This window comes from Glandiceps talaboti, chromosome 23 (assembly GCF_964340395.1).
Source record: "Glandiceps talaboti chromosome 23, keGlaTala1.1, whole genome shotgun sequence".
Taxonomy (NCBI): domain Eukaryota; kingdom Metazoa; phylum Hemichordata; class Enteropneusta; family Spengelidae; genus Glandiceps; species Glandiceps talaboti.
In genome coordinates this window covers 4,012,745-4,301,102 of record NC_135571.1, presented here as the reverse complement: position 1 = coordinate 4,301,102, position 288,358 = coordinate 4,012,745, and the positions used below count along the sequence as shown (strand labels likewise).

General features: G+C 34.2%; 6 protein-coding genes and 1 pseudogene across 9 annotated transcripts in view; 4 read left to right on the top strand and 3 right to left on the bottom strand.

Annotated features, from left to right (window-relative positions):
• Positions 1-19,824, top strand: part of LOC144452587 (phospholipase D1-like) — a 38,104-nt gene extending 18,280 nt beyond the window's left edge. The window contains exons 6-24 of the mRNA XM_078143707.1: positions 2,258-2,323; positions 2,975-3,033; positions 3,509-3,616; positions 4,254-4,406; positions 4,830-4,973; positions 5,374-5,457; positions 6,080-6,161; positions 7,396-7,506; positions 9,326-9,535; positions 10,562-10,892; positions 11,922-12,040; positions 12,530-12,640; positions 13,465-13,575; positions 13,991-14,076; positions 15,048-15,211; positions 16,057-16,124; positions 16,569-16,786; positions 18,042-18,165; positions 18,732-19,824. Of these exons, the coding sequence (XP_077999833.1) occupies positions 2,258-2,323; positions 2,975-3,033; positions 3,509-3,616; positions 4,254-4,406; positions 4,830-4,973; positions 5,374-5,457; positions 6,080-6,161; positions 7,396-7,506; positions 9,326-9,535; positions 10,562-10,892; positions 11,922-12,040; positions 12,530-12,640; positions 13,465-13,575; positions 13,991-14,076; positions 15,048-15,211; positions 16,057-16,124; positions 16,569-16,786; positions 18,042-18,165; positions 18,732-18,956 (2,574 nt within the window). The 3' untranslated portion in view covers positions 18,957-19,824. The remainder of the gene's footprint in view (positions 1-2,257; positions 2,324-2,974; positions 3,034-3,508; positions 3,617-4,253; positions 4,407-4,829; positions 4,974-5,373; positions 5,458-6,079; positions 6,162-7,395; positions 7,507-9,325; positions 9,536-10,561; positions 10,893-11,921; positions 12,041-12,529; positions 12,641-13,464; positions 13,576-13,990; positions 14,077-15,047; positions 15,212-16,056; positions 16,125-16,568; positions 16,787-18,041; positions 18,166-18,731) is intronic.
• A 6,983-nt stretch (positions 19,825-26,807) lies between these two features.
• Positions 26,808-36,806, bottom strand: LOC144453168 (neuronal acetylcholine receptor subunit beta-3-like). Its single transcript, XM_078144446.1, has 7 exons — positions 36,667-36,806; positions 32,305-32,394; positions 31,165-31,313; positions 29,445-29,489; positions 28,656-28,765; positions 27,386-28,307; positions 26,808-26,948 (listed from the first exon to the last, which is right to left on the bottom strand). The coding sequence occupies exons 2-7, from the start codon at positions 32,360-32,362 to the stop codon at positions 26,808-26,810; spliced, it is 1,425 nt and encodes a 474-aa protein (XP_078000572.1). The 5' UTR covers positions 32,363-32,394; positions 36,667-36,806.
• A 6,939-nt stretch (positions 36,807-43,745) lies between these two features.
• Positions 43,746-65,701, bottom strand: LOC144453166 (acetylcholine receptor subunit alpha-like). The gene is made up of 6 exons (XM_078144445.1): positions 65,635-65,701; positions 64,899-65,047; positions 56,788-56,832; positions 46,989-47,098; positions 44,353-45,343; positions 43,746-43,871 (listed from the first exon to the last, which is right to left on the bottom strand). Exons 1-6 carry the CDS (start codon positions 65,699-65,701, stop codon positions 43,746-43,748), a joined length of 1,488 nt encoding a protein of 495 aa, XP_078000571.1.
• A 22,817-nt stretch (positions 65,702-88,518) lies between these two features.
• LOC144453225 (diacylglycerol kinase zeta-like) lies at positions 88,519-242,401 on the top strand. Of its 4 annotated transcripts, none has more exons than XM_078144504.1 (23): positions 88,519-88,872; positions 218,436-218,556; positions 219,505-219,588; positions 221,605-221,679; positions 222,799-222,855; positions 223,352-223,492; positions 223,798-223,920; positions 224,255-224,416; positions 225,364-225,446; positions 226,098-226,272; positions 227,530-227,600; positions 228,004-228,158; positions 228,764-228,882; positions 229,655-229,728; positions 229,991-230,108; positions 230,346-230,545; positions 230,919-231,019; positions 231,922-232,077; positions 232,670-232,874; positions 237,096-237,199; positions 237,795-237,953; positions 239,232-239,432; positions 239,858-242,401. In XM_078144504.1, the coding sequence occupies exons 1-23, from the start codon at positions 88,658-88,660 to the stop codon at positions 239,908-239,910; spliced, it is 2,952 nt and encodes a 983-aa protein (XP_078000630.1). In that variant the 5' UTR covers positions 88,519-88,657; the 3' UTR covers positions 239,911-242,401. The 4 variants fall into 4 exon arrangements, with proteins under 4 accessions (XP_078000630.1, XP_078000629.1, XP_078000631.1 ...); XM_078144503.1 differs by having other exon boundaries at positions 219,505-219,618; XM_078144505.1 differs by lacking the exon at positions 88,519-88,872 and adding an exon at positions 158,750-158,849 and having other exon boundaries at positions 219,505-219,618.
• Positions 242,402-255,820: 13,419 nt separating this feature from the next.
• LOC144453165 (uncharacterized) lies at positions 255,821-257,131 on the bottom strand (annotated as a pseudogene).
• Positions 257,132-267,340: 10,209 nt separating this feature from the next.
• Positions 267,341-272,679, top strand: LOC144453164 (uncharacterized). Its single transcript, XM_078144444.1, has 2 exons — positions 267,341-268,440; positions 272,061-272,679. Exons 1-2 carry the CDS (start codon positions 267,341-267,343, stop codon positions 272,677-272,679), a joined length of 1,719 nt encoding a protein of 572 aa, XP_078000570.1.
• A 1,829-nt stretch (positions 272,680-274,508) lies between these two features.
• On the top strand, positions 274,509-275,183 carry LOC144453163 (uncharacterized). The gene has a single exon (XM_078144443.1). It carries the CDS (start codon positions 274,509-274,511, stop codon positions 275,181-275,183), a length of 675 nt encoding a protein of 224 aa, XP_078000569.1.
• The last annotated feature ends 13,175 nt before the right edge of the window (positions 275,184-288,358 follow it).

Genomic DNA, 288,358 nt, shown 5'->3' with positions numbered 1-288,358 from the left:
ATTTTGCAAAATTAGCGCAGTGTGATCTTTAATCCTGCCCACTGTGAATTCTCTGACTTGTATCACTGCTATTATTACCTCAAGGCTGCTGTGTTAAACTTTCTTTTCTAGATTCTACACTTTGTCAGCTACATGTAGGTTATTATTGAAGATAGATAGAATTGCTTGAACTCCAGAAAAGACAGACACACATGATTGCTTTATGCACAAACATATCTCTCCCTCACTCATGCGAGTACACACACACACACACACACACACACACACACACACACACACACACACACACACACGTGCACACACACACACACACACACACGTGCACACACACATACACACACATACATCCATACAGACACATACAGACACACACACACACACACACACACTCACTCAGACACATACATACCGGTACATAATACATACATACATACATACATACATACATACATACATACATACATACATACATACATACATACAATACAATGTATGTACATACATACATACATACATACATACATACATACATACATACATACATACATATACATACATACATACATACATACATACATACATACATACAAACATACATATACATACATACATACATACATACATACATACATATATACATACATACATACATACATACATACATACATACATACATACATACAGACAGACAGACACAGACAGACAGACACTCAGACACACTCAGACACATACTCAGACACACATACACACACTGAGACACACGTACATATATGTGTACATGTCATGCATATACTAAGCTAGTATAAATTAAACATTTACGTATACGTAGTAATTAGTATACACATAGTACATATCATACCTATACAATGTAATACACCTGCGTTATACTCTTATGAGCACATAAAAAACTAATACACCAGTTATAGACTGAACCAGTAATCAGGCTGTAATGTGTAAAGATGTAACAGTACAGGTGTTGCCTATCTGATGTGTAGTGTGTTTGTGTACACTATTTTCAGTTACACTTTCATTCTTTGTTATTTGTGTGTTGCAGCAGGTTATGGGCATGACTGAAGAACACTGGACCAAAAAATGTTCTTTTGAGTTGATTGTGTCATGTACACGTAGCAAATTATTTAACACCCAAAATATGATTGACCCAATCATTATTATACCATTATACTCAAGCCAAGTTATTGTCTTCAAACAGAAAATATGGATTATATACCCTCAGGCTGGTTGTTCTGCATCACAACAACTGTTGTCTACGTCTCTGGTTTTTCGGTGCTCGAAATATGCATCAAAAGAATTGAAATTGTCGTTATATTTCCCAATTTTTCATAAATTAAGCTTGAGGAGGTATAATTGTATTATTCTCCAATATTTTACTTCATTCAGCTGGAAAATACTCATCACCTAAGGGGCCTTGTCACTACTCGTCTAGTGACTTATAATAACAAGCCCCCCTTAGGTCACTCGTAGTTTCCTTGGTTGAAAGAAGAAAAATGTTGTGAAATAATGGTTAGCAGTATACAGAACCTGATCTAAAACAATGTAGAATTTGATATGGAAATTTTGGGCCAGTGTTCTTCATATGTATGCTGTTATTTTATTGAATAAAGTGAGTGGCATACATCATATTGACTGTTCTTGCACTTTTTCTTGTCTTTTTCAGCAAAAGTAAATGAAATGAAAACAATTTTGTGATTGCTTACTATAGACCTAGTTTCTTAAAACTACTGTATTAACAGCCACCTTCCTTTTTTCAGCTGTAATCAAAGTAATTTCAAGTTTGCTAGTTACAGCTGACCGCTAGGTGGTGATAAAACTAGTTAATTGTAGATTGTATACTAAGGTAAAGCTGACTATCAGATGACATCAACTGATTGTAGATGTGCATTGGTAGTTGATGTACAGGTGACCAGTAAACATTTCAAGAAAAAGTGTGTGTATGCATGCATGCGTGTGTTTGTGTGTTTGTGTGTGTGTGTGTGTGTGTGTGTGTGTGTGTGTGTGTGTGTGTGTGTGCGTACGTGCGTGCGTGCATGCGTATGTGCGTGCGTGTGTGCGTGCGTGCGTGCATGCGTGCGTGTGTCATGTGTTATGCACAGTACCTGCCACCACTACTGCTATAATGTGGCAGACGTTTGGGTTTCCACAGTTGGATTTCAGTGTTGTCACACTCTGAGTTGACTTGTCTCACAATCAGTGAAATTAATAGCATATTGACCTTTGGGTTTCCAATGTTGAATTACAGGTGCAGCTTGAAAAATATTTACAAAGTTTACTCACAAACCGTATTTACAGAACCAATCAACATACAGTAAGTATCAATATTTTGCATCTGTGTTTCTAAACTGACATTTAGATGTCATTCCCAATATTTTTCTTCGTTCAGATAAGGAATATACGGGTGACCTAAGGGGTCTTTGTCACTGAGTTGCTAGACAAGTAGTGCAGTAACAACCCTTAGGTCATGAGTATTTTCTGGCTGAATCAAGACAAATATTGGAGAATAACATAATTATACCAATGCCAATAATATCAAAGAAAAATTGGGGAAAGTAACATGGCAGTTTTGAAAGTTTTGACTCATATTTCGAATACAGCAGAACCAGTGATGTAGACACGCGTTGTCGGGACATATATGCACATTGTCGTAGCATAGACCGACCAGAGTATATATTCCATATTTATGGCTTATGACATGGTGTAGTAGTAATAAGAAATGTTCTCTGCATGTCAGATGTTAATGTAAGTTGTGGTCAATAATTATATATTTTGACAGTGTCAGGTGTTGAGGTCAATTTAATTTTAGTACACAGTGTCCTTCATCAAAAGATGTCAATAAGTGAAATACGAGTTCATTTAGTCTGTCGTGACTTTTTATCAAAATAGAATTTAAAGCTGGAATCCCTAGCGGAATCTAAACTTGTATTTTAATAATAATTATCATATTCTTTCTCTCATACAGCTTGAATTTTTAGAAGTGAGTCATTTGTCTTTCGTTAATGACCTTGGTACCAAGGGAAAGTAAGTATTTTGTCATTGTTTATGTTGTTGTTGTTGTTGTTGTTGTTGTTGTTGTCGTCATTGTCGTCATTGTACCATGTACTCCTGATAAAGTACTGTATTATTACAGTAAACAAATAAAGAGATTTATATAGCACCTAGTATCCATCAATGATGCTCACAGGCACTTTACAATAGAAACTGTTACAGATAAGCTCTCTCAAAAAGGTATATCTTTAGTCTTGAAAGTCTCAATACTTGGTGCAGAGCGGACAGAGCTAGGTAGTTGGTGCCACAGAAATTGCGGTAGCATAGCTGAAAGATCAATCTCCATACGATTTGAGTCTTGTTCTGTTCAGTAGTCATCATTATCAATTTTACAAAAAACTGTTTTTCCCTAGATTAGATAAAATAAGTTAACATAAATTGTTCACCTTTTGGGTCAGTAGTTTCTAACTGTTATTACATACTGTATATGTATATTTCCACTTACTAGGGAGGGAGTAGTAAAGAAGAGATCCGGTGGTCATCGTGTTCCCTTAGGATGTTGTACCAGATGTTGTGGTGGTTGTTACTGTGAGTGGGCTGGACACTGGAATAAAAGGTCAGTAGTTAAAGTGGCCATATGGATGAGAATTGGGGTATTTATTTTGGATTTTTAATTTACAAAACTATTTTGGAAAGATGGAAAGACTTTAGGAGGAGGTTTCATAGTAATATGCAAATTTGTAGTAATATTCCAGCCAATAATGCAAGAGTTCTGCCAATGATAATGATACTTAGGCATGTTTCAGTATTAGTAACTTAAAAGACATTATTTTTAGCCCGTGTAGCAGCTCAATGACTAGTACGCATGCACATCATATATACTATGCAATATTTTTTGGGTGGTTTTACCCAAGAAGTCATTGCGGCACGATGACTACACATGCGCGTTCTATATACTATACGCATTCTCCACACAGAGGGCGCTGTCTACAATATTATCCTGAGGCAGCCAGTCACAAATGAATCTCTCCTGCGCGAGCTTATGGGCTTTGCCTAGTTATGATATTATCTTAAAACAAATGTGATGAGAAATATGTACAAGTACTAGACCATGTTTAGCCCTGCGAGTCATTGCACACTTAGCATATACATACACACGTTGCTATATCATGGGTATAGAGGGTCTTGGTGCAACACAGGTCTTCACTATATCTCAACTAGCAACCTAAATTTGATACTTTCTGTTTGTGTAGGTGGTTGGTAACCAAAGAAAGTTTTGTAGCGTATGTACGGCCTAAAGATGGACGCATAGGATGTGTTATCTTAATGGATGAAGATTTTACTGTCAAGTCAGGGCTGATACATACTGGTGTACACCATGGGTTACAAGTTACTAACATGACAAGGTAGGGTTTTATGTGATGCATATTGAAATGTTACAGGACTGATACACACTAGTGTACACCATGGGTTACAAGTTACTAACATGACAAGGTAGGGTTTTATGTGATGCATAGTGAAATGTTACAGGACTGATACACACTAGTGTACACCATGGGTTACAAGTTACTAACAGGACAAGGTATGCTTTTACTTGTAAAGTAGTGAAATTTTTCAGTCAAGATGGGGTTGCTACTGGTGTACACCATGGGTTAAATGGTTGATTTCATTCAGACTATTAAATGCAGCAAGAAATTGCAATATTGCCAGACTGTAAAGTGCAGAATGTGCAGTTTCTTATTGGTTTCTGTATATGGTTGTATCAAATATTGAGAGGGCGGAAACAGTACACTACAACTCCACTGAGTACTTGTTTTTATCTATTCCAGAAATTTATTATTGAAATGTTGGACACGAAGAAAAGCCAAGGAATGGGGAGAATATATTACAGAGTTGGCTGAAAAATCTGAATATACAAAACGTAACAGATATAAATCATTTGCCCCTCAACGGAAAGACGTCTACGCTAGGTGGTAAGTGTTTGGGAAATGTCGGTACAGAGTTCTTATCAGTGAATTGAGGTGTATCATCATCATACATAGGGCAGTCAAATAATAGTAATACTTTGGAATGGTATTAGTTAGAAATGAATGCAACATGAAGTAATGTGGCACATAGCAAAGATACCCTATAAAGGCACAAGATCAACTTGATGTGTCTCAGAAATCACAAGTAATTCATTGCGTCAGTGCAGTAAGGTCATATCTGCTATGCAATTGTATAGGCAGATACGACCTTACTGCACTGACGTGATGAATTGTAGGTGATGTAAAATCATGAAATGACTCTCCAGAACCCATAATTTATGAACATGCCTTTATTTCCTGAAGTGGTGTTCCCCTTTAATAATTCTATCCTAATTGTAATTGTTAGGTATATAGATGGCGCTGATTATTTCAATGCAGTTGCTGATGCACTAGAAACAGCCAAAGAAGAAATATTTATTACAGATTGGTGGTATGTATAAAACATGAACACATCCTTGTTACATCTAGAAACTTTTAAAGAATGAAATGTCAGTGTTTAGGAGTGACATACATGTATATTTGAATACACATGAGCTAATATAAATTTAATGTGAGACAAACAATTGGTTTGGACATTTACATCTCTTGTTTAGCATTAAAATTAATAGATTTCTGATCATTGTGAATACAGATGTTATCTGTGGCTTTGATTTTCTCCAATCAATCAATCAATCAATCAATCAATCAATCAATCAATCAATCAATCAATCAATCAATCAATCAATCAGTTGCTTCCAGAACAGTAAGGCCATAACCACATAGCGCAATCATAAACACTTCAATTCAATTCATAGAGGGAGATTCCACTCTATTTCTCATTGCAAAATAAATTAAATGAAGCTAAAATTATTTAAATACATTACATTATTGGAATTCAAAAGTGAAGTGAACTTATCATATACCAAAGGTTTGGACCACCTTAGCAACAATTCATTTCAAAGGTCCTTTATATATAATGTGAACATATTGCTAAAAAAAATTATACTTGTCCTCAGTACAGAACAAATCATGTTTTTCTTCAACTAGTAAAGATTTCTTTGTTTACCATCCAGGTTGAGTCCTGAGATTTACATGAAGAGACCAGTAACAGAAGGCCATATGTGGAGACTAGATCAAATACTCAAGAGGAAAGCTGTAAGTTACATTTTACTTTACTGGAATTTATCACATAGTAGATATTATTCTCTAATGTTTGTCATCATTCCATCATGTAAAATATGAGTGACTTAAGGGGTCTTGTCACTATGAGTCAAATATGTAGAGTTACAAAATCTTTATGTGATGAGTATTTACTAGCTGAATGAGTACAAAATATTGGAGAATAATAATAAACCTGCAGATTGTATAATTTTAGTTTTATCTACATGAGTGGAGTTCCCCATTAAATGCTGTGTTGGTGGCTTTGTTTGCATTGGAACTGCATCTCCAGAAACCAAAGGTTATGATAGACCTCGGTTTATTTCCTAGAGTAGCATTCCCCTGTCAGTAAGGTATACATGTACCCGGGCTCAGAATAATGTGAAATATTTTCTTGCTCACTGGACCAGTAGAAATTGAAAAATGCTTGTCCAGATCAGAAAGTACCGGTATTTGTCCACAAAGTGATTTTTTTGGTAAATTTTATTGAGATGTTTATTGAGATGTCTCTTTTGATCAGATTTTGTCACCAAGTGAGTTGCCATAACCTTACTTTCATTTTGAGTAAACTCAGGAAATCTAGACTGAATAATCATTTGTATGTATTCTTCTATTCATATGTTAAAATATCACTTTGAAAGTTTATGCAGGTAGAGGAAAATTTACTAATATTAAAATGAGCAAGCAGAGGTTTTAAAATTGAAAACTATGAGAAAAACATTGAGACAAGTACTATCTAAAATCACTTGCCCAGTGCCTCAAATCACTTCTCCAGGACAAGTAAAATGCCGTTATTTTGAGCTCTGTGTACATTAGGAAAGGTTTGTAGTACAATTAGATGTTATTTCCCATAATTTTCTTCGTTCAGCCGAGGAAAATAAGAGTGACCTAAGGGGTCTTTGTAAACTATAAGTCGATAGACTTGTAGTGACAACCCTTAGGTCATGAGTATTTTTCCGGCTGAATAAAGATAAATATTGGAGAATAACATAATTATACCAGTGCCAGTAATATCAAAGAAAAATCGAGGAAAGTAATGGTAATTTTGAACGCTTGACTCATATTTTGAACACAGCAAAACCAATGATGTAGACACACATTGTCAGAACATCAACACACATTGTCATGACGTAGAACGACCAGAGTATACATATTCCATATATTTTGTTCAACTTGGATCATGCATGGTATAATATCCAGTACATTGTATATTTTTGTGTGTTTTTTCCAGGAAAGTGGTGTCAAAGTGTTTGTGTTACTGTACAAGGAAGTTGAAATGGCTTTAGGACTAAAAAGTAGTTACAGTAAACATACTTTGATGAGACTCCATCCTAATATCATGGTAAGTAAATTAATATTTAGGAATAAACACAGATTATTTTAACTTATTATATTTTCCAAGTTTTTTCAACCATTCAGTGACTATCACCAGGACTCAAATTTCCAACCGTTATTAGCAATAAAAGATAGGATATGACAAACTCTCTTTAAACTGAATGATTGTTTACAGCAAACGCTCAAATTTTATTAAAAATTAATAGTCTACAGTGTCATGTTATATTGCATTGTTAGTAACAAGGTAAAAGACATATTGAAATCAGCTGTTTATCTGTTAACACTAAATACATGCAGAAAACTGTTTATACTGAATAATTATTTACAATCACTTTTCACAGTTTTATTAAAACTTAAATGTCTACAGTGTCATGTTATATTGCATTGTTAGTAACAAGGTAAAATATGTATTAGCAGTAGCTGTTTATCTGTTAAAACGGAATACATGTAGAAAACTGTTTATACTGAATAATTATTTACAATCACTTTTCACAGTTTTATTAAAACTTAAATGTCTACAGTGTCATGCTATATTGCATTGTTAGTAACAAGGTTAAAGATGTATTAAAAGTAGCTGTTTATCTGTTAAAACTGAATACATGCAGAAAACTGTTTATACTGAATAATTATTTACAATTATCACTTTTCACAGTTTTATTAAAACTTAAATGTCTACAGTGTCATGTTATATTGCATTGTTAGTATTAAAGGTAAAAGATGTATTAAAAGTAGCTGTTTATCTGTTAAAACGGAATACATGTAGAAAACTGTTTATACTGAATAATTATTTACAATCACTTTTCACAGTTTTATTAAAACTTAAATGTCTACAGTGTCATGCTATATTGCATTGTTAGTATTAAAGGTAAAAGATTTATTGAAAGTAGCTGTTTATCTGTTAAAACTAAATACATGCAAACACACACATGGGAAACTTATACCAAATAATTATTTACTCATTTTTCAAATTTTTAGTAAAACTTAATATGGTACAATATGATGCAATCCAGCATTGCTAGTAACAAGGTAATAGATATTAAAAAAGTTGTTTTCCTTTTAAAACTAAATAACATACAAACACACACATGAAAAAGTGTTTATACCGAATAATTGTATTGATCTCAAATTTTATTAAAAAGTGAAATGTATAAATTGTCTTGCAATAATATGGCACGCTTGGTAACAACGTAACAGGTTTATTAAAAAGCTACTGTTCTGTTAGACTGCATATCATGCAAACACACATGAAAAGGTGTTTCTTTCTACCAATTATTTACAACCATTTCTCACATTTTATTAAAAAGTTAAATGTAAACAATGTTGGTAACAATGTAAATGGGTGAAGAAAAAGCTGTTTTTGTATATAAAGTGGCACAAGCTGAGTTTATAAGCTCTTAACACAAAGTGAAAATACTTCAATAAAACCACATTCCAGTATAATGTTAATGTTGATGAATGTCTTCTATAACATTACAATTGTCTTCTAGCATGGTTAGAACAGTTGATTGCAAAGTAGGGATTTCATGAACATTTTTGATAGTATGAAAAATTACATCATCGGATCATTTATGGGTTATATCTAAATACAGGTTTGAGTTCAGTCAGTTACAAGTGCTGGTTTCTCTTCTTTCTCCCAACATATACTTAGTTATGTACAACCAAATACCCCTAGGGAGAGAGAAGATTATGTATTCTACAGTAAGTACAATACTGTGAGTACCTATTGAATATGCAGCAAAATCTATGCTCATATAAACCCAGCTTGCACCCCTTTAATCAAATTTAATGGTTATACTAATATGTAAGTTTAATCTTTACTACATTAGGTGATGAGACATCCAGATCATGTACCTGGTGGTGTATTACTATGGGCACATCATGAGAAGTCAGTTATTATAGATCAAACCATAGCGTTTCTTGGTGGTATCGATCTTTGTTATGGTAGATGGGATGACTTCAGTCATCGATTGGTTGATATTGGTTCAGCTTTACCTTCCTCACCATCTGGGATACAGGTACCACCTGGACCTGTGTCTGTCAAGGTAATAACTATGATGTGTGTATACATACATGTAGCTAGAGGGCATCTAGGGGCCATTATGGTGGTCTTCTGATAAGGTTTGATGCATCTTGGGAACTAATTTTCCAGAAATCAAAGTTCTTTAGATCTTTTTAAACTTTCCTGTTATGAAAGCTTTTTCCTGGTACAGTTGATACAAAAAATAAAAGAAAGCTGGGGATTCACCGTCTTTTTTCACATCTTTTTATTTCTTAGTTAACATAATCAACAGTAAGATATGTTTTGTCTCCCCATCCCCACTTGCCAGCTCTATCCTCTATGAAAGGAGTTGACCGTTGTGTGAGGGCGCCCTGTCACAACCTACCTTACAGACTCAAACACAGTAGTTGGTGGCTGTTTTTTTCATGACAACAGAATTTAAGGTTTTTATTTATAAGGCACATATGACATGAGTAATGATGGAAAGGATATTTTGAAAATTCATATAAGGCAAAATATAAAACCTGATAACATGACTTCAGAAAATGTGAATTTAAAAAAAATTATTTTGACACCAAGATTAAATACTCGTCGATCACAAGACTTCAGAGAGAGTTTGATGAGGTGTAAAAGTAAAAGAAGACAATTATAAGTTAAGTAGACGAACAAGTTATGCAGACTGTACTGTTATAGTCTAAAAAGACATGACTTCTCTTTGGAATATGGTTTTAAAAAAAAAAGTGACCACAGCGGATGAGGCAAAGGCATGAAAGTGTTCATGGAATAAATTGTTATCATTTTACCTTTTTGCCTGCAAAAAAATGTTCAGGATCGGGGCTTAAACTAGGGTCAGTTGGGTTAACAGAAACACACTTTTTTTATTTGGCCTTATTTGATAAATACACTTTTTTTTAAGAAGACAAAATACATTTCTTTGCTCTTTTTCTCTTCCCATGCAGTACAGAGTTGGCATTGAACCTTTTAGAAATTTCCATATCAGTTGTTTGTTGTTGTTGTTTTATTAACTTACTTAATATTTATATAATATCATTTCTAATTTCAGAAATCTGTATCAACTCCAGACCACCTGACTCTTAAATCTGACCCGAACGCCAACATCAATGCAACACCGAATGACCATAACTATGGAATAAATCAAGCTTTCTTCAGTAAATCCAGTACGAAACTAATAGATGGAAGCTATGATGATGTGGACTCAGTGCCTGTTAGTAAATCCAGTAACCTAGGGCTACCTAAACTCTCACCATGTCGTTCTAGTGTCGATGCCAAGTTAGATCAATTAGGACTACAAGGAATGGCTAAGTTATGGTATGGGAAGGACTACACAAACTTTATTGCCAAAGATTTTGTGGATCTAGATAGACCGTTTCAAGGTAAGATATGAACGGATTCACCAGATTGTTTTAGATTAATGTATTTTGACTTTTTTCTCTCAGTTGATAAGTTTAATGTCAATATTGTAATGTGATACATAGTTTTTATTTTAGATGTTGATTTTTGTCCTGTCTTCCCATGACTTTTACTCAGTTGATGAGTGTAAGTGTTGATATAAAAGGTTTTAAATTCAACCTCATTGTGAGCAAATTCTTGTCTTTTCATATCAAACTCATGTTGATCTCTTCGAGTTCTAGTCTCCTCATGAAGTGTAAATTCTCTAGTTGGACTGATCTTCATTTATTCAGCAAACTCATATCTTACAGTCTACAGGTCGGTATTTAAACAAAGCAATAATTAGTTAAAGGGTTCTAATTACTAATAACATTTGGCCTAGTCAGGTTGACAGGTATTTTCAAACTGTCTGTTTGCTGGTGTTACCTCTAGGCAGTGTAGTGATGAAAGTCAGCAAACGAACAGTTTAACAATTAAAGCCTGCTGACCTGAACAGGTAAAGTGAGCAGTAACTTTCTGGTTCTGGTTGCTGTCTATGACAAACTCCTGATATGAAATGCTATCCGTGTATTCCCTCAACAATAAATGCATACCGTTACTCTTTCGTGCCACGAATTCCTGAATAGAACTGTTTACCCATCAACACCAAGGAAGCATAATCTAGTACTATATTTAAACAGTGTCTAAAATCCCTGGATGTGATGTCAATTGTTCAACAGTCATATTATTACTAACTTGCTCCCAGCTACCACAACAGTGTATTACATACCTGTGTATGTGATAATCCATACTTGGATGTTTACACAGTATTCTACAGATACAGATACAGATACGTGCTACAATACTTATCTGGCCCTCACTCCCAACCTCTAAATAGCCTTTCATCAGCACTCCTAGTGGTGAAACCACGAACCTTTTATTTAAATGATAACCAGAATATGATGTATTGAATTTGATAAAAATCTATTGTGTAAGATTAAAAGTTGATGTGGTTGTTAATTTTGTTATTTCAGATTTCATAGATAGAACTACAACCCCTAGAATGCCTTGGCATGATATTGGTGCTGTTGTATGTGGAATTGCTGCTAGAGATGTAGCAAGACATTTTATTCAAAGATGGAACGTCACTAAGGTGAGTCTATCCCTTTAATCCAATCTGATTAAAATTTGATGAAGAAGGCCTTAATCGAAGAAATTAAAAAAATGTATAAGTATTTTCTGCTAAAAGAAATTAGTTTTGTTACAACCCCAAAAATTTGGATAATTTCTTTTGCTGCAGCCTCAATTTTGCCTAATTTACCCTCAAATCTGCATAATTTACTCTCGGATTTTGCCTAATCTATCCTCTAATTTGCATAATTTACTCCCCAATTTTGCATAATTTACCCTTCAATTTACATAATTTACATACAATTTGGCATAATTTGTGGGGGTACAACCCTCAATATTACGTACTACACATAATTGGTTTTAGTACAAATCTCAATTCTGTGTATATTATCTTTGAATTGTGTTTATAAAAACTAGTAGAATAGGTGATTATCAATTTTTATCAGCTATATTTTAATGCATAAATTATACAATCTATCAAATCATCATGTTTTCCATTCATCTATTTCAGTTGGAGAAGGCTAAAGAGAATGCCTTTATTCCAAGTCTAATACCAAAGTCTACAAAAGATGTCGAATTTGACAAGTCAACGGTATTTGGAGTAGTACCATGTGACTGCCAAGTAAGTAATATGTGAAAAAAAAATTAAGCCTTCTGTTTTATAACTGGTATTATCACTGCAGTGCAATTCTGAAATGTTATTGTATACCTGCATGCAAATGATATGCAAATGAGGACGCGATTGTTGGCTATACACAAAATCCTGTGATTGTGATGTATGATTTTTATGGAAATTTGCCATTTCAGATAAACTATCTAATAATAACAGAACCCCATGCCTCGTGAGTTCTACTGTGGGTGTACACAGGGGTATTTGCACTGCTTGTGTTTTTAGTGTTTTCTGCTGCACTTTCCCTCGCTACGCTCGTGATAGTGTGACTGCAGAAAACACTGCAAGCACTCGTGCAAATACCCTTGCGCTTGGACATCATGGGTTTTGTCATACTATGATAACTGACCAACTGATATCCAGATGTGTATCTCAGTGAGCTCAAAAAATGTTCAGATAATATAAGGAAAAAACTAGTAAAAAGGTACACATGCATAAAGGTAAAATATAAATATATAAAATGTCTAATGATAAAACGACGTAAAAAGGTAAGTTTTCAAACTGCTTTTAAAACTGTCCGATGAAGAATCAGCTGGAATCTGTGATGGTAAGGCATTCCATAGATGAGAATCACAGATTGAAAATGCTTGCATTGATAACACATAATACACAGTACTGCAGATAGGTTGATGTATATTAATGGTACTATTGGACTGAGAATGACGGGTACAATCAGTGCAATGTCCTGATGTGAATACTTAGTCATAGCATGTGTGCCCAGAGAATGGAATTTCACATGGCACTTCATAAATATTTATCCCTTCTTTTTATTCCAGATTCTGAGATCAGTAAGTACATGGTCAGCAGGTATTAAACACACTGAGAATTCCATCTACTGGGGCTATTTATCAGCTATTAGAGAAGCAAGGCATTATATTTACATTGAGGTAAGAATTAATCACTTTCAAATCAAATATAGACTTTCTTAAAGAGCCCAGTGAAATTTTTTTTTTTTTTTTTTTGTTATTTTCTAAGCGTAATATATTTCTGAAAACTCTTGATGACAGTTTCCAATAGTTTGCATTTTTTTCTGTTATTTCATTGACAACTTTCCTGGGTGAAGACAAATAATGTGTAAAAAATATGATTTGAAATTGTCTGCAGGCCATACAGACTTTATGCTGAAAATATGATCTGGACTTTTTCTGAAAATGGTAAGTATTTTGTACTTAGGCCATTATCGCACTAACCCCTTCATATATATGTAATGTAAAATAGGTATTTTCATTAACAAAGTTGTTAGTTGAAGATTTTTTAAAAAGAATTTGAATGTTAAATTTGAACAATTTTCTCTTCTTTCAGAATCAGTTCTTCATTTCCTGTGAGGATAAAGATGTTTTCAACAAAATAGCTGATGCACTTTATGTGAGAATAATGGAAGCATACAGGTATGTATTTAGACAAAGGACTGTTAGAAAGACAGACAGACAGACACAGACAGACAGACAGACAGGCAGGCAGGCAGGCAGGCAGGCAGGCAGGCAGGCAGACAGACAGACAGACAGGCAGGCAGGCAGGCAGGCAGGCAGGCAGGCAGGCAGGCAGGCAGACAGACAGACAGACAGACAGACAGACAGACAGATCATAAAATACATTTGCATGCTTGCTGAGCCAGAGATATCAACAGCTAAAATTAGCACAAATAAAAAACAGCTTTCATTCTCTTACATATAAAAAGTAAAAGTACATGTACGATGGAATAACAGATAAAAGAATAATTATTTTGTACAAACACTTTCATATATGGTAGTCCTAGAAGAAACACATAATAATATCATTGTAATTCTGAGAATAACTAAAGTTGAACAGAAAATGTCAAGGTATGAATTGATTAAAGGGGAACACCAGTCCAGGAAATCGAGATATTTTCATAAACTATGTGTTCTTGAGAGTCATTTCATGATTTTAATACATCACCTACAATTACTTGCGATTTCAGAGAAACATCATGTTGATCTTGTGCCTTTAGGGTATCTTTGGTGTGGATCATATTGCCTCATGGGAGTCAACAGAAATGATTATTTATGGTGATCAATCTAAAACCCATAATTTATGAAAATGCCTTTATCTACTGGAGTGGTGTTCCCCTTTTCTGCCTTTATTTGAAGTAAACATTTCATATGATTTACTTTCATATTTAATTTCTTTTACCAACTCCCACAGAGCAAGGCAAACTTTCCGTGTCTACGTGGTACTGCCATTGCTGCTGGCATTTGAAGTAAACATTTCCTATAACTTACTTTCTTTCCCAATGCCCACAGAGCAAGGCAAACTTTCCGTGTCTACGTGGTACTGCCATTGCTGCTGGCATTTGATGGCGACATTTCTTATAACTTACTTTCTTTTCTAACTCCCACAGAGCAAGGCAAACTTTCCGTGTCTACGTGGTACTGCCATTGCTGCCGGCATTTGAAGGTGAAATTAGTGAAACTGGTGCTAGTTCCATTCTAGCCATCACACATTGGAATTATAAGTCTATCTGTAGAGGAGGTCACTCTTTGTTAGAGAGACTACAAAGAGAAAGTAAGTAGTGATCATAATGCTATTTCAAAATGTTTTGCCACTGGCAGGATGCTTACTCTAGGTAGGTCAGAGTCACTTCCGTTTTGTGATCATAATCGATCACATCTGTGATAGTGTGTGCCACAGTACACAATCCAGTGAACATACTTTCACAAACTGAGTTGATTGTATGACTGTTTTTGCAGTATCACTCAAGATTATTTCATTTGGAAAAACTGAATATAACTAATATATCTCTACATATTATAAGGTATCATATTTCTTAAGACAGGAACTTATAAATGCTTTCGCTAAACCACATGCTATATTCCGCTGCACGCACTACTACAAACGCAATAGGGAACTTGCAATCCAGACTGAGGATGCTCAGATGCAAAGGACTATGGGATTATCTGTGGTTATTGTAATACCTAATCTGGAGCTACTGATAAAATTAACCTCCCACAATGGTCAGGGTAACTATGAATTGATTATTTGTGGTTACAAACAATGTATCAACAGTGTTTACAATACCAACTGATTAGCATTTATTATCACATTTCCCATGATGCAACATTCAACATGGCGGGTTTGCAAGTTCCCTATTGATAGCAACCACAAAAAGGAAGTGGCTGCGACATACCTGCGCTACCCATGGCATAACATTTCAAAATAGTACTATTGATGAAATCATATATTAATTTTCATCAATATGAAAATAGTAAATCCAAATGAAATAAAAGGAAAACTGGAATTTTGAATTACGAGGGGTTTGTATTTCAATCAATATGATCAGAGAATCTTAAAAATATAAATATTCTATTCAATAATTCATAACAAGTTTTAAATTGTTTTCCTTCTTACAGTGAGTCATCCTGAAGATTTTATTTCATTCTATGGATTGAGAACACATTCTGAACTCAATGAACAACCTGTAAGTTATATCTTTGTATATTTATGCCATACTTTCTGTGTTTCGTATACTTATTATCCCGTCTATATTTTTCTTCATTCACCTATTGGGAAGTGTGAGTGAACTACAAGGGGTCTTGTAACTACAGGTTTGGGATAAGAAGTGATAAAACTCTTATGTCACATGTATTTCCCTGCTGAATGAAGCAAATTATTGGAGAATAATATCATAATTACCTAAGCAAGGCTTGTATTTTGTAAAAATCCCTAAAAATGATCCACCATAAATTTTGAAATTTTTTGATTAAATTCACTCTCACTCTCTTGTACTCACACTTTCTTTGTTTCCAACACACTGTCTGACTAGTTCTTTGCAATCTCTTCTTTATTTGTCTCTTTCACTTTCCACACTTCTTTCCCCACGTCCCCACTTAAATCTCTCACTCCCTCTTTCTCATCCCCCCAGGTGTCAGAGTTAGTATATGTGCACAGTAAACTGATGATAGTAGATGACAAGACAGTCATCATAGGGTCTGCAAACATCAATGACAGGAGTATGCTGGGTAAAAGAGACAGTGAATTAGCAGTGATTGTAAATGACACTGAAACCATAGCAGGCAAGATGAATGGTAAAAACTACAAAGCTGGCAAGTATGCCTCTGAACTCAGAAAACATCTATTCAGGTAAGCTTGAGAAATAAACATGTTGTCAGTGGTTTAACTACTTGCCTGTTACCACTAGGGTTGGGTTCATGCCAATCTGATTAAAATCCGATGTAGTGTACACATCACAATGTCTTTTTGGCTGTTACGTTTACTGTCGTTTTATCTTTTGTGAGCACTCATTACATACATCTGACACAATACCATAGGTTTACCCGAACCCAATCTTGTACTTATGAGTAGCCAACCAGAATCCGTCTTACAATATAACACTCAACATACGAAATTGAAAGAAAGAGAACTACCAAACAATAATGATACCATCATTGTCTGCACTCTGTGCATGAGCCTTTTTTGAACAGAGTACTCTGTAATACTGCACCTGTATTTTTGGGCATATTACGCATTCTCATTCATTGAATGAATTCACTCAGTGCTCTCATGTGGCTCGGGAAAACTTATGGTATTGTGTCAGATGTATGTAACAAGAGTAAACATAACGGCCCAAAAGAAATCGCAACATGTACACTACATGGGATTTTAATCAGATTGGGTTCATGCCCACTTTGGGTTTGATAAACTGTGTCATGCTGTAAGCTGTAAGTAAGGAGAGTGTCTTTCAATTACCAAATAATGCAGGTCTTTCCTCAGCACTTTGGTTTCCTCCTGCATTAACACTGATGATGTCCGTGTTTTAGGTGTTAGTCACCTGTGTGGTCTTCCTGAGTCCTGACTAATGTCAAAGCTTAATAGTAAAAAATGATAAACCAAAAGGAAGTCATGTCATCTTAGTTTTAATGTAACCAAAATTAAAGTAGTACCCTGTCCAGTTCCTGAAAACAATTGCTGAGATTTAGCAGTGGTTGTTTAGTTAAAGGCCAGGGTTTCAATCCCAGGTTCTCACATTAGTGTTATCTTATCATTGGGCTTCAAGAATTACATAGAGTTATTCTTTTGTTCAGGACCAACTCTTTCTAAATCTGTGCCAGACAACAGTTTTTCACACCTAAATTTTGAATCCTCTTTCTAAGTTAGTTAGTTGAATTTCTGGCAATTTTTCCCATCTTTCCATTCAGAGAACACTTGGGACTATTAAGACAACCTGACTTAGACAATATTGATGTCACTGACCCTACATGTAATAAATTCTATAAAAACATATGGATAAATGTAATAATTATGTATCTTGATGTGTCCATCATACCATTCATTTTATTGTTAGTTGAACTGTTATTAATAATTAACTTCTGGAATTTTCCCCCATCATTCCATTCAGAGAACACTTGGGACTAGTAACACAACCGGACTCAGACATTGATGTCACTGACCCTACATGTAATAAATTCTATAAAGAAATATGGATGAAAACAGCCAATGAAAACACAGAGGTATATGATAAGGTGAGTGACTGTGATATTTCTAATTTTCTTATCTGCGTAGATTCAGGTCCCTTGTTCTTGAATATCAAATGACCATTGAAAAAAGGAAGAAAGCATTTTTCTTTTTTCTAAATGTAGGACCTGTTTTCAGTATTCATTTAAAGGGGAACAAAGGCAAGATTGATTTGACTATATCTGTTATTCTTTCTGCTTAGGGGAAGCAGCTGCAGGAAAGTCATTATTTACCAACCCTACATCACGAAACCCTCTCTGAAATAGAGTTTAGAAATTGCAAATCTGGCTTAAAAAGAGGCCTGCGGTTTCCTTGGGTGAGGCATTCTGGGTAACAAAATAAAGTTAGGAGTTCCTAATTTGTAACCCTTGCCCAAAGAATACTAAGGCTATTGGTGAAGAGCTTAGAAGCTGCTCACTTTGTTTGTCTCCCAGAATGCAGAATGCCTCGCCATCAAGGTTTCTCCTTCAGTTTTACTTTTGAAGTGAAGTCTTTTTTCTCTTCTTGTAATTTGATTCTTTTTGCTAATTAGCTGTTTTGATTAATCATATGTTGATTTTGCATTAATTTGTAGGTTTTTCACTGCATTCCATGTGATCATGTGACTTCATTTGAGATTTTGAAACAGTACAAAAGCAAAGAACCACTGTGTACATCCAATCCTCTTGAAGCCCGTAAAGAACTAACCAGGGTCAAAGGTTACTTGGTCAAAATGCCACTTGACTTCCTTTGCAAGGAAGCATTGTCACCTAGTATAACAACACAGGAAGGTATGATGCCGACCAAACTCTGGACGTAAATTATATTTTAGGAGACTAAAACGAATTTCAAACTGAAAGTCAGGAAGTTCACCAGGTTGGTCCTATGTACACACAATGTACTTTTTGCAATGCCTTGTCTACAAGAGTGGTCACCAGCCTCACTTTCATAGAAGGTGCTTTATACATACCTACCATTATATTACCATCATTAAAAAAAGTTTTAATAAAAACTTTCCAATTGCAGCTCGTCCATCTTTACATCATTCACAGATGACTCATATTATTACACTCCATTATTTACTTTCAGTAAACAATTAATTGAATGTTGTATTTTGTCTGTATATTAAGGCCAAGAAAGAAAGAGGAATTGTTTCCGGTCAGAACAGTTTAGTCTGGTCAGAACAGTTTGTCTAAAATGGTGTGACAACACTTTTTTTTCTTTTTTTTTAATTCTGAACAAAGCTGTCACTCAGTCTACTATTTATGGCAGTAACTGTTCTTTTTATTTAGTACTGTAGAGCAAGTATGTATGTAGGGCAGATGACATTTGCTTGTCCATGATTGGCTCTGCAGTTGTCTTCATTGAAAGTTTTTTTTGTGTTTCCCCACGGCTCTGCAGACTGCTTTGGCTGGACAAACATGAAAAAAAGGACTGACGTGAGGGTATTTAAGTGATGCGCGCACTGACCAGAAACAATTCTCTTTTTTTTGGCCAAAACATAGTTGAATATTTGTACAAATATTTCAGAATCTTTTCTACCATAAGTCATGTAAAAATTTAATCCAAGATTTCCTAAATATTTATCTAAAATATTACAGACTTTTTCTTGTATTAGTAATGGAAAATAATCAATCTGTGATTTTATTACAATTTTTGATATTTCAAAATATTTTGTAAATATAGATTATATATTGTCATTGCAATTTTTTGTGTGCTGGGGACCAGTTTTAAGGAAAGTCTTTTCGATATTAAATGTATTAATTCTATTTTTGTTCAGTTTCTAGGAATGATTTAAAATTTGGTAGTTTTGTTATGTTTTGTTCAAAGAAATGGAAATGTAAAATTGTAGTGTGTTGCACATTTTGACTTTTCAGACCATTGTAAATGCCGTTTACAATGCTTCTAGTCGAAGTATAAATGATGAACTACTGCAATAATACATTACCATAGTAGGTGTGTGTCTTTGTACAAAATTTAGAAGGGTCTGATCAGCAGAAAAGCCATGCAAGTGTGTATATCATTATTGATAACTTGAATCATAACAAATTTCAAATTTGGCACCTCTTACGGTTACTGTGGTTTGTTGTTCTTAGACATCACTGTGTACATTTAGCTGTAAGGATGTCATCAAATGATAGGGTTTATTTGCAACAGTGAATAATTCAGTGGTGTTATCAAAGTAAACTGTTATTCAACTTTGTGCATTGTAGGTAATGTTCTGACTATTATTAGCTAAATGTGTGGCAATGCATCAGTACATTGCAGTAGTCACCATTCATATTACACTGGTAGTTGAGCCTTCGGTTTTCTAAGATAGACACAAACTTTGTAAACTAAAGGTTGGATTACCAGTGTCGTACTACAGTTGAAATGACCAGTTTCCCCTGGAAATGACAGTGGAGTCCAATAATACATTGGTTTAATCAAGTCATAATAGTTACTTTGTAGTCAATAAGGTACACCATGATGGGACGCCCTCACAGTCAACTCCTTTCATAGATAGAGCAGGCCAGTCAGGATGGAGCAACATGACATATTTTACAGCCATAATTTTTAGTGTCTCAATAGATTTATCCAGTAAATGCTAAGCATGTGATCATTTTTTTCTAGGCGTAATAATAATATAAGATAACTTTAACATGAATATTTTTGAATTTGTTAGGTGCCAACAACATATGAATTCCAATGCAACTTCAGTGAAAACTGCCGTGGGATATATAGCCATCCGTGGTAGATAATGCTATCACATGTTATAATTACACTCTGTGAAACTAGGAGTTTGAACAGCAGTGAACGACTCTGCCCACACTTCCCTATTGAAATTCTATTTCCAATTAGAGCCCTCTATTGGCCAACATGTACAATCTTTTGTCTTTATAACATAACATTGCATATTGTATATATATTGCAGACACAAATCAGTTGAAAGTTTTCAAGATAAAAAACAATTGAGTGCTATCTTACTCAAATTAATCTCTCTGGATATTGCTTTTTACCACAGTCCGTATCTGTGTCTGTTTTCATTTATCTTATGATTGTCCAGCAAAAACCAAGTTTTCAATTAACTATTGAAGAAAGATACAAACTAAAACTATTATTTTCAAATGAAAATTTCATCTGTGTTAGTAAATCACAGTATTGAATTGAACTTTTGTTCCTAACACAAACTTGAAAACTTTACTTGAAATTTTTGACTGCACACTTCAGTCTTTGTCAACAAATTGACCAATTATTCAGTACATATGACCAATTTATGGTCAATTTTCAAGTTAGTGTTTGGAACAAAAGTTCAATTCGATACTAAAACTATTATTGTGACATATTGATATAAGCTATTGAATGCCATTGTTTTAATTGTACTCACAGTACGGTGGTGTTTTTAATGACTTCCAGGATCTATTTTTTGTGAATGTCCAGTTTTTACACTATTTTAATTACAGGGTTTATATCTGCACAACAAAGGCTACGCTATCACGCACTTGTTGGACTCATTTACCACATCAAACAAGAATTTTAATCTCAGAAATTGTCTGTCTTTTAGTAAGCTAAAAGGCGGAGTTTCTACACAGTAACTATTATTTACAGTTACCCTTGAAGAGCGATATAGTTGGTTTAAATGGAGAATCAATCTGTTTAGTGTATCACATTTTCAAATGTTCAAACTGAAATTCTCTGTTTATATTTTGACTACTGGGTGCTACAAATGTTTTCATTTGCACAATTTGAAAAATGACTCGTATCATTTACTTTGCAATTGCATTTTGATGATAAAAGTGTTTAATTTTCAAGTGGACATATTTACTAAATGTATTTTGTAATGTGTAAACCTACTGTTCAGGATGTCGCACGATAAGAAAATAAATGACTTTCAGATTTGTAATCTAATTTGGATGTACTGGTGTGGGTGGGATGGGGTGAGGTGGGGTGTGGGATGTATGTATGTATATATGTATGTATGTATGTATGTATGTATGTATGTATGTATGTATGTATGTGTGTGTATGTATGTATGTATGTATATATGTATGTATGTATGTATATATGTATGTGTGTGTATGTATGTATGTATGTATGTATATTTGAGTGTATGTATGTATGTATGTATGTATGTATGTATGTATGTATATTTGAGTTGTGTGTATGTGTCGTGTGCAATATTTGTACCTTGGAAAGTGTTAAATCATCAGTTGAAGTGTGTCAGTCTACAGTGTTGTTATTATTAGAGTTGGCGACCCTGACTACACAGAGAATGAAATCTAATATATTGGCACCATGTATTGATTTACATAATGTTGGTGGGGGAATACCAGATACCACTGGGAACTCGGGTTGATTTTACCTACTGTCCACACTTTCACAAACACTGGTAGGTAACCCTGGTAAAGTTACCAGAACTTGGATAGATTTTACCTACTTACCACCCTTTATTTACAGAAACACTGGTAGGGAACCCTGGTAAAATGACAAAGGAACTTGATTAAATTTTACCTACTTACCACCCTCCACAAAAACACTGGTAGGGAACCCCCCTCTGTGTGCAACAATGATATCCATAACTATGTTTTGTATGCTTGGATGTTCCTTACTTTTTAACTTCCCCAACACTATATTTCTTCTTTTTTAAATATGCACAACAAATGCAAAAGGACGCTTAAGAATCAACAAGTTGAAATTATGCATAATAATGTACCAATATGGCATAAACTACACAAAACACGAGCTTTGAATAAAATATGTTTCAATGTCATAGTCGGACATCAGGAAGAGGATAACATGCAAATTTCTTGGTCATGAGTACTCAGAAAAATCAACATAATTCTAGTCATAACAGGTGCATAATTATTCTCCTTTCAAGTATTCTGCATGTATTCAAGAAAGTCTATTGATAAATTCAAGCCTTGAATTACTGTCGCCGCCTACAAAAGTTGGTAAAACACCACTGATACATACACTGTGGATCTGAACCGAAATGGATATTTAGTAATCCCCCCCCCCCCCCCGTGTCACTTTCAGCACGTGTTCACAAATTAGCAAGTCATTGAGAGCAACAGGTGGGCAACAGACCATTTTAACCACGTGGCACTTGACGAATACGTGTTTACCTCAATCTCGTCATTTGAGTTGTTGGTCATATACTGGGTACCGGTCGGTGGAGACATTTCCCCCAACGTATTGAAGGAATCGCAGGTAAATTCACGCTATTATCATCCGTGACAAAAACGATGGTGACTGTATCTATGTCAGTTTTCTTTCTATTCCGTGCACACTGTTGTCATGAATTTATATTTGCTGTGTTACGGTTCTGATATGACACTGTTTATACATGTCGCCAAACATGCTTTGTTCCAGGCTCCAAGACGACCATAATGGTCTATTGTTATCTTCGGACGTTCTTGTAATTTAATTATTGTAACGATAAAAGAGTCAGAGGTTAGACCATGCATGGAGGTAGTCCTTCCTAGCTCCATGGACCATGTCAGACAGCCCATGGATGTATTATAGGCTCCCTAATACATTTATGGACATACTTTGGTTTTAACTGTTGAGCTGTGAGTATCTATGTCACCTTGCTCTGTCTTGGACTAGAAGGCCATGAGGCCAAACTAAGGCCTTTGATAAATTCTATGTTCTGGTATGCAGTTTATTTTTGACGTATATTTACTGATCCTAAGTGTTGATATGGTGGAAAATCCTGTACACTAGTACTATACACATGACGTATTTTTAGATGTGTTACACAAATGACACAAACTGTAGTTATAATATTTATCATCCCAAAATACTACCAAGATGATCTGTACATTATACTGACCTAGCAAATACATGACATGCAGCGAATTTCACAATACCGTCAACTTGTCTGCTTGATACAACCATGCAGAAATCAATAAGAACTGGACATGCTACAATTTAAGATAACAAGATTGATGAGTACAGGTTCTTGCCACATATTGTGTGAGTGAAATTAACTACACATGCCACCATACAGACATCAAATGAACATCGCAAAGGAAAGTTTACGCGTCCTTCATGGGGTGTTTGTCTAAGAAAAACATTGGCGCCCGAATGTCTGCATTGAGTTGCAATACATTTAAATGGTTTACTTCACTTCGAATAAATGTAGCAAAAATGCGATCTTGCTATTGAAGTGTGGCATGTGCAGTTTCTTATTGGTTTGTGGGTGGTTGTATCAAACAGAAAAGCTGCACGGTATTGTGAAATTCACTGTATGAATTGGACCGATGCAATCTATACCAAATACTTCATAAACCTGCACTAGTTGTATCTGTGGTATATATTTTTCGACCAGACAAGCAACACCATATTCACTGAAATTTGTTAAAATACAAACAATTAGATAGAATTGTACATGTCAATTAGAGGTCTGTTTTTTCTCTAAGTAGTATACTATCGTGTAATATATTAAAACCGTGATTCATGGGGTGTTGATTTTCATTGTGGTCAAAAAATTGATTTGATGGGATATATTGCACATACTGTGTGCACTGCTACAACAAATACATGGAAAGCAAGTACTTTTCAAGGTGGACAGCATTATGAGTAAGTCGCTATGACCGAAAAAAAAAGTTTCAAACACCATCCCAGTTGCAGCTCGTGCTGAGCTGTAAATGAGTCTATAGGCTATATGTAACGTCTACATATTAGATATGTAAGCCACCTCGCAAATACCACAACTTTGGTTAAAAAGAATGCATGGATCGATGTATGTTTGGGGTGGTGGGTTCAGGCATTCCAAATTTATTTAGCGCCATATATGACAATGTGAATAATCTTCTGAAATTATGTTGTAGCAGGCGCATGTTTTGAAGATATGCCAGAAGATATGCCAGCAGGTTGATTCTACACACTTTTTGAAGGGGTGTGTTTCTCTGAAAGGGGGAAACCACTCCAGACATTTTCATAAACTATGGGTTCTGGAGAGTCATTTCATGATTTTACATCACCTACAATTACTTGCGATTTCAGAGAAACATCAAGTTGATCTTGTGCCTTTAGGGAATCTTTGGTGTGGACGCATTGCACTGACAATTGGCTGAACAATGCATTCATGGTTGCACAATTAATATTCCCGACTCCTGAGTGATGATTATCTTTAGTGAAGTAAGTGATTTTGTGATTCTACTAGTTTTATATTGTATTTCATAATCAATATTATCATGTCCAGACCAGACTGTGTTGTCTTTATAGTGTGACATTTAGCTAAATAGGTTTATACGAATGATTTTAAACCTCTAAATAAAGTAAAGATCCAAGTTCACAGATTAATAAAAAATAACACAGTGATGAATTTGATGTAAATTATATGTAAATGTATTTGACTGTCATTGAAACAGCGTATTATATCAATATCAAACCCACATATTGTTGTAAAACCACCACCATAATTAAAATCGATTTCGAGAAAGATAATATACATTTCAAAGTCGTGAATAAATGTAGTAATTCAATACTGTTTTGTTATATTGAATATATTATATGTTATATTGTATATATGCCAAATATATAACAAATTTGCTCAGGAAAAAAATAGCACATTTTGTATCACAAAATGTTCTTCTCTCATTCTTAAAGCGTCAAAGGGCGACAAGAAAAAATCGCGAGTTAACTATGTCTGTGTTACTGGGATGGACCACTTTTTGTCATTGGCCTTCGTCATCGCCTGGAAGTCAACCTTTGACCGGACATTTAACAGAGAAAATTTCTAAATCACATTTCTCCAAAATTACTGTAGGGCTTAAACAAATTCTTATAAAACAAAGATATATATATATATCATTCAAACTGTGGACATTTCAAGTGTCTGTCAATGTCGTATATAGCATTTACTGAAAACTGTAAATCCTTCTCAATTTACAACCCATTCCGGTATTACATTGTCCGATATAAAGTTACAAAATAGAATAACACGTATGAGCCCCATGGGTGGTTTTCAAGTCACATATACTGTTTTCGTTTAAATGGTACTTACAAAACATCATGTACATGTGTGACTTACCTAATTATCTAACATTGTCAGCTAGCTAGAGCTCTAATGCCGTGCATGCTACCAAAAATCTTGCTTGCACCTTCTACAGACTAAGTGATATTAACAGGTTTGATTCTTCAAATTGCAGCCTAGGCCTTAATATAGTTGTCTTACAAACAGACTGTTGATTTTAAAATATTCCATACTCATATGAGTGTCAGGGATGTTGTTAATTGTGAAAATAATTTGGTAAAATTGGAAAAGTAGTCAGTAAAACCTATGAGGGAGACTCAGGAATCTGCTCAACAATATATATATATATGTGTGTGTGTGTGTGTGTGTGTGTGTGTGTGTGTGTGTGTGTGTGTGTGTGGGTGTGTGTGGGTGTGTGTGTAAAGTGGATGAACCGACGAATCTGTGAACACAAATTCCTGTAAAAGTAGCCTGCAAAAATTGCAGAGTAACGGTATATTTTGCCGGCTACCTGCCCTCATCTACATCCCTGCCTGTGTTTGCTGTTGATAATACATGTCATGAATATTTGAATTTATAATTTGACCTGGCAATTTCAGCTCTACTGCTCAAAAATTAGATGGATTAGATGTTCCCTTTGGACTATATGTATCTGAAAAGCTCTCTGTACACTCCAATATAGACTGTCACCCTTATACGCTAAGTTACTTATGCCTGTTCGTGATCATGTTCACGTAAAGGTTTCTGGATGAACGTCCATAACGTCACCGTAGAATTTACAATTACCAAACTAATGAAACATATTTTATTGAGTACCCAGGATGTTAGACGCCAATCACTTTGACAACACTGTAAAACAAACATACATACAACGTAGTTAATAAATATGGGTATTCTTCTGATAACTTTGATAACGTTTACTTGCATAATACATTTTGTCTTGCCACTAAAATGACAAACAGGTAAATCATTGTGCGCGCGCGCGCGCGCGTGTGTGTGTGTGTGTGTGTGTGTGTGTGTGTGTGTGTGTATGTATGTATGTATGTATGTATGTATGTATGTATGTATGTACAAGAATCCACTCCAGTTTCATGTCATATTTCGAGTTTACCTATTGTTCTTTAACCAAAGAGAAACATGTGGACAGTTACAAATAGGATTGACCACCAAATAATTCTACACAACTTTACTGTGGACTCCTATTTTCTAAACAGAAAAGGGACACCAGGCGATCAAGAGAGAGGGGCTTCATTGAAAGGTGTTTCATTTATGTGCGATGTTCTTACCTTTTCGCTTGTATCGGGACTTGTTATTTTTTTCACCTTTCTTTCAATCTCCTCTAGTTTATGTAGAATTCTTTGGTTGTTGTCTTTTTCATTTCTCAAGACTTGATATCCACAACCATTGTGTTGTATGTAATCTCTCTTCACGTGGTTATTATATTTTATACGTATAGCAGCTGACTGCATCGCATTTCTTCGGACGAGTTTCTTTTTCGCTACACTTTCTTTTTCAACTCCCAAAATTCCAGCGAGGGCCAGCAAAAGGGATTTCTTCCAACCGTGAAATTCACCTTTCCATTTATACATGTCGCTGATGACAGCTGATAATATAATACTTAGAGCACTAGATACCATGTTGATGAATAGATACATACAGGGCATTGGGATGTTGTCTGCTGTGGGTGGCATGATCTCAATAACCAGTATATCAAAGATAAAAATTGTCAAGAGAACGGATAATCCATGTGGAATTTTATCCGGTGAGTTAGGCGGAAAGTAGAATACCAGTGTGGACAGGAAGCTAAGCAGTATTGCTGGGAAGCATAAATTTAGTAAATAAAATAGTGGCTTTCTCTCCAAATATAATGTGAAGTCTATATAGGCGTAAGGTCCACCTGAGTGAACATCATAGCTGTATGCTTTGCGTACAACACTTCTTGAAACAAGCCATGAATTGCTTGGCGTGTAAAGTTCCTTCGCGATGAAGTTATGGATCGGGTGATAGTCGACTTGTTCGGAGGTGTACGACCATATACCGACGAATATACTGCACCTCTGGTGATCATCTGGAAAACGTGTGATGTCCATGTAGCAAGGGATATGCCAACTGCATGGCGTTTGTGCAAAAAGGGTACCGTTGTAATGTAGTCTAAGACGAAACCAGTCTTGTATAACATAGGGGTGATTGTTTTGATCATTTTTACCACTGTAAAAGAGAAACGAATACGTATATGAACTTACGTGCTTGTTCATACAAAAATTTAGAATCAAACTTCCAATACTTAAAGTGATCAATTGAGGTGTCATGTACATAATATTTAATTCTCGCTGCGAGTACATTAAACATTAAATGCAGTCCTAATTAGATTCTTCGACGAATTTCAGTCAGCAACTTGATGTAGTAAATGAACGACATATGACCAGCATCGAGTGAGGGCGCCATTATTTGGTCGCCATGTTCGATTATTGAAAATGCATACAGTTGATATGTTTCCTCTTGGTTCATGTTGTGTAGCACATAAACATTAAAATTGATTTTCATCGTTATTATCACCTGATATACAGGCTGGTATCTGGGTACCAAATGTCCTCAGCTTTCACCAGTACATAACTGATATTTCCGAAATCAGCTGGGCCCCACGTCAATCGGTGATCAATCCACATCTGTTGAACAGCATAACACAGTGTGGATTTACTGTCACGTCAGTGATAATAAACTATATCTCCTTCTGTAGTAGTGTCTTTAAGTACATGTTATAACTAATATTGTAAATGCCAAACAGTCATTTTGGAACAGTTATGGTTATTTAGTTCATTTTGTCAAGAATTTTGGTTTAACAAAACATCTTTCTCACATTGCTTTATATTTTGTGTGGCAATTCACTAAATATATAAATATATGTGATCGAATACATGCGAATATGATATAGATAGATTGGTGGATTGGGAGCTGGTAGGCATACGTATATGTATGCATGAGTACATACATACATACATACATACATACATACATACATACACACACACACACACACACACATACATACATACATACATACATACATACATACATATATGCACTTATGCGGGCAGGCAGACAGCGTACCTTAATACTTTGTCTACAGCCACACAAATACATTTACCAACGAAAATCCAATACTGTGCAGAACGTTTGGTCTTTATATCTAACAAAAGAGTTTTAAAAAACGTTCAATTTGCAGTTTTAAGATATAAACCTACTTTATATCATATGAACCTTAATACATTGTGTCTATTTTGGACTGACATTTTGAATATGAATAAGGTCCCTTTATATAGATGAATTCTTTCTTAGTTTACTTACTTGATATAACCATATGTTGACCGTTATGACTTGCTCTTTATCGTTCTAGAAAGAAATTTAAACATATAAAAATCGTGGGCTGGTTTCTGTTAAAGAAAATGTTCAATTTAAAAACAAAACATGTAATTTTTAGCATTTAGACTTTTTGGAATACAGACTGGGTTTGATTTACAATAGTAGTCCATTATATAAATCTGAAACAAAGGTTTATGTTCAACTTGTTTTTTCAATCAAAATTTCCCTGATAGTAGTTTTAACTGGTTTCTATTATAGAGGGATAGGAAGTACGAAAGAAGGTTTTTTATTAACATGGTAGTAGAATTGTTATAATGTGAGCTAGCAAGGTATGATACTAGTAAATATATGTACGTGTAAATTGATTGATTGATTGATTGATTGATTGATTGATTGATTGATTGGTGGATATAGCATTCATTTTTTTTGTAAACAATTTTTTTAATAACGTATAATTAATTATTCAATTGTTGAAAAGAGAATATCTTTGAAAGAACATTGGCCTTATTTAAATTTGCCCTGAAGTGAATATTAAAATAATGAACCATAATAAGTTCCATATTTAATTTGCTAATATAAAATGGTAGTACTCCGATTAAAATAGCGACTCGTGCTATTGTATTTAAATTACATTCAATACTATTATATAAATTACAGTATAACAAAAGTATAGGTACATATAGCTGTGCGATAAATGGCCGTGAAATGGTCATTTATAACCGCCTAATAATTTACTAAATGATTGCAAAGACGTAAACAGTTCAGTATACGCTTGACCTTTGACCTGTACTAAAGCGACGTTACCTATACATTGACAAGTTCAATGTTAAAGGTATTTATGTATTATTAGCATTAATATGTTCGAATAAGTTTAATGATATCGATAGTGATTTGTTAAATATGTCATCCATATATTGTTTTATTTAATCTAGATTTTAAACCAAGTACATCAATTTGAAATACAATGACTGTATGTGGTGAATATTTTGATAGTATATGTCAAATCTTAACGGAATATTATTATTGACAAACTAACACGATGCTTCTGTTGTGTTGTCGCAAGGACTTGGGTAATTAGAACTATAAGTGCAAGTTTGTCCAACAAAATACTCGTCGTCGTCATCATCGCCGACGACGCCATCAACGTCGTGGCCATTATCTTAGGACATTAATATCTGTAATGTGCGTTTAACAAAATCCTCATAGTCGTCGTCGTCATCGTTGCCGGGCATCGTTGTCGTCACGGTCGCCATCTTCGTCGTCTATTTCGTCGTCGTCGTCGTCGTCGTCGTCCTTATTACATTACATGATCTCTTCGTACGAACAGTTGAGGCCAAATGAAAAAAAGTGTGTGGTTCCGGTCACCCGACCCACCTAGATTATCACGCAGGCCCTAAACTTATTTTTACGTATTCGAGAAAAATAATAATAAAATCGCAAAATCGTGAAAAAAAAGAGAATATGAAACTATTCTTCCAAGCTGTAATGGCTGTATATCTGATGGAATGAAATAAACAAAATAGAGACCATTTGGAAAACAATGAAAAACCTGAACTAGACACTCACACAGAAAAAAATATATGTATACCCCACCTATTTTAAAATTGAAGGTAATCGGAACCACACAATCATTTTTACGCCTAATATAATGGTAGAAAGTTGAAAATTGTATAATGATAAACATTTCGAAAAACTGTAAACTTACCACAGACAAGAGTTGTAATATAGACATTGACATGTTAACCTGAACAATGTCACTTGAGTTTTCCACTGGTCTAGAAAGACGGTCATAGTTGGCAAATAACTTTCTGTATAGATTAGATTCATCAGCTATACAGCTCACAGTATTTCTACCTGTTTTAGGGAAAAGAATACATTGTTCTTCGTTCAGAAAACAAAAATACGAGTGACCTTTATAGGGGCCTTTGTCAATACGAGTCGGTAGACGGCTTTTATTGTAATGACCGTGGACAAGATATCATTTAATCTACAGCAAAGAGAAACCCCAAAAATGCACAAACTCAGTTTTTGTCCCCTTAACCAACATATCTGTAACTAGGCTATGAATGACAGCCACATGCTAATGATTAAAAAATAATATCAAGTGGTTATTTATTGACGAGTAATGTTCAAATTACTAGTATCTAATTTCCGCTAATTGTGGTTTTATTAACAGGTGTTTTTCTCATGAATGGTAGAAATAACAACTTACAAAATCTATATGTTCAATGATAGAATTATAAATAAATACAGTGTATATACGGTTATTAATTTCTTATCATTCATTGGTGACATGTTGACATTATGTTATTGGAAACAAAAGGCTGCAAATTAATCTTAAAATCAATTCTGTGACACATTGCTTTAGGTTAAAAACTATTATATCGATATCTATCATGTATATGTCAGATTAGGTGACAGTCAGATGTCAAATTTATTCTAAAACTGAAGTTACAAAAACATTATGTTCCGCTACTAATATTGTATTGAACACTGTTCTTCCCATCTCCATCTCTCCATCCATCCATCCAGACGCCTTCGAGAGAGAGAGAGAGAGAGAGAGAGAGAGAGAGAGAGAGAGAGAGAGAGAGAGAGAGAGAGAGAGAGAGAGAGAGAGAGAGAGAGAGAGAGAGAGAGAGAGAGAGAGAGAGAGAGAGAGAGAGAGAGAGAGAGAGAGAGAGAGAGAGAGAGAGGTGTAAATTTGTCAGTGGAAAACAACGTTCTATGGAAAACAACGTTCTAATCACAGTAAAATGTACTGAATTGCCATGGTGGCTCTTGAGCACCACATGGAACAACTTCTTATTTTCGTCATCATGAATCCATAAAGTATTCAGCTACTTACCTAAAACGATAAAACATGTTGCCATAACAACCAGGATGGTAAACGGTATAGGCGACATCTTCACATAGGTCCAACATACACATTCAACAGCTGAAAAACAGATCGTCAAATTAATGTTAGATTTTCCAACACATAATACAATAAGGATTGCGAAACTTGAAAGCATTACTATTTTACTAATCCAACAAATTATCAGACCTAGACTTCAATTTAAAAAATAGCATGAAAAAATTAAACTTGTTGTTATATATTAAATATATATTAAATGTTATGATCGAAATATGGCATTAACTGCAATAAAAATCAGATAACCCAAAACAGAAGTACAGCAAATCACTGTGCTCGATATTAAACTTACTAAGGGGTGAGATCAATAGTTCAATGTAGGATAAAAAAAACTAAAATATTTTACTTTGGGGTATGTGTGTGTGGGGGGGGGGGGCATATTAGTTCTTATCCTACAAATTTGATTTTACTTTTAATGGATGTTTTGTACCCCTATATACAATTATTTCTTTTAAATATGTCAAATTTGCTTGCCACAAAAATAATGTAAAGTGTCAGAACTATTTTTACTCACTACATACTGGCTTTAAATTCATAGCACTACGTACTAATACACATTGATTGGAAATTGATTGTGTGATTTGAGGGTCTGAAGCCTAAGTATAAGAATTAGTTGTTTTTTTATATTACATTGAACTACTGATCTCACCCCTAATTGATATTGCTCTCTGGTTGCCATACCACAAAATTACCACAATTTGACTACGTTTAGGGTGCGAATAGCCTTAATTTAGCTTACACAAAGAAAAGGTAACACTTTTAAGGTAACATTTTGTCGCACTAGACGACAAACTGTAGCAATGGTAGCAGGATGTTTTGACTAGTAAGGCGACACTCTGTTTTATTTCTAGTGAACTGGTCTTATGTCTTGGTAGATTTGTAGTATCAGTAAAGTTTGTGACCTTAAAATAATACGACAGAATGTGTAGTGATGTAGAAATCAATTTATGTGTCTGCGTGTCTATACTAATGTAATTGAACTTGAACTCGGAATGCAGCGAACCATTGATACCATCAAGAGCTAATGTGTACAGGTAATTCGGTTCATTGGAAGAATTAGACCATTTATAGTCAAGGTTTGGTGCGTTTTGCAAACTACAGAAACATACTGGACAGTACTCTAAAAGCTACATTACCTGCATGTAGAGCATTATATTATTATTTACATTTACTTCAGAAAAGTTTCCATAACACAGAAAATTGAAGTAAGAAAGAAAATTAACATAAAGTACAGGTAACAAAAAAAGTCCCTGATGTCAGACATTCCACAACATAATATTAAAGAGACCATTGTATGTACTATACTTTTTACAATGTTTTGGTGCTTTTTACAATTTACAGAATTACAAACACAGACCTGGTCTGGACTGTTTCGGTGGGAAATTTAGAGCCAAAATGTGGCATTAATAATTTCGTGCTCGGCTCATAACAGTTATAGCCAAAGAGGTGATAAAATATATACTATAGCAGTTAATATTAAAAAGTCGTTAAATAGTGCATTTAAAATCCATAAATTACAGCAGTTGTTCTGGTTGAGTGACACCGTTATCATTAATATACGACGAATGCAAATATAGTAGGTCAAATATTTGCCTTGTGTTATATTGAAATTAAATGTTAGGTATAGTGTCTTTCTGTCAATCACGAAACGATTGACCACATACATAGATCTGTAAACTATTCTTCCATTAGAAAATTATTTATGACAGTGTATTTCTGAATGCTTCAATAGCAGCAACGTTAATTGCTATTTTGCATCACTTTTGCAGGTGACAAATAATAGTCTAAGATCTAATTCAACTCTCTATTAGTTAAGGCAAAATATTAAAAACATGGTTGTTTCCAACAAGGCCATTAATAAATGTGTGTGGTTCCGATTACGCTCAATTTTAGAGCCAGAGTTGCCAGATTGTCATATCTCTATTTTTTGAAAGTCTCGCGATGTACGTATGGTAGCAATTATTTTTCTGTGCATACGAAATGCAGCAAAGATGGAATCGCCCCCCCCCCCTTAAACTATACCGTGTACCAACGTAAAGGCTAATTCGTTGAAACGGGAGACTAATCAAGAATAACTGAGTCATTAAATTTAGTATTCTACATACAAGTTCAAAAGACGAAACTAAAACGGAGATTTGAATGGCCGTTTTTGCCCGAGAAACGTTTGTTAAAGCTGTTACCATGTTAATGTGTGCCTCATTAGCATCCCAATTTGTTACACGGATCAAAAGGCCAAGTATCCCATAAATATCGTGTATAACAACACATCCTGGTCTGTGTTTTTGCAGAAGTACCCGCAACTATAATTTGTTGTTTTAATATCGACCAAGTACCCGTGAATAACTGTCAAGGACTCCTGAATACAATGAACCTCGAATGAATATGACCAATTAAAATGGCCATATGGTTGAGGATTTGGTTTTTATTTTGGATTTTTAATTTGAAAAAACAATTTTATCATGGCTTCCTACTTACAAAATCAATGTGAAACCACATATGCCAAGACTGCGCTTATAAGTCATTACATTGCAAAAAGCTACGTACGTACAGTAACAAACATTTTACACATTTATTAATCTTTTGCCATGACTGTATTGAGTTACAAACAAGGACTTGGTCTATGCTGTTTCACATTGATTTTTCAAGTAGGAAGCCAACATAAAATTGTTTTATAGATTAAAAATCCAAAATAAAATCGCAATCCTCATCCGTATGGCCTCATTAACATTCTCGCAAACCAGAGTTGTTATTTTTTCTGCAAAATTGCGAAACAAACTCTTAGCGGTGTGACTTGGACGGTGCCGTAAAAGAGGCTGTGGTTTACGACGATGACAATGGCATCACTCGTTACGTATGAAGTTTTAGTTGACCCTAGGGGTCATTTTGTAATCGATATCACTCATATTTTGAATTGTTCATTTTGGACCCATAGAAAAGCTTATATTTTTTCTTTATAAAAAAAATTACATTAATTTAGGGAGGTGATCTTATTCAAGTAGGCGGTAATCACCAGTGTTGCCCGCGGGTGTCCAAAACCGCCCTTGCCCGCCCGCCCACCCAAACCCTTGAAATTGCGGTAATGAGTGTGTGAATATTTTAGCAGCCGCAGTTATATAACATATGTAAACATCTACTGTCATGATTCTGAACGTTGTGTGATAAAGACTTGATTGTTTGGTTCAATGTGTAATTCAAATGTAGTTACATATATTATACATGGACAGGAAGAATACTACACAACCAAAAATGTACACGAAAGTTTTAGCCAGAGTGCTCACGACTTGGAGTCGATCTTTTACATCAACTATAAACGTAGCAACAGATCAAAATACTCTCCAAGCTTGCCTTTTTCATTATTTTTTTTTGTATTGCACTTTCTTTGTTTATGACATCAGTTATATAGTGTTTAGTTGTTTTCTTGTGTATACATGAACTTCTAACAACTATGGAGAGTATGACATAAAAAAGGTCAGTTGGTGATACTACCAAAACTGGAAAGATTTACAGAATTTCACCACGATACATCTTGCACAACGTTTTTTGCTACGAATCACACATACACTGATCGTGCGCACGCAAACGAAATGTTACATCTTATCTCTATGAAAACAAGTAAACCGTTTTGTGTTTAAATCTTCCTTGTTTCATCCGACAGTGATGTTGATTTGTGTTCAAAGTGAGATAAATGTATCGATTTCAATGCTTGCTCGCTCTCAGTGTCTACATTTTGTTTTCAATTACATGCCTTGTAATAAAAATAGGTGAATGAGACATAAAAAAAACATCTTACCGCCTAATTGAAACGCTATAGTCACTCTGGTTTGGTAGTACCATGTGTTTCGTCAATGTAAAAACGTCGAGAAAGTTCCCACACAGAATAACACTGAATATATATCGACTGATACAGTTACAGTAAAGTGATCACTTCAAATGTTTTATGAGTACGTCAACAATTGTTGTATACCGGATTCAGAGAGATTTGCACGATAGATCAGAGATAATCACACTTTAATATTCCGGCAAAATAACAAAATTCTTATTATCGTAATTATGTAACATTTCGGTCATTTTACGTAAACTGTTTAAAAATTTCACCATTAAATTCCAAGATGAGATATTTTTTAATTATTGTAAATTATGACTAGTATTCGGTATAACAATAAACGAAACGAACCTCGTAAATCACAAACTGGACCAGAATTAGTAAACTAAATGCCAGGATGTAAGTTTTATCTCTAAATTACTTTCTAAATGTGTGTGTGTATCCGATGCACGAGATATTACAGACCGCCTTACCTTCTTCTCTTAGATCCTCTTTTTAACAGACAAGCTACTCCAAATGCGTCGTTTTCTGACACCTAAACCCTTCTTCAAATAAACATACGCGTATCAACATGTGTGGTTAAATTAGTAGCAGCGCTCTCATCACGTTTAGACTAATATTCAAATAATTTATATTCAAATAGGACATCATAGAGTAACAGCTGTTCATTTGTTACATATGGAAACCCATGTTAAAAATATACACGTGATACACACGTGAACAATTTTGAAATTTAGTTTGTTCATGTTACCTTCCTCAATACCTTTCTATTGCAAGTTTTCGAAGCAGTAAATAATCCAATTTACTGTACTTTCTTTGACCAGACTAGTACAGTCCGATGGTGTATCAGAAATCAGGTCCATGCAAGCGCTCATTATGTACGTACGTGTGTGTGTGTGTATATATATATGTATATATATATATATATATATATATATATATATATATATATATATATATATATATATATATATATATATATATATATATATATATATATATATATAACTCGGTGAGTATCAATCTGCTAAGACAGTGCTCTATACCGCAGTGGCAGAGCGCAATAGTTTTGGTAGTACTGAAACTCTTTCTTGGTTGTAACTCGGAGTTTCACGCATTGTGCGATCATCAAGATAGAAACAGAAACACCATCTGGTTCAACCCACCATACAGCAAAAACGTAGCCACCAATGTAGGCAAACGATTCCTCAACCTAATCACAAAACATTTCCCAGCAGATTCCAAGTTACACAAAATATTCAACAGAAACAATGTCAACGTCAGTTATAGCTGCGTGCCAAACATGGCTACCATAATCAAAGCGCACAACGCCACCATCTCCAACAGCGAAACTAAACCCACTCAAAAACCGTGTAATTGCAGGCAGAAAGACACCTGCCCTTTGAACGGCGAATGCCCTTTGAACGGCGAATGCCATACGGAAAACATCGTATACCAAGCCACCGTCCACGGAAAAAAACAAACAAAAGTATATATCGGTCTAACAGAGAACAACTTCAAACAGGGATACGACAACCACAATTAAACAGTCATTCAAACATGAAAAATACGAAAACATCACAGAATTATCAAAACACATTTGGAAACTGAAAAGAAACAACGAGCCTTTTTCCGTATCCTGGTCCATCAGCAAGACAGCCCAAGCATACACCAATAAAACAAAACGATGCAACCTGTGTTTAACCGAAAAAGTAACCATTATTAAAGCAGACAAACACTCCACACTAAACAAAAGAACTGAGTTGATATCTAAATGCCGACACGAGAATAAGTTTTATTTGTCCAACTTCAATAGAGCATCTATCACCTATACTAAACCCGTTAACTAACGGAATATCAAAGCCCAACATGTAACAACCCGCCAACACTTACTTGTCCGCACCCAATAACCCACACAATAACAACCAATACCTCCACACATACAACACCTACCCACCGACACAGACAATAGCGATGACATTTCTATTGTCTGCACTCTATATAAACAGTACATCCAGAGAGTAGAAACCTAGTTGTCTGATGATCGCACAATGCGTGAAACTCCGAGTTACAATCAAGAAAGAGTTCCAGTACTTTCAAAACTACTGCGCTCTGTCACTGCGGTATAGAGCACTGTCCTAGCAGATTGATACTCACCGAGTTATATATATATATATATAACTTGGTGAGTATCAATCTGCTAAGTCAGTGCTCCATACCGCAGTGGCAGAGCGTAATAGTTTTGGTAGTACTGGAACTCTTTCTTGGTTGTAATCAAAGCGCAAATAAAAAAAAAAATATATATATATATATATATATATATATATATATATATATATATATATATATATATATATATATATATATATATATATATATATATATATATATACATACATACATACATACATACATACATACATACATACATACATACACACACACATACATACACACACACACACACACACACACACACACACATACATACATACATACATACATACATACATACAGGTCCGTGTGTGCGCGGTCATTACTTTGTATAATATCATATTTGGCACTTAGGTGGCCATATTTATTTGTACACATTTAATGAACTGCGTGTGTTATAGTTTACATATACTCACCATACCTTACCAATACATATGATATGTATATCATTAAATACTGTCTTAGGATACACATGTTGACTAATCCAAAGGGAACCATACGTTTGTTGTCCTATAGGGACAGTGGGTCGCCCTGACACAGAAACTGTGTTCAGCAGGTGATCTACACACCCAAGGGGAAAATAACATATGATGATGTGTACACGACCAGCATCAATCAACAAGTGTTTTGTAACACATCAGATAAATATCAAACCAGCATAACCTATATTCCACGTTAATGACATCGACGTGGGATATGCAAATAACCATAACATTGACCTGGACAGCACTTCAGTTATTGACAGTCCATACATCATTTTAAATCTCAATTAGCGCCATGGGAAAACCGTTCTTTGGACATAACTTATCCCTCATTATACCACCTATGTGTGACGAAAATCTTAATCTCCCTCTATTTCGGTAAACGGAGAGAGTTGTATTTAACTTTTGTGAAAATTTATATATTTCTTTTTTTAAATCAAATATTGAAATTAAATTCTATAGTTGCTCCTATAGAAAATATTATGTCACCCCTTTCAGTAGATATTGACATTCAAATTGATGAAATGGTAACAAAAAAACACAGAGAACGTGACATTTCCGTGCATCGCCTTTCACCATATAAAGACCAACAGTAACATTAATCATTAACACATCTGGTTTATATATTGTTCTCTCTCTCTCTCTCTCTCTCTCTCTCTCTCTCTCTCTCTCTCTCTCTCTCTCTCTCTCTCTCTCTCTCTCTCTCTTCTCTCTCTCTCTCTCTCTCTCTCTCTCTCTCTCTCTCTCTCTCTCTCTCTCTCTCTCTCTCTCTCTCTCTCTCTCTCTCTCTCTCTCTCTTCTCTCTCTCTCTCTCTCTCTCTCTCTGTCTCTCTCTCTGTCTCTCTCTCCCTCTCTCTCTCTGTATGCATGTATGTATGTATGTATGTATGTATGTATGTATGTATGTATGTATGTATGTATGTGTGTGTGTGTGTGTACGTATGTATGTGTGTACATATGTATGAATGTATGTTTGTTTGTATATATTTGTGCGTTTGTATATATATTTGTAGGTATATATATATATTTGTGTATATATATACATATATATATATATATATACATATATATACATATATATGTTTGTTTGTGTATATATATATATATATATATATATATATATATATATATATATATATATATATATATATATATATATATATATATATATATATATATATATATATATATATATATATATAGTTTTGGGAATTGCTTACAATGATTTGTTAACAACTCCTAAATATTCGACAATTATAAAAAGAGCAACCCACACGAACCTAAATTGTCTGGTCTATCATGAAGGTAGCAGGTCCATAACTGTAATTACGATGAGAATGACCATCCGTGCAAGAATGTGCCGCTCCAAATGATGTGTATTTGTTGTATTCGCTTTATTTGTTGTTTATTTCTGAATACATAATGTGTTGTTTATTTCTTAATACACAATTTGCCGTTTATTTCTGAATACACTATTCTTTGTTTATTCGCGACTACATTGTTTGTTGTTTAATTCTGAATAAATTATATCACGTGACAGATTCCATCATGTGTTAAGAGTCATAGAGTACATATATATTGATCTACATGACCCCAATACATGGAAATGCCATTGTGACACACGACTCGACTTAAATACGTACTGTTGGGCAATTATACCACATGTCTTTTATCCCATGTTGTAGTGTTACATAATCAGTTCTTCATTCATTTACGGACATTATATAAAATATCACAAACATTGAAATTCAAATTCACCCTTGTTCATTTGAAAACTCTCCCTGGTTTAATTAGCGTATATATAGGATTAAATTACTCGTATTCTGAGGCATATATGTATGTATGTGTGTGTGTGTATGTATGTATGTATGTATGTATGTATGTATGTATGTATGTATGTATGTATGTATGTATGTATGTATGTATGTAAATAATTATAAAAATTTCAAAAATTTTGATAATGCTAAGAGCAAAACACAAGTATGACGTCATTTAACACAGGCGTGTTAGTCACACAATCCACAATTTCTTCTATTTTTTCTACAAATTAAAAACAGGAAAAGTAGTGAATATCTAGATATAATAATTTAATAATAAACAGAATCATGCTTGAATGTGAAATAATGTATATATTTCATATTGAAGAATATGTTTGTACTTGTTATTCCTATTGGAAAGGCACAAAACTCATTTGACAGACCCTGCTGCATGCGACCTCTTTGAAGTATAGCTATAAAGATTGTCAAATCATGCTCAGAAAAGTTTTTTTTACAATGGGGTATCATGCAAGTAAACAAGGGCTTCACACCTTGCCTAAACACTGTTATGACCAACACTGGAATCCCTATAATTGTTTACTTGACTTTGGTGCCTACTGCTTACCGCACTCGGCAGAAGATCTTTTCTATACCTGATTTTCCCATTTTTGTAAGTTTATTTTAAACAAGCAAACATATTCTTTTATATTGATTAGCATAAAGAAAAATATTCATGGTCGTAGACTGAACTGTAAAGGTGAACTAAATACTTTAAAGTGGCCATATGGATGAGGATTTGGTATTTATTTTGGATTTTTATTTGATAAAACAGCTTCACTAAGTTTTTCTATTTGAAAATATAATGTGAAATAACATATACCAAGTTCATGTTCGCAACTCAATAAACTGCAAAACATTAAACAATGTGTAAAATGTTTGTTATTGTACGTACAATAACAAACTTTTTACATTTTTTGCTTCTTTTTGCAATGTATTGAGTTATGTACACGGACTTGGTCAATGTTCTTTCACATTATTTTTTCAAGTAGAAAAACATAGTGAAGCTATTTTATCAAATAAAAATCCAAAATAAATACCAAATTCTCATCCATATGGCCACTTTAATCAAAGAAACTGAGAGTATAAATTTTTGGGATGTAATTTTTCCTCATTTAATTTACTAATACTCAAAGTCTTCTACTTACCGATGTATACTTAACATCAATTGTAATTGACTAAACTCAAACCGGAAATTAGGATATAACTTATAAAAGATCCGATGACATAATTTATTATACCTATCCAAAATGTACATGAACTCCCTTCTATGCAATAAACAGTTCTAATAATGTCAGAACACAAATTGTAATGTCATAGAAGATATGCATAAACATTAATATCATAATAGAATAATAAATCAAATTTTTTGTAAGTATTTTCACGTAAGCAAAAAAAGCTTATGAACCCACTTTAAGTTATAATTTGTCATTATCAGGATAGCAAACAGAATTGCCATTTGTGAAAGGAATGAACTTATTGCCAAAGTTTGGGAAAAGTGGTCTTTTTTGAGTCAAAGACTGGTATAACTTTTCCTTTGTTTCCTTATTTCAAATTCTGACCTTCGGAATCATATCTTATCTGACATGAATATTGTATATGTAATTTTGTAATATTTCTGTGGATTACACACAACAAGTTAAATTAAATTTAAAAAATAAGGAAAAACACAATTTTAGAGAAGTTGTGTGTTTGATGTGACCCTTCTTGGGTTCGAGAGATAAGAGCATAGGCAATGATGTAGGGGCTGCTTAGGCAAGCACACTAGAAAAAAAGTAGCGTCACTTTTGTACCCCTTAACTCCTTAAGTAAAGCTTTGTAAAACTTACCAACAGTTACTTTAAAGTAAATATGCACGCTCTTATCACTACTGTATATTGTGTTCGCTAAGTATTCAAACCGCCTTATCTAATGCTAATGTATTGCCGACAATTGTTTCCCGCCTAAATTTGCCAGCCACATTTTCCCACTTAAACCAGTAAACAGACATTTTTGTTTCAAAATTAAGAATCTGTATCATTGGTTACATAAATTATCCAAAGTAGTTACATTATCTACTATTTTGAGTTAAGATAGGTCGTCAACATTTGTAATTGTAGCCATAGTAAGCCTAAGATTTCAGATATTGAATTTGATGTCTGCAGTTCCAAGAAAAAGCACTACTGAATTATAGAACTGTTACAATACTACAAGAAAGAAATATATATATATATATATATATATACATGTGTATGATAGAGGGACTGTGAGTTTATATATATATATATATATATATATATCAAGATACTAAGGAGTCATTACACACAATGTTTCATGCTGTTTTCATCATCATGTAACGAGCACTGTGTATGTATTGAGCACTCTTTACCCCAGCATAGCCCGAATAGTATAATGAGTTTATATATATATATATATATATATATATATATATATATATATATATATATATATATATATATATATATATATATATATATATATATATATATATATATATATATATATATATATATATATACTTGAACAAAGCCTTGGTAGTTTGATTGATCGCCCTTCTTGCTTGTTTTGAATAATCGTTAATAAAATTATTGTCTGAGTTTCAATACAATGACACAAAGATATTTATCCCCCAAAATATTGTAATCATACCGAAAAATTGTATGTATTTCGTTTCTACAGTTCGAAAGCTGGGTTAGTCTATGCGTAATGTGTACAGTCAAATTCCAAAAGCACATCACTTGCACCATAAGTGGTAACGGAGAGCTGGGTTAGTTTACACGTAATGTGCGCAGTCAATTTTCAATAGCACATCACTTGCACCACAAGTGGTAACAGAAAGCTGGGTTAGTTTACGCGTAATGTTCAAAGTCAACTTTCAAAAGCACCACAAGTGTTAACAGCCTCGCTTTCATTTTCAACGTCATTTACGTTTGAATGACACCGGTCTTCTAGTTTTTGATGGCACATAGGGGAGAATAGTTTGACGTAATACAGCTGATCACAAATTCTGCTGACAACACAATTATCTTAATCCTTATTGGGTTATTCATCATTATGCGGAAAAAGCCCTATTATCAAAATCCACATCGATAGTCCAACGTTCATGCTCAGCAGAGAAATGAAAAATGTCCTGTTCAGTACAGCTGCTAATGTTTTCCAGTCACTCTCCTGGAATAAAAACAAAAAATTAAAACCTTGCCATTTGTCCTCATCGGGCAGGGTGACAAATAAGTAAATAATATATCAGGCACTTTTTCCAAATCGGTCCTCAGGGGAGGACTATTCTAGAAAATGGAGTCTATTGGAATCTACCGATGTCTACTAATTCCCATATAAATGCTATGCCTAGCTGGCAGACGATTATCATGGAGGTATCCCCCCGCCTCGTTCTGACTATAAATACTGCTTTGCATGCTGGGAGGATCGGAAAGTCGACTATTAGCGGAGGGTCACGTTATATATTGACTCATTTTTTCCTAAGTTTTACATTATTTTGTGAATTTGGATTTCACTGCTGAAATTTAGGGCAGGGTCCATTTTAGAGCAACGGACATTTTCGACAGACATTTTCGGGCTTACCCCACCCCCCATCTTGAAATTGATGAAGGCTCCTTAACAAGACTTGTAATAATCATCATAGTAAACTTACCAATTCTTTAACACCTGCCTGATTAGCCAGGTTTGTGTCCAATTTGTTCTGAATCTCGACAATTTTTCTTTTGATAGATTTAACATCTCGAAGCAAAGCAGGATGCCGATGGAGTCCTATACCATTTTCTTTTACAAACATGTTGTCCCCATTTGGTAAGAAAGTTTTCAATTCCGCATTGCTCAGATCGATATTTTCAGTTTGTACAATTTTATTGTAATCTTTCAAGCGAGTACCGAGCGATGGATTAGACGTTTCTTTCAAAAGTTTCCATCTGGCGTTTGTGTCATGATATGAGACCTTTAGTAACCAGGCGATGAATAGTAACACTTTTTTGCGTCTGCCGCTGAAGTTCCCCTTTAATTTATGCATATTGATAAGTAGAGCTGACAAGATTATTGCAACTACTGTGAGTACCATGTTAACAAATAAATATTGTGACGTAATTGGTATGTTATCAGAACTAGCAGGCATAATATCGATGACAAGAATATCAAAAATGAAAATTGTTAACAACACTGATAATCCGTGTGGAATTTTATCAGGAGAGTCGGGCGGGAAACAGAAAACAAGTGACATGAGCAGGGACAGTAGAACCGAAGGGATGCACAGATTCAGTAAATAAAATAATGGTTTTCGGTCCAAATATAATGTAAAATCGATGTATGCATAAGGACCACCAGAATGAATATCGTAACTGTATCCTTTTGTTACCCCAGAACCGGAGACTTCCCAGGAATTACTTGGTATATAGAGTTCCTTCTTTATGGTGTCGAAGATAGGTTCGTAGTCGACCTGTCTAGCTGTATGTGACCACATCCCTACTGATATTGCACAGTGTTGATGGTCATTTGGGAAGCTTGTTACATCTACGTTGCAAGGTATTTTCCAGGTATGTGGTGATTGCACAAATACTTTACCAGTAGAATAAACCCGAAGAAGAAACCAGTCAGTTATTACATAGGGATATTGTTCTGGGCTCTCTTCAGCACTAAAAGAAAGAATAAAGAATTATTTCCGCTGTGTGTTTTCACTCAATAATAAGATACTTTTTGACGGGAATATTTGATATTTGAAAACTATGCACTTTGTATATTAATATATTTGAAGAGAGGTATATAAGAGACCATACCTAACAGGAGACTAAATCAGTCACTAGTTCTACACTTATTGTAGCCTAGATTTACCCGAAACCATTTTTATACCAAAATAAAAGCGCGCGAAATTGATAACACAATGAATTCTTTCTAAGTAACTCTAGATAGTAATAACAGATTTATCTAATGAAATGTGTATAAATACAGAGGGTTGCTTTAAGTACTGTAGAAAAAAATACTGTACCTGCTAAAATTAATTGGCTGCAAAATAACAAAAGTTGTCTTCTATCCGCTAAAACTTTCGAGCGCCAAAATATCAAATTAACAATTATATTTCTGTCCAGTTAAATAGGTATATTTCATTACTGAGTTAACTAAGGTGGCGTGACATTTTGCCATACACATTGACATAATATTGTGACATGTAATTACATACAAATTCAATGAATATAGCGCAACTTTGTCTGTAATTTTCATTTAATTGCCAATAACTGTCAAAATAGTATCATCTAAAAAAATTAATAACTGCCTGTCATGTTTTATGAAAATATGCAGCCTCGATAGCTAATGTTAGAAGAAATTTGAAAATTATGTACACGTGGTTAGACAATTGCATATCACTTTACATGACATTCATTGTCATACAATCAATACCCGTACACAATTGACATTTGATTGATTTATGGCTAAACTAACTCTGTGTTAAACATCCTGTAATTTGGTAACATGTCCAGATGGAGGACGTGATAATAGAAGTCAAATACCAAGATGTTAGTTTTCCATGTATGTTGTGTTCCTCTCTAAGTCTTAGTCACCATTCTCGATAAGACACATAGCATTTTTTGCATGGAACATTTGAATTACCTCCAAAATAGTGAGCGTCTATAAAGAATCCCTTTTCTCAGCACATACATAGTACATGTGAGTGAGTAATTTGAACTGACCGCAAAATGTGTCCATAACATGAAACAGGATAAAAAGAATGTAACACTCTCATTTTTTATCGACTTGCACATCTAGTAGATTTTCTGTCCCCCCCCTGCACGAATTCTCACCACTTGAAACTTTTTATTCTAGTTGAGAAATGACCGTACACCCCTGATAGACATAGCTTATCATCTATAAAGGAGGGAACACACATAAGAAGGGTAATTTGGGTGCGGACCTAAAAATCAAATTGATTTGAGTTTATTTATTACACTATATTATGTGGACAGTACCAGCTATACAAATATATCTACCCACAGATAACTCAATACTGTTCACAGTGTACAAGTAATTAAATCATTCTATTTAACAAACTAGCTTCTAAAATATTTTACCATTTTTGTAAATTTATTCAGTTTCCCAAGATTTGTTAACTGAAAATTTATTTGGAAAATTTATTATTTGGAAAATTTATTATTTTGATTGTTTTTGAAAAACAAAGTCAACAAAGTGACAGCAAAAGTAAAATATTTGTATTTCCAATGCACAGAATATGTTGGATGTACATGCAATAACCCAAAGATGTGATGCTTGCTTTAATTATTGACATACCTTTGGTATAGGCTTGTGTCTGGATACCACAAGTCTTTTCCTCTGACCAGAATATAGTCAATATCTCCATACTCAGAAGAGTTCCATTTCAGACGATAGTCATACCAAATCTGAAGAATATTAAATAACTTGTGAGGAGATTTAATTCAAAATGAGGAAAAGGCTGTTTGACCTTAAGTCCTGGGTAACACAACAGCAAAATGTTTCAATAACATTTGAGCGGTGCACATTATTAAAAAGTCACATGGTCTGCAAGTCCAGGCACGCAGTTAAAATGGATGTTATTTGTGGGATGATGAAACTGAATCAAGCGGCGTCTTTCCTGATTCATAATGTAGGTTAGGGGCTTATTTGCATGATTCTTCTTGTTTCGACAGTATCACGCCCCAGGGACTAATTTCGTTGAAAAGCCAACGAATTAAATATTTTGTTGCACTTAAATGAGGGTTAATGATTCCCTTGAAAAAAGTAAAACATCTGATGTTCAGTACGTGGTACACGGAAATGGCAGGAAATATACACTGAAGGTCCCCTCTATAGAATAGTGCACACTTACAATATGCATAGACGTCCATACAAAGAATGTTAGTTTATGTATTCAATGGGCCGATTAATTTGAACATTTGAGATACTATCTCCATATTTTTCGATCTATCAAAATGTAATCTAACTTTATACAAAACCCTTTGATGGTTGACTTTTTTTGCGCGATATCAAGTAAATCTTTCAAATCCTTCGATTTCGACATTCATTGCATATATTTCCTTTTATTCATTAGTCTCCATAGACTGTTACAGTCATTGATAATGCGGCTCCAAAACAGACTACGATAGCGCCACCAACGACAGCATGTGTCTCAAAAATCACAGCGATGGTTTATTTTAAATGAAAATCCAAGTGTTGTCATATTATGCATTGAAGACATTTTCTGTTCAGATAATGCGTTATTTTTCTTAAAACTATAAGTGAATTAAACTTTTTATGGGACTACAAACAAAAAACCTAGTCTGTATTCAGACGCAGATTATATTTTGTCGTATACATCAAAAACCTTCTGAAATATGTTTTATTTAAATACTAGTTGTGTGCAAATACATCAATTATAACATACAATAGTAAGCATATACAGTACTATATAGAACGCTCTACTCACTGAGGATTCGAACACCTAAAATATAATCTTGACTAAATTGAACGTCCTATCCTGCACACACAATGTTTAATTCTATTAATTTCAGCGGCAACAAAAGTATTAAAGTTAAATTACAAAAAAAGTCAAAAATACTGTTGACAGTCTATGAGAAATCCTACACAACAGTATTTGTTAAAGCCATAAAAATTACAAATGACCCTTCCCACGCGTTAGTTCGGTATTTTGAGATGCTTCCCTCGGGTAGCAGGTATCGAATGTTATCCTTTAGAACAGGTCGTGCTCGTCTCAGTTACGTACCCTCTGCTGTCAGAATACTTAACCAGAGAATGTATGTAGTAAAGGAGGTGTGTGTCTGTTTTTATGTAGTCTTACTCACTTCTCAAGGTCTTCGTACTTCTGTTTAATGTTGTTCTTGGTATTTTAATGTGACAGATTATATTTATGTTTTTCTGTCTTGTTACAAGACAAATTTCCCCGCGAGGGACAATAAGTAATATAATATTATAATAATCATAATAAGAATAATAAGAATAGTGCTAAGTATATTTCTTTTCTGCAAAATGCAGGATAAGTATTCATCATATTGGTTGATCTATTGACGAAATCCACTGTCCTTGGAAGTCTAACTTTTGAACACAACTGGTGATCTAAATACAAATTGGGGGTAGTGTTAGACTGTTTTCAGCACCTACCAGTATCGTAACCAATATACTTAGTAGTTTAGTTAGTAACTCAAATGTCATTTTGGAAGTAGTCTTGTCAACGAGGACTTCATCTTACTTTCCAATAAATTATTTCTTGGCATTCAATGTAATATTAAAGCTGAAACTAAAAAGTTTTTGAAACCGTTTAGTTAGATATAATGTCTTACTTATAATAACGTACACCCTGAACAGTATTGAATCACCTGTGATTAAACTTGTTTGTGTACACACATAAGGCCTAATAAAATGTGGTACCGATTACTCTCAATTTTAGAATAGGTGGGTTAAGTAGATTGTTTATTTTATTTTATTACATATTTATTTGTTCACGTGAGTGTCTAGTTCAGGTTTTCCATTGTTTTCCAAATAGTCTCTGTGTTATTTATTTCTTCCTATCAGATGTACAGCCATTATAGGTTGGAAGGACAGTTTTTTATTGTCTTTTTAAGTTGATGTCAGCTTCCGCATCCACTATTTCTTGTGAGACCACAATTTTTGCGATTTTACTATTTTTCTCTCGAATGCGCAAAATAAAAAGTTTAGGGTCGGCAGTGAAAAACTAGGTGGGGTCGGGTAACCGGAACCAAACAATTATTTTTTAGGCCTTAGCTTACATTGTCAGTTTTGTACTGTCACCCAGCATTATATTCAATCAATCATACCAGAGGCCCCTGCATACAGGATCAATGTTTCTAAAGATCTAAAAATATCACCGTGTCATCTGTCATTTTACATCAAACATATTGATATAATTTTTTACCAGCTTCAGTAGAGAACTCAAGCTGTTGTCAGTTCGCTGAACAGGGGACACACATTCTCTTACAGTGATTCAAAGCTGCAAAAATAAATCAACACAGTAGCGGTTTTGGAAATGAACACAGTTGGTAAGAGCCAGCTATCAAACCAGCCCTAAAGTATGAAGCTAATAGCAATGATCAAAACCAAATGTTCTCCCTTATTGTATTATAAGTGGCCATGTGGACAACATATTTGAATTTATTTAGGATTTTTAATTCATAAAATATCTCCTGTATTTTTATATTTGAAAAAACAAATGGCAAACAACATAATACTAAATCCTTATAATTATACAAAAAAAAAATTATTGTATTAAGCTTTTTATAATTTAGTGAAACATATTGTTTCAAATTGATTTTGCAACTAGGATCACATAATAGAGTTGTCTTAAAAATAAAAAAAAAATCCCAAAATAAATACCCATTTGTCATCCATATTTTCATTTTAAGAGAAACTGATACTTCGAAATGTAAAGAACGTGAATCAAAGTATCAAAGGTTATAAACGAATCAGTGTTCTCAGCGACAGACGTGGTCAATCAGACCCTCTTTATTCAAACATTCATAGTGTGTCGTCCCATTATATTTTGAGAACGTTGCCACAGCGAGCGAGCATATTGTTTGATTGCTATTTTTTATGTATTCCAGTCACAGTGTAATGTTGTAAAACAAGGTTCATATTCATCATCCGTATATCTTAAGGCTGTGACGCTGTTCAGATCAAGTGCGTTGTCTTTTTGCGCAATCGCAATTTGAATAATAAATAGGCCACAAATGCGAACGATGCAATTATGAGTGATGGGCTGTATTTGATCTCAGCATATTGTGTAATCTATTCCATTTGATCGCTAACGAAGCTTTATCTGACACTGTATGATTAATTGTTGCACATATGTTATTTGACTTTGTTTATGGGCCAATTACATCTATATGCAAAACAGGTACACCTAGTTATGGTCAATAAACCTGTGCTTAACACGTCTCTCTGTGTTTGTGTCTATCTCTTCCCTCTCTGTGTGGCTCTGTCCATGTCTGTCTGTCTGTCTGTCTGTCTGTCTGTCTGTCTGTATGTATGTATGTCTGTCTGTCTGTAGGTGTTTGTCTGCCTGTCTGTATCTGTTTAGTCTCTGTATGTCTACCTGTCCCTCTCTGTCTCTGTTCTCTCGTTCCCCCCTCTCTCTCCTAACAATAATTAAATAATATAATATAATAATAATAATTTTAATAATAATAATAATAATAATAATAATAATAATAATAATAATAATAATCTTTATTTATACTGGATAGTTCTTTAAGTATATAAACACTAGTCTCCCAAGAAGTTAAAGGGTTAATGACGTCATTCTTTTTACTCTAAAATGGGCACAGTGTTAATGCAGGAGGAAACTGGAGTACCTGGGGAAAACCTGCGTTGTTTGATAGAGTCAAACTGAACAACACTCTTCTTACTTACATCGTGGTAAATTTAATCAAACCCTGAATGGGTTAAAACCCCCGACCGCAGTGGCTTAACCACTGGGCCACCGACAACCCTTTAGAAGTTTGCCAGTCCAGAGACTGAGATGATATCATACCTGTTACTCTAAAAACGACATTACCAACTTATTACAAATAAGTCGCTGTTGTAAGGTTTGCTAGTCAAGAGTCCATTATCTAAAGGGTTAATGACGTCATTCTTTTTACTCTAAAAATATAACAGATGACACAATCATACATCATTGCTCATGGCCTTCAGAGTTTTACTTTTCTAAATTGAGTGACGACAGAAACCAAATAGTGTCCATACAATGATGTCAGAAACCAAATAGTGTTCGTACAGTGTCGTCAGAAACCAAACATTGTGTTGTCAGAAACCATATTAGTGTCCGTACAGTGACGTCATAAACTCATAAACCAACTAGTGTTTGTACAGTGTCGTCAGAAACTCAGAAACCAAATAGTTTCATAGAGTGACAGTTTAGATTCTATTACTACCAAACCAGAAAGACTATAGCATTCAATTTAGGCAGTCTCAACAAGGTTTTATGTTACAAATCACATAAAACTAAATACAGACACTGCGAGTGCAGGAAGATTCAAACACAAAATGTTTATTTGTGTTCACAGTGAGATAAAATCCTCGACCTCTGAGATAAATTATAACATTTCATGTGCGTACCCTACCAATATTTTGTTTGTGTATTTCGTACAAAGACCTTGTGTGAAAAAAAACATCATTTAACGCTTCCCAAAGAAAAGCTTGTACACCTTGACAAGCGTAAATGTTGAACATCATTCGTTGAAAAGGAATTTGTATGTAGAAAATGACTTATTCATGTCGTGTATGACATCTTATTCTATATATACATTATGCCTGCTTTCATCGGCATGTGTGTTTACATCTTGACAGTGCTTGATAAATGGTTTTGTCCTTTAATGGCAACACGCTTTTTCCTTTGAATTAGCATTTGCATACGAACGTGACAAAGTGATAACCAGAGACACTAGTTGTGTAAAAGTACATGAAATCTCAAAGGAACCGAACCAAACACCATTCATCATTTGTCAAAGACAATCAGGATAAAAAATCTTCACCAAGTTCTCAGCGGCATTAATACTACCCACACCTCTATCTTATGCAATACTTCATTGTTCGTCCTCAAACTGAGCAACAATTACAGTCCGCTCTCTGTCGGCGCCAAATAGGTGCAAAATCTGATGAAAAGTGTGACTATTGCCACAAAACACACACTATACAGTGTCAACATAACTATACTTAAAGTTGAGAATATGAAATATTGATGCATAATACGCGTTTTATATGTTGTTGACCCCAGCAATGCAACAAAATCGTAAAGCCTCTTTTAATTAAATATTTGGTCAAACTTTTTAGGTTTTTTAATCAAAGTTTGACACCAATTAAATCGTGAACATTTATTTTAAGATCCTTATCTAAAATCTTGTCAATTGTGCAACATTTTTTAAATTCTGTGCATACCTTTTTGGCGGGAAAGGGTTTGATAAAATTATGTGCTGCAAATTATAACATGCTCGACAAAATCCAAAACAAAATAAGAAGTAGAGTCATCGTTACAATTTCAAGCCACTTAGCTTTCTTATACCTAATTGTTCGTCTAGCTCTTTTAACTACATTGGATTAGGTTATGACCCATTGTAAACACATAGTCACACGATTATGCGAAGATTTTCATCAATTTCTTATTATTTTTGACATATGGTCATAACAAAAACAACCTGCATTTGATCTAAATTCATTGGTTTTGTTGCATTAGACTATGCATTTGAACGAATACTTTACAGTGCTACACTTTATCGTCTGGCTCAACAAACGGCTACTTAACAATGATAAGTTTTATCGCCTTGCTCAAAAAATACCTAGAGTAAGATATTTGTTCAGCCAAACTATAAAATGCAGCACTGTGGATAAGATGTTTGTTGACCAAAACTACAAATGTAGCAGTCTTAGTAAGATTTCATTCGGGTTAAAAAATGTTCTTCGGAAGTGTGTTTGAAAAGATGAAACTATGGAGAAAGATAAGCAGAGAGACTGTACAAAGTTGTCAGAATATTTTATATGAATCGATTCCTTGTATTTGAGACATATCTTTCAAATCAGGTGAAACATTGTTTTTCGCCAAATCCGATTGCGTAGTATAGTTTGTTCACATTTTAGCATGTTCTGCCAAACTAATAACAAATCTATAATTCCAGCGAAATAGTTCTAATTGTGTTTAGTTTACTTTTCTACTGATGAGAAACAAAATTGCTTGGCTGCTTCTACATCACAACTGTGCTTGGTATCGTCTACATCCCAACTGTGCGTGGTATCTGTTATATTTATTTTGGGTTGATAATTGTCTGTGCATGTAAAGAAAATGCTGTGCCCCATCAGAAAAACGCCACACCAACCACATTACTACTGCATTGATATTCAAAGAACAAGCTGAACTATTAGTATCTTGACAATCGAATCTTCTTGCCATGACCTGTACTCTAAGTGCGTTAAGTGGGGTATAATCGCATATGTCTGTCTTTTTTATCCATTGAACTTCATTTCAATGGATGTCAGATCACATAGTAAACTTACTGAATGCAATGTTTTCTTTCAAAACTTGCATACCAGACACATGAACAGATGATAATTTAGTATTTAAAGGGAAAGGGACATTTGCTAAGATAGGTATATTCGCAATTTCATCAATAATCAATCTAAAAATTAATAATAGTCAGTAAACTCAGCTAAATAATGTCATATACACACACTTGTGCTCGTGTTACATCAGAGAGAGAGAGCGAGACAGACAGACAGACAGACAGACAGACAGACAGACAGACAGACAGACAGACAGACAGACAGACAGACAGACAGACAGACAGACAGACAGACAGAGAAAAGGGGGAGACAGAGACAGAAACAGACGGACGGGTTAAACACGTTTATTGACAGTAAGTAGGAATTCTTCTTTTGGATGTAGATGCAATCAGTCATAAAAATCAAGTAACATATGTGCAACAATTAATCATATAGTGACAGATTAATCTTTGCTAGCAATCAGATTGAAAAGATTACACAATAGGCAAGGACAAATTTAGAATATGACAGTTAAATTAGCAATATGTCTGCATCATCAGAGAGAATTTCACATTCGATGACAATCAACGCCATCCTGGAAAGACCAAGGCAGTTGGGGCTTCATTTACATAAAATAAGGTGTTATTTCTCTATTCAGAGAGACAGACAGACAGACAGACAGACAGACAGAGACATAGACAGACGGACGGGCGGACAGACAGACAGACAGACAGACAGACAGACAGACAGACAGACAGACAGACAGACAGACAGACAGACAGACGAACGTTTTATTCCTAAAGAAGTTCTCTAAATAAGCTATTTTACAACATAAAATATGGGAAAGCGATTTTTATTAATTGGTGTCATGAAGATTAAATATCCTATCTTCTTACAAGCCTCCGTTGGCCGAATAGTCGATCGGGATAATCAGCTTGACAAGTGTTCTCTCTCAACACAGCCTGCGAACTGGTATTTCAAAGTTAGTATTTTTCATAGAAGCTGATTGGTTGAAAGCCTATAATATGTTGATTTTATCAAATTCTTCAAATGTGACCTAGTTGGAGATATAGTTTTCAGCAGGCGGTGAGGGATAACTGCCAGGTTGACCATTCAGTCTTCTATGGAACATTACAGAATCAAGCCATTAAGTAAGGGAATGGGGTTTCTTATCTTTCTTATCACTGGATAATGTTTGTTGGCAATATTTACGAATGTGATAAAGCGCTATTACATAACACATCAGGCAAAACTAAGCTCAATATCTAAGTGTGAAGCCCCCAATGACATATCAGATGTTATCAGTTTTACTGACTCATTATCAGTGACATTGCAAAAAGCTTAAGAGATGCAAACAATTTTTATGACAGGTCGGGAAAGTCGCACTTGAACCACTAATGCAAAAATCCATCATGACTGTCATCTAACAGAATTAATTAATAGTTAATTTCAAATTTGGATTATTGTGACTATATATGGCAGTATATATATTATTATATACATTATCCTCAGGCATTCAGTTTTAATTCCACAGTATGTGTGTTCAATATGTAAAAAAGGAGTTCATGGGTGTCTGAATAATGTGGGGTTATTTATTTCCTTTTTTGTCACATTCCATTTGGATTTGAATTCTGAAACTAGATATAACAAGGAAACAGCCTGCCAAGCAAAAACATTGTTTCCCAGAGAAAAGTATTCAATAACTTAGGGTTTGAACAAATCTAAATTATCTCGATTGAACTATTTAGGACTATGCTTGTGTCAATGCATGCCTTCTCTGAAATTGCAGTTGTCTTTTGGCATTGTTGGAATTGATTGTATAGTATATGTTTCCTCAACATACGTCATGCGTATAATTAATTACGTCATCGAATCATTTATAAGTTATATCTTAATACCAGGTTTGAGTTCAGTCAATTGCAAGTGATGGTTAAGTGTACATTAGTAAGTAGAATACTGTGAATGCATTTTTAAATATATATCACAAATTATAACCAAAACTTATCAAGTTAAGTTGTGTACCTTTACCTTATGTATAATAGTAGGAATTAACATTCAACAGTATTTTCATCCATCCACACTAAGTATCATTGATCAAGGAATTGATATTGTACCCGCGTTATACACCCTCAGTTTATAAGTTTGCATTTGTATAAGCTTAGTAAGCAAATTTCTAATTCTCATAAAGTTCGCTTTGGGATAAATATGACAACTGTTTGCGTAGAATTACACCTATTTTAGAAGTCCGAGACATGAAAATGAAACAATAAACTGACGTGCAGGAAAGAGTGAATCATACTGCACTGCAGTACATTTATAAATATCATTCAAAAAGTGAAATCACCTTGGGGAAGATGACAAATTCTGCGGAGACTCGTTCTTGCGAATAGATTTGTTTTCTTCCCACCCATTATCAATAATTAAACTTCCTTAATGTTGTCCACAAGCGTTGTAATGTTTTTTATCCCATTTGCCAAAGACATGAATATAATCTTTGAGATCATTATATAGAAATACGTGTTTCAGCTAAAGTGGGTATCTGACTTGGTTTTAGTTGATCGTTCAAATATTTTCGAACGTTCAAACCCTTTTTGTTCATTATTATAGGTTTGTTGTATGTTTTCATATCAAAAGATATTATCATTTGAGGAAAATGATAGAATATAGAATGAATAATGGGTTTCTTTATTCTCCATCACAAAAAAAGCCACAAAAAACTTAAGCACTTTAGCACATCATTTATAAGAACCTTAGTGCCAAAACTCCTTGGTGTTGTCTTACGTCAGCTGTGTTTATTACTGAAGGTTCGCATTTCTTCACCACAGTCTATAGTTAAAGGTCGCACTGTCCTAAAGGCGTGAAAGGTCACGTGTGACGGATTATGAGAGGGTTCAACAATGTATTTTCCCAAATTCCATAAAATGCATGAATTTGTTTCGAAAACATTTTACGTATTGTAGTCAGAATTAGTTAGAAAACTGAAATGTTCTCCATCAGCTTTCCCGCCAAAAAGAAGAGGAGTAAATAAATTATACGTTCCAGAAAGATATTAAATATTTACAGTACATACCTGATATAGCCATATACTGACTGTGATTACTTGGCTCTTGTCATCCTTACAGAAAGAAGAGAGAAAAAAATGAAACGTGTGAGACGTGATAAACAAAACTCTTCAGACAAACCATATCTGAAGTACATTATTGTTGTAGATGTTATAATTATATATTAACCAAATAATTATCTAGATGCATACGACTGCCCAGAGGTAATCCAGCGTTACCGCTCTCTAAGTCAAAGACTGCCCATGGCATGTTAATCTTTGGCTCAACTTGGCCAGCATGCACCTCTGTACAGTAAATTCGAGCTGCTACCATTGTTTCGTATTGGTACACGGGGTGGCTGGAGGGGGGGGGAGGGGTACTCCCCAAATTTTCCAGATGGGGATGAGAGGTCCCAAGCCATGTATAGTCCAAAAACAGATCCATTGTAAGGACTTTTCCGTCACAAGCAAACCTGTATTCTAGTTATTTGAAGGTTCATTGTATTATCTAAAACACGAAGAGAATTTCTAGTATTTTCGATCAATGAATTTTCAGATGAAGTCCATCCATGATACAGTTTATTTGTTCGTGAGTGTGTCCCATTTGGTCTGCACATACCCGTATGTCTTTCTATAGGAATACCCCCGCCCCTCTACAGCCAGGACTGTTGCCAGCTGAGTGGAGGTTAACCGACCCACGGGCACTGTAAGAGAAAAAGTATCACCATAACAAAGATAGTTATTTTTGCTAATAACCAGAACAATATGATGCACATTTTAATCATATAAACATTAATTTGAAAATGTTGCAATCCGATTACGAACATTGTTGCCTTCAAGTGGTATTATTTATCTCTACATGGTGGTTGGATTGCTTCCATAGACCCTTAGGCGCAATGTCCATATTTGGGGCGATCATTATATTACTGTGCCATATTACTACAATTAGCAGTTGTATGTGAATACAAAGCTTTACCGCTGATCTCCCATTAAGGATGTGCCCTAATGATAAATTTCCATGATGATCAAAGTTCTAACATCTCTTAGACTATAAACTTTGCCATGTGCAAGCTAGTTTGTCGTGCTTTTGGAGTTAATTACAGTCCGTTTAATCTTAATGTTCATTCGATCAGTTTGATACAACCATGCAGACACCAAAAGGAAACTGCATATTCTACACTTTATGATAGCACGATCACAATTTCTTGCTACGTTTTGTCAAAGTGAAACATGTGAAATGTCAGTACTATAACTAGATGCAGACACGTGGGCACCAGTTTTTTTATGTCTGCATTTAATATCTGCATGATGGCATATATACTAGTCAGGTTCACTTAGACAAAATGTCACAAAAAACTGTATTTATTCAATCTTGATATCTTAAAGTGTAACATATGCAGTTTTTATTGCTTTCTGTGTGGTAAACACCTACATGAAAATGGCGGTAAAAGAAGTTAAAGTTAACCTTCTGTGTACAGCGAAATCATCAATCTTAGATTATCCGTTAGAGTTACAGTATCCGGCTGTCATATTTTTATTAAATTCTAATTAATGTAATTTTGATATCATTTCGACCACTTCATACAATGTGCACAGTGACCCCTGATATTGTTCCCTTGTTTTTAACTGAGTGAGTTTTCTTAAACAAAGTAACAGTATAATTTTAAGTTGATTATTTTGTATACTAAGATTCATACACATCTGTTCCACTTTAGATTGAGAAACAGACACGTTTCGAAATAATCACTTGTCCTTCATTGTCTAACTGGATCTTGCAGAATGATCCAAATTTTCCTGGAGGTGATGAGTAAACTGAAGGTGTGGAAAGGTTTGTTTTAAAGTGAATTCATGTGTGAAAGTTAAAAGAGCAGTTCCTCTTGAGGAACAGAAGAAGAAAGATCAATCAGCAATTTGCCAACACTTCACTGAAACTGACCATCAACCTCAGGAACTAACTTCAAAATCAGTCAAGATCATCGACAGGGAACAATACATGGATAAAAGAACACTATTTGGGGTCATGTACATCAAAGTCAACAATCCGCCACTTAATGCCAATGTAGGAAAATATGACATTCCACCAATCTACAGGTGGACAGTTAGATGTACATAACTGACAAGTACTTTCACACCTGAATTTACATAAATTTACATATATTGAAGCTAACCCTTGCACACCTGAAGTTTACTCAACACCTTCAGCAAAATTTGGATCATTCTGTCAGATCCAGTTGGACTATAGATCCTTCACCAATGTTGGAAAGGCCTATGGCTAGACACTGAAGAAGTACAAATGATTTGTTTGAAACATGTCTGTTTCTCAATCTAAAGTGGAAGAAAATAACTTGTGTATGAATCTTAGCACATTCATTGATGAACATACTGTTCCTATACTAAGTTGATTCCCTGAAATACACAAGTCATCATTATCCCCCTACGATATATGTCTATGCTTTTATAGAAGTCATTGTCCGACATGACATGATTTATAAACCTCAAAGAGACGTGTAACAAACTACTATTTAAAAAAAGAGTGACATGGGGTGATAATCGGTTTAGTTTGTATATATTTACACATAAAGACGTGTTAAAAGATGACCGTTTTTGGCATTTAGAGATAATAGCATGACTCAGGAAGTGTCATTCATTTGTCTGGAAATATACAATTAAAGATCCTAAGGTTATGAATGGGCCACAGATGACAAGAACTTATTCTGAACTCTACATAGTAATAGTAGTAGTAGATTACTTTATTACAGTGACATGGGGTAATAAAATACCTCCCAGCCCATCAGGTTTATAGGTCACATTGAACAAAAAAGATACATTGATAATATAGAGAGGTTACAGTGAAAAAAGGGAATTGTACATTCAATGTTGGAGAAAATAAATTAACTCTGATACAGAGTAACATTCCGTCTTGTAAACAGACACGCGTAACAAAGCTGGGGCAATACCCGCTGTGCATAACTGAATGGCAATTAGCTTCAAATAGTGAACTCTACATGACAACCAATATTATCTGATCAACAGGATAGTATAGTAAAATATACAAGTTATTCTATAATGAATCAATTAACTGATAACGTAATAGCATTTTCTAACTCAATGATTTCATTTATTATGTATCATGTCTGTTGTGTACTGAGGCATGCATACACTAACGTGTCTGGCATTGAATCTACAGGCTGTGGATTCAAACACTTCAACTGCCGTTTGTTTCTAAATGGCTTAAATACCTTTAGCAGTATGCGAACCATGATTGTGTCAACCAAGCTGCATTATTAGGGACCTGGTAGGATATAGGTCTAATGTAAATGCGTTAATCCTAGGTGTTAAGAGAAGCTGTAATGAATAATATACTCCTCTGGAAGGTGAGGAAGTATAAAAGGCTGTTGTGGCATTATAGGTCCATACCATGGATGGTAATAATAAAACACTTTTGAGCACAGAAAGGGAAAGCACTATATGAAAACCAATATTACTATGTTATAATCATTAGACATACATTCGTAGTATAAGAAAGTGAAATATTTAACAAAGTTATATACCATGTGATGATGTTGCAATTCGAGTAAGTAATTTGTTTATTATAGTGACATGAGGTATTTAATTACATCTCTTTAGTACAATCTGGCAAACCCCCCAGCCCAATGGAATATGTCACTTTAAATGTGAACTTAAAGAAAAATACGGAGTGTTAAGTAAATAAATGCAAAATAACAAGTCAAAGGTTAAATAAATCAATCCTACAAAACTAGCTAGGTCTGTATAACCCTAAGGAAGGCCTTTTCTATTAATCTCGCTGTGTTTTTCACAAAATTAACTGTGAAAAAGAAATGTCAATTTATCTTGGACTGAAAGAGCACTAAATCTAGGCTCTGTTAGAATTAGTATTCAACCTAAGGCATGGACATTTGTTGTTTAACATGGCTATATAAAAGGTTAGTTCAGAATGTAAAAAATAACATTTTATTTCTTATGCCTCCACTGATAAGATAACAAAATACAGTAACTTGTGTTGAAATCCTTTGCATTCAATGTCAGATGGTGTAGTCTAGGAGAAATGGAAAGGTGGCAACAGATTGGGGATATTATAAAAAGTAGCTACAAATATTATTTTGTGAAATATTTTTGATATTTTAAGCCACAAGATATTGTTATATAAGCTATTGTTACCCGTTTGTGCAAATGCAGCACTGGCGCACTGATTTAGGTAATAATCCTAAAACATTGCCAACCGACTATAATGAGAACGAATTTACAAGACAGACATTTAAAGATAGCTTCATATAATGTATCATTTGTGCAGACAAATTTTATAATAAATGTCTTAAAGTGGATGAGGATTGGGTATTTATTTTGGATTTTTAATTTGTAAAACAATTTTATCCTGGCTTCCTACTTAAAAAATCAACGTGATACAACATTGACAAAGTCTGTGTTTATAACTCAATACATTGCCAAAAGCTAAAAAGGTGTATAAAGAGTTTGTTGTTGTACGTACAATAACACCGATTTCAAACACTTATTAATGTTTTGCAATTTATTGAGTTACAAAGAAGGACTTGCCAGATGTTGTTTCACACTGATTTTTCAAGTAGGAAACCACGATAAAATTGTTTAGATTAAAAATCCATCAATCCTCATCCATATGACCACATTAATAGATGTATCTATTAATAGGTATAATAGGTGTTGGTGATGAATTGAGATTCCTAAAAAATATTTAAACAGAGATGTATTGATATTGATACATAATTATGGTCTGAAAGTGTGAATACGTCTAGAAAACTTGATTGTTATGCTTCATTTAAAAAGGAATTGTCTCTGGAACCTTATTTAACCTCTCTTGATAAACCAATATTCAAACTGATGCTTTGTAGATTTAGAACCTCAACACATAATTTGAAAATCGAAACTGGTCGTTGGAATGATACTCCAAGAGTAGAGAGACTTTGTGAAATGTGTAATTTAAACCAAGTAGAGGATGAATTCAACTTTTTACTTGTATGCCCATTTTATACTTGTATAAGGTCAAAATATATTGCCAATTACTTTTATAATCCCCCACTGCACCACAAATTTGTATTACTTCTGTCGTCTCGAAAGGTTGACACTCTCAGAAAACTTAGTAGATATATATTTTATGCTACTAAACTTAGAAAAGATACTACTAGAAACTCTGAGACTCAAAGGGCCTGATGTTTTCTGGTGATCCGTTCATTTTTGTATATTTAAAGTTTGTATTTTTTTGGCCGGTGGCCAACAATACTGAATAAACAATTGATGATAATAGATGTATCACTATATTATTCACTCTTGTCTAAATTAGGTATCAGGTTTACTAAATAACTATCCATAATTATAATTCATCTTGCATCTAAATGTGGAGGGAAATCTATCGGTCTTCAAAATGCCGTCATGTTCTTTGTAACAATCAGTACTATGAGTGTCTTCACCATCCCCAAAATGTTAGCATATATAATTTATTCTGTACAGTATTTGTCCTTACATGTTTCATTGTATACATTCTAAATATACAGATTAGCACACCAAATAAACACTCAGCCATGCATAAACTATCTATCTTTTATACTTAGTCTAGATTATGCATGACTGGGTGTTTATTTGGTGTGATAATATCCCAGAAGTTAAGAGATAAAGCAAATTGTTAATGTAACCGATCTCTTGGTTATTATAAGATTATGGGTGTTTTAATTTGAACAAGAGGGGACAAGGTGTCTTTATTTAGTCAATACAGAGATATTCATATGCAGCTGAAAGAGAGAAAAGTAGCCAGGGAAAGAAGGAAACAAGTTTTCTATCACCACAAAAATCAATCAGTCAATTGATCAATATCACACAAATAATGTTTTATTTCACCACAAAAAATAAAATCATTCAACTGATCAATCATTCTATCAAATAATCAATCAAATAATCAATCAATCAATCAATCGATCAATCGATCGATCGATCGATCGATCGATCAGTCAGTCAGTCAGTCAGTCAGTCAATCAATTACATGCTCGCTGCACATTGTGATAATAATAACATTCGCAATGGCATGGTTTTAAGAGAGAGGGTGGAACAGATAATTACGTACATATGCCTACATTTTTTAATATTGAATCGGAATATTCTAGTATTTGTGTGAACGTGTGGGCTGGGATGTGTGTGAATGTGTCTGTGTTTTAATGTGGGGATGATTCGCTATGATGATGGTAATTCGGAGACAACAGACCTGACCCCAGTGTTGTAGTAGTATAACTTTTGTTATGCATTTAAACTCATAAAATGCTACCACAGAAACAAAATCCGGGGGGGGGGGGCAACTCCCATAGACAGCAATACGGGGGGGGGGGTCTGCGCGAAAGGGGTTGGTTTTTTATGATGGTTGGTATCAGTAAGGGTATACTTTTTATGAGGTGGTGGTATGAGAAAGGGTTGGGTCAATCAAAACTGGCGTTCATTACCAGATCTAGAGACTGTGCAGTCAACACTGGAAGTGTTTCAACCTGGTGTATCTACCTTCAAAACCTCCGCACTCTCGTCACTCAGCTTCCCCTGGGAGCCCTGGCTTTTACTAATTAAAATGCAACTTGGTATCAGAAAATGTATACTTTTTGCATAAAATGTTGTATCACAACACTTTGGGTTTCTATGTTTGTGAGGAACCTCTCCGTAATGTTACCCATGGAGTTATCCCCCCAGGGAACAAAATATATTGTGTATTCTGTTATGTAGCTGTAAACACTGTAAACGACAAAGCATACCAATTGTCAATATACACAAATTATCAGCTGTTCACCATATGTGAGTAGAACTGACCGTGTTCTTATCAATACACATGTCTATTAAGATAATAAGATAAGGAGTCTTCCCTCACTAATTAGTAAAACTAAAGCAAAACATTCAAAATGTGTCAAACAACTGGTAGGATTAATTAGACATGATTTACATGTCGACTGATGTTTTTGCACAAGGTGTTATTTTGTTACACGGTCTGTAGGTCATTAAAATGCTTGGATTTAATTGATTGCAATTATAAGTTATGCTTTTAGCCCTATTCACACTTTCATGATATCGTCTGAAGTTGATAGTAAACATATTGATAGCATACGTTTTTGGAAAGAATACACATGGCTTCAAGTACACAACTGTGTGTGTTGACTGAAATATGTGGCCATGAAAACAGATAATCCCTTATTGCAGCAATACTTGAAGAAGACGTAACAGCTCGACGGTCAACATCATTCTGGCAAACCAGGGTTATTATTTCTACCACTGTAGGGGGCTCGTTAAGAACGTTACCGTAAAACAGGCCGTGGTTTGCGACGATGGTCAACGTGTGTGGGCATCATTGTTAGTGCACGCGATCCATTAGAACTGTTGGCCACCAAGTTGAATCATGATGATGGCAAAGTAAGTGTGACCCTATTTGTTTTTCTATTTCTCATACCCCTACCGACCCAAATGTTCAGCTCCGACATCAAAATATAAAAAAAAATCGCCCATCCTTAATATCTTATTGAACAGCGCCTTCTCTGGCAAGATTAAGCAAGTGTCAGAACTGACGACATCATCTACAGTCGTGGTGGCGGCGAGGACACATGTTCACGAACAGAGAATTTCTTTCATGACTGAAGCTCTTCAAGCAGATTGTGTAGAGCAGTGGGGAAGGGCTTGTTACCAGGAATCCAATAAAAAGAATATAGAGTTGAGGATAAGGAGGGGCAGAGAAACATGAAGAACACGATTTTTTATTGTTTTGCTATATTATTTTTAATCGACCTGATCGACCCATAGTTGTTAAGAAAATGTAATGAGAAACATTAAAAAAATAGGGTCACTCTAAGAATGGTCAACATAGAATCTGCAAGACCACAATATGTGTGCAAATGAACAACATAACAATTTACAAAGCTGCTCATTGACTGCTAGTATCTTAGTGTTTAACCGCTAACATTATGAAGTAATGAAGTGCGGTTTGAACCCCCTCCCCCACCCAAAAATAAAAACAGAACTCTAAGCTTATAGTTGGATACAATTTAACCCGTGAAAACAGGAACAATACAAGGCCTTGTTGTTAATGTAACTGGCCAATCATATTCCATCTCCCAAACTTTAAAACTCACCACTGACAAGAGCTGTACCAGGGACAGTGACATGTTAACGTTCACCACATCGTGAGGGTCTTCTGCTGGTCTGATGAGTTTACTATAATTTGACATGAGATTGGTGTATAAATGGGCTTCCACATCAGAACAGGATACTAACGTCGTACCTGTAGATAAATTAAATGGGAACCAACAAACAATGAATACATGAAGGATATATATATATATATATATATATATATATATATATATATATATATATATATATATATATATATATATATATATATATATATATATATATATATATATATATATATATATAATTTCGTATGCTAGCTTCGGAAGACAGAAAAATCGGCGTTGCTTATTTAGTTACTAAGGTATAATTTCGTTGTTAACATGTCTAGAAATGATTGCAATGTTAATGGTAAAAGAATCAATACAATTGAGGTCCCCCTGTCTGCATTACACCTTGAAAATATCCCTGCAATCGGAACTGTGCTTTTGCTTATATTAATCATCAAGGGAACAATGTAAAATGAATATATCTTGCTATGAAATACTCCAGCTGTTCTTAATTATAATAAAGATTATGAAACTTTGGTTTAAAGAGGACTTCAATTGAAACTTTCTTGTATTGAATTTTGTCAGGAATGTCCAAAAGCAGTGTAACTAGACTTTACAAATAATGACTCGTTCTTATGATAGACTGCATTATCACAGTTCTAAACATTGCCAACAAACAATTCACATGAGATAAGCCAGTGATATGGAAGTGCTTCAAATCGTACTTGCTGGTTAACACAGACATCCGTCATGTCTCAAAATTCATTTAACGTATACCACACCACACTGAAATGATCGATAGCTTGTCGTTCATGAGGTACCTGGTGATTGTTTAGGTTGGGATGCGACATTTACCATTCCTATAGATAATACTACACTACTAGAATTTTCTGTATCATTACAATCATATTTATTGTAAGTTGACAATTGATTCTATCATTCATTTATTTCAAACTCGTTACATTTATTTACAGTTCAAAATAAAGACACAGATTAGATTAAATTTTATCTCTTTCATCATACTTGTAGATTTTTGACAAATGCAAATGACAGTTCTATTAATAATGTAATGATTAATATATAATGTTCAAAATATCCACCTCATATAATGATGAATTTTTGTTTGTTTTCCATAATAACATTCAATTTTCTTAATGTAATCCCTTTTAAACTTTAATGTTATTTCATTTTATGATTAGGCCGGCATATATATATATATGTAGATGTTCGTCCTTTTTTGCCCTTTTCCCATTTATTCTTCCTCATCTGCAATGTGACAAGAAGAGAGTCCAATAGATAGCATGTAAAGGACACGTTGTGATCTGTATCAGCAGTAGATTATGTGTGTGTAGGGGGGGGGGTGTATGTATGTGTGTGTGTACGAACGTATGTATGTATGTGTGTATGTATATATGTATGTATGTATGTATGTATGTATGTATGTATGTATCTGTGTATGGACCATAACCTTCGACCTTCACTCTCTTTCAATTAACACCAATTTCCCCATTACAAGATTTAACTTGTTTTAAGGACACAGGGTTAACATAATTAAGTTACGAAATGTGCTTTGAATATATATTGCATAATTAGTTTTCACTTGACCATAATTTAATTGAATTTCACCAATTTAATATATTTGAGGTAAGATTTTTAATATATATGCAAATTATTACTTTTTGCAATTCCATTTTGCATTCCAATTATTAAACAGGTGAAATAGCTTGTCATTAATTTTGTAATCAAAATTGACAAGTTGAACAATTATAAATCATGTATTTATGCTAATCATCATTGTCAAGTTAAGGTTTTTTGGTTGTTGTCACAAAGGCCATGTTTTTGTATCAAATAGAAGGATATATATTTCGATTTCCAAACAGTCATTTGTTATTTTATAGACAATTATTAAATTCAACAAATTGATGTTTCGGTGTTTTTTGGTTCCTTATTTAAAAATGTTTAGTTGCTATAGTTACAGCTTTTGATACAGAAGAAATGTCAGATACTACTTATTAAATATCACAATGACATCACCGTTTTCAGGAAATTCTTATTAATTTCATCCTAACCTTAGAAGTAATTCTCACATCCAACATCCAAGAAATGTCAGCATTTCAGATTTCTGAACAACTGTATAATTATAAAAGTATTCATTTTGACAGACAGTTACTAAGGAGTCTACAAAACAGTACATTTTTTCTGAAATTAAATGAGTACAACAGATTAGTGGACCTCAAATTCCTCCTTTTCAGAATTAATCATTTTACATACATGGGGATTCTTTCAACCAAGTGAAAATTAAACCAAGAATTGGCATGACTTTCTGAAAGTCAGACTAATAGCATCCATTAGCTTGATAGATCAACTGACTTACAAAGGTTATAGGATAAAAACAGTTTAACTTAGCAATAGCATTGAGCTTTTAATCCATCCAAGTTGACCAGACAATCCTCACAGCATGATAAATGCGGATTTCCATTTCCAAGTGATGGAAATCTCATTCTAGTCTACATATAAACTACTTGTGCACCACAATCTTTATAATTGACTTTTTGAAAGATTCTATAACCATGAAATTATTCTTTTTGCCAGTAGAGGCCGGAATGTACCAAATCGGGGGTTTCAGTGGACGCCAATTATCACCCAGTGATGATTGAACTTGTTTTTGAGGACACAAGGTTAACATGATTGAGGTAAGAAGTGTGCTTTGAATATAAAGTGCATAATTATATTTCAATTGACCAATTCAGAAATTTAATTTCACCAATTTAATATATTTGAATGAGATATTTCAATATATATGCAAATTACTTTTCATTACCATTCCATTTCGCTTTCCAATTATTAAGAATAATTGTACGGATGAAGTAGCTTGTCTTGCATTTCTTAATCCAAATCGACACAGTTATTCGAAAAATCCGAATTAGGCTCCAAATATCGCCACGAAATAAATATTCCCTCGCCAACTATACAAGTAGACCTCCGTAAGGAAAGGTTTAGTCCGACCATCTTGTTACACAATGCATACACGAACATTTACGTGTACATCTCGACTTTGACAATCTCACTTGATCAGTCGACTGATAATCGCTGAGGATGCGTGAAATTCCGAGAAACGACTTATAACATATATATATATATATATATATATATATATATATATATATATATATATATATATATATATATATATATATATATATATATATATATATATATATATATATGTATATATGTCAAAAGGGTGCACTTTAAATGTATTCTTTGGTCAAACATGGACAGGTGCTGTTTTTTTACAGACAACCTTTCAGTTCAGCCAATCAGTCAATCAGTCAGTCAGTCAGTCATGTCAGTCAGTCAGTCATGTCAGTCAGTCAGTCAGTCAGTCACGTCCCGTCATGTCACGTCAGTCAGTCAGTCAGTCAGTCAGTCAGTCAGTCAGTCACGTCCCGTCATGTCACGTCAGTCAGTCAGTCAGTCAGTCAGTCAGTCAGTCAGTCAGTCACGTCCCGTCATGTCACGTCAGTCAGTCAGTCAGTCATGTCAGTCAGTCAGTCAGTCACGTCCCGTCATGTCACGTCAGTCAAAATAAAGAGAGACACTGAAGAAATCTTTTGTTCAACTGAAATCTTATTCTGACCTTCTGGGCAGTGGATGAAACAGACTGGAATGGCCACTTTCAATTCATCCAATATCCTATGGATGTTTAAAACGAAAAATTCTCAGACGTTTAACTATTCTCTTAGACCTGTAACAATTAATTAGTTTAATGCATTATACCATGCACGAGCCAAGTTGAACAAAAAGTATGGAATATATACTCTGGTCTTTCTATGACACCGCAACGCATGTCTACGTCACTGGTTCTGCTGTGGTCAAAATAGCAATACTTTCCCCAGTATTTCTTTGATATTACTGGCGCTGGTGTAATTATTTTATTCTCCAATATTTTTCTTAAGTCAGCCAGAAAATACTCGTGCTCTAAAGGATGTCACTACGAGTCGCTAGATGAGTCCCCTTAGGTGACTCGTATTTTCCTTGGCTGAATGAAGACAAATATTTGGAAATAAGTTCTTCTTTGGGGGCCACTAGCTCAACTAGTTCCTAAGAACTATATTTGTGGCCCTAGCCAGAATTTGTTTGTAATCCTCTACATTATTCTATCTTATGGCACATTTGACTTGTAAAATTAAATTTAAGTACAAGTGTGAGGAACTCAACCTTAATGCTACAGACTGGTACAACTATGGTGGTTTAATCCTCTTGAAATCTCCGGTTCATTTACTCCTTTGAATAAATAAATGGATTATTCGTCTCTATTTTGCGAAAGTAGATTGTGTTTAACTTATTTATGGATATTCCTTACAGAACCATTGTTTCTGCATCAGAAATTCATTGAATAGAATAATAAATGATGAAATGTTTCACTCATAAAATTCTAGATAAACCTTGTCCACAAAAGTTACTATTTGACTAAGTCAAAGTAATATTAAAATATAAAAGTGTGTTGTGAATTTAAAACATCTATATCCGCAATCGTTGACTATATTGTTTTTATAAAATATTAAATTTCACAGAAAACGTTTAGATCCATTTAGCAATACAGACGATGAGCAACTAGTCTTTACTGCACTAGACATGTATTTAGCTATTTTGGGGATGTCCTGCAAGGGTTTATGGGAACACCTATTATGATGGCATCACATCCACCCTGGTCTCTTGGCCAAAAGTGACTTCTCAGGACACCTTCTCAAGTGTCAGTTTGTACAGGTTGACTGAAGGACAAATAATTTTATGTTCACTGATTGCTCACTATCTGATGCGTCAGTGTTAACATTACCTGTAGACATAATTATGTATTATAGGATATTATCGTTTATTAGACAACATCTCATTTTACACTAAATTATTAGTTACCACCCTTACGTTGGTATAACACAAAACTGATAACATCCAATAACAAGATTACTCTCAAAGCAACGTGAAAAAAGATCAAAATATCACTAGCTTAATCGACCGTTTGATGGATTCGTGTTCGTACGTGAACTACATAACATATCACTTTTCTCTCCATTATCTCAGACTATATATATACAGTTTTGTTGGCAGCATGTTTAGGAAGTTCTTACGACCTTTGAAGATGTATCTAATAGTAATCCTACTGAGAATTGCGTTTGTAAATGGATCTACTAAAGAAGGCTCTTTAGGAATCTTAGTGCAATTAGTATGCAGGTCAATAATGTGTCTTTTTTATTAATTCCTTGTATGTCTGTTTTCCACATCTATGCATGTGTTAGGAGATAATAAGCAGGGTTGGTTTGTGGTTTTTGCTGTGAGGCGCTATGTAGAGGAATTGCTAACAAGTGGCATTTACTCTCTATTAAACAAAGTTAATGCTTAGTGTGTTATTCATACCGTGGGAAGTTGTTGAACATTCACTTAACGACCACTATACTGATTAAAAACAACTTCTTCCTTGTCAAACCACACGCCTGTTTTATCTTTAGATAATTGCTTAACAAGACAGGGTATATCAATTTGATGAACTGCTAGGCTTGGTCGAACTACGGTATAGTGTGCACTCAGGCGTGAACTCGAGACCAGGTCTTCGGGAACGTAATACTGAATACAATTTCAAGTCAATTCAATAAGTTTATTGTCCGTATATAAACGCGAAGATTCGTCTGTAGGCTCGAAATACAATCAACAAACAATTTACGCTAGTACAATATACATTCTGTGAGTTTGAAATGGTTTTTACAATGAGTTTAAAATAGATTGTGACACAGCTGTTGGAACGAATGATTAAAAAAAAGGTTTCATAGCATAAGGGATTCTGTAACGGCGTGCAGATGGAAGCTTATCAACAGTGTTGTGTAAGGGATGCATAATTTATGATCATTGACAATTTTCTGAGCTTTCTTGTTAACTGCCGTATGATAGCAACATACCAATGAAGTTTGACCACAGACAATGATCTTTTCCGCTGTGCTTACAATTCGACAGTTTATCGCATGACACATTCATAAATCATATTATTGTTCATTTAGACCTGTGGGACAATTATATAACCCAAAAAGGATCTGTGCATCTCCAAAATTCTACAAAGCGATCGCTTGATCAACATTGGTGATAATTTTATATCCATTTATTGATGATCACGTGGTACTCTTTTCTTAGTGTTGTCTGGTATTTTAAATTTTGTATCAAATCAGCTCCGCTGTTCAATCAATTGTTTCAATATGGAAAATTAGTTGATGTTTTATCGGCGCTGCCTTTCCTGATTTAAGTTGCAATGTCTCAACCACTGCCAAATTTATCGTTTATAACTAAAATTATATATTGAAACTATGGTTATATACTTTGTAATCACCCACACACAAACAGATTAGTTATTTAGAACGGGAAGGGCAGTATCTGTATGCGGTGCGGTATTTGAATGTGCACTCGACTGTCGTATGAACAGGATTTTTTGCCTTGAAACGCTCAACATAAACCTTGCGGAAATGATCCAATCCTCGTAAAACTGTTTAAGCGGGTTGATGTGTCGTCCATGTTTCTTCAAATGTTACGAATGACTGCAAACCTCGAAATGTAGGGCTCCTTTCGTATGCAATAGTGTTTGTGCAATGCTATCGAGTACACATTAGCTCAAAAGCCTCTCACTGAATTCAAAAAAGGACAGTTAAGATCAAGCTATATTGAATTCGTATTCAGTTCATAACTTAAAGTGTTCAGATTCGCAGTTACATTAAAATATTGTTGATGATATTTTCTTCTAGTATGATCATTGGTTATATACACAGTTTAATCTTAGAATTCTACATGCATCGCACGATAATTTGTCAAAGTGTGTCATTATATATAGGCAAGTGGCAATGTAAGTGTCAAAAATAACGGCTATCGTGAATTACATGAAGTAAACATGCCATACACATACAAAGTAGTTTATCAAGCTCAAACCTTTACTAGAGGATACGATTTATCATGTATAATGATGTTTAAGGGCTTACTGAAAATGCGTAGCTCAAAAAGTAGGTCTTCCTTGGTATGCAATAGCGTTTGTGCAATGCTATCGAGTGCACATTAGCTTAAAAGCCTCTTACTGTGTTCAATGTCTTTTAAGAGAATTTAATTTGTTAAGAAAACGTGTCGGTGTGAAAAGCCATATGTCAAATCTGAAAACCTAGCACTATACGACCTGTTCATTGTGGTGTTTGGTATATCATCATGGCGAATAACAAATAAGTGCCTAGTTTATTGAAAATACTATCATGCACCAAGGTTTCGTTTAGAAGATCTATAAATTACACTTTAAAGTTAGAAGCATTCACAAAAATTCGATAAAACCCACTATCAAAAGTTGATCAGTATGTTTAGAGCAATTTGTCTTGTCTTGTTTAACATTATGTACATGTATATGTATGTATGTATGTATGTATGTACGTATGTATGTATGTATGTATGTATGTATGTATGTACGTATGTACGTATGTACGTATGTATGTATGTATGTATGTACGTACGTACGCGTGTGTGTGTATGTATGTATGTATATGTATGTATGTATGTATGTATGTACTAGTGCGTGTGCTGTTGACTGTCCGTGTTGCCATAAACACTATTAAATCATAATTGAAACTAAAGACAACTGTCAATCATAATAACCTGTTAGATATTACAAATATTTATAGAGTATAATTGGACCTGTAGCGCAATTTGAAAAAGTATTAAAAGCATGTACTGTTTCATATTATTTTTGAACTTTCGCACTACTATTATATTTAGTTGTGTTATCAGAGTTCAATGTGTTCCCATTTATAGATATCAACTTTATCCGAGAAGTGCTGCTTAATTAATATGCAAACCATAACCTCGATGACATATCTCAAGGACTGATTAGATTATGATGTATCTCTTGTACTAAAATATGTATAACACCCCATTTAAAGTTTTATAGCTTTATTAGCAGATCCAACAATATTAGGTGTACGTGTTTTACTTATTTATAACATGCTTTTAATGAAACCATCGCATGACATGGCAAGATATAACACTGTGTTCTAACGTGTTTATGAATATTCATCTTCCTGATCCAACAGGAATCCGTTAAGGGGCAAGATCAATCATTCAATGTAGGATACTAAACTAAATTCTTTTAGTTAGGCCTCAGACCCTCACCCACGCCCCCCTTGTAACTAAACTGGCCAAATTTGAAAAGTGTTTCAAACAGCAAGGTCAATTTCAAATCAGTATGTAGTGCTATGAATATAATTATAAAGCCAGTATGTAGTGATGAAAAAATAGCGAATTTTCTTCCATTTCTCAATTTGAAAACAAATATTAGAAATATTTGTATTTAGTGGAACAAAATAGATCTATTAAAGTGAAATCGTTTTTTTTGTAGGATGAGAACTAAAATGGTGGCCCAACCCCTCCCAAAGTAGAATAATTTAGTTTTAACTACAATAACTTTCCCCTAAAGCTACTTGTACTTCAACTTATTTTCGAAATGAAATATTAGGCCAAAAAAGAGAATTTTTTCTGGTCAGGACATGCTGTCTAAAATGGTGCGACGACGCTGCTTTTTTAATTCTCAACAAACCTGCCACTCAATCTACTATTTAATGACAGTTACTACCGTTCTTTTTATTTAGTACCTTAGAGCAAGTGGGTATATGTGGGGAAGATGTAATTTGCTTGATTGGCTGTGCAGTTGTCTTCACTGAAGTAGGGAGGGTCATTTTTGTGTTTCCCCCCAGATCTGCAGACAGCATGGGCTGGACAAACACGAAACCAGAAACAATTCTGCCTTGCCTTGCTGTTTTTATTATTAAATAATGCAAGGGGTCATGGTAGTAATTTGCTTAGAAGTCGTTTCATAACGTGCACAGATTTATAAATCTACATTACATTAATATGTTACGTGATACTGCAATATTTAGCTTTTTTATAATAAAAGATGTCATGTGATCCCATATGGTACGCAATTTATATGACCCGAGAGCACAGTTTGTGGGAAAAACAAAATTATATATTTACATAATTGATCAAATCCGTTTACTTCAATCTAGCTCCTTCTGTGCTTAGTGGTATATTCGTTTACCTTCTCAAAATATCTGATATTCAAAATACATTTCCATGGTAAATTCAACTTTGAAAAAAAAATATAGACTCTCTAGATCGTTCTATTTGATTAGCCATTCGGACCATTACTCCAGGAATCATCCCAAATTAGCACTCGTCTTGGGAGGGAGACACGGCAGAGTGATGATACGGCCTACCCATCGAGTCTGTAGACCATTCACTCTGAGATTGGGTTGAGTCGGTCACAGAAAAATCGTGTTTCTGGTGGGACTCGAACCCATGACCTCCCAACTGCTAACCCTGAATGATAACCATAGCTACTTCTGATATTATTCAGATTGGTGATTTCCCAAGACCTCCAGCAGTCTGTTGGGATGCATTCAGTTAGAGGTGGTCACAGTGAACATACCTTTGTGTCAAGGACAAAGAATTAATATTATTTGGGAGCTTAATTACAATAATTACAAGTCTCATTAAGGCTACATGTAAATCAGTGCCTGTTTGACAACATGGGTGATCAAATTTATCACAAAATAACATATCCCATTCCCCAACTGAAACAAAGTCACGCAATGCATTACCATGTGACAAAAACCTGGACTCCTGCCCATCCCTGGGAAAATTCTGCGAATGTAAAGTATAAGACTAAAATTTTCACCAGAAGCCGTTCGGGAATTGTTCAGTAGCAAGACAAGCTAAACCTGTCCAAGTGTGTAAAGTATTACTTTATACGTGTTACCACGTGCAATACGACCGCCATTTTTACTCTGGAGAATTTCATATCAAAATATCTTACAATAGCATTACACACCAAACTCTGTAAATTTAAAACTCCCAATACAAGTACCCTGCATTACCATATGTCAAATGGCCTTCAAATTCATTTTCAATTGTCAAAAAATCACTAAACCCTGTTTCAGCAATATGCCAAGCTAAATTTATCCAAACGTGTAGAATATCATTAATCTTGCATTTACACCAGATGAAATCAAGCCATTATTCTCACTTTAGCAATATTCTCACTAAATTAAACATTTTCTGAAAAATTAAGATAGATATAATCTTGTTTGCCAACCCAATGTCACGTATTACAGTATACAGGTCTTTGCAGATTTCAAGCCAATGGCTATCGCTTTTAACCACTATACAATCTATTTATAAATTATAGAATTATACAAAACCAAATTAGGAAAGATATTAGAGTAAACATTGTAAAAAATGATAATATGATCATCTTGTTACATTAGGTCATGATTAATTGATGTATGCATTGGCTTGATTTGCTTGTACAATTTATGTTCTCATGAATACAATATTCCTTGCCATAAATGATTAAAAAAATACTCACGTCTAGAATTTTCAACATATTGTGTTCAAACTGCATAGACACAATATTATAACTCGGGTGGAATAGCAGTCGTTTTCCCTTCGTTAACACATATCAAGGATGTATGAGACTGCGACTCCGAGGTATTACGTGTGAACAGGCTATGAAAGTATGTCGTTTTCGTGACACCCTATTCCTCCATTCCTAATTAGCCTTCGTTGTGTTGACAAGGTGTACAACGATCAGTGGTAGCTCAACTATCGGAAAACTATTGCTGTGACATGTTGATACAAGCTATCGATGGCATTGTGTGTAATTACACTGGAACCCAGTATAATGATGGACTCTAATAACACATATTGTCAACTAGTGGCACATTCACAACCTCGTACAGTGTTTACACTAGTTTGATTACAATATTATCATATCCATATACCACCAAGGCATCGCTATCACACACCTACCACATATAACAACAGTTTAGTTGGTGTCTACCTTATAGTTTGCAGATAGCATATTTTCCGGTGTAATAATTCGAATAGCTTAGAGCTATAGATGCCACCTGAGATTCTAAAGAATATTACATCATATATATAATTAATGTGTCCTAGCAACTTCTTACACGTCATGTAATGCTAACTCTCCTAATTTTGGCTACTCCTCTATTTTTGTTCTATGGTCGTACCACTTTCATTTCTCTATGTACTAACGCATCTCAGATTGTCCTGTAATTACAAATTCAATTAGCCATATGGATTGTGTATTTATTTTGAATTTTGAATTTTAAATGATATTTCATGTTAGCTTTCTACTTGAAAATCAAATTGAAACAAAGTAGACCAAATCTGTCTTTGTAGCTCAATATAGTGCAAGCCTTTAAAAATATGTAAAACGTTTGTTATAGTACGTACAATAACAAACATTTTACATGACTGTTTATTAATATTCTGTAATCTTCTTAGTTACAAACAAGGACTTGGCATATATTGTCTCACATTGATTTTTCAAGTAGGAAGTCATCATAAAACTGATTTATAAAATCAAAATTAAAAATCCAAAATAAATGCGCAATCCTCATCCTTATGGCCACTTTAATGTCATAGAAAAGGATGACATAGACCATATGGTTTAATTTACCATTGGCACTTGCTCGTCGCTCTTCGTGTGATTATACTTTTGGGAGCAAAATATGGGTTGATTTTGATTTCCTATGGTCGATCATAAAAAACAAGATTTGAAATGAATCAGTAAATCAAACATTTTATCTATCTGGATTTAATCATATTGGCAATCTGATAGGACTTGGGAGGATTCATTTTTTAAAGTATAATAAACATAAATATAATTTTACGTTCAGCTTGCAGGTCAAACCGGCGCAAGTTGTCATTCATTCCCACCGCTGTGCGGCTTATGAATGATTCGTAAACTTTTTGAGTGATGAGGATTGTCTTAGTATCGTTCTGTGTCTTTGTATATATTGTTTTGTATATTTGTTTGTATTTTTTGATATATTGATGTATTGTTTTTGAGCCACACCTTTAATTGCCCATGTCTGGGATGAATAAAGTTCTATTGAATTGAATTGAATTGAATTACTGACGGCTTACTACTGAAAACTTAGTTATGGGTGGAGTCAACCCCTAGGCGTGGTACTTCTGTACCCGTGGTGTGTATCTTTTTTTTTTATCTCTATTACCGAACGAAAGTTTGCGTTTTGTGTGCAATTCTTTCCCCCAATCAGCATAACAGATGGAAAACAATTGTTGACTAAGTTGCATTCGCTTTATAAAAAATTATATATATGCCTGTCTGATTTGTTCCCGTTGATGGCACCTTATCGAACTCTTTTCCTAAGCACCGCTTTTTATATTTGATGTGTTCACCGTATAATCTTCGTTCGAAAAACCCCTGAGATATTCTGAGGCAAACATTTTTGGAAAAGTCGGAGATTGACAAGACTTGACAGGCGTGATGATTTAACGACCACAGATTCGTATCAAAAGAACAGAACAACATCTGCTAACTGTTGTGTAATATTCATATCATTAATTATAATATTAAAGATTAGGTACACTTGCTATTCAATCAATCATATTTATGACGTCATGTAAATGACAATTAACAACTATCAGTACCAACAGGAAGTGATATAACAGAACCAATAGTTATATGTAAACAATCATGTTGGCGCTTTATCAAGGTTTCGTTTTGAATTCCCTCTAATAAGAATACCAAATGTACATTTTGATATTTCAAATTCCAACGGCATGGAGTCTGAGACATTTTTTTAACTTCAAGTAGTTAAACCTAATCACAACATGTTTGTTTGTTTGTTTGTTTGTGTGTGTGTTTATTTGTTTATTTGTTTATTTGTTTGTTTGTTTGTTTGTTTGTTTGTTTGTTTGTTTACAAAATAAGTATTCTAACGCTTTCTTGCTTGCTTGTTTGTTTTGTTTGTTTGTTTGTTTGTTTGTTTAAAAATAACTATTCTAACGCTTTCTTGTTTGTTTGTTTGTTTGTTCGTTTGTTTGTTTGTTTGTTTGTTTGTTTATTCGTTTGTTTGTTTAAAAAAATTAACTATTCTAACGCGATGTAAATAAAAATAAGCATAAGAAGTGTCTATGTATCTGTATACCCGTGATATATATATGTCTGTGTCCTTGGGTGTAAATAAAACCGTTGACTGACAAGAATTTATCCCTAATGTGATATCATTTTAGTTTGTATATTTCTTTTTGTAATGAGTTCGTAATCCATAGTAAGATTTACAGTTATATTAAATATGAGTTATAATATCAGGGATAAGATACGCCATACTATGTGATTCCCAACTTGGTCATTTATGTGTTCAGTATTCATGATTTAAGAATATATGGAAGATGAATGAGAGGGTTACTGTTCTTCTAATTACAACCGTCAAGTCCCCGTGGACTGCTAAGAAATCAACGCATGGTGTAACCTCCATTATAAAAAAATATGTTGAAACACATGTAATACACAAGACTACTGTCACCCTGAAGAGGCGAAATATGTAGCCCCTTTTATGGCCTTGGTTCTCTTGAAAAAAAAGATAAAATGACGATAGTCGACGTCCTCAGATGGATTTTGATTGGCTACAAATAAGTACGAGATTCGGTACAAGAACACCTATGGTATTATGTCAGATGGAGATATCAGACTCTTAGAACAAAGACATTTAAAGAACGAATAACAATAAAAGGAGATATATAATTGCGCCAAGTTTCCTACATCAGATTTTAATCAGTTTGATCTCGCCCCTGATGTATCAGTCTCAGGTACAAAAATACGATCCCATGAATAAATATGTCTATGTTAGTTAGTTAGTTAGTTAGTTAGTTAGTTAGTTAGTTAGTTCGTTAGTTAGTTAGTTAGTTAGTCAGTTAGTCAGTTAGTTAGTTAGTTAGTTAGTTAGTTAGTTAGTTAGTTAGTTAGTTAGTTAGTTAGTTAGTTAGTTAGTTTATTTGTTTGTTTATAACAAGCCCTATAGCACCAGCCTAGTAGCTGCAGCAGGAAGTTTTTTTATGATTGTATTTTTTAAAAACCATTTCCAGCAAACGACGTTTGGAATACTTTTCAACAGGTAAAAATTAACGAGAAGCCGCAGGGAAAATTGCAGTTATATATGATTTCATTTCCTTGAGCTCATTCCGAACTTCTATATCAATTAAATTTCTCCCGACATTTTCATTTTTCTGTGACAGACTATATTGTTATACTTGTGCCTTTATATAGAAACTAATTAGCGGCATAAATAAATAACAGCATGTCATTTGTCTGGAATATCCCGCTCATTCAAATAAGTGACATTCGTGACAGCCAGGTGACTGGTTCCCACATTATGTCGCATATAGGTGCGGTTGTGAAAGGTAGTCAATTGTGTCGTACATTGGCCAGGATTACAGGAGAAATGTTGTGACATTGGTACTTCACTCATGGGACATAATGGGTTTTTTTCACAAAGATAGACGCAATTCAACTCTAGACTGACAATACCAGAGACACAATGCACACTGTACGGTCATTTTCACGATCACATTGAACACTGATAAAGCATTGCTTTTTAGTGCATTAGAAAAAAAATTTTCTGCTGTAAAAGTACACATGGATTTGATGATTGTAATAACTTCAATTGTTTAATTAACATAGTAAATTGTCTGTTTCTACATATCCACTGTGGTTGCACCGATATAAATGTTTACTATGTATTTGAATATCTCTCTCTCTCTCTCTCTCTCTCTCTCTCTCTCTCTCTCTCTCTCTCTCTCTCTCTCTCTCTCTCTCTCTCTCTCTCTCTCTCTCATATGGTATCACGAATGCTTCCATTAGTTCTGCGTAAAGTTTAACATACAGAGCATCTATAACCATATCACTGAACCAAAGCAATGTATTGTCAAAAGTGTGAATTGTTGGGATACATTAGTTTATCAGTCTCGTTTTAACATTTATGTATAATTGGACGATTATACAGATTGCGACAACTAAGAATTTTACCTATACCTAGTACGGCCAGTAGTGATGACAAACTCCCATATCCATCAAATTCCAATGACCTATAACCAACAGTGCACTGTTACTATGGCAAACGTACAATACCTATAAATAACACCTGCAGTATATGAAAACAAATTGTTCAGGAAATGAATATTTTATTAATGTTGAATATACCTTGGAGACTAACACAGACAGTCGTCATGCAGTGTATTATTTATTAAGATCCAAAAGTACACTATCTAGACATAGGTAATGCTCATGACCTGGTGTGAGACACCCCCCCCCCTCAACATCCGGGTACTTAAATTGTCACGATCGGACATTTGACTGGAGGATTTCACTAAAGTGCTTCGTTAATTTTTGCTTGAGGATAATTTGTCGCGCACTGTTACGTACGGTAAAGCTTGAACATCTCATTTTAGACTACATTTAGCTTATGTATTTTCACTGGAAAACAGAAATGTGGAAATAATGTAGTGACTAACATGTTTTCTTGTGCGTAGACACCATACACGAAGCTCAGAAATGTTTAAGTGTTAATCTTTGTGAATCAGTACTTAGAGAACCAAAAATGGCAATTATACAACCAAGAACGCTAACACCAATGTAAACCATTTTCTATATGTACCACAATTGTTTATATCATCCATATCAAGTGTAAAAGTATACCTTTCATTTGCTAATTGACCACATTAGAAAGGCCTCATGTTAAGCTTGTAAATAAACCAATTGAAACAGTATACTTTTACACTTGATATGAATGATATAAATGAATGTAGCACATATAGAAAGTGCGTTACTTCAGTGTAACTTGTTGTATATAGGGATGAATATATATATATATATATATATATATATATATATATATATATATATATATATATATATATATATATATATATATTAGTTTATCCCCCTCTTTCTCTCTCTCCCTTGTGCTTGTGTCTGTCTGTCTGTCTGTCTGTCTGTCTGTCTGTCTGTCTGTCTGTCTGTCTGTCTGTATGTCTGTCTGTCATGTAAATGTATATTGATGTACTTTATTAAAGGCATGTCACTCCATTTATGGATGCATTGAGTAAATAAAGTAAAGTAATTCAACTGTATTATTTATATTAATAATTCACTAGAGCGGTTTATGTCGGTGTCTCTATAATGATGAAGTGTAGTCAGGTTAGGCCAGTACGTCATAAAACAATTTGTTCATTTTGCTGATGAAAGTGGGTGTTAGGCTTGTAGTCAGTACATCCTACAGTTACAAGATTTATCTAATACACTCCATGTCACTTGGGAACGAAATAGCCGAGGGAAATGGATTTTGAACATTTCAGGTCACGTTTCCTTTGAAACTATCACTTGGTATTATCAACCACTGTGTTATATGTTTCACTATTGTCGAACCCTTTGTATTCCTCCACCGTTCCAGTTCGTTCCATTCCGTTCCGTTCCGCTTCACATCACGCCGTTCTTTGCATGCTGTTCTATTCAATTCAACCCAACTAGACCGAAGCTTATCATGCTTATGGAAGAATTATCTCAATTTTATCTTAGAACAACGGCTTAAATTTACCACATACCGCTTTACGGCATTGTCCGAAACGTATTCGCCGTTTTGGTACTCGTGCTTCACGTACTCGCTGCTTCAGCAAAAAAATATATGCCCTGGCTTACGAGAATGACTTATTTAATTAGGAGAACGCGGAGTATATGTTGGTGGTGAAGTACTGCCAATCATCTCAAACTAAATTCAGTATATACCTTTGTCAACTAATATCTAGTAGTCTACATGTAGTAGGTGAATACAGTATAGTTTATGAAGGATATTAGATCGACAGACAGACAGACAGACAGACAGACAGACAGACAGACAGACAGACAGTCAGCATCCGTTTCGAAGGGTAGCGTCGCGTCGTTTGATCACACAAGGCTGGTGTTAGTGTACAGAAACGGACAGTCCACAATGTTTCATTTAGCATTTTTATGAACTATTCTCGATCTCAAATGGACGGTCACTAACAATTTTTAGAAATCCCGCCAAATTTTTTTACAAATTACAACTATGTATTCTTCATCGAAATCATGAAGTACAGAATGACAAAGCCCATCAAAGACAAACAAAACAAACATGATGATGATAAATATGGTAATTTATGACAAATATGGCGCACATAATTGTAATACACATCCTGTTTTACTCTATCACGTACGTAACTCTTTGCAATATGCCACACCAACAATAATGAATTTTAATAACAGGTTAATTTTAGAAATTGCTCGACAAATAATCTCTTGTAAGTTTATGATGTTTTTAAAGAACTCAACAGTCACTAACAGTTTTAGCATATGTTAGTTTGAATTAATTAATGAAGTTGCAACGTCTTGCAAACAGATATGGATAGTTACGTAAATACTGTACATTTCAAGTCCCCGCCAAATTTCAGTTCATTTCCCGCCAAAATCCCCACAGAACACATTTTGCAATTCAAGTTTTCTTCCAACAGCCGTGTGTATGGAAAAGTGTATAGCACGTATAAATCCAGTCGCTTTATATATATAAATATTTGACGATATACAGCAGTAACAAATTAAAATGTTCCGTTCGTACAAATTTGTGTCGTGAACTCCATGTTCGTTCGAGTTTACTGTGTTCAATGATAACAATTGAAATACTCACCCAAGACGCCCAAAATGATACACTTGAAGAAAGGAAAAAGGTTAAATCCATTGGCCATAGTGTATTAGTGATAAACGAAACGCCAAGCATCCATGCCCGATACACATGTAATAGTTCCTGACAAACACGTGAAATGAAGCGGCAAACAAGAGTCGGTCGGATCGCCTGACGATATTTGCATAACCTAGAATTAATTACATACGTTGTCAGCGGATACTGTCAGCTCATGTGCATATAATACTTTCCCGCTAAATTCAAGCACGAAGAGCTTTCGATGTCACTAAAATTGTGAGTGTATATCGTTATTGTGATACTGGCGGGAAAATACATCCAGTGATATGTATGTAATGATTGCTGGCGTGTCTAGATTATCAAATGTATGTATGGATGTGTGCATCTATGGATGGATGTATGTATGGAAGGATGTATGGATGGATGAATGAGCCACCTAATATCCATCATCTCTGTCTGTCTGTCTGTCTGTCTGTCTGTCTGTCTGTCTGTCTGTCTGTCTGTCTGTCTGTCTGTCTGTCTGTCTGTCTGTCTGTCTGTCTGTCTGTCTGTCTGTCTGTTAATCTATCTATCTATCTATCTATCTATCTATCTATCTATCTATCTATCTATCTATCTATCTATCTATCTATCTATCTATCTATCTATCTATCTATTTATCTATCCATCTATCCATCCATCCATCCATCCATCCATCCACCCACCTACCCACCTCTATCTATCTATCTATCTATCTATCTATCTATCTATCTATCTATCTATCTATCTATCTATCTATCTATCTATCTATCTATCTATATATCTATCTACCTACCTACCTACCTACCTACCTACCTACCTACCTACCTACCTACCTACCTACCTACCTACCTACCTACCTACCTACCTACCTACCTACCTACCTACCTACCTACCTACCTACCTACCTACCTACCTACCTACCTACCTATCTATCTATCTATCTATCTATCTATCTATCTATCTATCTATCTATCTATCTATCTATCTATCTATCTATCTATCTATCTATCTATCTATCTATCTATGTGTGGGTACATAACTTAGTATCATACGTCATGCCAATAAATTAATTTTTTATCGTTATACACAATTATATTTCATAGCGGTGTATGCCCGTAAATGTTTCTTTTTATGACATAATTCTTTCTATATTGTAAAGTAGCTAGGACTGAGTTTCTTATTCAGGACATGTTTCATAAGATGTAAAATGTGTTCGTTGGTGGCGCTATATCCACATGTAAGTTGCCAACTTTTATAGTACAAGCGAACTGTCGAATATTGAGGTCAGGATGTTACTATTATATTACGTGTCGTAGGCCCACATGTGTGTACCGGATTGCTGGTTGATGTCACCATCTTGACTAACGTATGGTAAACTTTATCGTGTCGTGTTCGACATCTTGGTGCATGGTGTCTTTTACGGCACCGTCAACTACGCACCGCCAAGAGGTTTATTTCGTTGTTTAGCAGTGTCGCGGAAAAAAATAAGTTCTGGTTTGCGAGAATGCGGCGTGTTCAAGAGATAAACGTAACAAACCAATCGACTGGGGGACTGGGGAGTGGTTAGGTACTTGTACTTTTGTTATGTACGGCAATCAGCATGGACAGGAGTAATTCTCTCGACCAATACGCAATAGGAAAGCGGAAAATTGCATAGCACACCCGCACCTGTTATATGTCGTACTAATCTCGGTTACCCAAACCTCTTGCCGTTGAGGGCTTCACCTCTGGCAAGGCTGCATGACTTGGCTGGTGGGGGGGGGGGGGGGGTAGCGCCCTCAACCTTGTACTCTACTATATTATGGAAAAAATAATTAACCTATGCCTCATAAAAACAATTTTATGTGAATAATATAAATGTGTGCTTGTCTGATCGAAAAAATGATAGTACAGTTGCAGGTAACATGAGGTTGGTTCAGGTTTTTTGCTGAGTGTTTTCACTATTTCTATTCACCTTGCAAAAGTTATTTCAGCAAAGAAGAAAAATAAAAGCAGGCTTAGAATTGATGAAAGAAAAGCACTGCAAACCGATATATATAAACGAGTCTAAATCTCAGACTGGGTCGAAACTGACTCATTTACAACATGCTCCGTAGACGCCATAAAAGTTGTACATATTAGCATGATCGTTGGTGGCGCTCCAATGATCTTCGTTCCATTTATTTAACTCTGCTTTGGTTGAACACATACGAGGTTGAATTGTGATCGCATGGGAGCACAGATTTCAGGGTGCCGACACAAAAAAATGTTCTGTGTATAGCTACACATACATATATTTACCCTCAGGTAATTCAGTTCAGCTGAGGATGTACGTCCAATCTGATTAAAATCCGATGTAGGAGTCGATGAGGCTAAAAAATGAAACATGTACCAAGAAGGTCAATTCAGGCAAAATAACGAGGTTAAAATAGCAATGAACGATTAGCCGACATCTATATCGGATTTTCATCAGATTGTTCATTTCAAGTGACGAGCGCTGGTACGGGATGCAAGGGTCATAGCGCCCTCATAAATCTGTTCTGCATAACATTTGTTTTTATACTGGCAACTGCATTTCCAATGACGATATATATCTACTTTTCTGCTTAATGAAATAACACTTTTTCGAAGCATTTAATATACGATTTCTTATTTTGATTGCATACACGTACGGGCACTTCGAAGAACAGCTATATTTTTTATCGAAATCATATATAGTACCTTTCTCGATTCAAACATGGTGGCATGAAACTTTGAATTACAAAGAACAGAAAACAGTAATTTTCAGAGTAACATAACTTCGAATTCTAATCAACAAAAAATAATATCACTACAATAACGCTGGAAAGAATTATATTAGTCGATTTAAAATAATACCAATGAAAACTTATTGTATATGATTTATTCAAATATTAGAAATTAGTAAATTAGAGAAAACATGTAGAAAACACAATAGTTTGAAAACCTTTTTCTGGGCTAGCTTATAAATCAATGCGAGGCCACAAATTAGTCTCGTCAAATGAAATTCGAAAGCACCACATGATGATACTACCAAACCAGACAGACTATAGAGTTTCATTCTCGCAAACCAGAGCTGTTATTTCTTCCACTGCACTGCGAAAAAACGGGCGGTGTGTCTTGGAAGGTGCCGTAAAAGAGGCTGTTATTTACGACGATGTAGAGTTGCAGTCAGGCGGGACGATGGTGTTTACGTCATGCACAACTTTTCTTGCTACAAATAATACAAGCAAGATACAGACACTGGTAGCGAGCATGCAAATGAGATGTTACATTTTATCTCACTGTAAACAAAATAAAGTTTTGCTACTTTGTTACTTATTTCATCCAAAAGTGATACAATTGATAAAATGTATCATTTTATTTTGATTACTCGCTATCACTATCTATTCTGTTTTGTGAAATTTGTAACTAAAATGTTGTTCCAGACGTAAAACACATCGTTATAGCTGCTTAATTGAAACTTTAAACTCACCTTTTTGTGATAGTACATACACATGTCAAGAAAGAAATATTTTGGATTGAGAGATAGTTAGCACGTTTAGCTCTGTAGAGTAAATGTGAAGTGAATAATGAATACTTAATTAATACAACAAATTTAAAGAAAGAAAGAAGGGATGAAATTTAATCGATAAAGTGTTGTAAATGCATGGACTATGTTTCAATTCGTGGTTTCAACCCATTACCTTATCATTAGAGGCACACAATTAGGGTAATTACTTTGTTCTGGCCAATATTGCAACTATTGATATATCTTTGCCTGACAACTGTTTACACATTTAGATTATAAACACATAAACACAATCCGAAGTTGGCTTTTTAAAATTAAGTCTGAGGGTATCTCCTTTATTTTATACGTGTATGTGGATACCAACTTTGGCACCGTGGTGGCGCTATTCAAGTTTTAGCTACCTATGTTTTTGTGTTGCTCATATTGTATGTTTTGCTTGTTTCAAGTTAATTATAACTAGGCTTCACCAGAAGGAACAGTAGAAATATCCACTAAGCAAATAATAATAATAATAATAATATCATAATCTGATTCATCTCCATCATCATCACCACCACCACCACCCACAGGGGCGTGTAATATTTCATAGATTGTTGTTTTCTTATTGCTTAGAATGCCGTTTTCTTAGGAAAATATCGTACGAATCTTGCTGCTACAAATGTATCAATCTCTACTTCCCTTTACATGTAGGAATATATATTAATCAAAAGGTTGTTATATTTAGTCTGTAGACCTGGAAAACAACAATCTATGAAATATTACACGCCCCTGTGCCACCACCACCACCACCACCACCACCACCACCACCACCACCACCACCACCACCACCACCACCACCACCACCACCACCACCACCACCACCATCATAGACAATACAAAAACAACAACAACAACAACAACAACAACAACAACGACAACAACAACAACATCATCATCATCATTATTATTATCATCATCATCATCATCATCATCATTAACGTTAACAACAACACACCTCCATTACCATCTGCACTTTTCTCTTCGAAAATACAACATAATCGTTTACATACAGAGAAATAATGAGAAACAAATTGGTTGATGCTTCACTTGATGTTTATTTAAAATAACGCAGACTCCGAGCAATTTCACTCTATACAATTTAGACCAAATTTAAGATTTGAATTGATGACGTAATTCTGTAATTAGTAAACCACTATCATTATCCAATATATTTATTCCAGGGTAACTAGCAAAGAAGTGTTACAGAAAAAGTTGTTGAAATACTTCTTGCAGTTACAGAACCGTCTAAACATGTACAGGTCACTTTATTGAAGTAAATTTAAATAAAACTTGGACCAAGAAAATATAATATACGGGTACGTTTGAGATTGAATCATGTGGGAACAAGGATTTGGTTCGTGTTGTACGTTACATTATTTTTTTTATTAGAAAAACGTTAAAAAAAACTAAACTAAACTAAAATATCCATTTATCATCAATATATGGCCTCTTAAAAAGTACAGTTGTACAATTATAGAAATATAGAAATATTAAAATTACAGATACTGATCACGGAATCGTACTATTAGTATTATATCAAATATGGCCGATAAGGGTTCTTCAAAGCCATTAGTTTGATGACCATACGTCATACGTGCGGTTGTTTACTACGATCTCTCAACGTCATACGAGAGAGAGAGAGAGAGAGAGAGAGAGAGAGAGAGAGAGAGAGAGAGAGAGAGAGAGAGAGAGAGAGAGAGAGAGAGAGAGAGAGAGAGAGCGAGAGACAGAGACAGAGACAGAGACAGACAGACAGAGACAGACAGACAGACAGACAGACAGACAGAGAGAGAGAGAGAGAGAGAGAGAGAGAGAGAGAGAGAGAGAGAGAGAGAGAGAGAGAGAGAGAGAGAGAGAGAGAGAGAGAGAGAGAGAGAGAGAGAGAGATCAATTTGACGTCATCCAAACATTACTTGAACAAAATTAATCGCAAGAAAAAAAAATAAAACGGCATTTATGTAATATCTGAGATGTTTGTTGTTGAAGGTTCATGGTCACGAGATCAGTATTGAACGATAAACCTGACGCAGAATTTCCGGGAACCCTCACCCCTACCATACGTCACTTTATACTTCGTGGTCGCCATGGTGATATGAAATTAGGCGATAACGATCGCCTCATACAATGCCCCGTGACACCAAATTAACAGCTTCTTAGTAAAGGGCATTACAGATTACAGCTGTAAATGTTTCCAGGGGACGTGAGATTGGTGAAAACAATATGCTACGTGTAAATTACTATATAGTATTTGTGACGTCCATGAGATAATGACAGGTCATTACGTAATCATGAATGCACACAAACTTAATTTATTGTGACTTAAGCGTTCTAATTGTGAATTATCACTAAACTGGGGGTGCAAACCATATATACCTTTCAAAATGGCCGCTTAGTGAATGAACACTTTCATTCATTTATAGTCTGCTAAACCCCTGGAGTTGTTATAAATAAGTTTTAGCACCTGTGATTTTGAACGCAAAATATCAACGAGCTCTGGATTTATTCGCAACTACTGTTACAGCTTTGTAGGTATGGCTTCTGGCGTGGACAACCCGACTATTAGTGTAACGTTAACGGGATGTGGGAGTTTCGACCAAATTGAACCGGAGTCGGAGCAACCAGCGCTAACACCAATCGTAAGTGAAATTATTGAAGAACAAGTCGAAGAAGACGACGAATTTATAGAAAGAGACCTCTCGGATAAATTTTCCCACCAGTTTACTATCAGGAAGCAGACGTCTTACAGGTAATGCAACTTTTATTCGTTCAACGGCACACATTTGTTACTTTTTTTTCGTGGAAAAACATGACCGACTGCAGTGTACAATGTAAATGTCACAGTGAACGCAATATTCGCAAAGTAAGTGCGCTCGTTTCAGTGGACGAAGTCATGCAGTTGGATTCGTCTACGGTCTAACCATGAAAGTACTTCCATGGTCTAACAATGGAACGACGCCGCACTAATGGATTAATGTTTCCCCCAATTAAATGAAATAACATTTTCTTTAGCGCAAGGTGAAGGAAATTATATGTAGGTCTGAGAATTCTAGGTTTACGTTGACAGTCTTTGAAAGTTGACGGATGTAAGACTCTGTCAACGTTCGCTCATTTATAGTCAGTACGTAGGGCCTGTATGATATCAACAGCTTGTCTGTGTTGATGTTCCAAGATTCTATCTTCATGATAGCATATTCAATAATGTAACAGTTTTTCCCCTCGTGATATGCGTGTTACATTTGAACGTAAAACAGCGTACGGGTAGAACTAGTAGTAGTGGACTTGGAGTATTACATTTTCTCTCCTGGCTCGTCTAGAACGATATAGCTAGTTTGGAAAGAAACCCCACTAGGTCACATCCGATGTGTCAGTTCACTGAAAGGAAATCAGAACACAGTGTTAAAATATACATTACATGGGTGTCATACATGTATACTAAGAAGGTCAAGTTCAGAATTCACTGCCAATCAAATACTCGTATAAGGCGTGTGAATCATGGAACACATTACAGTGAGTGCTGTTGTGTCCCTATCATTTACGTAAACGTAGTCACGACTCGACAGTTTGCGTTCGATTTAATGGCAATTTCCTTTTATACTCGGCAGTTCGTCATGCATAGCTTTCTGTTTTGAAAAGAAGTTTCGGTATTCTGGTTGTCTGATTTGCACAATAATTATCAGCTTGTACACATTTAAATTGAAATGGTCACTGTATGATTTTAGGGTCACTTTTCCATGCTAAGTATTATTTTACTTTTTATAGTCATGTTTTTTGACACTTTATTTATTTTATTAAAAAAAAATTCTTTGCAAGGAAAAAAAAGAACAGTACAAAAGTTTACATGACAGACAAAAAACAGCCAAAACATTACCAAACAGAAAAGAGTAAAAGTTTTACCAAAACAGAAACAAAAATTAGGTTCGAGTTCCAAATGAAATTGATTTAGTTTAGTTGACTTGTGGAAGTATAACACACACAAATTTCAAGTGACGCACCAAAATTTGGTGTTCCCCTATCTCTTGCCGTACTATGTGGAGACTCACAACAAACTTTGGCTATCATTAGAGGGCACACTGTAGTTGCCTGAATGATTACTTTTATTTGTTGAACAATATCATTTGATAGAAGTTATTTTTACATTTATTTTTATTTATGGTTACATTGATGATTATAACGGTGGTTTTTCAAGCTGCACTATAATCGGAGTGTTTATTTTTTCGATTAGATAACCATACATGTAAGTATGTGTAGTCACTGAAATTTGATAAAATGACCATATGGATGACAAAAGGGTATTTATTTTTGATTTTTGATTTTTTAAGACAACTGTAGAAGTATTACTATATTTTTATATTTGAAAAAAAACCCGACGTGAAACAACATTTATTAAGTCCTTGTTTGTAACTCAAAATTTTTTAAAAAATTGTAAAAAAATTTAAAATGTGTAAAATACAAATGTATTTGTGTGTTGTGTGTTTTTACTCACTTTTTACCTTGTTGTAATTAATTGAGTTACAAACATGAACTTGGTCGATGCTTTTTAACATTGTTTTCCCAAGTAGGAAAACATAGAGTTGTTTTATGAATTAAAAATACAAAATAAATACACAACTGTCATCCATATTGTCATTTTAATATATCACTGATTAGATAAAATAAACACATAATTAAACATGTACAATGTCTAATTAAGACATTATTAATTATGTATGTTAATTAGACATTGATTGTATCCAGTAACTTGCTGAAATTGTGATTGCATTCGGGGTGTTGATTTTAGAGTGTGGACCTAAAAATGCATTTTAGTGGATTTATTGTACATATTAATGTGTATAGCTTTACAAATACATTTACTGGGTTGACTTTATCTGTTTAGTCTGTATGATATTATGAATAAGTCATTATGTTTATCAAAATAAGTTTAAAAAAAACATTCTAGTTGTAGGTAGTGTAACTTTAAAAGGTGTAGTGCATTTTCAGTTGCAAAACTCATAATTGTGTATATACCATAAAACTATTCAAAGCTTAAAGGTGCACTGGCTGTAACCGGGGTATTATTTGTTCGATCAGACAACAGACAATATATTCACTGAGAATTGTTGAAATACCAATACGAAGATATTGTACAGACCCAAAAAATAATTTGAATGGACATGTTGTAATTGCACCATACTATGTGTACTGCTATACATATTTTTACCCACAGGTGATTCAGTGCTGTGTGCTTGCTGTACAATATAACTAATAAATCTTACATGTAACGTAAGTTTAAAAACCACATTCCAGTTGCAGCTAGTGCAGCTTTAATTAGATTACTACTATTACATCAAGTTTTTATATTTGATGAATTCAGAATTATATTGATTTTTGGGGTCAACCAAATACCCTTGGGCATAGACAGGTCAACAAATGCTTAATTATGTATGGCCATAAAAGTGAAATGTGTAATGAATTCTAATGGAAAGGTAATGAAAACAGACTGTAATCTATAAATCATGGAATTATTATTCCTGTCTGACAGAAATGTCCTTTATTCTGCAAGCAGTATTAACCTGGTTAATATTGATGTAACGATTATGTGTTTAGTTAAAGGTGAGCAGCTTTTGTATTTAGTTCTGTTTTTATTTAAAATTAAAATTAAGAAAAAATTAGACCTCGGTCACTTGTCACATGTAATCTTTCTGTAGTTTGGTGACAGTGTTGTCAAAGGTTGTAAGCGGTAAATAGGTGAAGTCTATTTGTGTTCCTAAGACATTTTACCAAGGCTCCCTGCCAGTGTTTTTTTGTAAGCGATATAAGTAGGTAAAATCTACCTGAGCTACATGTATCTAGCCCTTTTACTAGGGTTCCCTGTTTTTCTTATGGGTGGTAAGTAGGTAAAATGTAAGTCCCCCAGTCATTTTATTAGGGTTCCCTACCAGTGTTTTTGTTATGTGCACGGTAAGTATATGCAAAATATACCATAGTTCCCTAGTCATTTTGCAAGTGTTTAACTTGTAAGCAACTAACTGATTTACCTTCACGCCCTTTTACCACCAAGATAGAGGGGTAATTATGAACTACAATGTACCTTTTTGGTGCTCTCCCTCCCCCCATTACAAGGATAATGGTCGTCCCCCCATTACAAATATAGAGAGTCAAATATTACTTGACTGAGTCTAACTTGTAAGTAACTAACTGATTTTCCCTCCCCCTTTTACCACCAAGATAGAGGGGCAAATATGGACTATCTCTATATTGCCACTCTTCCCCCCCCCCCCCCCATTACATGGATATTGGTCTCCCCTCCATTACAATAGGATAGGATAGAGGGTCAAATACTACTTTGACTAAATTCTAAATAACTAACTGATTCACCCCTCCCCCTCTTACCACCAAGATAGAGGGGTAAATATGAACTACTCTATTGCTATTCCCCCCCCCCCCCCCCCCCCCATACTACTCTACTGAGTATAAAATGTAAGTAACTAAGTTACTAACTGATTCACCCCCTCCATTACCATTAAGGTAGAGTGACAAATTCTAATTGTCTGTCTCTGTCTGACTGGTGTAAGTAACTACCGGTTTCCTTAGCTGATACTATTACAGAATACTTAACAAAGAGATGGATACTTTCATCCTATACTTAGTACGTGACTTCATGGTCACTGGCTGCCACACGTAAACTGCATTACAATACCGTATTTTGATATTACAGGTCAATGTCCAAAGAGGGAATATACAGTCAAAATATCTGACTAGAAATCTGAAGAATTATGTTGTGTGTTTCTGTATATGTATAATATGTGTATGATGAATATTTTGAATTTTGTATCGCGTCATCGCAAGTACGTGTCTATATTTAGTACGTACATTCTTTAGAGTAACTACTTCTAGCTACATTGATTCAAACTCCTTCTCTCTCTCTCTAGTTGCTGGAAAAAATATAGACATGTCAGTGTTGTGTATTAAAACTAACTGTCTATAAAAAATGTTGGTTTTTATGTACACATGTATCTGCATGTATTTCTATTTATGGGTCTTTTTGACGGCGTGACAGAAAGAAACACTGATAATGATATTTATTGTACACGTACCATGCAGGAACCAGGTTGAACAAAAAATATGAAATTATACTCTGGTTGTTCTACATCATGACAATGCACGTCTACAGTATGTCACAATAATGTGTGTCTATATCACTGGCTCTGCTGTGTTCGAAATATGAGTGAAAACATTCCAAATTGCCATTACTTTCCCCAATGTTTTTTATATTACTGGCGATGGTATAATTATATTATTACCTAATATTGTTCTTCATTCAGCTGGAAAATACTCGTGACCTAAGGGTTGTCACTACTCATCTAGCAACTTGTGGTGACAAAGGCCCCCTAGGTCACCCATATTTCTTTGGCTGAACCAAGAAAAAATATTGGGGAATAATGTCTAAAATTCAAAAATTCTTCAAAGCCAGGTTATTGTCTTTGAACAGAAAATATGGATTATATACCCTGATTGTTGTACGTCAAGACAACTAGTGACTACGGCACTGCTTTTGTGGTGCTCGAAATATGAGTTACAGTAACTTGTTAAAACATGTGACAAGGCCCCTTAGGTCACTCATATTTTCTTCAGCTGAACAAGTAATATTAGGCAATAATACCTCATTATGATATCGATATGAGAGTGAAAAAAATAACAGCGCATTTTCATCACAAACAAATAATTATGTCATCATTATTAATACATGAATTGACGGCGCTGAAGTTTTCCAAAATATGACTTTAATAATTATATTAAAATACTTTAGATATGTTATTCATAATAAGTAAGACTTTTGTAAATCAAAGTAGAATGGACAAAGTTAAAGAGAAATACAAATGTATGCAGGGCTCAAACTTAACAGTAGTCCTGTGTCCACAGACTACTAATTCGCATCACGAGGCTATCGTAATTTGTAGCTAGTGGCCCACTCAGACTACGTACGTACGTATACATGTACCTCTCATGAGGCTACCATAATTTGTAGCTGGCGGCCCACTCAGGCTACCACTAATTATGCAATGATTTAAAGGATGGAAGATTTACGGACATAAAAATATTTTAAGTAACACACATATTCCCACTAGAGGAACTCTGTTTTCAGTTCAGGAATATGGGAATATTGGTCACCATCCAATTTCTGAAATTATTAGCCCACTAGGACTGCCAAGGAAAAAGTTAATTTCGAACCCTAGTACACTTGGTGTAGCTGTGTATACATTATGTTGTATATAAACACAATCAAATTGAATTGTGGGTCCCCACTGCAAAATCAGCACTGAATGTGATCATTATTTTTACCAGATAATATAGACCTCAAATTAATGTGCCTTGTCTGGTATTGTAATAATTTATCAGTGAATATATTGTTGGCTATCTGATCCAAAAAATTATTTACTCCAGTTACAGCTAGCATACTTTTACAATGAATATCATTACCACACCTTAACCACATTGCACCTATTCAAACAAAAAATACTGGATTGATTTATGAGTTTTCTACATTATGACAATGCACGTTCACGTCACTTGATCAGCAATATATGACTCAAAAACATTCAAAATCGACATTATTCCCTCCCCTACTTTTTAATCATTTAAGATTGTTTGATTGAAATTTTAGTGTTCTCAAAATATGTGTTCTTTCATCCAGACAATACCTGTGACTATTAAAGGATTTTATTGAAATATCGTTTTAACGCAACAGTAGCTAGTAACAAAGCTATTTATGTCACAGAATTTCGTCAACCGAATAAAGGAAAAATGTGGACGCTATGTAGAAATTATACTTAAAAGTTTTATGCAATAAAATGCTGCTCTAATGTATACTAATTATGTCACACTAATAAATTTTTAATTACTAATTAGGGAAATTGATATGATTCATAATATTATTACAATTGAATCAAACAGTTCTTACTATAAATCTTATTTTTTGCGACAATTTTTTTGTGTGATTTGACAGTCTTCACCTAGTTCCCAAACACTAATTTTATTGACTTACCAGACTAGTACGTTGTGTTCATCTACAAGAAGGCATTTTAGTCACAAGTTTTTTGTTTTTGCAATTTTATTGTTCACTGAATTTAGCAAAAAATATTGAGCAAAAATTTCCAACTTTATTTTACAACTTTCTGTAAATATTAGTAACACAAATACAGAGACTATAGTGTATGATAATGGTGGTAAATTTTCAACCAAATTTTTTGACATCCATACATAAATACTGACAATTTTGGATGTCAGTGTAAAGTAAAGTGGAATTTTACACAAAATTTGTTCCACATGTGACCCTTGACCTACGTACGCAAACAACCACTATTGGACGTCTGCAATACATATACGATACACAAATTTTAATAGAGAAATATAATTTTTGCTGAATCATGTTACTAATCAAAATGTGAGACCCATTGTAAATATTGATCATGTCATTGTACTCTTTCATATCAATCTAAGAAGAGTTGTGGAAAAAAAATTGAGAAATGAAAAATTATTTGCCGAGTAATTTTGCAGATAGTGCTGGTAGAGAATCAATTTCAAACCAATTTTTTACTTTTATTCACAAAATAGATCATATCTTTGATTTCAATCTAAAATAAATCAGAATTATTCACAAAATTTAGAAAATGTCACATTTTTAGCTGACTGGTTTTGGAGGGAATTTGCTACAGGTATATATCAATTTCAAACAAATGCTTACTTTTATTCGTAAATATATTTCATATCTCTGATCTCAGTCTAAAATAAATCAGAATTATTCACAAAATTTACAGAAATGTCACATTTTTTGCTGAATAATTTATGCGGGAAAGTGCAAGATACACAATTCAAAATCAAAATGGTAGCATCCAGTAACTACCATATATGGATCTTATCTTTTATTCAATCTAAATATTGTCAAGCCGGGTATGCCCTTTTTAATCAATTTTAAACTAAAATTTTGGCATTTATTCATAAAAAAATATAGCAGAATTAATGAGAACAATAAAGCAGAATTAATGAGAACAAAGTTAGAGGAAAACTAGCATGTTTTGTTGAATGATTTGAGCAGGAAAGTGCTGGATGCTTTTAGAAGTGAATGAAGGAACTATAGAGATACAATCTAATCAATAGTTAAATTGCATATAAAAGTACATATCATGACAAGTCCAAACAGTCCACTCAATTCCCTGCTTTGAGTGTGCTCATCCGCACCAGTACAAAGGGTTTCCCGCCAAAATCGTAGTTTTTCTGTCACGTTTTTGCACATATTGGCTTATTTTAGACAGGAAGTAAATGATAACAATTAAATTATATATGTGAAGTAGATGAACACAATATGAATCATACTGTATAATTGGAACTTACAGCTGAAAAGACGCGGCCTCTCTAGAATGGGATCCTTGGCAGAAAATTTACACGAAATTTAGAAGTAAATTTTTACTACCTTTTTGAATGTAAAAAAATATTTAGATTTACACAGAATAAATGTAAATATTCATCGTTTTACCTTTTTGAATGTAAACATGTTTAAAGTTACACAGAAATAGAAGTAAATAGACGTAAAATCTTACCATTTTACAACTTTGAACGTAAAAAAAATGTGTGAATTTATATAGAATGCACGTAATATATTCACCATTTTACCTTTTTGGAATATAAAAATGTTTTAAGTTACACAGAAAGAAGTAAAATCTTATCATTTTACAATTTTGAATGTAACAAAAATGTTTTAAATTTTAATACACAGTAGAAGTAAATTTTTCACTTTAAAATTTTGAATGGATAACAAAATGCTTAAAAATTTTGAATGGATAACAAAATGCTTAAAAAATTTGAATGGATAATAAAATGCTTAAAAATTTTGAATGGATAATAAAATGCTTAAAAATTTTGAATGGATAATAAAATGCTTAAAAATTTTGAATGGATAACAAAATGCTTTAAAATTTTAAATGGATAATAAAATGCTTTAAAATTTTGAATGGATAATAAAATGCTTAAAAATTTTGAATGGATAACAAAATGCTTTAAAATTTCGAATGGATAACAAAATATTTAGGGTTGGCAGCTTAATCTAGAGTTGGTCAGTTTGTCGAAAATACACCATTTTTTTTTAGCACATCTAAACTGATAAGGTTCAGTAGTACTAATTTATAGGTCTGATTATAATGATGCAATATTCAGATCAAAGAAAAATGTTATTTGTAAAAATATGAATGATGAAACACTAATTGGTTATCAAAATATTGCCTCATCCATATTTCTTCAATTATTAGTGTTATTATGAAAAACAATATTGGAGTAAAATGAAAATATAAATATTTTAATATCTGAGATGGAGTTTGTGGTGTAGATGACTTAGGAATGTATTTTCATTTACGATTGTTATTACAATATTAGATTGTGGTAGTTATTGATATGAAATATTAATAACACAGTTATGACGATAATGTGAAAATGTGAAGGCTATGATTTCTGTTATGGGAAATGAAATTAATAATATTTGTTATGGCTATAAGTATAAGTTGTGCATAAAAGGAGCATTATAATTTATATTTTGGGACATAGTTTTGTTTTATATTTAATTAATCCTGTTTTGCTCAACTTTGTTTTTTTGTGTTGACAGTACCAAAAACTTCCCCCATCCCCTCCCCTCTCCCCTCTCCCCTCTCCCCTCCCCCTGGTAGAACGAGGATTCAATGAAGGGGATTCAAAAATACCCCCCACCCCCCCCTCCCCCCATCTTCCCCTGGTAGGAAGAGGATTCAAGGTACTTGCAGTATTCTAACCATCATTTGCAATTAACTGAACTCAAACCTGATGTTGAAATATCTTAAATTATCTGATGATTTTTTTCTTTAAAAAATCTGCTCACTTTTGAACATAATTTGGATATCATTGTAATAGTAATTAATATTTATCAAATTTGGGCCTAAAATTAAAATCATATTGAATTAAAAGACAGAAATGTAGAAATAATTATAATAATGGCTTTAGTTTTCATTTCTCATGCATACCTTGTCAAAACTCATCATTGTATTCTGATTTTTTTTTAAAAATCTGGTTTGTTTTAAACTTACAATTTGGATATCATTGTTATACATCTTGTAATAAATATTTATCAAATTTTGGACTAAAATTAAATTAGTATTAATTAAAAGTTTCACAGAAGTACAGAAATGTGTTCGAATTATTTTGGCAAGAATGATGACTTTAAAATTACATTCAGTGGTAGGAATGATATTATAGAGAAAAAGCTGTACAGTTTCAAGTCAGCTGTGCACTAATTGGAGAGTTATTATCCTTCATAGTGGAAGTAACAGTTTCCATGGAAATGTTTTAGCGTGATATAATCTTTTCTTTTTCAGAGCAAAATGTAGAAACCATGGTGAGTAAAATGGGGATGATCTGTCGTTTACACAAAATAGATAAATGACCTGTATGATTTGTAAACAAAATCATATTCAAACTCAAGAGTTCCTTCAGCCTGTATCATTGTAATCTTCTCCACTATTACATAAACCTTGCAAAATGAAAAGAACTGTGTACAAAATCAAGAAAATTATGTCTTCCAAACTGGCTGAATTATCAGCTTGCGTGTAGTTTCACAACAATTTTGAATTAAAATTTGAATAACATTTAATTTTTTTTTCAATTCAAAATATTGCATAATTTCTCTTGATTTTTTTTAGTCATTATGGTACACATTTTTTTGCTGTTTAAAATTTTATTCAATTTTTCATAGCATCTGTTTTAATTCTATGCTGCCTTAACCCATATTATTACACTATCAACTATCACACATCCACTCCCTTACCTTCCAAATTTTTCAACATGCAGTTCAAGAATTTTAAAACTGGTGGTCATACCTACATTTGTGACATCAATAAAATAAAGAAGAAATAGGACTTCATTAATGAATTGGTGTCATTGATGTTGCAATGTTTGTCAGAACAAAATTAAGTTTATTGAACTGCGTAATGTAGATTTAATTAACCACAGTGAATAATGGCCGCCTACTCATTATCAAACACATACATTTTCAATATACAAATGTACGTTGTCTCAATTTTACATTTTTTTTTACGATAATTGACGTACTTTTAGAGCAAAATTTTGACATCAATATATTAATAGGGATTATTTCTTCAATTCCAGTGTAAAATAAAATAAGTTTTGCCAAAAAATTTCAGAAATACAAATTTTTTTTTCAGAAAATTTATCAAGAAAATAGCACAATTTTAGCACCTGCTCACTAATCAATATTATTGCTTTGATTCCAGTGTTATAATCCAGTTGTCGTCTGTCAAAAATTTATGAAAAAAACAACAAATTTTAAAAAAATTTTGGAGGAAAATTACTCAATTTTAGTGTCAGTTCACCAGTAAATGTTATTTTTGGGATTTCACTCAAAAATCAAGTTGAAATTTACCCCAAAATTATGAAAAAATAAGAAATTTCCTTCAGGTATTTTGAAATTTAATACAGAACTGCCTGGTACTGCAGACAGAACCAATCAGATTGGGTGTAAATATTTAATACGTCAAGAAAATCATTTCTATCAGTAATGGTGTAATCTTTGTCAAGCTATTTATAAGTACTGGTACTCATTACTTGTAGGTCATGTTGTCAGAGTAAATACTATCAAATTGTAATAGGATATTAAGGCAGTAAGCATCTCAAAAATTGCTATATGAAAAATTAATTTCATGAATTAGAGATTAAACCTGTATTCTAGTGTATGTTCTTAAGCTGGACAGAAATTCACTGCTTACTCTGTAAATTTTGAGTTTTTATTTTTGTTCATTTTTGATAAAATAAAATGGCTGTCAGAATATGTTTACAACCTGTAGCTCCAGCCTTCAAGACTAAAGTTTATATGTATGTACAATACAATACAATACAACACAACACAACACGACTCAGCGCAATGCAATGCAATGCAATGCAATGCAAGCCAACACACGCAACACAGCACAATACAGCACAGCACAGCACAGCACAACACAACACAGACAGCATGGCACAGCACAACATAGCACAACATAACACAACACAGCACAGCGCAGCACAAACAGCACAGCACAGCAAAGAATGGCACAGTACAGCACAGCACAGCACAACACAACTCAACACAGCACTGCACTACACTACACTGCACTACATTACACTACACAACACACCAGTTCTAAGTTACACAAATGTCAGTATTTTTGCCCCAAAATGATGATATAGACATTACATTTGCATAATAAAAGTAGCTATTGTTATGTTAGTGTTTCTCAACATTATATGATTGAACAGGACTAGAGAACCATGGTACCGTCATTGCAGTGTACGTATGGTAATATGACATCGACTAGTGCCCAAATAAGGCCAGGCAATAAGTGATTATAACACATTACATTCTCAGACACATATTCTTTCTTACATGTAAAGCAAATCCCCTATAAGACTGCTGTGCTTCGTGAATATTGCCCTATGGAAAATAGAACGTGAATAGTGCCCCTTATATGCAAATTTAGCTCACTATGGGTCAATAGTCTATGCCATGTGGTATGGGCCTAGCCAATCACTGAAGACTATATGAAAACAATATGTTAAAAACTACTACTCAAAATTGTTCATAATGTACAATGTATTAGGCTTGGTAAAATTTTACATTGTAGGTCAAAATTGCATTAAAAAAAAAAAGTTTTCTTGTGAGATGATTAGTGAAGGACAGGGGAAGATTAAATTTGGTGTTTTACAAATTGGTGTGCTTGAAATTGAGTTCTTGGTAACCATGGTGATATTCAAATTTACATGACAACTGATTTGCCAAGTACATATACAGACTGATGATACAGGTGCCAACAAATCTCAAAAAACATATTTATTGTGCTTTCTTTATTCTGTGCGAAAATTGAGACAGGCCCAAAAAATCATGACACCATGAGGCATTTTACTTAAGTTACAAATAGCTCAATACAGCTACGGCATATTATGTTACAGGAAATAGATTCATTCAGTCTAAATTTGGTTTATTTTTCATGTTACATATATTTTTACCTTCTGGCATAACGGAATAAAGGGGAAGCCATGATAGTTCCACAGTAACATGATATGGAGCCTGCAACATAGCCCCGTCACATATTCGCAAACCTGCTTTGAAAATGTATGATTGTGTCTGTATGAAAAGCAAATGCTGGTAACAATTCCCCAGTGCAAAAAAACTAAGAAAGTTAAAGTGGTTAAAGTGGCCAGCTTGGAATCTGCAGGTTGCAGGTTGCAGGTTGCAGGGTCGAGTCCTGTCACTGCCATTTGTTTTCAGAATGGATAAAGTCCATGAGCAAGATTTGAACCAAGATTGTGCTGGAGTCAATCGAGCTGTGTAACTGGGGACTTGGTAGGATAGAGGTTGCAATGTGAATGCTTTAATCCTGTGTAGAGGCTGCAATGGATTGTATGCTCCCCAGGGAGTTGAGGAAGTATAAAGGGCTGTTATGCCGATATAGATCCTTGCAAGACGTAATAATTGTAAAGCTCTTTTAGCTCAGAGTGGGAAAGTGCTCTATTAAAAACAACATTATTACTATTATTAATCAATGACATACTTTAAACACACCTTACTTGTATGTACGTATGTAAGAACATAGGTTACTATAGAGCTGACAATAATGAAGAAGTTGTGTTAGACATACTAGTAACAACATGAATACCTTAGTTATACCATGTGTATCTTTCTTGCATGATTTCCCATGTGAACCATATATCTTTCTTAGTGTGCTCAAGCATGCAGCATTTGGATTACGGCACAGTATCTGACTCACAGTTCATAAGGCCTTAGAATGCTATAATGTCCTACATTAACTGCATATATTCATTTACATATCATTTGCATATAATTGGCATATCCAATATTGACATAATTAGCAGATACCCAACATTGGCACATAATTAGCATATCCAATATTGACATAATTAGCATATATCCTACATTTCCATATAATTAGCATATCCAATATTGACATAATTAGCCGATATCTGACATTTGCATATAGTTAGCATATCCAATATTGACATATTTAGCAGATATCCAACATTGGCTCATAATTAGCATATCCAATATTGACATAATTAGCATATATCTAACATTTGCATATAATTAGCATATCCAATATTGACATAATTAACATATATCCAACATTTGCATATAATTAGCATATCCAATATTGACATAATTAGCAGATATCCAACATTTGCATATAATTAACATATCCAGTATTGACATAATTAGCATATATCCAACATTTGCATATAATTAGCATATCCAATATTGACATAATTAACATATACCCAACATTGGCACATAATTAGCATATCCAGCATCAATCTATATATACATGTATCTTAGTATGCCCATTTGCTAATATCATTTGGATAAAATTAACATGCAAGTGATCAAATTTATTTTGTAGTTGCCCTATTATAACATACATTTATAGCAGGCACATCTAAGTCCATATGCATGTATTTAGATCCCAGTCTTATCATTCCAACTCCAAAACAACTTGTTTTATGTGTCTTAACCCTTTCACCACCGATTCCAACTATTTGCGGGAACGCGCAAGTGCTAAGCAAGGCATGTGACGACAGCCCACAGTTGGTAGTAAATAAATGCATCCTGGCTGATGCTGATAGATGAGACATCAGTGTGAAGTTATAGCTTTTAATATACATATATATGTTTAACTTACATGCACATGCCCCGATCTACAAATCCACCACCCTGAAAACTAATGTTTGCATTCTGTCATATGTTGCGTTAGCGCCTGAAGTCTTTTGTGTTGCGCCACTGCATTAAACACTCCATTGTGAATGTAGCGTTAACATCGGGTTAGCCCGTCGTTAGTGCAGGGTTAGTTATTCGGAAAGCTGCGTTTGGGCTGTACTGTATCTGTTGTCAAACCCCAACAGTATTATCCAGAAATAAAATATTTCACACTTTCAAAAAACAGGCTTTGAATCTAGCTACAAGCAATAGTGTATTCTCATGACACTGTTTCTGTATCATGCTTCACTGATATTATCACACTGTCTGTCAAAAACATCTGGCCTCAGCTGTCAGTAAAGCTTCATATTTTTTCAGTATAGATCACGTATGGTGATTAAGTGAACACCCATGTATATGGAGATTACATATAGTGTAATTGCCAAAATTATGTATCATATGTTTTCCTGCCAATATTAGTTGAACAAAAGTTTAATTTTTCTGTCACTTTTTGACACCAATTTTAGTCTGAAATGATGAAAATATGATATGATATGATGACTTGATTGCAAAGATCTTGTTATTTAGGGTTGCTAACTATGTATGATATGTTCAGCAAGATATTGAGGGGCAAAACCATTTAATGTACATAATTACAAATGTACCAAATATTACTTGCACTGTTGTGTGTGCATACTAGTGGTATTTACACTGCAGGGCAATACCGACATTATTGCATACCTGCATGCCAATGATGTGCAAATGGGGATATGATCATTCAGTGTAAATGAAAGTGCGTGATCGGAGAGTATAATTTTTTTTTACGGAAATTTGCCGTTTTGTATTCCAATATACAATTATGTAATAATAACAGAAGCCCATGCCATGACTTCCAGTGTGGGTGCTCAGGGGTGTTTGCACTTGAACTTGCACTTGTAGTGTTTTCTGCTGTACTTTCACTTTGCTACGCTCGTGAAAACATGGTAGCAGAGAACACTACAAGCACTTAATACAAATACCCTGAGTACGCCAGAGTTACACTCACACAGCATGTCAAACTGTGTATGGGTTAAAAGGTTATAGATCAAGCAACCAATCAAACATCTATTCAAAAGGACAATAACAAAACACCAGGCTGGTACATGTACAACCTAGACATATCCCTTGTGGTTTGTTTTCATTCAAACAAACAAAATAAACAGTACTCTATATACATGAGTTGTGTCTATCCATATTATAAAGACGTTAACATAAGTTTACATGTAGTATGGATTGAAATTTTTCTATATGAAGCATAAATGGTTGTCGTGACAACAACTGATTATAAGATCATGAAGGCTTCTTCAGAAAATTTCCATAATTCCTTGGCAATGGATGGTGTAATAATGTAGGATTTATCAGTTATGAAGTAGAAATAAATATATTACACAAATCATTGAGTTTGTCGTGACAACGTCAGTGAGTACAATTTTATCAGGAGGCCTAAAATTAAATAATTGTTTGGTTCCGGTTACCCAGCCTCACCCAGTTTTTCACTGCCGACCCTAAACTTTTTTTTACTTTATCGAGAAAAAAATAATAAAATCGCGAAAATTATGAAGTCTTGTATAATAGTGAATCAACTTAAAAAGACAATATAAAACTGTTCTTCCAATCTGTAATGGCTGTACATCTGAATAGAAGAATAAGTAACACAGAGATCATTTGGAAAACAATGGAAAACCTGAACTAGACACTAGCACATGAAAAAAAGATAATAATAATAATAATATTATTAATAATAAAAAATCTACCTACCCCACCTATTCTAAAATTGAGCGTAATCAGAACCACACAATTTTTTTTATAAGCCTGAGATGGAATTTTGTCATGACAACATTACGTGATTGTTGTACAATTTTATCATGAGATCGTGAAGCGATTATACACAAATCATTAAGTTTTGTCGTGATGATATTAAGTAAGTCTCATAATACCGTACAATTTTATCAAGAGATGGAAATAAATATACACAAATTATTGAGATTGTCGTGATAACATTATGTGAGTGTTGTAGAATTTGATGGATGCAAATACAGAAAGTATTAAGTGTATCGTGATAACATTATCCTTTATACTTTTAATAGATATCCTCATAAGAGTTATCGTGCTTTGATGTAAAATTGTCAAATTATCACCAAATATAAATAGCACAGGACTGTTTAATATATCGTGACAATTATCGTAATATAACTGTATCACAGCTATATTGTGTATTTTTCATCTCATAGTTGCCATATGGATGACAAATGGGTATTTATTTTGGATTTTTAATCAATTAAAATAACTGATTTTGAATTTTACTTTCATTGTTTTTTTAGCTATGCAAAGAAACAGTTAATTTGGTTCTGAATGACGTTTTAATCAAAACATACCTCAAACCTATATATTTTCACAAATAGAAATTTTTTGTGATAAACTAGTTTTTGGAGACTAATTTTGTGAATTACTGTGTCTTGTGCAGTGTGTTTTGGATCATCATCAAGGAGACATTTTATTATTTCAGCCATTTTGATATCCAGCAAAATAAATAACGAATAGTCTTCAATAAAAATTCTAGATGTTTCATAATTTTCTTTCCTCCACAGCACTGTGATGTGTTCATTTGCATTCAAGGTTTATTTTAACTTATTTAACGTAACAGCTGAAACAATGTTAAAAATAAAGTCTGGTTGAAAATAGAACCACTATTCTAAATCTACCACTCTGTGTAATGAAGGCAGAGCTAGATTTACTATCTGTCAAAACAAAATGTGAAATATTCGTCTCTTGCTAATTTTCTAGCTTTGCTAAAATAGCTGACTATATTCACAGTATAAAGCAAAAGTTTGCCTTTCAGTTTGTCATAAATGAAGCTTTATAAGATTGCTTGCATAAGATGCAGACTACAAAATGGGGTCAACACCCTCATTTGTATGTCCAATTGTAATTTCTGGTTTGATTGTGCTTATCTAGTAGTCTGTCGTATTAACATTCCGGAAATTTAGAGAAATGCCCTGGAACTAATCTGGATGTAAATCTGAATGATTGACATTACCCAGAACCTATATGTATGTTTAATGTGTCTTTTATCAGAACAAGTCAGTCACACACTTCTTCAAGCATTTTGCCATCAAAATATTTTGGACAATTTGTCGTATCTCTTAAATTTTTTGCCACATTTCAACTTAATTTTAGATTGGAAAGATAGAAATGATATTTATTTGTGAATTGGTGATAAAAGTGTCACTTTCCTGTCAATATTATTGAATAAAAATTTGTTTTTTGTGTACTATTCTTGACACATTTCAACTTGTATTTTTTAGACTGGAAATATTTCTTTAGATGCCAAGATTTACTATGGATGACTTTCTCACCTGAATTCTTTACCAAAATTCTTGTTTGTCTGTAAATCTTGGAACAAATTTGAACTGTATTTTCAACTGTTATAGAAAAAATATGTATATGTGAATTGATGGTAATATGTATGACTTTCCTTCAAAATGCTTTGACCGAAAAAATTTTCAACATATTTTCGACTTTATTGTCGACTAAAATAACTTAAAAAATATGTATTTGTGAATTAATATTCAAAACAGGTTATTTAACAATTTTCATTGAAAATACTGTCACAGTGGTTTTCTGATCTGAAAAAATAATACTCCTGTTAAAGCTAGAGTTGCATTAACTCAAATTGTACCCACAAAAGAATTAGATGAAATTCTATACATGTAGGCCAGAGTTAGATACAATTATTACGTTCTCCTTTCAGTATGTCTACTGTGGTGAAGAGGATTTTGGCATTAAATTATTTAAAAAATATACTTTGAAGCCATATTGTATCGCAGGCAGTCTTTATCCAGACATAGCTGAAGGTGAAATAAAATGAGTTACATTTACTTTACTATTACAGGTGAAAGTCTTCGTACAGCTTATAGGGGGATGAGTGATAAATTACATCATTAATCTGGTGCTGTATGGTTAATACATACATGTATAAAAACCTAGCTGTACTTTAAGCATGTAACGATGTGAGACCAGAGTGACAGTGAGAATCTTTACCACAAAGCCACGCCGCAGGTTATAATTATACAACGGGTAACACTGAAGTAAAGCACTTTCTCTATGTGCTACACTCGTTTATAGCATTCATATCAAGTGTAAAAGTATACTGTTTCTTTACAAGCCCAGCATGTGACCTTTCTAATGTGGTCAATTAGCAAATGAAACAATATACAATGTACTTTTAGACTTGATATGGCTGCTACATGTATAAATGATTGTGGTACATACAGAATATGCTTTACTTTGGTGTTATGGGTTGTATGGATGCTATTAAATGATTGTGGTACATACAGAAAATGCTTTACTTTGGTGTTATGGGTTGTATGGATGCTATAAATAATTATGGTACACACAGAAAATGTTTTACTTTGGTGTTATGGGTTGTATGGATGCTATTGTGGTACATACAGAAAATGTTTTACTTTGGTGTTATGGGTTGTACTTGATATGGATTCTATAAACATTGTGGTACATCAGAAAATGCTTTACTTTGGTGTTATGGGTTGTATGGATGCTATTGTGGTACATACAGAAAATGTTTTACTTTGGTGTTATGGGTTGTACTTGATATGGATTCTATAAACATTGTGGTACATACAGAAAATGCTTTACTTTGGTGTTATAGGTTGTATGGATGCTATTAAATGATTGTGGTACATACAGAAAATGCTTTACTTTGGTGTTATGGGTTGTATGGATGCTATGAATGATTTTGGTACATACAGAAAATGTTTTACTTAGGTGTTATGGGTTGTAATTACAGTAGACATTGTTAGTGATGAGTTAATGATGAGCTTTGATCCTTCCCTTAAAGTTAACTGATTTATGCTTGTGAAAGTACGGCCACATATTTCAAGCATCGCAAAACCAGTGTCGTAGAAATGAGTTGTTGTGATGTAAAACAACCAGGGTATATATCCATATTTTCTGTTCAAAGACAATATCTTGGCTTGAGTATGGTACAAACACAATTTTTACAATACTATATATACACTGTAGTGCAAATACCCAATATTACATGACTTGTACATGTATGTACACACATACATCATATATATATAAATGTAATATTAGGTATGCATCATGTATACGTATGCAATATTACATGAATGTGTACACATTGTACACATTATCACTTATACAAATGTACACATGATAAATATTATCGTTTCTTCTTTTCATTTTGCTGAATTTTGATAAGTACGACAAGTGTAATCTTTTGTGTATTTCTATCGACACTGACAAGTATTTATCTAGTACTTACTGTCTTATATGATATTGTCTGCATTCTCGTTAGCAAGTAGTTAATACTTTAGTTGTCACGGTTACGATGTATTGAATCATAGAAATGGGAAACGTATGGTGCTATAAAATTCACTGCATGAAAAATCAATCTAATCCTTTTATATTGTGGAATAGTACATCAGGTAACTGACTGATATGTATATAATTGACAAATATATTTGAAATATGAATGAAGTGCATGGTTTTAGTCAAGATAATAAGTATTAAAGGGGAATACCACTACAGGAAATAAAGACATTTTCTTTAAAGGGGCACAAGCTGAGTTTATAATCTTTTTACTCAAAGTGAAAATACATAAATGAAACCACATTACAGTATAATATAATGTCAATGCATGTCTTCTATAACATAACAATTATCTTCTGGTATGGTTAGAACAGCTGATTGCATAGTATGGATTTCATGAACATTTATTGATACGTACGATAAAATATATCATCGGATCATTTATGGGTTATACCTTGATACCAGGATTGAGTTCAGTCAATTACAAGTGCTGGTGAAGTGTGCTTCAATAAGTACAATACATGAATACCTTTTACATATGCAGCAAAAACTACGCCCACATACACATAAAGTCAGCTTGTGCTCCTTTGAACTATATGTTCTGGCGAGTCATTTCATGATTTTACATCACCTACAATTACTTGCAATTTCAGACATCAAGTTGATCTTATGCCTTTGATTGATTGATATCTTTGCTGTGAGCTAATGCCTCATGAGAGTCAACAGAAATTTATTCATGGTTGAACATTGAATATTCATGAGATTTTTTACAATGAAGGGAATACATGTACAGGTACATGTAAACTCTTAGGAGTTATGTTGATCTTGTGCCTGTATACCGTTATACAGTAATTTTGCTGTGTGCTAATGCAGAATGGGAGTCAGCAAAAGTAATATATTCATGGTTGAACAATGAATATTCATGATATGTTATATACAATGAAGGGGATAAGCACTTAGAAGTCATGAATATTCATTATTGTCTACATCTGTGAAATGAGTCTCATGTACTTTGTTGAAAAAAATTAGAACCACTCTCAGTTAAAATAATGAAAATAATAAGAGGTCAGTGTACAAAATATTTGAAATATAGGTCAAAATTATATAATTTAATAAACCACCAATATGGCTGCCGAATAGTGTGTTCATTTTTGTGGGACAATGTACAAAACTCAATTTCCTTGAAAACAGACATAGAACACCAAAATTCTCCTTATGTTTTTAAAATGACTGAGGCTCTTTATATAAATTTTAGGATGCTCTATGTCTCCACAAAAACTGGAAATATTATCCAACTTTTGAAAATAAAAATGAATTGTTAATGAGAACAAATAATGGCTGCGTTTACAGATTTATACTGTCAATTTGGTCTGAATCAAAATAATAAATATTACTGTCTTCATAAAATTACTAGCAATACTATAGCCTGATACCTTTTCTGGGTCAATGGAAATATTACTCCTGAGAATAAATGATATCAGAATAACATTGTCATACATTTAAAACATTGCTAATACAGTCAGGTGATGACCTACTATATATCTTGGTTTGATATCCTATGAGGAAGAATATTGATTTGAAACATCAGGATTGAATTTATTTATCAGGACTGTTCTACTTTTGCACTCTTAAAACAGTGTTAAAGGGGACATATGGATGACAAATGGGTATTTATTGTGGATTTATAATTAATTAAAAAGCTTACTATTTTTTTCTACATGGAAATTTACAGTGGGAAAAAGAACATACATGTATATCAAGTTAACTTCTAGTTATGGGGTCCTGGCTCATGTGGTATGTATGCTTAAATGTGTTAATGACACTACTTGTACATTACAGTATTAATGTCTTTGCATGCAAGCAAGTCTATGACCCCTTAGGTTACTAGTATATATCATACTGTTCACATCATGGGGTCAAGCTAGATTTTCACCTGAATATAATCCTTTTGACTAGACGTGAGCTGCAAGATCTTCAGATTCAAAGCCGATTCATTCCCGCTTACCATGAGCAAATAAATGCATCGGTATTTTTTCATGGGTTGTAGTTCTCATGTTATCGTATGCATAGCCACTAGTATCTTATTAAACCTTATACATAACTCAATTTCTGTAATTCAGTTATTATGTTACCAAATTGTACTACTGTATGTTTCCACTTAAATGATAATTTCTGACGTTATTGAAACTAAAAGGGGATGTCAGTTCTATCGTATGCTGGATTTCAGGTTTGATTCAGTAGTATCAGCCTGTTCACGGCACTGTCAAGATACATTGTTACATCATTAACTGGTCATCTTCTACGTTTGTCGTGATTACATTGTCAAAACTGATAAGAATGACTTGAAAATGTTTCGCCCAATAGCCTGGTAGATGATAGCGAGCAATCCCTTCATCCATGACAACGTATCAGACTATTATTATTCATGGGCAAATTATGCGAATGTACATGTGTTGCTAAGTGTGGGCAAAGCAACATCATGACATGTAATGATGTAGTGGACATGTGATGATCTACATGTTATTTACATGTGATTAATATGTAAATTTAACATACGTTGTACATGTTTTTGATAGCGACTTTTAGGGGTATTACTACATTAACCATCATTACAAGTGGAGATTACAAGGGCTAATGATGTATCTTGATAGTGCCGTAAACAGGCTACAGTTATAGCACAGAAAGTATAGAGTAACTTTGGGTTGATTTGTTTTTAGCTTTAGAGTTAGACGGACAGCTGAAAGAGTTGATTTAGAAAGGCAAGGATGTGAAAAACATTGTAATTGCACCAGGAATAGAATAACCTTTGGGTAAATTTTTCTATAGGTGTGTGGACTTCCCTGATATGTTGACTAAAAAAAACTTGAATGTAAACAAAACATACTTAGTAGCCGAAGAAACTGAATAACTTTCGTGGATTGTACCAAAAAGTTTAGTTTAAGAAAGGATGTAAAAACGCATTACAGAAGGGGTAAAATAATTTCATCATAGATTGTTGCAAGTTGAATTAAAAAAACAGGGATGTAAAAAAACATATATTTCAGAAGTAGTAAAATAATCTCATCATAGAATGTTGCAAAAAGTTGAATTAATAAAGAAGGGATATTAAAGACTTAATACAGAAGTAGTAAAATAATTTCATCATAGATTGTTGCAAGAAGTTGAATTAAAAAAACGGATGTAAAAAAATATATATTTCAGAAGTAGTAAAGTAATCTCATCATAGAATGTTGCAAAAAGTTGAGTTAATAAAGAAGGGATATTAAAGACTTAATACAGAAGGAGTAAAATAACTTTGGATCAATTTATCTCGTAGACTGTCACACAAAGTCGAGTTAAAAACGCAGGGATGGTAAACATATTATAATTACTTATTTTGACATTCTGGTTGTCTGTATTAGTCTTAAGTTTTGTTTTGTTATGTATTCCTTTTTTCTTTCTTATGAAATAAAACAAATAAAGAAAAGCAAAAAAAAAAAAAAAAAAGAGCAAAAAATAAGCAGGGATGTAAAGAATGTGACACACAGAAGGAATAGAATAACTTTGGTTTGATTTATCCCTCGCTGTTCAGACTGCCCCTAGCAAATCTAGTGATTTATGTGACGATTGTTGTGTAATACTATGTAGTGATTAAGGTCAGACTAGTGTAAGATTGGAATTAGTCGATATGAAGTATAGATAAAGAATAGTTTATGGAAACAATCTTAAATAAATACACTTTCAATTGCTTTCCATCCAAGGATAAAAAACAATCTCCAAAATATCGGACTGCTCATAATTCTTCACATCTACAAATGTACTTCCTTATTTAAATGTTACGAAATTTATAGGTCTATTTTCAGATCTTTGTCAATAAGCATTATCAAGATTAAACAAGTGAAATACAGTATGTGAGTGTGTTTGGTTCATGCAGCAATGATTTTGTTTTCTGTATTCGTAATTTCGATAAATTTTCACTAGAAATCTACAACATTATATAAATTTTATGAGCTTTATTACTCAATTTTCAGATCTTTGTCACCGAACTGTATCAAGATTAAGTGAGTGAAATACCGTGTGTTTGGTTCATGCAGCAATGATTTTGCTTTCTGTATTTGTAATTTCAATAAATTTTCACTAGAAATCTACAACATTATATAAATTTTATGAGCTTTATTACTCAATTTTCAGATCTTTGTCACCGAACTATATCAAGACTAAACGATTGAAATACAGTGTGTTTGGTTCATGCAGCAATGATTTTGTTTTCTTCATGATTTCGATAAATTTTCACTAGAAATCTACAACATCATATAAATTTTACGAGATTTATTACTCAATTTTCAGATCTTTGTCACTGAACTGTATCAAGATTAAGCAAGTGAAATATAGTGTGTTTGGTTCATGCAGCAATGATTTTGTTTTCTGTATTCGTAATTTCGATAAATTTTCACTAGAAATCTACAACATCATATAAATTTTACGACCTTTATTACTCAATTTTCAGATCTTTGTCACAGAACTGTATCAAGAAAATCATGAAATACAGTGTGTTTGGTTCACGTAGCAATGATTTTGTTTCCTGTATTCTTAATTTCGATAAATTTTCACTAGAAATTATAAATTTTACGAGCTTTATTACTCAATTTTCAGATCTTTGTCAATAAACATTATCAAGATTAAATGAGTGAATTACAGTGTTTGGTTCATGCAGCAATGACTTCATTTTCTGTGTTCGTAATTTTGATAAATTTTCACTAGAAATATACTACATTATATGAATTTCAAGAGATTTATTACTCAATTTTCAGATCTTTATCACAGTAGTACAGAGATATAGTAAATGATTACTTTGGTTCAGGTCATACCAGGCTTACCGTAGCTTATCATAAGAATCCTCTTTGCTTGATTCAGAAATTTATATATTCACCAGAAATATATAATAACATTATACCATGCACAAACAGTGGTAGGGAACCCGACTAAAATGACGGGAACTCAGGTAGATTTTACCAACTTACCCCTTAACATTAACAAATGGTGGTAGGGAACCCTAGTAAAATGACAGGGGAACTCAGGTAGATTTTACCAAATTACCCCTTAGCAAACAGTGGTAGGGAACCCTAGTAAAATGACAGGGGAACTCAGGTAGATTTTAGTCATTTGTTATATACTTAGAATTCTCTCACCTAATTAATAATAGTTTATGTGATAAATATATACATAAACACATACACACACAACATATATATGCAATATAATTTGTTGAATACTTGGAACCCTCACTTTCAGTACCAGTTTTACAGTTTTCATGTCATGATCACGCTGTCATTAACCTGACATATAGAAATGATTTATAGTGTTTCCTGTCACAACCACTCCGTATCACGACAGAGAGCTACAAAAGATCATGCTGCAATATTTCCTAAGAATAGCTTTTCCTGGGTAAATTTTCCAGATGAATTGGTTCTACAGACCGTCAATTCAGAGGCAATGATACGTGTCCTGGTGATGTATTTCTATGGTGGAAATATCCGCATTCAAAATTGAAAGTATGTTATACAGAACAACAATGTTTTGATACACAAACTGGAAGTGGTATGCTAATACATGTAATCATGTATATGAGGGCTTCAATGGAAAGAAGCCGACCCTTCAGTGCTTTGCGTTGTTTGTAATGCTACCCTGAGTAAAGATATTTTATAATAAAGTGTAAGTGTAAATCAATGATACAGAAATTGGTGACATAAGCGTGTACATTTTGTAAAATGGATGACAGGGTATAAATATTTGATGATGTAATCATTTTATGTGTAAGTGTAAATAAAGAGACACAAAAACTGATGACATAAACAAATTGAATAGATAAGAGGGATATAAATCTTTGATGATGTACTCATTTTATGTGTACATTCAAGAGGCACAAAAAGTGCCAACATTAACACACAAAATAGATGACAGGGTATAACTGTGTGATGATGTAATCATTTTATGTGTACATCCAGAGGCACAAAAAGTACTGACATTAACACATAGATGACAGGGTATAACTGTGTAATGATGTAATCATTTTATGTGTACATCCAAAGGCACAAAAAGTACTGACATTAACACATAAATGACAGGGTATAAATGTGTGATGATGTAATCATTTTATGTGTACATTCAAAGCGACATGAAATAGATGACAAGTATAACTGTTTGATGATGTAATCATTTTATGTGTACATCAACAGGCACAAAAAGTACTGACATTAACACATAAAATAGATGATGGGTACAACTGTGTGGTGATGTAATCATTTTAAGTGTACATCCAGAGGCACATGACAGCCACATATTGTCCTCACAGCCATGTGTAATAAAACCTAAGATAACTGCTTTCAGTTTTCACTCTGACTCAAGGCGTGTGTTATGCGGTATAATATAGCAGTTAACTTGTTAGCGTTGACTTAACGATGGATAAATCAGTATAATTTGATATGTAGGCTGTGAATACTACAAATACCATACTCATAAAACTTTACGTCTTAACGTGCAAGGATGTAGAACAGTGTACTGACTGACTGTACATTAGACAATCATACATTTACAAGTATTCAAGCTTAGGGGGTTTAAGGGCTGCAGGAATAGAGATTGAGGTTAGATTCCGTAGCATTATGTGCAAGGAATGTAGAACAGTGGACTGACTTGTACATGTGCAAGGGAAAACCCAGCACTGTACATTACATTACACATTAGTAGTTAATTTCAACCAACTTATCAACATCTCAGAGTAGTAAATGCAGAACGTGAAGTTATCATTGAAAGGTGAAAATTTTATGAGAAGTGCGAAAGTGAAGTTCAGCAATCGCATTGCCATTGACATCAAACCCCCTCCTTCTACATGTACATGTATATGAACAAAGTAATGTATATTGAACTTGTGTGACATCGTGTGATATTACCATATGTTCATCTTTAATATTAACAGCTATAAGGAAACTACCAAAAGTAATATATCACTGATTATATTACACCAGTATATTGATGGCGCAAATCGAGAGATCTGATTGGTCTAGACATTGAACTAGCACGTCTAAAATGAGCGATAATGCACAGTTGGCACGCATCCAAATTTTGATGTTCACTGTTTGTCTAGAACGTTGTAGTCCGTGCAGGGATGGGGCGCAAATGAAACCAGAAAATGTTGTGTCTTATCTTGTTTCCGATATTTTCAATATACTGGTATAATATAATAGTGATAAACCACCCCCTGGGAATGGTATACCACTTGGTTTTGACCAGTGAACTCAATATATGCACTCGCTATCGCTCGTGCATATATTTCGTTCACTGGTCAAAACCTCTTGGTATACCATCCCCAGGGGGGTGGTTTATTGCTTAATTATAAGTCTTCTCGCTGGGATTTGTAGTCTTGATGCTATCTGTGGCTTCAATTCTCAGATCTCTCTTCACCCTGTCTAGCTGTATGAGAAATCATGAACCAGAAGTTGTTCATGTAAATGAGTAAACACCCCATGAGTTAGAATGATGTAAACAGTGTATACCTGTAAGTAGTCCCTAAGCTGAGAAATAGCATATTTGGAAATTATGTAAATAAACACTAAGTTACCTATCATTATGCAAAATGATGTGTTTGATTAAGAAATCATGATGCAAGTGTGGGTGGCTTCATTTCAATTTGACATTATTCATCTCAGGACCTCTTTAAGCTAGAGGTGAAAACAGATTTGAATCTACAGTACAGATAGCCTCTCTACTCATTCAACCGGTGGGAAAAACACTGATGGGTTTGCTTGTTTGTGGTAAGCATACAAAGATAAAGATATACAATGCAATAGGCAAAGCAAAAATACCACAGGAGCTTGGATCCCATGCCAAAATACACATTATAAGATTGAGTACAACTGTCAATATTACATTATAACTTCCACAGATTGAAAACTGAAAAAAACACTGCAAAAATCTACATCAAAGGCGCCTACTGTTATTTTGTATCAGTTGTATTGTTGTCTTTACCTAATTTTGCGAAGTCTTCCCCTCACTTCATTCAAGCAAATGCAGCGGTATTTTTTCGCGGGTTGTATTCGTGTAAGTACATCAGTGAAAGTCTTCTCACCAAGGTTTGTTCAGAATCTCCATGTCAATGTGCCTGTCTCACAGATAATCACAGTGTATTCTGTGTCTTCTATGCTTAATTGTGTTACATCTTTAGTATATTTCCAAAGGTATTTAGTCCTGGGGAGAAAGGAAATTTATTAAATTCAGTTACATTGATTTTGTAATTTTGAAAGCAAAAACCCTTTTAGAGAGCCTGAAGTCATGTCAGGTAGCTGTTACCTCCTCGCTGTTCTTCTAAAAAGGAAAATGTCTGATAACTGTGAATATTATCAAAGTTGTTTCCTGGGAAAAGCACAGCTGTAATTCACCACAAACAAGCTCACTTCTTTTATCTACCTAAGGAATTACCAAAATGAAGCAGACCTAAGCTCCGAGCAAATTCCTTCCACAATTGGACAAATTGAATTTTGGTGTCAGTCCCAGTTGGAATCACTTGGTTCTGATTAACTCTGACTTAAGAAGGATTAGATGGCCAAGAAGACCTTCCTTTAAAGTATGAATGAATACAACTATTTTTATATCGCAAGCGGATTTAAAAAAACAGCGTGGCTTATCACCATGCAAAGAACTAAGCATCAAAAGCCTATTGAATATATGTGCAATGCATTTATAAGTCATGTACTAGAAACTCATTGCTAGTAATAGCAGAACTATATTGCTAGGCAAGATCTAGATTCTAAACACTGTAATTGGGTCTTTTCAAGGTGAGGTTTACATACAAAATCAATTAGCCAGAGGAGTCAAAACCGATTACTGATGACCTCAATTCGGTCTAGTCTTGAACCATAAACTATTCGTAATAACATGTCGTCATGTAGCAGGAAGCTAACGTGTGTGGGTGTTTAATACGATATTATAAATTTAAGTATATGATGGCCACAAATTTGTCAAATATTGAACCAATAATCGTATGTAATGACCCACATTCGTGTTTTCACGCAGTGATATTTTGAAGTCGGGAAGTGCAGATTGAAATTTGAAAATTGATATTTGAATGCATTATGTTAGAGCTGCACCAAGGTTAGTCTAGGTCCTATAGGGAATGTATTCCGTACTACAATGTACTCCATTACTCTACTTCCAGTCTAGTCAAGGTTCCCAATGATCATACATAATTCTGTGCTCCCTCCCACAGGGGTCATATAAACATGATGACGTCCTAGTGTCCCTGTGTGATCTTAGTTTAAACAGACTGGAGGATGAGTTGGACATTTGCATATCATTATTACGTGCTAAATTCCCGCGATAGTCAAAACATGGTCAAAACAGCTCTATCAAATGTATTATCATACACATTTTATGTTTCCTAAGAATGATTTAGATAGATAAGAAACAGGCTTCCCACAAACCACTCATTACAAATATAAACAACATCATCTTACCCCTACTGTGTCGCGGATGAAATAACAGCTCTGGTTTGTGAGAATGTTATTTTGCAGTGTCGCGGATGAAATAACAGCTCTGGTTTGGTAGAATGGTGTTTGGTGGCCACGTTTCTGTTTAATCATGAGCTGTATGATGAACTAATATCTCGCTGTCATAATTTTACAAAATAACAATTCAAAGTTTGAAATTATAGTTTAGAATTTGCACAATAACATTGCTGTTCATCGCATATTGTTAATTTACTTGCGTTATGGCCTCAATTCTCAGTACCTGCAATACTATGCTTAGACTCGGGTCAGAATAGAACAAGACGGTTGACTTACTCTCACACTCGCCAATGTGTAGCATGTGGAGTGGAAGTTATGATGAGGACAAGAAATCAAATAGTTTTTTTTAATGACAAATATATATAGGTGGTAGAATCCTATTGCAGGACCTGGTACAAACTGTACTGAGAATTCAAGTATAATTTTGAAACATAAATTTTGAAAAATAAGCTGTCATATTTTCAACTAAGAACAATTTTGAGTTGACTAAGAGATTTGTTCAATTATTGTTGTTTCTGCTTATACATTTGTATGCATCCACTCACTATATATACATAATGTCTTGAACCGTCATTGTAGTAAACCACAGTCTCTTTTACAGCAAAACATCAAAAAATGCTTTTTTTTAATGTGTCACTTAAGAAACATAAGGTATGGTTTGTGAGGATGTGAACCACAAAGTGAAGTAATAACCATATGGCTTTTGTACTGTACTAGACTGATTTGAGTCATCACTGGGGTTAAGTCCCAAGCCGACCTGTTTTTGCAATACATTTAATTCACAAGATTACCTCATACATGTATCACAACCAGACTTATGAAATATTGGCAATAATACCAGTGGCATAACGTTAAGTATGACAAATTGCCAAAAATTTGGATAAGGAAGGCTTGTAAAGAAAATGGTTTATCGAGGTTCTAGGCTGGGTCAATTTACTTATACTTACATATTGTATAGTATATTTATTATTACTATGCTATGTCAAGATGCACTGCAACTTCAATATTTCTTTGATAATTTTTTTTTGAACGAAAATAGTATTCCAGTTACAGCTAGTGCAGCTTTAATGTACTATAGTGCAAACTTAATGTAGTGTAGTGCAGACTTAATGTACTGTAGTGCAGACTTAATGTAGTGTAGTGCAGCCTTAATGTAGTGCAGACTTAATGTACTGTAGTGCAGACTTAATGTAGTGCAGACTTAATGTACTGTAGTGCAGACTTAATGTAGTGTAGTGCAGCCTTAATGTAGTGCAGACTTAATGTACTATAGTGCAGTCTTAATGTAGTGTAGTGCAGCCTTAATGTACTGTAGTGCAGACTTAATGTACTATAGTGCAGACTTAATGTAGTGTAGTGCAGCCTTAATGTAGTGCAGACTTAATGTAGTGCAGACTTAATGTAGTGTAGTGCAGCCTTAATGTAGTAGTCTTAATGTAGTGTAGTGCAGCCTTAATGTAGTGCAGACTTAATGTACTATAGTGCAGTCTTAATGTAGTGTAGTGCAGCCTTAATGTACTGTAGTGCAGACTTAATGTAGTGTAGTGCAGCCTTAATGTACTATAGTGCAGACTTAATGTAGTGTAGTGCAGCCTTAATGTAGTGCAGACTTAATGTAGTGCAGACTTAATGTAGTGTAGTGCAGCCTTAATGTAGTGCAGACTTAATGTACTGTAGTGCAGCCTTAATGTAGTAGTCTTAATGTAGTGTAGTGCAGCCTTAATGTAGTGTAGTACAGACTTAATGTAGTGTAGTGCAGCTTTAATGTAGTGCAGACTTAATGTACTGTAGTGCAGCCTTAATGTAGTGTAGTGCAGCCTTAATGTAGTACAGTCTTAATTTAGTGCAACTTTAATGTACTATAGTGCAGACTTAATGTATTGCAGTCTTAATGTATTGTACTGTAGTGCAGCCTTAATGTAGTGCAGTCTTATTGTAGTACAGTCTTATTGTACTGTAGTGCAGTCTTATTGTACTGTAGTGCAGCCTTAATGTAGTGCAGTCTTATTGTACTGTAGTGCAGCCTTAATGTAGTGCAGTCTTATTGTAGTACAGTCTTATTGTACTGTAGTGCAGCCTCAATGTAGTGCAGACTTAATGTAGTGCAGTCTTATTGTACTGTAGTGCAGCCTCAATGTAGTGCAGTCTTATTGTACTGTAGTGCAGCCTCAATGTAGTGCAGTCTTATTGTACTGTAGTGCAGTTTTAATGTAGTGCAGCTTTAATGTAGTGCAGTTTTAATGTAGTGCAGTCTTAATGTAGTGCAGTCTTAATGTAGTGCAGACTTAATATAGTGCAGTCTTAATGTACTGTAGTGCAGACTTAATGTAGTGCAGACTTAATGTAGTGCAGCTTTAATGTAGTGCAGTCTTAATGTACTGTAGTGCAGACTTAATGTAGTGCAGTCTTAATGTAGTGCAGCCTTAATGTAGTGCAGCTTTAATGTAGTGCAGTCTTAATGTACTGTAGTGCAGACTTAATGTAGTGCAGTCTTAATGTACTGTAGTGCAGACTTAATGTAGTGCAGTCTTAATGTACTGTAGTACAGCCGTAATGTAGTGCAGTCTTAATGTACATGTAGTGTAGCTTTAACTCCAATAATTAGAAGTACATTGTACATGTATAAAGGTATAAGGTCACTCTGGTCTATATAATGCTATTAAAGTGTTAACCATGAGGTGAGCAAAGGGAAATGGGGAACTGTATAGGCCTGAAATGAATTCATCTGAATTACCTTCTTGAAAAGCGCAATCAGTAGAAATTGCTTCTGTACTTCCGTGGTTTGATTACATTGTATAGAAATCAGAATGCACTATTGTAGACGAACAGTAAAAGAGGGAAAAAAGTAATTTGTTACAATACTACAAATTTGTGAGGGTACTATAAGTTAGAGTCTAAGCAGTGATTTTAAATCCACGTCACACACTTACAAAGGAAGATAAATGAGAAAAAAAAAATTAAATACGTGATTAGTATGTTAGACAAGTATATTATTTCATTAAACCGATTAATGTACTAGCACCTCAGAAATAAAAGAAAATTAAACGTATGGTGTTACTTTGTGGAAGAAAACTCCAACTAATTCTCAGGCTTTGCATGTAAATCTGGGAAATTATCTCTGAAGAGTTATTTTTGCTTATTTCAACGGAACGCAAAATGCAAACATAAGTAAGGACTGAAAGTACATGAACACAATGTACCAGTCTGGTAATTAGTAAAAATAAGTCTTTGAGAACTACTGTACATTGCAGTTTGTTTCTCTGTATCCCCTCATTTTGTTAGCAGTTCTGTGTATGCGCATTGAGCTTTTCTTCGGACAGGCAAAAAGCCTATGCGTACAAGTAACACAAATCATAACACTGCTCAGACAAGAGCTTGCGAAACCACAAAATAAATTAACATACATTTACATATTTTAAATGTACTTTCATGTACATGTATATGACATGTGGATGTCACTGTAATTTTAGAATGCATAAGGACCACTATTAGTAATCCTGGTTGAAACAGATTTGCCCTTTTACGAAAACGTTACCATATGATTAATCTTTAAAACGAACTGTGTATCAACAGATAAGAAATGACATCTCACATCTAGTCTGCGTGGGCTTGTTGCTTTCCTGTATACTTCCTGTTGCTTTCCTATGTACATGTGCATTTTTTATCAGTCAAAACTTCACCATGCTTTATAAATACATGTAATTTGCTTTCATGTGTTCACACATTTTTTGTGATTTACAGGTCGGACTTGGTTTTGTTTTACTTTTTCTTTTTAAGTAGAAAAACTAAATTATTTACATCAAGATTTGTGTTTTTACTCAACTTCTAACATCCGCTTGTATTTGTAGCAATGACAAACATTTGATATTGTGTTAAAGTTGTATGCTCAAACTGATTGGTTTGTTACAAACCAAGGAAAGTAAACAAATGAATTGAGTAACACTTAGCTCAGCATGTTGGAACAGCATAGACTTGTATTACCATGGTTTGAAAAGAACAGGTTTATGGCCTCTTTACTGTACACAAAATGCCAGGGGAACTTTGTTTGTGAATGTGAACTATTATGTAAAGTGGCCATAAAACTGTTCTTATCAAATGATGGAGTGTAATATAAGTCTGTACTTCCAACATGCTGAGTCAAGTGTTATTAATCTGATTCAGTGTCTTATTACTTTCCCTGTTTGTAATCAGCTTCCGTTGTCCACAGTCTGATGTCTGAAGTTGTAGCTGCAGGGTAGAATCTATTTACACACGGAGTTTAGTCATCTCATCCTAACATGAATGGCTGAATGCTTTGTATGGTTACCATACCGACAAAGAGATGCTTACTGAAGTTTCCGCAGAAAATTGGATTAAAGTGGCTTACGGAAAATCAAGGCTCAGTGTGTTATTTTGATGAAAGTGAAATCAGGCTGATTTTGTTTGCACCAAACTTAGTCTTTATGTCTGTCTTCAAAAGTAATGATGTAAGGGATTTTTTTAGTTTTGAATCAAAATCAAATTCGTAGTTAGTGAAACTATATAGTCTAGAGGCTATCTGTGGCTACGAATCTTTTGCCATGTCTAGAGGAATGAACAGTTGAGATGAAATTCAAATTCAAAGAAAGCCATCCATACAATAGTTGACATGTCTATGTTAATCAATGCCCGATTTCTGCCCAATAAGAAGTAAGTGTTTAATATGATAATCACTCCCTGAATTCTGCCCAATAAGAAGTAAGTATTTAATATGTTAATCAATCCCCGATTTCTGCCCAATAAGAAGTAAGCATTTAATATGTTAATCAATCCCCGATTTCTGCCCAATAAGAAGTAAGTATTTAATATGTTAATCAATCCCCGATTTCTGCCCAATAAGAAGTAAGTATTTAATATGTTAATCAATCCCCGAATTCTGCCCAATAAAGTGTTTAATATGATAATCAATCCCAGAATTCTGCCCAATAAGAAGTAAGTGTTTATTGGGTCCTGTTACATAATGTCCAAATATGGTACATTTGTCATCTCAGGATGCTACATTGTACTTAAATACACTGTTTACGTCACTCTACCTTATTCAAGTTATTGTGTAAATAACCCTAGTAGAAACAGATTTGCCCTTTAACGAAAACGTTATCATTAATGTTCTACCTCATGTTCTCAATGAAATCAAAAGATATGCCCTACTTGTGACCTTTCCTCGTTCTTGCTGGCAGACATACATGTAGGAATGAATAAGTTGATTATTTAAAGGAACAGTTCAAATTGCAAGTCATTGCGATCCATAGGACATTTTGATCTATATCTGTTCCTTAGGGACAATGGCACAATGTCGCACAAGCTCAACAAACGAACATCGCTCGTTTAGGTGAAAACTCCTTGCCCCTAATTGAATGTTCACAAGTCATAGCGAGCAACCAATCATAAATCCAATATGGCTGCCACTGGTGACAGCTATACTTATGGGTATTGATGTGTAGGAGTTAATCACTTCATCTATACTATATATCTATAGATCCATCATATTGTACAGCACCTACGTGTACACTTACATGAATCTGTTGTAGATGTGTGTGTAATAATAATTAGCCAGAAAGGCGGTAAAGTGAGATACTGCTGCATTCATGCTCAACACTGTTTGTGTTAGCTTTATATGCATGTACAGTATGACATTAATAGTTGCACTGGATATCATTAAAAGTACACTCAATCTCTCTTCCGAGGCTATTTTCCATACACATGGCATATTAAATTGTGGAAAATGAGGCATTGGACAGGATTATATGGAACTTATCAAGCACCAATAAATGTCATTCTTGACCAGGAAATCACGTTTACACGTATAGCAGTCTCCTTTACAACTTACTCAGACGAGTGTTTTATCAAGAATGAATATTCAGAGTAAAAAAATAGCTCATTGTAATGTAATATACCCCTGATGATGCTGACAAGACATCAAGAAAAGTTTGAGATTTGCGTCCAAGAAATTTGTTAGTTCTGTGAGTAGAAATTTTCATTACTTGGTTGGTACTTTATTGTCGTAGCTTGATTTTGTGAAAATTTTAATCTTCTTTCTCTCTCAACTTGGACTTAGTTGTGTACATGTACAAACAAATACCCCAAGGGAAAAAAGGTCACTGTGATTAAACTTTCAAGTATTTCAAGTTATACTGTTGAAGCAGCATATGAATTTCAATCTGTAGTACGTGAAAGGCATTTTAATGTTCTTTAAAGTGGCCAAATGGATGAGGATCGGGTAGTTATTTTGGATTTTTAATTAATCAATCAATTTTATCGTGGCTTCCTACTTGAGAAATCAAAGTGAAACAATACACCAAGTCTGTGTTGGTAACTCAATACATTACAAAAAGCTAAAATTTGTGTAAAAAGTTAATTTGTATGTACAATAACAAACATTTTACACAATTGATTGAGTTACAAACAAGGACTTCGCAGATGTTGCTTCACATTGATTTCTCAAGCAGGAAGCCAGGATAAAATTGTTTTATAAATCAAAATTCTAAAATAATACCCAATCCTCATCCATACGACCACTTTAATATCTGATGGATGAATGACAGTATTACATTAAAAAAAGAGACGACCTTGGTTTTAATTTCAGTCAGGAAGAAAAGATCTCTTCGTTTTTAAAAGACTTATCTAGTAGATGAAAGAGTATTAAAAACTCTTCATCCTTATCTCCAATCTTACAAGTATATAACACCTGCCTTTTTGTTTACTGGATTCATTTCTAATTGAAATAAAAGAAACTATATTTTTACACACTGTACCAAGCTGGTCTCAGTCAAGAGTGAAAATTATTTTCCTTCTCACAGATTTATCTGGTATTTGACATGGGATTATGTAAGCGTTGTTTAACTTACTTGATATCATGTCTTATATTTCGTCGGTAATATCCTATTTACAAATTTCATAGTCAATCTCAAGTTGAGACGTCTCAAAAACTTATATCCAATATTTCACAACAAAGTGAAGCATTTTCTGTATGTACTACAATCATTTATAGCATCCATATCAAGTGTAAAAGTATACTGTTTCATTTGCTAATTGACCACATTAGAAAGGCCACATGCTCTCGGCTTGTAAATAAACCAATTGATCAGTATACTTTTACACTTGATATGAATACTATAAATGAATGTAGCACATAGAGAAAGTGCTTATACTGCAGTGTTAATCGTTGTATTAGATTGCAGTTTTAAATTTCACCAGTAAAGTAAAGTTTATTTGTAGCTGAAATAAACGAGAATATCATTTCACAGATTGTACTTAAGTTTAATTGATGTATGATTTATAGATAGAGAGGATCGTCTACTTTTATCGGAGCTTAATATTGTCTTTAATGTATCTGTTTGTGACTATGAAGTCTATTTTTGGTTCGATACACTGTTGCTACTACAGCAAATTAGCAACATAATATAGCGAAATGTTTTATCTTCAGTTTATTACAGCTCGTGTATGAGTATATTGTGGCCTAAAGACCACACACATATGTAGAATGGCGCCGCGTAATTTGCTGTTCGTGATCAATATCATCATGAAATCCATTTTTAGTTTCATAGAGTGTTACCAATATAACAAAATCGCAACATTTTTTTATAGTTAATGTTTTATCTTTAGATGAGGTGAAAAAAGTGTTTAGATCTTGTTGGTCCAACTCCTGGACTGCATATGAATAAGTTACATTGTAATATATATATATATCCTTATGGCATACACATGTACACACATACATTTGTACTCATATTCATGTACATGTACACATACTTGAATATACATGCCACATTGCAAAAAAATGAAGACATGAATATTTGATCTTCTTAAAATAAGCTTTTTTTAAAAATGATTTATTCGCTCATGTATTTCTTTTTAGGTTTATTGATATCACATCCTATTTTTGTTTTGTTTAGATCATGACCTCAGTTCAACAAAATCTCACATTGTTCGTCTTTCTCTTGTCGTATTTTGGACAGTGTCGCCATTGAATTCACCATGTTTGTCAATGTTGTACAGTGAGTTATAAACATATGTGATGTCAGTAGGGAACCTGCAATCCAAACTGAGCATGCTCAGATGCAAAGGACAATGGGATTATCTGTGGTTATCATAATACCTAATCAGGAGCTACTGATAAAATAAACTTCCCACAATTGTCAGGGTCACTATGAATTGATCATTTGTGGTTACAAACAATGTAACATTATTGTTTACAATACTATTTGATTAGTATTTATTATCACATTTCCCATGATACAACATTCAACATGGCGGGTTGAAAGTCAAAGCTTTACAATATAGACAAAAATATACTGTAGTGATATCACTTTTCAATTCAGATTAGAGGAAAAAAATCCAGGAACATTGAAATTATAGATCTGATGCAGGATATTAGTGATTTGTGCTACACGTTACGAAGATTTGAAAGATTTCCATCGATTTCAACAAAGATAGAGATTAAGTATTGTGAGGAATTATCGAGTAATTGATTTTTGTCTGAATATGTGCATTAAACTTGTTGTTGCCAGTGTCTAAGGAAATGGCAAGGTTTCTCTGAGATAGAATATTCCCAGCATAAATCAATATGTTTTCTGTCAGAATGTTGTAAACTAATGTACGACAGCAAAGACTATAATTATAAATTGAGCTTTGTTCATTTGCATATTAACAAGTTTAATTTGCATAAAGTATTATGTTTGTATGTTAATGAGTGTCAGTCAAAGCAAGAACCTCATGTTTACACTTTTCCACAAAATTTAATAAATTTGAATAACTTCTTTATTTTAAAGTATATTGTTGAGTTATATTTTTCAGAATCATACAAGTAATTTTCCTTAAAGAATTAATGCTAAAATTGTCTTTAACTTGCATTCCCACCAGAAATATTTCAGTAAAAAATGTTGTTTTTGTAACTTTTTACAATTTAAGGTTTGACATAGAAATAATACTTGTTAGTGAATTGATACTAGAATCATGTTATTTTCCTGCTAAAATTATTTTAATTCAAAACTTGTGTTTTTTCATATTTTTTGACATATTTTAACTTTATTTTAGACTGGAATGATAGAAATAATGCTTATTAGTAAACTGATGCGGGAATTATGTTACTTTTCCGCTAAAATTATTAAACACAAATTTATGTGTTTTTAAAACTTTTTGACTCGTTTCAAATTTATTTTGGCTAGGAATGATAGAAATAATGGTTATTTGTGAATAAATGCTAAAATTGTTTTATCTGGTTTTAATTCAGTACAAAAACAGCAAAATTAAAGTGACTGTCTAGTTTCATGTGAAGATTGGGCTTTTATAATAAGTTTGAATTAAATTGACCGGAACTGTAAATAGTCTAAAGAATAATTTCCGTGCGTGAAGCAAACACATGTAAATTACAAGTACCTGTAAAAGCTAAAAATACCAAAACAAATTTGTTTGATTTACCTCTGAAATTAATATGATATTTTATGACATTCATACATTGCCATTTTTGTTGGTTGCTGATATTTGCAAGGAAGTGTACATGTTTGTGAATAATTAACTCACTGGCAACACATTGCATGAAAACCCATGTTTAATCTTAACTGCTGCACCCACAGGATTGACCCCAAGTACAATTCAATGATTAGAAACAGCTGTTTTATGCATTATAATATATGGATTATAGCTATTTCCGTAAGTACATGTAAGTAATGTACTAATGTAGACATGATTATTATAAAACATATTTGATGTGTGGATGATAATAAATACAGTACATTTCATGAAGCATTATGAATAATTATATAATCAGTAAATTATCGATTTTAATCTACGAATTTCTTTGAAGTTGTCTCTGTGATGAATTTAAAAAAGTACTAAATATCATTTAACAGTATACCCTTGTTCTACTTCTGACAGAGAATTGTCATTTACTGTTACAATAGTAGGTAATTAAAGGGTCACAGGCTGAGTTTAGACAGTTTTTGGATGCAGTTTTTCTTTGAAACATAAATAATGGGTTATTGAAATTCTGTATATTTTCCTAATAAATTATTTATTTAATTTTCATAATTTATTTGATAAAGTTGCATATCATTTTAGAATTTTTTCTACAGAAATAATCATTCATATTTAAGATATTCATTTGTTATCGTAATAGTTATGATTCAGATATTACAATTTATAAGAAAATTGAATTTAAGCAGGTATTAACTGAAACCATATAATAATAAGTTTATTTCGAAAACTAGTTATAGGAATAAAATGTAAAAACTAAAACAGAACTCAACATACACCAAAATTGCAAGTTGAAGAATTAAAACCACAGTCATTACAGTATAAATTTAAAGAAATCCAGAATAATTCTTTTCGAAATATGCTATTGAAATGCAAATTATGCATGTAACATGATAGGATAACGATGCCGTAATTGAAAGTACTTTCGCATTCTTTAAATGTAAGGTAAAATTTAGTGCATGTGAAGAGTGAAATTATCGAGCTCTGCACTGCAATTTTGAAAATGACATTTTTTTTGGACGGAATAATAACGTTTGTTTGTTTAAGATTTGACAGAAAATTGTTGATTAATGTATAAAATGTGGTGTCATTTCACAAAGTAATGAATTCTGAAGAGAAAATTACTCAATAATCCAATATATGTCAAAATTAGAGGCTTATCTTTCTGCTTACGGATATTGAAATAATGTAATCCATCAAACATTAAGACAGATTATCAGATAAAGTAATAACTTTTGTAACTATAAAAATGGAAATATATTATATTTCAGAAATTTATAGGCATGTCAGTTTATTTCTGCCTTTTTATTTTGTTTTGTTACATAGTTTGTTTGTTTTTCTGTTAATGTCTTTTACATTAAATTGTCAAATTTTGTATTATGTATTTTTTACACATGTGTCTGTCTGTGTGTTACTACAGGGTACAACTTTGATTAGGTTGTTCTTGATCCATGTTTGCAATGATGATGTATGTACTGTAATGTGTCATTTTTGTTAATACTCTTTTTTCATGATGGTGAACATTATTTTTATGATTTTTTATTACACAATTATGTACCAGAGATTATTTGCAAGTTAGTGCATATGTGTAAGGGTATTTTCACTGCAGTCAGTTTTTAAAATTATTTTCCCAGATGTTAAATAATAATAATAATGATTATTATTATTTCATAATATTAATTTTAATACTACTACTACTACTACTACTACTACTGCTAATAATAAATAAACACTTATATAGTACCATATGTCCCAAAAGTGTTGATAGGCGCTTAACAGGAACTACTGAAAGAAAGAACATTAAACAAATTCGGACAATTTAAATTAAAAAGTGAATCAGATCTTGAAAAAACACTTTATACAAAACCAGAAGCTGATGATCGAAAAAAAAGCGTGTGTACATAAAGTTAAAATGGCAAGCAATAAGATTTAAAACAAAACAATGAAGACACAGTCAGAAGTATGGCCCAATAACGAATGAACAATACCGACTGATTTATAAGCCATATAGGCCTGTTGAAAAAGACAGAATAGAAATAAGATCAGGTGGGTCATGAGAAACATCAAATTAAGTACAGCTGCCCTAATGTATATCATTAAGTTGTCTAAACATTGTACATGTTACTGTACTTTAAGGGCTAATTTTTAATCCAAGTCACTGTCTTGATACTTCCTAATGTGTATCAAGCCAACATTTTCACGAATACAGTTCCCAGAATGCAACTAGACCTAAAAAACATGGAAAAAAACAATTTGAAACCCTGAGCGATGACAGAGACTGGAAACTCAATTCCATGAGGACGCTTCAGTGATCTGACGTGATAACACAAGTCACGAATATAGGCTATTAAACTATGACGTGTTGTGTCAAGTCTCTGGACAACAGCATTTCCATGTACAGTCTGTAAAAAATCCATTTAGGATAATTGCGAGGGATTCTCACTTGAGACATACTGTCCAGTTTGAAAACATGACCATCTCATTCATGATCTTGAAGAAAACACTCAGCAGACAATCTGTCAGTATGTGTTGTGTCATTGCCAAGGTGCTATGTAGAAGTATGGAAAAGTGATTTATTGAAAACAATTTTTAATTAATTTTGCTATTCCTTGGAAAGAGAGCAAGTGTTTAATAGTGCTATTGGCTAGATCTTAAAATGGAGTGAGGTACTTGTATGAATGAGGGTGATTGAGTTTCTCACAGAGAGAGAGGATATGGACAGATACATGCATGTGTACAAATATAGAGAGATACATAGACAGAGATATTGTGATTTTCGAAAAAATAATGTAGCTAGAATTTTAGTACATATAGTATTTGTCCATTTTACTATATGTGGAGAGAAAGAGGTCATAGAAATGAGCCCACATGTATAGTTTCTAGACAACAGTACAGTTACAATGTAGGAAAATTTGAACTTTTGATGAGTCACAAAACTTGCTATATATATGTACATCAAAAGAAGAAGAAAAAAGTATGTACATATTTATGTCAAAGGCACAGTGCCGAGCAGTTTTAGCATACACTTAAAGAATGTCAGCCTAACAATACATGTACATTCACTTACTCATGCACAGATTTTATCTGTCAAAGTCACTCAGTATGGGTGTCAATGCATTCACTTGATACTCGTATCTCACTATGTCACCACAAATAACACTTTATTTTTTGGAAAATGTCTTGTTAAGAGAAAATAAAACATCCTGTCCACACAAGGGGGACTTATTCATTACCTTATTGCAGGTGAGAGTTTGAAGGGTTTGTAGTATACTAAATGAATTCTTCTAGTCATTGACTTCCTGTGCCTAACATTTAACATGCATTATACCATGCACAAGCCAAGTTATTGTCATTGAACAGAAAATATGGATTTATACATGTATCCTGGCCATTCTACGTCACATCAATCCGTGTCTACATCACTGGTTCTGTGGTGCTCAAAATATAAATCAGAACGTTCCAAATTGACATTAATTTTTAATGAATTATGCTTGAGGAGGTATAATTATATTATTCCCCAATATTTCTCTTCATTCAGCTGGAAAATACTCATGACCTAAGGGTTTGCCACTACTTGTCTAACGATACTTATCTAGGTCACTTGGGAATGTATTTTTCTTGGCTGAATGAAGGAAGATATTTTGGGATAATATCTAAGTATGTAGGGATGTCACTGTGTACTGGTAGATATACTTACAGAATGGTGTTAAAAACATTCATAAATGTGAACACTTGATATTGTAAACACCACCCCTACCCATTTGAAGATGTTATTACACTGCTTTCATACAAATTTTCACACATACAAGGACGTTCACATTCACAACAAGTGACATTGATTGTTGTCAGGGGCAACACGGTATTATACATTGTCATGTAATAGTCCTTTCCAAGATGTTTGTGCATAAAGATGTTGAAAACAATTAACTTTGACATGTAGTAAGTATATACATTTTATTCTGTACCTGTTTGCAATATGTTATATTGCATGAATACAGGTGAAAATTGCCTTTTGTATATGTGAAGATGCATACTTAAAACATTCATTTTAACTCTGGTTATTGTTCGGTCTAAGATATTTGTGTGATTCTTATAGGTCAAGTGGTCTGATGTACACGTCTAACATGTGAAGATATACATCACTCTCTACATGTTCAATGACATTTAGATGTTATTCCCCAATATTTTTCTTCGTTCAACCAGGGAAAATATGAGTACCGTAAGGGGCTTTGTCACTACGAGTATAGCAACAAAACCCTTACATTGTAGGTCACGAGCATTTTCTGGCTGAATGAATAAAAATATTGGAGAATAACATCATTATAGCATACCAGTGCCAGTAATATCAAATAAAAACTGGGGAAAGTAATGGCAGTTTTGAACCTTTTGCCTCATATTTCGAATACAGCAGAACCAGTGACATGGTCGAGACATACATATACGTCATGTATGTTGTCATGATGTAGAATGACTAGGGTATAAATTCCATATTTATGGCTTACGCATGGAATAATACGTGTATGTCTTCATTCTTCACAAAGACTATGCGAGATTTTTAAAACATTCCTTTATCACTAGACTGTCCTATCCAAGACATTGTGTAAAGATAATGTAAACATTATCACTAACACATATACTCCTGAGGTTTTTTTTGTGAACCGTTATCAGCATTGACCTTTAAGAATGACAGGATAAATATATATTGTCAGTTAATAATAGTCATTACAATGATCACAGACAGCACTGACATGTTGGATGTTTGTGTAATTACACAGTAGGATAGTCAAGTGTTGTCTTGCATTCTAAGAACATCACTTCATCTTGTAATATAGCATGGAATCCAGTCATTTGGCTCTCGCCATTTTCCTTACTGGCTGGCATTTTGCTAGTGGCCTTCTACTGAATAGCACCAGTCAGAAAGAAGGCTAAAATCTTATTGGGTTCTAATTTTTTCCTGCTGTGAGATGATGTAAATTGACTCATGAATATTAATGAACCCATGCATATATGAATAATAATGAAGCAATCTCAATAGATGGGATCAGCCAAGCTCAAAGGAGAGATGTCATGATGGACATACATGTACTTGGAGATCATGCGTACCTAAGTGGGGGTTGAATTGACGCTGCAGGAAATCGTAATGTAATTTAGGGTTTGAATATATAACTGTTACTAGAGTTAGCAAAATGCCAGGCAGAGCAAAAAGTTGTTCATCCAATCAGTGAACCCCAACTGTCATAGTGACTTAACAATATATATATACATGTAAGTAGCATCCTGAGCTGACAAATATATTTGGACATTACATGTACATAACTACCTCAATAAACACTAACTTTATGAGGGACTATGTTTAATATTGGTTCACATTTTGTGATAAATTAACGACAACATGATGTTAATGACTGTGTGGGTGGCTGTGGATCAATTTTAAATTGCATCTCATGCATCTCAGGACTTCTAGAGAAACGACTTTGACTATACTGTGAGTAGTGGTGTACAAAATGTAAATCATAATGATGCTGTATAGGGTCAAATCATGTGAATGTTGTACAAGGCATTTTGATTTTCACAGTGAGAAGATTGTGTGCAAGTGATACTCAATAAAAGCTGATTAATATGACTAAATAACTTTTTATGGTGGTACCTTTATACCCTGCAGTTATTTTTTGCATGCCAGCATGTTTAATGAATATAGAGCCACACGACAGCTGCACTTTTCTATAACTATATTTTCTGATAAGGAGAGACTTCCAAAGATAGGATGTTAACACTTAAAGTCACGTCAGAGTTGAATCTAGTTTTAATATGACTTATTAAAAACAAATATGAATGATTAGTCTTGATGCAGAGTATGGGTTAATGTAGAGGATGACGTACATTTGTACAGTACATGTACAGTCATTTACAACTGCTGCAACATCTGACCATATGACCATAGAAGACCATCGTTGCAAACCACGGCCTGTTTTACGGCAATGTTCTTAACGAGCCTCCCACAGTTATTTCGAAATGTAGTGGTAGAAATAATAACTCTGGTTTGCGAGAATGTAGGATTGGAACCTGTTACAAACACAGGGAAAGTAAACAAATGAATTGATTAAAAACAGCTGACTCGGCATGTTGGAACAGCAGAGACTTGTCCACACTGAAAGTTCATGGAACTCTAAATAAACTAGTTTTCAGCAATGCCTCCCTACTGAGACTATAATTAAACCAACATCCATTCACTAGCTTATCACTGGTGTACCAACATGTTGCGACAATATTTTTAGTTTGTGTCTATCTTAGTAAACCGAAGGCTCAACTACAACTGGTAGCACCATGGTATAGAAGTTGATTGAAACCTGTATCTTTAGGTGGTTTCATAGCAATGAAAGTTAGGTAATTGATAAGGAAAATGTTACTCTCCCTAACAACACAAGTATGGTACAGTAAAATAAATGAAACCGTACATGATGAATAGAAAGTTCCTGTTGTTAACACATGATTAAAACTTGTCATATGAGTTTCCTAGCAATATATGTATAATTTAATATAAGTCAGGTAGTTTATAACAGAAATATTCCTGCATGACAATAAGTAACTAGAGAGTTTCACGATAAATAAAAAGTGTCTGTTGTTCACACACGATAAGTCAACTTGTAAAGTAGGTTTCCCAGCAATAGAATTTGCAATAAATAGTTTATTGGGAGAATGTTTTTGCCTAGTACTGTGTAATAGTGGAAAGTTTCATATTAATAGAAAGTGTCTGTTGTTCACATCTGATAAGTCAACTAAAACATGTAAATTGGGTTTCTTAGCAATAAGAGTTGGATAGTTTATGAGGAAAATGTCACTGCCCCCGACAACAAAAGTATGTTTGCGACAGATAGATGGAAACCCTAACACACCATGGTGATATTTAAGGTCTGTATCAGTGTCACATTATATGCATACTAAAGTGTTGGTGTTAAATATGTGAACTCACTATACACCCACTCACTCATGTACATGTAGTAAACTTTTGACACCATTCAGGTACATTATATAAGAACTTAAAAGCCCCAGTAGTAATAACATATTGCTGTTTCTTTTATCAATATTTGCTTTGAAGAAATATAATATAAAATGATCAGGTTAATATTTCTTTTTGGATAATCTGTTCACCAGTATACATAGTTGATGGTACCTGTATTGCATGCATTTGGTTAGCTACTTAGTGCATGCAATAAAATGTGAGAAAAGTATGGACCATATTTAGAAAGTTTATGTCAAGATATTGTAAATTGTCAGGGGATGGGGATATGATTTGGTCACAACAGTTAGATTTCTAGGTCTTGCAAGAAGACAACATGCATACAATGTACACACTGTCAAATATCATTCAAATGGTAAGCTTTCTATTTCAGAATTTCCCAAAAATAATTTCATATGAACAGTCAAATCTCCAAGCCTTGTGAGAAGTCTACAGACACATCTCCAAGCCTTGAATGAAGACTATGATCACATATGTGGGCAGATTGGTCATCTTTCCAAACCTTGTTAGCATGTTACAGTCACATTTTGAACAATTTGAAGGCATGGAGAAACATGTAGCCTCTTACACAGCTTGAAGATGTGATTGCATTCATGTCACCAGGCTTGGAGATGTGCCTGTGTTTTTGAAGGCATGACTGTTAATGTATAACATTAATTGGGGACATTATGGAAATCGAAAGAGATTAATCCACTGATATCTCCAAGCGGCTTAGCCTTGCAAAGGAGTACAGACACATTGCCAAAGACATCTCCTATTGCCTTGTCAGAAGTTTCCATTCACATCTCCAAGCCTTGTGAGATGAATGCAATCACAACTGACAAGTGTCATATCAATATGCCTTGTGAATAGACTACAGTCACATCTCTAAGTCTTGTGAATAGACTACAGTCACATCTCTAAGTCTTGTGAATAGACTACAATCACATCTCTAAGTCTTGTGAATAGACTACAATCACATCTCTAAGTCTTGTGAATAGACTACAGTCACATCTCTAAGTCTTGTGAATAGACTACAATCACATCTCTAAGTCTTGTGAATAGACTACAATCACATCTCTAAGCCTTGTGAATAGACTACAGTCACATCTCTAAGTCTTGTGAATAGACTACAGTCACATCTCTAACCCTTGTGAATAGACTAGAGTCACATTTCTAAGTCTTGTGAATAGACTACAGTCACATCTCTAACCCTTGTGAATAGACTAGAGTCACATCTCTAAGCCTTGTGAATAGACTACAGTCACATCTCTAAGTCTTGTGAATAGACTGGAGTCACATCTCTAAGCCTTGTGAATAGACTACAGTCACATCTCTAAGTCTTGTGAATAGACTACAGTCACATCTCTAAGCCTTGTGAATAGACTACAGTCACATCTCTAACCCTTGTGAACAGACTACAGTCACATCGCCAAGCCTTGTGAACAGACTACAATCACATTTCTAAGCCTTGTGACAAGCTAGAACCACATCTCCAAGTGTGTTCATAGGTCTTCAACTCATCCTGTCCATCTGATATATGTTAACAGATAGCTGTGTCAACAGACTCCATCAGGGGAAAACTACCAATGTTCTTTTAATGCTGTTATACTGACATGTCCAAAGACTTGATATAAAGTGGGAATTGATTAAATGTTCCCATGTTAGCAATATAATTTGATGAACAAGACTCCCTTAACTCCAATTCCAGTTGTGTGACGTGTTGTCGGGAATCAATCATTCCCTGATTTGTAACTTTATTGCTTACTTTGACAAATCCATTATAGCGTCTTGTAATTTTCCCATCTAAGGGTGATTTAAATTTAGGGTCAATGTACAGCTACATTCCAAATTTCCGGGAATTCAGTTAGGTTTCTAATTCCAGATAGTATTAAGTGTAATATTTCTAAAAAAAATATATGTCTTCCTAACCCCATTTGTTCACCATCTACAGGAGGTTTGTTACTATGATGGTTTCCTTTCATTAGCCATTCTTAATGGAAAATCCTGACATCCTCAGTTAGTATCAGTTGTGTTGGACAGTAATATATGGTGTTATTCAGCTCTAGCGGGATTCCTAACCACTGGATGATAGCGTGGCATGAATGTCTGTATCTTATAGACTACAGTTGGGTTAGCTCTGGGTTTATACGCTGCGGGTTTCAACTCTTCATCTCCCCTAAAGTTCAATCGTACATGTTACGACCCGAGCGAACGTCATACAAGAATGACAAAATACACAAGTCATAGGTTGCATTTAATGATCTAAAGTTGTTTTCTGTATTTCATATAGTCTTTAGCAAGGGTATGGGTGGTTTTTATTCTTAAAATCCATGTGAATCCTTGCGAATGAAATCTGTTCGCAGACTCGCTATTTGAAATAGGGAAGAAACCATAGTGGAGGGGAGACGACGAGTCGAAACCCCGCAGCGTATATATAGCTATAGCTGGGTTTGATATTGAAAAAATATTTGCATAGATCTGTTTGTAATGTTAGAGATAAAATGATTAATACAATTGAGAACAAGTGATGAAACATTGAGCTTTTTACAGCCTTACATGTACTCCATTCACATTACACATTTCAGAGTCGACTCTGGAGTTACATAACTGATGAGCCCTTCTTTGATCTGAGTTCAAATATGTTTTTTATTACCTGTTACCTGATGTACGGAGACCTAAATCACAAGGCCAACATGTGGACATTATATGAGTGTATACAATAGCGGAACCGCTGACACATCCATTCACACAAAAGATGTGATGGGTCTGAACCATGCGGTCGGACCCCGCATACAATAAACCGATACAGGGTCAATATAAACTGCATTCCCATTTATTTTGCTACTTTTAATTACCACTACAGTCAGCTCAGAGTTTACACTCTGATGGTATTAAAGTAGCCATGCATGTATGGATGTCAAATTCATATTTATTTTTAAAACTTTGAAGTTTTTATTCATAAGACAACTCTACTCTGTTTTTCTACTTGAAAAAAAATAATGTAAAAACAACATGTATATTTTTAGTCCCAAGTCTTTGTTTGTAATTCAATAATTGCAAAAAAAAAGAAGAAAACAAAAGTAGTAAAATGTTTGTTATTGTACGTGCAATCGCAAACTTTTTAGACACTTTTGAGCTTATTGTACTTTATTGAGTAAAAACTTATTGCTTACCAAATAGGAAAACATAGACTAAGTATGAATAAGAAATGCAAAATGTCTGTGGGTGAAAGAGAATCGTGCCAGTTTCACAATGCTGCTGGGTAGGAATGTGCAGCAATTCTAAATTTAGCAACTCACTTCACAGAATTTAATCACGGTAAGTCATATGTGCATGTAGGATATCTCTTTGATGTATTGATACTCTAATTGGGATTGTATCAGAGAAATCAAGCCTTGTCATTATGTATCTATTACATAGTTGTTGAATGGATTTCACTTGCACCGGGTGCAAGTCCCAAATTTTCTGGCAGGCATGATTTGAACGTACAGTTATTGCAATATACAAATATGAATTTAGAATTCAATAATGATTGGTCATACAATATCTTTTTGATACATATGAGATGAAGCGAAACCATTTATATAATTGCTTGTGTAGTCTTGATCAGGTTTCACTCCCACTGTCGTTTTCTGGTATCAATGATGTGATAGTGAAGATGTTATTAGAATGTACAAATATATGAAATGTAGAATTTGATAGCAGATATTGGTCTTACATTGTCTCTGTGATACTCGTGTCAAGACTAAGTTTAACAAATGAATTTCAGTCACTATTTACTGTATACATACAACATGTAGCTGTTGACTTGTTCACTCATGCCCTAAACGTAACAGTATATAAGCTACGACCCCTCAAGCAATGCATCTTGGAACTGGAAACTTGGTCATATGATTATAGTGGCCTTAGGGATGACAAATGGGTATTTATTTTGGATTTCTAATTCAGAAAATAACTTTCACTATGTTCTTACATTGAAAAAGCAATGTGAAACAACATAGAATTAATCTTTGTTTGTAACTCAAAAAATTACAAAAATTAAAACTTGTTACAAATATTTGTCATTGTATGTACAATAAACACACTTTTTACACACTTTTTAGCTTTTAATAAAAATCCAAAATAAATCTTCGTCATCCATACATGTGTGGCAACTTTGATAATCATACACCAACATACATGATTGTATGTAAATAAGAACAAAATTGGGATAAAATGGTTCTAGTTTTGCAACTAGGGCTTATATTTATACCTAGTGTACATTGTTTTTCTGGTATGGTATCGTTACCATTAAACGTCCACTTACAGTTGACATCCAGGCTAATTTATTTCTTTCCAATATGTCGGTATTCAGTCTCTTCAGTGATAACCCAATTCAGTTTAGCAATATTCTAGTCTCTGTAGAGTAATTTAGGTAACTTGTCCCTTTATCAGTTCAGCGATACTCTAATCTCTACAGTATAATCTATGCCTTTATCAGATTAGCAATACTTTAATCTCTACAGTATAATCTATGCAACTTGTCCCTCTATCTAAAAAATATCCACATTCACTGATTCTAATCAAGAGCAGAAGATTAACGGTTATTGACCAGACGAGGTACTGCTATGGAAATCAAGCATTCAACCTACTTAAGATAGACACAAACTATAGTGATTGTTTCATGTGGAAGATTACATGATGATGCCTTTGTTTTGTGGACATGCATGTACTACAGTAGCATGCGAGGTTTCGGCTTACTATATATTACTATATTACTATATATACTATTGTTGTTTGATGTGGTAGTTTACACATGAGGGGATAACAGTTCCTCTGTTGTGCCGATCTAATCACCCTGTGGTCAAAATAGTGCAAATATTTGCAAGTCCTAAAAATGTACACTTCAAGATTGTGGAAGTCATCAGAAACGTCACCCTACCGTGAGTACACTTAAACCAACTTCCATTCAATATCGAAATGTCACAAGAACAGTTGTCGTGAATTACATTTATTGATTCTTATTTTGTGTTATACGTTGTTATTGTTAATATTGTTGAGCGTGCATTCTTATGTGATGTAAGTTTCCGTTACAAGTTGGAATGTGCGTGCATTCTTATGTGATGTAAGTTTCCGTTACAAGTTGGAATGCGCGTGCATTCTTATGTGATGTAAGTTTCCGTTTGTGTTTAGCTTAAGTATACAAATCGAAACCTTGATTGCCGCTGTTATAATCACCCTGTGATCATGATAGTGTAGACACTGGAAATCTCCAAAAACGTACACTGCAATATAGTGGAAGTCATCAGAAACGCCACCCTACTGTGAGTACTATTAAGCCAATTTCCATTCAAGAGCTTATGTCAACATGTTGCAAGAACAGTTTAGTTTGTGTCTATCTTAATAAGCCGCAACCTTGATTGCCACTGTCATAATCACCCTGTGATCAAGATAGTGTAGGCATTGGAAGTCTTCAAAAATGTACACTGCAAGATCATAGAAGTCATCAGAAACACCACCTGAAGTGTGAGTAAACTTAAACTAATGGCCATTCATGTCACAACAATAGTTAAAAGTGTCTATTTTATTAGCTGATAGATTGATTTCCACTGTTCTATCTTTCCCAGTATATAAATTATATGTTGACGCAGACTCTAAGTCTAAAGGTGAGGTGGGAATGCATTAATGGGATGGTCAAAATGTGAACTGATATTAAAGATGATACTCTTTATCAGATAATTAATTCTTGATATCTGAAATATTGAATAACATTTTTGATATGATTATGATTAAAAAATTTCTTGTCCTATAGAGCCAAACATTTTTGAGATATCATGTCCAAATGAAGTGTATGTGGAAATAATGAGAGAATCTAAAACATGATAATGTAAAATGATATTTCATATGGTAAGTTTTTTTTAGAACATTAACACAACTGTAGGTGTAGCTGACGTAGTGAACAATTTGTATGTGATTATGAACAATAATTGCAACTCAATGCAGTCAGATCTATTAACATATGAGAATTGTGCCATCTGCATATTAGTCTAGTTCCTATAAGGCATCATTATGATTTACACCTCCACTCACAGTATAGTCAAAGTCATTCTAGAAGTCCTGTGATGCATGAGATGCAATTTAAAATTCATCCACAGCCACCCACCAGTCATTAACATCATGTCTTTGTTAATCAATCACAAAATTCTAACCAATAACACAGTCTCTCATAAAGTTAGTTTTTATTGGGACAGTTATGTAATGTCCAAATATAGTATATTTGTCAGCTCAGGATGCTACTTATACACTGTTTATATCACTATAACAGTTGGGGTTCACTGATTGGATGAACAACTTTTTGTGCTGATTGAGGGACTTTGACCAGATGAAATTTAGTTAGAACCATGTTGGTATCCAGATTAGCTGCACATTATAGTGAATTTACCTACAAATCGTTACTTTACCTACCATGAACAATGTATTTAGGTCAGATCAAAGTCGTGCTTTGCTGTACCGGTACATGGAAGTGAATACAAATGTACTCACAAACAAATTAGCACACCATGGATTATTTATCAATGAGAATCGTGCTTACCACACATGAAAATGACTTTACCCAGAGACAAATTTATTCATGATTTAAAGGAAAGTGTGGAGTACAATGAACTATAAAACTGCATGTAGTCTACATGAAAGTGAATTTACCTGCAACCAACTTCAAATGATGTATTATATATCATATTTACCTACCATGAAAAGGAAAGATCAAAGTCATGCATGCAAGCTGTACACTCAAGTGAATTTACTCACCAACACATTAACGCCATAGGATATTGATTATCAATGGGAATCGTGTCAACCACACATGAAAATGACTTTACCCAGAGACAAATTTACTCACGACTGGTGAAGTATTCTATAAAACTGCATGCAGTCGCATATGAAAGTGAATTTATTGAGTAATATCAAAGGAAAGATTGAATGGGAGTTGCCACATGTGAAATAGTCTAGTTTCTGACAGGGGCCGTATTCCGTACTACAATGTACTTCATCACTATCCTAGTCTAGTCAAGGCCCTGACAATCACATGGATTTTTGTGCTTCCACCTACAGCGTTCATATAAACATGATCATGTTGTTGCATCCCCACGTGATTTTAGTTTAAATGGACTGGAGGTGGAGTTGTGGTTGAACATTGGACATCGTCAAAACAGCTGTGCCAAATGAATATTTAATGAGTGGTGACAACAGTCTGTCAATTTGTGATGTATTACTACTGACATGCGACATTTGCGCTTCGCTCACCATGGGGTTGAACCATAATTAACGCCTTTCATCAGGGCCTTCACTAGACTGGGATAGCGATGAAATACATTAATTGTACTGGTAGTATGGTCTGTCCCTGTCAGGAACTAGACTACATGTGAAAGTGACTTTACCTAAAGACAAATTTATTAATGATTTAAAGGAAAGGTGGAGTCATGCTTTATGCATGTAATCATACACGGAAGTGATTTTTAACTAGAAACAAATTTTCCGATCACGAAAAAGATGGGAGTTGTGTTAGATGTACATGGAAGAGAATTTTTAAACACACAAACAAATTCACACCATGATTAGATTTAAATATATATGGGAGTGGTGCTAGCTGTACACATGCAAGTCAAAATACCCTACCTCCCATAAATTCTTTTTAATGTATTGATTCATTCAACAAATTGCTTGTTGAATGTTAGTAGCATAGTTAATATTTGACATGATTTCATTTCAAAGTAATCTTTTTTCATTAAATTTGATACAGGAGTAAACAACATGTTGAAATGAAAACAAATCCCTGTCTATCGCAACTGTAAAACTAGAAATATTCCCAAAGGCTGTAAAAATGTGCTCTTTCACCCTACAGCACTACAGCTGTTGAAAACCACAAATACTTGCGTTCATGCATACCCACATTCTACTCAATGTAAGGCCAAAAAAAATTATTATTTGGTTCCAGTAATCCGACCCAACTTATTTTTTTTTATTGTTGATCCTGAACTTTTTTTTACAAAATATAGGTAATTCGATACAAATTTTGAAAAAATCAAGATATTTTGGATAGTCATGAGAGAAATAGTGAGATTCGATGACATTGTCTTCTTGTGATCAGAACAATATGGCAGAATACAGTGTAGCACACAATGTCGTCTGCATATCATACAGAATATGTAAACACATCAATGAGAAATCTCTGTTAACCTCCACGTCTATGTACATTGTATTGTAATATTTTGAACCAGACCAAAATCATAATTTAAAAAAAAAAAAAAAAAAAAAAATTCCTACTGATGCACTGTTTTGAAATTGGGCATTATCGGAACCACAAGTTTTTTTTTCTTTGGCCTTATAGATTATTCATGAGACGGCGGGTCTAATAAAGTTGAAATTTCTCCACCCACACACAAATCGATAAAATATAGGGTATGTTGTCAAGTAGTACATATTATCGTTACAGAGTTTAAGACAAGAATTTTTTTGCAATTTGTCGCTCAGATGGGTTTCAGTCAATCTTAGCAAGCCTTGCCACCTGTGCTACACACTACTTGCCTTGTCAAATCAATCTTGCTTTCAACATAATTCTGAAAAATTCTGACTTTTCTGATAATTTTTTACGAAACTTGAGATTTTAATTTTTAATTTTTCAAAGTTGCCATGTTTTATGTAATTTTACTGAATTCTACAACTGCCTGTAGAATGCTAATAAGTTGAAGTTGTGATTTATTGGCAGTTCTTAATTTCTTATTTACATCATGACAACGCGTGTCCATGTCATGACAACACATGTCTACGTCATTGGTTCTGCTGTGTTCAAAATACGAGTCGGTGATAGTCAGCCAGAAAATACTCATGACATAGGGGTTGTCACTACGAGTCGCTAGACAAGGGCCCCTTAGGTCACTCATACAATGTATTTTCCTTGGCTGAACGAAGAAAAATATTGAGTAATAATATCTAGTTACCCACAGATTCAATATTATGCTGTTCATGATGTACGATATATTCAAGAACAAGTCACTATTTTTATTTATTTATTTATTTATTTGAGATGTCTACAGGATTACTTCATTTACTGACACTCAGAAATTGGAAAAGACTAAAATACATTCAATATAAAATTTACAAAAGTAATAAAAAATAAAAATAAAATAAAGAAGAAGAATTACCGAAACTTCTGTTAAATTCACAAATCAACTATTTCATTTAGGCCATCTTTTCTAAAAGTACCAAGACTGGAAAATATGTCAGTGTTTTTGCAAGGTATTGATAAAATGGAAGGTTCTAGGTAAAAACGAGTTTTTCCTTTGAGTAGAATTAAAATGTGCCATTTTAAATGTGTAGTGGGAACGGAGATTCCAGGATGGCACATGAAACGGAACATCGGCAATAATATACACAGTTAAAAGAGCCATTTACACATTTACATTGTATATAAAAATACTGCATTACACTAGTACATGTATCTTACACAAGAGTTTCAAAAAAGCAGCTAGCTTTTAGAGTTGGAAGAGTCTTGCTAAGTCATATTTTACTTTCCAGGTAGATTCACTTCTATGTGCAGCGAGCTAGACTGACAGCATGACGCCAACCTTTAATCTGGATGTAGGGCAAATTCGTTTTTCCAAGAAAATTCACTTCCATGTGTAGCTACACATACACAACTTCAATCTCTCTTCAGAAGAATATAATTGTTTCTAGGTCTATTCGTTTCAATGTGCAACTAGCATGACGCCAACATTTTCCCTAGATAGTTGGTATTTGTTTCCTGGAAAGTTCACATCTAGCAGCCAGCAGAGCTCAAACCTTGTTTTCATTTCCATTAATCTGATTTTTGAAAGTTGAATGCACTCTTGGAAGGTTCATATTCATTCATTCATTCATTCATTCACTTAATTCTTTCCACAAAATGATCAAATACAAGAACATAACAAAAAAATAAGCTAAGGACTATGAATGGAAAAAAAAATTGTTCCAATTTCAGCCGATATAATTGTAGGGCTTTAAATCTGCACTAACTGGAAGTGAGTCGGTGGAGTGATTTCAATCTGATTCAGAGTAAATCGGTTCAGAACTAGAAGCTAAAAGTGAATTGATGCAAATGCATTGCTCAGTTTTCTAGTGGGGACACAGCAATTCAGTTTGAATCAGTTCAGGTGGGGACAGGGCTGCAGTTACCCAAAAAAATATGTTACATGTCTATCCAGTAAATCCAAATGACCCTGACATGAAAATCACTTCCCTTCAAAAATTATATTTCAAAGACATCTAGAAGAGTGTGCAAATATTATTTCAACTGTGCAGATGTATAGTACTAGGTTGCTTAGGAATATTTACAGTCCAAATCATATTTCAGAGCCCTTCTTTGTATTTGTGTAGTGTGTGGGCGTATGTCACAAAAATGACATACGATCATGGTGTGTTGCCATGGTAAACTCACATTAAAGTTGATTGGTTTTCTGTGTGTATCAGTCATCTCCATGTTGAAAGGGTTTGTCAGGAACAAGCAGTGATTTCCCTGTAAACCTGTTAAAATGTGTGTGTGATAAGAAAATGGGATTTTAGGAAAAGATAAGATCACTTTTATAGAAACATTTTGATGTTAAGTCATAAATGAGAATTATTCTTGTGATTCTGTACTAAAATAAAGTTGAAATTTGACAAAAAATCATGGGAAAGCATAAATTTTTGTTCGTAATAATGTTGGTGCGAAAGTAGAAAAATGTTAACATCACACAATAAAGTGTTATTTATATGATTCTAATCTAAAATAAAGTAGAATCTGACAAAAAAATTACAGAAAGATAACAAATTTTGTGGAAGTAATATCCAACTAGGTGAGAAAAAGTAACATAATTTTATCATAAATTCAAAAAAAGGAATTGTTTCTGTTCAAGTATAAAATACACAATAAATGTGCCGAAGATTAAATTTTTTTTATGAATTTATGTCATTTAAAATGATTCTAGTGAGAGAATAAAATTTGCTATCAATTCACCACTAGAAATATTTCCTATAAATACATTTTAAAAGATGGAAAATATGCTAACAATTTCTTAAAAAAGCAAAAAAAGGACTCTTTTACCAAGAATGTGTGTTTATGACTATGAGTCAAGTTATCAGTTTGCCTGACAGTTCATCTGAAAATGGAGATTTTTTCATTTCAAAGAGCACAAAAATGTATAATGTATGTTATCACCTTTTCTGAGATTGACATATACTTCTTGATATGCAGGCAGTCCTTACATTTGTACATGGTGTGAAAATTGCATTATTTATGCTTCAAGATGTTGAGGTTGTTTTTTTTTTACAGTTAGTGTACATGTACATTATGTTGCATTGGCCATGTGAGAGGTTGTCAATGTAATCTTTTAAATGTATCTATAGAGTTTATTACCATATAGAAAGAAAATCGTACCATGAAGTAGACAAAAGCTGATTATTAGGTAATGGGCATCATGAAAGGAGCATAATGCTAGTCGAGTCTGACCCCATATATTCTTTTAAAAAGTGTACACAGTTCAAACAAAAAATATGGAATTTATACCCTGGTTGTTCTATGACAACATTGAGAGTTTACCTCATTGGTACTTGAAATATTACTGAAAATGATCAAAATCACTATTATTTTGGCTGATTTTACCCGTTATGTTTATAAATGCAGGTGTACATAATCATGTTTATTCTTCAGTATTTTTCTTGTGATCTTAGGGGTTTGAGAAAATGTTTTAAAGGGTTATAAACTACATGTGTGTGAGGTGGGGTGGTGGTGTGCATGTGCATGCGTTTGTTTGTTTGTGTGTGTGTGTGTGTGTGTGTGTGTGTGTGTGTGTGTGTGTGTGTGTGTGTTTTGATTAATGTTTGCTTTTTACCAAAAAAGAAGTTATACCAGTACCAGTTATGGTACATGACTGTATATCAACTTTTAGGAATAATATTTACATATAGGTGTGAAAAAACATGTGTCTGGCAAAGCTATAAAAATGTTGGTAAAGATCAAATGCACTCATTTGCATACATGAATGCACTTACGTTTTCAGTATTGAGCTGCAGTGCAAATATCATTAGTATGCATACGCACTGATGCAAGTAATCACTGATATGAAATACTGTACATGCTATGTTGGAATTCAGCTGGTCTGTCAGGTGTCAATTAAATTTTATATTGTGCCAGACCTCACAGAGAACGTGTCACATTGTATATCATGAATAACTTGTGCATCACAGAGAACATGTCATATTATATAAATCGCATAGAACATGTTACAATGTGGATTGTGGAGAACGTGTTATGTTATACGTCGCAAAGATGTCATATTTGTACATTACAGAGAACATGGTGTCACATTGTACATCATGGAGAATGTGTCAAATTGTACATTGCGGAGAACGTGTTACATGTACATTGTACATGTGCATCACAGAACATTGTATCACATTGTACATCATGGACAATATGTTACACTGTACATGTACATCATGAACAACATGGCAAATTGTACATACATGTAGTAGAGAACGTGTCGTTTTGTACATTGCACAGAACGTGTCGTTTTGTACATTGCAGATACATTTGTAATGTGTTGTATTGTACATTGCAGAGAACGTGTCATATTGTACAATGCCCCGAATGTGTTGTATTGTACATTGCAGAGAATGTGTCGTATTGTACATCAAATAGAACATGTTACATTGTACATTTTGTAGATCGCAGATAACCTATCATATTGTACATAGTAGAGAATGTGTCACATAGCACATCATGGAGAAGACGTCACTTTGTGTATCGTAATCCATTCTCCAGACCTTACAAAATAAGGTTACACAAATTACAAAGCTGTGGGCTTAACTTCTTGTTAGTCTTAATTATTTGATGTGACAGATGCATAAAAGGAAATTAAATAAATTGTGACACATTTCTTAAGATGTGTATATGATAAATTGGAGTGAAATTTACATAGTGCAAGTCTAAAGAAAGCGGTTTGCGTTTCATCACAAAGTGTGAAAGCTTTGATTGGTTCTATTTGATGCAAGTGAATCCAATTTATTTAGGTTTATACTCGGTGACAAATGAAGGGTTAATGTAATAATGGAAGAATTATTCGTAAGTTTAACAAATTTATGTAGATGTATTGTATTTCATAAAAAGATTTATAGGGATTGTGTTGGCTGTATTTTATATGACGTGATTCGCATGTCAGAATTTCATCGTGATTTGTATGTTGGAATTTCATCGTGATTCGCATGTTGGAATTTGATACTGTGTAGCCGCAATTTTTCTCTCTATTATGTTCATTTTTGAAAAATACAATTAAACCTTAATAAGAAAAAGTGTAATCCAAACTAGCTGACTGATTTCTTTACGACAGGTTGTCAGTGGCTGACTGGTTAGTTTGTGTGGCTCTTTTACCACTGTGGACTGTATTCTGGATTTGAATCTGCTAAGTACTGGCTTGATTAAAAACCAACTATCTTTGATTAATATGTACAAATTTGAGAAGGTTGATGTTAAGTTTGACCCTACTGAACAATGCAGATTTTCCCAAGATATTCCAGTCAGTTTTCCGTAGCTTTTATTCAAGGGCACTGCACAAATGAGGACTCGATCTCGATTTCCAAATTTGATGGGATCAATGAAATATCGTTACATGTATTATAATTGATCAATAACATTGATGTTTGCTACTGTGTACAGCTTGATGTCAGTATGTAAACAATCATGAATCATGTTGTTTATTTGTCAACATATTAATTTATAGGATGTTCACAGGATTTCATCATTTGGTTAAATATGAGAGTACGTTTGACAAGTGAGTCCACAGTGAGACTTCATTCAAGTTTCATACTTTCTTTATGCAGCATATCATTTGCATGCAGGTATGCAATAATGTTTTCGGTATTGCACTGCAGTGAGAATACCACTAGTATGCAGGCACACCAGGCAAGCGAGTCCACAGTGAGACTCATCTTGAGTTCCACACTCTTTACTCTTAGTGAGATGTTCTGCAATTTGTGAGTTTGCATGGCTACAGTTCATGTTCATGAAGTTACCACTCCAATAAAAAGTAGTTCATCCAACCCACCCTTTCTTATCTTACAATTAGACCAAATCATATACACAGTTTACTCTTTATGATACGTATATTTCAAATAGTAGAGTCTGTCAGTAACATGAAATTAATTCATAAAGTATAAGATTATACTGTTAGTCTCATTTTAGACTGAAGTTTGTGAGTAAAATGAACGAAACCAACTTATTTGAATTCATATAATATAATGTTAGATCAATAGTCCCATTTTATATGAAAATGTCTTTATTTTAAACAGTCACTGAATAACATTTGAAATTAATTTTGCAAAACGCTCTGTGAGATGTCTTTATTTCAAACAATGGAATCGATGAATGACTTTGAAATGAACTTTAAGAAGTGCTCTATTATACTTACTCATTATGAAAGTACTGTCATTATACTAAGTAGAATTTATATCAACAATACCTGCAAGACTACAGGTGATTTCATATAAAAATGCCACTTTTCACCATGGGAACCATTACAAAATGATGTTCGCTATGGTTTAAGACTTCAATCAACGTAATCAGGCATTGGGTCGTTGACTGTACGAGTAACGGTTTATAGTAATATCCAATTATTTATATAAATGTCATACAGTAGACAGTGTGCCATCTAAGCCAATTTGACACGCTACTCACGCACACAATTTGTAGATGACCAGTGTGTTGGGCCCTCTAAGCCCGGCATGCTACTGATACACACAACTTCTAGTGACGTACAAATGTACCAAAATTTGGTGTTCCCCTGTCTCTTACTAAGTGGTGACAAGTGTAACTTCTACGCGATTTCTAGTGATGTACCAAAATTTGGTGTTCTCCTATCTCTTACTATGTGGTGACTCACAAGAAATGCCAGTTTTTCTCATTTTGACTCACAACAACAAATTTTGGCTATCATTAGAGGGCACACTGGTAGCTAGTATTATACTACAGTATATAGAGTTACCTAATTGGAATCTAGTTTTTGAAGTGACTACATAACTTTCATCCACATAAATCAGACGTCATCAGCGTAATGATGTATGTACCATTTTAGATTCCAATAAGGTAACTACATTATAAGTACTAAATATAAAATGGAGACAAGTATCAATTTCTATTCAACTAAATATCATATGTTCACCGTCATTCCTTAGAATTATAGCTGACTGTACATGGATAGTATGATTCAACTACATCGTATGTAAGGGGATACAATACATTGTCATTCTTTGACATTCATCATACACGGATGACGTAAATGTGAACTTTACAGCTGTCTGTACGATCTAAGTACTCTCTACATATTGTTGTATATTGACGTTTCTCTCTCTCTTTACAATTTCTACCCAAGTGTATGCTGGATATATGAATAGACTGTGTGTATAAATAGAAAGATAATCGCCAATTATATATATATGTGGCAATTTTTAAATCACTGATAAACCTTGAAACTAAATGGAAATTTTAACTGCAATGCATGATGTACTGTAAATGTATAATGCAGGTGACATCTGGTGTTTTGTACAGTCGTAGACAAGACAAGACAATCATATCATACCTTGATGGTGTAAAGATGAACTTTAAAGTCAAAGCTGTTTATATGATCGAACTTAGATTCTAAGTATTCAATATGTTGACACCGTTAGCGTCATAGTCTGGTTTTTCTCTCGATCTCTCAACACTTTCCAACCATGCTGGTGATGAATGGATCGTAGTGTGTGTAGATCGATGAGATGACACTTGTATCGGCATGTGTCTGATTTTGTTGATATACATATACATGCATTCGTCATACATGTATATACTTTGTTCAAGTGGTGTACATACATGTATGAACTTATACAGCTGTTTGTATGCTCATTGGAAAATTTATCAAAATAATGGCCAATATTGTTTGTGAAGGCAAACTATTATGTAAAGTGACTATAAAACTGTTCTTATCAAATGATGGAATGTGATATAAGTCTCTGTACTTCCAACATGATATACCAAGTGTTATTAAATTTATTTGTTTACTTTCCCTGTTTGTAACAAGATCTGTTTGTCCACGATCTGATGTCAGCAGTTGTACATATATACATTTGTCATATATCATTACATTGCTGGTAAACTTTACAGCTGTTTGTCCACGATCTGATGTCAGCAGTTGTACATATATACATTTGTCATATATCATTACATTGCTGGTAAACTTTACAGCTGTTTGTCCACGATCTGATGTCAGCAGTTGTACATATATACATTTGTCATATATCATTACATTGCTGGTAAACTTTACAGCTGTTTGTCCACGATCTGATGTCAGCAGTTGTACATATATACATTTGTCATATATCATTACATTGCTGGTAAACTTTACAGCTGTTTGTCCACAATCTGATGTCAGCAGTTGTATATATATACATTTATCATATATCATTACATTGCTGGTAAACTTTACAGCTGTTTGTCTGCTCTTGTACATGTTATATGTATGTATTGAAAAACATTGGTACCATAGTGTATTTTTTGGACAATTTCTGAACACTTTTTAAAAAATAATAGCCGATGGTAATGGTTACAAACTTCTTGATGACGCCTGCTCATGGTGCGAAACTAGTCGAAGATTAACGCTGTTTTTGTAATTACTGCGGTTTCTGTAAAAGGGTTACTATGATAACAGAATTTCTATGTTTGTAATATTGTCGATGTATAAGCATAACAGCTGGTTGTATACTGTATCCTCTAGTAGTGATTTACAAAACTAGTAATTCATATTCAACTTTTATTTTGACTATTTCCACCCAAATACAAAATGCTGATTTTTAGTTCAATAAAATGTAATATATATGATATATAATATATATAATATGATATAAGGCAGTATAATGATATAGTAGAATAGAATGGTGTACTACTCATCTAGCGACTCGTAGTGACAAGCCCCCTTAGGTCACTTATATTTTCCTTGGCTGAATGGAGAATGATATTGTTAGGGAATACCAATTAATTGTCTGTCTGTGTATATACATCCATACCAGCATTACTTTTAATGATAATAGTGCAATCTTTCCATTTCCTTAGGCAACGTTCCACGCAATCAATTTTAGTCGTTAATCAGTCGCATTAACATTTATTTTCAAGGCATTTATGTCAGGCTTGTAATGTATATGTGTCATCTGTTATACCACGCACATGCCAAGTTGTAAGCTTGTGTCAATGAACTGAAAATAGGGAATTTATATCCAGGTCCTTCTGTGTCACAATAGTCTGCATCTATGTTATTTGTTGCGTGGCACATGAAATCTGAAACATTTAGTAAAAAAAATTGAGAATCTTAGTTCTGAAAATTTCTATTCATAGAATCAAAAATTTCTTGGAAGCGAATACTAAATTTTTTGTTGACATCTCGTCAGCATCGTTGGGGTTTGTCATGTGTCTCGTGACGTCAGTGAAATTTGTGATTTGCTTCCTATAAATTTTTTGACTTTGTGAAATAGAAATTTTCATTACTAAGTATGAACCAGAGTCCATGAACATTCATTCTTACATTGAAAATCTCGAAAATCTACCTCATTTGTCAGTTTTCGCTGACGTCTCGTCAGCATCATCAGGAATGTACTACAATGGGCTATTGTCATGTGTCTTGAAGTGTCAATGAAAATTTGAGATTCACTTTTTTCATAGAAATTTTCATTACTTAAGTATGTACCCAAAGTCTGTGAACATTCATTCTCACAATGAGAATCTTATTATTTCCCTTATTTGTCGATGAAAATTTTGTCCAAAATTGTGAAATATTGAACATTGAATTTCTTGAATATGACGTCCACAATATTGTCAATCGTGACCAAGAAATCATTGTAAAATGATGCTCAAAAATGAGAGAAATGTGACATTCTGACCTACATATTTTTTGCATCATGTGAAATTAAAAAATGGAGCGATGTCTGAATTGAAGCGAGACTGAAATACTTGCCAAGGGACAGAGATTATTTTGTTTTACAGTTCAAATACCTCGTATTCATCACCTTTCCTAAGTTCTTATTGAATATTTGATAGAAATACCAGATTGTTTGATGAATAATTAAAATGACTGAAAGCAGTAAGATTATATGTCGCACACTTGAAATTTGATATACTGGGTTTCATAGAACAGACTCTAGAGGGCGCTAACATCATCTATGGTAAACACAGTGGGTGCACAATTCAAGTGTACAACAGCCCACTTTGACAAAAGCAAATGGCAGCCTGACAAAAAAACTTGACATCCTTGTCTCAAATTACAGTTATATCAAAAAGGAAAATGGAATCAATAAATTGTCTCAATCTGAGTTTAGACATTTTGGGGTGTAATCTTTGCTGTAGATTAAATAATATATGTTGTATTCTACATTTGCTGAAGGATATATATTTAGGCATCACTTGTGATTGACTAAACTCGAACCTGGTATTTAGGAATGATAGATGAACAACTCAAAAAACGTAATTATACGTATGCTAAAAATATCTAACTTCAAAATCAGTCAAGATCATTGACAGGTAACAAAACATGGATAAAAGAAGACTGTTGTACATCAAAGTAAAAAATCTGCCACTTAATGCAAATGTAGGAAAATATGACATTCCACCAATCTACAGTGACATCATCACAGAAGGTGGACAGTTAGGTATACATAACTGACAAGTACTTTCACACCTGAATTTACATATATTGAAGCTAACCTTTTCACACCTCCAGTTTACTCAACACCTCCAGCAAAATTTGGATCATTCTGTTAGATCCAGTTAGACTTATAGACCCTTCACCAATGATGGAAGGGTCTATGGTTAGACAATGAAGAAGGACAGACAAGTGATTTGTTTGAAACATGTCTGTTTCTTAATCTAAAGTGAAAGAAGTGAACTTTTGTTTGAGTGAAAGTGTTGAGGAAACTTACTACATGTATGTTATCAAGTGTGCTAACAAATTAACATTGCCATAATAAGATTTCAGTGTCAATGAACTTAGTGAAGGCATGTATGTAGAATAGTAGTCTGGACACCAATGTGGTCTCTAACTAAACTACGTCTAGTCAAAGTCCCTCAATCAGCACAAAAAATTGTTCATCCAATCAGTGAACTCCAACTGTTACAGTGATGTAAACAGTGTATAAGTAGCATCCTGAGCTGACAAAATACCATATTTGGACATTACATAACTGTCCCAATAAACACTAACTTTATGAGGGACTGTGCTACAGTGCTGTTACAAACACAGACTTTGTCAATGTTATTTCGCATTGATGTTTCAAGTAGGAAGCCATGATAAAATTGCTTTGTAAGTTAGAAATCCGAAATAAATACACAATCCTCATCCATATGGCCACTTTAATGATACCAGTAACTATCGGTTATGGTAATTTTACTGGCAACACTATATCATTACTAATTGTCTAGTCTGTGTTACACTGGGTTGCATTTATGCTCAAATGGGAAATTTAAATGCCAAAAAAATTCTTGATGTGCGTGCTTGGTAGTGTTGAAACAGATTGCCAACAAAACCATCCTGCCATGCCTACATATATATGGCTAATGATACACATGTCATGCTGGTATTGGTATGGTATGACATACCTTTGTAAAAACAAAAGAAAGTACACAGCAGCTCGTTGGTGGCAGCATACATGTACAAATACCTAACACAGCATTACAAATCCCACAGTGATAGTTCTGAGCCCCTTTGTGTCTTATTCATGTTTAGAAAATTCGCTGATGTTGTTTTACTGATGAATTTGAAGGTTTGACATTTTAGATTTTGTTGTTTTTGCAGTTTTGAATATAACTTTTTCTTCTACATAAGTAGCTGAAGTTTTTTGTTGTCATACAAATGGAAGTAGTAAACGTTGATAAATTGTCATTGTGCCATGTTCATCACCCCACTCTAACTCCTTGTCACCTTTTTTTGACCCTGTATTGTGTATCTTGGTGCTTTTGTTGACAGAATGGCATCCTATAGGCGTATTATGCATGGGGAGTTGTTTATTGAAAATGTATAGGTCTTTGTTACGCTGTGAGAAATGTTATATAGCAGTCTTTGTTATGGGTGGTAAGCAGACCTTATACATATAATCTACCTGAGTTCCCCAGGCATTTTAACAGAGTTCCCTACCACAGTACCAGTATTTTTATTAACGGTTTTAACAGGTATAATCTATGTGTATTCCCTAGTCAATTTACCAGAGTTCCCTACCAGTGTTTTTATTAAGGGTGGTAAGCAGGTATAATCTATGTGCATTCCCCAGTCAATTTACCAGAGTTCCCTACCACTAGTACCAGTGGTAAGCATGTAAAATCTACCTGGGTTCCCTACCAGTGTTTTTGTTAAGGGTGGTAAGTAGGTAAAATGTACCTGAGTTCCCCAGTCATTTTACCAGTGTCCCCTACCACTGTACCAGTGTCTGTGTTATGGGTGGTCAGCTGGTAAAATGTACCTGAGTTCCCCAGGCATTCTAACAGGGTTCCCCACCAACATTATGGTACACATAGGTATGGAAAACTTTCCAAATTTTAGTAGATTTCTCTCCTCTGTTACCATGGTTCCCAGACCTTAGCAAAAACATAGCATTGTATCGGTTAAAAGTTAGTTCTGTGTCATTCATTGACATATCATACCAGGATGCCACACACATCATGTAATTAATATTACTTAACAAAAACACTGGTAGGGCAGTTATGTTAAAGGTACCGGAAAAAGTATATTGAATTTCATGTACTTATCATCTACTCAGCAAAAGAGCTGGTAAGTCAAAACTGTCATAAATGATTGAGAAATCTGTTGTATTCTGAATGTTTACCCGGCAGTCTTAACAGAAACACTTCTAGGGATCCTTGTCTGCAGGTAAACTCAAGGAGTACGTAATGCCACAAATACTATGGCCTGGATGCCAAAGTTGTCTCCAACTAAACCACGTCTGGTCAAAGTCCCTCAACCAGCACAAAGAGTTGTTCATCCAATCAGTGAACCCCAACTGTTATAGTGATGTAAACAGTATATAAGTAGCATCCTGAGCTGACAAATATACTATATTTGGACATTACATAACTGTCCCAATAAACACTAACTTTATGAGGGACTGTGTTATTGGTTACAATTTGTGATTGATTAACAAAGACATGATGTTAATGACTGTGTGTGTGGCTGTGGATGAATTTTAAATTGCATCTCATGCATCTCAGGATTTCTACTAGAGTAACGACTTTGACTATACTGTGAGTGGAGGTGTAAATCATAACGATACTGTATAGGAACTAGACTGTGAGTGGAGGTGTAAATGGTAACGATACTGTATAGGAACTAGACTGAGTGGAGGTGTAAATGGTAACGATACTGTATAGGAACTAGACTGTGAGTGGAGGTGTAATTCGTAATGATACCGTATAGAGACTAGACTACAAATATTGTGACAGAACTTCATGACACACGAGTGCAATTGTGGCGTACTTGGGGTATTTGCACAAATAAACGCTGTGAATATGAAATGGGTTGTAGCAGTAAAGTCAACCTCCCTTTTTATACAGAGAGAAACCTAGCTGCAATAATAGTAGCGTTTGCTGTGATGTTGAGGGTTTTTCTGCTGTTTTTGTGCTTTTTGTCGTTCTGATGTTTAACTGGAAGCAAACTCTACAATTCCTGTAATGTAAACCAAATAGACGAGATCATGTCGAAAACATGGGTGAGTGAGATGTCGGTGTACTACCCGTTTCAAAATGCTACATGTGTAGCTACATTTGTCGATTTTGATGGGATTGGGGTACCTCTGAAAATTTCTTGGGTCTTGAAGGCTCCGTAATTAATGTGAGACGGTGTAATTTAGCAGAAAAATTCACCTAACTTTGCAATTCAGATCTTAATCGCTTCAGTCTATTTGCGTTTATGTTACAGGAATTGTAGCATTTGCTTCCAGTTAAACATCAAATCACAACAAACGCTACAGTTATTGCAGTTAAGAGAGAAACAAAATCAACACAGCAAGTGTACACATAAGGGGAAAAAGAACAACATATTTATGACAAAAATATAAATATAATTACATAGTACACAACCTTTATAATATTTTACTTTGGATATTTAATTCAAATTGTAAAAATAATAGTTGGGCCACATAAGTATTTTTTTTTGTGGTTCTTACTTTGACCAACATCAATTTTACCGACTGTTATGTAGTTTATTAAAATTAAAGAGTGTTGTCAAATTGTCATGAAAAAAATTACAAAAAAACGAAAAAAATGTTTATGGAATACCCCCTGCATGCATGCACGTACGCACGCACGCACGCACGCATGCACGCACGCACGCACACACACACACACACACACACACACACACACACACACACACACACATACACACAGAGAGAGACACACAGACACACACAGACACAGACAGACAGACACACACAGACAGACACACAAACACACACACACACACACACACACACACACACACACACACACACACACACTAAACAAAAAGGCATGTGAAAAGATTTTTTTAAAAATTATATAGCAAACCCTGACACCAAAATTTGACGGCAATGAATTAGAATCAAAACATTTTTTTCATTTGGCCATATATGCTTTTGGCAGATGGTTGCTGTTGAAAAAAATAATTGGATTGTATTAAAATACATCCAAGGTTGTATATATTTTAGATATGGCTAAAAATAATGACTAATTTGTGAGGTAAAAACAGAAATTGCGTGTTTCTTTATAAAAAGATGGCATTGGCTGACTTATTTTTAATGTTATTTCCTGAAACCTATGACATATGCTTCCATATGGTATATTACTCCTAATAGCTTGGGATTTTTTTTCTCAAAAATATTCCCTGAGGTGCAACATGTAAAAAATATGTCTTCAGTAACAAACTCCCACTCCCCAGCTTGACCAAATATTTCGAATAAAATTAACAATTTCCTGTGTGTCAACAATATTTTCAAGTTATATTGTGTAAAATATTTTTGATAAACAATTGGTACCAAAAGTTTTGCTAAAATTAGCCAATTCTTCGAAAAAAAGTAATTTGTAATTATTTTTGTAATTTTTTTTATTTAGTTCATGAAGTGAAGATTTTACTAATACTAGATTATCAGCATACATTTCGAATCACTGTGACACAAAAACAGTAGATGTTATTGAAAAAAATTCTGGAATTTCAGTAAATTTGGCATTTTTCAACTTAATTTTAGACAGGAATCATAGCAATATTTGTATTATTTTTGAATTAACGATAAAACTGTAGTTTTTCTGCATGATTATTTGAACAGATATTTGTGTTATTTCCATAATTTTTTGAACATATCATCTTTATTTTAGATTGGAACTATAACAATGACACGTTTTTGTGAAATGATTCTTAAATTATGTTGTTTCCCGCCAAAATTATATGAACAGAAATTCTTGTCTTTCTGAAACTTTTATATTCACTTCCACCACACTCGTGTAATTTCTATGCTTTCATTTTATTTTAGAATAACTTCAAAAAAATAACATTTATTTATGAATTGCTACTAGAATTTAGTCTTTTTCCCAGCAAAATTATTAAAACAGAAATTGTTATCTTTTTAGGAATTTTCATTTATTTTTAGACTAATTCATTTCTTGAATATTGATGTCAAAATTGATAATTCTGTTAAAATTACAGGAAGTATTTCTCTGTTTCCCAGAATTGCTCGAAAGAAGTACTTGGTCATGAGTCTTTATTTTAAAATTATCCATTTATTTTGGTCCTTTACTGACAACAAAAGTTATCATGCTGTTCAAACATGTCGTGATTCAATGTAAACCTTTTGAGACAATTTCAGCACAAAGAACAAGAAGGTGACAAAAAAGTGTCTAAAATGCAACTCGTTTGCGTCCATTTTGACTGCTTATTCGTAGCTGATCCATAAAGAACAAGAGTATTAAATGGCATGAACAAAAACAATTCTTCCGTCCATTTTGGGTGTTGATGCACAGTAAAACATTGAAACAATACACCATGCCATGGGTACTACTTGTCAAGTGAACAATAAGCTCTGAATAAATACTGTAATACCACCTTGTGGTGTGTTGTATTGTGTAATAACACAGACAGTAGCAGAGATGCAGATAACTATGGTAATACTGGTGAAACCATTTCTGTCAGCTGGTCTGTTGACAGTCTGCATCATAAATATCCAGCAATATGGGACCAATATAAATAATGCATACATACAGTCTGCTAAGTGGGCCATCCCTTTCCTATTCATAGTACCCACAGGTGATTGTGCTATTTATAGATCACAGCCAGGAAGTTGCTATTCTTTCTTTTCTTGGGTATCTTAGGGGGTTTGTGTGCTTGGTTTCTAAAGATACAACCTCTTATCGTAGTGTTTGATAACAGGAAACTTTGAACATACATGTACCGTTCAATGGGTAACTCTCCTGACACGACAAAATGCAGAGAAGGTGACGCATCAGCAAGCATGTTCAAGGGGTTCAGGTAGGGTGTATAATTTAATGTTGTTTTGAGCATAACTTTGTGACAGGTTGTGTAGTTTGATGATAATTCTGTCCACCTTTGGACTGTTATGTGGCACCATCTCATAATACATCCATGGTGGCACCTAGGCTTTACAAGTAAGGTGTACCTGTCAATGTCTCTCCTGAAGACACAATGACTTCTTACATAAGAAGCTGGGGTCACGCATATTATAGTTTGGAACTCAAAGGGTAACAAAATCAAAACACATGACGTATCTGAACTGTCGAGATTCCAAAATGTTGTACTTTGCCAAAATGTCGTGTACCCCAGGGGTCAAAATTTTATCTGAGATTAAGTGGTTGTAAACATTGACAAACTGAGTATAGACACAACAATGAGGTGTGTGTGTATGTGTCATACAGGTGTGGATATACACATGTACAAGCTGTGTAGTCAACCTATTGACCTTAAACTACAGACCCTCATTTTGAACAAAAATTGTTCAAATTTCCCAAAAATTTTCAAATTTTCAAAGTAATTTTGGATTACATTGAAACTCAGTTGTCTGCCAACTGATTATCGATAACTAATTTTATTCATGGAATGAAATATTTTGTATTTGGTAGTAATATTTGACAGTAGCATTGGCAGTGTTGATCGTTCTTCTGGTCAACAGATTAGTCAGCAACCATGCTTTGTATCGTACGTGCGTCGTTGTCAACCTTATTCTTTCACCCCCTCAGCATAAACAGTTGAAACAAGAAGTGCAACTTAACTGTTATGAAAAGGTTTTGGAAAATGTCTATATAACGTGGAAGTGAAAATTTTGGTACAAAATAATGGCTGACACTTATGTGTATAATTCTAGTTTAAAATCAAGTATTGATCGTACGATACCAAAACGTTTTTAGAAAAAGTAAGAATTGGTACTGTATATTCAATACTTTTTTTGGTGTAAAATAATGGAAGACATTTTTGTCTGTGATTCTATTCCAAAATAAGTATTCAACAGGCTAAAAAGTTTCTAAAAGAAAGAATTTGTTCCATGGATGTTCATGACATAGTGAGGGTACATGTGTACGTCACAAAGTGTTGACACTAAACCTCTGATGTTTTGATATGGGTGTTGATCATTTGTTGAAGGACTGAGCCTTGACCACACTCCTTCACATAGTGTCCTTTCAAAGCTCTATAGAAAGTAACAACTGAGCTGACGATTGACCTTCTATCACCGTAATTTGTATGGTCCTCCCCCTATTTCTGATTGTGTGGTTTGAACCTATACTGTTTTAACAATAGTGGGTTAGTCTACATGTGTTATTTAGAGGTGGGGTTTATTTGGGTGTCCTCTCGTGGAGGTTTGGGTGTGACTGTGTGACAATAGATGTACATGTATCTCCCCTAATACTGGTACAGTACATGTATGGCGGACCGCATTATTATCAGGTTCACTTCAGTTGTCTATCAATGACAGTATTTTTACAGCAGTACGTAAAAGTGTAGTGAAGCATAACTTTTCGTTTGTCAATTCAATAATCATTGTCAGCTTGTTCTGAGGAAGGTAGTCATGTCGGCAAAACATGACAGGAGAAAAAAAAGACAACTTTGCTGTGTATAAATAAACATTATTCATATATTAAGTAATTTTATTTTTTTAAATTTGTTAGGGGTGTTGGGGGTATAGTGATTTTAGTTTTGATCCAACAAAAACCTTATCACTAAAGTCATTTATGCAGGACCAACTATTTTATTATGACTGGTAATCTAGCCTTTGGTTTACTAAGATAACCGCAAACTAAATTTATTGTTCTTCAATGTGGTAGATTACACAAGTGGATGATAGCGGTTCCTCTGTTAACTGATTCTAATCACCCTGTAATCAGCATTCTGTAAACATTGGCAGTCCCAAAACAACACTGCAAGTTTATGGAACTCTAAATAAACTATTTTTAGAGGTGTCTCCCTACTGAAACTTCATAAGTTCATTGTATATCTTTAGCCCTGCCGAACATCTGGTTTGCTTAACTAGATTTTAAACCTACTTTGACATGGGTCTTTTCTGATTTGGGTCAAAATCCAGGTTTGAAAAATGGTTGTCTATAGAGCTGTAGAAACAGTTGGTACAGAACAAACTATTAATCCAATGTAATTCTTATCACTCCACTGCAGTGTGTCCTCTAATGATAGCCAAATGTTGTTGCGAGTCAAAATGATAAAAATTGGGATTTCTTGTGAGTCATCACATAGTAAGAGATAGAGTCACTGGAATTTGTGTGCATCAGTGGCATGTCAAATTGGCTTAGAGGGCACACTGGTCACCACATAGTAAGAGATAGGAGAACACCAAATTTTGGTGCGTCACTGGAATTTGTGTGCATCAGTGGCATGTCAAATTGGCTTAGAGAGCACACTGGTCACCACATAATAAGAGATAGGTGAACACCAAATTTTGGTGCATCACTAGAAATTGTGTGCATCAGTGGCACGTCAAATTGGCTTAGAGGACACACTGCTCCACTGATAATATCAACAATATGATGACCCAGGATTGACACATACAATATGTAAAAATAAACATATGTCTTCAAGCTTCAAAATTGAGCTGGAACTGGGATGTCTTCTGAAACTTTTTTGTGAGATACAATGACATATTATAATATTGTAAGCCCTGATCAGTATTGAATCACCTGTGGGTAAACATATTTGTGTAGCTGTACTCATAATATTGTGCAATAAATCCAATCAAATTGATTTTTAGGTTCACACCCAAAAATCAGCACCCCAATCAATCATGATTTCAACTGATTACTTGATATACTACTTATATATAGATAAAATAGACCTCTAATTGACATGTACAATTATTATTGGTATTTTAAGGGAATAGAAATTATATTACTGGTCGTCTGATAAAAAAAATATTCCATTTGCAGCTAGTGCAGGTTTTCTTGGATCACTACTATCTTTAAGTGGTATCATACTGGATTAGATCAGATTATTCTTTTGTTGAGCACTAATCCTTTTCAATAATCTCTATGATTTCGCACTCCACAACTTATCTTAATCTGACATAAGCCTTTGAAATGGGATCCAAAGAACTCTGGTACAGAACATCAGGTGTCAATAAAAATAGCCTCTTGTATACTTGTACCTACTCCTGTGGATACCACTTGACATTACTGAAAAATGTGAATGTTGTTTGTTGTGTTATAAATAATCCTGTGACTAACGGACTGTAAATACAAGACTACACTGTTCATCAGATTGGTAAAACGAATATGTTCTTGTACAATGACCAAGGGTTCTTATTACTTACTAGTAACCTTTTGCCTGTTCCGGTCGACTGGCTTTGTCAAACTGACCATTTGCTGGCTTCACTGCTATGCAGTGTAGTTGTGATGACATGATCACAGCAATGATGTACATGTAATGTAAGATGAACAGGCGAAATGTTACTTGTAAGTAATATAAAAGAACCCTTGGTCGTAGTTCAAGAATGTATTATCACAAGCCTACATGTACATATTGTAACAAAATAAGGAATGATTTATTAGAGAAAGCAAAACAAACACACAGAAAAAATGACCTGCCATTTTGTTTTCATCCTGTTTTAAAAAAATGAATTTGGTGTATTGCTGGTGATGAAAAATAGTTGTGACATGATAAACTAAATCTGTTATTTACCTTTTATTTACCTTTATCCGTTATTTAGGTCTACCAACCTACTGTTCACATGCATCAAATTTTATCCAAACCGAACACATTATATGGCCTTTGAAATGATTTAGTGACGAGAAATAAACCAGGAACTTAGTTCCGTAAAAAATATCTTGGATACTTTTACCTACTTATGTGTACCTCTTGACAACACTGCAAAATGTGAACATTGTTTGTTGTGTAGTAAACAATCCTGTGAGAACAATGGACTGTAAATATAAATTATATTACAAAATTAAGCCTTATATACTCTGTGTAGTTTGTAAGAGGCACAAGGAACCACATGTACATGTACATATACATGTACATGTATGTGCAAAATAATAGACTGTCCCTTTTGTTTTCTAAATTATATGTTTCTCTGAAAATAGATTTGAAAGTTCACCAATAATGACTAGGAAATGTATTACATATATTATACAAATTTAATCTTTTTCTAAAACTTTTACGAATTTCTGAACTGATTTCCCTCCTAAATAATCTCCATTATTAACTCACTTTTAACCTTTGACCTATACAGTTTGTTTCTTTATAAATACCCGGAAGAGTTCGATAAAAAATTGTCCTTTTCTAAAATATTTGCAAATTTTAGAACTGATTTTACACTGAAACGATTGATCCCACCCAGTATATTTTCTTTACTAAAAATGTTTTGAAAATTTGTGTTAAATATGAAAAGAATTTAGTGAAGTATGTGACGACTATCGCTAGGCGATCATATGTAGTCTGTTATTATGTCTATCTTTCAATGTTTTTATTTTCCGATAAAAAGGAACGTTTGTTTCGGAATCCGGCGACAATGAGACTTCCTTAGTACCAGACAATACTACTAGTAGTGAAAAATATATATAGAAAATGAAATTCAAAGAATGTGCATGCATGATTTATTACAGCAATTCAGTTAAAATATTTTAAGTTCACCAGAAAAAGTCACAGGTACCTTCAAATGTCACAAATATTAACAATAATTGAGTACGAAAGACAGGTCTAATTTCTGAGTAGGTTTTCTCCTAATAATAGGTTGGTGGTTTATTGTGGTACCAAATTTCCCCACAAGCGGTTCTTTTGTGGTAACACTAGAATACTCAATATAGAATTTGTTTAGATGTCTAAAATTACAGCTAAAATGATGTAGGCATGGTGTTTCATTCATGGGACATTACAGCTGAAATGATGTAGGCTTGGTGTTTCATTCATGGGACATTACAGCTAAAATGATGTAGGCATGGTGTTTCATTCATGGGACATTACAGCTAAAATGATGTACATGTAGGCATGGTGTTTCACTCATGGGACATTACAGCTAAAATGATGTAGGCTTTGTGTTTCATTCATGGGACATTACAGCTGAAATGATGTAGGCTTGGTGTTTCATTCATGGGACATTACAGCTAAAATGATGTAGGCATGGTGTTTCATTCATGGGACATTACAGCTAAAATGATGTACATGTAGGCATGGTGTTTCACTCATGGGACATTACAGCTAAAATGATGTAGGCTTTGTGTTTCATTCATGGGACATTACAGCTAAAATGATGTAGGCCTGGTGTTTCACTCATGGGACATTACAGCTAAAATGATATAGGCTTGGTGTTTCACTCAATGTGACAATACATTTAATACACACCCTCAGACAACTTCTAATGCAAAAGAAACATTATATAGGTGCCACGCACAGTGGGGATGTAGAAGTAGTCAAGTTGAAATGTTGATTTTCAGTTAGAAAATAAACAATTGCAGCCATTAAAATCATCAAGTCCATGTGTAATGTTTTCATTAGAAGCCTGTTTTTACTGCACTGTGAAAGAATAGCAATGCTTGTCAGTGTTCAATGTGATTGGGCAAAGGATCCTGCTGTGTTTATTGTGTCTGTTATTGTTAGTCTTGAGTTGAAATATTTCTATCTCTGTGTCAAAAATGAAATGTCCCATGATTGAAATATTAAGCCTACATCATTTTAGCTATGATACTAAATAGACATGTAGTACATCAGATGATTTTGTTAATACATGCAGATAATTACCATACCTATTTATATGTTATAAACTGAAAATATCTATGTACTTATACATTACAAACTAAAAATAGCTGTGTGTCATACCACTTTTGTTAATACAAATTTATTTTATATACACAATTTCTACTAAATTATTCTATTTTTACCATAAATACTATAATTACAATCATTAATATTAGAGTATTTGAGCTTAGTCCTAGATCCTGTGTCCACAGACTACCAATTTTAGCCCACTCAGGCTACCATTAATTATATGAAGATTTAATTTTTAAAGGATGGAAGATATACAGACAGAAAAGTATAAAAAACAAAAGAATTCTGTTCTCAGTTCAGGACTATTGGTCACCATCCTTGGGCTACCACTCTCTGCAATTGGTAGCCTACTAGTACTGCCAAAGAAAAAAGAGGTTCATTTTGAGTCCTGGAGGCCAAGTTCAGTGTAGAATTATTATTTAAGTGTCATTTCAACTTCCTGGTAGAGTTATTGAAAAAGTTGATCCACAACAACAGAATGATTGTATCTATTGGCTCCACTGATAAAATAACACTAATGCAATGACCTGTGAATGAAACATAGCCCTTTAACTTTATTTATTAAAAGAGACACATGCTAGATTTGAATAGTTTTCTCTTGTTATTTAATCGCCAAGGAAACTTGTCTGGGTAGGGTTTTCGAAGTCTGTGATAAAAATATATTTTGAAAACTAATTATAAAGTATTACACTTTGTTAAAAATATATTTGAAAAACTAAATATAGGTATATAGTTGTGCTAATAATACATTTTTAAAACTCAATTTTATTTATAATTGTATAGATGGATGGACCACACAACTACATTATGTACACACAGTGTTCTCCACAAGGGGTTTTGAAAATAAACATGTATGAAACATATCAACCTTTATACCTTTGTTCACATATTATGATGAAAACTGAAAGCACAAAATGTAATTATATTATAGACTTTAATTCGGACAGCGACGTCCATATAAATATATGTTACAGAAAAGCTACATGACTGATGTTCTTAAATATAAGAATTTTAACATATAAATTTAACAAAAAGTAACTTGTCCCATAATTCCACCATATGGGATCTGAAATACAGTAAATCACATGTACATCTTACATGTAATTTCTATGTATACCATGTAAACCTTACAACAAATTCATTCAATTATCTTTAGTCAGGGTGTCACAGGGTATGAGTAGAATTGTTAGCTAGGTTTTTGACTTTCAGGAAAATCAGATTGTAATCTGAATCAGAATCTTGCTTTTGCATACTAGTACATGTAGGATGTTTACTAAAATCTTATTAATCCTTGCTATTCTCAACCGAAACCTGAAACTACATGTAAACGTCATCTTGATAAAAATCTTTAAATATGGTAACACTTCTATATTTGATTGTGTTGCTTAACAAAACTCTTACAAAAAAAAGTAGAACTGTTGGCAAGATTTTTGTTGAAAGTTTATTAATTTTTAATTGTAGTTTTTATTTCACCATATCTTAGCCTTCCCTAACAGAACTTGAAAGTAGAATGTTATGGTTAAGAGAGGCTAAAAATAATTGAGTGAATTTGTTGTACATTTGTTAATTAAGTTTCACACAGTACAATGTACATTTGTATTTACAAAAATGACATTTTATGCTTTCAGTTTTTATTTGAACATACACCCGTAATATCTGAATAAAAGTATTATAAAGTTTGATATGTTTCATACATGTTTATTTTCAATTTCTCTGTTTTAGTCTTAGACATTCCTGTCAGCAATATGACGTATATTGTACTTGTACATGTATCATTTACACACACATGGAAATAGACGCAGAATCACATAGACACATACACATGTACATGAATACAGACAGACAGAGATACACACTTCTGAACTGACACACATACAGTGTATGTACATGTACGTACATACATACATGTATGTAATTTATGTATGTAATAGCATTGCTATAGTGGAATTAATTTAAAATAAATATCCTGTTCGTATTATGGGCAGAAATGGAACACTTCTTGAACATTGGGTAAAAAGACTAAGAATTCTTCAGAGGGCCGAGAACTGTTATACTGCCCTCTAGAGTTAGGATTTGAAAATAGAACGATGTAAGGTAATATCTGTTGTGTTCATTTTTCACTTTTGCCTTTTGTGTACATTTCGGAATCATTTGTTGGATTCTTTGATCTATCACGATTCAATCTGCAATTTTTATTAATTTTTTTTTACATATCTATATACAAATATAGTTCTGTAGAATATATCAGTAATGCCGTTCTTATTCTGATGTATATTTATACAATTATTGTGGTATACTAACCACAAACATTGATTCAAAGCTAAATACACATAAGCTGTGAGTTGTATAGAGCCCCAAAATCCACACATCTATGGAATAATTATATGGTATCATGCAAGCTTAAAGTGGCCATATGGATGAGGATTGGGTATTTATTGTGGATTTTTTAATTTATAAAACAATTTTATCATGGCTTCCTATTTGAACAATGTGAAACAAAATATGCAAATTCCTTGTTTGTAACTCAATTGCAAAAGATTAATAAAATGTGTCAAATTTTTCTTACTGTACGTAGAATAACAAACTTTTTACACATTTTAAAGCTTTTTGCAATGTACAAAAACAATGTATTGAGTTACAAACACAGAAATAAATGGAAAGAAAGTCATTGATATGTCATAATGTACAATGTATTTCCAAGAAATACATTGCGGTTTTTCATGGAAAAAAGGTATATATAGCAATTTCATAGTACATTTCTAAGAAATGAACCATTATTGGGGCACCATGCAGTTTTTCAAGGAAATATGGTACATGTTACAATTTCATAATGCATTTCTAAGAAATGAACCATTATTTGGGCGCCATGCGATTTTTCATGGAAAAAAGGTACATACAGCAATTTCATAATGCATTTCTAAGAAATGAACCATTATTAGGGTGTAACGCAATTTTCACCTAAAAATGTACATTGTTGCAAGTCAGTGTACTTGTAACAAACACATCATTAGTTGGGCTTTAACGCAGTTTTCATATAATTTGATAAGGTACATTGTTGAAATGTCAATGTCAATAAACATTTTACAGATTTATTAATCTTTTGCAATTTATTGAGACTTAGCATAAATTGTTTCACATTGATTTTTCAAGTAGAAAGCCATGATAAAATTGTTGTATAAAATTAAAAATCCAAAATAAATACCTAATCCTCGTCCATATGGCCGCGTTATGGTGCAATTATACATTTGTACATATATGGAAATGTAGGCAAATTTTACTAGATTTCCTCCCAAAAGCCTAGATCTAGTTGTGTGGGATTTTTTGCTAGCGTCTTTCCCCTACCATGCCTGGTTCACTGCCCACCAGTATTATGACGCAAGGTACATGTGTATGGAGATCTGTGGAAATTTGGATTCACAAACGTTACCAAAAATGCACTGGATGTAATTACATGTACATGTACAATGATCGTGATCTGTCAAAAATGTCATGTATCCATACCCACAATGTACGATAATCAATTGGTAAACTTTCTGGTCAATGCTGTTTTCAGTCAAATATTACATCGAACTAGACTGTAAACATTTACATCATGATTTGTCATTAAAAACATCTTCTGCATGTACATATGTACTTCAAAAATTGTCTGCGCAAACTGCTCCAAAAAAACCAAAGTAATCATGGTTAGAGGCACTGGCTCATAATCCTCTCAATACTTATGATGTTCTTAAAAAATTTCACTGCCCAAAGAAAATTGCAAAGTGATCTTGGTTAGGTTAGAAGCAGAAGGTACATGTATCATTGTATGGCTCATATCTTTGCATAATTAATGTAAATGATGATCAATATAAACAAAGTCATTGGGTGTTTAGTCGAAGATTTGAACCACTGGTGACAGTGGTGTGTATGCTCTCAGTAAATCCAGTGGTCTAACCGTCTTAGGTCCGGGACCTGTAGGTTTTTTCCGAACCACTCAAATTTACTAGTACAATGTACATCATGTACTTTGATTGTGTCGTTAATTTAGTTAATGAATAATAAATATGCAAATTAGAATGGATATTAATGAGGGACCAGAAATACTCTCATGTTTGGGAGAACCCTGTGAGATGGTTTCACATAGAGTGACATGGGACCACTAGTTCTGTTAGCAGGATCACTGGATTGTTCATGGCACTGGTCCAGGGACCATCAGTTATAAACAAAAATGATTTGTTTTCCTGGGTCCCCAGTATTGACATTTATCGTTGTTTAGAATGAACATGTACATGTATAGTAGATTCAATACTCAATTCATAAGAACACTATGCGACTTCAAATACATGTATTGTACAGCCACATTTGAATTAAAAATGGCTGCCAGACCACATTTGCATAAATTACATTGCACCAGAGTGTAAACATATCGAGAAAAGCTATAGAATATATACATTATCATATAACTGATTATTTATAAATAAAAAAGGACAAACTCACCATTTCATCAAACGTACATGTACATTTGTAAATGGTCCACCAAGTTTCACATATGTACATGTATGGTTTTAAGCAAAGACAGGATTTCTCAAGAATACATGTACCACGCAAAAGTTATTTTTATTATTTATGAAAGCCAGGATCAAAAATTTAAATCCCTGTTCTGGCTTTAGGTAGACAAGACGTGGGCAGATAAAGTATTAAGTGAAATTGGAGATCGGAGATTACATGTATACAGAGAGTGTACGTGTAGGAAGTGAGGTTGTGCAATGTTAAAATAGTGAATTTTGCGCTGTATGCAGTTTATTAATTTTGAATGTATTCGGATGAAATTGTTGCGTATTTTTGTTCAAACTGACACCATTTAAAAATATTGAGAATATATGTTACTCACTTTATGCCCTTAAATTTAAATCATCAATAATTATTAGTAGTCTAAATCTGCAGTACTACTGGAAGTTTTTCTGCCATTTTATTTTTAATTCGGGCAGGATGAGAAGCTCAGCACGCTATGTCTATTTCTTTCTGTCTATTGTAGCCATTGATGCCATTGTCAAGTACAAATAATCAATCCCTAATCATTTTTATCATTTTTTTCAAGAAATTGAGACTTTGTTTGGGATGTACATGTACATGTAGTTGTCAATGTTAGATTTGACATGTTGAGCTGCCTTACTCTTAGCTTCAGAACCGTAGTTCACCAGAGGGAGCTGATTAGCACAGAAAGACACAATATACATACGAGTCGATGTGGGATGCCGGGTTGTCAGTGGCCGAGTGGTTTAACCACTTGCCTCTTACATATAACATTGCGGTCAGGGTTTGGACCCATTCAGGGTTTGATTAAATTTATCATGCTGTAAGTAAGAAGAGTGTCATTCAGTTTGACTCTAACGTACAATGCAGGTTTTCACCGGGTACTCCAGTTTTCCCCTGCATTAGCACTGAACCAATATAGCCTATAAATGGGACTAGCTCCTGTTCATTATCTGATAAATAAAAATAAATAAATAAAAGATAAGATGCTATCATACATGTACATGTACATGTACATGCATCAATAAATACATTCACGTAGATATTATAAAACAGAAAAATAAGAACAGTAGTTATAGACTTTGATTAAAAGGTTCTGAGGATTCTGTTTTCAGGAAATCATTGGATGGAACCCCTACAGTTTATAAAGGCCTGGAAAGAACCCTGGAAAAAAGTATACTAATTTAGGAGAAGTAATTCTCTGTGTATGTATATTATTTCAGTGTTCACATGAACATTACAAAGAGTAGTGATGTCATAATTTGGACCAAGTCTCAATTTCTATATAGATTGTTGTAACAGTGATTTAATGAAGCAACTACCGCGCCGGGTGATAGGAATTTGATTTGCCAGATTGCTCATTATTGCTTTTCTTCAAGGTGATTTCTTGTAATTATATTGTCGGCATGAAAATTTAATGTTCATAATAAATGCTGGTCTGTAGTAGATGATGTACATGTATGTAGTTCAATTTTACTGGACATGAATTGCAATAAGTGAAATTAAATTAATTTCTCATGAGCTGTCTATTATTTACGATAGAATGTGCCTCAGGGATATATTTCACTGAAAATTAAAGTTATTTAATTCTCTCCAAACTTTGCCTTATTAAAGCTTGCTGCTGGTCCTTTTGAAATAATGAAAAAATTTAGCATCCACCGTCTTCTTGTCAAGGAAATTGATAATCTTTTGTTTTCCATAGAGTAATGAACTATTCGGTGGCCATATTGGATTTGTGGCCATATTGGATTCTAAAATATCTTCTTGATAATTTTTGATTGATTGATTTATTTGCCGGAGGTCAAAAATAAAATTTACATATCAAGTGAGGAAAATGAATTAAGTAAACACATTGGCAATGAAAAAAAAAAAAAAAAATAGGTTTAAATTTCCGGTTGACCACAAAAATACAACGTAGTTTGTTCAAACTAGTCTGTAGTCGGGTTTCCAAGGAAAACATATACAAGACAGTGTACAGTAATATATACATATAACATTTAAAAAAGGATAATAAACAAACACACAAAACATATGAATGAAGTGCAATGTCTTATTCTTAATACAAATAATTATGCCTGTTGAATAATATACAAGGGGGAAACAAGGATTTATTTTGATCGCTATTTCAAGCATTTGTGTGGTGAACCCTTGTTTTTTTCTTCTTGATTTTAAATGAGAATGGGTTGTAGTTTTCTTGGAACAAAGTAACAGCAAAAGTTCATTTCCGACAATGACATGCATTTCAGTTTCAGTAATTTCCCTCTCTAGTAGAAATAGTAGGCAGAACATGTTTTTAATTATGATTGCTGCAGTTAGAAACCTGGAGTTAATACAAATGTACATGTATGACTATTTGAAATAAACACATTTTAAAATTAGCTTGTATTAACAATTGATCGCATACATGCTAGCGTAAAATTTTGGATAAAAAATATCAGAATTTTTGTAAAGCAGAATGGTGAAAAAGAATTAAGTGTACACCTAAATTCAAACTGTATTCATATATGCCATATATTGTTTGTTTTCTATGCATATAAATTTACATATCAATGATGCAAATTTGCATATTTTCTGATACGTAGATGTTAACTGTATACATGTATTTCCTAATTACTGTTTGTTTACAGTACAAAAATAGTTAAAATATATGCAAATATTGTGGCTCAGTCTTCTTTTTTTATTTTATGTTTATAAATAAATCAAACTTGGTGCAAGTTTTCCTCAAATTTACTAATTTTCATTTCTTTGCTACTTGCGGTAAATAAACAAATACGGTATATATTGTATGTTTAAACCCGATCTCAATGTAATTTTTTACTAACGTGTTACAATATCGCAAATACAATAAAGTAGGGCTGTATGCATAAATATCATAAAGTGCCACTTGACTAAATTTTGCATAAATAACATCAATTGAAAAATTTGCATATTTGTACCTGCAAATATTATTTGATACTGTAAATTCATGTTCTTATTTGCATAACATCAATTACTGGCAGATATGACAGTTATGATTCTATACTTATCAATTACCACAATTTATATTCGTGAAAACCACTAAGAAAACACAATTAGCTGGATTACTTTGTAATTGAAGTCTTTTCTGGTTGGACATTATTGACTTGTAAGCTAGGTTTCGACACTGAACAATACAATTTCTTGATTGCTTAGTGCAATTATTGACACACCCATAAGTTATCTTTTGTTGTCACACATCTACGTCTTTTGTAGTGGCATTTTATGCAGGGTTATAAACGTACGTACCAGCTCATTGTGATCATTATCGTTCTTGCCACCCCACGCAGTCATCCCTAATTAAAAAGTGTCGATTACTGGAAATTGCTACCAAGTCACGAATGTCTCTAGTACAATGGTGTATATTTCAAATTGTGGATATTTACAATGACTCACACATTCAACAAGACAAGTCTCTCGTATTTCTTGGACAGCCGTACGATGGTGAAAAACTATGGCTACATGTATGTATTATTTCTTCATCATCATTATTATTTACCAATGTCGATCCTCATAACACTAACCTTTACCATGTAAAAATATCACTAACTAAATTACATTACAGTGTCTGGGTAACCTTTCCTATACACAGTGTTAAAAATATCGACTTGTTTCATTGACTTCTTTGAATGAGCGGAGTAATTTATGATGAGACTCCGAAAATTGATCATCATCATCATCTTGCCCTATGATATGACATTAACTATTAGAAATATCATCATCAAAATATCAATTTTCAATATCTGGGCATCACCTTTCCTGTATTGTAATTTTTTTAAAGCAACATTTACTTGTTTGATTGACTTGTTTATTTAAGTGGAATAATTTATATGATAATGATAGCACGGAAAATTGAACATTATATCAATACAGATACGTGTTTTTGAATGACTAATTAGATTCATTTGATGGCAATAAATGACCTGTATAGTGTATGTGATGTATTGATTCAGGTATATTGACACTGTCAAATGTATCACTTCAGGTCGCATACATAATTACTATAATAGATCTCTCGTTCGTCTGAAATGAACGTTTCAATAGCATGTTAAATCGACTATGAATCGTTACGTTTATTCCTATGAACACGATGAATTTTCAGACAAGTTAACCTGTTTTCATCGAGATAGTTTTCATTTCGTATGGTTAGTATTAAAAATCTAATTTTTTGACCGTAATTGACTTCTTACTATTCAGACGTTGCTATTTCAGATGTCGTGACCCCATTTACATTTGTATCATGGAGATGGTTTCATTTCAGTCTACAGCTGAAATTTCTGATACCATATTTTCTTTCTTTCATGCAAGACGTAACAAAGTGATCTATTTTCCACATAGGTGATTATCTGTAGTTTGCAAATAATTTATATTATAATTTCATTCCTACATGCAAGACTTACCAATTTGTGACGAAGTGACCCATTTTCCGCACAGTTGGTTTTCATTTCAGTCTGCAGTTTGTATTGAAAGTCAAAAAATTTTGATACAATAATTTTTTTCGTACTTGAAAGACTTTAGTAATTTGAGTCAAAGTGGCATATTTTCCTCATAGGTGATTTTCATCTCAGTGTGCAGTTTGTAATAAAGTAAAAACACTAAAAATTTATATCATGATTCATTATTCAATGGATGTCAAGAAGCGTTAGTCTTAATTTACAATATTACTTCTCGGTTCCAATTCGTCATATTCAGACATTTTGTATCCTGAGATAAAATGTAATTCAAAAGATTCTACTTACAATGTAGAACTTCAGGTATGGAATTTTCGCAATGCCATATTTTGGATTTCTGATTTCACATAACATTTTAGGTTTGGGGAATTGTCTAAATACCTGTCAAGTGGAATCTTAGAATTCACTTGATCTCATATTTTAAATATCGGAATTTTCTGACGTTTTTCACTTTAAGTTGTTCACACACACACACACACACACACACACACACACACACACACACACACACACACACACACACACACACACACACACAGAATTTCAGAATTCACAAGATCCCACATTTTGAATTTCAGAATTTACATCATGGTATCCCACATTTCGAAGTTTGGAATTTTCTTTTCCATTATTTATACAAGACTTTGGAATTCTCTTGATCCGATTTTAAGATTTCTTGCCCGTCAGCTGTAACAGTCGTGTGTATTATCTGATATGTCTTATGGGAGCTTTAACAGGTTAAATTTAGATTCTAATCAATTGTTTGTCTTGAAGGCAAGTACATCGTACATGTATAATCAGAAAGAATGTATTTTTCTCACAGTGTTCTGAGGGAACATTTCCTACCACAACTGAACTAAGGTTCAGTGTGCTACATTTATGTATAGGCATCAAGTTTTCTCCGTGTGTATATGTGTGTGTGTGTGTGTGTGTGTGTGCGTGCGCGCGTGCCTGCTTGTATGTGAACAACTTAAAGTGAAAAACTGTTCAATTGATTGATTTCAAATTGCTTATAAGTTATAGTGTTTACATGTAGATGAAAAATTGTTGAAATGAAAACGATCTGATCAGTGGTTTTCGAGTTGCACATGTACATTTGTACATTTAATTGAGTGATTTTCTCTCAAAACAGGTGATCTTTTCCTATGACAGTCTATGAGGTACATGTACATTTGTATGGTTATATAATGTTACAATATACATAAATCACTAGACTATTAAATTCACGTAGGATATTCCATGTATCCTGTAGGGGTGTTTTCATGTTTATCTCACTGCATGTACATGTACATGTATACTCTGTCAGATAGTGGATTTCAGTTGTGCATATGGCCATTGGCAGTATTTTTTTTTTTTTGCAAGAGAAATTTGGTCAGCTTATCAGCATTTGCAAAGGGCAATAATAGTTATTAATATGCTGTAAACCTGCGAATTTTCACTGAAGACTATTTTCGTGTATTTCGCTGGAAAACAAAAATGCAGAAATTAGTAGTGACTAAACGTGCCTTCTTGCACATGAACACAATGTATCAGACTGTAGTAAAAATTAGTCTTTGAGAACAAGCTGAAGATTGTAAAATCACAAAAATTTCAAGTAGTGAAAATATCTAGGTTAAAAGTACATGTCCTTGTTCATGGTGAAATAAAATGTGGTCTTCAACACTTGTGACATTGTATATAATTCAATGTGGTAGGATGAAAATGTAAGAGTAGTAGTTTTGTATGTTACTGCCACAGATGATTATTAAAATAAGTTTCATTTCATGTTATGTTATGTCAGGTAGGTCACATAGCGTTTCTTCATATCAAACAAAAATTACACAGGAAAGTATTCATATCTGGCCTCTGTTCTGTTGCCAAGGACTTTCGAACATATCTGCAGTTGTCAGTTACTTTTGTTTGGGTTGGGATGAGGTGAGTGGTTTTCTAGGCTTTGGAAATTTAGACAATTTTTTATATTGTTATTTAATTTATACAAGTTACCAAATTCACATACAATTCATTGGTTCTTGAGTTCAATGTTATTGATAAATTAATCTATAGAAGTTACAAAATTCACATACATTTGACTTGTGAGTTCAATGTTAATAATAATTAATATGGTCATAATTAGATTGATTTTCCTGAAGCTTTCATTTGAGAGCAATTTCCAATAAAGGCTTGCTTTCAAATTGATATCAGAATTCCATTTTCTCAATAATAGACAGAATTTCAGCTTATTTTCTCAAGGAACTTCGTTTCTCAATAATATTAAGAGACAGAATTATAGCCCATTTTCTCAATTATACAGACCGAATTGTAGCCCATTTTCTCAATAATACAGACAGAATTTCAGTACATTTTCTCAATAGACACAGAATTACAGCCCATTTTCTCAATAATACAGACAGAATTATAGCCCATTTTCTCAATAATAGATAGAATTTCAGCCCATTTTCTCAAGGAATTACAGCCCATTTTCTCAATAATACAGACAGAATTTCAGTACATTTTCTCAATAATAGACAGTTTCTCAGACTTGTACATGTATGCCTTGTGTGCTTGTACAAATGCTATTGACATCGTTTTCAGTACATCCTTTTACATGTAGTTTTAAAGAATAGTCATGCTTGTTATAGAGATAGATCTAAGTTGTACACCACTGGTAATTACATTAATTGTTTGGTAGAATTCAATATACGTAATTATTATTTTCATAAAGGGGCAATCGCACAATGTCACATAAGCTCAATAAATGAACTTCCTTCATTTAGAATAAATCCTCCTTTCCTCTAAATGAATGTTCACAAGTGCAACATCGACACTTTTATATATGATCATCATATATAAACGTGTCGATGTTGCACTCGTCCAGTGCCGTCCAGCGTGAGGAGATCCCTGATGATGTGAACCATGATGAAAATTGTAGCGGTAGCACTAAGATTGATGCAATGTAAAAACGTGATGGTAAACACATAACAGAAACCTGACACTGTACATGTTGTTCTAAGTAAATTTTAATCAACTTATCAGCATCTCAGTCATAAATACAGAACCTGGTATCATTGAAGGGGTGAAAGTTCTCAAAATTTTGTTTGAAGGACATAAATGAAGTTCAGCAATTACATTGATGCCAGACCCCAGTCCCTTTAAACGAGCGAAGTTCATTTATTGAGCTTGTGTGACAGTGTGGGATCATCCCTAACTCAATATAGATATATAGTCATTGTCACAGGAAATGGATGGAGTACCCAGTCTCTCAATGTTTGTGCTACCTTGCCCTGGCATTGTGCTGAGATGTGTTTGAATTTTGTACGTCCGTTATCTCTGAAAGTACAAATGTACACGATTTCTTTAAGAACTGAGCAGACAACAGAACACATCTTCTTAGAATTTATGACAAATGCAGTCAACAAACATCATTTTAAAAAATGAATCAAGTAAAGTCAGGAATGTCTGACATGTTGGAGAACATGCTCTCCGAAAATTAGTCGATAAAGATCAAAGAGGTTAATACAATAAGGTTGAAATTTAAAAAATGAAAATAAACATAATCCAAAAATAATTTTACAATGTTTAATTTATTATAGATATAAAATATAATTACATGTATGATGTATGATTAGAGTATGATAAATTTGTTGTTTTTCTGTACATCTCAAAAGACTGTTTCAGTGTTTGCTATGCCGCAATGTACATGTATCCCATGACAACACCTTATTTGCATAATTGTTATAGACTTATTCTGTCGGTCAATAAAATCTTAGAAAGTTCACAATGTACATGTATCATGTGATGAGTTTGATCTGATAAAATTGGAAGTCGGTAGAATTCAAGCTGTCAAAGTTTGATAAGAAACCACTTTATGTAAGTTGTCATCTAAGGTGCAGATATTCATCTAAACCATCAAATATATGTACATGTAGTGTTTTGTACATGTATAAGCATTCGAGACAGAACCTAGAAATTCTCACCGGAGTACTTGAAGAAAAATGATCTTTTCTGCCATTATTTTGTACATATGAAATTTATTTTATACTGGGGTAATATAAATAAGCCTAGTACATGTAGGTTGTGACATAAAAAAAATCCTGCAAATTTTTTTGAAGACAAAATTATATATTTCTTCAACTTTTTTGTACCTATGAAATTAATTTTCGATACGAATGATGAAAACAATTATAATAAATGGGGCATTAAAAATCTGATGATAATGTAATAATATTTATGGAAAAAAATGCAAAATTATGTTATGCACACTACCATACAGTGTATGTGTATATTGTTTCCTTCAAAGTCAAAATTTTACATATTTTCAACTTACTGATGTGCAATAATATTAAATATGTTTTAAAAGGTGTTTTTATCTGAAATCAAACTAGCAAATTGACATTATTGATTTTTCAGAACATGTGTATTCCATTCAAATATTCGCGAACAGCAGAATTTACATCACTCGTGAGTTATTGATGATTTTCAGAAAAACTTGCGTAAGATGCTAATGTATGATTTGTATTCGGCCTCATTCAAGAGTTGTTGCTCTAAAATGTCACAGTTGAGATATTGAAGTTAGATAAATAACAACTGAAATAGATTGCATAAAAAAACATACCCTCCAGGTATTTCTACAGTGACTATATCTATCAAAAGAATTCCATTCTAACCAACCACTTAAAACCTTTAGAAGATATTTTCTCATATCGGACAGGTGGCATTTATGAGCTTAACTAAAAGCATCGTACGGGTGGGGGTGCTGCCAAACATTGGAACAGCAGTTGAATTATTACATTAACTTGTGGTCAATTTTTATATTTACTCAAATGGGCTTTGAGGATATTTTTTTTCATTAGTAATCATATTGTATTCGATATTAAATTATGGATTACCAACATCAGAAGTTAGCATCTCATGGCATTCATGTATACATTTGTAGAATTCTTGTTCAATAACTTAAATATGTGAATATGTTTCTCTCATTTTCTCCAAGGCAGCTTACATGTGGCAAATACTTTCTCTTTCTCTCTATCTATCAATGGTATTGATACATGTACATGTATTTACCTGACTACTTTACTCTCAATTTTGATTCTTGTGTTGTGTGTGACATTCAAGATTTTGATGTCAAAAATGTATCATAGTAGATAGATAGATACATGTAGGTACATGTACATGAAGATAGATACATCTATAGATAGATCTATGTATAGCTAGATAGATAGATAGATGTATAGCTAGCTAGCTAGATAGAGATAGACAGATAGATAGATAGATAGATAGATAGATAGATAGATAGATAGATAGATAGATAGATAGATAGATAGACAGATACACATGTACATGTAGATAGCTGTCAAGCTTGATACAATAGACAGACACAGACAGATACAATAATACATGTACTGCATTATCCTTATGCACAGACATGTACATACATATGTATGTACATACATACTGTATGTACATGCATTGTACATACATACATGATACATACATGTACATATATATACAGCACATGTACTTTTTAATCTTTAAGAATTGAGAGTTCATTTTGATACATGTAGTACTGAAAATCAAATATATGTAAGGATACATTACTCAGGTTTCCATGGTAATAATGCATTAGATTATACATTCATTAAACCCATCAGTTTAGAATCCCAAGAAATTATCGTTGAATTATGCATATAATTTGTAGTTCGTGTATGTATCCCAACAGAGCCACTTCCTGTGAGGTTTCGACGTTGTCCTGGTAACCACTGATGTACATGTGTAGCTAAATACAAAATAGTATTATACCTTGACAACCATCCATTTTGTTTTTGTCATGTCACATCTCTGGAGCTTTGTAATTCTGTCAGTGGGTAAACACTGTCCCTATACATACATGTATGTATATGATGGATTAGATGAATTGCTGACGTACACAATACACACTTCTACATGCACTAGGTAATCCTAAGCTACATCTATAAACATTCAATGTTTTACAAGTTTTTTTATTTCCCAAGTTACAGAAAAAATCAGTATTATGGCAGAACTGCATGACATGAGAATGCAAGTGAAGCATGCTTGGGGTATTTACACTGGTGTTCTCTGCACCCCTACTTTCACAAAACGTAGCAACAAAAAAATGGACAGCAGAAAACACTTCAATCATGAGAGCAAATATCCTTGAGTACCCACACTGAAACTCACATGGCATGGGGTTTTGTTATTATTATAAATATTTATCTGAAATGGCAAATTCCCATAAAAATCATACATCGTGATCACATGATTTTGTGTTCAGCAAACGATTACGCCCCCATTTCTATTTTTCCAGTTTACCATTCCAAAGTTAACTATATGTTACTGTCCTACGCATTTCTAGGTTTAAGATGCCATAAATTTACCATAGGTTTACAAGATTTCTTTGTCCCTTGAGTGAGTTTAGGTTAAGCAGAGTACAGTATATCTGTACCACTGTTGTACATGTAAATTCAAAGTTGCACAGTGGTTATGACAAAATTTTTACCCGCTAATATTTTTAAATCCCTGAAGAGTATATTTTCGATAAATTGTACATAATTGAGTACATGTATTATTAATATATACTGATATATATTAAATTAAATACATATAATATGTATATTATAATATTAGTATACATATATTATTTGTATACACAATATAAAATCATATTCACTACATGTATACACCATATTGATGTATTAGTGTACATTGTGTATATACATGTACTTTGAAGTATGCTGTTGAAATGATTTATCATATACAAATGTATTATTGTACTTGAAAAATATTGACTTTTTCAATACTTAAGTAATGTCAATAGAAACTTTTCCTTTTTCAAATGTCAAAAATTACATTATGTTAAATGAAGACTGCTATACATGTACATATATATGCAGTTTATTGTGAAGGAACATGTTATTGCATTGTATTATTGAAATAAGAAAAAAATGAACTAATATTCACAGTAAACTTGTTTTGTTTATTCCAAATTTTATTTTAATGACCAGTTTCCCTGAATAATCAGCTTTCTTCAAACCTGAGATAACTTTGGCACAAGTAAGCCACTGCCTGGATAATTCTTTTGACCCTTTTGAAACAATAAATGATTAAAAGAAATATTGGGGTTTGTTGTCTTCCTTTCAAGGAAATATTAATTTTTAATTCTTTTAAATTTTAATAATATTATTTAAAAAATTGGTGTAGTAATAACCCCTTATTTTTTTAATTTTTTTTTAAAACTGTGAATAGGTTTTATTTTTCCTGAACACAGTAACAGCGAAAGTATAAGATTTTTACTTCTTAAAAAGTATGAAACATTTTGATATTAATACATTAAATTGAGTGTATGGTGATCAAGTAAAATATTTTTTCATTTGAACTTCCTGAATGTTGTAAAATATATTATTGCAGTTGGTCCTTTTTAGTTCGTATGTTAGCTAGTAAAGCTTTAAAAAGTAGATTGTTTCCATAGAAACTGCTTAAACTTCATACCATAAGAAAAGAGCTCTAAAATCTCACTTGAACGATAAGATAAGGATAACGATCTGACTGACATGGACAAAGATTTAGCTCCACTGATACAAGAACACTTTTCTGTCATTACTTCAGAATGAGTCAACCTACACACGGAGACACATAGTATCAATATCATTTATTGATAGACGTAACAACAAGTTGAGCACATACAAGTATTAGATATCGATAAAGTCTAGTCCAAATCAGGTTCATCAAATGTTGAGTCATGCTTGTTAATAATGTTAATAAGGAACAAATGTATGTACATCCCTCAAAGTCTTCAAGATTCTCGAGAAGATGCTCCATGTCTGCGATGGCTACTGGACAGAATGTTGACAATCTTTGGTGTATATGTTTTAAGTATTTCGTCTTAGACTCATCAAAACTGTATCTGTCTTCAGTTTGATTTTCAGTATATACATGTACTGCCTTTATCACTTAATCTAGGTGGGCTAAATTTGCATTTTTTTCAAGAAGCTAAAAGGTCACACCCTGCCAATACGAAATGCCTGTCAGGCCTTACTTTGCTCTAGAGAATATGCGCTTATGTGCAGAAATAAATCTTCAGCACACCATCATGATGTAGAGCTTATACGGATTTAGATGCTGGAAAGGGGACATGTAGAATTCTTTATAATTTTGCACAGCTGGTGGATTGTCATGGAAAGTTGACTCTATTCATACAGTTACCTCTCCAATACATTGTATATATGTGACATGTACAATCGTACAATCAACTAATGTAACATTGAGGTCTTTTATGGCAGAAAAATTCCATTAACACGAGGCAAAACTTAATAATAAATTATGTCAACACTTTGAAATGCAAACAATATAGACTTCCTTACCTGTACCGGTATATTATGCCGTCATTCAGACTACGGTGAGAATGAACCCCATGAATTTTTCATCTGCTTGATTAGTATGCAGATGACGTCTACCTTTTGTGCCGTTCTGTTTGTACAAGGTTGTGTTTAACAATGGGCCTTTCCAGTGTTTGTGTACGCAGTGACTGAAGCAGAAGCATAGTTGACTGTTCATGACTAAAACAGCTATTTCCATGGCAACATGAGGAATGTAATTTAGCTGTTGTGCACGGACTTGTACTTATTCACTGAATCCATTTTAAACAGCACTAGATTGTAGTATATGTACGTGAGTGGTTGATGCCATTTGATGCTACGCTGTAATAAGGGCTGATAACTTAAATACTTGAATTAAGACCATTTCCATCAGCCGCACTAACAGACTCTGAGGAAGTGAAGTTATTGCTTTTTTTTTTCTCTGAAGAGAATCTCGTATCCTGACAGATGTGCTTAAAACTTCATCCAATGACATAGATGGCCTAAAGCTGTGTCACATGTCTAAAATTAACCAATCATCAATGTAAAAGTCAAGTAACGTACGTACATACATACATGTACATGTATGCTGTGTCTACAAGCAGTAATTGTCAGCCAGCAGATGAACACCGGAATCTCTGATGAAAGGATCTACGATTCACTGCAGTCATCAGTTATTTAGACTTTGGCTACCAAATTCTACTGATCAAATCGCTAACTTTAATTGAGCGGATATTCTTGTTGTATCGTCATAGCAACCAGAGACTGACCTCTTTGGTTAGTGATATAATTTCCTGGTTTGAAGCATATGTTAGAGTGACACCTCCAAGGCTTATCTGAGTACATGTATCAGTCCTTTTTACCGGGTTTAAACCGAACATAGTCGACTCCACCAGGCACGGTTTGAGCAGTGGACGTACGTATACAAGTAATCACACATGGGTGATTCTCAGCTCCTCCTGATCTCCTCGATACTTTCAACTTGAAGCTGTGAACATCAATCGTTTGGTTTATCACAGGTGCAGCTATCTCAACAGTGTGTTTATTATCACTCGGTATCCTTTTGAATGGAAATATCGTAAATTATTTTTTGAAATCCAATCATATTTGAATATTATCTTTGGGTGAATTTGATATTTCTGTAATAGTTGCCATTTCAGATTCGATAGGTAAATTTATTATTGTCGTTAATCAACAGTATTTGACAACACAATGATCTTGATTCACTCGTTATACATGTAACTTACAGTACAGGTGGTGAGTGTGAATACTGAGTCATGTGGATGTTCACTCGGGTCTTGAACCAGTATAAAATAATTTGTTAAATTCTATTTCTACACATTGGAGGCTGTATTCATCTTTCAGAAAAATTTCGTATTTGTAGGGTGTGAATCATACTTTGGTAAAGCCGTACTTGAATTGGGTGACAATTATTTACATTCAATATACATACTGTAGTAAGTACATGTACTATACATGTACATGTACAAGTGTTAACATTTTGGGTTTAATGAAATCTCTATAGTACCCCGGTATATGTTGTATCTTTAGAATCGTGATAAATACATACAATGTACTTGTACATGTCATTCTTGCAAACCAGAGTTATTATTTCTACCACTAGGCACTACATTTCGAAATAAATCCTCCTGTGGGAGGCTCGTTAAGAATGTTGCCGTAAAACAGGCCGTGGTTTGCAACGATGGTACATGTATATTCGTACTACTACGGTGCATATATAATAGTATTGCCTGACAAATTATATTGATGTGTGTAGACTGTATTTCAGTAATAATAATTCAGAGTACATGTACAGTGTATATATATAAAGGTAATCACAAACAGGAAATGTTAAATGTTTTGTCTAGACTAGATTGACATCTTCAGTGGACTGAATATTTTCGCCGGGTGTTAATAGCGAACTATTTGGATGAGGTAACATTTCCAGCTTGTGATACATTATCCGTAATCATGAAATCAAGTTGGTGAATCTATTTTGATATGTACAGTGCAGTTTAGAAACGTGTACAATGTACATGACTGTGTATAATAGTTTGAGTCCAGTGAAATCTTACATTATCTTGTACCATTCATCACATGATAGATACATACATGTATAACACCTGTAAACTGTAGGCTATTTCTTAAATATATATAATGACTGTGCAGCACATGTATTTCGCTCTGTGATATCTTAAACCTGGTGAAATCTCATACATGTACCTTGCATGTATTGTAACATGATTGACATCACATCATAGATACAACACCTGAAAACTGTAGGCTATACCAGCATTTCTTTAATAATAATGACTGTACAGTCATTTATTTCGCTCTCTGATATTTTAAACCCGGTGAAATCTCATATATGTACCTTGCATGTATTATAACATGATATAGGCTTTCATCACATCATAGTATAACACCTGAAAACTGTAGGCTATACCAGTATTTCTTTAATAATAATGTCATTTATTTCACTCTATGTGATATTTTTAGCTCGGTGATATTTCATCAATATACTATTTGTCATATACATGGTATAATGTATTTTAGTTACATCTCATATCTTTCACATGATATACATGTATTCTTATTGCTATCACAGCAGGATAACCTAGTACACTATCAATTGTCATTTTGTAGACAGTTTTGTCCGATAACAATCAGTTTTGCACTGTAATGTGAATATACTAGTATCAATTTTCATTTTTGTGGTTTTGTCTCAGTTTGCACCATCACCTAGGAATCAATCAGTTGTCATTTTGTTGGCAGTTTTGTGTGATAACAATCAGTTTTGCACCATAAACTGATAAATTGTCATTTTGTTGGCAATTTTTCCTGATAACATTAAGTTTTGCACAGTTTTGTCCAATAACAATCCTTTTTGCACTACATATATAAAATGATACCCTATGAATTGTCATTTTATGGGCTATGTCCAATAACAATCAGGTGTACTACATGTACATTGTACACACCATACAACATTTACAGTTGAGTAAAATTTCATCTCATATATCTTTAAAATCATGATTGATAGGTACATTTTGTACATATATATATAATTATACATGTATTATTATGAAATGTCATAAATTAAGTGTCGATAGTCAGGTTTTACTTGTCCATATTTATTATGATTATGTACATGTAGGCTATTTTCTTTAGTAGATAGGTTTGTGACCAAGAAAATCCTCATAAAATGATTCAACAACTGGGAAATGGGATAAAAAAAATCATTGTTTCGCATTAAGCTTGAAGAAAACCACAGCATTTTACGTAAAGGCAAAAGAGAATACATTGTCTCCCCAACAAAACTTGCCTATGATAGGGAACGTTGTAAAATGATTCAGTAAATTTACCATGTTTACTACTACATTTGGACTTCGCATAGCTAAAATACAAACGTGTCTACAATGTACAAGTACCGAGGTATATTACACAAACTTTTCTTTAAATATAGTGAACCTCATCAAAAGGAAATCTGGTAGTAATGATAGATTCTTGTACCATGTATTTTATGAATTATCAGCCAATCACAACAATAAATGGTAGGAAAGCACAAATACTGAAACTGAACTTTTCAAATTGAAATGATAATGATAATTGAGTTAATTCTTGTGAATTATCCAAAGAAACCATAATTATAAAATACATGAATATTTAGGAGATTATTAAAATGTTATTTTAAAACTTAGGTTGATTTTATGACTACACAACATCCTGTATTTCTATAAATAATAAATGTGCAGGAAATGGATACATTAAAAAGTAAAATAAGACTTCATCATAAACCAAATAATTAGATATTATTCCCCAATATTTTTCTTCGTTCAGTCAAGGAAAATATGAGTGACTTAAGGGGGCTTTGCCACTTCTAGTCACTGGATGAGTAGTGACGACCCTTACAATGTATGTACAATGTAGGTCACCCTAATGAATGGAGAAAAATTGTGGAGAATAATATAACCAGCACCACTAATATCAGGGAAAGTAATGGCAACTTTGAACGTTTTGACTCATACACTATTTCAAGCACAGTAGAACCAGTGATATAGACATGCGTTGTAACATAGAATGACCAGAGTATATATATTCTGTATTTTTTGTTCAACTTGGCTTATGCATGGTATAATCTTCCGTGATCCTTAAGTATTCGTAATCCCAGGAAGTTTCTCAAGGTTGTTTATTCCAGACAGTACATGTAGAAATTACAATGTACAGGCTGGGTGTCTTTAAGGGTATTGCAAAATCAGGAAAACAGTAAGAAATAAAACTCTACGTGTGGCATATTTTTTCTTTTAAACTATAAATACTAAATGATAGTAATAATAATAATTATCTTTATTCGTCCAAATAAATTTTGAAATGTGTTGAATTATAGTTGCTACGGGGCATTAATCTGATGTCCTAGTGTTGTTGAAACAGGAGGAACTGGAAATTCCGTAAAAACCTGCAGTTTTCGGAAGGGTCAAACTGAGTATCACCTTTTTCACATACAGACCGGTCTATTTTACAAAATCGGTTCGAACCCAAACATTCAGCCACCGACAAAATACCTTTTACATACATGTATATACATATACATACATGTATGTATGCATGTAAATTATATTTACAAACAAGGCTACAGTTGGTAGTCGGAAGCTCTCAGCCTATCAAATTCTGTTTTGTTCATATTTCTAGTTTTCCTTGGCTACATGTACATGTACATTAATACATGTACGTATATTGTACAGTATGTGGCTCTTTTTTAGAATACTATCATAAAATAATACATGTTCATGTCACAGAGTACATGTAATTAATTTACCAATTAATAAAACACAGGTTGTAATTAATGGCTATCATAATTAGAAGTACATGAAATTTACTAAGAAATGGCCTTAAATTTCATTTAACACTGGTTGTTATATAATATCAGAATTTACATATTAATTATCACATGCTGTTGATTGCTTAAAATGAAGCACATGTATAATGCATGTATTTGTAACATTTTATACATACACTGTGTTATCCCATATTGGTTTTCATATTTGGTGAGTATGATACATTGTAAATAACAATTTCTGTCATAATGGAAAATATATGTACATGAAAATAGTCATATTTAAGTAAATACGTTCTATTTATTTGGTTGTATTAATGTCAAGGCTTGAATTTAAAGGGTGTGTCCTAGATACATGTACATGACATTCTATGTTTATCTGAATATGGATTTACAGTGGACCATTCTTTTATTCTAGCCTAACTTTTTTGGTACATACGTGAGGTTTGTCAAACAACCAGTAGGGGTTCAATAGTGCTATAGTCATGGTACATGGTGTCTGTCTGTCTGTCTGTCTGTCTGTCTGTCTGTCTGTACATGACTTAAACTCAAAAACTGCAGGACTTTTGACTCCTATGTGTACCAGGTAGTTAGATTTAGCTGCAGGAGCTGTTTCAGTTCTACTGTGCTATTGATTTCCATTGGTCAAACTGTTAAAAACCTTAAAAATACCTTAATGATATTTAGTAGACGAGTGTTTGCCTTTGACTATGGTGAATTTTGAATTTTGTATGCTGTGTGCAATCATCACTGCTAAAGAATTTACTCAGCTGGTTGCACCAGGTTTCAATTCAATGCTAACACTCAGCTGGCAATTGTAACACCTCACCTCATTATTTAGTGATAAATGCATGAAAATAGTCTTACATGACATGTGCCATTCACCCTTCGCCTAGCATGGAGTTACATGTAAGTCAGATTGACGGTAAAATATTGGACTTTGACTAGACGTAGTTAGCAGAGATGATCCTGCAAGTAGTAATCGTCTATGTAACACATATCGTATAGGGACTAGACTAGATTGGGTAGCGTTAACGTCATCCATAATAGGTTACATGTACTTGTTTGACATCTTTTGATTAGTGAGTCCTATTTTTACTGCTAGGTATTAAATGTTGAAGATTAAATACACAGGTCAGTTTATACTCAATCTCCTTGATTAAATGTCGGCTTTGGGTTTTAATTCTTGATGAAACTCTCGGCATCTTAATTATATGCATTTACTGAAACCCTGTGACATTCAGTGTATAAGCAATTGATTAAGTTTGAGCAGCTCTTGACCTTGTGTTCCTTGTAATTACGATTTCTCATCTCGTGAAATGTCAAATGTAATATTACGTAGTTTCTGCTGGGAATCTATGCATATATAAATACTAGTTATTGGGCATGTAATTTTATCATGATGGAAGGACTGTAAAAAAATGGCTTGAACTTCTAAGTTTATAGAACATGAACCAGTATTATCATGGAAACTGTGTAGTAGATTCAAACTGAACACAATTGCATGTATATGTGTTACAATTCTAAAACAACAAAATAACACAAAGAAGTACCAAAAGAACACAAACCTGACCAGATAGAAAAATCTTCAATTTTGTTGAGTATGCATATACATGTATTATATGCATACCTCAAATTATGTTGAACTTATAGTCCGTATGTTCATGTTATGCACACTACATGTATACAACATGTATGATGTGTACAATGTACAGCTCAGGAACTGCTTTCTGACGAATCATAGCTTCAGTGTACAAATGTAGCACTTGTACTGGGTCAGTTGATGAGATGCTGAGTTACATGTACAGATAATTGAATGTATGGTAGTTTTCATTTGTCATCATTCATCACATGCATGATGCAGGATTCTAGGCTGTGATGATTTTGACATACATTGTACATGTACATGTACCGGTACATGTTTAGTTGCACCATTCTTCTTCCAACGATATGATGCTGTGGTGTACACGTATGTTGCTCCCATATACAAAATGTAGACATGCAAACATCTGGGTAATATTTATGAATGCAGTATCAAAATTAATCTGCTGTTAAAAACTATGAAATATGTAGCATAGTCTGTCCTTCAAAATGATGTCACCACAAGGACTACATGTATTTTGGCTTGTCAACTGAATACCTCAAGCATTTTGAGTACACTTTTTTCCCTGCAAATGCTCAGATTACTCTCTAAGCAGTTTCTCTTTAAAGTCCCTCTAGAAGTAATGTACTAATTTGGATTGCCCTTCACATTTGCTACCCAAACATACATGTACATGTACATGTACTTGTTTCAGAAATGTCATTTTCTTGTAACAAAATAATGCACTGCTTTGATATTAACAGGATCAGACATCTCATTCCATTTCTCTTATTACTTAAGTTTCAAGGGACACTAAATTAAAGCGTGTTTCATCAGCCCTATTTCCTATTGAATTTTTGTTCCCCCAAGAGAACACTTTTGTACAGTGGATCTGACTAATAAGAGAGATTTTAAAGTAACAAAGCAATTATACAAAGTATCTCATTTTCTTCAAAACACAAACTCTGCTCCAGGAAATAATAAAGAGCCAAAAATAGAAAATGATGATTGTCCTTTCCAAAATTTGCCATGGTGGAGCTCTACTTCCTGTCTGTGTGTACCTTGGGGGTATACATGTATATATTTTGTAGGTTACTCAGTTGATCATAGAGCACTACTGCTTTCCTCGATATCTGAACATATAATATGAAAAACATCCCTGATTTACACTTCTACAGAATACCAAGGGACGAAGCTCTTAAGAAACAGTACTATGAGGTGATGATACCCCCAATTTGAGTGAGGGTGCTGTATTCTCAATTTTCTGTTTGCAGTCTGTAGTGGCCTTTTATAATGCTTAAAGTAAAACAATATAATATATCTTACATGTACATGTACTCATATACATTGCCAGTGTTTCAGATGAAAAAGACAAAAGTCTAAAGTGTCTTTGTTAAGGTCTGGGAATTCAGATAATACATGTAGGGGAAAATAGGTAAAAGATCTTGTGGAAATTGCCATAATTGTGTTTGGGAACCCTGGTAAAGTGACTGGCAAACCGCGATAGATTTTATGGACTTGCTACCTGTAATAAAAACACAATGGATTATATAATTTTCTCCTCAATGAATAGAAACTAATCTGATGGAGTGGGAGGGAATATGTTATTAAACCGACAATAAGTATATTCGTATGCTAGGCTAAAGCCACCTAAAGTCTGTTCTGCTGGGCAGGATGAACTATTTATAGATTATGTAATTATCTATTTGATGAACATTTAAAAATACTTACAAAAATGTATACTCAGCAACATTTGTACGTGAACATGTAAGGAGTGTAACAGTTGTTTTTACTTTTGAACAACAGAATGGTATTTGCTTGAAGAATAATTAAAAAATTCTAACTGCTATACACAAGATTGTACCATCCACAAGCCAAGTCGAGCAAAAAATACAATGTATGGAGTTCTGGTCTTTCTAAGTCACCACAATGTGTGTCAAAACATTCAAATTTACTAGCACCAATAATATCAAAGAAAAATCGGGGAAAGTAATATCAAAGAAAAATCGGGGAAACTAATACTTTCCCTGATTTTTCTTTGATATTATTGGTGCTGGTATAATTACATGTATGTTATTCTCCAATATTTGTCTTCGTTCAGCCGGAAAATACTCGTAACCTAAGGGTTGTGACAATGGCTCCTTAGATTTTCTTTATTTTCCTTGGCTGAATGAAGACAAATATTGGGGAACAACATCTAATTGTCAAGAAGGCCTTGTGCACACATATATGTATTTATGAAAATCTATATCATAGATTTCTCCCCTCTGTTACCATAGTTCCCAAACCTTGGCAAAATGTTGTTTTCAATTGGACTTAATTCTTTGACATGTGTGCATTTTATTTTACCATATTTGTTGTCTTGTAATGATATGAAGTTATCTTACGTTTGTACCTTCACCTATAGTCCAAGAATAACGATTTTATGTGTATCGGCCATTGCAGACTTCAAACAGGAAATTGAGAATACAGTGCCCAGTGGGGGTATCATCACCTCATCATAGTACTGTTTCTTAAGAGCTTTGTTCCTTGTATTCTCAGAAGTGTAAATCGGGGATATTTTTTGCATTGTTCAGACATCAAGGAAAGCAGCAGTGCTCTATGATTAACCGAGTAACCAACATGTGTATACCATATACATTGTACATGTATACGCCCAGGGTACACACAGACAGGAAGTAGAGTGCCACCATGGTAAATTTTGGAAAGGCCTATTTATATAATAGTGTTATCTATGACTTCTATAGCCATATAGAGTAATAATCCTACACAGCAAATGTTCTCAAATTACTATTGCATATTGTCAACACTAAAACAGATGGTGTACAGTTTGTACATCATGGAATATTAATCAGATATCATTCCTACATTTTCATCACAGAATCTATCGTATTTAATAGCCGCAAAAAACCTAATTAAGACCTTGCAAATTTACAATGCCCATGTGCTTTCCAATACATTAGGGAGTTAGTTTTTAAGTTATTAAGTAATTAGTGGTGTTCAATTTGTAATTAGCTTATTATCAAAAATGCAAGATGTAATTAGTAGTGAATGTTTTTTTGGCATGTCGTGATACGTGCTGATAAGAATATTACTAATTTGCATTCGCTAATAGTCTAGTAAGTGAAGATAACGTAGTGTAAAATTGGAACATGGTCGTCAGGAACTAGACTTAGAGATAAGGTCACAACTTCTTGTACGTGTACGTAGGGACATGCAAGTTCGATGACAATACTATTAGGGTAACCCTGTGTGTTTTTACCATGTAACTTTAAAAATGATTGGTTGGTTGATAAGTTAAAATATCTAAATGTTATTTAAGAAGAGCCAGGTATAAAATGAAAGGACGTAAAATTACGGGGGGTAACCATAATTTCATAGGAACTCCAACTATTTAAAATTATTCCCAAATATTTTTCTTCATTTAACCAAGACAAATATGAGTGACATAGGAGGTCTTGTGTACATGTATGAATTGAAGATGAGAATGTAACATGGAATTACCAGGGTATACATAGATCCTGTATTTTCTGTTCGAATGGGTGCAACTTGGCAAGTGAATGGATAAGTAGTTGAAGCTTCATGAATTAACAAAACACAGGAATCATTATGAGTGTGCACGTACAGGTAGTTGAAAATTTAGCATCTCAGACAGGAGACTTGTTTCTCCTTCATTAACTCTAGATGTGTTCGGAAAACTTGATCACCAAAGTTAAGATGCTGAGTAGCTTACATGTACTTACGGCAGATAAGAATGTTAATGGTTTATTGAAGAAAGTCCCTTGACTTGAATGGAAATTTAAACAATGTCGAGATAAATATTTGAAAGCTTTAGTCAAAATACATAAATATATTAGTGACATTGAAGGGGCCTTGTCTCTACCGATATATGAGTTGACAAGTATTATGTACATGTACATTTTATGTCATACACTATCTACATTTGAAAGTTTTGGTGCTAAAACAAACCATAAACTCCACGGGTGGAGGGTCTGTAAATAAACTTAATGTAAAACTAGAGTAACAATACATTGTAGTAACAAAATAAGGTTTATACAAAAGTATAAACTTTAGGTTAGATGAAGGTAAATGTATTTCTTTTAACTCTGTACATTGTAGAATGTTTTTCCTCTTGATAAGTGCTGATTTTATGAAAGTCGTTTAATAGTGCCATACATGGACAAAAAAGTAAGTATGCGTCTTTGATCAGATGGAACATACATTGTATGATGTACATGTGTATTGTACAACCATAGACCTGGTACAACATATTACACTACATGTACATGGCCTCTTTAGTTAATCTCATAAAATACTACATTGTAAAGCAATGACTTTCTGTTAGGTCAAAGTACAGTGATTAGTGTTAGTTATTAAGTATTAGTAGTGTAATTATTATGATAATAATCATGCATTTAACTCTAGTCAACTATAAGCTAATGGGCTATGGCAGTAAAGTGGATAATGTATAGAATATAGACGTCAGGGAAAGGTCATACTATTTTAAATTACCATTAATGTTTAATTCAATGGATAAAATAGATGATTAGAAAAATCATTGAAGTGAAAGTGGAATTTGGAATTCAGATTCAAGGTATTTTTAGCTGCATGGATACTGTCCAGAAGGGGGTAGTGTCACAATATATACATGTATTTTGGGTTCCTACAGTCTCTGTCTGTCCGTCTGTCTGTCTGTCTGTCTGTCTGTCTGTCTGTCTGTCTGTCAAAGATTTCTCAAAGATACTGATATAATATACACATATACAGCTATTTCTTTTAAAAATGTGGAACAAAGGTGAGACTAATTTCAGCAGCTAAATTTGGCATGTTTTCTGTTCTATCTGTCCATAGCTATTTATCACAGATACTCTCAAATCTATTTGTTTGCACTTGGCACAAAGATGAGGTACTAATTTCAGTTGTAAGTTAATGTGGTATGGGCACAACATGCACCTTTTTACATCTACATATGGGACAGATTGATGTAAATTAGAAAAAATGCAAATTTATAAGCATACATGTATGCACTCTTTGTCATCATTGCCCTAAAACACTGCATATATGTAGTTAAGGGGTCTCAACTTTACAACATGTATTTTGTCATCATCTTACCTCATCTGTGTCAACTTTGAGTGACAAGGACCTTTCAAGTCACAATTATTTACATTTTCCTCAAAAAAACTAGGTACGAGTTTCAGCCTTATTTTCTGTCATCATCTTTATCTGTGTTGACTTTGAGTATTACACATTGGGCCTCTCTTGTCATAATCATTTACAACATTGCACAAAAAACTAAAGAGTTAGGGTCTCAATGCAACTCTGTTGTCGTCTGTCCTCATCTGTTTTGACTTTAAGTAACAAAGGCCCCCTCAAGTCACAATTTTTACAACATCACAGTAAAATAAACTTTTCAAGCAGTAGGTGTCTTGAACAACCTTACATGATGTATACGGTGCACTCCTGTCATCACCTTTCTTGATCTTTGTCGACATTAAGTGACAAGAGCCCCTCATATTACATACATATTACATTTGTACATGTACAATGTACATGTAGTTAAGGGGTCTTGACCTTAGTAGTCACCATTGATGATTCTGGCATTTGTCTGGCTGATCCTTTCAGTGGTGTAGACGTCTGAATTGTAATTTTAATGACAAAAATGTATGTGTGGGTGGTAGTGAGAATAAGCTTTTGTGTGCTTTTATTAACACTATTAAATTGATTTTCACTGTAAATACTATGCACTTTGTGCCAGTTTGAATGTATATAATTACTGTAGGTTAATTCTTGGTTTTCGTTTTATTGAAAGATATCTTTTTCCAACTCGTAATCAAATTTTTGTGCAAGTTGGGAACAGACATGGGTTAAAGTTAAACTCTCAAATTTCGTTTTATTGAGAGATATCCTTCTACACTGTTACAGACATGCACTTAAATTTTTCTATACATGTAATTGGGTACTGGATGAATACATCGTGGCTTTTATTTTATTTGAAAGTATCTTTTTATGCTGTTACTGACTTGCAATTTAATTTCAGTATGAGTTGGGAACAGATGTACATGTAGTACATGTACACTGTAGGTAGAGGTCAAAATTGTATGAACCATTTCAAAATCCAAAATGGCCACTGAATCCTGCTCAGATTCGAGACTAGGATATTGTTGAATTCCAAGGCATAGTATAGCTAAAATGATGTTGGTTTGGTGCTTCACTCATGGGACATTATGTTTCTGACATAAAAGGCTAACAGTAACAGACAACAAACACAGCAGGATCCCTTGCCCAGTCACATTGAACAGGCTTCTAATGAAAACATTACACATAAACTTGATGGCTTCAATTGTTTATTTGCTAACTGATAATCAACACATCAACTTGATTACTTCTACATCCCCCACTGTACAGGGTACCTACCGTATGTACATGTAATTGTTTCTTTTGCATTAGAAGTTGTCTGAGGGTGTGTGATAAATGTCATGTTGCATGAGTGAAACACCAAGCCTACATCATTTTAGCTATACACATGTAAGGTCTAAAGTTTGGAGAGATTTGATTAACTTTGGTTTTCTGGGAAATTGACTGTAGAGATGCGTGATATTGTAGTCTTACAACTTGTATAACATCCAACTAAAATGTTTTCCCTGCCTGCTATAATCATATACATGTTATAGCATCTATATCAGTATAAAATAACATTGGTATGGGACTAGCATGTAGCCTTTCCAACTGTAGTCAATTTGTAAACGATGTTGTCAACTAACAAACAGCAAACTGATTACAGTGGAATGAGAGTGCCAAAAACTGATATTATGACATCTTGTGACATTTATGTTTACTCTCTAGTCATTTTATGACTAACTTATACTTTTTACTAGTAACATTGTTTACAGATTGATTACATTGAAAGATGCCATGCCCATACAGTGCTAATTATTAAAGCAAATGTAACAGTACACTTTTACACTTGATATGGATGCTATAAAAGATTGTGACAAGCAGTGAAAATGATTTAGTTGGCTGTTAGCAGTTGTAAATCAGTTCAGACACTACATGTACATGTACATGTATATACTGGGCTAATGAGCAAATGTAACAGTTTACTTTTACACTTGATATGGATGTTATGAAAGATTGTGACTAGCAGTGAAAATGATTTAGTTGGCTGTTAGCAGTTGCAAATCAGTTCAGACACCATATACTGGGCTAATGAGCAAATGTAACTGTATACTTATACACTTAATACGGATGTTTTACACTTGATATGGATGCTATAAATGATTGTGACAAGCAGTGAAAATGATTTAGTTGGGTGTTAGCAGTTGTAAATCAGTTCAGACACCATATACTGGGCTAATGAGCAAATGTAACTGTATACTTATACACTTGATACGGATGTTTTATACTTGATATGGATGCTATACATGTAAATGATCGAGACAAGCAGTGAAAATGCTTTAGTTGTGTGTTAGTAGTTGTAAATCAGTTGAAGTGACAACATAGATGTGCAGTAAAGTACTGTTAACCTGTCATTAACTAACATGTACATTTGTATGTAGTGTATAACATATACATGTACGTCTTCAAATGTAACCTTTCTGAAAGATGATCTTCTTAAAGTACATAACTGAAAAGTAAATTTAGAGACCTTTTAGTAGCTTTGTAACCATGGCAATTATAGTAACCATGATAACAAATGGTAGAGATGAGTCTAGACTTTTGAACATCAATCTTTCATGTCGTTTGTATGTCACTATGTATGTGATACAAGGATATCAAATAGACAGAATATAGACAGATCCATCTAACTTGGCTTGTACAATATACCCTGTCATCAAAGCTTGGCACAAACTTGTGTTGAATTGGAAATTTTTGTATGACAGATTATTTAAACGTTATTTGGAGTTTATTAGTAGTGTTGTTGTCATGTCAAGGTCAAATGCAAAAATGGTTTAAGAATATATACATTTTCAGTGTTTTTGCTAAGGTTTGGGAACCCCGGTAACAGAAAGGGGGAAAGAGGTAAAACTGGTAGTGCTTCCCATGCAATGTATCATAGTTTAGGTGGGGAACCCCGGTAAAATGATGTGGGAACCCCGGTAGATTTTACCTACTTAACGCCCTTAAATAAAACACTGATTTTTGTACGTATGTACTATGACATTGCCTGTTCTTAAATAAACAAGTTATAAACTAGACAGCCAGCGAACACAGTTAAATCCTGTTTTTCGCAGCTTATAGTCTTGTGTGTGCAAACCAGTACCCCCTGATAGAAAGAGCATTACAAGCCTGTCAATTTGAACAGGTGAAACTTTACTCTTAAAGTACATGTATTTAGAACCCTTGATTGTGTAAGAGGTGCTGTTTATAACTTTTTAAGATAGGTATTTACAAGAAATAATGATCTGCTCTAATTAGATTTCCATATAATGTTATCCGATGGGAGGGAGGGGATGTGCAGCATACAACAATGCGATTGCGATGGGAGGATGTTGTTAGGAGAATACAAATGACATACTGTAGTTAGTGCTGCATGTACATGTACATTGTACAGAGTTTCAAAATAGTTTCAGTTTCCTGCTGTAATTGTAACTTTGCCTTATTAAGTTCAGCACTGACTCATTTATCGAGATCAGAAATGCCTTTCTCGTGTTTCACTAACAATAGCGCTATTTCATCCATTTCATCTATGGTGTACACAATGGGCACAAGACACGGAGTACATGTAGTAATGGCGTCCTATACTGTATTCAATGCCCGACTTACTTCCCGACCTCTTATTGAAAAGGTAATTTCACCCTCTCGTCCTTAGGGATTTTCAAAAAAGATCAAACGATAATTGGTAAAGCTTGCTTGCTGTTTAGGGATTTGAGAATGAAAATGCTCAGAATATAATTAGCTTGGACGTTCCACAAGCTTTTCGCTCATGTTGATTCTGTAATAATAAACGTCAAATGTAAGTTGATAGTTTGGCTTTTTAAAGAAACTATAATTGAACAAGACATACGAATTAGGGGTATGGTTAGAGCAATTTTCACTCCGTAATGCTGAAATGAAAATGATGACAAATTTGGTAACTTTGATCAATATCAATTTTACTGTATTTTAGCTAGGAAACATAGATTGTTGTTGAAATTTGATTTTGTGAAAATAAACATCAAATGCAAACTATATGTACTGTTTATAGGAAACCATAATTGAACAGACTTACTGAAAGTGTATGATATATGGATGACAAATGGTATTTTGGAATTTTTATTCATAAAACAACTTTACTATGCTTTCCTACTTCAAGAAACAATTTGAAACATGAAACATGTACCAATTCTTTGTCAGTATCTCAATAAATTGGCAATTAAAAAAAAAAAACTTTGTAAATTATTTGTTATTGTACGTATAATAACATACCTTTCAGACACTTTCTAACTTTTTGCAATTTAGTGAGTTATAAACATGAATTTGGTACATGGATATTTTGTTTCCCATTCATTTTTCAAGAAAAAAAACCTTAAAGAGTTATTTTATGAATAAAAATCCAAAATACACCCTATTATAGCCAAGCATGTGGCCACTTTAAAAATAAGCAGTGTACTTATAGCAATTTTCAACCATCAAAAATAAACTAATGATTTTTTGAAATAGTTCAATTCTTCTAATTAGGTGAATCAGTGTGATGCTGGTACGGTTTGTCATATAATATGATTCATCAAATACAGACTTTAAAACCAACCACCTAAATTTCGAAAACAGACATACTCTAGATAGTTACAGCTTCAGGGTGCCGAAATCAAGGAACTGAATTTATGTATTTTTTTGAATGGTTTAATTTCTCAGGTAAAATTTATGATTACCTAGCTCAGCCTCTTGTAGATTTTCCCTGCTGACCATTAACTGTATAATCCATATAGTTTTGAGAAAAATAGAATATCAGTGTCACGACAATCAAGCACGTAAAAGGAGACAAATTCCTAGAACTCATTGAATTAATCAATTGTAAAATTGGTGAACATCTGTTGAAGTTTGTACGTGAAATTCCAAGAATGATGATTTCTGTAAAGGTTTTCTCAGAATTGAACATGTTTACTATTCTAATATTAAAATTAACATCTGAAGGGGATGAAAAGCAGCTTGAATCTCTAACTATTTTTCAGTTTTGTGTGGATAGCACAGCTCAACTTGACAGTACAAGTTTGATGTAGATGCTGTCCAACTGGGCTAGCTTAAATCAAAGTGGCCATTAGGATGAGGATTGGGTATTTATTTTGGATTTTTAATTTATGAAAGAATTTTATCATAGCTTCCTACTTGAAAAATCATTGTGAAGCAACATACATGTACATACATTTGTATACATGTACATTGTATGCCAAGTCCTTGTTTGTAACTCAATAAATATATACATATAAAATCTTTTCTTATGTATGCACAATAACAAACTTTTACCCATTTTTCAAAAGCTTTTTTGCAGTGTATTGAGTTGTAAACACAGACTTTGTCAATGTTGTTTCACATTGATTTTTCAAGTATATTAGGAAGCCATGATAAACTTGTTTTTATTACAAATCCAAAATAAATATCCAATCCTCATCCACATGGCCACATTAATGGGTAGGATCAGGGTAGCTTACTACATTGTACATGTAATATTGGACTCACAAGAGAAACTCATCAGCAACAGGAAGGGTTATTGCCTGCACCAGGTCAGTTTAAAACCTGGCTACAGTTTCATATGCTATTTAAAACTGGGCTGGCTTTAATAGTTGAACAGCAAGCATTGGCAACTGGAAGAATTTATGCCTGCAGTATATAACACCAGGTTACATACATGTACATTTGTATACACAGTTCACTGCCAGCAGTAGGGCAAAAAAAAGAAAAGAATTGTTTCTGGTCAGGACAGTTTGCCTAAAATGGTTTGATGACGCAATTATCTTTTTTTATTCTCATCAAACCTATCACTCAATCTACTTATGGCAGATTATAGGTTGTTCTTTTTGTTTTTATTTAGTACATGTCTTGTAGAGTAAGTGTGTATGTGGAGCATGTGTCATTTGCTTGTTCATTATTGGCTCTGCAGGTGTCTTCACTTACGTAGGGAGGGTTATTTTGTGTTTCCCCATGGATCTGCAGACTGCATGGGCTGGACAAACACACACAAAAAAAGACCAATGCTAGGGTATTTTGTGATGCTCACGCTGACCAGAAACAATTTATTTTTTGCCTTAGCCTGGTTATGGTGTTGTCGAGATATATCTTTATCCCTCATATTCTGTGAGGGCTAGGAGGTATGACCAGCTAATGATGTATCTCTACACCACAGTAAACAAGCTACATGTATGCTGGCATTAACACCTCTCAGCACATTGTAGCAATTGAGTGGGTTAAAGCCTACACCTGCCTGGTGTTAACCTCGGATCGATTCTAAGCTAGCAACTTGAAAGGAGCTTTACTATAATTGTGTGACGTCTGGTGCATGTACATGTATCAGTTGCAACAATAAAACTTAAAAGGCACTGTAGGTGTAACACAATATGTAGTATATGGTGAAGAATGAACATTTTGATGCTAGACCACATGTACATGTGTGGCAAAATTCTCGACCTCTAATTGGCTTTATGGTATTCAAGAGTCCTTATTTCCGAACAAAGTCACCGACACTATGCTATCTTAATTTGCAACCTCCACCATTGACAGCTGCCTTCCCTACACTATGAATGATTTGTGCCAAAGACGCTGTTTAATTTCCCCTGCCATAAAGACTCATTTGCACTTTCATCAGGGTTACTTTATAACCCTGCCTTAGCATCTTCAAGAAATCTATTTTATTAATTAAAAAACATCGTTCATATCCCTGTCACGTCCATGGCGACATCGTTCTAATCTTTGACTCGCAGTTCCAAGAAATTAAATGCAAATACTTAGTTTTATTCCACAGTAGGCCATCCTTACTTAATCTGCCTGTCTCTCGATGTGAGCCCAAGGGTTGAATCCATACACAACAATGTAATGGGCAGAGGTGTAACACTTCAAACTAAATATTGCAGTTCTATTTTTTATTATTCATGCCCAGGGTTTTACTCAGCATTTTTGTCAAGGGTAGAAATGCAGCAAATGAAGTAGGTAAACTCTATGTCAGTTTGTAGTGTTTTTGTTAAGGCCGTTAAATAGGTAAAATCATAGACAGTAGAGAAGTGGTAATGTCTACCTCATGAGTTCCCCTGTCATTTTACCAGGGTTAATCCCACCAAAATTGAAGTAAATGCATTGGAAGCTATGCCAGTTTTACCATATTCCACCTTTCTGTTACTGGGGTTCCCTAACCTTCGTAAAAACAGTTTGACAGGGATGTTTTTGCCAGAGTTTCCCAGCAGTGTACCCGTTAAAACATTGTAATCATTCAAGTTACATGTACAGTACATTGTTCATGTACATGACATTATGTACATGTATGGATATTTGATGTAAATTATAACAAACATACATACATACATACATACATGTACATACATACATGTACATACAAATGTACAAAAATGTATACATATGTAATGTACCTGGTACATGTACTAAAGTGCCCCACTATCAGTACAATGTCCATGTACATGTACATTGTACCAAACAGACACTGCCAGTGAACGCTAACATGAAAAGGGTACTTGTACTTGTATGTCCATGTACTGTATGAGTTCTGATGCCATTTAAAAACGACTATAATTTTTGACTGCTTATACAATGTAGTACTTTACAAGCTAGATTTGGAATAATATCATTAGATTGATCAAGATCAAGCTGTCTTGTACATGTAGATATATATAAAGAAGATAAAAGTATTTCTCAAATGACGCATATTTAGCTTGATAAATATTGAATTTGCTGAAATATTAATTCACCAGATCCTGTCCAATAAATATGAAATGGGAACATCAGCATTTCTCAAATAGTCTAATTTGTCAGGATTTATGAAAAGAATGTATATAATATTTGGTGAATTATTAATAGATTCATTCCAGCCCATCTGAGTATTAATAACTATGTCACAGTATGTTGCTATTTTTAGACACAGAGGTATTTTTATAGCTACTAACGTTTTAAAAGGATTTTCATGTTTGAATAATAATAAATGTGCTCAGTATACTATTTGTAGATATGTGTATAGCTCTCCATTGTGTAGTATGAATAATAATGTAATACTATACTCCGAGCGCAAGGATTTTGGGCCTCCTTTGTCGAAATACCCTGTATATTTAGAAAGTGAATACAATTTCCATCTGTATTTGCTTTTCATTTTGGAATACTACTCTGTGAGTGTATATATTAATATGTCAACAAATAATAGAAATGAAGAACTAAGGTTATAAACAAGAATTGAAACGGCTTCTGGATCTTAATTCAGCTATGGTCATGTAAAATGTGGATATAAAGTATTTTGTCATCATTCTAAGAAATTCAGTGCACACCATTGTAAATCACAGCCTCTTTTACAGCATTGTTCTAGGTGCGCCGTCAAGGGGTTTATTTTTCGATGTGTCACAGAAGAATAATAAGATAGAGTTGCGAGAATATGCAGGATTGGAAATTTGCATTAATTTGAGAGGCACGTTTGCATTTCTCTCAGTTGAATTTTGTATCATTTATTACTAATATAACATATGCAAATTAAGAAAAGTTACATTGTTTGCATAAGTTTTGAATTTTGCTACTTTGTAGAATTACCTGTCTACAACTATCTCACAGTATTGGCATACATATTAGGAAAGAAATATGCAATATTGATCATTCCATCGAAATCTATGCCAAGGTGAGAGACATTACCTAGTATAATTTATTAAAATTGCAGTTGCCTTCAGATAATTTGTGCTGAGTAACTTCATTTGAATATAAATGGTGTTTGGTCAGGACCTAAATTTCTCTCTTTTACGTGATAGTTAGTGATGAATGTCTTCAAGTCGTTGATGAAAATGACCTTGGCTGTCAGGAGGAAATAGTCATGAATGTTGCCACTTTGTTTCATCTAACTTCCATATTAATTTAGTCATTAATTTTATATTTATTTTTAGCACTCATAAATCTTATAGACAGTGTTACAGGACCTGTTTTTAGTGTCTACAAATATAAATACGCTCTGAAATAATGTACATTTGGGTAGAGTCTTTAGGTATAGTTTTTGATTTGTGCAGTGGTAGATCCTAGATATACATGTATATTGATTTTTTTGAACTAAAAGTGTGGCCACCATTTATTAGTAAAGGAGTGATATGAACACCAAAAAAAAAAAATGAAAAATGATCAATAAAAAAATAGAAACAAAAAATTAATACAATGTATACATATGTAATAATTGTATGATATGCTCAAAATTTGTGCTTTTTCATTTTAATTTTTGAATTCCATTGAAGTGAAAGTTCACGTATCACCCGTCACAATGTCTGTATTCTTACATGTACATATGTGAAGTATGGTAAAAATGTCTGCATTTTAATTTAATTTAATCTTTGATATTAAAACAACATTTTGTATTTCTTTAAGTAGTGTAACAGCTTCAATGTTGTATATGTATTTCAATAAGTACAATATATTTGAAAAATAATTTGTTTTCCCAATTTTTGAGGAGGTGATAGCAATCATGATAAACTCAAATAACTTTAATTGTGGATTTTGTTTTGCTATTCATAATTTTCTATTTTTAGATGTAAAAACAATTGATGTTTTATAGCGATGAAAAATAAACATAACTGATAACACTCTGTAGGGATATGGATTATCATGAAAATATGTAATTTTATATGTTATTCCCCTATATTCATTCAGCCAAGGAATATATACGCGTGACCTCGGGTGCTTTGTCACTATGAGTTGCTAGACAAGTACTGGCAACCTTTATGTCACAAGTATTTTCCAGGTCAATGAAGAAAAATATTGGACTGAGAATAACATAATTATACCAGCACCTGTACATGTATCGTCAAAGAAAAATCGGGAAAAGTAATGGCAATTTTGAACGTTCTGACTCATATTTTGAACACAGCTAAGCCAGTGACGTACATATGTATTATCGTGACATAGACGCTCATAGTAGTGATGGAGAAATTCCATATTTTTGGCTTATGTGCATGTTATAATTTATGTAATAATAACAATCATATTTAGAGATATGGCTGACAAATATACATCATTACATGTACATGACAAATTGTACGATTCTGATGATAAGTTTTGTGAGCTAATAAAAAATGTACTGTATGCTGCATGTATGTACATTGTACATTTACTAAAAAAACTCTTAGAAATGAAGAGATTGAAAAACTCGTAGAGCATGTAGCTTTACATGTGTATGTCACAGTTAGAATCTTATGAGTATCTGGTTCATTTCTTATCCTGTCTTGAATTATTTGATTGGCGCCAAGACTTTGTGCAAACCCACGGGAATATTGCTACTAGATATTTTGCATTCAGACACTGAGAATATAGGTAGATAGCATGCAAAATATGTTGTGAAGCATCCCTACATGTACTTCTTTAAGCTGAAAATATCAAAAATTCAGATTTGCATTAGATGTGCCCCTTGAGATTTCTAAATATAGCAAGAGGCAAATAATCGTGATACAGTCTAGAAGCTGTTCTCATATCTTGATATGAAGGAGTGCTGTGTGACATGTTAAAGGTATGATTTCTATCACACATGTATGATTTCAATGAGTTGATTTCACTTGAGTATAGAACCTTTCAAGCAAGAACGATTCCCGTTTTTTATGGTAATCGGCAGTTTCAGTGCTTCAGTGGACTAATCAAAACTTTTAAGTGGGGCATATCGCTATAGAAAATTAACAAAGAATACGATACATTTTCATGCAAATGATACATGGCTAGATTCTCAGTACACGATACGTGTACATGTATGGATATATAACACAGCTACACATGTACAGTATACATGTACGTGTAGTTTCTCGATACATTTCATCAGTGCGAATGACAACTTCGCAACACATTTTATACATCTGTATGAATGGTACATAGCTAGTGTCTTTGATAATATATTTTACTAGTTTGAATGACATACATGTAGCTCATTTCTTGACACATTTTGTGCATGTGAATGACGAAGAGCTAATTTCTGTATATACAAATGTCCATTGTACATGTACATGTATGCACTGTTTTTGCTTGCTCCTTCACAACAACTTCACAAGTTTTACTCCCATTTCTATATATACTCTTAAATCAAAACAAGTAGCATTCTCGCAAACCAGAACTGTTATTTCTGCCACGACACTGCGAAATAACAAACCCAGCCTGTTGATGGCACGTTTTGGATGGTGCCGTAAAAGAGGCCATGGTTTGTGACGATGTTGACAGTGCGTTTTGGACGGTGCTGTAAAAGAGGCTATATAGGAGGCCATATAGGAGGGAAACAGATGTTTATTTTGGATTTTTATACAATTGAACAAGTTTCTACTAAAATAATGATGTGAAACAACGTAGATGAATTTGATGAACTTGATAAAAATTGCGAAAATGTGTAATAAAATTTTTAAGTGTGTTATGTGTGCAGAATGTAATCAAATGTGAAAAAATGTATGCACACAAGTTACATCACAACCATATGTCCAGTCTGCACTGTTGCATCAGAAAGATGATTTTTTTATACACTGATGAATTTGCATCTCATTGATAATTGCCATGGGGGATATTGAATCTCATTATACTAGTATACCAATATTTTCATCACTCTCAGTTGAATATATCCTTCTAATAGGATTTCAACTATTGTGTAGGAAAAATGAATTTTTCCAATACAGCATTGCACATTTGCATATCACATATTGCGAAATTGAATTCTTTAATACTAATATATGGTTTATATCACCAATATTTTCATTTTTCGGAGTAGTAAATTTTTCCTTCCAAGTGGATTTAATGTTGTGTATGAAATTATTTCCACATAAAAAATTGGGAAATGAAGTTCATTTATATGAATGTCATAATTAAATTATATAAGATTCTATAATAGTAATATTTTCACTACACACGTCTCCAATCAGTTAAATTTCTCATTTTAATAGGATTTGTATAGACTGTGTAAAAATGTTGATTGCAGGTGTGACAGCTGTCAGCACAACACAACATGCATTTTCTAAAATATACTTTCCCTTATATAAATGTCTTACAATACATGTACTATGTTAGGCTTAAAATCCCCTGCTATTAAAAAGGTCATGCTGGTGATTATATTGCCTATCTGTATGTTCCTACCACGATTGTAAATTTAGTTGGTAACATTTTTCCGGAATCTGTACAGAAGCTTGATTCATTGTGGTTCTGGGTTTAAATTTATGCAGAGTTGGCCAGGTTTGATTTAGAAATAAATAACCAGGTACATGATTGTACATTTTGTATGGACATGTACATACATGTATGTGCAAAATGTACATGTAAGAGGGATAATGCTCAGTTTGACTCTATTCATTGAGGTTTTGGCTTCAAATCACTGCTGTATCTTCTAGGTTTGAAAAATTAATAACCAGATACAAGAGGGATGATGCATACATGCATAGTTTGACCCTATTTACCGACGTTTTGGCTTCAAACCACTGCTGCATCTTCTAGGTTTGAAAAATTAATAACCAGAGACGAGGGATGATGCTTACATGTAGTTTGACCCTATTCAATGAGGTTTTGGCTTCAAACAACTGCTGTATCTTCTAGGTTTTGTTAAAAAAAAGATAACATGATATGTACATGTACATGTATCAGTGTTTTCCTAATGTTGGGGAACCCCAGTAACAGAAACGGGGAGTGTGGTAAAACTGGCATAGTTTCCCCTTGCATTTACCATATATTTTGTAATTGTAGTGGACAATCCCGGTAAAATGATAGGGTAGATTTTACCTGCTTATCGCCCTTAAAAAAAACACTGGTAGGAAACCCTAGGCTAGTAAAATGATAAGAGAACTCGGGTAGATTTTACCTGCTTACTGCCCTTAAAAAAACACTGGTAGGGAACCCTAGTATAATGACGAGGGATCTCAGGTAGATTTTATCTGCTTACTGCCCAACAAAAACACTGTGTACATGTATATGTAAGCTACATGTACATTTTGTAGATGATGCCCAGTTTGATCTACTAAAGAACGCAGATTTCCATCAGGTACAAGACCCTAAATTAAAGGTAGTACGGAAAAAAATGTAATATATTAATAGTAAGTTTCTAATTCTAGAAATATTATGTTGTTGGGATTGGCTGGCAGGAATTTGATAATTATTTTACAATATTAAGATGTTTAAAAGACCTAAATAAAAATGTATTTATTGTAAAGAAGTTTATGTTGTACATGTATACCTTGTAGTAGAGAAAAAACATGTAAAATACATATAGCTGAATTCAGTGATTTAATGACTACATGTATTAATAGTTTTCCTAATAATAGTGCAGGAAAATGTTGCAAAAAGAAGATAATTTTACACTTAAATATACTTGAGAAAAATAAGTGTGTATAATATATACATCTTTCCAGAACATTTTAACTTGTCTAACTTAAACAATCATACAATGACGTATGTTAATATGTACAATGCAGAAAATGTACATGTACACGTACACACTACGTTGAAATTAAGTCAAATTAGGCCAATTCTTTGAAAGCCTTTTTCTGTACATTACATCAACAGTGTATGTTCAATAATATGAGGTCATGATATATGGATGACATGATTCATTCAAAAATAGTTAAAACAACAAGCACTATATTGGCAGCTTTGTCAAATATTTTGACAAAACACAGCTGAAACTGGCAGATCATGTCATGAAATGGCAATTTCGCTTTAACACTAGATTGACAGATGGTATGCTTAAAATAAAATCACCCACGTACATAATACTATTTTCATATTAAACATCCACCTTCAGTGAAGGTGTTTCTTTTCTTTGCCAGTAGCAAGACCGCAATAATGTGTGTGTGTGTGAATTGTGAGTGATTTGCCAGTGCGATCTGGGAGGTCTATTTGTCCAGATCACAGTAGGAAGCTTTCCTTAACTCAGACTTTATGTTCGAAATTAGATGCTGATTCCGAAATACAGACCTTCAATGAATCAATAACGGGAGGAAACTGGATGCAAACATCCAGCTATATGGTAACCATGGAGATGATTAACCATTGGGTTTCTTCCTAGTAATTGGCGATGAATTGAAAATCATAGCAAACATCCAGGAGTTGACTGAACATAGCTTCCAAGTGGTGTTTTTGATGCAGCGGATCCTTCATGTGTTTGATGCCGTAGTGCTCTAAGTATTCCCTGTAGGAGCTCCAGTATTACAATTTTGGAAACATTGCATAGTTGATTGTCATAACTATTAATAGATATACTCAAATGAAAATTATTTGGTGACCTGTGTCTTCTGTACTGGGGAATTACCAGCGTAATTGAGTATAGACGGTGTGGACAGGATTACGGACTATAAAACAGGCTGTAGGGAAAAGTCAATAGTGAAAATCCTTTGGACAACAGATAAAAATCTGCTGTAAACAAACTGCTGAGTTTAATAGCTAGAACTGAAGTATAAAATATGTGTTCTAGGTGTTTGCTGTTTCATCTTGAGGTTGAAATATAATGTACATTAAAAGCAGATTTGCTGAAGCGTATAAGATAAACTATAAGTCAACGTGTGTTCCAGCTCAAGTAGACTAAACTATCCTGAGCCAGATAAATAAACGTATAACTACTACTGACTCTTGCTGAATCTCGTGCTTAAGCTGATTCTGATTTATGTACAAGATTCTACTTGGTTTGAATTCATACAAACTACATGGCGTTTCATTCAATTATCGAGTTTTGAATGATTTCTAGTTCTAGTACATGCTGATAACTAAATGAAGTATTGTTCCATCAGATTCTGTAGTGTACAGAATACATGATATTGAGGGTGAGAATCAAATACCATCAGTGACGCCATCCGTCAAATTTATTCAATATATTCTGATTGTGAGATTCTGCAAACATCTTTGAAAAATTCTGCGGAACAAAACCCCGAGCAGTGCTGATAATTCCCAGGGTCATTCTAATTTTTTGAACTGCACGAACTGTACGGTCCACAATCACTGAGAGTTGCACTACTCACAGATGTTAACACCGGAACAAAAGTCTTAATATAATAGAATCAATCACAAATATCATACACCAACTGCTGTGCCTGCGATTGTGTAGCAGTCAGTTGCTGTAAGCATACGTGTTACCAACCAAGTAACATTTGTAGCTACAGTTTCAGTTGCAATTACTCATTCAGAACAGACAGTTTTTGACAGTTCATCTTCTATATAAATCCTGAGGGAAATTTATAATATACACGATTTATCATAGAAGCAGGTGAAAGAGGTCTTCTTTAAATTGCACTTTGGTGGACTGAAAGTGTCTTTGTGATATTGAAAGGCACAAAAGGTTGACAAGGCAATTCGGTTTGTGATCCCTAAAGAGTTTGAATTGAGTTAGCAGACTAAGTGACCAGCCAGGTCGTGTGTTTCACGGGATATTACTAACTTCCATCGACGCTAACAAGCATACTTTAGTAGTCCTACTAACGATTTCACCATGCCGCGGAGTAACTATTACATGCGTAAAATGAAACCCAGGTCACATTCATTGGATGTTGGCGCCAGTGGCTGTTCAGGGATTGAACAGGCGAGTATTGACCGTGGGGCTGATAGTGACACGGAAGCCGATCCGGCTGTGACAGAAAATTACCATATTCAACGGATGCCCCAGAGTTTTAAGTGAGTATATACATCATGTACAACAAAAGAATCAGATGTGTTTTCTGGTGGAATGTTTGAGTAGAGATTTTAGTGATAATTATCAGCCGTAAACCAATAAACCCTATCCATGGTTTCCTCCTAGTATCCATTCTGTTTTGTTGAATGGGAAGACCTGAAGCATCTTTTCAAATAGATGTACGCAGTTTTGTAGACTGACAGAGGTTAATTATGTACTCATGTACATGTGTATGTATTTCATCTTCCTATTATGTAAAAAAAAAAACCACCTCATTCAATTCATATTATTTCTCTTGAAAGCTTGACATGCTGTATACATTACATGTATGTTATAAAATGTATATCACAGACAAGATAATCAGATAAAATTTCAGCAAATTTTTTTAATCTTGGTAAGAAACATTGTAAAAAATATAAATACATCATCTTTCTTCATAAACATATACACACGTACATGTCTACATAGTTGCAACCTGGCTGCAACCAATACATGTACACATGTGCAGGCCTTAAACTTATAATAAATCAAATTCACAGTTCACGTCTCCAGTTTCCGAGATAACGGAAACAATAAGCATCAAAGAATTACACTTCATTGGTACTATAAATTTAGATTTATCACTTGATAATAAAGAGACAAACTACTTTGCACACCTTTAGGAAACTACAGTAGGCCAAAGTGATATTCAGACTTTCAATTTTTTTTGTTGTAAAAAATTTGCCACATCTAAGTTTAATTTAGAATGGGGTGATTGATAATATACTTGTCATAGAGCAAATGTCAACATTGTGGTGTTGAAAGTGATCCTTTGCACACATTTTCATATAAATACATTATGTGTGTCGTACAAAATAATTAACCTCAAACTGAACAATTCTGGTTGTGTTTTCTTTTTGTCAAGTCTAAGTTCTATTTTAGAATAGGATGCTAGATAGTATTTTGTCCCATTTGTCAAAATTTTGATTTGATTTGAATGTTTACAAACATTTTTTATCAAAATTATGTTTTATGTGGTGCACATGTTACATGTCAGTATGTGGCAGTGGCGAGCTAGATTAAAACTTAACGTTTGTTTGATTGATCAGTGTGCATCCACAAACATTGGCCCTGGAGTTTCCTGTCTGACAATTACTTGTGCCTCAATTGTTGTGATGAGTTTAGTTGATTTTACAGTCCTACTTCCTCTGTTGTAAAATGAATTAACTAATACCAGGTGTGATGCCTTGAATTTATCTGCTTTATCAGTATTGGCGGGAATCTTTTACTACATGTAGTTCCACATCATTAGTGGGCTTTTTCAAAAGTTTGAATCAAAATTGGATGGAATCATAAACATTCTAAAGACTAAAACAATGGACATGAAGCAAACTCACATGAAAGTAGAAAATTCTTGGTACATGTACCTTTATACATCTAATACAAACAGAAGTAGCCTGAGGGGCAAAATAGAAAAAAAACTCGCCTAGACGGTCAAATTATTCTGCCTATAGTGGATGCTTGCTTGTACAAGTAATGGTGTTTACCAAGATATTGAATCATTGGTATATCTGAAATACTAGTATAGTTCCTATATGATGCGTTACGATTTCTGCGATGTTGACATCGCCACTCACGTACAATGTATAGGGAAAGTCATTATTCTACTGTAGCACAGAAATCTGTGCTACCCCGCTTGTTGAAGGGTAAATGACATATGTCAATCCATCACAATTTGAAAGGCAGTTGCAATTGGTTAGTTCTGTGGATGCGATAATGTCATCACATTTAAAAAAAAACACTGTCAGGGGTACCACAAACGTTTATAGCATCCATATCAACTGTAAAGTGTTCTTTAATTGCCCACATTATAAAGGCCACATGCTAGAATTGTAAATAAACCAATTGAAAGACACTTGATATGAATGTTATAAACAAGTGTAACACATAGAGTAAGTGCTTTACTTCAGTGTTACTCGCAATATGAATGCTATAAACGAGTGTAGCACATAGAGTAAGTGCTGTACTTCAGTGTTACTCTTTGTAATATGAATGCTATAAACGAGTGTAGCACATAGAGTAAGTGCTTTACTTCAGTGTTACTCATTGTAATATGAATGTTTTTAAATGAGTGGAGCACATCGAGAAAGTGCTTTACTTCAGTGTTACTCATTGTAATATGAATGCTATAAACGAGTGTAGCACATAGAGTAAGTGATTTACTTCAATGTTACTCGTATTAAAATGTTGAAATCATTATTATGCCATCAACTGCACTACATGTATAATACATGTAAGTAATCCTGGCTGACACATTTAAATGCCATTGGAGGCATACAGTGACATTAACATTGTATCGTGTATCGTTTTATGTAAATATTTTGCAAACACTTTGAAAATAGCTTTTAAACTTGCACACTTCACGACACGTTATGCTAATCCAGTACCCACAGGATTAATGTAGACATGTCCAGTGGTATGAAATTTACCTTAAATGGAAGTAAAAAATAAGGAATTTTTTAAGTGTGTCATCAAAAATGTTTTATGGTGGCCATATGAATGAGGATTGGATGTTTAAATTTTAATTTTATAAAACAATTTTTATCATCGCTTCCTACTTGAAAAATCAATGTGAAAACAACATATGCCAAGTCCTTGTCTGTAAACTCAATAAATTGCAAAATAAAAAAATAAAGCATATTTAATTAATGTGTAAAATCTTTGTTATAGTACATGTACGTCCAATAACAAACTTTCTAAATATTTTTGTAGCTTTTCACAATGTATTGAGTTACAAACACAGACTCAGTCAATGTTGTTTCTCATTAATTTGTCAAGTAGGAAGCCATGATAAAATTGCTCTGTAAATCAAAATAAATACCCAATCCTCATCCATATGGCCACTTTAATTTGCTCACCTGTGGATTTTGTAGTCTGCTGTAAATATGCAACAGGTGTAACTTAAGTCAAACCACTCTTCTTTGCAATTTTATGAGAATGCATGCTGCATTATGTTGCACAATGCTGTGACAAAGTCTACTGGATACCCTATTTGAAAACATGTTTAGATGGTACTTCCAGGAAATGCTATTTGAAAACATGTTTAGATGGTACTTCCAGGAAATGCTTCGTGAGATTTATCTGGGCTCAAAATTAGAGCAGGGGGCAAGAAAATATATATTTTTCATTATTTTGAGCCCTGTTTACTTTAAATTTGTTTTCTAGATATGGAGATCATCTGGGCAGGATACATGTAGTTCGGGGAAAATAGTTATTTTCAGTTTACAGTGTACTTTATGCATATTTCATGTTTATATTTAAAACTATTTAACTTAGCAGGAAAGTGAAATGAGAATGAAAAGTAATAAAATGTAATGCAGTTTGGTCTGTGTTTTAGTTATACATTGTTCAACAGAGAGTTAACATCAGAGATGGGTATAAAGCTAGCACAACATACGGTTGTTACTCACAAGAACACAGCCCCAGTGTGCTAGCGAGGCCGCTTGATCTTCTTTCAAATTTGTTAGCGGGCATTTTCACTTGTGAGACTCTCAAGGTTCATTTGAATTTCCTCCACATTAGTCACGTTAGGTGGCTAATTGCTATCATGTAGTTTCCTGTGTGCTTCACTGTTACGCTGTTATTTTGGAAGTGAGACATGTTTTGCTATAATTAGTCTGAGGCAGGGATGGCCAGCAAGGGATTGTCGGTTTTTATATGCAGTTTGTTTGTTTGTTAAATGTTTAGTCATATTTATTGGACAGTACTTAATAACTCCAGAAGAGAAGAAACTGGGTAATGTAAATCCAGTTTTCTTCATGTTTAGCCTGGAGCTTAGATCATTGAAATTTATTTCCAGAAAGGGGTAGCATGGCAAGAATATACATTTTCTGTGTAAGCTGGGATGGAGAGGAAGATTTGTTAAAATCTATGACAGTACCATCTCCACAACCCATTGGTTTTTTTTTGTAAGAATGGTAAAAATTATCCTGGGAAAGAACAGTATTAAATGTATTGCATGGGAGATTAAGTTGCGTGGACATAGACTTTTTCTTTAAGTGTATCATAGATTCGTAATACCAAACGGAAATCTACGTATAATATGTCATGGCAGTCTTATGCAACACAATGATAATGGAGTCGTGCATGATTAAGTAAATATTTTTGATGTATGGCTTCAGAATTTAGATTGATGAAGCCATCAGGGTGTGATCTCATGTGTTTTAAGTTATTGGACTTTTACAATCATACATCATTATTGAAACATGTCAAGTTTTGCCGTCAGTAATCCATTGCTTAATGGTTAGTATGGTTAAAACAAATGATTGATAATGAAACAAAATTATCACATGGCTTATACAATATTTCACAGTATATGCAGTACAGAGTTCTTTTGTTGGGAAGTTGGTAAAGCTCGTTGCTGTCAACCATAACCTCTTTTACGACACCATCCAAGATAAATTTAAGATTACACAGAAAATGTTTAAAAAAATTCTCAGACTGTTTGTTAAAAGAGTCAGCTACAACTTATACAATTATATGATTGTAGGATGTAAAATATAAAATTTGAAATAACATTAAAAAATGATAGATTGCAGAGATTTATTGGTTGTGAGTCAGGTTACAATTTTTACAACTTATAAAGCTACATGTATGAAAAAAGTCTACAAAACATAAAATGTAAGATACATTGTAATATGAAGAGATGAGATATTGCATCTAGCTGACAAGATGCAACTTATTACTCTGGTAATTTAGGTCTTGGTTTACTAAGATAGACATAAACTGGAACTACTATGTGGTAGATTAACACAAGTAGGTTATAAGGGAGCCTCTGACATGCAGATACAAGTATAAGCCATGTCCATATCTGATCCGGATCCAATCTGAATTAAACTGATCCACATCACTTTAATCCACATTGAATCCACTTTTCGTCTACACTAAAAAATTGAAATACGTTATGTTACAAACAAGGACTTTACATTATGTTATTTCACATTGAATTTTCAAGTAGGAAGCCAAGATAAAATTGTTTTATAAATTAAAAAATCCAAAATAATTATCCATTCCTCATCCATATGGCCACTTTAAGATATAAACTACATACATGTATGACCATTATAAAATTCAAAATAACATGGAAAATGATAGACAACAGTACTTGATTAGTTTCGAATTAAACTCCAACTTATATATAATATATAAAGTTTTATTTATGGTAAATTGTACAAAACAAAATTTTAAATAATGTGAAAAATGAGATTGCTGAGCTTGGTAAAAGAATTGGATTACAACTTATATAAGTCATAAAGCTATATATTTAAAACAAATTAAATAAATAAAAGTTGAATTAATATGGAAAATGATTGCAGAACTTTATTTGTTCTGAATTAAATTCGAACTTATATAACTTACATTGTATAAAAAGCTAACTTTGAGATCAACTATAATTTATAAAACATTTTAAAATTTAAAATAATATTGAAAATGATAGATTGCAGAGATTATTTGTTGAAGATTGAGACTGCAATATATTTAAATTCTAAAGCTATCTATAACTATGAAACATAACAAGATTTGAAATTTGCAGAATGATGAATTACAGAGCTTGTTGTAGGAATATATGTCTAGTTATAACTCATCGGTAGATTGATGGACACAGCAATGTAGCCCAAAGCAATACCACTTAGTAGATTGATATCGTACATGCCGCATAGGTTTCCATATTTAGACACTTGTCTACGGGGGCATAATCTTGGAAATTACTGTGTTGAACTCATTTATTTATAACTTACATGGGCATCTATTTTTCAACGTACATGCCATAAAGGTCTGATTGTTGTGAATTGTAAAGTTATTTAGGCATTCGCATAAAAATTTCAGTTCTGGAGCATCATTGCATGATTAAATTACTTTACATACAATAGACATGATTGCCAAGAAAAATAGAGTTGAAACTTGCTCCTCATTCATTGTTCAGTGGAATTTCTTGCCATTGACAAGCATTATCTCGTGGGCATTAGTGACATTCTCATGAATATTCATATTATTTCTGATAATGTGTAACAATTAGAAATGTGTTACAATTATGCCATGCATATATGTATTATCGCAGTAAAACATATTTACTAGCCCACATTTGCACCTGTAGACTAGAAGAACAATCATGACCACTACATGTATTCCACTATCTTAACTGACACTTAGATTTTTCAAAGCTCACTCGTGTCCTCTGACTCCCATTCAGACCTAGTCTAGACAAGTGAATGGATCGAAAATTCAAAAAATCAAAATCGGATAGCAAAATAACAGTAGCAATAGTTCTTCAAGTCTACATGTACATGTACACATGTACCGGTAGGCTACTTATTCACAAACAAGGGTAAATCAAAGAGTCTGATTATAAAATGTGAAGAAAACCCGTGAGATTACATTGTACATAAACGTCCAAGTACCACTTGCCCATCCTCACAACCAGGTCAAAGTTTGCAATTTTTTTTTCAAACCTTGTGAATGATGTGCCCTGTCCAGAACAGTCATTCTCTGTGAGTGTGTCCCTTAAGTAGAGGAGGCGATAGCAAAAAGTAAAATGATGTGTGTAGCTCCTGTCCAGAACAGTCATTCTCTGTGAGTGTGTCCCTTAAAAGTAGAGGAGGCGATAGCAAAAAGTAAAATAATGTGTGTAGCTCCTGTCCAGAACAGTCATTCTCTGTGAGTGTGTCCCTTAAGTAGAGGAGGCGATAGCAAAAAGTAAAATGATGTGTGTAGCTCCTGTCCAGAACAGTCATTCTCTGTGAGTGTGTCCCTTAAAAGTAGAGGAGGCGATAGCAAAAAGTAAAATAATGTGTGTAGCTCCTGTCCAGAACAGTCATTCTCTGTGAGTGTGTCCCTTAAAAGTAGAGGAGGCGATAGCAAAAAGTAAAATGATGTTTGTAGCTCCTGTCCAGAACAGTCATTCTCTGTGAGTGTGTCCCTTAAAAGTAGAGGAGGCGATAGCAAAAAGTAAAATGATGTGTGTAGCTCCTGTCCAGAACAGTCATTCTCTGTGAGTGTGTCCCTTAAGTAGAGGAGGCGATAGCAAAAAGTAAAATGATGTTTGTAGCTCCTGTCCAGAACAGTCATTCTCTGTGCGTGTCCCTTAAGTAGAGGAGGCGATAGCAAAAAGTAAACTGATGTGTGTAGCTCCTGTCCAGAACAGTCATTCTCTGTGAGTGTGTCCCTTAAGTAGAGGAGGCGATAGCAAAAAGTAAAATGATGTTTGTAGCTCCTGTCCAGAACAGTCATTCTCTGTGCGTGTCCCTTAAGTAGAGCAGGCGATAGCGAAAGGTAATTTCAAGCTACACATATTAAGTTTTATCTCGTGTTGTGTGAAAATAGACTGTCTGATGTTATCCGTTGATAACTGTATATGTATTTGGGGAAAAGGGATAAAAGGAAGATTGATATCACAACATACAGAAATTGACACTTTGTTACGGACCGCTATCAAGATGAATGGTGCCAATCACATGCAGAGGGCCTAGGGGTTTGTGTTGTAACTAAAGACAGCTGAAGACGTGAGAGTATTTTAATATTATAGCGTGGCGAGATTATCGTATTATGTACTGCTGTTTAAATCTGAATCCTCACGCAAGTTTACAAATTAGTATACCTGTTATTAAAGGCATCCATACATGTACTTCTATGTTTTTCATCATAACACCATAAAAATAGAAAATTAATATACATGTATGTGTACATGTTGGTGATACTTGCACTGTCATTTCATACTTAAACTTTAATAGTCTGAATGACTTAAGAAATGACAATTAAAGTCAGAAGGAATCTTTGAACCATGTGGTTTATTAAATATCCCAATTTCACCAATAAATGATTATTTTTACCCAGATATGCACTTATGGGGTTGATATTGCACAATTAGTGACGTTGTGATTTTTTTCTAATCCTGATAAAACAGCATCAGTTGTTAAAATTATTTTGCCAGACTTATACATGTACTGATTTACACTGTAGGTCAGATGGGTCAGAAGCAAAATAGAATTAAGTATGACTGACCTAAGATGGTTGCAGTTTTGAACAAGACTAGGGCCAGTGTACCATCTACCGTGCATCTAACGCCAGTGATGTGTCATTGAGGAGTTGACAAACAACAGTTTCTTCTTGTGCACCAAATTTGATGTTCCGGTAGTTCCCTTACTGTGTGGTGACAAGTGTGTCTACTATGATAGTCTGACACACTGCTGATGCACTGCAATTTCAATTACTGTGTCAAACTGTGGTGTTTTCCTATAAGTTAGCCCTTAACTAAATCACTTTGTGAGCTGTGTTCTCGCTAGGTCAATTTGACATGCCACTGACGTACAGCACAAAAATTTGGTGTTTCTTTATTGTTTATTTACACATCTTTAGTAAGTCACAAGCAGTTTTTATCATTCTTACCCCACAACAAAAACCATGAATTTTTATTTGTGGGCAAACAATAGTCATAATTTTCTTTACCATGTTTATATACCTCTCGCAATATTTGAATATGCTGTGGAAATACCAACGCTGATTGCGCTTTGTGTAAAAGCCACTTGTACAGAGTTCATTTGCGCCTTCCAGGAAAGTCTTTGATTACATTGTAATTTCATTTCCTGGGAAGTCCTATAAATGAATAGTCGTGATGAAAATTCTCGTTGTGTGGCAGTGTCAGTAACTTTCTGTCAATCTAGATGAGTCATATAACTATACATTGGGGAGAAGTATACTTCACAACATGTCTACAAAATGACATTACCATGTAGTTATATAAAACCACTACATGAAAAAGCTCTCTGAAAAATGACTCATAGACTTTGAACAGGAAATTTACTGACTTACATGTATATTGTACATGTGTACATCTAGTAGGTGCCTCAAAAATGAAAATTTGAAAAATGAATTCTCCGAACACTTTTTCGATAGAGGTCAAAAAGTGATATTTAAATTAAGCCATTCTTAGAATCCAATATGGCCACCAAATACATGGGTAATTCTATGGGATGAAAAGTTGTCGATTTCCTTAAAAGGAAGATGGAGACTGCCAAATTTCTGTTATTATTTGAAAGGACCACAACCAAGCTATCATATGGCACAAGTTTGGAGAGATTTGAAAAACTTTGATTTCAGGGAAATAGAGCTCCTTGAGATTCATTCTACATTTGAACAGAAAGAATGAATACGGCATTCATTTATACACAGTGTATTATTACTGTATTCCTAGATCATTACAAGTGAAAAACAAATCAGCTCCCTTGTAGGGAGTGTGATGTCACTATAATGTGATTTTTAATTTTAACAAGACTTTTTTCCTTTTCATTTAATTTCAGAAAAGCAATATCAAAGTCAAGTGCATATACAGCTAATTTACATGGTTTTCCCTCACACCACCTGGCAGCTAGCGAATTACTAGATAGTGATAGAGAAATCAAAGCAGTAGTCGATTGGAGTGTAAGTAATATCTGTTTTTTATTTACCATATAAGGAGATAAATGTTATACATGTAGCCAATGGAATCCATTCTTTCTGGATAGCAAGTTAATTAGTCAATGGGATGCCTCCATTCAGTCATGTGACATTTGAAATGTGAACCATGAAATTCAAGTTGATAAATGGTGTTAAATTCAAGCCAATGGCATCCCTTCATTTAGTCATGTGACATTACATGTATTTGAAATATGAATCAATGAAATCCTTTCTTTCTGCCAAGTTACTAACTTGGCTTACCTACCAATTCCAAGCCAATGGGACCCCACCATTCAGTCATATGACCTGGTAAACACCAAATATGTACTTGTGTTCACCATCCAGTCAAGGAGATCTGACTGTTCTGATATGTGAATTATTTAGGAGTAACTTCAGACCAATAATTTCTTTCACTGACAAACATGTTTTTCCCTAGCCTCTTAAATTTCAACCAATTAAATCTGTTCATATTATACCAAATATGGTATTTATTTCCTCTAGTTACAATACATACAAATCTTTAAACAAATTAAAATTATATCCATTACACAGTTAACGTACATGTTAAGAATTGCAAATATTCTGGAGTTTATTTCTTTATTTGGTAGTAAGCTAATCTAGGAAACTTAGTAACATTTCATTATCTGAGTTCCTGTGATTTCATGTAGTCATGTTTATTCTCACAATGGAGCAAACTTCTAGCCAATGAAATTCTATCATATAGTCATGTGATATACCAAATATGGAGTAGTGTTTTGTAAACTCCCTTCTTTGGTATAAACAAATGAAATCACTTCATTTAATCATGTTACCCACCAAGATTTCAAATACAATTGTTATGATAATTATGAAGCAAACTTCAAGCCAATGAAATGGCAAATCAGTGTCATGTGACCTGTAGCATGTATTACATCACAATTCTCTATCCAATAGGAGAATGCTCTCCCAGGTGACCATATTTGGTTAGACACCAATGCATCTGGGGATTTCTGTTATGTGGGGGAGCAAGATTGCTTGGTAAGTGAACTGAAGGTAATGCACGGCCAAGTAAGTTTTTATCAATTTCTCTAGATGTTGTCTTTTGTCTTTGCTAGATGTGCAGTTATATTTATGTCTACAAAAATGTACATACTGCGAAATTTGTACAATGTAGGTCTTCCAAAATATAGAATTGTTGTGTATGGTATTGTACAATTGTAGTATTGCCCATATATGGAATGTCCACATTGCTGCCCATATATGGAATGCTCACATTGCTGCCCATATATGGAATGCCCACATTGCTGCCCATATATGGAATATCCACATTGCTGCCCATATATAAAATTGCTGTAACTCTAATGTTTTTATGGTGCAAAAATATATGATACCCAAATATGGAATAAATGCTTACGGTTTACTCAAGTAGTACTGCCCAAATATGAAATTGCTGTAACTATATGTTACATTGTGTTGCCCATATATGGAATGGCTTGTCATTGCAATGTCACACAGTAGTAGTGCCCAAATATGGAATTGCTGTGCTGTACAGTGCTTTGTCATATTCAATGTGATACTGTATGTACATGTACTGTTGTGTTTAATATGACCTCTATCCTTTCAGTACTGAAAATTTGAATAGATATTACTACAGAATGCAAGCTTTATGTTTCAAATTTGCAAAAATAATACTTGGATACCCGCCAAAATTATTCGGACAAAAATTTTCTGATTCCGTAAATTTCTGTCATATGTTAAATTCATTTTGGACTGAAATAATAGATTTTATTCTTATTAATGAATATTTGGCAAAATTTGACTCTAAAAGTGATAAGATTTGCCCCAAAATTGAGCAAAATGAGTGTTTGAAATTATCATCTTTGACTCAGTAGTGATGGGGTTAAAGGTCAACTCTGTTCTATAGACCAATTTCACATCAAATTACTTCTCTTACTTCCTCTATTGAGTACAATGATGCATTTGATTCAGTTCAGTGGTCACCAAAATGCTTCTTTATATTCATTGTTACTGACGCCTACACCTTTGAAAGTGTGTTTTGAACCGCATTTATTGAAATGAGTTTATACGATGTAAAATGTATGATGAACAGATTTCGAACCAATGTTTTTCATACTTGGGAAAATGAACACTGAATATTTCACAAGGGAATGATTGTGCTTATATAGTATTGACTATAAAATATTAAAGAAAATGGTTGTCATAGTAACCAAGTATTAATATCTCTAACTATTTGTTATGATTGGGGGGGGGGTGGCAAATGCAATCATACAGTTATATAGATTTCAGCAATGAATGTAGCATAGTGGATTGATGGTGAAAAAAGATGCATATGATATTTAAACCAAAGCTAGGGAGTTTACTCAGTGTAGAAATAGGGTAAGGCCCCCTAACATACACCTGATATGTGTTGTCAATCATTCATGTTCTATACTTAGCTCTCTATTACATCATAGATAAATTGTTTAAAGTTGGACTAGCTATAACTGGAGTATTATTTAGTCAATCAGACAACCAACAATCTATTCACTGAAAATTGTTAAAATACCAATAATTAGACATTGTATATGTTAACTAGAAGTTGATTTTATCCATAAGTAATGGATTGAATTGTAATTTGCATTGGGGTGCATAATTTTTGGTATGTACCAAAAAATCAACTTGATTGGATTTATTGCACAAAACTATATGAATTGTTACACAAATATGTTTATCCACATTTGATTTACTAATGTTCAGGGTGTATATTATGAGTAAGTCATTTTAGCTACAATGTAACAAAACAGTTTTTTGAAAACAGACATTCCAGTTGCAGTTAGTGTAGCTTTAACAGAAACAACAATTTTCTGTAATTTTCATCTCAAATATAGCCACAACCAAGCAACATTTCAAATGCAATAGTCCTTTATAGTCAAACATTAATGCTGTTATTACATATTTATATCATCACGACATCATTCTAAACTGAATATTTAATATTCTGTAGCAGTTATTAATTAATGTTTCTTGTTCTCTTTTTGTATTTTTACTTGGTAGAAAAATGGACCAAGGAAAAAGTGTGCAGGTTGCAGGATTATTGTCCATACAGCTTGCATGGGACAGTTGGAAAGAGTAAGTCAAACTTAAATGGCGCCCTCTGGTGGTGATGCATGTTATTGATGTACCCCATCAAGACATTGTTTTGAATAGTGCCCTCAGGTGACAAGTTTCATTCATTTGGTGGCTATGTTGTGAACTGGATGGAACCTTATGGTTGCTTATCAATGCTCAATGTTATTACTCTGGTAGTTTAGCCTTCGGCTGACTAAGATAGACACAAACTAAAACTATTGTGGCAACATGTTGATACAACAGTGATAAGCTATTGAATGGATGTTGGTTTAATTATGGTCTCAGTAGGGAGGCATCGCAGACTTTTAATGACAGAGTGTTATGAATTTGCAGTATATTGTTTTGGGACTTTCAATATTTACAATATATATTGATCACAGGGTGATTAGAATTGTACAACAGAGGAACTGCTATCACCCACTTGTGTAGTGTCCACAGCGTGACTTCTTTTTGGCTGTTACGTTTACTGTCATTTGTTCTTTTGTTAGTGCTCATTACATACATCTGACACAACACTGTAGGTTTTCCCGAAATTAAAGAAGGAGAACCACCAAACAATAACGATAACTTTACTGTCTGCGCTCTGTGCTCATGCTCTTTTCGAACAGAACACATAGAGGTGTACTGTACCTGTATATTTCAGTGCATTAAGTGTTTTCATTGGTTGAAGGAATTCACTCAGTGCTTTCGTGTGGCTCGGAGAAAACCTATGGTATTATGTCAATGTATGTAACAAGCGCTCACAAAAGAGCAAACAACAATAAACGTAACAGCCAAAAAGAAGTCACGATGCGTACACTACATCAGATTTTAATCAGATTTGACTATGTATGTATGTAACAAGCACTCACAAAAGAACAAACGACAATAAACGTAACAGCCAAAAAGAAGTCACGATGCGTACACTACATCAGATTTTAATCAGATTGGGGCAACTCTTGATATTAATATATTAATACTGCATTTCTGTCAGTTAGACTAATCTCAATATACGACTTTAATGAGAACCGTACTTTGACATTTCTTCAGGGTAATTTAATTTTCTGTAAATACACTCTTGGAAATGAGTATAATAGCCATCATTTCTGACCATATTTCCATATCCTAATCAATTTTTAGATCAATTTTAAATGCAAACCGACATTTCGTGAAGCTGGAATTCGCAATTACAGAGAGGTAAGTTTACAGGCTTTATTTCTGATGCTCTTCCACTATATCAAGGTCAAAGGTCATGTGAGTCACATACTAGAGTGAAAACAAAGCAAACTGTGACCTTTGACATGACCAAAAATATGGCCTCTTTCTGAAGCTCTTCCATTGCATGGAGGTCAAAGGTCAAATGATTTGCATACTTAGGTGAAAAGAAAGAACCTTCTTTACCCAATCCAAGATGGTGTTCTGTTATCGTCAACTCTCATAATTACAAATATTTGAAAGATTTTTCAAACTTTCTGTGCCGATCTAAAATATTAAGTCATGTGAAATAAAACCATACCATTGCGTTGTTTTCCATTGCCATAGCAACACATTCAAAGCACTAAGACAAGAACCGATCTTCAAAAAAATTACAAAAACTGGAAGGTTGTCGTCAGACTTTTCTATGGTGAGCTAAAAGAGTAACCCCTGAGAAATGAAGCCATAACTTTGTTTTGTGTATTTTTCATTACCATAGCAACAAACCATCGTGAGACATCACTGGGTACATCGTCGACGTCAAGAAGGCAAATGTAAACAGTGCAGTAAATCCTTCCCACAGAAACTTTTTAACACAAAAGAGATCATAGCTATCAGCTGTTCCTGGTGCAAAGTAGCGGTAAGTCAAAGTTATCACTTAGTCCCTTCTTTTTCTGTCTCAAAATTGCTGCAAGTAAAAATTAAGAAAAAATTTATTGCGAAGTAGAAAGTTTGAACAAATTTATAAAACAATGCATAACTAGCATTTACTAATGATAATCTGTGTTTCAATATTGATACATAACTTTTATAAAGTTAAAAAGTATATTTTTAAAAAAAGTTACGCCATACATAACTTGGTTTCGTGTTTGATTTTTGAAGGACTTTGTCTTCTGTCAAGACTTGTTTTTTTTTGCATAATTTGTTGTTATGGTTTATTTGCAGTATCACAATAAAGTCTCCTGTTTTATGATGCAACAAATTGAAGAGCCCTGTACCATGGGTATTCATGCAGGTGTTATAGTTCCTCCCAATTGGATTATAAGATTACCGAAACAAAAATTGCAGGTATGGAATATGAATATGTAATATTGTCAGTGGCCCTGTACCATGGGTAATATTCAGGTGTTATACATGTAGTTCCTCCCAATTTGATTATAAGATTACCGAAACAAAAATTGCAGGTGTGGAACATGAATATGTAACATTCTCAGTGGCCCTGTAGCATGTGTAATATTCAGGTGTAATAGTTCCTTCTAATTGGATTATAAGATTACCGAAAGAAAAATTTCAGATATGGAACATGATAATTGATCTGATCAATTAATTGATTTGTCAATTTATGAGTTGTTGATTTTTTTTTGCATCAATTACAAACTACTCAATCAATTGAATTTTACAGGGATCATTTAAAACGGGATCACAGCGGAAAAAGAAGAGACCTTCGTTAAAACGTCGATCTATAAAAGAGAGTAAATTAAAACCATTCATTATAAAACCTATTCCATCCGCACAAATGAAACCTCTACTTGTGTTTATCAACCCTAAAAGTGGTGGCAACCAGGTAAGTGGATTTCGCAGTTTATACCAGGGGAGGGGAGGGAATGGAGTGGGGGGGGGGGGGGTATGTCAGTTGGAAATCTAGATACATGTATGTGCTGTTCAAAGTAGCCTGGAATCCATGTGGGATTTTAAATTTTATTGTGATTGGAAAATGAAATTTAAAATCCCAATCCACATGGATTCCAGGCTATGTTCAAAGGGGTCTGTCTACATGCACATTTTGGGTGCCAGATTCTGAAATGGGTACATGTGTTTCTGCTGGTGTGTGTCTCACAAAGGGTTCTATGAAAGGGGTTTACACTGAAATAGACTGTCACAAAGCAGCTGTTTTGTGTGTACTGATATCTACCACATCCTAGTATTCTTGTACTGTGTCTGCCCTCATCGACTATATTGGATTAACCATTCCATGACATGTTATTGCAACCCATCGTGTTTATAATGGGACCGTCACAATAACACGATGGGTTGCACTAACACATCATGGAATGGTTAATCCTATGTAGTCGATGGGAGCGCACAGTACCAAGGATATTAGATAGAATACTAGTTTGTGGTAGATATTGGTACATGTACATACAAAACAGCCGTTTTCTGCTAGTGACACTCCCAAGGCTGTAAGAGAGTCTAATACCAAAGTTATACTTGCTGTATGAAATGGCAGGTCCATCGTATATGTGCTATCTGAAATTGGTAGATGTCGATTCACTAATGTGAGAATTTCATGAGAATTGCTGACTACACACATTTCTAGTTGGGAGATGATTCATCATATTTGATAGTTGGAAGACTTTATGGACTTTAAACTTACTGACAGAGACTATTACATCATACGGAAATCAAATTTAAAAAATTCAAAATTGCCAGCTCTTCAACTCATGATTTTAAAATGTTGATATCGTCATGACTACATACTTGAATCATGTTCTTTTATTATTTTCTTTGTAGGGTGCTAGGCTTATGTCCAAATTTCAGTGGTTGTTAAATCCACGTCAAGTATTCGATCTAACACAGGGAGGTCCTAAAGAAGGGTTAGTATTCAATCTCATTCAAATCTGATCTAGTGAACTTGTCGTGATGACTTACCTCTGTTTCCTAATTTTATTGTCGTTTGTTCTTTTTTGTTCTGTGAGCGCCTTTTACTACATATGGTATACTACCATACTGAATCTTGTACATACATGTAGCCAACCAAAATCCTGTCTTAAGTTACAATATAATACTCGATTTTTGAATTGAAACAAAGAGAAACATCAAACAATAATATCATTGTATGTACTCTGTGATTGAGCTCTTTTTGAAGAGAGCATTCTGAGGATGTATGTTTCGACATTTTCAATTGTTAAGTAAACTCACTCACCACTCACATTTTGTACGAGAAGTCCTATGGTATTTTGTCAGATGTAGGAATAAAATGAACAAACGACAATAAAAGTAGGAGGTACATAAAGAAATTGCACCAAGTAAGGTACAACATTCATGTCACACTATCATCAGCTACCACTCACATTTCTACTACTCTGTGGGTTGAGGCCAGTGCCTGTTAGCTCAAAAGATTAGGGCCCCACCTTGAACTTGTGATGAAAAATTCAGAGGTCATTGATAGATTAAAACCAACGGTTGTGTTCTTATCGTACAGTCAAAACTATATTTTCAATCCATGTCTAAATTTGTGATTTTAGGTTGGACCTTTACAAAAAGACACCCAATCTACGAATCCTAGCATGTGGTGGTGATGGTACAGTTGGATGGATCCTGTCAGAGTTAGATAACCTGAAAATCAAACCACCGCCACCAGTTGGTGTACTTCCACTTGGAACAGGGAATGATCTAGCCAGGACGCTAGGATGGGGAGGGGTAAGTTGTCACCTAATATCCCTTTAATTATTGCAAAATGGAATGATTCACTGAAGGATGAAACCAAATCTGGGGGGTTAGATTAACCAGTATGAAAGGAAATAATACTATTAATAGGATCAAACCAAATTCTTTTAATGTATGGGTGGGGGGGGGGGGGGGGTGTCAGATTTAATGTGAGATTTCAATAACTCTTCAATAGATATACATAAATGCTAACTGAAGGGTTTTTTGGGACAGGCAAGTTGTCATCTAATATCCCTTTAAGTTACTGCAAAATGGAATGATTCACTAAAGGAAACAACAATCCCTTAATGGGGGGGGGGGGGGGGGGGGGAGGTAAGTTGTAACCTAACATACTAATAGCAATCAATAGGATCAAACTTGTAGTGCCAGTAAGTTGTACATGCTAGCTGAATGTCAGTTTGATTGTTGTTAGAGAGTTACAATCCACCTTCTCTGTATTTCCAGCTGAAATAGAGTCTGTTCAGTTGAGCTAAGCTAAGCTACTAGTTCAGTGTTCTCCACAGATGAAAAAAATAAGGGGTGGCCAATTTGCATGTACATGTATATCAGGATAAATGTGTAAAAAGTATATCATACAATAGCTACTCAAATGATTCAGCACATTTTTTAGAATTGTAATAGCAGGGTCTGGGCTACTAATATCATAGGGAAACAAGCTAACAATCACACATACTTAGAAAAAGAACAAAACCCTTTCTTTTTCGCAATAATTTACTGGTAATCTTTATTTAAGAACAGCTAAAAATTATGTTACAAATAAATTACACTCCACAGGTCAGTGAGTACTATTTCTTGTGTAACTACTAACTACAAAAACTGATGAGACTTAATCTCAAATACAACATTAAAAGTGGCACAAGCTGAGTTTATAAGGTTTTTGTTGACATCAAAATATTGACAACAAATGTAGATTTACTATTCTAGTATGATGTAAATGTCAATGCATATCTTTGATGACATTACAATTTGTGTTTTGGCATTGTTAGAACAGTTGATTATATAGGAGGGAGTTCAGCTACATTTTTGATACAAATTTTGATATGCACGTGATGGTTAAGTAGAATACTGTGAGTACCATTTAATATGCAGGAAACATAGTCAGCTTGTGTCATTTCTCTGGGTTCAACATTGTTTTCAGACGAGTACAGATTTTTCTCTAAAGTTGTATGAAGTGAGAAACACTTGTGTTAAAAATAAGATAAATGATAAAATTTGTTGTTTTTCTACTAGGGCTATACAGATGAACCAATATCTAAGATATTATGCAGCATAGAAGAAGGACCAGTGGTACAACTAGACAGGTAATTTTTATATAGTGCACTATGTTGTGAGATCTGATTAGTCTAGACATCGAACTAGCACGTCTAAAATGCACAGTTGGCACGCGTCCAATTTTGATGTTCACTGTTCGTCTACGAACATTGTAGTCCGTGCAGGGATGGGGGCGCAAATGAAACCAGAAAACCACCCCTTGGGAATGGTATACCACTCGCTATAGCTCGTGCATATTTTGTTCACTGGACAAAACCTCTTGGTATACCATCCCCAGGGAGTGGTTTATTGCCTGCTCTTCAGTGGCACCTTTAAAAACAAAGGTCACTATTTCTTTTGACACTAGAGGGCGATGTTCAGATCCTATCTCTAAGGATATATGAAGTAGATGCGTTAATGTAGACACATTTGTTTGATACTGTTTTGTATTAGATGGAACTTGATTGTAGAGAAGAATGCAGACGTAGAAGTTGATCCAGAGGATGTAGGAAACACTACCAAGGAAAACCCACCATTAGATGTGATTAATAACTATTTCAGTTTGGGAGCTGATGCACATATTGCACTAGAATTTCATGAATCAAGAGGTGAGTATATTTAGTCTTCAGATTTACACAAAGAGGATGTGAAACAATATAGACTATAGTCTGTGTTTGTAACTCAAACATTAACAATAAGGCCAATTCAATTCTAAAATGACCACACATGAGTTTTATGGGGCTAATTGTTTACTTTCCAACTGATAACCAAAAAGATTATCCGCTGCAACTTAGCAAAACGGACAGTCAAATAATTTCTACAGTAAAATGCAGAACTAAGTAGTAACTAAAATGTACATGAGCACAATATACCAGTCTAGTACTTTGAAAACTAGGTTTACAGTATTTATATTTTGCTGATAATTTGACTTCAATCTGTTTTAAAAGAGATTTTATACACTCCTCATATTAAGGCCTAAAAAATAATTACTTTGTTCAAGTTACCCGACCCCCAACATCTTTTTAAGAAATACTGGATGCGGAAATTGACATTATCGTAAAATGACACTCTAAAATTGTACTTCCAATTTGTAATGGCTGTAAAACCTGAACCTACCCCACCTATTCTAACATTGGAATCGGAACCACACAATTTACTTGTATTAGGCCTAAGTATGAGTTGATCACTAATATATCTTTCATTGTCATTATAGAGGCAAACCCGGAGAAATTTGATAGCAGATTTAGAAACTTGATGTTTTATGCAAGGGCTGGTGGCAAAGATTTCTTGAAACGAAGTTCTAAAGATTTGACTAAATACTTAACTGTTGAGGTAAGTACAAATATCTTATGGATAGTGAAACTTACAACACACTACGGGTTACTACTGTTCACTCGTTCTGTTTGATGCAACCATGTAGAAACCAATAAGAAACTTCAAAATTGCAATTTCATGCGATATTTAGTCTCAATGAAATAAACCATTTAAAACATACTGTTACTAGACACAGGCACCAATGTTTTGATGTTTGCATGGTGACACGTTATTTCGATAAAATGTCGCAAGAAACTTTATTCAATCTTGCATTTTTTAGTTAGAATACTGTAGTATGCAGTTTGTTATTTGTTTCTGTGTGGTTTTGACAAACAGAGATAGTGAACAGTAACTTGCAACACACTGTATTTATAATTTCAATGCCCTAAACAAGAAAAAAAATGTATACATATTATACATCTGTACCTGTAGTGGTGAGTTGAATACCGAGATAAACTTGATGTCATCAGAAGTGTTTCCCCGTTTACCATCCTACAAAAGTGAAATACAAACTGATGCAATACTTGTTAACACTATTTGAACAGTGCCACCACAGGCTAAATTTGAAATACTTTTGTTTTTAGTATAGAACCAGCGGTCCTTGAACATGAATATGTATTAGGCTACATGAAAAGTTCTTAAATAAATTTAAAGACTGAAACTCAACTTGATATTGTCATAGTTGCAATTTTGAATATTTTTATTCAGTTGAACAACCAAAAAATAAATCTTGTATTTTCTGCTCAAATGTGTACAATCAGGCTTAATGCTTTTTTTTTCTCTGTTTCAGTGTGATGGTATAGACATGACGCAGAAAGTAAAAGACTTAAAGTTACACTGTCTACTCTTTCTGAATATTCCCAAGTAAGTATGCACCTAATGACCTTTAACCTATGACCCAAATACATAGCATTGTGGGCTATGTAATGTCATCTAAAAATAACTTTTATATACCGAAATACGGAATGCTGATTTTTGAGAGTTTTATAATAATACAGTGATGTAAACATTTTGAAACTGTCTACCATTAGATGTCAAAGCTTGTTCAAGTCTTCAGATTTTTGAAATGAAATTTAAATCTTACCTGTACTATAAACTCATCACAACCAAATCTGTGCATAATCAGGTATAGTGCTGGCACTACACCATGGGGTAATCCCAGTACAGCTAGTTATCCACAGTTTGAAGCACAACGCCATGACGATGGATTCCTTGAAGTCATTGGATTCACACCATCTCAAATAGTAAGTAATTGTAGTATGATTAATTATCACCAAGTTGAACTTTGAACTGTATTCTTAGAAATTTTCATCCAAGCAGGCCAACATCAGGGGTAGAACCTGTCAATGTAGAAAGGAAGGAGTATGAGATACCTTTGACCTCAGTTTGACCCCTGACATTCAACCAAGTTGGGCACAGAAAATGGGCTTCTCCACTAACCTATGGCTTGCCAAAATAATCTTTGACCCATATTTTCACAGGCTTTCAATCAAGTTGGTGGGCATGGAGAGAGACTTTGTCAGTGCAGAGAAATCAAAGTTACAACAGCCAAAGCGTTACCAATGCAAGTTGATGGAGAACCTTGTAAATTAGCACCTAGTATTATTAATATCACGTTAAAGAACCAAGCACTTATGATCTTGAAACCCAAAAGAAGAGGATCTGTGCCAATTAGTAATGAGTATGTACAATATTGGCTATCGATTTCACTTTTTATGCAGTTTGCTTCATGTATAGCTCTGTTATACTTATAAAGTACTTGCTTTTTTTGTTACTATTATTGAACTTGTGAGTTTGAGGAATGGCAAGTGGTTTGTTTGTGAAAAGAATTCGAGAACTTTATTAGTATCATTGTCTATAGAGATTATTCAAAACAAATTGAAACAAATATCTGCACCTGCTCTATCTATCTAAAAACCAAGCAGTAATGTTTATGGAGTTTAGCCTTGAAAGTGTCAGTGAGTTCCAATGACAGCTTTATAGGAATGTTGATGTTTATTTACAGAAGTAAATTTTCAGGAATAGTAATCATACATTTATTTATTAATATTTAGGTCATTGGTGTACACAGACAGACTACGTATTCAGGTTAGCCGTATCAGTATGTATGACTATGAGAGACTTAATTATGAGAAGGAAAAACTCAAGAAAGCTTGTAAGTCTATTTTTTTTCATTTCTAAAAATCTGTTTATAATTAAAGTGGCCATATGGATGAGGATTGGGTATTTATTTTGAATTTTTGATTTGTAAAACAATTTTATCATGGCTTCATACATGTAGTTGAAAAATCAATGTGAAAGAACATATGCTAAGTCTGTGTTTGTAACTCAATACATTGTAAAAAGCTAAAACAAATGTGTAAAAAGTTTGTTATTGTACTTACAATAATAGAGATTTTATGCTGTTGCAAACACAGACTTAGCATATGTTGTTTCACATTGATTTTGCAAGTAAGAAGCCAGGATAAAATTGTTTTGTAAATTAAAAATCTAAAATAAATACCCTTATCTGAGCCTTGTTACTCCCATGTTCAATTCTGTTGTTAGTACAAAATCCCAGACTTTTCATGGAAAGGGTGGGCCAAGACAATAATACCATTGAATCTATTGGGTTAAACCTAGGACAACAATATTAAGGTTTTTGTTGAGGGCAGTATCATATTAAAGCAAGTAAAATCTACCTGTGAGTTCCCCTGTCATTTATATGGTAGAATTTGTATTGGAATCTATGCTAGTTTTATAATCTTACCCTTTTCTGTTACCAGGGTTACCCAACCTTAAAAAACCTAGTGGCCACATAAGGTAATCCTATTGGCGGCCATATTAGATAAACTGATTGGTAGTCACGGCAATACCATTAATGTCCAATACATACAGTAGTACTAATATTGGCCCTATAGGGTAATCATATTATATGTGTTGTCCAATATACAATGCATAGAGTAATTATATGCCTTGTAGGGTAAACCTATTTGTGTCCCCAACAAATTAGCTACTAATGTAACTAGATTCCATCAATGCTATAATAACAACGCCATACTAATTTATTCTCTACAGCCGTTCCACTTGGAATCATTGTGGTCGATAGTGATAGTGACCTTGAACAGATACGTGCTCACATTAACAGACTACTAGAAGTCTTTATCTTACAAGATTCAGCATCAGCCAATGGAAACAAAGTCAGTCTGTCTCCCACCTGGTGTTTTCTGGACTGTAAGTAGAATTATGCCTCTCAGTTTTGTATAAACAGTATTTGAATTTTAATAGTTACATCTACTTTAAACCTAGATATTTTCACTATTTTACAGTCTTCAGCAAGTTCTCAAAGACTAATTTTATCTAATTACCAGACTGGTACATTGTGTTCATGTAGAAGAAGGCATTTTAGTCACTACTTATTTTTGTGTCTTTGTTTACCAGCAAAATATGTGAAAATTTCCAGTTTTACAGTATGTGTCTATGCCTATGTCCACATACAATCAGAAACTACTGTGCATTCACACCTGATAGATCATAAGTTTACTATATACTCAAATTTTTTATAGTCCCTAATAATTATGTGTGTACATGACACTTGCAGCCCTCAATATTACATGTATGCGAATACATTGTACTTGGCTCTCAGTTGAATTTATTTACAGTTAGTTTTTTTTTCCTTTTTATACAAAATATCTTTTTGTCTGTCCACTTTCCTTTAAAGTTTACTCTGAATTTCTTACTCTTTTCTTTCTTCTAACTAGTCCAGCTTTTGAACAGTTTGAAATATCTTGTAGTAAATGATTGAACTGTCTATTTCCTATTCTAGCCACAACAGCTGATCGTTTCTTCAGAGTAGACAGATCTCAGGAACACTTGCACTATGTTACTGACATCTCATCTGATGATTTGTATGTCCTTGATCCTGAACTTACCAAACCTTCAAATTCTGTCCAAGATGCAATGCCAGATATACTTAATAATGATGCTGCAGCAGAGAATGCTGGGAGAATGCGACCAAATGGTGCAGCAAGGTAGAAAAGAAATTTCATGCGCATATTTTTGTAATGGTTTTCGTTTTGGTATAATGATTTTTCAGGACACCTTGTCAAAGTTTGCCGTCAGAATTTAAAAGACTTAGTTTATTTTAATTTACAATAAACTAAAAAAATATGACATATTAAGTTTTCTAAACCCACTACTTTATATTAGAATTATTCCCCACTCTTTGATACACAGTGTTGTATTTAGTAACCCCTTATTTGCACTATGTGAAACCCCACCAATATAAAATTTGCATATTAATTCTGCATTTCTTACATTGTGAAGAGTGATGTGGAGATTTTACATCACTTGATTTGCTGACTTTTACACAGATGCCTGCATCTACTTAAAGTTTGAAATGAAACACAGAATTTACCAAAGCTAATATGTTGCCTGAAATGCATGCTTAACTTGCAATACTTTGAAATGATTAACAGAACGAAGCTTTTTGCCTATACCTTCACTTTTTTTGTTCTTTTCCTAAAGCATTTGAAACTTCTTTGTTTTAGTGTTTGTTTTGTTTACTGTTTAAACTAAATTGTCTACTAACTCTCCTGTATGTTTGTTTGTAATGTTAACTGTGTGCAACTTTTTTTCTCTACTTCTTGTGTTTCTTTCTGCTCATGCTGTCCGTGTTTTAAAAAGTGCACTATTGGAAACAATAAGTGAGAGACCGGTTACCCTGCCTCTAACAGAGGCAGAGAAATTGACCATCAGTAATATTGTGTCATACACAGACAGGTATAGTATATATGATACGATTGTTATCGGCCTCAAAACTTCATTTTCTCCTTTCTCAAATTCTTCCATTTCTAATTCAGCATGATTCTTAAAAAAAAGTTGTTGTTTTTTACTCCACTGAACTTTTAGTAGATGTACTGCATGATTAGTGCTTTTCACTTACTTTCAATATTCATTCCTAATATCTTTATAAACAATACTATATTGGTATTACTTATACTTTCTTCCATAGATTCTTAACGTCTTCATTAATAACTTGTATACACAAAGAAGTCTTGCCATGTATTGTTATTTAGCATTTCGATTTTGTGAAAGAAACTAATAATTAGTCCCCGCGGACGAAGTCCGGAATGGGGACTTATGGATTGGGTTCCGTCTGTCCGTCCGTCCGTGCATCCGTGCGTCCTTCCGTCCGTCCGTCCGCAGCTGTTTCTTGGAGATGCCTGGACCGATTTTTTTCAAACTTGGTACAGGGGCAACATACTATGGCATACATATGCACGTCAATTTGTTTTATGATACAATCCAATATGGCCGCCTAGCAACCATTTTGTTTGCAAATTTTCCCTGTCTAAAGCCATAACTCAGACATGCTTTAACAGATCTCATTCAAAGTTGGCATTAGGACAGTGTTCTATGACATACATGTGCATATTCATTGTTGTCATGATACGATCCAATATGGCCGCCTAGCAGCCATTTTGTTTGTGAATTTTCCATGTCCAAAGCCATAACTCAGACATGCTTAAACAGATCTCATTCAAAGTTGGTATTAGGACAGTGTTCTATGACATACATGTGCATATCCATTTTCGTCGTGATACGATCCAATATGGCTGCCTGGCAGCCATTTTGTTTGCGAATTTTCATGTCCAAAGCCATAACTCAGACATGCTTGAACAGATCTCATTTAAAGTTGGTATTAGGACAGTGTTCTATGACATACATGTGCATATCCATTTTCGTCGTGATACGATCCAATATGGCTGCCTGGCAGCCATTTTGTGTTTGAATTTTCCATGTCCAAAGCCATAACTCAGACTCCATTTTCATCATGATATGATCCCCCATACCCAACCAATCCTTTATTGTTGGAGGCATATTCCATGTCCAACAAGCACACACAACATATCTAAGTCTGTTTGTTTTAGGTTCACAAATGTTGTTGCGTGATCAGAGTAGTGATAATTCCTTAAAACCCAATTATAGCGGGGACTATGTCACTATCAATGACTTGTTTATATATGTATTTAGGGGTTTTTCACTTCATTATCTTATTTATCATGTATTCTGTATAATCTATGTTGTACTTATTTATTTGGTAGTCATTTTGTATGACTTTAGCTTTGTAGTGTCTGGTATGACAATTGCAAATGTTTGTATACATAAGGCCAGTGGCTAGGTCTTCATCTATTTGACACACACAAATAGACGAGTGGGGGATATATCTCCTATGGACACTTGTTTTTACTAATACAACTATCTGATAAGGGCATATAGCCACTTACTAAATATGATTTCCAAATGCTAAGTTGAATAAAATTTATCTGATTATATTTCAAATTTAAAACTTATTGCATTGAATTCTTGTTCAGGAAATAGATTTTTACCACTTTAGGTGTCACAAAAATAACAATTATTTAAAACAATGATTTCCACTCATCATTCCATTCATTAAAAGCACACAGAATAAGTTCACCTTACAAAGTGTGCGAAATTAAGGGAAAATGACACCAATTTTTCCGCACCAACTGAGGGATAGATTAATAGATGATGGAGGCAACTTATAAATAGGCAGGGATCAATTGTCCTTGGATTGACTTCAGTATTCTAAATTTATCTAAATAAATATCTGAACAGTATAAACGAAAGATTCTTTCTGCAAATTTGTTTCAGGAAAATTATGACCTAAGTAGCCTTATCAGTATGAGTAGAGTGAAAAAAAACCTTTTGTTATGATTATTTTCTGGCTGAATGAATATAACTATACACTATCAAGCATAATTTATATAAAATTGGGAAAAATAATTGTAGTTTCAAACATTTCGACTTGTATTTGAGTATTTGTGATGTATAAAACCCATATTTTATGTTCTAACATATTCAACCTGGCTTGTGTGTGGTAATAGATAAAGATTTTATTAATTAAAAATATCATATACTTATCCTGCCCAGGCAACATCTGACTTTCTCATTTCCTTATCACAGATTCTTATTACATTTCAATTGTCTTCGATTTGTTTCATGAACCCCTTTGGACAACTGTTCATTTTATTATCTCATTATTTTTTTTTTATCTCATTTTGTGTTTGATATATCCTCAAATAATTAAAGTGGGGTGACATTAGTCTTTCTAATGTTTATGTATCTTTGAAGAGGTTAATTCTAATATTGATAATGGCAACAGTAGTGTTCTAATGTAGAACTATTTTCCAGTTGTTAATTTAGGCATATTAATTAGCTTGTATTGCTTTGACCCAAAACACAAACTAAATGTCACCCTTCTGTGATAGTTTGATGAAATATGTACGGTCATCACTGGGGAAAGAGACGTGCATAAGGTCAAGAATTTTTTGCTTTAAATGTTTAAAAATTGTCTAGGGTTGGTCGTGTTATCGGAAACACACAATTTGTTTTCAATTTTGCCTAATGCAATTTATACAAGCCATGTACATATGGAGTGTTTGACAGAGACCAACAGTTGCATATTAATGAACACTTCCATAATCTTGACATTTACACCTTGCATCCGAGTAAACATATATTTTCTAAGAGAGTGTCTATCTAGAACTCAATATGTTCTGTGCATCTTTTCTGTATGCAAACTGGATCATTTACATACCAGTAAATATGTATGGAATTCTCAGGGAACTTTGTTTCCTTTGCATTCAATAGGACAATCTGTGTGACTTACAACATTCTTAATCTTGAACTCAAACATTTATCTCAACAGTATTAGTTTCAATTAAATCCACTTATCCTGTTATTTATGATCTTTCAGTTCATCAGATATTATGACGTGGTAGTTTTATTTATCAGAATTTTATCTTAAAGGGCAATGCTACTCTAGAAAATACAGGTATTTTCATAAACTTGGGGTTCTGGAGAAGCATTTCATGATTTTACATCATATCTATTCTTTCAGATATGCAGCATTGCATCATGGGTCTTAGTACTAACTTAGATATGATTATTAATAAGATACACACTAAATATTCATGTTATTTATGCGAAGGAAAGAAGCGCTTAGGAGTCATGAATATTCATGTCTGCTGAGACCCATGACACTCTACTGAAAGAACAATAGAGGCAAAAAGTTTCAATTTGGTTCAAGAAATTAATTTCCAAAACACAAAGTTTATGAAAATATTATGTATTTCCTAGAGTGGCGTTTCCCTGTAAGTCAAGCAAAAATCTTATAAATTTGCATAAATAGATTTGATGTCATCATGATATGATTTTCATTACAGTGGGAGTGAACCATCTCTGTTGGCCTCTCCAGTAAATCAAAGAAGAGAAGTATCAACTCCTACAGGAATATCTGACACTGCACATCTCAATCCACTGGACAAAAGTAAGTTACCCAAGGTTACCTTATTACACTATCAAACTGACATATTGATACAAAAGCAATAGTGGGTACCTCGGATGTAGATGCATGTGATGCTTTTATCAGTTTGTTTATGTCTGTGAAAGCTAGACTTATTGTGTATGCAATATGACTATTAAACATTCACAGACATAAACCAACTGATAAGAACATGGCATGAACCTAAATCAGAGGTGTCTGCTGTTAGTTTGTATTAAATGTAAATCAGTTTGATAGTGTAATGAGGAGAAGACGTTTTAGCACTTTAACCCTTTCAACACCAATTCCTGCTATTGCAGGAACGTACAAGTTCTAAAGCCAGTTTTAAGTGTCCACCACTGATAAAACAAAATTCTAATTAATGTCATATCTAGATAACTGCTGCAAGATTGTTATTATAAAAAGTCAACACATGGTATTCTACTGGACATAATTAAGATGAGCTTTGTACCTAGATATTTGCAGTCTCAAACTGAAAACAAATCTATTCAGAATTAAGTGTTTCAATCTCAATGAACAGAAGAGTTTTTGGAGAATGGTACTTTTAGAAGTTCTATTGATTGATTTCTGTTTGTTGCAGTGTTGATAGATACCTCAAAACGAGGCGATACACAGAAGTTCTTTGAACTACTCAAGACGGGAGCTAATATCTTTTCCACCGATCAGCATGGTATGACAGCCCTACATCACGCAGCTAGGTTTGGTCACAAGGATATTGTCAAGTGTATTATAGACAATTGTAAGTGTATTTAAAAAGGAATTTTGATTTCATAATAACTAAGGTATGATTGCACAGTGTCATACAAGCTTAGTATTAAAATAAACATTGGTCTCCGAGGCCTAAATTCACTCCCTCTAAATGAATGTTCACAAGTGCAACATTTACCAGTATATACATTTGATACATGTACAGTGTAAAACCGTAGTGAAAATTGTAGCGATCACACCACTACAACAATTGATACAATGTAGAAATGTTTTTAAAAACATGGTAAATACATTAAAATACTAACTAGAACCCCAGCACTGTATATCACATTAGCAGTTAATTTTAACCAACTTATCAACATCTTGGTAGTAAATACAGAACATTTTATTATTGAAAGCGTGAAACTTTTCAAAATTTGGTTTGAAGTGCGAAAATGAATTTCAGCAATCACACTTATGCTAGATCCCTGAATGAACAAAGTTTATTTCTTGAGCTTGTGTGACATGTGCAATTGTCGTAACAACTTATGTGTATATTTGCTCAATTATCTTTAGTTATCACTGCTTTAACACTACTGTAGGATGATTATATGCGAATAGATAAAATTTTAAGTTAGAATGCATCTCGGGTACAAATTTTCCTAATTCTCTGCAAACTTTACCATATAAAAGCTTGTTCATTTTCCATTTGAAATAAAAGCAATATGGAAGTGCATTGTTTTTTTTCCAAGAAATAGTCATTCTTCTCTTTTCCCATACAGTATTTGGCGGCTATATTGTATTATAAACTAACTAAACTTTGACATCATTTTGACCCCTACTTAAAAACTTTCTCCTTTTACCCTAGATTTTCTAAATTGATTTTAAATAAGAAGTTAAACTTTTCTTGAACAAAGTAACATCAAAAGTTTAATGATTTTAATTTCCACAGAGCATTCTACATTAATTGATAACCCAAAGTACTGTTAAAATGAAACTACCTATCAGTGTTTTTGCTAAGGTTTGGGAACCCCGGTAACAGAAAGGGGGAAAGAGGTAAAACTGGTAGTGCTTCCCATGCAATGTATCACAGTTTAGGTGGGGAACCCCGGTAGATTTTACCTACTTACCGCCCTTAAATAAAACACTGCCTATAGTACTTGAACATTAGTTGTGTTCATGTTGTATCAAATTAATGTCATTTTGTTATATCACCAATTGTTTATGGGTGACTAATTAAAGCAATTTTCTGCTAAATCTTTTGTTGAATTTTTACGATACAGAATTTACAGTATTTAGAGTACAAAGATGTTTTGACAATCCTTTGCAGGTGACAAGTCTGTGCTTGATATCGTTGACCGTGAGAAGTGTCAGACAGCGTTGCATAAAGCAGCGTGGTATCAACGCCGTACTATTTGTCGTATGCTGGTGGCAGCAGGAGCATCATTAACTAAAACTGATTACCAAGGCAATACACCTAGATTACAGGCACTGAAGGCAGATGATCAGGATCTAGCTGCATTTCTTGAAAGTAAGACAATTATTTCACTCTTATAGGGAAGTGTGAATTCACTATGCATAGTAAAAACTTGAATGTTAAGCAAGATTAAATGTCCTGGTTTCATTCACATTACTTTACAATATGGAACTGACTGAACTTAACACTACATCACCTTAGTCCTAATTAACAGATACAATGTGTTTTATAAGAAACTGACCATTTCTTAGTATATATTTGGTTATGCGATGAAAAAAAATCCCACTTGCAGCTAGTACAACTTGAAATGAAAATATTTGCTAACTACAATTAATTTCTTATTAATTTAATAACCTCAATATTCAACCTCATTGTGTCTCATACATGTACCTTCTGACACTCTTTGACATTTAACCTTTGAGTCATGACCTATGATATCCAACATTCACTGATAACCTTTGACCTTTGACTTCCCACAGGCAAGGAACATTACCAATTAGTTGTATCAGAAGACCAAGAAACAGCTGTGTAACAGAAGCTGTAACCCTGGCAACAGGGCAAGACTTGCAACTTGAACAGATGACGACATCCAGCAGTGCTTGGATGAACCCGCAAATGTATGGGTCAAAGTTGAAAGGTCAAAGATTAATTATCAAGAAAGCACAACATGAAGTCTGTGATCATGCTGTCGGAAATTTTTGGAACAATGAAATGTTCACATGCCCTGACCAGTGGGGGCGCTCTACTACCGAATTCAGCTCTGAATGTGATGCAAATATGTTTGAAATGGAACCCAATTATCGCAAGAGGATTGACTTTATTAGCAAAAGTTCTTCCACTGGTTGGCAGTTTAAAGTTTTTACTGATATGAAATGCATCAGGAGTGAGATATTGAAAAAACCTACGCATTTGAACTTGAGTATATAGCTAACATATCACACTAATTAGTGTAGCGGGCTATCACTATGAACATCTTTGCAAACTTTATTCTATAAAGTAAACAGTTCATATAGAATTGGGAAGAGTTTATTTGTACAAAGTTATTTCAATCTTATGGTCTCCAAACACTATCATTTACTTTCTGTTTTGAAGGAAACATTTTATTTGAGAGAATTTGTTCTTTTTAATATAATATACAAGTAATTATAACATTTTACTATTTCTGATGTGTAAGATGTGTGTAGGAATTTACAATTTTTCTGCCATGTGCAAGCCGAGTTGTCGCATTTGCTTAAAAAAATGGTTATGTTTAAATTATTTTCTGGGTTTTTACATCACCTCTTTGTCATTAGTTCTGTTGCTCTACATTATCATCATGTCTGTAATGTCATCACTTCTGTTGTACTACATCATAACTACCTGTGTCTATGTCATCAATTCTGTTGTTCTACATCATGTTTCTTGTGGTGAATCATTTTCATACACCTTGCATTATAAATTATTCTCTTGGGGGGGCTAGTATAGTTTTGAATATAGTATGTGATTGACAATAAAAGTGGATTGTTGTGAGGGGATTAATTCTATTTACATCCCTCACATAAACCTAACCCCTCAAGTTAACATAAAAATATGTAAATGTTGTACAGAAAGTCTATTCTTCCTTCATGTCCAGTATCAAAAACTAGGCTTGCACTAGGTATCATCAGATTTTTGTGTGTTTTTTTAGTCAGCTGGGAAAATCTCACACCTCAAGAATATATTACTATGGCAAACATACTATCCAGTGTTCTCCATGAGGGGTTTTAGCAGGGCGTGCTACCCTGGTAACGATGGCCACTGCCCTTGCTTTAATGTTTTGCACCCTAGTATATCAGTATACAAAATTCAACATGGCAGATAATGAAACTGTCATGAGTTTTTGAAGTCCTCAATAGTAAAGTGTAGTAAGTCTCACGTAGCGTGAAAGTTTTGGTCAGATGCAACACCATACAGCTGTACGCAAACTTTAATTTAAAATTTTTTTATGTCTTCTCATATCTGGACATTTAGTTTGAAAGAATTGTAGCTTTCCTGAGAAAAATAATCGTTATTGTTTGAAATAATTTTAGCTTTTCTGGCAAAACTAATCATTACTGTTATGCAAATAATGTGAATAAATTATGCAAATGAGTCACCCTGCTATCAGAACAATCCGTGGAGAACACTGCTATTGTTAAACACAGATTAAAACTGTTGTTATTGTATGTGGTAGATTACACGAGTGGATGGTAGCCTTGGTTGTACTGATGTAATCACCCAGTAATCAAGATATAAGGTAAACTGACAATTTATGAAAATAAAAACCGTGGAATTCAACACAACATGTTTAGATTAGAGCTCTTTTATCAAAGTTAGAAATGATGTCAAATATGCCACTACTTGCGAAAAACTTGCTATCAGAGACACCGCACTACTGTGAGTGTAATTACATCCACATCCATGTGTAGTTTATGTCAACATGCACTAGCTAATTATTTCAGTGAGAACTTACCACTCTCTTGCAGCTTAGCAAGAACATGCAAGGAAAAGGTATTCCCTCGCATGAAGTATCATAGGAGGAAACAAATGTGTTTTCTTTTCTAGCATGTTCTCACAAAGCAGCGAGGAAGTGACATTTTCTCACAGAAATGATTATCTAGTGATGTTTGAACAAAAGTTTTAGTCTATGTCTGTGTTAGATTGCCAATAGTCTGAAAGGTTAAGCCATATGCAACCATGAGCTACCCACGACTGTATTATAGTATAAGCGGAAATAACGCCTGGATCTTTGAGCCTAGCTTGCCGATAGTTCAGTTGCCATTGTTGTATGTTACTTACAAACAAGATCTGAAATCATACTGACAATACTCTGGTAGTCATTTATAAACATTGACTTAGTCAGCTGGAATAATTGATGCTCTATTGTTAAATAAAGTTATTAGGAATAAAGTTACCTTCTTTTGGAGTCTGCCTTTAAAGTGGTTATATGGATGAGGATTGGGTATTAATTTTGGATTTTTAATTCATAAAACAATTTTATCATGGTTTTCTATTTGAAAAATTAACGTGCAACAACATATGCAAAGTCCTTGTTTGTAACTCAATAAATTGCAAAAGATTAATAAATGTGTAAAATCTTTGTTATTGTATGTACATAAACAAACATTTCACACATTTTTTTTAAAAGCTTTTTGCAATGTATTGGTTTACAAACACAAACTTTGTCAATGTTTTTCACATTTATTTTTTAATTAGGAAGTCCGGGTCAAATTGTTTAATAAATAAAAAATCTAAAGTAAATACCAAAAACTCCATATGGTCTCTTTAAGTGGCTATGGAGCTACATACCCTTTAGACCAGTCTACTATCAGGTGACCCCACTAGGTCACATGACCAGATGGCTTACTGTCATTATACTGACGACATCTGAGAGATAAAGACTAAAGCTTGTAGTCACCTAAAACCAGACTACAAAAAAAGTAATTGTATTCCAAATATTTGAGTTAGCTATTTATAAGAATAATGTCCTGTTTTACTTGTAAATAGAAATAAAGACAGTTATCATCATTAGTTATTATTATTTATACCCTATATGTAAATATAAAAGTCTGAAACCAATAGTGGCAATTACCACATACATGTATGTCACTCATATACGGAAATCGAGTTTTCACTCTTAGCTGCACTAGCTGGAACTGGAGTATTATTTTATTTTTTTGATCAGACAATCAAATTTTTTCACTGATAATTGTTAAAATATCAATAATGAAACTTTGTGTATGTTAATCAGAACTAGACTTGATCCAGAAGTAGTACAGTGATGGATTGAAATTGTGGTTACATTGGGGCACCGATTTTTGGATGCGGACCCAAAATTCAATTTGGTTGGATTTGCCATACCATTTATGTGTAGCTGTACACAGAAAATGATATGATAAATCCAACCAATACATTACATTTTACGTTACCCACAGATGATTCACTACTGTTTAGGGTATACGATATTACAATTTGAGTCATTACGTCTAGCAAAATAGATTCATAAAATGTTCCAGTTCGTGCAACTTTAAGTAAAATACAAACTAAAACTATTGTCAATCAAAACAGGCTAAAATATTACAAAACTGTACACTGCAAGATTCTGGAAGTCATGAGAAATGCCACCCATCTGTGAGTATTGGTAAACCAATGTCAATTCAACAGCTTAGACCAACATGTCGCTATACTACATAGTTTTAGTTTGTGTCAATCTTACTTAGTTGAAAGCTCGGTTTCTGCTGTCATATAAACTATATACATCTCCTACCCCAAATGACAACAACACTTGTATCAATCAGTTGATGTTTCCTCAGCTGAACAGAACAAAATATACTGAAACGATATGTAAGTGTTGTCAAGCTTATTAACTGTATTATATAAACTAAAACTGACTCCATATACATTTATATTAATAGTGACATATTAATGCTTGTAGATATATATAGGCTGAACATATGGCCAATATTATGTGTGTCGTCATGTTATTACATTGTAAGATGTGCTGAATATTCAGTTTTGAAATTTAAGTTCGAAAAAATATCAAACATCTCATAAAAAAAATGTTTTTCAAGGTATGCGTCATGGAATCTTATGTCAAAAGCAGCCAATTATATGCAGTGAAATGTGTCACATGATTAAATTAACCAATCAAATTGCAATGTGATTGAATCAACAAATGAATGACATGTCACATGATTGTATGTAGCCAATTGGATTTCAAAGTGATTTGATCAACCAATGAATGACATGTCACATGATTATATGTAGCCAATTGGATTTAGAGATTGTATCAACCAATGAATACAAGCTGAACTTGGTCACATGATTTTTACTAGCCAATTACAATGTACATGCAAAAGTTTTATCATATCAAATATATTCAAATCTATTTAAAAAGTATAATACAGAGATGGGTTGGTTGTTATTGACTTTATACAGTCATAGTAATAAATTAATGATATTGATCCGAGTTTCACTAAAATCATAAATGTCTGGAATTTTATTTTCCTGGAAGGGTGGCCTCATTTATTACTATGATTCTCATCCTAACACCTTTGAAAAGATAAGTCAGTTGTTTGGTTAGAAGTGAAAAAAAATTTAAGTCCATGTGTACATATTGTTTATATTTCAATTCATACTTGTACTTTTAATATTCTGGATGGCTTAGAAATGACAATCAAAGTTATACGGAAACTATGAACCAGGTTCCGATTTCAACAAGGAATGATAATTTTTGGCCCGATACATGTTTGTGGGTTTAGCCATCTTACCTTCAGTGATGTTGAGAATTTTTTCTTATTTTACCATTTTGAAATTATTTTGCTGAATTGAAGAAATTTAGTGATGGTTTGGTGATGAGACTCTTAAAAATGAATAAGGCCATCCTTATACTGTTGTACTTACTACTTTTAATCATGTTACTGCCCAGAAGGGTTGGGGAGGGGAAGGGGTGGGGACGGGTTGGGGAGGGGGAGTTGTAGGTAGTAGTCCTGCATTAAGATATGTTATTATACCACTCAACTATGACCTTGCTTGATTCTGAGAAAAGGAACAGACAAAACAAAATCTGTGCCGACAAAATGTTATATTTCCGTGACTTGAATATGGGCATCAATTGATTATCCAAAAATATTGCAGCTTATGAAGTCTAATCATGTGTCAAAATTTACAAATTATTTTTAACTTTTTGATGTAAATTTGTATGATGGAAACCATCTTGGATGTCACAGGATAGGAAGGGATATTTATATCTCTTGCCATGTTTTAGAAATGAAGTGTCAGCAATCAGAAACCAGTCTTGTATTACAGTCTGGAATATCCCCAGGATGAATGTTTATCCTGATTTGGATAAAACTTCCACTGTACTTTCCATATCTATCTCAATTAGGACAAACAATAGACCTGTTGCTGGTTCCAAGATACATTGCGCGTCTCTCCATACAATGCCATGTATTGTGTATGCCCTGAGGGGTTTGCACATGCTACACAGGGGGAGTGGTTGTCACCTGACCATAACCTGGGTTCACCTGTAAAATCACTGTCTGTCATTGATGGTGTTTTATTTCAAATGTAATATAGACAAAACAAGACTAAATGTAACAACATAAGCGACATCATCTTGCGCACTGCATCTTGGAACCAGAAACTTGACTATTTGTGTATAGGTGTATGCCAGTCTGGATAAATAGATAAAATTATTTCATATACAATACTCAATGTGTGTACTGAAAAATTGCCCTGGGCAACCGATGTCCGACCCCTGGCTATTTTGCATGTCTTTGCATGTGCCTGTTTCCACTTGCACTATGTCATAGTTACATGTGCCATAAATCATTTATCCAGATTGGTATACAAAAATGGATCCTAATTGAGATAATTCAGGGATAAACGTTTATCCCAATAAGGGATATTCCTGGCTGTATTATGTCATCTTCAAGTAGAAGGGGGAGGAGGTAGGGGAGGGGAGGGGAGGGGGTCATTCTACTGCTACCCAAATGCACTGTATACGTCTCTTTGTATATTTGCTGTGACTGTACGTACCTTGAAATTATGGATGACTAGAACATTGTGTTATAGAACTTTGTCACCTTTTTATCTTATTAAAAAGAATTATACTTGTATCTATCTTAGAGCTAATAAAGTGAGGACAATGATCTCAAACTTATAAATGATGTTTGTTGTTGGACAGTAATTATCCAGACTTGAATATAAATACACATATATAGCTATACCCATATCAACAACAAATATGAATATAAATATACATAGCAACCATGGCCATACCCATATGAACATCCAACATGAATATAAATATACATATATAGCTAAACCCATATCAACAAATATATGAATATAAATATTCATGGCAACCATGGCCATACCCATATGAACATCCAACATGAATATAAATTACATATATAGCCAAACCCATATCGACAACAAATATGAATATAAATATACATAGCAACCATGGCCATACCCATATGAACAAATATACATATATAGCTAAACCCATGGCAACCATGACCATACCCATAACAACAAATATACATATATAGCTAAACCCATATCAACAACAAATATGAATATATATATATATCCATGGCAACCATGGCCATACCCATAACAACAAATATACATATATAGCTAAACCCATATCAACAACAAATATGAATATAAATATACATAGCAACCATGGCCATACCCATATGAACAAATATACATATATAGCCAAACCCATATCAACAACAAATATTGATATAAATATACATAGCAACCATGGCCATACCCATAACTACAAATAAAAATATACATAGCAACTATGGCTACACCCATATCAACAACCAACGTGAATATAAAAATACATAGCAACCATGGCTACATCATCAACAAATATGAATCTAAATATTCACAACCACCAACATGAATATAAATATTCACAACTATGAACATAACTATACATAGCAACCATGGCCATACCCATATCAACAACCATTTTGCCATTCATTTTTTGAAAGAAGTGTCGAATAGGGCATCAACATGGTGGGGAGAAATTAGTGTTAATATCACTTGGCAGTACATGAAGAGGCCAACAAAATATAGTAAAACTGTGAATGCTCTACAAATTATATATAATTCCTTTTATCAGAAACAAACTTGGCAAAATTCTTTACCTAGTTGAGAACGCAACTTTAGTGAAACACTAGAAAATGATGTAGTTACCGTCGTCAAAACACACACACACACACACACAGCCTTCACTTGCCTATGAACAGCACTCCTAGTGTCCAAACTATATAATCTTTTATCTTTTTGAAAACCGATGTATGGTATATTATACAGCTTTCTAATATTTTATAAGAAAATTTTGACTTTTAACATCTTGATCTGAAATGTTGTGATTGTATGAAATATTATTGTTCTTTCATTTAAAAAAAAATCCGAAAAAAAATCATATTTCTTGTCTTTCTGTTGTGCTGTAGTGCTGTTAACATTTGCACATTTTCTTACAAGTTTAAATTATTCATTAAAAACTTTCTCAATTCGTGTATGTAAAGATTTTTCACAACTGCTACAATAACTCTGATTATAATATTCCATATGTTCTCAAAAAAATTGACATTTCAATATTTAGTAATTATATTTATATAGACCCAATTAATGTTACCCTAGTTAGAATTTTATCACCTAGCCTGTCATTAAAATAGAACTGATTTGATTGATAGACAATTGACTTTCACTCCACTTGCCCCATGTATTACTAGAGGTGAGTGAGACTATACAGGTCCTATTGTCATGTTATTTCTTGACCCCCTAGCATGCCATAAAATATTATAGGGGTACCAAATATTATGATCTAAATAATTATGATTATATAGATGGTAGATTCACAATTTCAGTTAGAATCATTTTCTCCCAAAACAATTTAATATCCCACCAATATTATCGAATAGAATTTAAGAATTGTTGTACCAAATTTAACAAATAAAATGTATTACTTTCCCACCAAACTGCAATTGAAATATTTGAAACATTTTTCCGCCAAATTATTGAATAAAGTTTGACTGTTGAAAATTCACTTCATATGACATGTGATCTTATATTTTAGACTAAAATGGTAGAAATAAAACATTTTAAAGCCGAACTAGCTGTAACTGAATATGTTTTGTTAGATACAATAATTTACTCGTAATATTGTACACCCTGAACAGTATTGAATCATCTGTGGATAGACATATTTTTTGTAGCATTATACATGATAAATCAAATCAAACTGATTTTTGGCCCACACCAAAAAAATAGCGCCCTCAACGGCGACCATGATTTAAACCTGTTATTGCAACACTAATGCATAAAATCAACCACTGGTTAACACATACAATATCTAATTTGGTATTTTAATACTTTCTGTGAATAGATTGTGGTTATCTGGTTGAAAAAAAATGATATTTATCATATTACACTACAGTTACAAACTAGTACAGTTTTAACATGGCAACAAATTCAAAACCAAGCTTTCACTCAAGATTGACACTTGTCCACTACATCACCGGTGCTATGGGTAACATTGACCACTAATTACAATGTAACAGATACAATGTCTTTTTATACTTCCCAATTTTTAGTGAATATATATTTGGTTACTTGACGAAAACAAAAGTTGCAGCTAGTGCAGATTATAGACTTTAAATATTGTTACTTTATTATTCAATAAAAGTCAAACCAATTCATCGATGGAAACAAATTAGGAACCATCGTACAAAATATTCAAACAGAAGTCAATGAAAGTAATTGGAGGTTAACCCAGAGGGGCGTGTAGTATTTCCTAGATTGTTGTTTTCCTTGTCTAGAGTCTAGCTATGGCAACATTTTGACTTGAATACATTTCCCCTACCTCTATGGAAAGTTATCTTACTGTATGTATAGAGCATGTATTGATACATTTGTAGTAGCATGATTTGTGTCACGTTTTCTTAAGAAAACAGCAATATAAGTAATACGTGTCCCCCTTTGGGTTAATCGTCCTGTTTGAATAGCACTCCTAGTGTTGAAAATCAACAATCTTTCGTTTTATCACGCAGTTAGTATAGTGTTCATTGGTTGATATCGGATAATTATAATATGGAAACAGAAACAGAACCCAACCCAATCAATCATTAACAACACAGTGACCATACAAATACGATAACTCAATGTACAATAGATTTGACTGCGCAATTCATGTGACCACACTGATGCAGAGGGGCGTGTAGTATTTCTTGTCTATGAGCTAAATATAACAACGTCTTGACTGTAATTTCCCACCCGTGTGTTATATCTACTAGTATAGAGATTGATACTTTTGTAGCACCAGGATTCGCATGATATTTCCCAAAAGAAAGCGGCAATCTAAGCAATACATATCACACGTGCCACTGTGCACTGATGGGTATCGAATGAGTAACTAGCATAGATCAGTTTGATCAAGTGAGAAGAAGAGCCCCCAGCGGTGAGAGTCTGGGTAACCCAGACTCAGTATGACTAGGTATGACGAGAATGTAAAAATGACCTTCATGGGGCCCTCTTTTATCCTTGCACTCTAATCGTTCATTGTTATTTTACCTCGGTATTTTTGCTTCGTGATACATGTTTACGTTTTCGTCGATGAAGCGTTCACTTCGGTTTTAAGTTGAACTGTTCGTAAATACAGCTACCTCGGACTAAGCAACACTACCTTGATACATATGGAGAAAACTAAGACAACATGCGTACTCACCACTTTTGACGAAACAAGTGTTCTCAGTTCCAAGCCCATAGCGGTTGGTATGGCAGTCACTGGTCCCCAAAGCAGCTTGTCACACAGCAACTTCCAAGTTCGCTCGTCCTACGGCCAATCGTCTCACGGTCTGCAACTCGTCCCATGGTCGTTGTCACAAGATGTTGGAATGGTACACACATAACTAAGGGATAGAACGGGAATATTGTATAATTAGTGGGTATTCACCTAAGCGTATACGAACGTTATGGACGATAAACATTGTCTCCTTTGTCAAGTAATTTGCAATTTATCATCATACTTACTGATTTTCTGAATACTTTTCTTGTACACATGCTTGCAGGTGTTAAGGGAACGGGAAGAACATTGTGATTGGTTGATAGGCTTACAAGTTTGAGACGAGAACGCATTAATGCGTTATTTCTGACTTGAACCATCTGTTCACTTTCCCTTCTAATTCGTTTTAAATATATGCTTCATGTAATTAGTATGTTTCATAATTATTGATCAATTTAGTAACGACGTTGTGGGAACCATTGTCGAATAGGTAACATGACTAAAGTAACATATTTTAAATTTACTAATTTCATGGAGTTTGTAACTATTTTTGAGTAAGATTGGTTATTGTGTTCCCCGCTTCTTCGCCTCCTTTGCTCCATTCATCCTCAGTATATATAAACAGTGAAAACAGAGACGAAAAAAATACATAATATGAAAATAAAATGCTACGTTAACGAAATCAGACGAAAATCTGTTGTTATAACGTTATGCAAATACAGTGTGACGTACAAAGCGACGAAAACCACATTTAATCTACTGATAATATATAACTTCAACGAAAGTAGAAGTTTGCAAATTTTAGAACGAATGCACATGAAAAGGTATTCTTAGCCAACGAAAATGAACCTATGCAAATTTTAAAACGAACGTGGACGAAATCCATTGTTATGTAAATACAGTGCAGCGTATAGATAGACGAAAACGTCATTTAGATATTGATAATAATGAATATTCAACGTCGACAAAAGTGAACGTAAGTCTTATGCAAATTTTAGAATGAACGTAGACATTGTTGTGCAAATATAGTACGAGGTATAAATTGACGAAAACTTTGTTATTCCCAGTTTCGCTTTGGACAAAATAAAGGTTGCCATAAAAGTGTCCTATCAAGTATGCATGGAGATATACACGGATCATCAATAGTACTATCATATTAAAGTGGTCATATGGATGAGAATTTGGTATTTATTTTGGGGTTTTATTTGATAAAACAGCTTCACCATGTTTTTCTACTTGAAAAAATAATGCGAAAGAACATATACCAAGTCCATGTTCATAACTCAATACATTGTAAAAAGATGCAAAAAGTGTAAAAAGTTTGTTATTGTACGTACAATAACAAACATTTTACACATTGTTTAATGTTTTGCCGTTTATTGAGATGTGAACGTGGACTTGGTATATGTTATTTCGCATTATTTTTTCAAGTAGAAAAACATAGTGAAGCTGTTTTATCAAATAAAAATCCAAAATAAATACCAAATTCTCATCCATATGGCCACTTTAAACAAACAGTCGCTTTGAAAGTAGCCAGGCTAGACGCCACAACCGGCAAATGAAAGTCGATATGAGGTATAACAGTTTATTGCCTTGAATATTTTGACCTTTGATGAATCGTAATCTCTAAGTATTTGGACATTAAAATCAAAATATATGTTAGATAAATATTTCAAATATATTTACTTTGGAAAAGTAAATTCCAAACGAATACGACATTTTGACCAAACCTTGATTACACAATGATTTAATTATTCAATGTTTATGTCTCTGAAATTGGAGTGATCAAAGTCTGTAGACTCATCCCGTCGTCTTTGCCACAAGATCGAAATGTCGCATTCGTTATTAAAAAAAATTGCCATGTCAAAGTATACATATTTTACTACCTAATGATTAAGGGAATGATATAATAATTTGTTGTTTCGCTTGCAAATGTCATACTTTTAAATCCACTAAGTTTCTGTTAAGTTAGTGATGGTTTAACTTGATACTTAAATATTTCAATTGACATCTCATTGCATTATTTTGCATGCCAACGTCGTACAACGTTAACCAATGACGAGTAGAGAGATAACACCTTTTTCTAAAACCTCTGGGGGCTGTAGTGTCTGAGCCCAGCAAATTCAAATTTGACAGCTAATGAAAATGATTTTTGATTGGCGGAATCTAAAGATTTGCATATGGTTCCAACGAGTTTAGTCTCCATTCATATTTATATGAATACCTGATTAACGAGTGACCCTCGTTGTTCACCGTCGACATAAGTGCTTAGGTGAAAACTCGCTGAGACGACAGATAACAACATATCAATTGAGAACAGTGTAGGCTATATTACTAAAACAATAGTATATGAAATGAAATCAAGCTTCGATACGTCATTACGGTGATGACAGGCCTTACTATAGCTGCAATAATTGTAACGCTCGTTTTGTTTTCAGTTGATTTCTTCTGCTATTTTTTCGTTCCGATGTTTAACTGGAAATGAACCCTTATTAACGTTAACAAACAGGTGCGAATCACATCTGCTTCGTAAAGTTGGGTAGATTTTTCTACTAAATTAGGCCTTACCTGCGAAAAATCTTAGATTTCCTAACTCCGATATTAATTACGGAGCCTTCCAATCTGATTAAAATCCTATGTAGATGTCGGCTAATCGTTCATTGCTATTTTACCTTCGTTATTTTGCCTGAATTGACCTTCTTGGTGTACATGTTTACATTTTTAGCCTGATCGCCTCCTCTACCAGGCTAAAAAATGTAAACATGCACACCAAGAAGGTCAATTCAGGCAAAATAACGAAGGTAAAATAGCAATGAACGATTAGCCGACATCTACATCGGATTTTAATCAGATTGGGAGCCTTCAAGACCCGCGAAATGTTCAGAGGCAGAATCGGGGAAAGTGTTAAAACGCACTGTGGCATGCAGTTTGAAACGGATAGTACGTTGATATCTCGCTGACGTTTTCATTGTGATCTCGTCTATTTGAGTTTGGCCATCAGGGATATTGTAGAGCTTGTTTTGCGGATAAACAGTGGAATGAAAACACTCAAAAACAGAAAGAAAAACAACTCAAAAGCAAAACGAACGTTACAACAACTAGCCCTACTACTAATTATCCAACGATTCGGGATTATACTACACGTGGCAGCAAGTGGTCATAGACGTAAAATGTGGAGTTGAAATGACTTTCAAACAGTCCCTATGGTATAGGCTTATTGTATAACAAATTGTCTGCAGAGCTAGAACTCACCCATTTTCCCGGTACCACGTACAGTTCCGTAGTCCAAACAGTAACCATTTTCAAATTAGTGTAGTGTCCTGTGGCGTAGGTTGCGAATTCCTTGTGTTGACAGCAAGACAGCACACAGTACAAGTTCACCCTTCAGACCTTGATGGCAGCGCACATGAGAGAGAAGTTGGCTGCTTATCGCTGATTGGATGCACACAAAACCTACCAGACGTTTATCTGTCAACATGTAAATTAGCAACCTATCATCAACAAAAGGTCCCTGGCCTATAGCGACCTACATCTGTCATCACCATTGTTCAAAAAAGTCACTAGTACATAGTTTAATAGTCTATTTATTCTAAATCTAAATCTCGCGAGTCATCTCGTCCTACCGACATCTCGTGTCACCCAGGACCCAAAGGAGTCAAACGACGATACTCAAAATTATCGAATATTGTTTTCAAAATAATATTGACAAAAAACGTACAGGCCTATTACATTTCCAGGAAATGCGTAGGAAAGATCTACAGAAATGTCATATGTGTACGTACCAAAATATAAAGATTGTAAAGGACCGGTCAGTTTCTCAGGTATGGGGCGGGGGTGGGGGTGGGGGAGGGGGTGTCAGTGATTGTTTTCCATGGGGCCAACGAAAAGTTACTGACCCTTCTCTGTAAAACCGACTCAAACAGACTGACACCCCCCCCCCATCACGTAATTCTAAAACATGACCCCCCCCCTCCATATATATAATGTTCATGACATGTGTTTGATCATGATTCGAGATAACACGTGATTCCATAGCATCGCTTATTAAAAGTTCTTCCAAATTGTAATTACAAAGATTTAATCATTAAAAAGCTGCAAAAAATGATATTTTTGTCCTTTGATGGCGTACAGGCAGTTTATACTATAAAGTCACCTAGGTGACCGACGTGGTTGGCAAAATCAGCACTTAACACCTACCTTTGTTATTAAGTTGTTGTCTGAAAACGGTGTCAACAATGTGAGTTACAGAAGAAGTAATTAATTCACCTTTTGATTATTCTTTTAATTCATTTACATATCATTTTCACCGATACAATAAACTTCAGCAAAAGTGTTAAGTACTTGCTCTATGTGGCTATCTTTCCTCTAATGACAATACTTTTAATGTTAGTTTATGAAGAACTTTAAAATAAACGCACGCCTTTTGAAAAGCAAAACGCTCATTACACGACATCTAACATAGTAAGAGAGTGGATCCTAGGCCCACGCTGAAGGATTATCCTGGCTGCTCTATTTAGGAGCCTCTGAAGTCTGGTCAGCAAAGTCGTACCACTGTTTGACCACACTACTGCAGTGCAGTCAAACAGTGGCAGTACCATCGCATTATAAAGCATCTTTGTAGTATCAAATGTAAGATATGGTCTTACCACACCCAGCCTTTGTGATATTTTGTTACTGTAACAGATCTTAGTTATATGCATTTTCCAATTTAAGTGGGAGTCAATCCAGACACCAAGGTATTTAAAAGCCTGGACAAGCTCCACCATTTGGCCTGCTATCTGTATGTTGAAGACTTTAGATCAGACGTTTGGACGTGCCGAGTAGCATACTTTTAGTTTTGCTTACATTTAAGGTAAGTTTATTATCAGAGAGCCTACCTCGGTCGCAGTTTAGTGTCCCCTGAATTTCACTAACATCCTTACTTGCATAAAAAAGCGCTGTATCATCAGCATATAACACTACTTTACATTCAGAAACAACATTTGGCAAACTGTCTATAAAAACAATAAAAAATAAGGGGTCAAGTATGGACCCTTGAGGTACACTATATTCAACTGGGAGTGGCTCATTTAGTGTTCCATTTAGATTGACACTCTCCTTTCTCGTTGTCAGATAATCCTTAAACCAATTTAGGGCCACATCACTGACGGCAATTTTGTATAGCTTACATATCAAAGGATATTGACAAGGACCATGTAGAACGCTTGGAACGTGTAGACAGGCAGAAGTGTAATAGGTCTGTAATTTGATGGGTTTGTGTTACCCCCATCCTTGTAAATAGTGGAAACTTTCCCCCATTTCCATTGGGACGGTAAAACGTCATTTACTAAGGTAACATTGATCAGAGTAGTGTAAGGGACGAGCAATTTAGTACAATGGATTGGCCAGGCTGAAGTTTTTCCCATATTCTATAACCAAACACGCTGTTTATTATAGTGTTAACCTTACTACAGTCATTGAGGAATGCATTCATTTAGTAAACACTGACAGACATTCACAACAATAGGAATGAATAACACCCAGTCAAGTGAAAATGCACTTTATCGTTACATTTAATAATTTCAAACAAACAACAACAATAACAACAACAACGGCTAAACAAAGAAAGAAGGGTAATCATGGAAAAAAAATTATTTATTTATTACAATGAAATATAACCTAAATTGAACAATTAACATGTTTACCATGTGTGTAGTGCCAAATCTATTAACAACACAATTCTGTATTCAATAGGGGAACTTGCAAACCCGCCATGTTGAATGTTGCATCATGGGAAATGTGATAATAAATGCTAATCAATTAGTATTAAATACAATATTGTTAAATTGTTTGTAACCACAAATGATCAATTCATAGTCAACCTGGCCATTGTGGGAGGTTTATTTTATCGGTAGCTCCAGATTAGGTAATACGATGACCCCAGATAATCCTATAGTCCTTTGCGTCTGAGCATGCTCAGTCTGGATTGCAAGTTCCCTATGTTATACTTAACAGTTGCCATATTAAAAAATATTATTGGTACATGTACAGTTAATGGCAAAAGTTATCTCATGGCTTAGCTACTACTTAGCTAGGTGAACTGTGTTTGCTGTGTAAATGAATGAAACACTTCACATGAGTACGACATTTCACCTTAATGGACTGTCATATGGTTAGTCTTCTGACTACTTTGAGTGAATGTCTTTCCACACACGTCACATTAGTATGGCTTCTCACCAGTATGTATTCTCCTATGTGTGACCATGTCTCCTTTCTGACTGAAAGGCTTTCCACACACGTCACATTTGTATGGCTTCTCACCAGTATGTATTCTCCTATGTGTGACCATGTCTCCTTTCCGACTGAAAGGCTTTCCACACACGTCACATTTGTGTGGCTTCTCACCAGTATGTATTCTCCTATGTGTGACCATGTCTCCTTTCCAACTGAAAGGCTTTCCACACACGTCACATTTGTATGGCTTCTCACCAGTATGTATTCTCCTATGTGTGACCATTTCTCCTTTCCGACTGAAAGGCTTTCCACACACGTCACATTTGTATGGCTTCTCACCAGTATGTATTCTCCTATGTGTGACCATGTCTCCTTTCCGACTGAAAGGCTTTCCACACACGTCACATTTGTATGGCTTCTCACCAGTATGTATTCTCCTATGTGTGACCATGTCTCCTTTCCGACTGAAAGGCTTTCCACACACGTCACATTTGTATGGCTTCTCACCAGTATGTATTCTCCTATGTGTGACCATGTCTCCTTTTTGACTGAAAGACTTTCCACACTCTTCACATTTATATGGCTTCTCACCAGTATGATTTCTCATGTGTTTGACCAAGTGATTTGAGGCAGTGAATGTCTTTCCACACACTTCACATTTGTATGGCTTCACATGTGTATGGATTCTCATGTGGCTGACCATATTTACTTTCTGACCGAAAGCCTTTCCACATACTTCGCATGGATATGGCTTCTCACCAGTATGGATTCTCGTATGTAATACCACAAGTTCTTGTCGACTAAACGTCTTTCCACATACTTCACATTTATATGGCTTCTCACCTGTATGGAGTCTCGTATGTCTGACCATGTTTGCTTTCATTCTGAAAGTCATTCCGCATACATCACATTTATATGGCTTCTCCCCAGTATGGATGCTCATGTGTGCAACCATAGTTGCTTTTTGTCCGAAATTCTTTCCACACACGTCACATTTATACGGCTTCTCACCAGTATGTTTTCTCATATGTTTAACCATATATCGTTTCTGTGTGAAATTCTTTCCACACACATAACATTTATATGATTTCCCACTAGTGTGGATACTCATATGTTTGGTCAAGTTACTTTTAAGATTGAATGTCTTTCCACACACGTCACATTTACATGGCTTCTCACCAGTATGGATTCTCCTATGTATGACCATGTGTGTTTTATTTCCGAAAGTCATTCCGCACACTTCACATGTACATGGCTGTCCATCAGGATGGATTATCATATGTCTGACCATAGCTGATTTATGTCTGAACATTTTTCCACACACGTCACATTTGTATGGCTTCTCTCCGGTATGGATTCTCATATGTGCAACCAGGTTTCCTTTCTTCCTGAATACCTTTCCACACACCCCACATTTATACGAATTGTCACTGGAGTTAAAACTTATCAGTGAATGAATGTCCAGTCCTTCCATAATTGATGTGCTATGTAAATTCTGACTCGTCGTTTGTTTACCTGAAATAGTTGAAATGAAATGTTACAAACATTTCATGGTTTAAGTTGTTATAGGTAATGTTGTTATCACCGTTTACGTGTTACAGTATACATACAACACGTGTATGATGGGATGTCTGTATCATCCAGCAAGTGGGATTTAAAGCAATTTCTTATCACTTTTCTATGTTCGTCGCCAATATTTATGACTGTGATAATGCACTCCTGCAAAACATCGAAATCAACAGTTGTAAAGACCAGTCACACCACTTTTAGCGTTCCTGAAGGACTGAAGGACTTAATACCTCCATGGAGAAAACCAGCTTTCACCATAGACTTATCCCTTAGATTCCACCCTCCAGATTCTACTCATAAGGACCTCCATCTCAGTACTATTAAAATGTAACATATATATATAGCACAGAAATTGGGCGTTTCTACATATATAAAAAATGCATTACAATTCATATTCTACGACATTTTAAGACTGCTGATTGGATTAAAATCTTATATCTCTGACGTGGACTTATTGATATTAATGAATTCTTTTATGCAGTTGCTTCAATACCCGTCTTTTGTCTTTAGTCCTGTGTCAGCTCTTAAAGTTGTATAGTTAGTTACAAAGAATTAATTATGCTAGCGGAGATCACTCCCGTTTCCATTGTACTACATCAAACTGTCTCAGGACATATGGTTGACCTTCGCTTTTCCTATTGTACTGTAACAAGCTGTCTAAGAACATATCCTATTATACTGTTACAACTGTTTTAGTTCAACCACACATTTCTGTATTTCTGCAAGCCACTTAGCTATCAAATTATTATGTATGTGTACCACAACACAGTAGTGTGACTATTAGCATGAAATGGATGGCAGTGACACACATACACAAGTTGATTGCTAGAAACAATGTACCTAACATCACTTTTTTTTCGAACGCATCTTTTTCAATCTTATGTGTATAGTATTGAAATAAAATCTATGTTATAAATACTTAGTATTTTAGTGATTGGGACACACACAAATCTGGTCATAAATAGAGATAATTCGATTGTATGTAAAAATATACTCATAAGTTGTGTCAGTCTGAGGCAACAAATTCAAAGCGTCCCGCCATATTCAATACCAACCTCTGTCGATTCACGTTGACACTTGATACATATTTTTATGTGTGCTGACATCGAGTAAATTGTTGTATTAACCCCTCAAAGGCTAATCATTTATGACCTTTCCTAAACGGTGTCGTGAAATCATATTACATTGACCTATAAGTGAGTTCTACGAAATCATTTAACGTGTTTGAATAAAATAGTCGTAAACTTGTTCGACTTACGTTGATCTTTCCGGATCACTACATCGGCCACTACAACAGTTCTGTCTCTGGAGAAAATCAGCTCTTAAGAGATATGAAGCCCTAGCACCATAAAATGTAACAAATATGGCACAGAAACTGGACTTTTCCACATAACAAAACACATGCAAAACAAATTAAACGCTACGCCTCGAGCACTAGTCATTTCAAGACTTCTGATTGGATTAAACCTTATACCCACTTCATGTACCCGTATATCGTTGACGTGGAACTAATTAATATTAATTTATTCTTTAGAGAAGTGTCTCATTAATTCTGTTTGATATCACCCCCTACCAGCAGTCATGCTTTCATTCTCTATAGTTGAATGCTTTTCATTACAATATTTCTTTAGTCTTGAGTTCACTGACAAGTAAGAGACAGATTAGCAATGGGTATTGTTCCGAGGTGTTAATACGAATTTGATAGTTGTCTAAGGTAGACTTCAAGGGTATCCTTTGTTCAGTTCTTTTGAAACCATCGGTGGTGTTTGTTTTCTATAGCATCACTACGTCATCGGTAAAGGTAAAAGGTTTTGCGAAAACATTGAAAATCGAGCGAGATTTAGTTGAGTTATTACTTGTTAGGAACTGTCAAATTTATTATTATAATAAAGAGCATATTGAATGAAAAATGCAGAAATAAGGAAAAAGTTACACACTGTGATGATAGGCAAGTTATGTTGTATGGCTCTGAAGTAGGTCACGCTCTGGGAAGATTTTCGTCCTACCCACTGGGATTTTTGTCAGACAAGTAGATACTTCACTCCATAGTCCTAACATTTCTGATGTTTACATGAGGGTTTATGCAGCTTGTGTGTGTATTTTGACATGGGGATGACTTTACAGATGTATTGTATGTACTGTGATCTTTTGCATGTGTATTCCTAGACAAGTAAGAAAGTACTTGTCTGTGGTGTATTTTAGCAAGGCATGGATGTATTAGTTCTCTTATACATCCATGATAGCAGGCGTGAGTTCGAGCTCAGACCATTAGTGGTCCGAGGTTCGAGATAGTCAACACAAAATCCATGTCATGTATAAACTGTTGGTATGTTCAAATTTCTCATGACATTCATCAGTCGAAACAGCATCCTAATGCGTGTATTTTTTGTCGATTGAAATCATAACGATTTTACGGGTAAGAGAGTAGTCGTTATTTGTTCACAATGAGGAAAGAAGTGGAAACCCGGGAGTAGACTTTGAAGAATGTGAAAAAAAATATTCCGGCTGTAATTACTGAAGGCGTCCTAAACACTTATCAGACATCATGTGATATAATAACAACTTTGTTTTTATTTTGTACAAAAGAAAATAATTACAAATACTACTAAACTTACAAGTAATATCGTCAATGTGAAATTGCCATTTGCCCCAACATACATTACTACAACATGCATGCTGTACACTATTTTTACTATTAAATCAGTACAGATGAAGTGTAGCAGTTCATTGTACCACCGACAACTTACTTGTTTGTGATTGCACAGGGATCTCATACTTATGAGTAGCCAACTAGAATCCATAACAAAACTGTAACAAAGCGAACCACCAAACAATAATGATATCATCGTTGTCTGCGCTCTGTGCTCAAGCGCTTTTTGAACAGAGCTCTCTGAAGTACTGTACCTGTATGTTTTGGCACATTACGCATTTTCATTGGTTGAGAGAATTCATCGAGCACTCTTGTGTGGCTTGGGAAAAACTATGGTAATGTGTCAAATTTATGTAATGGCTGCTCACAAAAGGACAAATTACAGTAAACATAACAGCCAAAAAGAAATTGTGTTGTGTACACTACATCAGATTTTAATCAGATTGACTACATAATACACATGTTACTGGTGATCCCAAGTGATGATTTGCATACACTTTGTCATCTTTCCTGTCTATCTAATACAAAACCTTTCATCTCACATCACATTCAGACTTCTCACCAGCATGGATTCTCAAATGTTCAGTCAAATTGCCCTTGTGAGTGAATGACTTCCCACACACTTCACATGTGCATTGATGCTCACTGTGGTGAATTCTTATATGTCTGCTAAGGTTTCCATTTTGAATGAATGTCTCTCCACACACTTCACATTTGTAAGGCCGCTCACCAGTGTGCAGTCTCATATGTCTAATTACACTTGTTCTCAAACGGAATGCCTTTAGACACACACCGCAATAGTAGGGTTTTACACCTGTATGAATTCTCTCATGTACAGTCATATCTCCTTTATACGTAAATCTCCTTCCACATACTTCACATTTATATGGCTTCTCACCAGTATGGATTCTCATATGTGCTGTCACACTCCCTTTCTCAATGAATCTCTTTCCGCACACTTCACACTGGTGTCTCTTGTTGTTGACATAACTTTTTCCATGTTCAGCCATGTTGTCTACATGACTGAACATTATGTAACATTTACTTGAATGTGTACTTGGCTACCTGTAGTTACAGCTCTTGTCTGAATTTTCCAGATTCTCACAACAATCAATATCCTGAATGTTGATCCTTGCTTACTGTAAAAACAACAATAGGTAAATAGTTATAACAAAATTACAGCTAAAATGGTGTTGGTTTGGTGTTTCACTCATGGGACATTACATTTTTTGACACAAAGATAGACATATTTCAAGTCTAGACTAATATTAACAATAACAGCGACACAACAAACACAGAAGTGATAAGCATCGCTAGGTGAGGTTGGGTAACTGGAACCAAACAACTTTTTTTTTAGGCCTTAATGAATTTGAACATGAAATCTTGCGTTCAGAAATGCTCCCCGTCATATACATGCAAGTGTATACTGGTATTATATCATTGATCTCCCTAAGGCCTAAAAAATAATTTTTTTGGTTCCGGTTACCTCGATTATCTGACCCTTCCTTACTTTTCACTGCCAACCCTAACTTTTTTCACATATTCAAGAAAAAAATTATAAAGTCACAAAAATTGTGAAGTCTCACGAGAAATATTGTGAAGTCTCACGAGAAATAGTGGATGCGAAAACTGCCATCAACTTAAAAAGACACTATAACTGTTCTTTCAATCTCTGATGGCTGTACATCTGATAGGAAGAAATAAACAAAACAGATACCATTTGGAAAATAATGGAAAACCTGAACTAGACACTCAAATATGGAAAAAAATATATGTAATAAAATAAAATAAAAAATCTACCTACCCCACCTATTCTAAAATTGAGGGTAACCGGAACCACACATTTTTTTATTACGCCTAATACATTCGTGATTATATCAACGCCCAGTAAAGTGTAATTTAGTGTTATCAACATGTAGAATCCAACGACATAGCTAGATGGATATATTGGCTGCGAGGTTCCGACTCGTCGCCTTGCTAACAACTCTATAAAATACAGAAAACAACTTTAGATCATTAACTGCAACCTATGTCTTGTGTATTCTGTCATTTCTTGTCTAAAGTTCACTCGAAATGTTACGACCCGAGCTACCAACGACGTAGTCTATCTGCTAGACCTCGGATGTTCTTCCGATACAATACAACACACGACCGAACATCCCTATCGAGGATGTTCGGGCAAGCCCTCACTGCGAACTTCGTTCGCTTATAGTATCAAAAGAAAGCCCGAACGTCTAGCAGTAAGACTACCAATGGCGTAGTTTTGGTTTATGTGTTATATTCATATTAACTAGCTAAAACCTGTCTCTTCTGCTACTTCTGTTTCTGCTTGATACTGTGGTATTTGACTGTTTTTCGGGGGAAATTATGGTAATGTCGAACATATCTTTGGTCTTGAAGGTTCCGTAATATACTAATAATATGTCGGCGTTCGGAAATGCCCGATATTTTGGCAGGTAAGGCGTAATATAGCAGAAATATTCATTCAACTTTGCGATTCCGATCTGAATCGCTTCCGTCTATTTGCGTTTGCATTAGAGGAATTGTAGCGTTTGATTCGGGTTAGACATCGGAACGAAAATAGGCACGAAAAAGCCCTCAAAATCACATCAAACGCTACAATTATTGCAGCTAATGAGCTAGTAATATCGGGTCTGGCTCGACAGTACAGTCATTGTATGTAGTGTACCATTTATACGCGCTCACGAATCTTAGTCAACAAGTCTTCGAGTACAAGTGGTCTACGAAGAACAGTAAGAGGACAAGCAAATGTCACCATAACACCAGAAAATGCAGTAACTTACCTTTATTTCCGACATGCGAACAGCGATCGTAGATCACAGCCTTGCATATATCTGCCATGCGCATGTGCAGCAACCTTTGAACTCTACTGATTTGACCATGTAATGCCATCAGGCGTAACAGTGACAGGGGACGTTCTCTTCTACGATTGAAAGAAATGTCCAGTCTGTATTCATACGCGGGTTATATTTTGTCGCTAAAAAAACCCTCCTGGAATGTTATTTATCTATCATATGCTACCATCTTGCGTACATAACATATATGAACGTGTAGGCCTGGATCTACTGCCTACAATCTACATCATGTAGCTGCGATTATTATTGTAGCGTTAGTTTTGATTCTTGGGTGTGTTTTTTCTTTCTTATCTGTTTGAGCTTTTGTCAATGCCGATGTAAACATCAACACAGCGACGTTAAATCTCGAAAGGAGAAAAGCTACCCCCCAAAAAAACAACAACAACAACAACAACAACAACAACAAACAAACAAAACAAACAAACAAAAAAACAACCAGGAAAAAGAAAAATCTCAAACTCAAAACTAACGATACCATCATTAATCTTCTGTATTACATATCAAAAGAATATGGGTTTCGGTACATCTTATTCTACAGATACCAGTTCACTATAATGATCATGATGATCTCACCATGGGTGTATGAGAGAAGATACATCCACGATCTTACTGATCACATACGTATGGAGATGGATAGTCATGTAACTGTTAGCTTTACGGCGGTGAACTATGAGATCTTATCAGGGACGATCGCACTTTATAGTCTGAAAGCTACGCCGTGTCGGGGCGCCCTCACACATCGGTCAACCCCTCCCAGGGTGAGAGGAGGACGCCTGGACGGTGAGGGCGGCACGATGTATCTTACTTTCGAGATAGCACTTAGTCACACGGACTCATCAATAAGCGAACTTTGTTCGTTTAGGGAGGGAGGGAGGGGATCTGACGACAACGCAATTGCTGTACTTCATTTTCGCGCACTTCTAACCAAATTTTGAAAACTTCCACGCCATCATCTCAGTGAACAGGTTCATAAGGTTGAAACTTCATGTTTACCATAATGTTTTTTTTACATTGCATCGATTGTAGTAGTGTAACCGTTACAGTGTTCATCATACTTTACATCATAGGGGCGTGTAATATTTCATTGATATCAATTGTTGTTTTCGTGGTCTACAGACTAAAATCACAACTTTTTGACTATATATTGATTGATTGATTGATTTTTATTACCTGTACAAGAAATAATTACAGATCACTTGGGAAAAAAATATTTATACACAATTTATACAGGCAATAGGAGTCAGAAAATAGCTTTGCTAATCAAGTCTGACCCCTTACATTAATGGTTAATGGTTAAACATTCACGGGTGTTACTAAACGCACTTGCCCCTCCCCCCAACCCCCATCCCAATATTCCTACATGTGAAGAAGCACATTGAGATTTTTATGCAATTATGTAATAAGAAATAAATGTTATTATTATTATTACATGTAAGGAAAAACATTTTCCTGTAGGAATATATATCTATGAAATATTACACGCCCCTATGGTTAACATAACAATATAAACGTGTCGATGTCACAACTGTGAACGTTCATTTAGGGGAGGGGTTTTGTTCTAAACCAACGATCTTCGTTTATCGAACTTGTGCGACATTTTGCGATGGTTCATTTGTTAGGTAAATGCAAAGAGCCATTGGTATGTCTGACACTGCTAGAGCCAATTCGCTATCATTGCCATCCATATGGTGGTAATAACCTTGAGGTATCCATGGTAATAGCCACTCCGTATTTTAATTTACTCCCATTAACACATTCTTGATGAAAATCGGACACTGACAAAACAATGGGCCTAAATCATGTGATAATCACGCCCCTTCTTCCATCATTATGTAACCATGGAGTTGCTATCACATTGTTACCATCTCACCACCAGGGATAACATGTCTACTCCCCAGCAGAGAAACTTTGCAAAGAATAATACAACTTAAATACACGCCTCTCATATTGGATATCACTATTCATTATAAATAGACGCGTCTCTAATTTGCATAGCACTATTCAATATGAATAAAATCGTTTCCTATGTGCATATCTTCACTGCATAACAATAGATTTGAAAATATAAAACAGTGTGGAGGAGTTATTTGGTTCATAGACACGGAAAAGCTGTAAAAAAAAACACTAACCGCCAACACAGTGATCCAGAAAATCAACGTAAGTTGAACAAGTTTACATCTAATATTTCATGCATGCACGTTACTTGATTTCGTAAAGACCAATGTGACATTGAATGTGGCATGGATAATTGGTTTAGTAAAGAGTACGGAATGAATTCATCATCACCAATATATGCACCACGTACACGTTCTAGTGTAGACATGGGTTGATACTTCTATTTTCTAGATATCTCACTAATACTCGGTTCCCTATCATTTCTGAGATATTAATATATTATGTGTTTCATTCTTTCCCTACAAACCATTTATTTTCTTGTGTCTGCATGTGACTATGCACTCATCAATTCGTACATACGTGTTCTATTATATTTTTTGTTGTAGTCGAAACATGTTCCCAAACTGTAGACCACCACCAACAAAAAGGATTTACAAACCCATGTTTCCAATTTAAACTTTTCTAATCAACATTGTCAGTTGAGGTATAGTGGTTAGACAGGGTTAGTCGTTTGTCCAGAACAAACTGTTCATACAGATTTAGCCGAGTGTTAGTCCGATCGTGGGTTATACTTCTATGGTCCGATACGCTTCAGATATGATGGATGCATTGTTTATATCAGCTCCTTTTATGTAAGGGTGCATTATCACAGGATATATCGTCAATATTGGCAATAGATATAGCAGAGATAAAAGGAAGGGCTCTAAATCTCACCTGTGTTGGTTAACACAGACATTCCATTATTATGGACGAAGTGTATAAATGATGATGATAACATAGTTTTGTATAACAACTTAAACCAATAATTGTAAATATGTCATTTCATATATTGCACATACATAGAGAGGACCAGTATAATTCACATAGTATATCAACTATGGAAGGACTGGATAAGCATTCACTGATAAGTTTTAACTCCAATGCCATGTTAGTTAGTGAGAAAGGTTTAGTACTTGAATTTTACACAGAGTAAACATCCAGATGAGTAATAGCTTAGCTGTGAAACAACTTGCATCTGTTTTCCCACATACTGTACGAGTAACGTTTATCTTTCTTTGTCCATCAACTTTTAAGTTAAGAGTGTCAGTATTCAACTTGTCTCTTATTTGCATATCACTTCAATATAAATAGACATACCCTTTATTTGTAAACCACTATTCAAACAATGTGTCCCGTCGTCACTGTATAACAATAGACTTGAATATTTAAAAGTATAAAGGAGTTAGTGGTTCTCAGACACGCAAAAGCCATGAAGAGACAGTAGCCGCCGATGTGATCCAGAAAGAGCAATGTAAGTCGAACAAATTTAGCATTATTATTTATCTGGCGTGTTTCAAATGTGGTTAGAAGTAAATTGAGATGAGTTGGAAATGGGACGAGTTAATATTTGGCGAATCACAACACACCAAATACGAAGAGACGAGGAGACATGCTGGAGGTCACAAATAAGTAGTTTACTTATCTATGTGTAGGTCAATAAAGTCGCCCTCTTTCACTCAGGAGAATTTAACTCGGTCATCACTGAATTTCGGACACGTTTGGGCGGGTGTCGGTATTCTTTGAGAGATTTTACTTCATTTGTTCAAAAACGTTACATAGTTATCTGTTGATATTTTACTGTTATTGACGTTGCGATTTCACTACTGGAAGAGAATGGAAGTTATGTCTGGGATACCAACTTCTCCCCTTTCATCAGAGGTCACTGTGCTAGTGATCCGTAGCACAGACAAGTAAGTAGAGTCCGTAGTGAATGTGGCATCTGCGTGTATATTGCATAACACTCTGTCAATCGTCTTAGTTGCATGCATATAGCGTTTGGGTGGTTATTAGGCAAAAGGATTTTTGATCAAGCGCAACAGAGCCTCGCGCCACAAATTCATGCATCGCTGAAATGAATGATGCATTCCGTTTGCAATATTATTTAGGTAAGCCGATACCAAGTTTGTATATCGTCTCTCGTCCCACAATTTAAACATAGAAACTGGGCGTTATACGTTATAGATCATGGTATATTAAGGCGTACGAGATATTGTCCACACTGTAAAAAGGATGTCCAGGACGAATTCAATTTCATACCCAATTGATCAAAGTAAATAAAGAATTGAAACAATGAACTTTGACATCATCGTTAAGTATGACAACTTACACCAATATTTGTAACCATTTCATTTCATATATTGCAGATAAAATACATAGAGAGGACCAATATAATTTATATAGTACATCAATTATGGAAGGACTGGACATTCATTCCCAGATAAGTTTTAACTCCAATGACGAATGCGAGGTATGTGGAAAGGTATTGAAGACGAAAGGACACATGACTGCACATATGAGAATTCATACAGGTGAGAAGCCATACAAATGTGATGTGTGTGAGAAAACGTTCAGACACAAAGGAAGTATGGTCACACATATGAGAATTCATACCGGTGAAAAGCCATACAAATGTGACGTGTGTGGAAAGGCATTTTCTGACTATGGTAATGTAGTTAGACATATGAAAATCCATATTGGTGAGAAAGTACACAAATGTGAAGTATGTGGAAAGGCATTCATTGACCAAAGTTATGTGACCAAACATATGATGATCCATACTGGTGAGAAACCGTATGAATGTGACATGTGTGGAAACACTTTCAGTCAGAAAGGAAGTATGGTCAGACATAGAAGAATCCATACTGGTGAGAAGCCATATAAGTGTGACGTGTGCGGAAAGACATTCATTGACCAAAGTGCACTGACTTATCATTTAAGAAACCATACTGGTGTCAAGCCATATAAATGTGACGTGTGTGGAAAGACATGGAATGTCAAAGGAAGCCTTGTCAAACATATGAGATTACACACTGGTGAGAAGCCATATAAATGTGATGTGTGTGGAAGACCTTTTAGTCAGAAAGAAAGCCTGGTCACACACATGAGAATACATACTGGTGAGAAGCCATATCAATGTGACGTGTGTGGAAAGACATGGCGTCAGCAAGAAGGTATGATCAGCCATACGAGAATACATACTGGTGAGAAGCAATATCAATGTGACATGTGTGGAAAAACCTTTAGTTTGAAACAAAGAATGGTCAAACACATGAGAATCCATACTGGTGAGAAGCCATACAAATGTGATGTATGTGGAAAACCCTTTAGTCAAAAAGAAAGTATGGTCAAACATATGAGAATCCATACTGGTGAGAAGCCATATCAATGTGATGTGTGTGGAAGACGTTTTAGTCAGAATGTAAGCATGGTGAATCACATGAGAATCCATACTGGTGAGAAGCCAAACAAATGTGACGTATGTGGAAAGACTTTCAGACAACAAGGAACCTTGTTAAGACATATGAGAATCCATAGGGGTTAAATGCCATGTTAGTTAGTGAGAAAGGTTTAGTATTTGAATTTTACACAGAGTAAACATCCAACTGAGTAGTAGCTTAGTTGTTAAATAACTTGTATATGTTTTCCCACATACTGTGCGCGTAATGTTTATCTTTTTGTGTCCATCACACTTTTTAAGTTTAGAGTTTAAGTTCATTACAGAGTAACTGTTGTGTTTTAAGTAGATTTGGTAGTACAAGTAAGTCAAGTAAGCTAAGTCGCGACCCTCGCTAAGTCGCGGGTTTCTTGATGGACCCGGACACCCGCGAGTTAGCGAGGGTCTACTGTATATTCATTTTGAATGGTTTCAGTGTTTAACTTAAATTTATAGTTCTTTGTTTGGAAATTCAATTTGCATTCATTCATTCATTAATGTCTGGTTGTAAAACTTTTGTCTGAAATAAAGATAGTCATAGAAAATGTGTTAAGGTTTGCATCATAGATTACAACATAAAGAGGTTATCTCTCAAAATGGTATGATTTGGGTAGCAATTGTTGCATGCTTCCCCAGGTTTCTTTGTGCCACCTTTGTTGTTGTTTGTTTGTTTGTTTGTTTGTTTGTTTGTTTGATATATTGAAATGTAACAATAAAGTACATTTTCATTTAGCTGGGTGTGTTTCATTCCTATTGTTGTGAATGTCTGTCAGTGAATGTCTAAATGAATGTATTCCTAAATGACTATAGTATACTAGTAATGTTAAAACACTATAAAAAAACATTCAGCCGGAAAATACTCGTGACCGAAGGATTGTAACTACGAGTCGGTAGACGAGTCGTGACAAAGGCCCCTTAGGTGACTCATATTTTCTTTGGCTGAACGACGAAAATATTAGCACGTCCATGATTGACTGAAACTATTCAACCCTCACGTCAAATGTCGACATATCACAAATGACTTTCAAAAATATCAGACTAATAGACATCCATTTCCAGTATGTTTCAGTCTCAATATATGAAAGCAAACTAAAAGTGTCCATAAAATCCCTAGCGATTATTGACAAAACACATTAGCATTCTCAAAATAGCTGTACAATTGTGACACATATTTTGTGTCGTAATACGGTTTTCAACACGTGTCTACATCCCATAAACAACACGGAAAGTGTTCATATTTTCTCTGGAACACTATTACACTTTTAAAGATAAGGTTGTTGCAAACCTGTCCTCTCTCATTCCAAGTCATTGAAAATAACAAATGGAAAAAGTTGGAGAAAGTTGGCAATTAATGAATTGTCCTCCTATGAAAGGTAGAAATTATTAACACTTTCACCAAAGGTTACTGTATGGATATGTTGCTAGCGGTTCGTTTATGGTATTCTCTTTCGATATAGCAACTTAACTTCTAGCAGGGAATTAGCTAGCAAGAGGTACTCTCAGAATCACTGCACAGGGACTAGACCAAGATATGACTACAAGATGATTTATTGATCAGCACTGGCTCAAACACCACTTCAACACAGGTTCGGGAGATATAAAAATCTACCCAACAAGTCCCAAGCTGCTATCCATCACTCCACCCATATCTCTCTATATCTAGTTACAATAGTTATCCTATCTTATAGCCCAGAAAAGGGGCGTTTCTCGATATGCAACGCATATTAATATCACAACACAATTCTTATTCTAAATCTGCATCCGGCGTCAAGAGACGTTTCAAACATCCGATTGGTTGGGAGTTTACTATATTTACATATGATCACATGATATTCAAATTATCATTGCCACGCATCAATGTTCGTTGCCATCTTAACAAATACTTTCTATAACAATATATTCTTATGACAGTCAATGCCGACTATGAATGCATACTATGAATTCTATTCCTTTGAAATTGTAATAAGTTTGTTTGACATTTAGCCGACATCGATGTCTCCAGACATCCAGTCTCTTCTTTGAAAGCTAATCTAATGGTTCCCTTTGTTTCAAGCCCAGCACTCTAACTTGAACTTGATACTATAACTAACAAAAGCTATAATAACATTACCGGAGATTAGGTTTTAGATACTTATTGTTCTCGCTACTAATAGCATTTTCCATTGTTTCTTCTAATTGTATTCTTTTGTTATTCACGTGTCTTTGTACTTGATTGGAATGTTCCCTTTTGTAGTTATAATTGTGTGTTGGTTTTGCTAAAGTGCTTGGCCAAAAACAATAGGATCCATTATATCGATACATTTGTACTTCTGTATTAGAATTTCGCCTGTTTCCAAATTTATCAACCTAAAATCAGTTAATATCTTTTACTATATTTTCATATAAAAAATGTATGTAACAGATAAAACAACGATATGTAAATTGAGTAAAAAGAATAATAAACGTTAATTAATTAACATCAGTATTCAATAACCGCGACTCTTATTTGCATATCTGACTATTCTACATAAAAAAGACCTGTCTCCTATTTGCATATCTTCACTGTACAACAATAGACTTGAACATATAAAACAGTACAGAAGAGTTAGCTGGTTCATAGACACGCAGCAGCCATGAAGAGACATTAGCCGCCGATGTATTGATCCAGAAAGACCAATGTAAGTTGAATAATATTGATTGTGATTCCCTTCGCCCCAATTTCAACTCGTCCGATTTCAAACTCGTCTCAATACCTTTCATAATCATGGTAAAGTAATTTGCAGATCTTTGCAAGATTATTTACAGTGTATGTGTTTTCTCTGTAAACCGCCCATTTCTACCTTTCATGAAGAACACCTACTTATGGATTCAACTTGTTTGCGATTTAACATTAATGTCATTGCCTCACTTTCATTAGTATTGGTTATACATTATGTGAATTATACATTTCTTGAAATGCAATTACACATATAGGTTTCTATGTTTGTGATGTGAATTTAAGGAATGTGTACATTATTTTGTCAATTGAAACTCACACCACTAAATGAAGGTCTGAGGTTTAACAAATATATTAATATATTTGTAAATCAATTCTATAGTAAACAAATATACCACTACATATCAAGATATTGTTATTTAATAATCCAAATATTCTTCTCAGTCACCACTTATTATGTGAAATTTCTCATTAGATTTTGAGTAGAAACAACGCATCACATATCTGCATACAATATGAATAGACGTGTCACATATTTGCATACAATATGAATAGACATGTCACAAATTTGCATACAATATGAATGGACATGTCACATATTTGCATACAATACGAATAGACATGTCACATATTTGCATACAATACGAATAAATGTCACATATGAATAAAAACGTCCCATATGTGCATACAATGTGAATAGACACGTGACGTTACCACAGACATTCCATTACGTACGTAGAGTATAAAAAATGATGACAACATCGTTATATATAACAAGTTTAACCAGTATTTGTAATAACTTAATATTATCTATTGCAGTTAAAATACATAGAGCACGAATTTATATACCACATTAACCATGGAAGGACTGGACATTCATTCGCTGATAAGTTTTAACTCCAGTGACAAATCGTATAAATGTGGGGTGTGTGGAAAGATATTCATGAAGAAAGAAATAATGGTTGCGCATATGAGAATTCATACTGGTGAAAAGCCATACAGATGTGATGTATGTGGAAAGACTTTCGGACGAAAGTGGACCTTGGTCAGGCATGCGAGAATACATACTGGTGACAAGCCATATCAATGTGACGTTTGTGGAAAAACGTTAAATCTAAAACACAACATGGTTATACATAGAAGAATCCATACTGGTGAGAAGCCATACAAATGTGACGTTTGTGGAAAAACTTTCAGTGTAAAACTAAACATGGTCAGACATGAAAGAATCCACACTGGTGAGAAGCCATACAAATGTGACGTGTGTGGAAAGACTTTCACTCAGAAAGGACAAGTGAACGAACATGCGAGAATTCATACTGGTGAGAAGCCATACAAATGCGATGTATGTGGAAAGACATTCTCTGACCAAGGTAATATGGTGTGCCATATGAGAATCCATACTGGTGAGAAGCCATATAAATGTGACGTTTGTGGAAAACCCTTTCGTACGAAAGGAGACATGGTCAGCCATATGAGAACTCATACTGGTGAGAAGCCATATAATTGTGACGTTTGTGGAAAACCCTTTCGTACGAAAGGAGACATTGTCAGCCATATGATAACTCATACTTCAAAATATAACAAACAATCCAGTCAGTCTAAAAGTCAAATGTTTTGAGTTTATGGTAAGGTGAAATTAAGATGAGTTGAAAATGGGGCAATGCGAATCGGACGAGTTGAAATTGGGACGAAAAGATCCGTCACCCACTACTTACACCGCCACTACGACCACCACCACTATCAACCATCATTATGACAACCAACACTATTTCACAAACCAAAACCACCACCACCACCACCTTCATCACCGTCACCACTACCAATATCGTCTTCATCACCGACACTAACCATGGAAGTAATTTGCTAACCAAACATTACCAGTGGTTCGCGAGATTGACAAATGTAGATATTTTATTGTATGGTAAATCCCGTGATTGAATTTACAGTAGACCTATTTGTCCTTCTCACCATTATGATATGCGTTGTTTTCTGTTATCATTTCCAGCGTGTCTTTGTTTCAAGCTTTATAGTTTGTAGACGGTAAGATACGGGTGTCGTTCCGCTCTCACCGACGTCTTTGCGATGTTGCCTTTTCCCTACTTTTGGTAAATAACTATGTTTTGCCGGCTCCTGTATCAACCTTCAAACAACGCTGTTTTGTCATTATTTAAGTGTCTGTTGACCGGTAGTTGGCGTGAACATCGTGATAATCACCTTTACATAGAATGGAACAACAAATTCCCAGGACTCTTCATACTTCATACAAAGAAATTGGAACGGAAAACACTCGATAACAACTGAAACATTTTACGTACCGTTAGATGGAGGCGACCAAAACGTCATCAATTTACCGACTTGAATGACTTCTGTACTCATCCAGGTTGTTCTCCTAATATATCTCCTGTTTTCATATAAAATGATTGAATATTACTAGCAGGTTGGATATTAAGGATATTTAAGGAACGCCTTAAAACCGAAGTAAATGTGAATCTTAACTATCTCCCTCCCATTGATCTTCACATTGGGAAAAATTATTTGCATACAATACGAATAAATGTCACATATGAATAAAAACGTCCCATATGTGCATACAATGTGAATAGACACGTGACGTTACCACAGACATTCCATTACGTACGTAGAGTATAAAAAATGATGACAACATCGTTATATATAACAAGTTTAACCAGTATTTGTAATAACTTAATATTATCTATTGCAGTTAAAATACATAGAGCACGAATTTATATACCACATTAACCATGGAAGGACTGGACATTCATTCGCTGATAAGTTTTAACTCCAGTGACAAATCGTATAAATGTGGGGTGTGTGGAAAGATATTCATGAAGAAAGAAATAATGGTTGCGCATATGAGAATTCATACTGGTGAAAAGCCATACAGATGTGATGTATGTGGAAAGACTTTCGGACGAAAGTGGACCTTGGTCAGGCATGCGAGAATACATACTGGTGACAAGCCATATCAATGTGACGTTTGTGGAAAAACGTTAAATCTAAAACACAACATGGTTATACATAGAAGAATCCATACTGGTGAGAAGCCATACAAATGTGACGTTTGTGGAAAAACTTTCAGTGTAAAACTAAACATGGTCAGACATGAAAGAATCCACACTGGTGAGAAGCCATACAAATGTGACGTGTGTGGAAAGACTTTCACTCAGAAAGGACAAGTGAACGAACATGCGAGAATTATTTGCATACAATACGAATAAATGTCACATATGAATAAAAACGTCCCATATGTGCATACAATGTGAATAGACACGTGACGTTACCACAGACATTCCATTACGTACGTAGAGTATAAAAAATGATGACAACATCGTTATATATAACAAGTTTAACCAGTATTTGTAATAACTTAATATTATCTATTGCAGTTAAAATACATAGAGCACGAATTTATATACCACATTAACCATGGAAGGACTGGACATTCATTCGCTGATAAGTTTTAACTCCAGTGACAAATCGTATAAATGTGGGGTGTGTGGAAAGATATTCATGAAGAAAGAAATAATGGTTGCGCATATGAGAATTCATACTGGTGAAAAGCCATACAGATGTGATGTATGTGGAAAGACTTTCGGACGAAAGTGGACCTTGGTCAGGCATGCGAGAATACATACTGGTGACAAGCCATATCAATGTGACGTTTGTGGAAAAACGTTAAATCTAAAACACAACATGGTTATACATAGAAGAATCCATACTGGTGAGAAGCCATACAAATGTGACGTTTGTGGAAAAACTTTCAGTGTAAAACTAAACATGGTCAGACATGAAAGAATCCACACTGGTGAGAAGCCATACAAATGTGACGTGTGTGGAAAGACTTTCACTCAGAAAGGACAAGTGAACGAACATGCGAGAATTCATACTGGTGAGAAGCCATACAAATGCGATGTATGTGGAAAGACATTCTCTGACCAAGGTAATATGGTGTGCCATATGAGAATCCATACTGGTGAGAAGCCATATAAATGTGACGTTTGTGGAAAACCCTTTCGTACGAAAGGAGACATGGTCAGCCATATGAGAACTCATACTGGTGAATTATTTGTTACGAACGGAAAATCGCTAAAAATTAAATAGTTCCGATCCTTTCCTTTTCTAGTCGAAACAAGAAATGGTCAAACACAGGACACTGCACAGCAGTACAGAAGGAAAACGGTATGCTATTTTCAGTCTTACCGGTAGTGTGCACACGAACAGTACAGAGCCAGGGACGATGAGATTGTTAAGTGTTGGTGGCTACTTTGGACAACCTTCTACACAAGGGTCCTTCGTCATACCGAACTGTCATTGAAGTATTTCCCCAGGCTTTTACGGTGATGTCTGTATACTCTCATACTATACGTCTGGGTGCGCTCGACGACATCGAACTTTACTCGGAAACAACACATCTCCTTATAGCGTTCAGTGAAAATGAAACTCCTTTGTCGAAATACTGGGAAAAACAAACTAGAATGAGCCCCACGTGACTCCCAGCACCTGGCGAACAAAACAGACTATGTTAATTAATACTTCGCGAATACACCTGGTCATTAACATATTGTATGACAACTAAGACAGGTCATTAACATATTGCATGACAACTAGACTGGTGATTTAAGTACTTCAGTCAGTGAACAACCATAAACCTCATACTGTGATTTATACCAGTTGAAATTCAATTACCACAATTTAAACATCAAATTTAATTTCAAAGCAAGTTATATACTTTATTACAGACATTGCAGATATCTCTCCAATGTGTGTGATTTTATATAAATATAAAATATACTTCCAATAGTCAACACTTCACGTCAATTGCTACCTGTCAGTTGTCAACCTTTTAAATCAATGTAATAAAGACCCTTTACAAAACTACTACTATTAATATTACGCATACTAAGACAACTAAACCACCACAGTACCATCACCATCATTACCACCACCACCACCACCACACAAACAAAACACTATTACAGGTACTAATGACACTGTACCACTAATACCACCACTACCCCACTGCCAATGCTATCACCACACTAACACCACCATCCAAATCAACCCAACTGCTACCACCACCACCACCACCATCACTACCACCATTATCACAACCACCACTAATACACATACCAAAACAACTACCATCACAACCACTATATATACCACTGATACCACTACTACCACAACCACACACTTCATCACAACCACCACTACCAATATCGTCTTTATTATCGACATCAACTGTGGATGAACTTTAATTTGTTTACACGAAATACCGATGGTGTTCGCCATATTGTATACACGGTATTGTATGATAAATCCATGTGACAAATATACGGGTTGCATCTAGATCTGTCCATATCTTTAATGAATTTTTATTGGACATCTTTTGTTGGGTTCTTCGTTGTGATAGTTGCACCTTTGTCTGAACTTTCCAAACCATATATTTTGTTGTTTTCACCAATGCAGTGGATTTTAACAACCGGCCGTAAAAGCTGTTTCAATTTCCAACTACCTCTCTCTATTTCAGTGTAAATGATTTTTGTGGACTTTTCTATCGACTCTTAGATTCATAAAACCTTTGTTAGCTTCAACATTGATGAATATTTGTTTATCTCTGCAAACTGTAGAAAGATGTTCATATTGTTCGATTTATTTTCTAGTGTTATATTTTTTCATTATTTTCCATTTATCTATGTCAATAAAGTTTGTTGGTTTTCTACACATCTCTGGTTTATACGATCATTTTGTCTGATTTACTGTCACGGTATCTTTTACCAGTCTATCTGGTAAACCCAATCTTTTGTTTTTTATAGCTGAATGGTATCGACTGATTCAGGGTTTATTTTATGACGTTGCTGTTTTCCTATTTTAGTAAATATCCCAACATTTTGCTGGTTCTTGTGTTAACCCTCAAACAACACTGTTCTGTCTGTCTTCCTTTTATAAATCAAGTCGTTTAAAGTTTGTATTGAATCGCTCTTTCAATCGATTTAAGTGTTTGTATTGTTGCAGTTGTTCCTTTTATTTTTATTTTAGGCAGGTTTTGAATTCTTTCAACCGTGTATATTCATATTCATATTTGACTCGCGGTCATACTCTATGAAATACCACGGTTGTAAGTAAATGTTTCAGTTTCACAGTTGAACACCGAGAGTGAACACGAATATGGGGCTGTTTGTCTTGGCTGTTTTAGCCATCATTCCTAGAATTGTACACCTCAAGCCTGAAGAACACCCGGTAATGTAAAAGTGTTTCAATATTTGTGAACACACACTATTTCAGGGGTTTTACACTGTATGTAAATGTTCGCGATTTCAAATATGATTTACATGTGAAATAGATTTACGTCCGGTGATGAACAAATGCAATGTACCGAATAATGTAATTTTTGCTTATGAACTTATGGACGTTTTATTCAAAGTGAAAGTTTTACGTTTTACGTTTCTTTTTAAAGCCACGGCCGATGTCAATTTTCACAAGCGGCAATCACTTCCATGTTTATATGTATTAGTGTATACAGTTCGTGTTTTTGTATGCCCACGTCATATATGTACGCACATCTTATGATGCTTGAATGGTTAGAGTGATGGACTTGAAATCTGTGTCCATTTCTTTTACGCGTATGTACATCGGATGATGGAGTTATGATGGCCGATTGGTTAGAGTTGTCGGCTTGGAATTTTTATGTTGCGGGTTCGAACCACGCTGTTGCAGTTTGTTCCTGAATAGCTAAAGTCCCTGGACAAGATCTGAACCACGACTGTGCCCCTGGTCAACCCCGCTATATACATGGAACCCGATAGGATATAAGTTGCAATATGAATTTTGTAATCCTGTGAGCTAATAAAGATTGTGATGGATTGTATAGGTATGCTCTCTGGAGAGTTGAGAATTCATTAAGGGCCGTTGTGCGGTTATAGGTTTATATCTGGTTAATAAAAGCGCTTAGAGCACAGAGTGGGAAAGTGCTATATGAAAAATAACGTTATTACTCATTATAGTTCCATGAATTCGAGTACCCCCCTTTAGATTTTATTTTGTTGTTACTGTTACTCAAAGTACACTTTCAAATGTTAGTATTACTCTGAACACTGACTTTCAACATTGCAGATTTTCCCGGCTCATATAACTGATGTGTATGCATCTGCAAGTGGCTTCAATACCAGTGAGTGGTCAAACTTATTTGATTAGAATTGAGTGTTGTATTGTGTTATATAGTGTTGTGTTGTGTTGTGTTGTGTTGTGTTTCGTTGCGTCGTATTTTATTATGTTGTGTTATATAGTGTTATGTTACGCTGTGTTGTGTTGTGTTGTGTTCATTCATATTTTAAATATGTTGTTATATTGTATTGTGTTACGTCGTGCTGTGTTGTGTTGTGTTACGCCGTGTTGCCTTGTGTTGTGTTAATTCGTGTTGTTGTTGACACATAATCTCCGTTTACTGTCGTGTTGTCTTGTGTTGTGTGGTGTTGTGTCAAGTCATGTCGTGTCGTGTTGTGTTGTGTTACCTCGTATCGTGTTGTGTTGTGTCGTGTAACATGCTAGTGGTTTTGTTAAGGTTAAGAATCCCGGTAACAGAAATGGGTTGGAGTTGGGAAGTTACATAATTTCCCATTTTGTTGTACAGAAATACATAATGATATTGATCACATGCCCAACTGTTTTAAATAGTATTAGTTATTAATCTGGTAGATATAAAATGCTGGTAAAACTGAGTTGGTATAAAATGACATCTCTGTGTTATTCTGTGTATAAATATACTCACTACATTAACTTATATGTATGTATATTTAATAAGGAAATGCAAAGTACGATCTGGTGTATCCCAAGAAAAGTGAACGATGGAAAAGAGACGACGAACTGAGTGAAGATGAAACTACACATATGACGATTGAAGCATTTGGGGATACATATAATCTCCGTTTAAAACGCAGTGGAGGTGAGTTATCATTTTACGTCCTGTCGTAAGTCGCTGTATTCTTATAAAGCACACAATGGACTTCATATATTTTGTACATATACCTCTCTTTTCTGTTTATCATACCCATGCATATTATTTGTGAGTCGTGTGTGTTATAACGTCCAATTGATATTCTCACATTGATTTCTCACTTCCATCTCTCTCTTCTCACAATTACAGACACAAGGACATATACTCGCTCCCTCCCTCCCTTATATATCCCTCGCCCACCCGCCCGTCCACCCCCCTCCCCCCCACACACATTCATTCACTCACTCACTCACTCACTCACTCACTCACTCACTCACTCACTCACTCACTCACTCACTCACTCACTCACTCACTCACTCACTCACCCACACACTCACTCACTCACTCACTCACTCACTCACTCACTCACTCACTCACTCACTCACTCTCACTCACTCACTCACTCACTCACTCACTCGACTAGCAAAACAATATTATATTATTGGTTTCTTCCCATCAGATGTACAGCCATTACAGATTGGAAGAACAGTTTTATATTGTCTTTTTAAGTTGATGTCAGTTTTCACATCCTCTATTTTTCGCGAGACTTCACAATTTTCTTGAATACGTAAAAAGTTTCGGGTCGCCAGTGAAAACTAGATGGGGTCGGGTAATCGGAACCAAATTATCTTTAGCAGGCCTAAAAGAAATCTTTCTCTAAGTGGTTATCAATATTTTTTTGCATATTTTTGTCCAACCAGACTTTTTCAACGCACCGTTTTTGGAATACTGTGGTAATGGTGGAATACGTTGGGATGTTTTTCCGGTGGATGTCGACAAAACATGTTTTGTCAGTGGTTATGTTACCGGTGTTGAAAATACACTGGTTGCACTGAAAGCATGCGATGGGGGAGATGTTGTGAGTACTGACTTTGATAATTTATGAAGCGTTGTACCATGTACATCTTTTTAGACTGAATTTGAATTTGAATTGTTTGGTGTATACATAATAATAATAATAATAATAATAATAATAATAATAATAATAATAATAATAATAATAATAATAAACTTTATTTAAACTCGATAGCCTCATAGGTAACAGCCTTTTACATTGTGCATTGTCGCACACCAGAGCCGTTATTTCTTCCGCGACACTGCGAAATAATGAGTAATGATGGCGCGTTTTGACATTTTTGACAGTGCTGTAAGAGGTTGTGGCTTACGACAATGACATTGTGATACAACACATATAGCACTCAGTGGTTAAAACCCAGATTTATCGTTTTTGCAAAAAAGACAAATTTGATGGATTAAAAGTGAAAAAAATTGTAGATTAATATTTGAGAACTCCTTTCATCGGTTTTGGTAATCAATATCCCCATTTTTTTATAGACTGGATGGTTAATTGGTAATTACACACTTTTTCTTCACCCAATCAAAGACGAACATTTGGAGACAGTGCGGTCATTAAGAAGTGTTGACTGGGAACTCGAAGACATTAAACCACATATCGCCATCCTTCTTGAAGACGACATGGATGACCTCAATTACAAGGCCATAATTGCCCCTGGCAAGTATAAGCACTTACCCAAGTCTATCTGATTAATACCAGCTAAACTCCTTACGGATATCACAGCTTACCTTTTCTCATCTGGTGTTTACCTTTCCCGTAATGATCAAACTTGAGAGACAGTGCAACACATTTTTCGTTAATTGACTCTTTGCGACTAAGGGCTATACACACGTACTGTTATTCAATTAAAAGTAAAACTAATTGAAAAAAATGATACGATTGAAAAAAACAACAAAAAAACATTGTTGATAAAATGATTTCAGCGGAATATATATATATATATATATATATATATATATATATATATTTTTTTTTTATTTTCGACCAATTTATAAACAGATGCTGAGATAAAAAGACGTGACGTCATCGATGGTAGCGAACCCTTAAGAGTGACACAACCTTTATACATCGAAATGATGGTTGCTGTTGATAAGGCTGCACTTGAAGAACTGGGAGAAAATATTGTACCACATACCCTGGCAATGATGAATCTGGTAGGTTGCCACAGATTATAAATTTCAATCGTAAATTCGTATTTCGAACACACCATAACCAGTCAGGTAGAGACGTGTCTTGACGTAGACGCGCGTTGTTGTGACGTAGAACGACCAGCGTATATATTCCATATTTTTTGTTCTAAATGGCTCGTACGTGCATTGTATAATCTCTAATATAATGTTTGTTTTTTTAATACCTTTTCAGGTTGCTACCGCCTATAAACATATAAGCACAGAAGAAATTGATATGAATGTTCGATTAACTAGATTTATTTTGATCGATGAGGATACGGTAAACATATTAACTGTATTTAGCTTTCATTGACACATTTCTTGATTGTCGTAATTTTACAGGATTCGTGAGTTTTGACATTTTGGGTAACGTGAAATTTCACTTGCATGTATTCCTGTTAGTTAAGCGTTTTAATATTAATCAGTTGGCCCTACTGTCAAACTATCATCTATAATTAGTTTACACTGATCAGATACTCATCGTACCCACACACACACACACACACACACACACACACATACACACACACCTTGCGCCTAACTTAATCTACACTGATTTCATGTTTATGTTGTTTCTCAGTGCCAACCGTCTCTAAACATGACTGACTCTATCTACCAGAGATTAAGGAACTTCAGGGAATGGACGAGATTAATTAATGTTGAAGATGACAGTAATCCTTTGCATTTTGACTATGCATTCTTCTTCACAAAGTGAGTTAATGAATTTCATCTTATCACATTTCGCGTCTTAGTTTCTTCGCGCCTTGACAAGTTTTTAGTATCGATTTGATAAATAAGCAGATTTTCAGTAATTAGGCTAGCTATATATGAAGAGTACAAGCTTCAGGTTCTATATAATTTGGTACATACATTCATGATACCAGGGTGCACGTCTCATAAAGCTTATTGATGCAACACATCCATAATTTATATCATGCCTAGGCCCCTTCCAAGATACCACACTTGGTGTTGATTGTTTGAATTGAACTTTCCAAAGAGTGTAATTGTTTATATACAGGGGTCTTATCAATTGAGTTCATCCTGAAAATCACAGTTGTGTCTCTTCCCTTCAAGCTGGTCATGTGGAGTCATGATGGGCAAATGGTTAGAGTTGCCAGCTTGGAATCTGCAAGATGCAGGTTCGAGCCCCATCACTACCATTTATTTCTGAGTGGCTAAAGTCCTTGGTCAAGATTTGAACCACGACTGTGCCTCAGTCCACCCAGCTTATAATTGGGGACCTGGTAGGATAGATGTTGCAATATGAATGCTTTAATCCTATGTGCTATAAAGACTGCAATGGATTGTATGCTCCCTAGGGAGTTGAAGAGTAAAGGGCTGTTGTGTCGATATAGATCCGAGCCAGGGTTAACAATTGTAAAGCGCTTTGAGCATAGAGTGGGAATTTATAAACTAACATTAATATTAATTAATGTGTGAATTTCATTGTCTTTGGAGGGAACTAGTGCCTAAGATGTCGAATGATGTCGGCGTTATAAATAGACTATATTTGTCAATTGATATTTTTATTATCTTTACTTTGTTTCAGCAAACCATGGTTTGAACCTGGTGTTGGAGGACTTGCATACGTGAAGGGGCTTTGTAAATCTGTTGGTATATGTCCTACGAGTACACATATTTCATGTCTAGGACATGAGATGGGACACTCGTAAGTATATCCATATTGTGTGGTTAGTAATGATGCAGTCATTTATGACAAGAAATACAACCTGCGAAAAAATACCTGTACGTTTGCTTGGTCATGGTAAGCAGGAATGAGACAGGTTTCATTCATAGGTATATCACTGTAATACTTATTAATATTGGTATCTAAAGAAAACATAAACACCTGTAACCAAAGGGGTCGGGATGCCATAACTCTGTGTACCGATAGAATGTTGTATATGCTGTAATCAATGGAGTAGGTATGCCATAATTCTGTGTACTGATAGAATGTTGTAAGCTGTAATGAAAGGAGTAGGGATGCCATAACTCTGTGTACTGATAGAATGTTGTAAGCTGTAATGAAAGGAGTAGGGATCCCATAACTCTGTGTACTGATAGAATGTTGTATGCTGTAAGGATTGAGTACAGCTGTTTAAGTGTTACTTTATAACTTTCTCAGATATAACACAAACTGATAAAAACGTTGCCTGAACCTAAATCAGAGACACTCATTCTTTTTGTATCAGTGTTATTGTTGTTTATAACTAATTTTATCTTTGCCATCCATAAGTCTTTCCATATCTCATTTCAGTCATGCAAACGCACTGGTGTTATTTTGTGAGTTGTATTACAGCCACCAAATGTCCTGTTTTGATTTAGTTGAACATCATAAGGAATTATAATTCAAACTAATACAAGTCATGTTCAATGTCAAACTGTTAAATTGTACATCAAATCAATATTCAAGGTGCTGGTAGACTTAGTACAACTTTGTACCCTTACTTCTAATGGGCATATGTTATCACCTTGACCAAGGATGATCATCTTAAAAGGCACCTTTAGCTGCAAACCTAGCAAAAGTCGTATCTCTCCTCCATCTATAACTAGACTTGTATTGGCTGAAATCATGATATGTTACACTATACTTGATTTTACCTACTAAACAACAAATCCATGCAAAGAAAGTGAAAATATCTTTCAATCAATTCCACATGCTTCAAAAGCAAGTCACTGTTATAGCGGACTTTTTCTAACTTGTTTACCTCATCGTCTTAGATTTGGATTGCATCACGATCCAGAACAATGTCCAAATGTTTTGGAAGACGGATTTATGTCTGGTGGTTGGTTAAAATTCACCGAATGTAACAGGCAAGAATTCCGGGAATATTTGAGGTACTGTTTGACAGATTATAGTATTTTTACTATTTCAACACACAAGGACCAACATTGCATCACTAATTATTTTATCAAGTATAAAAGAAACTTCATTATTATTCACTTTATTATATACACGACACTGGTAATCCAGCCTTCGGTTTACTAAGATACACGCCACCTAAATCTATTGTTCTTCAATGTGGTAGACCAAATCTATAAGATCAAAAGTTTAAGGCAGTGTCTATAATAATATTAACCAATGTATTAATGTATTCAACTACAGTGATCCACCAAAATGTGTGTTAGATGTACCAAGCGAGAAAACATCATGGCCATGGCCAGGATATGATGTAGGTGAACGTGTAAATGCTGGACAATTATTCCCACCAGATGTTCATTGTCGAGCAGTCTATATAGGCAAAAGCATTGGGGAATGCCGTTGGAAAACGCAGGCCGTGCAGGTTAGACATATAACGGGATAATCCTGTATTTATTTTAGCAAATATATGCAACAAATCCACATTCAATCTTGTCAAAGTAAATGTCAGAATCGCTAGAGAGACAGAGATTTTTATAGCGAAGAGGAAAAATAAGCTAGAAATTTGCTCGAACAAGTGGGACAATCTAAGAATCGAGTGATACTTCTGCATTATAGGATTCCAATCACTTTATAGCATTTTATAGCAATTTATACCGTGCAATGTAACCCTTTCTCCTTTTCTTTTCCTTCCTTTTTGTTGTTACTATATTCTTTTGGAAAATAAAAAAATAATTAAAAAAAAACAAAAAAAACAAACAAATCCACTTGTTGTGTAATATTCCATTTTTAGGTAATCGTATAAAGCTGCACTAGCGTCGATCAGACAACCAACAATATATCCAATGAAAACTCCTAAAATACCAATAATTAGAGTTTGTACATGTCTATCATATCTATAAAGTAGTTTATAATATACCTAGTGATAATGCTGTGCCTTGATTCGCTAGAATCAGTCACGTGATAGGAAAATAGAATGACTATTTCCCTAGGGAAATAGTTCCATCAACTATTACATGGTCACGTGACCACCGTGAGTTTACAGCAGGTCAAAATGGCAGCTTCTGATGATGTCGTCTGCCACCGCGAGTTCACAGCATGAGGTATATTATAAAACACATATTACCTGGCCTATATTAGGGCTATAGCACCCATTCATTACCCCCTCGTGACTGTGTGTTACCAGAATCACATGCTATTTCTTTGCCTCTCCTTTTCCTTCTCTCTATCATCTTTTTATTGGACTCCTGGTAACAATCCCTTTCCCAGCATCTCTACACAATTGGCAAGTTCTCCCCCCCCCCCCACTTGAATAACTTGTGTCATGAAAAAAATGCTCTGTCCATGAACAAGTGACATAACAGTAGATGATGTCAACAGTCCAGATTCTTGCTTATGCTTCCCAGAGAGGGCACTGTTCCACAAAATATTTATTTTGATGTCTGAGCTGAAAATTTGGGTCGGTCGGGTAATGAGAAATAGATAAAAAACAATAGAGTCACCATCTCTGTGTTGGATACTGACCTCTAGAACAGATAATTATTTGTCTTTCCTGATGTTTTTTTGTGTGATTATGCTGTGATAGGCATCTTACTCATTTTCATTGTCTTCAGAATTTTAAAGATGGTGATTTATGTAAACTGTACTGTGAAATGACCGATGGTTCGTGTGTCTTTTGGGGTAAAGCCACTGAAGGGACAACCTGTGGTATTGGAAGTGTAAGTACTGTGATTGTTTTGTGCTGTTGATAACATGCTGTTATAAATATGTGATGATGATGATGATGATGATGATGATGATTAATGGTGGTGGTGGTGGTGATGGTGATGTTGATGTTGATGTTGTCGTTGTTGTTGTTGTTGTTGTTGGTGGTGGTGGTATATCATATTTAACTTTCATGCAATGATGGCATATCAAAACATCAACTATTCTTTCCAAGAGTGGTGAGTACTAGTAAAGGTTTAGTTAATATAACATATTTCTATTACAAACCTAGATAGTACTATATTTGTGCATACATAGTGCTATTGTTGCAGATACATGGTTTAACACATGTACATCCCTTCATATTGTTTCATACAAAAGATAGATAATTCTATATTTGTGTATACCACAGACTGTGTCTCTTCCTTGTATCTGGTTTAACATACCAATTAATCAATCAGTCAGTCAGGTAATCAATCAGTCAGTCGGGTAATCAATCAATCAATCAATCAATCAATCAATCAATCAATCAATCAATCAATCAATCAATCAATCAATCAATCAATCAATATCAAAAGAATTTGTGTAGTGCCAAAATCGAATATGAGGATTACGACATAATGTTCTATGGTGGAACAATAGTAGATCACTGTAACAAGTTACAAAGCTCTTCCAAACAGATGTGTCTTGACATCCCTTCATAATTTTATCATCATCACAAGTTGACTGATGCAAACATTTCTTTGCATTAACCACAGGTGTGTATTAGTAAACAATGCCGATGTAATAGCACAGCCTGTCGCCAGGAGACAGGATATGGTATGTTTAAATTTTACTATTTGTACAATAGGGAACTTGCAGACTTGCCATCTTGAATATCATGTATGTTGCATCATGGGAAATATGATGATAAATATGAATCAATCCGCATTGTAAACAGTCTTGTTACATTGTTTTGCAACCACAAATAATCTAGTCATGGTTACCCTGACCATTGTAGTAGGTTTATTTTATTGATAGCTCCAGATTAGACAATACGATAACTACAGATAATCCCACAGTCCTTTGCATCTGAGCATGCTCAGTCTGGATTGCAAGTTCTCTCATACTAAAAATTAACGGTACCTTGTCCGCAACTTGAAAGTATTTTTCTTCCTTTTTGGATCAAAATTAAATGGTATGTTTTACCTTTTACTGTCACTTGTTTAATGACTAGTAGTCACTGACAAAACTCCCATCATGCTAATTGTTATGACACTGTATTTACATACTATATGAATACAATGACGTCATTTTGTGGCTACTTTTATGTCGAATGCTAAACTACTCTTTGTATCTCCACCCTATAGGACCACCTCCAAATTCTTATGTGTATACACCTATTTTGATTAAGCAATCAAGAGATACTGCTGTTGAAATTTGTAAACATAGAGGTGCATCTCTCGCCAAAATATTGAACAAGGAAACACACACTTTCCTAAGAGATTATTTGAAAAGTATAGGTATCAATCTGAAGGTTGGATTTGATGGAAGACGGTATCCATCAGGAACTAATACCTGGCAAACCGTAGATGGAGAACAGATGGTTTATTTTGACTGGTCAAAATACCAACCCAATAATTTAAAGCAAAGTGAGGAATGTTTGGATTTGATGTAAGTTCTTAGTTCATGTTTCATGTGTTGTAAACCACTGCTTTTAAAGTGTCAATAAGGATGAACATTGGGTATTTCTTTTGGATTGTTAATTCATAAAACAATTTTATCATGGTGTCCTACTTGAAAATTCAATGCAAAATCTCTTATGCCAAGTCATTGATTGTATCTAAATAAATCTTATTGCAAAAGATTACTAAATGTGTAAACTTGTAAAAACAATAACAAACTTTTTTACTCGTTTCTTATAGCAATACATTGAATACAGACACAGACTTGGCCTATGTTGTTTTACACTGACTTCTTTTTTCAAGTAGAAAGCCATGATAAAATTGTTGTATAAATAAGAACTCCAAATTAAATATAAATCCTCATCCATATGGCCACTTTAAGATGTTTTATGGTACAAATTTTATTAAACTGAAGTTTAAAGCTTCCTATTAATTTATACCACCAAGTTATGCAAATGACCAAATTAGAGCTACGGAATGAGAACACAGTTTACTTCATTAGATATCTCCTTAACGAGGAAGAATTCAAATTTGTGTACAGATATGTGCATTAAATGAAAACACAACTCTGGAAAGACAGAGCCTTGCTCAATAATTTCATCAATGCTTAGCCAATGTTGAAGTTAATTTGAATGTAGTTTAGTATTCCAGATTATGATCACCTGAAATATAATACACAGTTATGTAAACATAATTAATATGAGTTTCTGTGTTAATGGCATTATTGATTTTAATTTTCACCACAATACAGGGATAATGATGAAGCTACTTTCCATGACTATAACTGCAGTGACACAAGACCATTCATATGTCAACAAGGTATGGGTATTATATATACAGTAGTTTTGCATGTTTGATAACTATTGTGTTATCATGCATGATACAGCGGATTTCGGAATACCCTGAGCCACTCTGTTTGTTACAAATTCATCTCCATAACACAAGACAGACCAGTAAAGGTAACATATACATCCCTTACAGTTAAACCTGAATATGGGAAATGGACATTTCACTACAGTGGTGCTGTTCT

Coding starts and splice junctions, on each gene's coding strand:
- LOC144453168 (XM_078144446.1), bottom strand. CDS start 32,362: ATGTCGCCTATACCGTTTACCATCCTGGTTGTTATGGCAACATGTTTT. Junction 31,314..32,304: donor AACATGTTTTATCGTTTTAG/GTAAGTAGCTGA, acceptor TCCCTAAAACAG/GTAGAAATACTGTGAGCTGT. Junction 29,490..31,164: donor TATTACAACTCTTGTCTGTG/GTAAGTTTACAG, acceptor ATTTCTTTCTAG/AACGATAAAGAGCAAGTCAT.
- LOC144453166 (XM_078144445.1), bottom strand. CDS start 65,701: ATGACGGATGTCTGTGTTAACCAGCAAGTACGATTTGAAGCACTTCCA. Junction 65,048..65,634: donor ATATCACTGGCTTATCTCAT/GTGAATTGTTTG, acceptor ATTTATCTACAG/GTACGACGTTAGTATCCTGT. Junction 47,099..56,787: donor TCAGTATATGGCTATATCAG/GTATGTACTGTA, acceptor AATATTCTTCAG/ATTTGGTATGACTATCGTCT.
- LOC144453225 (XM_078144503.1), top strand. CDS start 88,658: ATGGCTTCTGGCGTGGACAACCCGACTATTAGTGTAACGTTAACGGGA. Junction 228,883..229,654: donor CTAAATACTTAACTGTTGAG/GTAAGTACAAAT, acceptor TCTCTGTTTCAG/TGTGATGGTATAGACATGAC. Junction 231,020..231,921: donor GGAAAAACTCAAGAAAGCTT/GTAAGTCTATTT, acceptor TATTCTCTACAG/CCGTTCCACTTGGAATCATT.
- LOC144453164 (XM_078144444.1), top strand. CDS start 267,341: ATGGAAGGACTGGACATTCATTCCCAGATAAGTTTTAACTCCAATGAC. Junction 268,441..272,060: donor TTCAGACAACAAGGAACCTT/GTTAAGACATAT, acceptor AAAGCCATACAG/ATGTGATGTATGTGGAAAGA.
- LOC144453163 (XM_078144443.1), top strand. CDS start 274,509: ATGGAAGGACTGGACATTCATTCGCTGATAAGTTTTAACTCCAGTGAC.